This window comes from Aulonocara sp. 'chitande type north' Nkhata Bay, linkage group LG23 (assembly GCF_057382095.1).
Source record: "Aulonocara sp. 'chitande type north' Nkhata Bay isolate Kocher_YH1m ecotype deep benthic linkage group LG23, A_spYH_male_GT1.1, whole genome shotgun sequence".
NCBI lineage: Eukaryota > Metazoa > Chordata > Actinopteri > Cichliformes > Cichlidae > Aulonocara > Aulonocara sp. 'chitande type north' Nkhata Bay.
Window position 1 is genome coordinate 30,274,712 of NC_141365.1, and position 275,776 is coordinate 30,550,487.

The 275,776-nt window shown below is 43.2% G+C and overlaps 10 protein-coding genes, 1 long non-coding RNA gene and 102 other non-coding genes across 125 annotated transcripts; 38 read left to right on the top strand and 75 right to left on the bottom strand.

The window, feature by feature from the left end:
• Window positions 1–16,349: 16,349 nt before the first annotated feature.
• On the bottom strand, window positions 16,350–16,422 carry trnam-cau (transfer RNA methionine (anticodon CAU)). The gene has a single exon. It is a non-coding gene; the product is annotated as a tRNA-Met (tRNA).
• A 590-nt stretch (window positions 16,423–17,012) lies between these two features.
• Window positions 17,013–17,083, bottom strand: trnag-gcc (transfer RNA glycine (anticodon GCC)). The gene has a single exon. It is a non-coding gene; the product is annotated as a tRNA-Gly (tRNA).
• A 122-nt stretch (window positions 17,084–17,205) lies between these two features.
• On the top strand, window positions 17,206–17,277 carry trnae-cuc (transfer RNA glutamic acid (anticodon CUC)). The gene has a single exon. It is a non-coding gene; the product is annotated as a tRNA-Glu (tRNA).
• Window positions 17,278–18,462: 1,185 nt separating this feature from the next.
• On the bottom strand, window positions 18,463–18,535 carry trnam-cau (transfer RNA methionine (anticodon CAU)). The gene has a single exon. It is a non-coding gene; the product is annotated as a tRNA-Met (tRNA).
• Window positions 18,536–19,125: 590 nt separating this feature from the next.
• On the bottom strand, window positions 19,126–19,196 carry trnag-gcc (transfer RNA glycine (anticodon GCC)). Its single transcript has one exon. It is a non-coding gene; the product is annotated as a tRNA-Gly (tRNA).
• Window positions 19,197–19,318: 122 nt separating this feature from the next.
• Window positions 19,319–19,390, top strand: trnae-cuc (transfer RNA glutamic acid (anticodon CUC)). Its single transcript has one exon. It is a non-coding gene; the product is annotated as a tRNA-Glu (tRNA).
• A 1,185-nt stretch (window positions 19,391–20,575) lies between these two features.
• Window positions 20,576–20,648, bottom strand: trnam-cau (transfer RNA methionine (anticodon CAU)). Its single transcript has one exon. It is a non-coding gene; the product is annotated as a tRNA-Met (tRNA).
• Window positions 20,649–21,238: 590 nt separating this feature from the next.
• On the bottom strand, window positions 21,239–21,309 carry trnag-gcc (transfer RNA glycine (anticodon GCC)). The gene has a single exon. It is a non-coding gene; the product is annotated as a tRNA-Gly (tRNA).
• Window positions 21,310–21,431: 122 nt separating this feature from the next.
• trnae-cuc (transfer RNA glutamic acid (anticodon CUC)) lies at window positions 21,432–21,503 on the top strand. The gene has a single exon. It is a non-coding gene; the product is annotated as a tRNA-Glu (tRNA).
• A 1,185-nt stretch (window positions 21,504–22,688) lies between these two features.
• Window positions 22,689–22,761, bottom strand: trnam-cau (transfer RNA methionine (anticodon CAU)). The gene has a single exon. It is a non-coding gene; the product is annotated as a tRNA-Met (tRNA).
• A 601-nt stretch (window positions 22,762–23,362) lies between these two features.
• On the bottom strand, window positions 23,363–23,433 carry trnag-gcc (transfer RNA glycine (anticodon GCC)). Its single transcript has one exon. It is a non-coding gene; the product is annotated as a tRNA-Gly (tRNA).
• A 122-nt stretch (window positions 23,434–23,555) lies between these two features.
• trnae-cuc (transfer RNA glutamic acid (anticodon CUC)) lies at window positions 23,556–23,628 on the top strand. Its single transcript has one exon. It is a non-coding gene; the product is annotated as a tRNA-Glu (tRNA).
• A 1,185-nt stretch (window positions 23,629–24,813) lies between these two features.
• trnam-cau (transfer RNA methionine (anticodon CAU)) lies at window positions 24,814–24,886 on the bottom strand. Its single transcript has one exon. It is a non-coding gene; the product is annotated as a tRNA-Met (tRNA).
• A 601-nt stretch (window positions 24,887–25,487) lies between these two features.
• On the bottom strand, window positions 25,488–25,558 carry trnag-gcc (transfer RNA glycine (anticodon GCC)). The gene has a single exon. It is a non-coding gene; the product is annotated as a tRNA-Gly (tRNA).
• Window positions 25,559–25,680: 122 nt separating this feature from the next.
• trnae-cuc (transfer RNA glutamic acid (anticodon CUC)) lies at window positions 25,681–25,752 on the top strand. The gene has a single exon. It is a non-coding gene; the product is annotated as a tRNA-Glu (tRNA).
• Window positions 25,753–26,937: 1,185 nt separating this feature from the next.
• trnam-cau (transfer RNA methionine (anticodon CAU)) lies at window positions 26,938–27,010 on the bottom strand. Its single transcript has one exon. It is a non-coding gene; the product is annotated as a tRNA-Met (tRNA).
• A 601-nt stretch (window positions 27,011–27,611) lies between these two features.
• trnag-gcc (transfer RNA glycine (anticodon GCC)) lies at window positions 27,612–27,682 on the bottom strand. The gene has a single exon. It is a non-coding gene; the product is annotated as a tRNA-Gly (tRNA).
• A 122-nt stretch (window positions 27,683–27,804) lies between these two features.
• On the top strand, window positions 27,805–27,876 carry trnae-cuc (transfer RNA glutamic acid (anticodon CUC)). The gene has a single exon. It is a non-coding gene; the product is annotated as a tRNA-Glu (tRNA).
• Window positions 27,877–29,061: 1,185 nt separating this feature from the next.
• On the bottom strand, window positions 29,062–29,134 carry trnam-cau (transfer RNA methionine (anticodon CAU)). Its single transcript has one exon. It is a non-coding gene; the product is annotated as a tRNA-Met (tRNA).
• A 601-nt stretch (window positions 29,135–29,735) lies between these two features.
• trnag-gcc (transfer RNA glycine (anticodon GCC)) lies at window positions 29,736–29,806 on the bottom strand. Its single transcript has one exon. It is a non-coding gene; the product is annotated as a tRNA-Gly (tRNA).
• A 122-nt stretch (window positions 29,807–29,928) lies between these two features.
• trnae-cuc (transfer RNA glutamic acid (anticodon CUC)) lies at window positions 29,929–30,000 on the top strand. The gene has a single exon. It is a non-coding gene; the product is annotated as a tRNA-Glu (tRNA).
• Window positions 30,001–31,185: 1,185 nt separating this feature from the next.
• On the bottom strand, window positions 31,186–31,258 carry trnam-cau (transfer RNA methionine (anticodon CAU)). The gene has a single exon. It is a non-coding gene; the product is annotated as a tRNA-Met (tRNA).
• Window positions 31,259–32,582: 1,324 nt separating this feature from the next.
• trnam-cau (transfer RNA methionine (anticodon CAU)) lies at window positions 32,583–32,655 on the bottom strand. Its single transcript has one exon. It is a non-coding gene; the product is annotated as a tRNA-Met (tRNA).
• A 601-nt stretch (window positions 32,656–33,256) lies between these two features.
• On the bottom strand, window positions 33,257–33,327 carry trnag-gcc (transfer RNA glycine (anticodon GCC)). Its single transcript has one exon. It is a non-coding gene; the product is annotated as a tRNA-Gly (tRNA).
• A 122-nt stretch (window positions 33,328–33,449) lies between these two features.
• On the top strand, window positions 33,450–33,521 carry trnae-cuc (transfer RNA glutamic acid (anticodon CUC)). Its single transcript has one exon. It is a non-coding gene; the product is annotated as a tRNA-Glu (tRNA).
• A 1,185-nt stretch (window positions 33,522–34,706) lies between these two features.
• On the bottom strand, window positions 34,707–34,779 carry trnam-cau (transfer RNA methionine (anticodon CAU)). Its single transcript has one exon. It is a non-coding gene; the product is annotated as a tRNA-Met (tRNA).
• Window positions 34,780–35,380: 601 nt separating this feature from the next.
• On the bottom strand, window positions 35,381–35,451 carry trnag-gcc (transfer RNA glycine (anticodon GCC)). Its single transcript has one exon. It is a non-coding gene; the product is annotated as a tRNA-Gly (tRNA).
• Window positions 35,452–35,573: 122 nt separating this feature from the next.
• On the top strand, window positions 35,574–35,645 carry trnae-cuc (transfer RNA glutamic acid (anticodon CUC)). Its single transcript has one exon. It is a non-coding gene; the product is annotated as a tRNA-Glu (tRNA).
• Window positions 35,646–36,830: 1,185 nt separating this feature from the next.
• On the bottom strand, window positions 36,831–36,903 carry trnam-cau (transfer RNA methionine (anticodon CAU)). The gene has a single exon. It is a non-coding gene; the product is annotated as a tRNA-Met (tRNA).
• A 601-nt stretch (window positions 36,904–37,504) lies between these two features.
• Window positions 37,505–37,575, bottom strand: trnag-gcc (transfer RNA glycine (anticodon GCC)). Its single transcript has one exon. It is a non-coding gene; the product is annotated as a tRNA-Gly (tRNA).
• A 122-nt stretch (window positions 37,576–37,697) lies between these two features.
• trnae-cuc (transfer RNA glutamic acid (anticodon CUC)) lies at window positions 37,698–37,769 on the top strand. The gene has a single exon. It is a non-coding gene; the product is annotated as a tRNA-Glu (tRNA).
• Window positions 37,770–38,954: 1,185 nt separating this feature from the next.
• trnam-cau (transfer RNA methionine (anticodon CAU)) lies at window positions 38,955–39,027 on the bottom strand. Its single transcript has one exon. It is a non-coding gene; the product is annotated as a tRNA-Met (tRNA).
• Window positions 39,028–39,628: 601 nt separating this feature from the next.
• trnag-gcc (transfer RNA glycine (anticodon GCC)) lies at window positions 39,629–39,699 on the bottom strand. The gene has a single exon. It is a non-coding gene; the product is annotated as a tRNA-Gly (tRNA).
• A 122-nt stretch (window positions 39,700–39,821) lies between these two features.
• On the top strand, window positions 39,822–39,893 carry trnae-cuc (transfer RNA glutamic acid (anticodon CUC)). The gene has a single exon. It is a non-coding gene; the product is annotated as a tRNA-Glu (tRNA).
• A 1,185-nt stretch (window positions 39,894–41,078) lies between these two features.
• trnam-cau (transfer RNA methionine (anticodon CAU)) lies at window positions 41,079–41,151 on the bottom strand. The gene has a single exon. It is a non-coding gene; the product is annotated as a tRNA-Met (tRNA).
• A 601-nt stretch (window positions 41,152–41,752) lies between these two features.
• On the bottom strand, window positions 41,753–41,823 carry trnag-gcc (transfer RNA glycine (anticodon GCC)). The gene has a single exon. It is a non-coding gene; the product is annotated as a tRNA-Gly (tRNA).
• Window positions 41,824–41,945: 122 nt separating this feature from the next.
• On the top strand, window positions 41,946–42,017 carry trnae-cuc (transfer RNA glutamic acid (anticodon CUC)). The gene has a single exon. It is a non-coding gene; the product is annotated as a tRNA-Glu (tRNA).
• Window positions 42,018–43,202: 1,185 nt separating this feature from the next.
• Window positions 43,203–43,275, bottom strand: trnam-cau (transfer RNA methionine (anticodon CAU)). Its single transcript has one exon. It is a non-coding gene; the product is annotated as a tRNA-Met (tRNA).
• Window positions 43,276–43,865: 590 nt separating this feature from the next.
• trnag-gcc (transfer RNA glycine (anticodon GCC)) lies at window positions 43,866–43,936 on the bottom strand. The gene has a single exon. It is a non-coding gene; the product is annotated as a tRNA-Gly (tRNA).
• A 122-nt stretch (window positions 43,937–44,058) lies between these two features.
• On the top strand, window positions 44,059–44,130 carry trnae-cuc (transfer RNA glutamic acid (anticodon CUC)). Its single transcript has one exon. It is a non-coding gene; the product is annotated as a tRNA-Glu (tRNA).
• Window positions 44,131–45,315: 1,185 nt separating this feature from the next.
• trnam-cau (transfer RNA methionine (anticodon CAU)) lies at window positions 45,316–45,388 on the bottom strand. Its single transcript has one exon. It is a non-coding gene; the product is annotated as a tRNA-Met (tRNA).
• A 590-nt stretch (window positions 45,389–45,978) lies between these two features.
• On the bottom strand, window positions 45,979–46,049 carry trnag-gcc (transfer RNA glycine (anticodon GCC)). The gene has a single exon. It is a non-coding gene; the product is annotated as a tRNA-Gly (tRNA).
• Window positions 46,050–46,171: 122 nt separating this feature from the next.
• Window positions 46,172–46,243, top strand: trnae-cuc (transfer RNA glutamic acid (anticodon CUC)). The gene has a single exon. It is a non-coding gene; the product is annotated as a tRNA-Glu (tRNA).
• Window positions 46,244–47,428: 1,185 nt separating this feature from the next.
• On the bottom strand, window positions 47,429–47,501 carry trnam-cau (transfer RNA methionine (anticodon CAU)). The gene has a single exon. It is a non-coding gene; the product is annotated as a tRNA-Met (tRNA).
• Window positions 47,502–48,102: 601 nt separating this feature from the next.
• trnag-gcc (transfer RNA glycine (anticodon GCC)) lies at window positions 48,103–48,173 on the bottom strand. Its single transcript has one exon. It is a non-coding gene; the product is annotated as a tRNA-Gly (tRNA).
• A 122-nt stretch (window positions 48,174–48,295) lies between these two features.
• Window positions 48,296–48,367, top strand: trnae-cuc (transfer RNA glutamic acid (anticodon CUC)). The gene has a single exon. It is a non-coding gene; the product is annotated as a tRNA-Glu (tRNA).
• A 1,185-nt stretch (window positions 48,368–49,552) lies between these two features.
• Window positions 49,553–49,625, bottom strand: trnam-cau (transfer RNA methionine (anticodon CAU)). The gene has a single exon. It is a non-coding gene; the product is annotated as a tRNA-Met (tRNA).
• Window positions 49,626–50,183: 558 nt separating this feature from the next.
• trnag-gcc (transfer RNA glycine (anticodon GCC)) lies at window positions 50,184–50,254 on the bottom strand. Its single transcript has one exon. It is a non-coding gene; the product is annotated as a tRNA-Gly (tRNA).
• A 122-nt stretch (window positions 50,255–50,376) lies between these two features.
• trnae-cuc (transfer RNA glutamic acid (anticodon CUC)) lies at window positions 50,377–50,448 on the top strand. The gene has a single exon. It is a non-coding gene; the product is annotated as a tRNA-Glu (tRNA).
• Window positions 50,449–51,633: 1,185 nt separating this feature from the next.
• Window positions 51,634–51,706, bottom strand: trnam-cau (transfer RNA methionine (anticodon CAU)). The gene has a single exon. It is a non-coding gene; the product is annotated as a tRNA-Met (tRNA).
• A 558-nt stretch (window positions 51,707–52,264) lies between these two features.
• On the bottom strand, window positions 52,265–52,335 carry trnag-gcc (transfer RNA glycine (anticodon GCC)). The gene has a single exon. It is a non-coding gene; the product is annotated as a tRNA-Gly (tRNA).
• A 122-nt stretch (window positions 52,336–52,457) lies between these two features.
• Window positions 52,458–52,529, top strand: trnae-cuc (transfer RNA glutamic acid (anticodon CUC)). The gene has a single exon. It is a non-coding gene; the product is annotated as a tRNA-Glu (tRNA).
• Window positions 52,530–53,714: 1,185 nt separating this feature from the next.
• Window positions 53,715–53,787, bottom strand: trnam-cau (transfer RNA methionine (anticodon CAU)). Its single transcript has one exon. It is a non-coding gene; the product is annotated as a tRNA-Met (tRNA).
• Window positions 53,788–54,345: 558 nt separating this feature from the next.
• trnag-gcc (transfer RNA glycine (anticodon GCC)) lies at window positions 54,346–54,416 on the bottom strand. The gene has a single exon. It is a non-coding gene; the product is annotated as a tRNA-Gly (tRNA).
• Window positions 54,417–54,538: 122 nt separating this feature from the next.
• On the top strand, window positions 54,539–54,610 carry trnae-cuc (transfer RNA glutamic acid (anticodon CUC)). The gene has a single exon. It is a non-coding gene; the product is annotated as a tRNA-Glu (tRNA).
• Window positions 54,611–55,795: 1,185 nt separating this feature from the next.
• On the bottom strand, window positions 55,796–55,868 carry trnam-cau (transfer RNA methionine (anticodon CAU)). Its single transcript has one exon. It is a non-coding gene; the product is annotated as a tRNA-Met (tRNA).
• A 601-nt stretch (window positions 55,869–56,469) lies between these two features.
• On the bottom strand, window positions 56,470–56,540 carry trnag-gcc (transfer RNA glycine (anticodon GCC)). Its single transcript has one exon. It is a non-coding gene; the product is annotated as a tRNA-Gly (tRNA).
• A 122-nt stretch (window positions 56,541–56,662) lies between these two features.
• On the top strand, window positions 56,663–56,734 carry trnae-cuc (transfer RNA glutamic acid (anticodon CUC)). Its single transcript has one exon. It is a non-coding gene; the product is annotated as a tRNA-Glu (tRNA).
• Window positions 56,735–57,919: 1,185 nt separating this feature from the next.
• Window positions 57,920–57,992, bottom strand: trnam-cau (transfer RNA methionine (anticodon CAU)). The gene has a single exon. It is a non-coding gene; the product is annotated as a tRNA-Met (tRNA).
• A 601-nt stretch (window positions 57,993–58,593) lies between these two features.
• On the bottom strand, window positions 58,594–58,664 carry trnag-gcc (transfer RNA glycine (anticodon GCC)). The gene has a single exon. It is a non-coding gene; the product is annotated as a tRNA-Gly (tRNA).
• A 122-nt stretch (window positions 58,665–58,786) lies between these two features.
• trnae-cuc (transfer RNA glutamic acid (anticodon CUC)) lies at window positions 58,787–58,858 on the top strand. The gene has a single exon. It is a non-coding gene; the product is annotated as a tRNA-Glu (tRNA).
• A 1,185-nt stretch (window positions 58,859–60,043) lies between these two features.
• Window positions 60,044–60,116, bottom strand: trnam-cau (transfer RNA methionine (anticodon CAU)). The gene has a single exon. It is a non-coding gene; the product is annotated as a tRNA-Met (tRNA).
• A 601-nt stretch (window positions 60,117–60,717) lies between these two features.
• Window positions 60,718–60,788, bottom strand: trnag-gcc (transfer RNA glycine (anticodon GCC)). Its single transcript has one exon. It is a non-coding gene; the product is annotated as a tRNA-Gly (tRNA).
• A 122-nt stretch (window positions 60,789–60,910) lies between these two features.
• trnae-cuc (transfer RNA glutamic acid (anticodon CUC)) lies at window positions 60,911–60,982 on the top strand. Its single transcript has one exon. It is a non-coding gene; the product is annotated as a tRNA-Glu (tRNA).
• Window positions 60,983–62,167: 1,185 nt separating this feature from the next.
• trnam-cau (transfer RNA methionine (anticodon CAU)) lies at window positions 62,168–62,240 on the bottom strand. The gene has a single exon. It is a non-coding gene; the product is annotated as a tRNA-Met (tRNA).
• A 601-nt stretch (window positions 62,241–62,841) lies between these two features.
• Window positions 62,842–62,912, bottom strand: trnag-gcc (transfer RNA glycine (anticodon GCC)). Its single transcript has one exon. It is a non-coding gene; the product is annotated as a tRNA-Gly (tRNA).
• Window positions 62,913–63,034: 122 nt separating this feature from the next.
• On the top strand, window positions 63,035–63,106 carry trnae-cuc (transfer RNA glutamic acid (anticodon CUC)). The gene has a single exon. It is a non-coding gene; the product is annotated as a tRNA-Glu (tRNA).
• Window positions 63,107–64,291: 1,185 nt separating this feature from the next.
• trnam-cau (transfer RNA methionine (anticodon CAU)) lies at window positions 64,292–64,364 on the bottom strand. Its single transcript has one exon. It is a non-coding gene; the product is annotated as a tRNA-Met (tRNA).
• A 558-nt stretch (window positions 64,365–64,922) lies between these two features.
• Window positions 64,923–64,993, bottom strand: trnag-gcc (transfer RNA glycine (anticodon GCC)). Its single transcript has one exon. It is a non-coding gene; the product is annotated as a tRNA-Gly (tRNA).
• Window positions 64,994–65,115: 122 nt separating this feature from the next.
• trnae-cuc (transfer RNA glutamic acid (anticodon CUC)) lies at window positions 65,116–65,187 on the top strand. Its single transcript has one exon. It is a non-coding gene; the product is annotated as a tRNA-Glu (tRNA).
• A 1,185-nt stretch (window positions 65,188–66,372) lies between these two features.
• Window positions 66,373–66,445, bottom strand: trnam-cau (transfer RNA methionine (anticodon CAU)). Its single transcript has one exon. It is a non-coding gene; the product is annotated as a tRNA-Met (tRNA).
• A 601-nt stretch (window positions 66,446–67,046) lies between these two features.
• trnag-gcc (transfer RNA glycine (anticodon GCC)) lies at window positions 67,047–67,117 on the bottom strand. Its single transcript has one exon. It is a non-coding gene; the product is annotated as a tRNA-Gly (tRNA).
• Window positions 67,118–67,239: 122 nt separating this feature from the next.
• On the top strand, window positions 67,240–67,311 carry trnae-cuc (transfer RNA glutamic acid (anticodon CUC)). The gene has a single exon. It is a non-coding gene; the product is annotated as a tRNA-Glu (tRNA).
• Window positions 67,312–68,496: 1,185 nt separating this feature from the next.
• On the bottom strand, window positions 68,497–68,569 carry trnam-cau (transfer RNA methionine (anticodon CAU)). The gene has a single exon. It is a non-coding gene; the product is annotated as a tRNA-Met (tRNA).
• A 601-nt stretch (window positions 68,570–69,170) lies between these two features.
• On the bottom strand, window positions 69,171–69,241 carry trnag-gcc (transfer RNA glycine (anticodon GCC)). The gene has a single exon. It is a non-coding gene; the product is annotated as a tRNA-Gly (tRNA).
• A 122-nt stretch (window positions 69,242–69,363) lies between these two features.
• trnae-cuc (transfer RNA glutamic acid (anticodon CUC)) lies at window positions 69,364–69,435 on the top strand. Its single transcript has one exon. It is a non-coding gene; the product is annotated as a tRNA-Glu (tRNA).
• A 1,185-nt stretch (window positions 69,436–70,620) lies between these two features.
• On the bottom strand, window positions 70,621–70,693 carry trnam-cau (transfer RNA methionine (anticodon CAU)). The gene has a single exon. It is a non-coding gene; the product is annotated as a tRNA-Met (tRNA).
• A 601-nt stretch (window positions 70,694–71,294) lies between these two features.
• trnag-gcc (transfer RNA glycine (anticodon GCC)) lies at window positions 71,295–71,365 on the bottom strand. The gene has a single exon. It is a non-coding gene; the product is annotated as a tRNA-Gly (tRNA).
• A 122-nt stretch (window positions 71,366–71,487) lies between these two features.
• Window positions 71,488–71,559, top strand: trnae-cuc (transfer RNA glutamic acid (anticodon CUC)). The gene has a single exon. It is a non-coding gene; the product is annotated as a tRNA-Glu (tRNA).
• A 1,185-nt stretch (window positions 71,560–72,744) lies between these two features.
• On the bottom strand, window positions 72,745–72,817 carry trnam-cau (transfer RNA methionine (anticodon CAU)). Its single transcript has one exon. It is a non-coding gene; the product is annotated as a tRNA-Met (tRNA).
• Window positions 72,818–73,418: 601 nt separating this feature from the next.
• trnag-gcc (transfer RNA glycine (anticodon GCC)) lies at window positions 73,419–73,489 on the bottom strand. Its single transcript has one exon. It is a non-coding gene; the product is annotated as a tRNA-Gly (tRNA).
• A 122-nt stretch (window positions 73,490–73,611) lies between these two features.
• Window positions 73,612–73,683, top strand: trnae-cuc (transfer RNA glutamic acid (anticodon CUC)). Its single transcript has one exon. It is a non-coding gene; the product is annotated as a tRNA-Glu (tRNA).
• A 1,185-nt stretch (window positions 73,684–74,868) lies between these two features.
• On the bottom strand, window positions 74,869–74,941 carry trnam-cau (transfer RNA methionine (anticodon CAU)). The gene has a single exon. It is a non-coding gene; the product is annotated as a tRNA-Met (tRNA).
• Window positions 74,942–75,542: 601 nt separating this feature from the next.
• On the bottom strand, window positions 75,543–75,613 carry trnag-gcc (transfer RNA glycine (anticodon GCC)). The gene has a single exon. It is a non-coding gene; the product is annotated as a tRNA-Gly (tRNA).
• Window positions 75,614–75,735: 122 nt separating this feature from the next.
• Window positions 75,736–75,807, top strand: trnae-cuc (transfer RNA glutamic acid (anticodon CUC)). Its single transcript has one exon. It is a non-coding gene; the product is annotated as a tRNA-Glu (tRNA).
• A 2,423-nt stretch (window positions 75,808–78,230) lies between these two features.
• trnam-cau (transfer RNA methionine (anticodon CAU)) lies at window positions 78,231–78,303 on the bottom strand. The gene has a single exon. It is a non-coding gene; the product is annotated as a tRNA-Met (tRNA).
• Window positions 78,304–78,904: 601 nt separating this feature from the next.
• On the bottom strand, window positions 78,905–78,975 carry trnag-gcc (transfer RNA glycine (anticodon GCC)). The gene has a single exon. It is a non-coding gene; the product is annotated as a tRNA-Gly (tRNA).
• A 122-nt stretch (window positions 78,976–79,097) lies between these two features.
• trnae-cuc (transfer RNA glutamic acid (anticodon CUC)) lies at window positions 79,098–79,169 on the top strand. The gene has a single exon. It is a non-coding gene; the product is annotated as a tRNA-Glu (tRNA).
• A 1,185-nt stretch (window positions 79,170–80,354) lies between these two features.
• On the bottom strand, window positions 80,355–80,427 carry trnam-cau (transfer RNA methionine (anticodon CAU)). The gene has a single exon. It is a non-coding gene; the product is annotated as a tRNA-Met (tRNA).
• A 601-nt stretch (window positions 80,428–81,028) lies between these two features.
• Window positions 81,029–81,099, bottom strand: trnag-gcc (transfer RNA glycine (anticodon GCC)). Its single transcript has one exon. It is a non-coding gene; the product is annotated as a tRNA-Gly (tRNA).
• A 122-nt stretch (window positions 81,100–81,221) lies between these two features.
• Window positions 81,222–81,293, top strand: trnae-cuc (transfer RNA glutamic acid (anticodon CUC)). Its single transcript has one exon. It is a non-coding gene; the product is annotated as a tRNA-Glu (tRNA).
• Window positions 81,294–83,657: 2,364 nt separating this feature from the next.
• Window positions 83,658–85,312, top strand: LOC147302175 (uncharacterized). Its single transcript, XM_086283966.1, has 2 exons — window positions 83,658–84,150; window positions 85,040–85,312. Exons 1-2 carry the CDS (start codon window positions 83,891–83,893, stop codon window positions 85,308–85,310), a joined length of 531 nt encoding a protein of 176 aa, XP_086140092.1. The 5' UTR covers window positions 83,658–83,890; the 3' UTR covers window positions 85,311–85,312.
• A 333-nt stretch (window positions 85,313–85,645) lies between these two features.
• On the bottom strand, window positions 85,646–87,246 carry LOC147302176 (uncharacterized). The gene is made up of 2 exons (XR_015127272.1): window positions 86,749–87,246; window positions 85,646–85,914 (listed from the first exon to the last, which is right to left on the bottom strand). It is a non-coding gene; the product is annotated as an uncharacterized LOC147302176 (long non-coding RNA).
• Window positions 87,247–87,322: 76 nt separating this feature from the next.
• On the bottom strand, window positions 87,323–87,395 carry trnam-cau (transfer RNA methionine (anticodon CAU)). The gene has a single exon. It is a non-coding gene; the product is annotated as a tRNA-Met (tRNA).
• Window positions 87,396–87,985: 590 nt separating this feature from the next.
• On the bottom strand, window positions 87,986–88,056 carry trnag-gcc (transfer RNA glycine (anticodon GCC)). The gene has a single exon. It is a non-coding gene; the product is annotated as a tRNA-Gly (tRNA).
• A 122-nt stretch (window positions 88,057–88,178) lies between these two features.
• trnae-cuc (transfer RNA glutamic acid (anticodon CUC)) lies at window positions 88,179–88,250 on the top strand. Its single transcript has one exon. It is a non-coding gene; the product is annotated as a tRNA-Glu (tRNA).
• A 2,934-nt stretch (window positions 88,251–91,184) lies between these two features.
• Window positions 91,185–91,255, bottom strand: trnag-gcc (transfer RNA glycine (anticodon GCC)). The gene has a single exon. It is a non-coding gene; the product is annotated as a tRNA-Gly (tRNA).
• Window positions 91,256–91,377: 122 nt separating this feature from the next.
• trnae-cuc (transfer RNA glutamic acid (anticodon CUC)) lies at window positions 91,378–91,449 on the top strand. The gene has a single exon. It is a non-coding gene; the product is annotated as a tRNA-Glu (tRNA).
• A 2,695-nt stretch (window positions 91,450–94,144) lies between these two features.
• trnad-guc (transfer RNA aspartic acid (anticodon GUC)) lies at window positions 94,145–94,216 on the top strand. The gene has a single exon. It is a non-coding gene; the product is annotated as a tRNA-Asp (tRNA).
• Window positions 94,217–94,541: 325 nt separating this feature from the next.
• On the bottom strand, window positions 94,542–94,614 carry trnam-cau (transfer RNA methionine (anticodon CAU)). The gene has a single exon. It is a non-coding gene; the product is annotated as a tRNA-Met (tRNA).
• Window positions 94,615–94,914: 300 nt separating this feature from the next.
• On the bottom strand, window positions 94,915–94,985 carry trnag-gcc (transfer RNA glycine (anticodon GCC)). Its single transcript has one exon. It is a non-coding gene; the product is annotated as a tRNA-Gly (tRNA).
• Window positions 94,986–95,161: 176 nt separating this feature from the next.
• On the bottom strand, window positions 95,162–95,234 carry trnak-cuu (transfer RNA lysine (anticodon CUU)). The gene has a single exon. It is a non-coding gene; the product is annotated as a tRNA-Lys (tRNA).
• Window positions 95,235–95,467: 233 nt separating this feature from the next.
• On the bottom strand, window positions 95,468–95,540 carry trnam-cau (transfer RNA methionine (anticodon CAU)). Its single transcript has one exon. It is a non-coding gene; the product is annotated as a tRNA-Met (tRNA).
• A 2,139-nt stretch (window positions 95,541–97,679) lies between these two features.
• Window positions 97,680–126,997, bottom strand: LOC147302187 (N-chimaerin). Of its 3 annotated transcripts, none has more exons than XM_086282564.1 (15): window positions 126,873–126,997; window positions 126,444–126,535; window positions 120,630–120,668; window positions 120,452–120,507; window positions 113,480–113,511; window positions 113,210–113,323; window positions 109,522–109,648; window positions 107,972–108,133; window positions 103,573–103,650; window positions 102,821–102,905; window positions 102,225–102,398; window positions 101,518–101,595; window positions 101,297–101,434; window positions 100,223–100,328; window positions 97,680–100,103 (listed from the first exon to the last, which is right to left on the bottom strand). In XM_086282564.1, the coding sequence occupies exons 2-15, from the start codon at window positions 126,460–126,462 to the stop codon at window positions 99,932–99,934; spliced, it is 1,380 nt and encodes a 459-aa protein (XP_086138690.1). In that variant the 5' UTR covers window positions 126,463–126,535; window positions 126,873–126,997; the 3' UTR covers window positions 97,680–99,931. The 3 variants fall into 3 exon arrangements, with proteins under 3 accessions (XP_086138690.1, XP_086138691.1, XP_086138692.1); XM_086282565.1 differs by lacking the exon at window positions 126,873–126,997 and adding an exon at window positions 126,685–126,848; XM_086282566.1 differs by lacking the exon at window positions 126,873–126,997 and adding an exon at window positions 126,671–126,848.
• A 236-nt stretch (window positions 126,998–127,233) lies between these two features.
• Window positions 127,234–127,307, top strand: trnai-aau (transfer RNA isoleucine (anticodon AAU)). The gene has a single exon. It is a non-coding gene; the product is annotated as a tRNA-Ile (tRNA).
• Window positions 127,308–127,793: 486 nt separating this feature from the next.
• Window positions 127,794–197,260, top strand: LOC147302189 (FERM, ARHGEF and pleckstrin domain-containing protein 1-like). Of its 3 annotated transcripts, none has more exons than XM_086284370.1 (28): window positions 127,794–128,040; window positions 137,512–137,739; window positions 162,965–163,069; window positions 165,197–165,239; window positions 165,445–165,523; window positions 167,983–168,080; window positions 169,984–170,098; window positions 172,512–172,659; window positions 173,306–173,401; window positions 173,491–173,657; window positions 173,759–173,827; window positions 173,959–174,034; window positions 175,554–175,764; window positions 182,227–182,435; window positions 183,974–184,063; window positions 185,757–185,890; window positions 187,755–187,836; window positions 187,951–188,012; window positions 188,101–188,276; window positions 188,358–188,488; window positions 188,607–188,675; window positions 188,763–188,852; window positions 191,110–191,192; window positions 191,607–191,719; window positions 192,656–192,816; window positions 193,482–193,589; window positions 195,541–195,692; window positions 196,719–197,260. In XM_086284370.1, the coding sequence occupies exons 2-28, from the start codon at window positions 137,566–137,568 to the stop codon at window positions 196,792–196,794; spliced, it is 3,117 nt and encodes a 1,038-aa protein (XP_086140496.1). In that variant the 5' UTR covers window positions 127,794–128,040; window positions 137,512–137,565; the 3' UTR covers window positions 196,795–197,260. The 3 variants fall into 3 exon arrangements, with proteins under 3 accessions (XP_086140496.1, XP_086140499.1, XP_086140498.1); XM_086284373.1 differs by having other exon boundaries at window positions 183,977–184,063; XM_086284372.1 differs by having other exon boundaries at window positions 173,494–173,657.
• Window positions 197,261–197,637: 377 nt separating this feature from the next.
• Window positions 197,638–200,223, bottom strand: LOC147302190 (gamma-glutamylaminecyclotransferase B-like). Of its 3 annotated transcripts, XM_086284375.1 has the most exons (3): window positions 200,162–200,216; window positions 199,203–199,308; window positions 197,638–198,994 (listed from the first exon to the last, which is right to left on the bottom strand). In XM_086284375.1, the coding sequence occupies exons 2-3, from the start codon at window positions 199,206–199,208 to the stop codon at window positions 198,500–198,502; spliced, it is 501 nt and encodes a 166-aa protein (XP_086140501.1). In that variant the 5' UTR covers window positions 199,209–199,308; window positions 200,162–200,216; the 3' UTR covers window positions 197,638–198,499. The 3 variants fall into 3 exon arrangements, with proteins under 3 accessions (XP_086140501.1, XP_086140502.1, XP_086140500.1); XM_086284376.1 differs by lacking the exon at window positions 199,203–199,308 and having other exon boundaries at window positions 200,162–200,223; XM_086284374.1 differs by lacking the exon at window positions 200,162–200,216 and having other exon boundaries at window positions 199,203–200,155.
• A 1,935-nt stretch (window positions 200,224–202,158) lies between these two features.
• Window positions 202,159–205,170, top strand: LOC147302191 (FERM, ARHGEF and pleckstrin domain-containing protein 1-like). The gene is made up of 4 exons (XM_086283527.1): window positions 202,159–202,191; window positions 202,955–203,062; window positions 203,905–204,056; window positions 205,083–205,170. The coding sequence occupies exons 1-4, from the start codon at window positions 202,159–202,161 to the stop codon at window positions 205,156–205,158; spliced, it is 369 nt and encodes a 122-aa protein (XP_086139653.1). The 3' UTR covers window positions 205,159–205,170.
• Window positions 205,171–211,944: 6,774 nt separating this feature from the next.
• On the bottom strand, window positions 211,945–216,690 carry LOC147302192 (gamma-glutamylaminecyclotransferase B-like). Its single transcript, XM_086283965.1, has 2 exons — window positions 216,534–216,690; window positions 211,945–213,923 (listed from the first exon to the last, which is right to left on the bottom strand). The coding sequence occupies exon 2, from the start codon at window positions 213,897–213,899 to the stop codon at window positions 213,432–213,434; it is 468 nt and encodes a 155-aa protein (XP_086140091.1). The 5' UTR covers window positions 213,900–213,923; window positions 216,534–216,690; the 3' UTR covers window positions 211,945–213,431.
• Window positions 216,691–216,826: 136 nt separating this feature from the next.
• LOC147302193 (gamma-glutamylaminecyclotransferase B-like) lies at window positions 216,827–233,694 on the bottom strand. Of its 2 annotated transcripts, none has more exons than XM_086283458.1 (2): window positions 233,580–233,694; window positions 216,827–217,451 (listed from the first exon to the last, which is right to left on the bottom strand). In XM_086283458.1, exon 2 carries the CDS (start codon window positions 217,425–217,427, stop codon window positions 216,960–216,962), a length of 468 nt encoding a protein of 155 aa, XP_086139584.1. In that variant the 5' UTR covers window positions 217,428–217,451; window positions 233,580–233,694; the 3' UTR covers window positions 216,827–216,959. The 2 variants fall into 2 exon arrangements, with proteins under 2 accessions (XP_086139584.1, XP_086139583.1); XM_086283457.1 differs by lacking the exon at window positions 233,580–233,694 and adding an exon at window positions 218,070–218,181 and having other exon boundaries at window positions 216,833–217,451.
• LOC147302194 (uncharacterized) lies at window positions 222,178–223,375 on the bottom strand. Its single transcript, XM_086283418.1, has one exon. It carries the CDS (start codon window positions 223,181–223,183, stop codon window positions 222,320–222,322), a length of 864 nt encoding a protein of 287 aa, XP_086139544.1. The 5' UTR covers window positions 223,184–223,375; the 3' UTR covers window positions 222,178–222,319.
• Window positions 228,966–233,657, bottom strand: LOC147302195 (gamma-glutamylaminecyclotransferase B-like). The gene is made up of 2 exons (XM_086283459.1): window positions 233,580–233,657; window positions 228,966–230,298 (listed from the first exon to the last, which is right to left on the bottom strand). Exon 2 carries the CDS (start codon window positions 230,272–230,274, stop codon window positions 229,804–229,806), a length of 471 nt encoding a protein of 156 aa, XP_086139585.1. The 5' UTR covers window positions 230,275–230,298; window positions 233,580–233,657; the 3' UTR covers window positions 228,966–229,803.
• A 2,990-nt stretch (window positions 233,695–236,684) lies between the features above and the next one.
• On the top strand, window positions 236,685–255,000 carry arl13b (ADP-ribosylation factor-like 13b). 6 transcript variants are annotated; one of them, XM_086282685.1, is made up of 10 exons: window positions 236,685–237,243; window positions 248,462–248,532; window positions 248,610–248,859; window positions 249,935–250,040; window positions 250,219–250,421; window positions 250,803–250,917; window positions 251,028–251,175; window positions 251,738–251,860; window positions 252,869–252,937; window positions 253,525–255,000. In XM_086282685.1, the coding sequence occupies exons 1-10, from the start codon at window positions 237,185–237,187 to the stop codon at window positions 253,599–253,601; spliced, it is 1,221 nt and encodes a 406-aa protein (XP_086138811.1). In that variant the 5' UTR covers window positions 236,685–237,184; the 3' UTR covers window positions 253,602–255,000. The 6 variants fall into 6 exon arrangements, with proteins under 6 accessions (XP_086138811.1, XP_086138810.1, XP_086138813.1 ...); XM_086282687.1 differs by having other exon boundaries at window positions 236,686–237,243; window positions 253,666–255,000; XM_086282686.1 differs by lacking the exon at window positions 236,685–237,243 and adding exons at window positions 247,566–247,598; window positions 247,753–247,766 and having other exon boundaries at window positions 252,869–255,000.
• Window positions 255,001–275,776: the final 20,776 nt, after the last annotated feature.

A 275,776-nucleotide genomic window follows, 5' to 3' on the forward strand; every position in this document is an offset into this window, starting at 1 on the left:
GTTCATTGACAAGTAAGGGACCTCTCATCCAAGACCTCCTATCTGACCGTAAGTTTGACTTTTTCTGCTTGACTGAAACCTGGCAACAACCTGATGACTTTTCTCAGCTAAACGAATCTGATCCTCTGGGGTTTGTTTACTTTTCTAAACCCCGCTGCTCAGGTCGTGGGGGTGGTCTCGCGATCCTTTTTCGCCAGCACTTGAAAGTCCTGCCAGTTAACGTTGATACCTTTAGTTCTCTAGAGGTCCTTGCATGTGAGCTGACTGGACCCATTCCCACCATCATAGCTACTGTATACCGTCCCCCCAAACCTAACCCTGTCTTCCTCAGTGACTTTGCTAATCTACTAACCCATCTTTCATCTCTCTCCCCAAATGTGATCTTGGTGGGAGATTTCAACATTCACATGGACAATAATGACCTTCTGCTCACCAGAGACTTTTCCTCCTGTCTCGAAGGCTCTGAATTTAAACAATTTATCGACTTTCCCACTCACTCTAAAGGACACACCCTGGACTTTGTCTGCTGTTCTGGTCGTACTCCCTCGAATCTTTCTGCTACTGAAATCCCCATAACTGACCACTTCCTCCTTTCATTTAACCTCACTCTCTGCTGCTCTTCTACCAAGCCAACCCGTCTCATCTCGTTCCGCAACATCAAGAACATCGATATGGACATTCTCACTACCAGTTTGGACAATGTTCAGATTTCGGACTTCTATTCTACTCCTGATTTGTTGTTATATTATAATAATTGTCTACGCACTGTCCTTGATTCTCTGGCTCCTGTAAAAACCCACTCTGTTTCCTTTGCTCGCTCTGCTCCCTGGTTTACCTCTGACCTCCGAGCTCTGAAGGCCAAAGCTCGGCAGCTAGAGCGTAAATATAAGAAATCTGGTTTAACTGTTGATTCAGAAATCTATAAATACCACGTACTTCAGTATAAAGACTCCATCAACAAGGCCAAACAAAGCTTCTACTCTGGTATTATCAGTTCTTATGAGGGTAATGCAAGGACTCTGTTTTCAGTTCTCAACAAACTAATTCAACCCCCCGACGCTTTACCACCGCACTTCTATTCCTCTGAAACCTGCAACTCCTTGATCCTGTTCTGGACTACGAAAATCAATAACATCCACCAGCAACTCAGATCAAATGTTGTGTCTACGCCCTCTCCAGAACCTTTTCTCCTTTTTGAGCCGTTTTCCACTTTTCATCTTCCTGATTTATCTGATATTTTCGAGTTAATATGTAAATCAAAGCCTGCCACATGTCATCTTGACCCCATGCCCACGGGACTTGTGAAATCCTGCCTCTCTTCTTTACTCCCACTCATTTCTGCTATCATTCACTCTTCTCTCACCACCGGTATTGTTCCCTCCTTATTGAAGACTGCTCTAGTCACTCCTATACTGAAAAAACCTTTTTTAGATCCTAACAACTTTAACAACCTCCGTCCGATTTCCAATCTACCCTTCATTTCTAAGATACTCGAAGAAGTGGTTGCAGCTCAACTTCATTTACACCTGGTTAATAATAACATCTATGAGAGATTTCAATCTGGTTTTCGCTCATGTCACAGTACCGAAACTGCTCTACTTAAAGTCACTAACGATCTTCTAATCGGAGCTGACTCTGGTCTTCTCACCATTCTCGTCCTTTTAGATCTGAGCTCAGCCTTTGACACCATTTCTCACTCTGTCCTTCTAAGCAGACTTTCCTCTCTCGGCATCTCTGACACACCCCTCGCCTGGTTTCAATCATATCTCCTCGACCGTTCCCAGTTTATTCAACTAAGATCATTCCACTCTCGTCTATTCCCCGTCACCTCTGGTGTTCCCCCAGGCTCAGTTTTAGGCCCTCTTCTCTTTATAATATACATCCTCCCTCTAGGTACCATCTTCCGCAAATTTGATCTTCAGTTTCACTGTTTTGCTGATGACACCTAGTTATATCTCTCTTGCAAACCTGATTCCTCCCTCCCACCTTCTTCCCTTACAGAATGTCTATCCGAGTTAAAATCCTGGTTTACCTCTAATTTTCTAAAGCTCAATGAGGATAAAACTGAGATCCTCCTTATTGGCACCAAATCCAACCTTTTGAAGGCAAACCATTTCTCACTCACCATCGATAACTCCACAGTTTTCCCCTCTCCTCAGGTTAAGAGCCTTGGTGTCATCCTAGACAGTTCACTTTCCTATAAATCTCACATCAATAATCTCACCCGTTCTGCCTACTTCCATCTACGTAACATTAACAGATTGCTTCCTTCTCTTTCCACCCAGTCTACGTCCATTCTTGTACATAGTCTTGTTACCTTCCGTATTGACTACTGCAATTCTCTTTTGCATGGTCTCCCCCAAAAATCCCTCCATAAGCTTCAACTGGTTCAGAACTCTGCTGCTCGCATTATCACCAGAATCCCCTCTTACCAGCACATCACCCCTGTTCTTCAGGAACTTCACTGGCTCCCTGTGAAATTCCGGATAATTTTCAAACTTCTTCTGCTCACCTTCAAGGCCATTCATAACCTCGCTCCTTCTTACCTTTCTGACCTGTTAACCACCACTTGTTCTGCCCATTCACTTCGTTCTTCTTCTTCTATCCAGCTTACTGTACCTTCCTTTCGCCTCACCACCATGGGAAGCAGAGCTTTCAGCTGCTCTGCTCCCAGGCTGTGGAACTCTCTGCCCCCAGAAATAAGAAATATTGGTTCTCTCCCCCAGTTTAAATCCCAACTCAAAACTCATCTGTTCAAATCTGCATATTCACTGTGAATCCACTGTTTGTTCATTTTATCTTGTGCTTTTATTTTATTGTTCTTATTCTGCCATTGTTTTACTAAGTGTTTTATCTTATTGTAAAGTGGCCTTGGGTGACTTGAAAGGCGCTCATAAATAAAATTTATTATTATTATTATTATTATTATTTTATTGAGAGAAAAAGGTTAGCGTTCACTCTCCAGCTTCACTGTGTTTATGTTATGCTAACCATAGCTGTGTAGCTAGCCACCACACAGAACATCATTAAATATACCAGCTAGCCCAACTTCAGACAGTAACCCTACAAAAGCTACTGCTGAGCTTTAGTTTTCTGTCTTCATTTATATCAGAAGTGATAGCAGAGCTGTACATTTTAATCTTTGCTGTGGTGGTTAAGCTGCCGGATTTTTGGCTTCACTACCCTCCTTTATAGCTCATGTATGTCGAAGCTCGGTTTGCTCTTCGTGGCGTTTCAGCACACGAGCCGAAATGTGGTGGCCTTGCTGGATCTGCTGTCCACCCGCCATGTGATGACCCGCCTCCAGGATCCCCCCAGCCAAGGGAAATACACCGCTCTCAAAACACCGCTGCTGCAGCGGTACTCCCTCTCTCACATAAAGTGGGTCATGAAACTCCTCTCTCTCTCAGGCATGGGTGATGGTACCGCTCTCGAGCCCATGGAGAGCATGCTGTCCTTCCTAGGAATGGATGACAGTCGATTCCTCTTCACTCATGTCTTCCTCCAACAGTTGCCAGTGCGAGGTCGCCTCACCAACTCAATGCTGCTGGCCGCAAAGGATTACCGCCCTCTTGCAGAACAGCTGCTTGTTTCACTTAAACAAGCAGCTGTTTTTTATGTGCATTAAAGTTATATAAAAATTCAACAGTGCAAATGCAAGGACATATCCTCAGCATAACCATGTATAATATCCACAAAACGTAAAAAGAGGTTATACACACACAATATGGTAATATTATGTTGAAGCACAGTACATATCACTCCGCAAGGCTCCTGCCTACGATAGCCGTAATGCTCCGACAAATTATATTCACATAGAGTTCAATTTCTTTCTTAAAAAGTGAGGTTTCTTGCTCGAGAACTTACATTTATGGATATGATATTTGGCAAGGAGTAAAATCAGATTAATGAGGTAAAGAGCATTTGAGTCTTTCCAACTAAAGTCAGTATAACCAAATAACACATTTTGGTAAAAAAGCACAAAATTTGATAATATGTTCTTAGAGATAAAACTAGCGATGTCTTTCCACAAAATCTGTGTAAAGGCACAAGACCAGAATAGGTGCGAGCAGGTCTCCGAGATGATCTTACAGAAGGACCAAAAAGTATCTATATCCCTCTTACATTTTTGAAGTAATCATTTAACAGGGTAGAATCTATGAATTAGTTTAAATGAAATTTCCTTCACTTTGTTAGTAAGGAGGAATTTTTGTGGCAAAGACCAAACGTTTTTCCAGTCAGTGTCCTTGACAAAATTAGACCAGAAAGAAATGGAAGGAGGAATAGAGATATGTGACTCTTGGAAAAGAGACTTAATCTTTGCATTCACACCTTTACAAGAGGAGAAACAAATCTGACCTAAAGGAGTGTCTCTCAAGATAGGGCGGGACATGAACAGGTGTGGGGAGGCAGTGGTATTTCTAAACGACATGGACAGACCAGGTGGTATGGCATCAAAAACAATACAAAACTCCTTTGGGGATACTGGGATGTTATATCTGGATAGGAACTCTGAGTAATTGTATAATAAGCCTGCGTTATTGAATAGTTGACCTACCAGAAGTATACCATTATTAAACCAGTTTTCAAAGAACAGCGACTTGTTCTTGTAAAGAATGTTACAGTTGTTCCAAATATAATATCTTTGTGGAGAAAAGTTATGTTTATAGATCAAGGACCATGCCAAAAAAGCTTGTTGATGAAAGTTTGAGAGTTTAATTGGGATTTTCTGAATATTGTAGTTGCAGAGAAGAATAAAGTCCAAGCCACCCAAATGTGAAAAGATATGATGAGAGAGTTAAGGGTTTTTGAGATATTTTTTAATCCAATTTATTTTGAAAGTATAATTTAGGGAGCTGAAATCTATAAAATTTAAGCCACCATTGTTGTAATTGTTCATAACTACGGATTTGCAAATGTAGTGAATTTTGTTTTTCCATAGAAAATTACATAACAATTTATCAACAGATTTGCATGTAGAGTTATCGACATGTAAAGATTGAGCAGCATAGGTCAGGCGAGACAAACCCTCAGCCTTGGTGAGCAGCGTTCTACCCTTTAGGGACAAATCTTTTTGCAACCAATTGTTGAGGACATTTGAGTTTTATTGATGATAGGGTTAAAGTTTAGAGCGTTCCTAGAATTCTTATCCTTGGTAATAAGGATTCCCGAATATGTTACACAACTTTTCACTGGAATACCGTAAACACAGGACACAGTACACTTGTTCACTGGTAGCAGTTCACACTTATTGAGGTTAAGGGAGAGGCCAGATGCTCTGGAGAAAGTCTGTGAGTCTGTGTGAGGTTTTTAAGATAAAATTTGATATTAATTTTGTAAATTTGTATTTGGACCTGGTTGCTGGCTCGGTCTGGGGAGGGGACACAAAGCTCTTACAAGCGCTATTAGCGGCCAGCAAAAAATCAATAACCAGAAAGTGGCTAAATCCAACTCCGCCAACACTTGAGGATTGGTTTAATGTGGTTTTTGAAATATTTAAAATGGAAAAATTTACATTCTCCTGAAAAATTTGAAAAGACAAATTCTACAAAATATGGAATAAATGGATTAGCTTTGTGTGTCGTCGTCCCCCCCTGAATTTGGGTAAGAGCAGCCCTGACTTGGTGTATCTCCAATGTATTGTACAATGTCAGGTCGACCCTCTACTTATAATATGTATTGAATGTACTTTATGTAAATAAGTTGAACATGCTGCATTATGTATACACTGTCAAGCCACCGAGTTCACTTTTGTTATTTGAATGTAAAACGAAAGGACTAAGAAAAAGTCTTTTTTTTTTTGACTAAATAATATCTATGCACTTTATTGTAACAAGTCCTTTTTCAATAAAAATATAATATATAAAAACAAAACAAAACATCAGGACCTGGGGATTTATTACATTTTAGCTGACTTGCTGCATCTGAAACTTCTTTCAAAGAGACTGGTCTGTTACAGAAATCACTGTCCTCTTTGGACAGCTGGTTCACATTAGGGATGGAGTCAAAGAACTGAGAAGCCGACTTCTGACAAATGTGTAGAGATTACTGTAAAACTTTGAGCAGAAGTTGGCTATTTTCTTTGGCTCATCGGTGATTGAGCCATCAAATTTTAAATACTGAAGTGAACTGTTTTGACTGCTGCCTTCTTCAAGCCATCGCTTAGAGGCTTAGAGGCCTTGGTACCCTGTGAACCATGGGAGGGGGGACTGCAAACCTAACTTCACTTAACTTTAGGAACTTTAACATGGGATGGAACAAAGTACAGTTCTGAGAACAGATGGGCACAGAACAGTGCATTAAAATGAAAATAATTCTCTCTAAATTTTACCAGTAAGAGATAAAAAGGGTCAAAAAGAGAGTCAGAGTAAAATAGTTCTGAAGGTGATACGCATATTAAGGTGCATCTGGAGTGCATAAGAGGAACATAACTAGTGTCTACAGCCACAGTATCTTTCTTCTCTCTCTCAGCATAAATTCATTCATGAGGGGGAAATTACAGTGAGAACATGTGGAGGCTGTTAGAGGGATAACATAGTGAGTTCAGTGCATTGATGTGACATTGTCCTGAAGGATTTAGTTATTCTTTATGGTTAAAGAAATTGCAATAATTTATTCATATTTATTATAAATAATCCTAATTATACATCTTGCTTCCATGTTTGTATCCTGTGTCACTAAAAATACATTTTATTTTAGTTTTATACATTGATTAATGACCTGCAGAATCTCCTTATCATATTAAGTGATTCATAATTGTCACTTTATGCTTTCTCCATCTCTAAAGTGATGACATCCTTGCATTACATACTTTAGGTTCATTTTCTGCAGGCAGGTTTCTGAGAGATAACAGGCAGATGTAGAATATAATATGCAGCATTCTATAGATGGATGCATAAAAAATGAAAAATTATATGTATGTGCTAACTTTCTAAACACTTTGTTACATTTATGATAAAGTAGATAAAACACATTTATGTCTGCCTTGGCTCATAGTTCTTGTCTTTAAATGAACTTTGTGTGTGTTTCAGGTCCTGCACTCTTAAAGACTGACTGAACCAGCATTGCAGTCATGGGTCACTGCGCATCACAGGGAAGGTTGAAGCCGCCCACTGCACCTGTAAGGCTGGAGTCGTGGAGACCTGTCCCTGCTCTTCTGTTTAAAGTAGAAGCAGCAGTGCGGATCCGTGGCACAAGGACTGTTACAGATAAACCTGCATACTGGGTTTTGCTGGGTAATATGACCAAGATACAGCCAGAGGTTGGCCATAAGATAGACTTCTCCTCTTCAGCTGCCCAAAAAAAGGCTCTCAATCAAAACATAAACAGACCATCTGTATTGAAAGGTCAAAGTAGCCGTCCTCAAAAAAGAAAAATCCCACCTGCTACTGTGGAGGAGTTGTCACTGCTATTGGATACTTTGCTGGCACACAGTAAAGCTGTGGGTTGTGGGAATGACCCATAATGTTTTATCTAGGGGTCTAGATTTATGCCTGAAGTGCACTGCCATGTAAATAATTTGCATTTACTGAATATGTACTGAGTGAGTCCCACTCTGTTCAAAAATTGAATAAAGAAACAAACTAATTTTTGCCTCTTTTTTTAAAAAATTAAAACCACTTTATAGAACATCACATCAGTTACAATGTAGGATCCATGTCATTTATAGTTTACAAATGACAAAATGTTTACACAAAATCATGACAGTGTTTACATGATATCACCGACTACTAACATTACTTTATTTACTGTATCTTTTGAAAAAAATACCGCTATTTATACAGCACAAGACTAAAGAATATTTAACAGGAGCAAGTTTCATTTTCCCCTGGTTTTACTACCACACTGTTCACCAAACCTTCGCCATCTTATCCAGAAGGGTCACCTCTTCACCCTCACATGGAAGAAGTAATCTGATTGGCATGGTGGTATGTTTGAAGCAGGTCCCTTGTGTAGCGCTGGAACCCAGTCACGATGTGTTTCATCCATTTCATAGGCTGGTTTGCTGCAATAATGCCAAATAATTAGCAAGTCTATAAATAGAAGGTAGTTCTGCAAAATCACTCAGTAGGATGTTTGTTCTAATTTGCTATGACCTCAGAGCGCATCGAAAATAAAACTAACAGGCTATAAAGAGTGATATAAACATATTTAGCAGTTACCGGAATGAAAATGTCTGGAGCACCAACAGATATTTGGAGATGGAAGGGAACTGGATATCAGCTCGTCTCACAGCTGTTATCCAGGCTAGACACCTTCGTATGGTAACATCCGATACACGAGCTCCCTCATGTTGCTTCTAGGTGGGGAAAGAATGAAAAGATAAACCATTTTCAAGCTTATTTTCTTGCCGGTCGTGCAATCAAACATTGCAGCTGACCACACAGCAAATACGAACCATGGCTGTTGTGTGTGCCTTCGCTCCCTTTTCGCTTGCACTTTGTTTTGACCCCGAAAATGGCGGATCAGGCCAAAATCCTTTCTATGCCCACCCCCGTGATATCACGCTCCAAAGCCCTATAACATCTCTAATTTGATATATTTTGTCATATTTTCACAGAATGTTATTCCACGGTTTTCTAATGGGTATTTATGAAGACAGTTTTGTGTGACTGGTAAACTTACCTTTGTATGGACAACGGTCTTATGTTCTACTCTGAACATCTCAAGGTCCTGTACCCATGCGTCAGTAAACTGGACCTGGGCTTGTCGCAGGGATCTGAAGTTACTAAACCCTTCATGAGTGTATGTACTCAAACTTAGGACCATATAATTATAAATATGAGCATGATTTAAGTTGGGCAGCGCGCTAACGTCTTTAGTCCACTCTGTATGCTCGTATGGGTCTAACCCTTTCACTCCTTTGATTTTTTTTCCTCATACCTTTTCTTTTTGCCTTTTCGTCAAGTCTGTCTTTATACGGACCTGCCGTGTTCTCCCTCATTTTGTACATAACTGTTTTTGGGGCAAATAAAATGCAAGTAGGTATTAAAACCTCAGAATGACTGGTTACCGGTGCTGGAAATGACCGCGGTAAAGTGAGCCGTCATTTGTGAGCCGCGGTCAAGCCAGCCGCCTCTTATCCGCCGAATAAATTTCCTTGCGCTTTTACACCAGTCTTTACCGTAGCGCCTTTTCGCTTTATATCCTGATTGAAAGCCTATACTCGCGCACATGTGCGCGCGCGCGAACAGTCAAACGCACACGCGCGCACACAAATTACAATGGAACAGCCCAATACAGTCAATACAATTATGTCTATTTCAAAAATTCATTAAAAATCATCCTGAGTAGTTGAGGTACAACTTTCAACACATCCCTCTTCTAGGACACCTACTCTACCTGTGTGCCAAGTTTCATCCAGATTTACTGTAAAATTCCTCAAACATTAAAGGACATTTATATGCAATTCAATACAGCCAATACACTACAATTATGGAAATTTCAGAAATTCATTAAAAATCATCCTGAGTAGTTGAGGTCCAACTTTCAACACATCCCTCCTCCGGGACACCTACTCTACCTGTGTGCCAAGTTTCATCCAGATTTACTGTAAAATTCCTCAGAAATTAAAGGACATTTTTATTCCACGCAATACAGCCAATACAATAGAATTATGTCAATTTTCAAAAATTCATTAAAAATCATCCTGAGTAGTTGAGGTCCAACTTTCAACACATCCCTCCTCTGGGACACCTACTCTACCTGTGTGCCAAGTTTCAGCCAGATTCACTGTACAATTCCTCAGAAATTAATGGAAACTCCTATTCAATCCAATACAGTCAATACACGACAATTATGTCAATTTTCAAAAATTCATTAAAAATCAACCATAGTAGTTGAGGTCCAACTTTCAGCACATTCCTTCTCTGGGACACCTACTGTACCTGTGTGCCAAGTTTCATCCAGATTCACTGTAAAATTCCTCAGAAATTGATGGAAACTTCTATTCAATCCAATACAGTCAATACACTACAATTATGTCAATTTTCAAAAATTCATTAAAAATCAACCATAGTAGTTGAGGTCCAACTTTCAGCACATTCCTTCTCTGGGACACCTACTGTACCTGTGTGCCAAGTTTCATCCAGATTTACTGTAAAATTCCTCAGAAATTGATGGAAACTTCTATTCAATCCAATACAGTCAATACACTACAATTATGTCAATTTTCAAAAATTCATTAAAAATCATCCTAAGTAGTTGAGGTACAACTTTCAACACATTCCTCCTCAGGGACACCTACTGTACCTGTGTGCCAAGTTTCAGCCAGATTTACTGTAAAATTCCTCAGAAATTAAAGGACATTTTTATTCCACGCAATACAGCCAATACAATAGAATTATGTCAATTTTCAAAAATTCATTAAAAATCATCCTGAGTAGTTGAGGTACAACTTTCAACACATTCCTCCTCAGGGACACCTACTGTACCTGTGTGCCAAGTTTCAGCCAGATTTACTGTAAAATTCCTCAGAAATTAAAGGACATTTTTATTCCACGCAATACAGCCAATACAATAGAATTATGTCAATTTTCAGAAATTCATTAAAAATCATCCTGAGTAGTTGAGGCCCAACTTTCAACACATTCCTCCTCTGGGACACCTACTCTACCTGTGTGCCAAGTTTCATCCAGATTTACTGGAAAATTCCAAAAAAAATTAAAGGACATTTAAATGAAATTCAATACAGCCAATACACTACAATTATGGAAATTACAAAAATTCATTAAAAATCATCCATAATAGTTGATGTCCAACTTTCAACACTTTCTTACTCTGGGCGTCCTACCGTACCTCTGGGCCAAGTTACATCTCAATTCACTGTAATCTTTATCAAAAATTGAAAGAACAATTATATGTCAATGCTGGATGTGTGTCCTTTCAAAGTGACACTAAATAACAGAACTCAGGCACATCAGGGAATAATCCAAAAGGCGGATTTATTAAACAAAAACAACATACAAAATATCTCTAACCCATACTACATAACCTAAAAAGAAACAAAGGGACACTTAGAAGCACAAGCAAACAATACTGAAAGGGCAAGAGACACAGTCCAAACATAATCCACAACTAAAACGCCAAAAGAACAAGTCATCCCACATAGCAGACGGGTCTTGCCTGGATCTGGTGTCAAGCCGGCACTGCTGGCTGACTTCTGGCATGGTAAGATGGCACTGTTTATGTGATGGCATGCCACATTTGGCCTGATTGGGTGAATGTGACATGTTGTATAGAGCACTTTGAGTAATATGGGTAAGTAAAAAAGCGCTGTATAAGAATCAGTCCATTCACTGTCTGAACAGTTTCGTCATGTTACTTTTGCACTATTATGTTCAAGCACATGTTGTTATTACATGGCTTACATGGCTAAGGTACACATTAGGCTGACATCTGGGGCCAGAGCTGAAACTGTTCTGGGCCAGCACAGGGCCAGCAGTGTGTCTGCAACTGGCCTTGTGCTGGCTCATGTGTGGGCCACCTCTGGTAAACCAGATCTGGGCCACCATAGGGCCGTCATTCTTTGCGGTACGCAGGCCATGTGTAAGCACATTGTGTGGGACAGATCCAGGCCATACCAATTTTGCTATGTGGGAGGAATTATGTAAAAATAGAAACATCATAAAAATGAAAATGAACATAAAGTAAAATGTACTGAAAAGAACATCAGTATGGCCATCATTATTTGCTTGGAAAGTCTAAAGTTCCATGGCTTTGAACAACCAGAGAACGCAATGCCCAGCTTAGAGTGACTAAAAGTAACTTCTTTTAACATTCTGTCATTCTGCTTCTATATCAAAAATCCACTAAAAATAGTCATTTGAAAAAAAATATTCGCCACTTTTCATCAGTTTGGGTTCCTCTGTTTATAGCAATTTTTAGAAAAGAACCCAATACCTTTGTCACTATACAGTTGTACAGTGAGATACAGAGCATCTCCTACTCATTGCAAACATGCTGGGAGGGTGGCTCTATCCGCCTTAGTGCAGCTGCTGTACCATACTGTGATGCAGTAAGTTAGTAGGCTCTCAATGGGCGAGTGGTGGAAGGGTGAGCTGTAGTCCACAAAGAGCATTCTGGCGTTGCTCTGCCGCTGTTCTAGGTGACTCAGCACCGAGTGGAGGGTGATGGCATCTTCTGTGAATCTGTTTGCACGGTATGCAAACTGGTGGGGGTCGAATTCTGGGGGGAGGTAATCCTTGGTGTGCTGAAGGACTAGTCTCTCAAAGCATTTCATGATTACCGGTGTGAGGGCCACAGGGCAATAATAGTTCAGGCTGGTGATGGGAGACTTCTTTGGCACTGGGATGATTGTGGCTGATTTTAGACAGGATGGGATGGCTGCTTCATCCAGTGAGAGGTTGAAGATTCTGGTGGAGATGAGGGTGAGCTGGTGGGCACATGGTCTTAGCACTTTACCACGTATTCCGTCTGGACCGGCCGCCTTCCTGGGGTTCACTGCTAGGAAAACACATCTGACATCGTGCTCCGTTACAGTGAATGGAGCGGTGCAGGAACCAGGTGAGGATGAGGATGGGAGCAGGGCTGAGGCAGATGAAGGGCGAAGAAGCTGTTTATTTCCTCTGCTAGCTCCACACTCAGGTTTTCTGTTTTCACAGTTCTGCCTCTGTGGTTTATGATGTCTATTATTCCATGCCACACCTCTCGTGTGTTGTTGCTGGACAGGTGGGACCCCTTTTCAGGTCAGCTCGAGCAGACCTGTACAGAGCTCTGTCAACAGACCTACAGGGAGTGCAGAATTATTAGGCAAGTTGTATTTTTGAGGAATAATTTTATTATTGAACAACAACCATGTTCTCAATGAACCCAAACAACTCATTAATATCAAAGCTGAATGTTTTTGGAAGTAGTTTTTAGTTTTAGCTATTTTAGGGGGATATCTGTGTGTGCAGGTGACTATTACTGTGCATAATTATTAGGCAACTTAACAAAAAACAAATATATACCCATTTCAATTATTTATTTTTACCAGTGAAACCAATATAACATCTCCACATTCACAAATATACATTTCTGACATTCAAAAACAAAAACAAATCAGCGACCAATATAGCCACCTTTCTTTGCAAGGACACTCAAAAGCCTGCCATCCATGGATTCTGTCAGTGTTTTGATCTGTTCACCATCAACATTGCGTGCAGCAGCAACCACAGCCTCCCAGACACTGTTCAGAGAGGTGTACTGTTTTCCCTCCTTGTAAATCTCACATTTGATGATGGACCACAGGTTCTCAATGGGGTTCAGATCAGGTGAACAAGGAGGCCATGTCATTAGTTTTTCTTCTTTTATACCCTTTCTTGCCAGCCACGCTGTGGAGTACTTGGACGCGTGTGATGGAGCATTGTCCTGCATGAAAATCATGTTTTTCTTGAAGGATGCAGACTTCTTCCTGTACCACTGCTTGAAGAAGGTGTCTTCCAGGAACTGGCAGTAGGACTGGGAGTTGAGCTTGACTCCATCCTCAACCCGAAAAGGCCCCACAAGCTCATCTTTGATGATACCAGCCCAAACCAGTACTCCACCTCCACCTTGCTGGCGTCTGAGTCGGACTGGAGCTCTCTGCCCTTTACCAATCCAGCCACGGGCCAATCCATCTGGCCCATCAAGACTCACTCTCATTTCATCAGTCCATAAAACCTTAGAAAAACCAGTCTTGAGATATTTCTTGGCCCAGTTTTGACGTTTCAGCTTGTGTGTCTTGTTCAGTGGTGGTCGTCTTTCAGCCTTTCTTACCTTGGCCATGTCTCTGAGTATTGCACACCTTGTGCTCTTGGGCACTCCAGTGATGTTGCAGCTCTGAAATATGGCCAAACTGGTGGCAAGTGGCATCTTGGCAGCTGCACGCTTGACTTTTCTCAGTTCATGGGCAGTTATTTTGCGCCTTGGTTTTTCCACACGCTTCTTGCGACCCTGTTGACTATTTTGAATGAAACGCTTGATTGTTCGATGATCATGCTTCAGAAGCTTTGCAATTTTGAGAAAGCTGCATCCCTCTGCAAGATATCTCACTATTTTTGACTTTTCTGAGCCTGTCAAGTCCTTCTTTTGACCCATTTTGCCAAAGGAAAGGAAGTTGCCTAATAATTATGCACACCTGATATAGGGTGTTGATGTCATTAGACCACACCCCTTCTCATTACAGAGATGCACATCACCTAATATGCTTAATTGGTAGTAGGCTTTCGAGCCTTTACAGCTTGGAGTAAGACAACATGCATGAAGAGGATGATGTGGACAAAATACTCATTTGCCTAATAATTCTGCACTCCCTGTAAAGTCAGCATTGTGGGGTTTGAGGAGTGTGCAGATGTCGCTGGTCATCCAGGGTTTTTGGTTTGGGAAAACCCGAATGCTTTTGTCCACAGTCACATTTGCAATACAGAACTTGATATAGTCCAGTACTGATCCTGTGAAAGTTTCTAATGCAATATATTATACTTTACCAATGTAACGCTGCATGCCAAATCAATTTTGAAAATATCTGTGAATTTTGTATTGAAAAATGCAGGTATCTTTCAGATTTATTTTTATGTTATCAAAAATGTATTAAAAGTATAAGCATGAAAAATTACAAGAGTGCAATAAAAAATATAACCAAACAAGCTTAATTTACAGTTTGAAATACAGAAGATAATGAAAATATATAAATAACTACCTATTAATCCCCATATCCAAGTATCAAGATGTGTAAAAACAAATTACATTCTTTCCTCAGTTTCTATTAATAAGACTTAAATTTACATGAAATTATTCAAAATTATATAGATTATTCATATATACAACACTAGTAGGTTTTAGATGAAGTGTCTTGCCCAAGGACACAACGACCGAGACTGTGGGAGCCGGGGCTCAAACCGGCAACCTTCCAATTACAAGACGAACTGCCAACTCTCACTATGCAATGTACTGTTTAAAAGAAAAAACCTTTTTTTGCCTTGACAACATACATTCATCTTCATTTCAAAAAAGTAGTTATTTTTCACACAGAGAGCAATACCATTCTCCAGCCTCTGCTGTCCAAAACTACTCTGTATTCATCTGGAGGCACTGTGTGTGAAACCACTTTAAATAGCTCTCATGCAGGAACAAAGCAATTGTATAAAATGAAGTCAGGGATTGGAGCTATAAATAGATTAATATAGATATATGAAAATAAACTTATATATAGACATAGGAGCACAAGTTTTAACATTAATGTTTCTGGGATATAATAAACAATATAAGCATACAGGTGTCTAAGCAAACATTGTGGCATACAAAGTGAGAGTGCAGTGAGTCATGTTTATTCCTGTTCAATATGTGTCTGACACAAGTGGATGAATTAAAAAGTCTGACAGCAGCAGCAACAACAGGCAATGCCTTCCTAATGACTTTCTATCTGTTTACATCTTTTTCTTTAATGCCTGTATCCCAGCTTGAAGAGTCTTGGACCCTTTTTCTAGTCAGTGGGTGTGTGGACAAAGAACTCTGGCTTGTCACCCAGTTGGATTTCCTGGTATTTGTAAGATGGCACTATCTACAAATCAGGACACATTAACTATGATATTAAAAAATGACATGATGACATAGTTCTTGGTCAGTTTACCAAGCATTTCTCAGTTTTGTTCTTTATAGTTATGTTCATCATATCATTGCTTGTGAGTCCTGGATTATTTGATGATATGTTTACATTATGTATTCTTTTGTTTTCAGTTCCATATTTATTTTAAGTGTAGTTCTTCTTCAGCGTTCGACAAGTGGATGGAACACTTGTGAAAACACTCTAGTGTTAAAGCCAGTCTTGTCTTCATGTCTGTTTATGCTTTTGTCTGTGTCAAGCTCGTGTGTCTTAGTCTGTGTTTTAGTTTGGTGGCCTCTTGTCTCTTTCTTGTGTTGAGTCTTACTTCCACTGTCTTCTTATTCCCTAACCCTAACCCATCCATAGGGGAGGATCGCCTGCCACGTGTGAGTCCAATGCAAAGACATTCCTAACCCTACCTGGACAAAGTGTCCTAGAAGAAATAACAGGTAGGAGTCATTTGGGAGCCAACGTGTGGTGCCCCGCAATTCTGACCTGAGAAAAGAAAGAGGAATTGTGGTGAAAGTTGGATGAAGTGGCACACATCCATAGGGGAGGATCGCCTGCCACGTGTGAGTCTTGAAATCAAACAGATGGGAAGGCTTTCCACGGTCAATGGCAGAATGATTTGGATTGATCCCTGTTCTAGATCTCGCATCGGAGGAGGCTGAAAATCCACTACAAAGGAGTGGTTCTAAGGCTCCAGCGTCCTCGAAATGGGTAGAAGAGGTACAAAATGGATGGACCAACTCTGTACCAAAACACCTGCCTCGTGTGAGGCTCGAACTCACGACCTTCAGATTATGAGACTGACGCACTGCCTACTGCGCCAACGAGGCTGACAGGGGACCAGAAAATGGACGATTTCTCGAAGCTGCACAGAAATGAAATTCAGCTTGGACAAACAAAGGTGAGTCCCCAGGTATTTAAGCCCTGAACGGGTTTTGGAGGTGAAGAGTGCCACAGGAGATCCTAAAAACGGTGTTTTGACCCAGCTCCGGCTTACCTGAAAGGGACAAGCGGTAGACAATGGATGGGTTGCCTTTGCCACGTACTGTGTATCAAGCGAGGCTCAAGACACCATCTTCCCCCAAAACGGACCATTCTTCTTTTGTCTCGTAGTACCGTCTTAAGTTAAATTCCTTAATTACAGCCACATTAGCTCCACTAATAAGACACACGGGTTTACCAGCAATGTCTGTAAACATATATTCAGTCACCCACTGGCGCTGGCAGGCGACAATTCTAAGTCTGCCAATTGTCGCGCCACTGTCCAAAGTCTCCTCTCAACAACATCTTGACTTAATGCAGATACGATGTCCAACCCAAGTTTGGTTTGCACAGGCTTCTTGTTCCAAATCTTGATGCCGTCTGGCCGTGACCGAGAACAAACTTAATGCCCCCCAAGACCCCACGCATAAAGGAACCGTGCATTGGCCGGGAATCGAACCCAGGTCTCCCGCGTGGCAGGCGAGAATTCTACCACTGAACCACCAATGCTCACACACGTGGCAGTTTTCTCAACGAATTCGCGCCATTGCCCAAGCGCTCCTCTCGAGGCGCAGCGGAAAATGTAGCCCGATACACCCACGCGTCACTCATCAAGACATCTCTGCGGCAGCTCCCTGATGGTCTAGTGGTCAGGATTCGGCGCTCTCACCGCCGCGGCCCGGGTTCGAGTCCCGGTCAGGGAAACTGTGTTTTGCCCCACCTCCGCCTTACCCGAAAGGGACAAGCGGTAGACAATGGATGGGTTGCCTTTGCCACGTACTGTGTATCAAGAGAGCCTCAAGGCACCATCTCCCCCCAAAACGGACCATTCCTTGAAGCCGTCAACAAATGAAGCAGAGTTGCCAGTTCTTCAAGCCCAGGATGAGCTGCCGTCTTGGAGGTGAAGGGTGTGACAGGACATCCAAAAAATGTGTGGCCGAACTGCGCATCAAAACATGCCTCCCGTGAGGATAGAGCTCAACACCGCCAGTTTTCGAGACTTGCGCATGGCAGGCGACAATTCTACCGCTGAGCTAACAACCCTTGCATGTCCGCCAATTGTCCCGCTGAATTCGCGCTACTGTCCAAACTCTCCTCTCCAGACGCTTAAAATGGATGCACAAACTCTGCCACGTACTGCGCATCAAAGCACATCGCTTGCGTGAGGCTACAAGTCACTACCTTCTGATTTCGTGATTCACATGTGGCAGGCGACAGTTCTAACGCTCAGCCACCAGCCCTTACAAGTCTGCCAATTGTCTCGTCGAATTCGCGCCACTCTCCAAAGTCTACTCTCAACAACATCTTGACTTAATGCAGATACAATGTCCAACCCAAGTTTGGTTTGCATAGACTTCTTGTTCCAACTTAACAGTCAGGCAAGAATGACTTCAAATTATCCCTCTCCATGGACCCTGTTGGCAAAGGAACTCCAGGCAACCTCCAGAGACTCAGCTCGGGAGCTGCTGATAACCAATTATCAGCCCTTGTTCATCCGCTTCCAATGCAAAGACATTCCTAACCCTACCTGGACAAAGTGTCCTAGAAGAAATAACAGGTAGGAGTCATTTGGGAGCCAACGTGTGGTGCCCCGCAATTCTGACCTGAGAAAAGAAAGAGGAATTGTGGTGAAAGTTGGATGAAGTGGTTTCAGAGGGCCGGCACACATCCATAGGGGAGGATCGCCTGCCACGTGTGAGTCTTGAAATCAAACAGATGGGAAGGCTTTCCACGGTCAATGGCAGAATGATTTGGATTGATCCCTGTTCTAGATCTCGCATCGGAGGAGGCTGAAAATCCACTACAAAGGAGTGGTTCTAAGGCTCCAGCGTCCTCGAAATGGGTAGAAGAGGTACAAAATGGATGGACCAACTCTGTACCAAAACACCTGCCTCGTGTGAGGCTCGAACTCACGACCTTCAGATTATGAGACTGACGCACTGCCTACTGCGCCAACGAGGCTGACAGGGGACCAGAAAATGGACGATTTCTCGAAGCTGCACAGAAATGAAATTCAGCTTGGACAAACAAAGGTGAGTCCCCAGGTATTTAAGCCCTGAACGGGTTTTGGAGATGAAGAGTGCCACAGGAGATCCTAAAAACGGTGTTTTGACCCAGCTCCGGCTTACCTGAAAGGGACAAGCGGTAGACAATGGATGGGTTGCCTTTGCCACGTACTGTGTATCAAGCGAGGCTCAAGACACCATCTTCCCCCAAAACGGACCATTCTTCTTTTGTCTCGTAGTGCCGTCTTAAGTTAAATTCCTTAATTACAGCCACATTAGCTCCACTAATAAGACACACGGGTTTACCAGCAATGTCTGTAAACATATATTCAGTCACCCACTGGCGCTGGCAGGCGACAATTCTAAGTCTGCCAATTGTCGCGCCACTGTCCAAAGTCTCCTCTCAACAACATCTTGACTTAATGCAGATACGATGTCCAACCCAAGTTTGGTTTGCACAGGCTTCTTGTTCCAAATCTTGATGCCGTCTGGCCGTGACCGAGAACAAACTTAATGCCCCCCAAGACCCCACGCATAAAGGAACCGTGCATTGGCCGGGAATCGAACCCAGGTCTCCCGCGTGGCAGGTGAGAATTCTACCACTGAACCACCAATGCTCACACACGTGGCAGTTTTCTCAACGAATTCGCGCCATTGCCCAAGCGCTCCTCTCGAGGCGCAGCGGAAAATGTAGCCCGATACACCCACGCGTCACTCATCAAGACACCTCTGTGGCAGCTCCCTGATGGTCTAGTGGTCAGGATTCGGCGCTCTCACCGCCGCGGCCCGGGTTCGATTCCCGGTCAGGGAAACTGTGTTTTGACCCCCCTCCGCCTTACCCGAAAGGGACAAGCGGTAGACAATGGATGGGTTGCCTTTGCCACGTACTGTGTATCAAGAGAGCCTCAAGGCACCATCTCCCCCCAAAACGGACCATTCCTTGAAGCCGTCAACAAATGAAGCAGAGTTGCCAGTTCTTCAAGCCCAGGATGAGCTGCCGTCTTGGAGGTGAAGGGTGTGACAGGACATCCAAAAAATGTGTGGCCGAACTGCGCATCAAAACATGCCTCCCGTGAGGATAGAGCTCAACACCGCCAGTTTTCGAGACTTGCGCATGGCAGGCGACAATTCTACCGCTGAGCTAACAACCCTTGCATGTCCGCCAATTGTCCCGCTGAATTCGCGCTACTGTCCAAACTCTCCTCTCCAGACGCTTAAAATGGATGCACAAACTCTGCCACGTACTGCGCATCAAAGCACATCGCTTGCGTGAGGCTACAAGTCACTACCTTCTGATTTCGTGATTCACATGTGGCAGGCGACAGTTCTAACGCTCAGCCACCAGCCCTTACAAGTCTGCCAATTGTCTCGTCGAATTCGCGCCACTCTCCAAAGTCTACTCTCAACAACATCTTGACTTAATGCAGATACGATGTCCAACCCAAGTTTGGTTTGCATAGACTTCTTGTTCCAACTTAACAGTCAGGCAAGAATGACTTCAAATTATCCCTCTCCATGGACCCTGTTGGCAAAGGAACTCCAGGCAACCTCCAGAGACTCAGCTCGGGAGCTGCTGATAACCAATTATCAGCCCTTGTTCATCCGCTTCCAATGCAAAGACATTCCTAACCCTACCTGGACAAAGTGTCCTAGAAGAAATAACAGGTAGGAGTCATTTGGGAGCCAACGTGTGGTGCCCCGCAATTCTGACCTGAGAAAAGAAAGAGGAATTGTGGTGAAAGTTGGATGAAGTGGTTTCAGAGGGCCAGCACACATCCATAGGGGAGGATCGCCTGCCACGTGTGAGTCTTGAAATCAAACAGATGGGAAGGCTTTCCACGGTCAATGGCAGAATGATTTGGATTGATCCCTGTTCTAGATCTCGCATCGGAGGAGGCTGAAAATCCACTACAAAGGAGTGGTTCTAAGGCTCCAGCGTCCTCGAAATGGGTAGAAGAGGTACAAAATGGATGGACCAACTCTGTACCAAAACACCTGCCTCGTGTGAGGCTCGAACTCACGACCTTCAGATTATGAGACTGACGCACTGCCTACTGCGCCAACGAGGCTGACAGGGGACCAGAAAATGGACGATTTCTCGAAGCTGCACAGAAATGAAATTCAGCTTGGACAAACAAAGGTGAGTCCCCAGGTATTTAAGCCCTGAACGGGTTTTGGAGATGAAGAGTGCCACAGGAGATCCTAAAAACGGTGTTTTGACCCAGCTCCGGCTTACCTGAAAGGGACAAGCGGTAGACAATGGATGGGTTGCCTTTGCCACGTACTGTGTATCAAGCGAGGCTCAAGACACCATCTTCCCCCAAAACGGACCATTCTTCTTTTGTCTCGTAGTGCCGTCTTAAGTTAAATTCCTTAATTACAGCCACATTAGCTCCACTAATAAGACACACGGGTTTACCAGCAATGTCTGTAAACATATATTCAGTCACCCACTGGCGCTGGCAGGCGACAATTCTAAGTCTGCCAATTGTCGCGCCACTGTCCAAAGTCTCCTCTCAACAACATCTTGACTTAATGCAGATACGATGTCCAACCCAAGTTTGGTTTGCACAGGCTTCTTGTTCCAAATCTTGATGCCGTCTGGCCGTGACCGAGAACAAACTTAATGCCCCCCAAGACCCCACGCATAAAGGAACCGTGCATTGGCCGGGAATCGAACCCAGGTCTCCCGCGTGGCAGGTGAGAATTCTACCACTGAACCACCAATGCTCACACACGTGGCAGTTTTCTCAACGAATTCGCGCCATTGCCCAAGCGCTCCTCTCGAGGCGCAGCGGAAAATGTAGCCCGATACACCCACGCGTCACTCATCAAGACACCTCTGTGGCAGCTCCCTGATGGTCTAGTGGTCAGGATTCGGCGCTCTCACCGCCGCGGCCCGGGTTCGATTCCCGGTCAGGGAAACTGTGTTTTGACCCCCCTCCGCCTTACCCGAAAGGGACAAGCGGTAGACAATGGATGGGTTGCCTTTGCCACGTACTGTGTATCAAGAGAGCCTCAAGGCACCATCTCCCCCCAAAACGGACCATTCCTTGAAGCCGTCAACAAATGAAGCAGAGTTGCCAGTTCTTCAAGCCCAGGATGAGCTGCCGTCTTGGAGGTGAAGGGTGTGACAGGACATCCAAAAAATGTGTGGCCGAACTGCGCATCAAAACATGCCTCCCGTGAGGATAGAGCTCAACACCGCCAGTTTTCGAGACTTGCGCATGGCAGGCGACAATTCTACCGCTGAGCTAACAACCCTTGCATGTCCGCCAATTGTCCCGCTGAATTCGCGCTACTGTCCAAACTCTCCTCTCCAGACGCTTAAAATGGATGCACAAACTCTGCCACGTACTGCGCATCAAAGCACATCGCTTGCGTGAGGCTACAAGTCACTACCTTCTGATTTCGTGATTCACATGTGGCAGGCGACAGTTCTAACGCTCAGCCACCAGCCCTTACAAGTCTGCCAATTGTCTCGTCGAATTCGCGCCACTCTCCAAAGTCTACTCTCAACAACATCTTGACTTAATGCAGATACGATGTCCAACCCAAGTTTGGTTTGCATAGACTTCTTGTTCCAACTTAACAGTCAGGCAAGAATGACTTCAAATTATCCCTCTCCATGGACCCTGTTGGCAAAGGAACTCCAGGCAACCTCCAGAGACTCAGCTCGGGAGCTGCTGATAACCAATTATCAGCCCTTGTTCATCCGCTTCCAATGCAAAGACATTCCTAACCCTACCTGGACAAAGTGTCCTAGAAGAAATAACAGGTAGGAGTCATTTGGGAGCCAACGTGTGGTGCCCCGCAATTCTGACCTGAGAAAAGAAAGAGGAATTGTGGTGAAAGTTGGATGAAGTGGTTTCAGAGGGCCAGCACACATCCATAGGGGAGGATCGCCTGCCACGTGTGAGTCTTGAAATCAAACAGATGGGAAGGCTTTCCACGGTCAATGGCAGAATGATTTGGATTGATCCCTGTTCTAGATCTCGCATCGGAGGAGGCTGAAAATCCACTACAAAGGAGTGGTTCTAAGGCTCCAGCGTCCTCGAAATGGGTAGAAGAGGTACAAAATGGATGGACCAACTCTGTACCAAAACACATGCCTCGTGTGAGGCTCGAACTCACGACCTTCAGATTATGAGACTGACGCGCTGCCTACTGCGCCAACGAGGCTGACAGGGAACCAGAAAATGGACGATTTCTCGAAGCTGCACAGAAATGAAATTCAGCTTGGACAAACAAAGGTGAGTCCCCAGGTATTTAAGCCCTGAACGGGTTTTGGAGGTGAAGAGTGCCACAGGAGATCCTAAAAACGGTGTTTTGACCCAGCTCCGGCTTACCTGAAAGGGACAAGCGGTAGACAATGGATGGGTTGCCTTTGCCACGTACTGTGTATCAAGCGAGGCTCAAGACACCATCTTCCCCCAAAACGGACCATTCTTCTTTTGTCTCGTAGTGCCGTCTTAAGTTAAATTCCTTAATTACAGCCACATTAGCTCCACTAATAAGACACACGGGTTTACCAGCAATGTCTGTAAACATATATTCAGTCACCCACTGGCGCTGGCAGGCGACAATTCTAAGTCTGCCAATTGTCCCGCCGAATTCGCGCCACTGTCCAAAGTCTCCTCTCAACAACATCTTGACTTAATGCAGATACGATGTCCAACCCAAGTTTGGTTTGCACAGGCTTCTTGTTCCAAATCTTGATGCCGTCTGGCCGTGACCGAGAACAAACTTAATGCCCCCCAAGACCCCACGCATAAAGGAACCGTGCATTGGCCGGGAATCGAACCCGGGTCTCCCGCGTGGCAGGCAAGAATTCTACCACTGAATCACCAATGCTCACACACGTGGCAGTTTTCTCAACGAATTCGCGCCATTGCCCAAGCGCTCCTCTCGAGGCGCAGCGGAAAATGTAGCCCGATACACCCACGCGTCACTCATCAAGACACCTCTGTGGCAGCTCCCTGATGGTCTAGTGGTCAGGATTCGGCGCTCTCACCGCCGCGACCCCGGTTCGATTCCCTGGTCAGGGAAACTGTGTTTTGCCCCACCTCCGCCTTACCCGAAAGGGACAAGCGGTAGACAATGGATGGGTTGCCTTTGCCACGTACTGTGTATCAAGAGAGCCTCAAGGCACCATCTCCCCCCAAAACGGACCATTCCTTGAAGCCGTCAACAAATGAAGCAGAGTTGCCAGTTCTTCAAGCCCAGGATGAGCTGCCGTCTTGGAGGTGAAGGGTGTGACAGGACATCCAAAAAATGTGTGGCCGAACTGCGCATCAAAACATGCCTCCCGTGAGGATAGAGCTCAACACCGCCAGTTTTCGAGACTTGCGCATGGCAGGCGACAATTCTACCGCTGAGCTAACAACCCTTGCATGTCCGCCAATTGTCCCGCTGAATTCGCGCTACTGTCCAAACTCTCCTCTCCAGACGCTTAAAATGGATGCACAAACTCTGCCACGTACTGCGCATCAAAGCACATCGCTTGCGTGAGGCTACAAGTCACTACCTTCTGATTTCGTGATTCACATGTGGCAGGCGACAGTTCTAACGCTCAGCCACCAGCCCTTACAAGTCTGCCAATTGTCTCGTCGAATTCGCGCCACTCTCCAAAGTCTACTCTCAACAACATCTTGACTTAATGCAGATACGATGTCCAACCCAAGTTTGGTTTGCATAGACTTCTTGTTCCAACTTAACAGTCAGGCAAGAATGACTTCAAATTATCCCTCTCCATGGACCCTGTTGGCAAAGGAACTCCAGGCAACCTCCAGAGACTCAGCTCGGGAGCTGCTGATAACCAATTATCAGCCCTTGTTCATCCGCTTCCAATGCAAAGACATTCCTAACCCTACCTGGACAAAGTGTCCTAGAAGAAATAACAGGTAGGAGTCATTTGGGAGCCAACGTGTGGTGCCCCGCAATTCTGACCTGAGAAAAGAAAGAGGAATTGTGGTGAAAGTTGGATGAAGTGGTTTCAGAGGGCCGGCACACATCCATAGGGGAGGATCGCCTGCCACGTGTGAGTCTTGAAATCAAACAGATGGGAAGGCTTTCCACGGTCAATGGCAGAATGATTTGGATTGATCCCTGTTCTAGATCTCGCATCGGAGGAGGCTGAAAATCCACTACAAAGGAGTGGTTCTAAGGCTCCAGCGTCCTCGAAATGGGTAGAAGAGGTACAAAATGGATGGACCAACTCTGTACCAAAACACCTGCCTCGTGTGAGGCTCGAACTCACGACCTTCAGATTATGAGACTGACGCGCTGCCTACTGCGCCAACGAGGCTGACAGGGAACCTGAAAATGGACGATTTCTCGAAGCTGCACAGAAATGAAATTCAGCTTGGACAAACAAAGGTGAGTCCCCAGGTATTTAAGCCCTGAACGGGTTTTGGAGGTGAAGAGTGCCACAGGAGATCCTAAAAACGGTGTTTTGACCCAGCTCCGGCTTACCTGAAAGGGACAAGCGGTAGACAATGGATGGGTTGCCTTTGCCACGTACTGTGTATCAAGCGAGGCTCAAGACACCATCTTCCCCCAAAACGGACCATTCTTCTTTTGTCTCGTAGTGCCGTCTTAAGTTAAATTCCTTAATTACAGCCACATTAGCTCCACTAATAAGACACACGGGTTTACCAGCAATGTCTGTAAACATATATTCAGTCACCCACTGGCGCTGGCAGGCGACAATTCTAAGTCTGCCAATTGTCCCGCCGAATTCACGCCACTGTCCAAAGTCTCCTCTCAACAACATCTTGACTTAATGCAGATACGATGTCCAACCCAAGTTTGGTTTGCACAGGCTTCTTGTTCCAAATCTTGATGCCGTCTGGCCGTGACCAAGAACAAACTTAATGCCCCCCAAGACCCCACGCATAAAGGAACCGTGCATTGGCCGGGAATCGAACCCGGGTCTCCCGCGTGGCAGGCGAGAATTCTACCACTGAACCACCAATGCTCACACACGTGGCAGTTTTCTCAACGAATTCGCGCCATTGCCCAAGCGCTCCTCTCGAGGCGCAGCGGAAAATGTAGCCCGATACACCCACGCGTCACTCATCAAGACACCTCTGTGGCAGCTCCCTGATGGTCTAGTGGTCAGGATTCGGCGCTCTCACCGCCGCGGCCCGGGTTCGATTCCCGGTCAGGGAAACTGTGTTTTGCCCCACCTCCGCCTTACCCGAAAGGGACAAGCGGTAGACAATGGATGGGTTGCCTTTGCCACGTACTGTGTATCAAGAGAGCCTCAAGGCACCATCTCCCCCCAAAACGGACCATTCCTTGAAGCCGTCAACAAATGAAGCAGAGTTGCCAGTTCTTCAAGCCCAGGATGAGCTGCCGTCTTGGAGGTGAAGGGTGTGACAGGACATCCAAAAAATGTGTGGCCGAACTGCGCATCAAAACATGCCTCCCGTGAGGATAGAGCTCAACACCGCCAGTTTTCGAGACTTGCGCATGGCAGGCGACAATTCTACCGCTGAGCTAACAACCCTTGCATGTCCGCCAATTGTCCCGCTGAATTCGCGCTACTGTCCAAACTCTCCTCTCCAGACGCTTAAAATGGATGCACAAACTCTGCCACGTACTGCGCATCAAAGCACATCGCTTGCGTGAGGCTACAAGTCACTACCTTCTGATTTCGTGATTCACATGTGGCAGGCGACAGTTCTAACGCTCAGCCACCAGCCCTTACAAGTCTGCCAATTGTCTCGTCGAATTCGCGCCACTCTCCAAAGTCTACTCTCAACAACATCTTGACTTAATGCAGATACGATGTCCAACCCAAGTTTGGTTTGCATAGACTTCTTGTTCCAACTTAACAGTCAGGCAAGAATGACTTCAAATTATCCCTCTCCATGGACCCTGTTGGCAAAGGAACTCCAGGCAACCTCCAGAGACTCAGCTCGGGAGCTGCTGATAACCAATTATCAGCCCTTGTTCATCCGCTTCCAATGCAAAGACATTCCTAACCCTACCTGGACAAAGTGTCCTAGAAGAAATAACAGGTAGGAGTCATTTGGGAGCCAACGTGTGGTGCCCCGCAATTCTGACCTGAGAAAAGAAAGAGGAATTGTGGTGAAAGTTGGATGAAGTGGTTTCAGAGGGCCGGCACACATCCATAGGGGAGGATCGCCTGCCACGTGTGAGTCTTGAAATCAAACAGATGGGAAGGCTTTCCACGGTCAATGGCAGAATGATTTGGATTGATCCCTGTTCTAGATCTCGCATCGGAGGAGGCTGAAAATCCACTACAAAGGAGTGGTTCTAAGGCTCCAGCGTCCTCGAAATGGGTAGAAGAGGTACAAAATGGATGGACCAACTCTGTACCAAAACACCTGCCTCGTGTGAGGCTCGAACTCACGACCTTCAGATTATGAGACTGACGCGCTGCCTACTGTGCCAACGAGGCTGACAGGGAACCTGAAAATGGACGATTTCTCGAAGCTGCACAGAAATGAAATTCAGCTTGGACAAACAAAGGTGAGTCCCCAGGTATTTAAGCCCTGAACGGGTTTTGGAGGTGAAGAGTGCCACAGGAGATCCTAAAAACGGTGTTTTGACCCAGCTCCGGCTTACCTGAAAGGGACAAGCGGTAGACAATGGATGGGCTGCCTTTGCCACGTACTGTGTATCAAGCGAGGCTCAAGACACCATCTTCCCCCAAAACGGACCATTCTTCTTTTGTCTCGTAGTGCCGTCTTAAGTTAAATTCCTTAATTACAGCCACATTAGCTCCACTAATAAGACACACGGGTTTACCAGCAATGTCTGTAAACATATATTCAGTCACCCACTGGCGCTGGCAGGCGACAATTCTAAGTCTGCCAATTGTCCCGCCGAATTCGCGCCACTGTCCAAAGTCTCCTCTCAACAACATCTTGACTTAATGCAGATACGATGTCCAACCCAAGTTTGGTTTGCACAGGCTTCTTGTTCCAAATCTTGATGCCGTCTGGCCGTGACCGAGAACAAACTTAATGCCCCCCAAGACCCCACGCATAAAGGAACCGTGCATTGGCCGGGAATCGAACCCGTGTCTCCCGCGTGGCAGGCGAGAATTCTACCACTGAACCACCAATGCTCACACACGTGGCAGTTTTCTCAACGAATTCGCGCCATTGCCCAAGCGCTCCTCTCGAGGCGCAGCGGAAAATGTAGCCCGATACACCCACGCGTCACTCATCAAGACACCTCTGTGGCAGCTCCCTGATGGTCTAGTGGTCAGGATTCGGCGCTCTCACCGCCGCGGCCCGGGTTCGATTCCCGGTCAGGGAAACTGTGTTTTGCCCCACCTCCGCCTTACCCGAAAGGGACAAGCGGTAGACAATGGATGGGTTGCCTTTGCCACGTACTGTGTATCAAGAGAGCCTCAAGGCACCATCTCCCCCCAAAACGGACCATTCCTTGAAGCCGTCAACAAATGAAGCAGAGTTGCCAGTTCTTCAAGCCCAGGATGAGCTGCCGTCTTGGAGGTGAAGGGTGTGACAGGACATCCAAAAAATGTGTGGCCGAACTGCGCATCAAAACATGCCTCCCGTGAGGATAGAGCTCAACACCGCCAGTTTTCGAGACTTGCGCATGGCAGGCGACAATTCTACCGCTGAGCTAACAACCCTTGCATGTCCGCCAATTGTCCCGCTGAATTCGCGCTACTGTCCAAACTCTCCTCTCCAGACGCTTAAAATGGATGCACAAACTCTGCCACGTACTGCGCATCAAAGCACATCGCTTGCGTGAGGCTACAAGTCACTACCTTCTGATTTCGTGATTCACATGTGGCAGGCGACAGTTCTAACGCTCAGCCACCAGCCCTTACAAGTCTGCCAATTGTCTCGTCGAATTCGCGCCACTCTCCAAAGTCTACTCTCAACAACATCTTGACTTAATGCAGATACGATGTCCAACCCAAGTTTGGTTTGCATAGACTTCTTGTTCCAACTTAACAGTCAGGCAAGAATGACTTCAAATTATCCCTCTCCATGGACCCTGTTGGCAAAGGAACTCCAGGCAACCTCCAGAGACTCAGCTCGGGAGCTGCTGATAACCAATTATCAGCCCTTGTTCATCCGCTTCCAATGCAAAGACATTCCTAACCCTACCTGGACAAAGTGTCCTAGAAGAAATAACAGGTAGGAGTCATTTGGGAGCCAACGTGTGGTGCCCCGCAATTCTGACCTGAGAAAAGAAAGAGGAATTGTGGTGAAAGTTGGATGAAGTGGTTTCAGAGGGCCGGCACACATCCATAGGGGAGGATCGCCTGCCACGTGTGAGTCTTGAAATCAAACAGATGGGAAGGCTTTCCACGGTCAATGGCAGAATGATTTGGATTGATCCCTGTTCTAGATCTCGCATCGGAGGAGGCTGAAAATCCACTACAAAGGAGTGGTTCTAAGGCTCCAGCGTCCTCGAAATGGGTAGAAGAGGTACAAAATGGATGGACCAACTCTGTACCAAAACACCTGCCTCGTGTGAGGCTCGAACTCACGACCTTCAGATTATGAGACTGACGCGCTGCCTACTGCGCCAACGAGGCTGACAGGGAACCGGAAAATGGACGATTTCTCGAAGCTGCACAGAAATGAAATTCAGCTTGGACAAACAAAGGTGAGTCCCCAGGTATTTAAGCCCTGAACGGGTTTTGGAGGTGAAGAGTGCCACAGGAGATCCTAAAAACGGTGTTTTGACCCAGCTCCGGCTTACCTGAAAGGGACAAGCGGTAGACAATGGATGGGTTGCCTTTGCCACGTACTGTGTATCAAGCGAGGCTCAAGACACCATCTTCCCCCAAAACGGACCATTCTTCTTTTGTCTCGTAGTGCCGTCTTAAGTTAAATTCCTTAATTACAGCCACATTAGCTCCACTAATAAGACACACGGGTTTACCAGCAATGTCTGTAAACATATATTCAGTCACCCACTGGCGCTGGCAGGCGACAATTCTAAGTCTGCCAATTGTCCCGCCGAATTCGCGCCACTGTCCAAAGTCTCCTCTCAACAACATCTTGACTTAATGCAGATACGATGTCCAACCCAAGTTTGGTTTGCACAGGCTTCTTGTTCCAAATCTTGATGCCGTCTGGCCGTGACCGAGAACAAACTTAATGCCCCCCAAGACCCCACGCATAAAGGAACCGTGCATTGGCCGGGAATCGAACCCGGGTCTCCCGCGTGGCAGGCGAGAATTCTACCACTGAACCACCAATGCTCACACACGTGGCAGTTTTCTCAACGAATTCGCGCCATTGCCCAAGCGCTCCTCTCGAGGCGCAGCGGAAAATGTAGCCCGATACACCCACGCGTCACTCATCAAGACACCTCTGTGGCAGCTCCCTGATGGTCTAGTGGTCAGGATTCGGCGCTCTCACCGCCGCGGCCCGGGTTCGATTCCCGGTCAGGGAAACTGTGTTTTGCCCCACCTCCGCCTTACCCGAAAGGGACAAGCGGTAGACAATGGATGGGTTGCCTTTGCCACGTACTGTGTATCAAGAGAGCCTCAAGGCACCATCTCCCCCCAAAACGGACCATTCCTTGAAGCCGTCAACAAATGAAGCAGAGTTGCCAGTTCTTCAAGCCCAGGATGAGCTGCCGTCTTGGAGGTGAAGGGTGTGACAGGACATCCAAAAAATGTGTGGCCGAACTGCGCATCAAAACATGCCTCCCGTGAGGATAGAGCTCAACACCGCCAGTTTTCGAGACTTGCGCATGGCAGGCGACAATTCTACCGCTGAGCTAACAACCCTTGCATGTCCGCCAATTGTCCCGCTGAATTCGCGCTACTGTCCAAACTCTCCTCTCCAGACGCTTAAAATGGATGCACAAACTCTGCCACGTACTGCGCATCAAAGCACATCGCTTGCGTGAGGCTACAAGCCACTACCTTCTGATTTCGTGATTCACATGTGGCAGGCGACAGTTCTAACGCTCAGCCACCAGCCCTTACAAGTCTGCCAATTGTCTCGTCGAATTCGCGCCACTCTCCAAAGTCTACTCTCAACAACATCTTGACTTAATGCAGATACGATGTCCAACCCAAGTTTGGTTTGCATAGACTTCTTGTTCCAACTTAACAGTCAGGCAAGAATGACTTCAAATTATCCCTCTCCATGGACCCTGTTGGCAAAGGAACTCCAGGCAACCTCCAGAGACTCAGCTCGGGAGCTGCTGATAACCAATTATCAGCCCTTGTTCATCCGCTTCCAATGCAAAGACATTCCTAACCCTACCTGGACAAAGTGTCCTAGAAGAAATAACAGGTAGGAGTCATTTGGGAGCCAACGTGTGGTGCCCCGCAATTCTGACCTGAGAAAAGAAAGAGGAATTGTGGTGAAAGTTGGATGAAGTGGTTTCAGAGGGCCGGCACACATCCATAGGGGAGGATCGCCTGCCACGTGTGAGTCTTGAAATCAAACAGATGGGAAGGCTTTCCACGGTCAATGGCAGAATGATTTGGATTGATCCCTGTTCTAGATCTCGCATCGGAGGAGGCTGAAAATCCACTACAAAGGAGTGGTTCTAAGGCTCCAGCGTCCTCGAAATGGGTAGAAGAGGTACAAAATGGATGGACCAACTCTGTACCAAAACACCTGCCTCGTGTGAGGCTCGAACTCACGACCTTCAGATTATGAGACTGACGCGCTGCCTACTGCGCCAACGAGGCTGACAGGGAACCGGAAAATGGACGATTTCTCGAAGCTGCACAGAAATGAAATTCAGCTTGGACAAACAAAGGTGAGTCCCCAGGTATTTAAGCCCTGAACGGGTTTTGGAGGTGAAGAGTGCCACAGGAGATCCTAAAAACGGTGTTTTGACCCAGCTCCGCCTTACCCGAAAGGGACAAGCGGTAGACAATGGATGGGTTGCCTTTGCCACGTACTGTGTATCAAGAGAGCCTCAAGGCACCATCTCCCCCCAAAACGGACCATTCCTTGAAGCCGTCAACAAATGAAGCAGAGTTGCCAGTTCTTCAAGCCCAGGATGAGCTGCCGTCTTGGAGGTGAAGGGTGTGACAGGACATCCAAAAAATGTGTGGCCGAACTGCGCATCAAAACATGCCTCCCGTGAGGATAGAGCTCAACACCGCCAGTTTTCGAGACTTGCGCATGGCAGGCGACAATTCTACCGCTGAGCTAACAACCCTTGCATGTCCGCCAATTGTCCCGCTGAATTCGCGCTACTGTCCAAACTCTCCTCTCCAGACGCTTAAAATGGATGCACAAACTCTGCCACGTACTGCGCATCAAAGCACATCGCTTGCGTGAGGCTACAAGCCACTACCTTCTGATTTCGTGATTCACATGTGGCAGGCGACAGTTCTAACGCTCAGCCACCAGCCCTTACAAGTCTGCCAATTGTCTCGTCGAATTCGCGCCACTCTCCAAAGTCTACTCTCAACAACATCTTGACTTAATGCAGATACGATGTCCAACCCAAGTTTGGTTTGCATAGACTTCTTGTTCCAACTTAACAGTCAGGCAAGAATGACTTCAAATTATCCCTCTCCATGGACCCTGTTGGCAAAGGAACTCCAGGCAACCTCCAGAGACTCAGCTCGGGAGCTGCTGATAACCAATTATCAGCCCTTGTTCATCCGCTTCCAATGCAAAGACATTCCTAACCCTACCTGGACAAAGTGTCCTAGAAGAAATAACAGGTAGGAGTCATTTGGGAGCCAACGTGTGGTGCCCCGCAATTCTGACCTGAGAAAAGAAAGAGGAATTGTGGTGAAAGTTGGATGAAGTGGTTTCAGAGGGCCGGCACACATCCATAGGGGAGGATCGCCTGCCACGTGTGAGTCTTGAAATCAAACAGATGGGAAGGCTTTCCACGGTCAATGGCAGAATGATTTGGATTGATCCCTGTTCTAGATCTCGCATCGGAGGAGGCTGAAAATCCACTACAAAGGAGTGGTTCTAAGGCTCCAGCGTCCTCGAAATGGGTAGAAGAGGTACAAAATGGATGGACCAACTCTGTACCAAAACACCTGCCTCGTGTGAGGCTCGAACTCACGACCTTCAGATTATGAGACTGACGCGCTGCCTACTGCGCCAACGAGGCTGACAGGGAAACTGAAAATGGACGATTTCTCGAAGCTGCACAGAAATGAAATTCAGCTTGGACAAACAAAGGTGAGTCCCCAGGTATTTAAGCCCTGAACGGGTTTTGGAGGTGAAGAGTGCCACAGGAGATCCTAAAAACGGTGTTTTGACCCAGCTCCGGCTTACCTGAAAGGGACAAGCGGTAGACAATGGATGGGTTGCCTTTGCCACGTACTGTGTATCAAGCGAGGCTCAAGACACCATCTTCCCCCAAAACGGACCATTCTTCTTTTGTCTCGTAGTGCCGTCTTAAGTTAAATTCCTTAATTACAGCCACATTAGCTCCACTAATAAGACACACGGGTTTACCAGCAATGTCTGTAAACATATATTCAGTCACCCACTGGCGCTGGCAGGCGACAATTCTAAGTCTGCCAATTGTCCCGCCGAATTCGCGCCACTGTCCAAAGTCTCCTCTCAACAACATCTTGACTTAATGCAGATACGATGTCCAACCCAAGTTTGGTTTGCACAGGCTTCTTGTTCCAAATCTTGATGCCGTCTGGCCGTGACCGAGAACAAACTTAATGCCCCCCAAGACCCCACGCATAAAGGAACCGTGCATTGGCCGGGAATCAAACCCGGGTCTCCCGCGTGGCAGGCGAGAATTCTACCACTGAACCACCAATGCTCACACACGTGGCAGTTTTCTCAACGAATTCGCGCCATTGCCCAAGCGCTCCTCTCGAGGCGCAGCGGAAAATGTAGCCCGATACACCCACGCGTCACTCATCAAGACACCTCTGTGGCAGCTCCCTGATGGTCTAGTGGTCAGGATTCGGCGCTCTCACCGCCGCGGCCCGGGTTCGATTCCCGGTCAGGGAAACTGTGTTTTGCCCCACCTCCGCCTTACCCGAAAGGGACAAGCGGTAGACAATGGATGGGTTGCCTTTGCCACGTACTGTGTATCAAGAGAGCCTCAAGGCACCATCTCCCCCCAAAACGGACCATTCCTTGAAGCCGTCAACAAATGAAGCAGAGTTGCCAGTTCTTCAAGCCCAGGATGAGCTGCCGTCTTGGAGGTGAAGGGTGTGACAGGACATCCAAAAAATGTGTGGCCGAACTGCGCATCAAAACATGCCTCCCGTGAGGATAGAGCTCAACACCGCCAGTTTTCGAAACTTGCGCATGGCAGGCGACAATTCTACCGCTGAGCTAACAACCCTTGCATGTCCGCCAATTGTCCCGCTGAATTCGCGCTACTGTCCAAACTCTCCTCTCCAGACGCTTAAAATGGATGCACAAACTCTGCCACGTACTGCGCATCAAAGCACATCGCTTGCGTGAGGCTACAAGCCACTACCTTCTGATTTCGTGATTCACATGTGGCAGGCGACAGTTCTAACGCTCAGCCACCAGCCCTTACAAGTCTGCCAATTGTCTCGTCGAATTCGCGCCACTCTCCAAAGTCTACTCTCAACAACATCTTGACTTAATGCAGATACGATGTCCAACCCAAGTTTGGTTTGCATAGACTTCTTGTTCCAACTTAACAGTCAGGCAAGAATGACTTCAAATTATCCCTCTCCATGGACCCTGTTGGCAAAGGAACTCCAGGCAACCTCCAGAGACTCAGCTCGGGAGCTGCTGATAACCAATTATCAGCCCTTGTTCATCCGCTTCCAATGCAAAGACATTCCTAACCCTACCTGGACAAAGTGTCCTAGAAGAAATAACAGGTAGGAGTCATTTGGGAGCCAACGTGTGGTGCCCCGCAATTCTGACCTGAGAAAAGAAAGAGGAATTGTGGTGAAAGTTGGATGAAGTGGTTTCAGAGGGCCGGCACACATCCATAGGGGAGGATCGCCTGCCACGTGTGAGTCTTGAAATCAAACAGATGGGAAGGCTTTCCACGGTCAATGGCAGAATGATTTGGATTGATCCCTGTTCTAGATCTCGCATCGGAGGAGGCTGAAAATCCACTACAAAGGAGTGGTTCTAAGGCTCCAGCGTCCTCGAAATGGGTAGAAGAGGTACAAAATGGATGGACCAACTCTGTACCAAAACACCTGCCTCGTGTGAGGCTCGAACTCACGACCTTCAGGTTATGAGACTGACGCGCTGCCTACTGCGCCAACGAGGCTGACAGGGAACCGGAAAATGGACGATTTCTCGAAGCTGCACAGAAATGAAATTCAGCTTGGACAAACAAAGGTGAGTCCCCAGGTATTTAAGCCCTGAACGGGTTTTGGAGGTGAAGAGTGCCACAGGAGATCCTAAAAACGGTGTTTTGACCCAGCTCCGGCTTACCTGAAAGGGACAAGCGGTAGACAATGGATGGGTTGCCTTTGCCACGTACTGTGTATCAAGCGAGGCTCAAGACACCATCTTCCCCCAAAACGGACCATTCTTCTTTTGTCTCGTAGTGCCGTCTTAAGTTAAATTCCTTAATTACAGCCACATTAGCTCCACTAATAAGACACACGGGTTTACCAGCAATGTCTGTAAACATATATTCAGTCACCCACTGGCGCTGGCAGGCGACAATTCTAAGTCTGCCAATTGTCCCGCCGAATTCGCGCCACTGTCCAAAGTCTCCTCTCAACAACATCTTGACTTAATGCAGATACGATGTCCAACCCAAGTTTGGTTTGCACAGGCTTCTTGTTCCAAATCTTGATGCCGTCTGGCCGTGACCGAGAACAAACTTAATGCCCCCCAAGACCCCACGCATAAAGGAACCGTGCATTGGCCGGGAATCGAACCCGGGTCTCCCGCGTGGCAGGCGAGAATTCTACCACTGAACCACCAACGCTCACACACGTGGCAGTTTTCTCAACGAATTCGCGCCATTGCCCAAGCGCTCCTCTCGAGGCGCAGCGGAAAATGTAGCCCGATACACCCACGCGTCACTCATCAAGGCACCTCTGTGGCAGCTCCCTGATGGTCTAGTGGTCAGGATTCGGCGCTCTCACCGCCGCGGCCGGGGTTCGATTCCCGGTCAGGGAAACTGTGTTTTGCCCCACCTCCGCCTTACCCGAAAGGGACAAGCGGTAGACAATGGATGGGTTGCCTTTGCCACGTACTGTGTATCAAGAGAGCCTCAAGGCACCATCTCCCCCCAAAACGGACCATTCCTTGAAGCCGTCAACAAATGAAGCAGAGTTGCCAGTTCTTCAAGCCCAGGATGAGCTGCCGTCTTGGAGGTGAAGGGTGTGACAGGACATCCAAAAAATGTGTGGCCGAACTGCGCATCAAAACATGCCTCCCGTGAGGATAGAGCTCAACACCGCCAGTTTTCGAGACTTGCGCATGGCAGGCGACAATTCTACCGCTGAGCTAACAACCCTTGCATGTCCGCCAATTGTCCCGCTGAATTCGCGCTACTGTCCAAACTCTCCTCTCCAGACGCTTAAAATGGATGCACAAACTCTGCCACGTACTGCGCATCAAAGCACATCGCTTGCGTGAGGCTACAAGCCACTACCTTCTGATTTCGTGATTCACATGTGGCAGGCGACAGTTCTAACGCTCAGCCACCAGCCCTTACAAGTCTGCCAATTGTCTCGTCGAATTCGCGCCACTCTCCAAAGTCTACTCTCAACAACATCTTGACTTAATGCAGATACGATGTCCAACCCAAGTTTGGTTTGCATAGACTTCTTGTTCCAACTTAACAGTCAGGCAAGAATGACTTCAAATTATCCCTCTCCATGGACCCTGTTGGCAAAGGAACTCCAGGCAACCTCCAGAGACTCAGCTCGGGAGCTGCTGATAACCAATTATCAGCCCTTGTTCATCCGCTTCCAATGCAAAGACATTCCTAACCCTACCTGGACAAAGTGTCCTAGAAGAAATAACAGGTAGGAGTCATTTGGGAGCCAACGTGTGGTGCCCCGCAATTCTGACCTGAGAAAAGAAAGAGGAATTGTGGTGAAAGTTGGATGAAGTGGTTTCAGAGGGCCGGCACACATCCATAGGGGAGGATCGCCTGCCACGTGTGAGTCTTGAAATCAAACAGATGGGAAGGCTTTCCACGGTCAATGGCAGAATGATTTGGATTGATCCCTGTTCTAGATCTCGCATCGGAGGAGGCTGAAAATCCACTACAAAGGAGTGGTTCTAAGGCTCCAGCGTCCTCGAAATGGGTAGAAGAGGTACAAAATGGATGGACCAACTCTGTACCAAAACACCTGCCTCGTGTGAGGCTCGAACTCACGACCTTCAGATTATGAGACTGACGCGCTGCCTACTGCGCCAACGAGGCTGACAGGGAAACTGAAAATGGACGATTTCTCGAAGCTGCACAGAAATGAAATTCAGCTTGGACAAACAAAGGTGAGTCCCCAGGTATTTAAGCCCTGAACGGGTTTTGGAGGTGAAGAGTGCCACAGGAGATCCTAAAAACGGTGTTTTGACCCAGCTCCGGCTTACCTGAAAGGGACAAGCGGTAGACAATGGATGGGTTGCCTTTGCCACGTACTGTGTATCAAGCGAGGCTCAAGACACCATCTTCCCCCAAAACGGACCATTCTTCTTTTGTCTCGTAGTGCCGTCTTAAGTTAAATTCCTTAATTACAGCCACATTAGCTCCACTAATAAGACACACGGGTTTACCAGCAATGTCTGTAAACATATATTCAGTCACCCACTGGCGCTGGCAGGCGACAATTCTAAGTCTGCCAATTGTCCCGCCGAATTCGCGCCACTGTCCAAAGTCTCCTCTCAACAACATCTTGACTTAATGCAGATACGATGTCCAACCCAAGTTTGGTTTGCACAGGCTTCTTGTTCCAAATCTTGATGCCGTCTGGCCGTGACCGAGAACAAACTTAATGCCCCCCAAGACCCCACGCATAAAGGAACCGTGCATTGGCCGGGAATCGAACCCGGGTCTCCCGCGTGGCAGGCGAGAATTCTACCACTGAACCACCAATGCTCACACACGTGGCAGTTTTCTCAACGAATTCGCGCCATTGCCCAAGCGCTCCTCTCGAGGCGCAGCGGAAAATGTAGCCCGATACACCCACGCGTCACTCATCAAGACACCTCTGTGGCAGCTCCCTGATGGTCTAGTGGTCAGGATTCGGCGCTCTCACCGCCGCGGCCCGGGTTCGATTCCCGGTCAGGGAAACTGTGTTTTGCCCCACCTCCGCCTTACCCGAAAGGGACAAGCGGTAGACAATGGATGGGTTGCCTTTGCCACGTACTGTGTATCAAGAGAGCCTCAAGGCACCATCTCCCCCCAAAACGGACCATTCCTTGAAGCCGTCAACAAATGAAGCAGAGTTGCCAGTTCTTCAAGCCCAGGATGAGCTGCCGTCTTGGAGGTGAAGGGTGTGACAGGACATCCAAAAAATGTGTGGCCGAACTGCGCATCAAAACATGCCTCCCGTGAGGATAGAGCTCAACACCGCCAGTTTTCGAGACTTGCGCATGGCAGGCGACAATTCTACCGCTGAGCTAACAACCCTTGCATGTCCGCCAATTGTCCCGCTGAATTCGCGCTACTGTCCAAACTCTCCTCTCCAGACGCTTAAAATGGATGCACAAACTCTGCCACGTACTGCGCATCAAAGCACATCGCTTGCGTGAGGCTACAAGTCACTACCTTCTGATTTCGTGATTCACATGTGGCAGGCGACAGTTCTAACGCTCAGCCACCAGCCCTTACAAGTCTGCCAATTGTCTCGTCGAATTCGCGCCACTCTCCAAAGTCTACTCTCAACAACATCTTGACTTAATGCAGATACGATGTCCAACCCAAGTTTGGTTTGCATAGACTTCTTGTTCCAACTTAACAGTCAGGCAAGAATGACTTCAAATTATCCCTCTCCATGGACCCTGTTGGCAAAGGAACTCCAGGCAACCTCCAGAGACTCAGCTCGGGAGCTACTGATAACCAATTATCAGCCCTTGTTCATCCGCTTCCAATGCAAAGACATTCCTAACCCTACCTGGACAAAGTGTCCTAGAAGAAATAACAGGTAGGAGTCATTTGGGAGCCAACGTGTGGTGCCCCGCAATTCTGACCTGAGAAAAGAAAGAGGAATTGTGGTGAAAGTTGGATGAAGTGGTTTCAGAGGGCCGGCACACATCCATAGGGGAGGATCGCCTGCCACGTGTGAGTCTTGAAATCAAACAGATGGGAAGGCTTTCCACGGTCAATGGCAGAATGATTTGGATTGATCCCTGTTCTAGATCTCGCATCGGAGGAGGCTGAAAATCCACTACAAAGGAGTGGTTCTAAGGCTCCAGCGTCCTCGAAATGGGTAGAAGAGGTACAAAATGGATGGACCAACTCTGTACCAAAACACCTGCCTCGTGTGAGGCTCGAACTCACGACCTTCAGATTATGAGACTAACGCGCTGCCTACTGCGCCAACGAGGCTGACAGGGAAACTGAAAATGGACGATTTCTCGAAGCTGCACAGAAATGAAATTCAGCTTGGACAAACAAAGGTGAGTCCCCAGGTATTTAAGCCCTGAACGGGTTTTGGAGGTGAAGAGTGCCACAGGAGATCCTAAAAACGGTGTTTTGACCCAGCTCCGGCTTACCTGAAAGGGACAAGCGGTAGACAATGGATGGGTTGCCTTTGCCACGTACTGTGTATCAAGCGAGGCTCAAGACACCATCTTCCCCCAAAACGGACCATTCTTCTTTTGTCTCGTAGTGCCGTCTTAAGTTAAATTCCTTAATTACAGCCACATTAGCTCCACTAATAAGACACACGGGTTTACCAGCAATGTCTGTAAACATATATTCAGTCACCCACTGGCGCTGGCAGGCGACAATTCTAAGTCTGCCAATTGTCCCGCCGAATTCGCGCCACTGTCCAAAGTCTCCTCTCAACAACATCTTGACTTAATGCAGATACGATGTCCAACCCAAGTTTGGTTTGCACAGGCTTCTTGTTCCAAATCTTGATGCCGTCTGGCCGTGACCGAGAACAAACTTAATGCCCCCCAAGACCCCACGCATAAAGGAACCGTGCATTGGCCGGGAATCGAACCCGGGTCTCCCGCGTGGCAGGCGAGAATTCTACCACTGAACCACCAATGCTCACACACGTGGCAGTTTTCTCAACGAATTCGCGCCATTGCCCAAGCGCTCCTCTCGAGGCGCAGCGGAAAATGTAGCCCGATACACCCACGCGTCACTCATCAAGACACCTCTGTGGCAGCTCCCTGATGGTCTAGTGGTCAGGATTCGGCGCTCTCACCGCCGCGGCCCGGGTTCGATTCCCGGTCAGGGAAACTGTGTTTTGCCCCACCTCCGCCTTACCCGAAAGGGACAAGCGGTAGACAATGGATGGGTTGCCTTTGCCACGTACTGTGTATCAAGAGAGCCTCAAGGCACCATCTCCCCCCAAAACGGACCATTCCTTGAAGCCGTCAACAAATGAAGCAGAGTTGCCAGTTCTTCAAGCCCAGGATGAGCTGCCGTCTTGGAGGTGAAGGGTGTGACAGGACATCCAAAAAATGTGTGGCCGAACTGCGCATCAAAACATGCCTCCCGTGAGGATAGAGCTCAACACCGCCAGTTTTCGAGACTTGCGCATGGCAGGCGACAATTCTACCGCTGAGCTAACAACCCTTGCATGTCCGCCAATTGTCCCGCTGAATTCGCGCTACTGTCCAAACTCTCCTCTCCAGACGCTTAAAATGGATGCACAAACTCTGCCACGTACTGCGCATCAAAGCACATCGCTTGCGTGAGGCTACAAGTCACTACCTTCTGATTTCGTGATTCACATGTGGCAGGCGACAGTTCTAACGCTCAGCCACCAGCCCTTACAAGTCTGCCAATTGTCCCGCCGAATTCGCGCCACTCTCCAAAGTCTACTCTCAACAACATCTTGACTTAATGCAGATACGATGTCCAACCCAAGTTTGGTTTGCATAGACTTCTTGTTCCAACTTAACAGTCAGGCAAGAATGACTTCAAATTATCCCTCTCCATGGACCCTGTTGGCAAAGGAACTCCAGGCAACCTCCAGAGACTCAGCTCGGGAGCTGCTGATAACCAATTATCAGCCCTTGTTCATCCGCTTCCAATGCAAAGACATTCCTAACCCTACCTGGACAAAGTGTCCTAGAAGAAATAACAGGTAGGAGTCATTTGGGAGCCAATGTGTGGTGCCCCGCAATTCTGACCTGAGAAAAGAAAGAGGAATTGTGGTGAAAGTTGGATGAAGTGGTTTCAGAGGGCCGGCACACATCCATAGGGGAGGATCGCCTGCCACGTGTGAGTCTTGAAATCAAACAGATGGGAAGGCTTTCCACGGTCAATGGCAGAATGATTTGGATTGATCCCTGTTCTAGATCTCGCATCGGAGGAGGCTGAAAATCCACTACAAAGGAGTGGTTCTAAGGCTCCAGCGTCCTCGAAATGGGTAGAAGAGGTACAAAATGGATGGACCAACTCTGTACCAAAACACCTGCCTCGTGTGAGGCTCGAACTCACGACCTTCAGATTATGAGACTGACGCTCTGCCTACTGCGCCAACGAGGCTGACAGGGAAACTGAAAATGGACGATTTCTCGAAGCTGCACAGAAATGAAATTCAGCTTGGACAAACAAAGGTGAGTCCCCAGGTATTTAAGCCCTGAACGGGTTTTGGAGGTGAAGAGTGCCACAGGAGATCCTAAAAACGGTGTTTTGACCCAGCTCCGGCTTACCTGAAAGGGACAAGCGGTAGACAATGGATGGGTTGCCTTTGCCACGTACTGTGTATCAAGCGAGGCTCAAGACACCATCTTCCCCCAAAACGGACCATTCTTCTTTTGTCTCGTAGTGCCGTCTTAAGTTAAATTCCTTAATTACAGCCACATTAGCTCCACTAATAAGACACACGGGTTTACCAGCAATGTCTGTAAACATATATTCAGTCACCCACTGGCGCTGGCAGGCGACAATTCTAAGTCTGCCAATTGTCCCGCCGAATTCGCGCCACTGTCCAAAGTCTCCTCTCAACAACATCTTGACTTAATGCAGATACGATGTCCAACCCAAGTTTGGTTTGCACAGGCTTCTTGTTCCAAATCTTGATGCCGTCTGGCCGTGACCGAGAACAAACTTAATGCCCCCCAAGACCCCACGCATAAAGGAACCGTGCATTGGCCGGGAATCGAACCCGGGTCTCCCGCGTGGCAGGCGAGAATTCTACCACTGAACCACCAATGCGCACACACGTGGCAGCTTTCTCAACGAATTCGCGCCATTGCCCAAGCGCTCCTCTCGAGGCGCAGCGGAAAATGTAGCCCGATACACCCACGCGTCACTCATCAAGACACCTCTGTGGCAGCTCCCTGATGGTCTAGTGGTCAGGATTCGGCGCTCTCACCGCCGCGGCCCGGGTTCGATTCCCGGTCAGGGAAGCTGTGTTTTGCCCCACCTCCGCCTTACCCGAAAGGGACAAGCGGTAGACAATGGATGGGTTGCCTTTGCCACGTACTGTGTATCAAGAGAGCCTCAAGGCACCATCTCCCCCCAAAACGGACCATTCCTTGAAGCCGTCAACAAATGAAGCAGAGTTGCCAGTTCTTCAAGCCCAGGATGAGCTGCCGTCTTGGAGGTGAAGGGTGTGACAGGACATCCAAAAAATGTGTGGCCGAACTGCGCATCAAAACATGCCTCCCGTGAGGATAGAGCTCAACACCGCCAGTTTTCGAGACTTGCGCATGGCAGGCGACAATTCTACCGCTGAGCTAACAACCCTTGCATGTCCGCCAATTGTCCCGCTGAATTCGCGCTACTGTCCAAACTCTCCTCTCCAGACGCTTAAAATGGATGCACAAACTCTGCCACGTACTGCGCATCAAAGCACATCGCTTGCGTGAGGCTACAAGTCACTACCTTCTGATTTCGTGATTCACATGTGGCAGGCGACAGTTCTAACGCTCAGCCACCAGCCCTTACAAGTCTGCCAATTGTCCCGCCGAATTCGCGCCACTCTCCAAAGTCTACTCTCAACAACATCTTGACTTAATGCAGATACGATGTCCAACCCAAGTTTGGTTTGCATAGACTTCTTGTTCCAACTTAACAGTCAGGCAAGAATGACTTCAAATTATCCCTCTCCATGGACCCTGTTGGCAAAGGAACTCCAGGCAACCTCCAGAGACTCAGCTCGGGAGCTGCTGATAACCAATTATCAGCCCTTGTTCATCCGCTTCCAATGCAAAGACATTCCTAACCCTACCTGGACAAAGTGTCCTAGAAGAAATAACAGGTAGGAGTCATTTGGGAGCCAACGTGTGGTGCCCCGCAATTCTGACGTGAGAAAAGAAAGAGGAATTGTGGTGAAAGTTGGATGAAGTGGTTTCAGAGGGCCGGCACACATCCATAGGGGAGGATCGCCTGCCACGTGTGAGTCTTGAAATCAAACAGATGGGAAGGCTTTCCACGGTCAATGGCAGAATGATTTGGATTGATCCCTGTTCTAGATCTCGCATCGGAGGAGGCTGAAAATCCACTACAAAGGAGTGGTTCTAAGGCTCCAGCGTCCTCGAAATGGGTAGAAGAGGTACAAAATGGATGGACCAACTCTGTACCAAAACACCTGCCTCGTGTGAGGCTCGAACTCACGACCTTCAGATTATGAGACTGACGCGCTGCCTACTGCGCCAACGAGGCTGACAGGGAACCTGAAAATGGACGATTTCTCGAAGCTGCACAGAAATGAAATTCAGCTTGGACAAACAAAGGTGAGTCCCCAGGTATTTAAGCCCTGAACGGGTTTTGGAGGTGAAGAGTGCCACAGGAGATCCTAAAAACGGTGTTTTGACCCAGCTCCGGCTTACCTGAAAGGGACAAGCGGTAGACAATGGATGGGTTGCCTTTGCCACGTACTGTGTATCAAGCGAGGCTCAAGACACCATCTTCCCCCAAAACGGACCATTCTTCTTTTGTCTCGTAGTGCCGTCTTAAGTTAAATTCCTTAATTACAGCCACATTAGCTCCACTAATAAGACACACGGGTTTACCAGCAATGTCTGTAAACATATATTCAGTCACCCACTGGCGCTGGCAGGCGACAATTCTAAGTCTGCCAATTGTCCCGCCACTGTCCAAAGTCTCCTCTCAACAACATCTTGACTTAATGCAGATACGATGTCCAACCCAAGTTTGGTTTGCACAGGCTTCTTGTTCCAAATCTTGATGCCGTCTGGCCGTGACCGAGAACAAACTTAATGCCCCCCAAGACCCCACGCATAAAGGAACCGTGCATTGGCCGGGAATCGAACCCGGGTCTCCCGCGTGGCAGGCGAGAATTCTACCACTGAACCACCAATGCTCACACACGTGGCAGTTTTCTCAACGAATTCGCGCCATTGCCCAAGCGCTCCTCTCGAGGCGCAGCGGAAAATGTAGCCCGATACACCCACGCGTCACTCATCAAGACACCTCTGTGGCAGCTCCCTGATGGTCTAGTGGTCAGGATTCGGCGCTCTCACCGCCGCGGCCCGGGTTCGATTCCCGGTCAGGGAAACTGTGTTTTGCCCCACCTCCGCCTTACCCGAAAGGGACAAGCGGTAGACAATGGATGGGTTGCCTTTGCCACGTACTGTGTATCAAGAGAGCCTCAAGGCACCATCTCCCCCCAAAACGGACCATTCCTTGAAGCCGTCAACAAATGAAGCAGAGTTGCCAGTTCTTCAAGCCCAGGATGAGCTGCCGTCTTGGAGGTGAAGGGTGTGACAGGACATCCAAAAAATGTGTGGCCGAACTGCGCATCAAAACATGCCTCCCGTGAGGATAGAGCTCAACACCGCCAGTTTTCGAGACTTGCGCATGGCAGGCGACAATTCTACCGCTGAGCTAACAACCCTTGCATGTCCGCCAATTGTCCCGCTGAATTCGCGCTACTGTCCAAACTCTCCTCTTCAGACGCTTAAAATGGATGCACAAACTCTGCCACGTACTGCGCATCAAAGCACATCGCTTGCGTGAGGCTACAAGTCACTACCTTCTGATTTCGTGATTCACATGTGGCAGGCGACAGTTCTAACGCTCAGCCACCAGCCCTTACAAGTCTGCCAATTGTCTCGTCGAATTCGCGCCACTTTCCAAAGTCTACTCTCAACAACATCTTGACTTAATGCAGATACGATGTCCAACCCAAGTTTGGTTTGCATAGACTTCTTGTTCCAACTTAACAGTCAGGCAAGAATGACTTCAAATTATCCCTCTCCATGGACCCTGTTGGCAAAGGAACTCCAGGCAACCTCCAGAGACTCAGCTCGGGAGCTGCTGATAACCAATTATCAGCCCTTGTTCATCCGCTTCCAATGCAAAGACATTCCTAACCCTACCTGGACAAAGTGTCCTAGAAGAAATAACAGGTAGGAGTCATTTGGGAGCCAACGTGTGGTGCCCCGCAATTCTGACCTGAGAAAAGAAAGAGGAATTGTGGTGAAAGTTGGATGAAGTGGTTTCAGAGGGCCGGCACACATCCATAGGGGAGGATCGCCTGCCACGTGTGAGTCTTGAAATCAAACAGATGGGAAGGCTTTCCACGGTCAATGGCAGAATGATTTGGATTGATCCCTGTTCTAGATCTCGCATCGGAGGAGGCTGAAAATCCACTACAAAGGAGTGGTTCTAAGGCTCCAGCGTCCTCGAAATGGGTAGAAGAGGTACAAAATGGATGGACCAACTCTGTACCAAAATACCTGCCTCGTGTGAGGCTCGAACTCACGACCTTCAGATTATGAGACTGACGCGCTGCCTACTGCGCCAACGAGGCTGACAGGGAAACTGAAAATGGACGATTTCTCGAAGCTGCACAGAAATGAAATTCAGCTTGGACAAACAAAGGTGAGTCCCCAGGTATTTAAGCCCTGAACGGGTTTTGGAGGTGAAGAGTGCCACAGGAGATCCTAAAAACGGTGTTTTGACCCAGCTCCGGCTTACCTGAAAGGGACAAGCGGTAGACAATGGATGGGTTGCCTTTGCCACGTACTGTGTATCAAGCGAGGCTCAAGACACCATCTTCCCCCAAAACGGACCATTCTTCTTTTGTCTCGTAGTGCCGTCTTAAGTTAAATTCCTTAATTACAGCCACATTAGCTCCACTAATAAGACACACGGGTTTACCAGCAATGTCTGTAAACATATATTCAGTCACCCACTGGCGCTGGCAGGCGACAATTCTAAGTCTGCCAATTGTCCCGCCACTGTCCAAAGTCTCCTCTCAACAACATCTTGACTTAATGCAGATACGATGTCCAACCCAAGTTTGGTTTGCACAGGCTTCTTGTTCCAAATCTTGATGCCGTCTGGCCGTGACCGAGAACAAACTTAATGCCCCCCAAGACCCCACGCATAAAGGAACCGTGCATTGGCCGGGAATCGAACCCGGGTCTCCCGCGTGGCAGGCGAGAATTCTACCACTGAACCACCAATGCTCACACACGTGGCAGTTTTCTCAACGAATTCGCGCCATTGCCCAAGCGCTCCTCTCGAGGCGCAGCGGAAAATGTAGCCCGATACACCCACGCGTCACTCATCAAGACACCTCTGTGGCAGCTCCCTGATGGTCTAGTGGTCAGGATTCGGCGCTCTCACCGCCGCGGCCCGGGTTCGATTCCCGGTCAGGGAAACTGTGTTTTGCCCCACCTCCGCCTTACCCGAAAGGGACAAGCGGTAGACAATGGATGGGTTGCCTTTGCCACGTACTGTGTATCAAGAGAGCCTCAAGGCACCATCTCCCCCCAAAACGGACCATTCCTTGAAGCCGTCAACAAATGAAGCAGAGTTGCCAGTTCTTCAAGCCCAGGATGAGCTGCCGTCTTGGAGGTGAAGGGTGTGACAGGACATCCAAAAAATGTGTGGCCGAACTGCGCATCAAAACATGCCTCCCGTGAGGATAGAGCTCAACACCGCCAGTTTTCGAGACTTGCGCATGGCAGGCGACAATTCTACCGCTGAGCTAACAACCCTTGCATGTCCGCCAATTGTCCCGCTGAATTCGCGCTACTGTCCAAACTCTCCTCTCCAGACGCTTAAAATGGATGCACAAACTCTGCCACGTACTGCGCATCAAAGCACATCGCTTGCGTGAGGCTACAAGTCACTACCTTCTGATTTCGTGATTCACATGTGGCAGGCGACAGTTCTAACGCTCAGCCACCAGCCCTTACAAGTCTGCCAATTGTCTCGTCGAATTCGCGCCACTTTCCAAAGTCTACTCTCAACAACATCTTGACTTAATGCAGATACGATGTCCAACCCAAGTTTGGTTTGCATAGACTTCTTGTTCCAACTTAACAGTCAGGCAAGAATGACTTCAAATTATCCCTCTCCATGGACCCTGTTGGCAAAGGAACTCCAGGCAACCTCCAGAGACTCAGCTCGGGAGCTGCTGATAACCAATTATCAGCCCTTGTTCATCCGCTTCCAATGCAAAGACATTCCTAACCCTACCTGGACAAAGTGTCCTAGAAGAAATAACAGGTAGGAGTCATTTGGGAGCCAACGTGTGGTGCCCCGCAATTCTGACCTGAGAAAAGAAAGAGGAATTGTGGTGAAAGTTGGATGAAGTGGTTTCAGAGGGCCGGCACACATCCATAGGGGAGGATCGCCTGCCACGTGTGAGTCTTGAAATCAAACAGATGGGAAGGCTTTCCACGGTCAATGGCAGAATGATTTGGATTGATCCCTGTTCTAGATCTCGCATCGGAGGAGGCTGAAAATCCACTACAAAGGAGTGGTTCTAAGGCTCCAGCGTCCTCGAAATGGGTAGAAGAGGTACAAAATGGATGGACCAACTCTGTACCAAAACACCTGCCTCGTGTGAGGCTCGAACTCACGACCTTCAGATTATGAGACTGACGCGCTGCCTACTGCGCCAACGAGGCTGACAGGGAAACTGAAAATGGACGATTTCTCGAAGCTGCACAGAAATGAAATTCAGCTTGGACAAACAAAGGTGAGTCCCCAGGTATTTAAGCCCTGAACGGGTTTTGGAGGTGAAGAGTGCCACAGGAGATCCTAAAAACGGTGTTTTGACCCAGCTCCGGCTTACCTGAAAGGGACAAGCGGTAGACAATGGATGGGTTGCCTTTGCCACGTACTGTGTATCAAGCGAGGCTCAAGACACCATCTTCCCCCAAAACGGACCATTCTTCTTTTGTCTCGTAGTGCCGTCTTAAGTTAAATTCCTTAATTACAGCCACATTAGCTCCACTAATAAGACACACGGGTTTACCAGCAATGTCTGTAAACATATATTCAGTCACCCACTGGCGCTGGCAGGCGACAATTCTAAGTCTGCTAATTGTCCCGCCGAATTCGCGCCACTGTCCAAAGTCTCCTCTCAACAACATCTTGACTTAATGCAGATACGATGTCCAACCCAAGTTTGGTTTGCACAGGCTTCTTGTTCCAAATCTTGATGCCGTCTGGCCGTGACCGAGAACAAACTTAATGCCCCCCAAGACCCCACGCATAAAGGAACCGTGCATTGGCCGGGAATCGAACCCGGGTCTCCCGCGTGGCAGGCGAGAATTCTACCACTGAACCACCAATGCTCACACACGTGGCAGTTTTCTCAACGAATTCGCGCCATTGCCCAAGCGCTCCTCTCGAGGCGCAGCGGAAAATGTAGCCCGATACACCCACGCGTCACTCATCAAGACACCTCTGTGGCAGCTCCCTGATGGTCTAGTGGTCAGGATTCGGCGCTCTCACCGCCGCGGCCCGGGTTCGATTCCCGGTCAGGGAAACTGTGTTTTGCCCCACCTCCGCCTTACCCGAAAGGGACAAGCGGTAGACAATGGATGGGTTGCCTTTGCCACGTACTGTGTATCAAGAGAGCCTCAAGGCACCATCTCCCCCCAAAACGGACCATTCCTTGAAGCCGTCAACAAATGAAGCAGAGTTGCCAGTTCTTCAAGCCCAGGATGAGCTGCCGTCTTGGAGGTGAAGGGTGTGACAGGACATCCAAAAAATGTGTGGCCGAACTGCGCATCAAAACATGCCTCCCGTGAGGATAGAGCTCAACACCGCCAGTTTTCGAGACTTGCGCATGGCAGGCGACAATTCTACCGCTGAGCTAACAACCCTTGCATGTCCGCCAATTGTCCCGCTGAATTCGCGCTACTGTCCAAACTCTCCTCTCCAGACGCTTAAAATGGATGCACAAACTCTGCCACGTACTGCGCATCAAAGCACATCGCTTGCGTGAGGCTACAAGTCACTACCTTCTGATTTCGTGATTCACATGTGGCAGGCGACAGTTCTAACGCTCAGCCACCAGCCCTTACAAGTCTGCCAATTGTCCCGCCGAATTCGCGCCACTCTCCAAAGTCTACTCTCAACAACATCTTGACTTAATGCAGATACGATGTCCAACCCAAGTTTGGTTTGCATAGACTTCTTGTTCCAACTTAACAGTCAGGCAAGAATGACTTCAAATTATCCCTCTCCATGGACCCTGTTGGCAAAGGAACTCCAGGCAACCTCCAGAGACTCAGCTCGGGAGCTGCTGATAACCAATTATCAGCCCTTGTTCATCCGCTTCCAATGCAAAGACATTCCTAACCCTACCTGGACAAAGTGTCCTAGAAGAAATAACAGGTAGGAGTCATTTGGGAGCCAACGTGTGGTGTCCCGCAATTCTGACCTGAGAAAAGAAAGAGGAATTGTGGTGAAAGTTGGATGAAGTGGTTTCAGAGGGCCGGCACACATCCATAGGGGAGGATCGCCTGCCACGTGTGAGTCTTGAAATCAAACAGATGGGAAGGCTTTCCACGGTCAATGGCAGAATGATTTGGATTGATCCCTGTTCTAGATCTCGCATCGGAGGAGGCTGAAAATCCACTACAAAGGAGTGGTTCTAAGGCTCCAGCGTCCTCGAAATGGGTAGAAGAGGTACAAAATGGATGGACCAACTCTGTACCAAAACACCTGCCTCGTGTGAGGCTCGAACTCACGACCTTCAGATTATGAGACTGACGCGCTGCCTACTGCGCCAACGAGGCTGACAGGGAAACTGAAAATGGACGATTTCTCGAAGCTGCACAGAAATGAAATTCAGCTTGGACAAACAAAGGTGAGTCCCCAGGTATTTAAGCCCTGAACGGGTTTTGGAGGTGAAGAGTGCCACAGGAGATCCTAAAAACGGTGTTTTGACCCAGCTCCGGCTTACCTGAAAGGGACAAGCGGTAGACAATGGATGGGTTGCCTTTGCCACGTACTGTGTATCAAGCGAGGCTCAAGACACCATCTTCCCCCAAAACGGACCATTCTTCTTTTGTCTCGTAGTGCCGTCTTAAGTTAAATTCCTTAATTACAGCCACATTAGCTCCACTAATAAGACACACGGGCGCTGGCAGGCGACAATTCTAAGTCTGCCAATTGTCCCGCCGAATTCGCGCCACTGTCCAAAGTCTCCTCTCAACAACATCTTGACTTAATGCAGATACGATGTCCAACCCAAGTTTGGTTTGCACAGGCTTCTTGTTCCAAATCTTGATGCCGTCTGGCCGTGACCGAGAACAAACTTAATGCCCCCCAAGACCCCACGCATAAAGGAACCGTGCATTGGCCGGGAATCGAACCCGGGTCTCCCGCGTGGCAGGCGAGAATTCTACCACTGAACCACCAATGCTCACACACGTGGCAGTTTTCTCAACGAATTCGCGCCATTGCCCAAGCGCTCCTCTCGAGGCGCAGCGGAAAATGTAGCCCGATACACCCACGCGTCACTCATCAAGACACCTCTGTGGCAGCTCCCTGATGGTCTAGTGGTCAGGATTCGGCGCTCTCACCGCCGCGGCCCGGGTTCGATTCCCGGTCAGGGAAACTGTGTTTTGCCCCACCTCCGCCTTACCCGAAAGGGACAAGCGGTAGACAATGGATGGGTTGCCTTTGCCACGTACTGTGTATCAAGAGAGCCTCAAGGCACCATCTCCCCCCAAAACGGACCATTCCTTGAAGCCGTCAACAAATGAAGCAGAGTTGCCAGTTCTTCTAGCCCAGGATCAGCTGCCGTCTTGGAGGTGAAGGGTGTGACAGGACATCCAAAAAATGTGTGGCCGAACTGCCCATCAAAACATGCCTCCCGTGAGGATAGAGCTCAACACCGCCAGTTTTCGAGACTTGCGCATGGCAGGCGACAATTCTACCGCTGAGCTAACAACCCTTGCATGTCCGCCAATTGTCCCGCTGAATTCGCGCTACTGTCCAAACTCTCCTCTCCAGACGCTTAAAATGGATGCACAAACTCTGCCACGTACTGCGCATCAAAGCACATCGCTTGCGTGAGGCTACAAGTCACTACCTTCTGATTTCGTGATTCACATGTGGCAGGCGACAGTTCTAACGCTCAGCCACCAGCCCTTACAAGTCTGCCAATTGTCCCGCCGAATTCGCGCCACTCTCCAAAGTCTACTCTCAACAACATCTTGACTTAATGCAGATACGATGTCCAACCCAAGTTTGGTTTGCATAGACTTCTTGTTCCAACTTAACAGTCAGGCAAGAATGACTTCAAATTATCCCTCTCCATGGACCCTGTTGGCAAAGGAACTCCAGGCAACCTCCAGAGACTCAGCTCGGGAGCTGCTGATAACCAATTATCAGCCTTTGTTCATCCGCTTCCAATGCAAAGACATTCCTAACCCTACCTGGACAAAGTGTCCTAGAAGAAATAACAGGTAGGAGTCATTTGGGAGCCAACGTGTGGTGCCCCGCAATTCTGACCTGAGAAAAGAAAGAGGAATTGTGGTGAAAGTTGGATGAAGTGGTTTCAGAGGGCCGGCACACATCCATAGGGGAGGATCGCCTGCCACGTGTGAGTCTTGAAATCAAACAGATGGGAAGGCTTTCCACGGTCAATGGCAGAATGATTTGGATTGATCCCTGTTCTAGATCTCGCATCGGAGGAGGCTGAAAATCCACTACAAAGGAGTGGTTCTAAGGCTCCAGCGTCCTCGAAATGGGTAGAAGAGGTACAAAATGGATGGACCAACTCTGTACCAAAACACCTGCCTCGTGTGAGGCTCGAACTCACGACCTTCAGATTATGAGACTGACGCGCTGCCTACTGCGCCAACGAGGCTGACAGGGAACCTGAAAATGGACGATTTCTCGAAGCTGCACAGAAATGAAATTCAGCTTGGACAAACAAAGGTGAGTCCCCAGGTATTTAAGCCCTGAACGGGTTTTGGAGGTGAAGAGTGCCACAGGAGATCCTAAAAACGGTGTTTTGACCCAGCTCCGGCTTACCTGAAAGGGACAAGCGGTAGACAATGGATGGGTTGCCTTTGCCACGTACTGTGTATCAAGCGAGGCTCAAGACACCATCTTCCCCCAAAACGGACCATTCTTCTTTTGTCTCGTAGTGCCGTCTTAAGTTAAATTCCTTAATTACAGCCACATTAGCTCCACTAATAAGACACACGGGCGCTGGCAGGCGACAATTCTAAGTCTGCCAATTGTCCCGCCGAATTCGCGCCACTGTCCAAAGTCTCCTCTCAACAACATCTTGACTTAATGCAGATACGATGTCCAACCCAAGTTTGGTTTGCACAGGCTTCTTGTTCCAAATCTTGATGCCGTCTGGCCGTGACCGAGAACAAACTTAATGCCCCCCAAGACCCCACGCATAAAGGAACCGTGCATTGGCCGGGAATCAAACCCGGGTCTCCCGCGTGGCAGGCGAGAATTCTACCACTGAACCACCAATGCTCACACACGTGGCAGTTTTCTCAACGAATTCGCGCCATTGCCCAAGCGCTCCTCTCGAGGCGCAGCGGAAAATGTAGCCCGATACACCCACGCGTCACTCATCAAGACACCTCTGTGGCAGCTCCCTGATGGTCTAGTGGTCAGGATTCGGCGCTCTCACCGCCGCGGCCCGGGTTCGATTCCCGGTCAGGGAAACTGTGTTTTGCCCCACCTCCGCCTTACCCGAAAGGGACAAGCGGTAGACAATGGATGGGTTGCCTTTGCCACGTACTGTGTATCAAGAGAGCCTCAAGGCACCATCTCCCCCCAAAACGGACCATTCCTTGAAGCCGTCAACAAATGAAGCAGAGTTGCCAGTTCTTCAAGCCCAGGATGAGCTGCCGTCTTGGAGGTGAAGGGTGTGACAGGACATCCAAAAAATGTGTGGCCGAACTGCGCATCAAAACATGCCTCCCGTGAGGATAGAGCTCAACACCGCCAGTTTTCGAGACTTGCGCATGGCAGGCGACAATTCTACCGCTGAGCTAACAACCCTTGCATGTCCGCCAATTGTCCCGCTGAATTCGCGCTACTGTCCAAACTCTCCTCTCCAGACGCTTAAAATGGATGCACAAACTCTGCCACGTACTGCGCATCAAAGCACATCGCTTGCGTGAGGCTACAAGTCACTACCTTCTGATTTCGTGATTCACATGTGGCAGGCGACAGTTCTAACGCTCAGCCACCAGCCCTTACAAGTCTGCCAATTGTCCCGCCGAATTCGCGCCACTCTCCAAAGTCTACTCTCAACAACATCTTGACTTAATGCAGATACGATGTCCAACCCAAGTTTGGTTTGCATAGACTTCTTGTTCCAACTTAACAGTCAGGCAAGAATGACTTCAAATTATCCCTCTCCATGGACCCTGTTGGCAAAGGAACTCCAGGCAACCTCCAGAGACTCAGCTCGGGAGCTGCTGATAACCAATTATCAGCCTTTGTTCATCCGCTTCCAATGCAAAGACATTCCTAACCCTACCTGGACAAAGTGTCCTAGAAGAAATAACAGGTAGGAGTCATTTGGGAGCCAACGTGTGGTGCCCCGCAATTCTGACCTGAGAAAAGAAAGAGGAATTGTGGTGAAAGTTGGATGAAGTGGTTTCAGAGGGCCGGCACACATCCATAGGGGAGGATCGCCTGCCACGTGTGAGTCTTGAAATCAAACAGATGGGAAGGCTTTCCACGGTCAATGGCAGAATGATTTGGATTGATCCCTGTTCTAGATCTCGCATCGGAGGAGGCTGAAAATCCACTACAAAGGAGTGGTTCTAAGGCTCCAGCGTCCTCGAAATGGGTAGAAGAGGTACAAAATGGATGGACCAACTCTGTACCAAAACACCTGCCTCGTGTGAGGCTCGAACTCACGACCTTCAGATTATGAGACTGACGCGCTGCCTACTGCGCCAACGAGGCTGACAGGGAACCTGAAAATGGACGATTTCTCGAAGCTGCACAGAAATGAAATTCAGCTTGGACAAACAAAGGTGAGTCCCCAGGTATTTAAGCCCTGAACGGGTTTTGGAGGTGAAGAGTGCCACAGGAGATCCTAAAAACGGTGTTTTGACCCAGCTCCGGCTTACCTGAAAGGGACAAGCGGTAGACAATGGATGGGTTGCCTTTGCCACGTACTGTGTATCAAGCGAGGCTCAAGACACCATCTTCCCCCAAAACGGACCATTCTTCTTTTGTCTCGTAGTGCCGTCTTAAGTTAAATTCCTTAATTACAGCCACATTAGCTCCACTAATAAGACACACGGGCGCTGGCAGGCGACAATTCTAAGTCTGCCAATTGTCCCGCCGAATTCGCGCCACTGTCCAAAGTCTCCTCTCAACAACATCTTGACTTAATGCAGATACGATGTCCAACCCAAGTTTGGTTTGCACAGGCTTCTTGTTCCAAATCTTGATGCCGTCTGGCCGTGACCGAGAACAAACTTAATGCCCCCCAAGACCCCACGCATAAAGGAACCGTGCATTGGCCGGGAATCGAACCCGGGTCTCCCGCGTGGCAGGCGAGAATTCTACCACTGAACCACCAATGCTCACACACGTGGCAGTTTTCTCAACGAATTCGCGCCATTGCCCAAGCGCTCCTCTCGAGGCGCAGCGGAAAATGTAGCCCGATACACCCACGCGTCACTCATCAAGACACCTCTGTGGCAGCTCCCTGATGGTCTAGTGGTCAGGATTCGGCGCTCTCACCGCCGCGGCCCGGGTTCGATTCCCGGTCAGGGAAACTGTGTTTTGCCCCACCTCCGCCTTACCCGAAAGGGACAAGCGGTAGACAATGGATGGGTTGCCTTTGCCACGTACTGTGTATCAAGAGAGCCTCAAGGCACCATCTCCCCCCAAAACGGACCATTCCTTGAAGCCGTCAACAAATGAAGCAGAGTTGCCAGTTCTTCAAGCCCAGGATGAGCTGCCGTCTTGGAGGTGAAGGGTGTGACAGGACATCCAAAAAATGTGTGGCCGAACTGCGCATCAAAACATGCCTCCCGTGAGGATAGAGCTCAACACCGCCAGTTTTCGAGACTTGCGCATGGCAGGCGACAATTCTACCGCTGAGCTAACAACCCTTGCATGTCCGCCAATTGTCCCGCTGAATTCGCGCTACTGTCCAAACTCTCCTCTCCAGACGCTTAAAATGGATGCACAAACTCTGCCACGTACTGCGCATCAAAGCACATCGCTTGCGTGAGGCTACAAGTCACTACCTTCTGATTTCGTGATTCACATGTGGCAGGCGACAGTTCTAACGCTCAGCCACCAGCCCTTACAAGTCTGCCAATTGTCTCGTCGAATTCGCGCCACTCTCCAAAGTCTACTCTCAACAACATCTTGACTTAATGCAGATACGATGTCCAACCCAAGTTTGGTTTGCATAGACTTCTTGTTCCAACTTAACAGTCAGGCAAGAATGACTTCAAATTATCCCTCTCCATGGACCCTGTTGGCAAAGGAACTCCAGGCAACCTCCAGAGACTCAGCTCGGGAGCTGCTGATAACCAATTATCAGCCCTTGTTCATCCGCTTCCAATGCAAAGACATTCCTAACCCTACCTGGACAAAGTGTCCTAGAAGAAATAACAGGTAGGAGTCATTTGGGAGCCAACGTGTGGTGCCCCGCAATTCTGACCTGAGAAAAGAAAGAGGAATTGTGGTGAAAGTTGGATGAAGTGGTTTCAGAGGGCCGGCACACATCCATAGGGGAGGATCGTCTGCCATGTGTGAGTCTTGAAATCAAACAGATGGGAAGGCTTTCCACGGTCAATGGCAGAATGATTTGGATTGATCCCTGTTCTAGATCTCGCATCGGAGGAGGCTGAAAATCCACTACAAAGGAGTGGTTCTAAGGCTCCAGCGTCCTCGAAATGGGTAGAAGAGGTACAAAATGGATGGACCAACTCTGTACCAAAACACCTGCCTCGTGTGAGGCTCGAACTCACGACCTTCAGATTATGAGACTGACGCGCTGCCTACTGCGCCAACGAGGCTGACAGGGAACCTGAAAATGGACGATTTCTCGAAGCTGCACAGAAATGAAATTCAGCTTGGACAAACAAAGGTGAGTCCCCAGGTATTTAAGCCCTGAACGGGTTTTGGAGGTGAAGAGTGCCACAGGAGATCCTAAAAACGGTGTTTTGACCCAGCTCCGGCTTACCTGAAAGGGACAAGCGGTAGACAATGGATGGGTTGCCTTTGCCACGTACTGTGTATCAAGCGAGGCTCAAGACACCATCTTCCCCCAAAACGGACCATTCTTCTTTTGTCTCGTAGTGCCGTCTTAAGTTAAATTCCTTAATTACAGCCACATTAGCTCCACTAATAAGACACACGGGTTTACCAGCAATGTCTGTAAACATATATTCAGTCACCCACTGGCGCTGGCAGGCGACAATTCTAAGTCTGCCAATTGTCCCGCCGAATTCGCGCCACTGTCCAAAGTCTCCTCTCAACAACATCTTGACTTAATGCAGATACGATGTCCAACCCAAGTTTGGTTTGCACAGGCTTCTTGTTCCAAATCTTGATGCCGTCTGGCCGTGACCGAGAACAAACTTAATGCCCCCCAAGACCCCACGCATAAAGGAACCGTGCATTGGCCGGGAATCGAACCCGGGTCTCCCGCGTGGCAGGCGAGAATTCTACCACTGAACCACCAATGCTCACACACGTGGCAGTTTTCTCAACGAATTCGCGCCATTGCCCAAGCGCTCCTCTCGAGGCGCAGCGGAAAATGTAGCCCGATACACCCACGCGTCACTCATCAAGACACCTCTGTGGCAGCTCCCTGATGGTCTAGTGGTCAGGATTCGGCGCTCTCACCGCCGCGGCCCGGGTTCGATTCCCGGTCAGGGAAACTGTGTTTTGCCCCACCTCCGCCTTACCCGAAAGGGACAAGCGGTAGACAATGGATGGGTTGCCTTTGCCACGTACTGTGTATCAAGAGAGCCTCAAGGCACCATCTCCCCCCAAAACGGACCATTCCTTGAAGCCGTCAACAAATGAAGCAGAGTTGCCAGTTCTTCAAGCCCAGGATGAGCTGCCGTCTTGGAGGTGAAGGGTGTGACAGGACATCCAAAAAATGTGTGGCCGAACTGCGCATCAAAACATGCCTCCCGTGAGGATAGAGCTCAACACCGCCAGTTTTCGAGACTTGCGCATGGCAGGCGACAATTCTACCGCTGAGCTAACAACCCTTGCATGTCCGCCAATTGTCCCGCTGAATTCGCGCTACTGTCCAAACTCTCCTCTCCAGACGCTTAAAATGGATGCACAAACTCTGCCACGTACTGCGCATCAAAGCACATCGCTTGCGTGAGGCTACAAGTCACTACCTTCTGATTTCGTGATTCACATGTGGCAGGCGACAGTTCTAACGCTCAGCCACCAGCCCTTACAAGTCTGCCAATTGTCTCGTCGAATTCGCGCCACTCTCCAAAGTCTACTCTCAACAACATCTTGACTTAATGCAGATACGATGTCCAACCCAAGTTTGGTTTGCATAGACTTCTTGTTCCAACTTAACAGTCAGGCAAGAATGACTTCAAATTATCCCTCTCCATGGACCCTGTTGGCAAAGGAACTCCAGGCAACCTCCAGAGACTCAGCTCGGGAGCTGCTGATAACCAATTATCAGCCCTTGTTCATCCGCTTCCAATGCAAAGACATTCCTAACCCTACCTGGACAAAGTGTCCTAGAAGAAATAACAGGTAGGAGTCATTTGGGAGCCAACGTGTGGTGCCCCGCAATTCTGACCTGAGAAAAGAAAGAGGAATTGTGGTGAAAGTTGGATGAAGTGGTTTCAGAGGGCCGGCACACATCCATAGGGGAGGATCGCCTGCCACGTGTGAGTCTTGAAATCAAACAGATGGGAAGGCTTTCCACGGTCAATGGCAGAATGATTTGGATTGATCCCTGTTCTAGATCTCGCATCGGAGGAGGCTGAAAATCCACTACAAAGGAGTGGTTCTAAGGCTCCAGCGTCCTCGAAATGGGTAGAAGAGGTACAAAATGGATGGACCAACTCTGTACCAAAACACCTGCCTCGTGTGAGGCTCGAACTCACGACCTTCAGATTATGAGACTGACGCGCTGCCTACTGCGCCAACGAGGCTGACAGGGAACCTGAAAATGGACGATTTCTCGAAGCTGCACAGAAATGAAATTCAGCTTGGACAAACAAAGGTGAGTCCCCAGGTATTTAAGCCCTGAACGGGTTTTGGAGGTGAAGAGTGCCACAGGAGATCCTAAAAACGGTGTTTTGACCCAGCTCCGGCTTACCTGAAAGGGACAAGCGGTAGACAATGGATGGGTTGCCTTTGCCACGTACTGTGTATCAAGCGAGGCTCAAGACACCATCTTCCCCCAAAACGGACCATTCTTCTTTTGTCTCGTAGTGCCGTCTTAAGTTAAATTCCTTAATTACAGCCACATTAGCTCCACTAATAAGACACACGGGTTTACCAGCAATGTCTGTAAACATATATTCAGTCACCCACTGGCGCTGGCAGGCGACAATTCTAAGTCTGCCAATTGTCCCGCCGAATTCGCGCCACTGTCCAAAGTCTCCTCTCAACAACATCTTGACTTAATGCAGATACGATGTCCAACCCAAGTTTGGTTTGCACAGGCTTCTTGTTCCAAATCTTGATGCCGTCTGGCCGTGACCGAGAACAAACTTAATGCCCCCCAAGACCCCACGCATAAAGGAACCGTGCATTGGCCGGGAATCGAACCCGGGTCTCCCGCGTGGCAGGCGAGAATTCTACCACTGAACCACCAATGCTCACACACGTGGCAGTTTTCTCAACGAATTCGCGCCATTGCCCAAGCGCTCCTCTCGAGGCGCAGCGGAAAATGTAGCCCGATACACCCACGCGTCACTCATCAAGACACCTCTGTGGCAGTTCCCTGATGGTCTAGTGGTCAGGATTCGGAGCTCTCACCGCCGCGGCCCGGGTTCGATTCCCGGTCAGGGAAACTGTGTTTTGCCCCACCTCCGCCTTACCCGAAAGGGACAAGCGGTAGACAATGGATGGGTTGCCTTTGCCACGTACTGTGTATCAAGAGAGCCTCAAGGCACCATCTCCCCCCAAAACGGACCATTCCTTGAAGCCGTCAACAAATGAAGCAGAGTTGCCAGTTCTTCAAGCCCAGGATGAGCTGCCGTCTTGGAGGTGAAGGGTGTGACAGGACATCCAAAAAATGTGTGGCCGAACTGCGCATCAAAACATGCCTCCCGTGAGGATAGAGCTCAACACCGCCAGTTTTCGAGACTTGCGCATGGCAGGCGACAATTCTACCGCTGAGCTAACAACCCTTGCATGTCCGCCAATTGTCCCGCTGAATTCGCGCTACTGTCCAAACTCTCCTCTCCAGACGCTTAAAATGGATGCACAAACTCTGCCACGTACTGCGCATCAAAGCACATCGCTTGCGTGAGGCTACAAGTCACTACCTTCTGATTTCGTGATTCACATGTGGCAGGCGACAGTTCTAACGCTCAGCCACCAGCCCTTACAAGTCTGCCAATTGTCTCGTCGAATTCGCGCCACTCTCCAAAGTCTACTCTCAACAACATCTTGACTTAATGCAGATACGATGTCCAACCCAAGTTTGGTTTGCATAGACTTCTTGTTCCAACTTAACAGTCAGGCAAGAATGACTTCAAATTATCCCTCTCCATGGACCCTGTTGGCAAAGGAACTCCAGGCAACCTCCAGAGACTCAGCTCGGGAGCTGCTGATAACCAATTATCAGCCCTTGTTCATCCGCTTCCAATGCAAAGACATTCCTAACCCTACCTGGACAAAGTGTCCTAGAAGAAATAACAGGTAGGAGTCATTTGGGAGCCAACGTGTGGTGCCCCGCAATTCTGACCTGAGAAAAGAAAGAGGAATTGTGGTGAAAGTTGGATGAAGTGGTTTCAGAGGGCCGGCACACATCCATAGGGGAGGATCGTCTGCCATGTGTGAGTCTTGAAATCAAACAGATGGGAAGGCTTTCCACGGTCAATGGCAGAATGATTTGGATTGATCCCTGTTCTAGATCTCGCATCGGAGGAGGCTGAAAATCCACTACAAAGGAGTGGTTCTAAGGCTCCAGCGTCCTCGAAATGGGTAGAAGAGGTACAAAATGGATGGACCAACTCTGTACCAAAACACCTGCCTCGTGTGAGGCTCGAACTCACGACCTTCAGATTATGAGACTGACGCGCTGCCTACTGCGCCAACGAGGCTGACAGGGAACCTGAAAATGGACGATTTCTCGAAGCTGCACAGAAATGAAATTCAGCTTGGACAAACAAAGGTGAGTCCCCAGGTATTTAAGCCCTGAACGGGTTTTGGAGGTGAAGAGTGCCACAGGAGATCCTAAAAACGGTGTTTTGACCCAGCTCCGGCTTACCTGAAAGGGACAAGCGGTAGACAATGGATGGGTTGCCTTTGCCACGTACTGTGTATCAAGCGAGGCTCAAGACACCATCTTCCCCCAAAACGGACCATTCTTCTTTTGTCTCGTAGTGCCGTCTTAAGTTAAATTCCTTAATTACAGCCACATTAGCTCCACTAATAAGACACACGGGTTTACCAGCAATGTCTGTAAACATATATTCAGTCACCCACTGGCGCTGGCAGGCGACAATTCTAAGTCTGCCAATTGTCCCGCCGAATTCGCGCCACTGTCCAAAGTCTCCTCTCAACAACATCTTGACTTAATGCAGATACGATGTCCAACCCAAGTTTGGTTTGCACAGGCTTCTTGTTCCAAATCTTGATGCCGTCTGGCCGTGACCGAGAACAAACTTAATGCCCCCCAAGACCCCACGCATAAAGGAACCGTGCATTGGCCGGGAATCGAACCCGGGTCTCCCGCGTGGCAGGCGAGAATTCTACCACTGAACCACCAATGCTCACACACGTGGCAGTTTTCTCAACGAATTCGCGCCATTGCCCAAGCGCTCCTCTCGAGGCGCAGCGGAAAATGTAGCCCGATACACCCACGCGTCACTCATCAAGACACCTCTGTGGCAGCTCCCTGATGGTCTAGTGGTCAGGATTCGGCGCTCTCACCGCCGCGGCCCGGGTTCGATTCCCGGTCAGGGAAACTGTGTTTTGCCCCACCTCCGCCTTACCCGAAAGGGACAAGCGGTAGACAATGGATGGGTTGCCTTTGCCACGTACTGTGTATCAAGAGAGCCTCAAGGCACCATCTCCCCCCAAAACGGACCATTCCTTGAAGCCGTCAACAAATGAAGCAGAGTTGCCAGTTCTTCAAGCCCAGGATGAGCTGCCGTCTTGGAGGTGAAGGGTGTGACAGGACATCCAAAAAATGTGTGGCCGAACTGCGCATCAAAACATGCCTCCCGTGAGGATAGAGCTCAACACCGCCAGTTTTCGAGACTTGCGCATGGCAGGCGACAATTCTACCGCTGAGCTAACAACCCTTGCATGTCCGCCAATTGTCCCGCTGAATTCGCGCTACTGTCCAAACTCTCCTCTCCAGACGCTTAAAATGGATGCACAAACTCTGCCACGTACTGCGCATCAAAGCACATCGCTTGCGTGAGGCTACAAGTCACTACCTTCTGATTTCGTGATTCACATGTGGCAGGCGACAGTTCTAACGCTCAGCCACCAGCCCTTACAAGTCTGCCAATTGTCTCGTCGAATTCGCGCCACTCTCCAAAGTCTACTCTCAACAACATCTTGACTTAATGCAGATACGATGTCCAACCCAAGTTTGGTTTGCATAGACTTCTTGTTCCAACTTAACAGTCAGGCAAGAATGACTTCAAATTATCCCTCTCCATGGACCCTGTTGGCAAAGGAACTCCAGGCAACCTCCAGAGACTCAGCTCGGGAGCTGCTGATAACCAATTATCAGCCCTTGTTCATCCGCTTCCAATGCAAAGACATTCCTAACCCTACCTGGACAAAGTGTCCTAGAAGAAATAACAGGTAGAAGTCATTTGGGAGCCAACGTGTGGTGCCCCGCAATTCTGACCTGAGAAAAGAAAGAGGAATTGTGGTGAAAGTTGGATGAAGTGGTTTCAGAGGGCCGGCACACATCCATAGGGGAGGATCGCCTGCCACGTGTGAGTCTTGAAATCAAACAGATGGGAAGGCTTTCCACGGTCAATGGCAGAATGATTTGGATTGATCCCTGTTCTAGATCTCGCATCGGAGGAGGCTGAAAATCCACTACAAAGGAGTGGTTCTAAGGCTCCAGCGTCCTCGAAATGGGTAGAAGAGGTACAAAATGGATGGACCAACTCTGTACCAAAACACCTGCCTCGTGTGAGGCTCGAACTCACGACCTTCAGATTATGAGACTGACGCGCTGCCTACTGCGCCAACGAGGCTGACAGGGAACCTGAAAATGGACGATTTCTCGAAGCTGCACAGAAATGAAATTCAGCTTGGACAAACAAAGGTGAGTCCCCAGGTATTTAAGCCCTGAACGGGTTTTGGAGGTGAAGAGTGCCACAGGAGATCCTAAAAACGGTGTTTTGACCCAGCTCCGGCTTACCTGAAAGGGACAAGCGGTAGACAATGGATGGGTTGCCTTTGCCACGTACTGTGTATCAAGCGAGGCTCAAGACACCATCTTCCCCCAAAACGGACCATTCTTCTTTTGTCTCGTAGTGCCGTCTTAAGTTAAATTCCTTAATTACAGCCACATTAGCTCCACTAATAAGACACACGGGTTTACCAGCAATGTCTGTAAACATATATTCAGTCACCCACTGGCGCTGGCAGGCGACAATTCTAAGTCTGCCAATTGTCCCGCCGAATTCGCGCCACTGTCCAAAGTCTCCTCTCAACAACATCTTGACTTAATGCAGATACGATGTCCAACCCAAGTTTGGTTTGCACAGGCTTCTTGTTCCAAATCTTGATGCCGTCTGGCCGTGACCGAGAACAAACTTAATGCCCCCCAAGACCCCACGCATAAAGGAACCGTGCATTGGCCGGGAATCGAACCCGGGTCTCCCGCGTGGCAGGCGAGAATTCTACCACTGAACCACCAATGCTCACACACGTGGCAGTTTTCTCAACGAATTCGCGCCATTGCCCAAGCGCTCCTCTCGAGGCGCAGCGGAAAATGTAGCCCGATACACCCACGCGTCACTCATCAAGACACCTCTGTGGCAGCTCCCTGATGGTCTAGTGGTCAGGATTCGGCGCTCTCACCGCCGCGGCCCGGGTTCGATTCCCGGTCAGGGAAACTGTGTTTTGCCCCACCTCCGCCTTACCCGAAAGGGACAAGCGGTAGACAATGGATGGGTTGCCTTTGCCACGTACTGTGTATCAAGAGAGCCTCAAGGCACCATCTCCCCCCAAAACGGACCATTCCTTGAAGCCGTCAACAAATGAAGCAGAGTTGCCAGTTCTTCAAGCCCAGGATGAGCTGCCGTCTTGGAGGTGAAGGGTGTGACAGGACATCCAAAAAATGTGTGGCCGAACTGCGCATCAAAACATGCCTCCCGTGAGGATAGAGCTCAACACCGCCAGTTTTCGAGACTTGCGCATGGCAGGCGACAATTCTACCGCTGAGCTAACAACCCTTGCATGTCCGCCAATTGTCCCGCTGAATTCGCGCTACTGTCCAAACTCTCCTCTCCAGACGCTTAAAATGGATGCACAAACTCTGCCACGTACTGCGCATCAAAGCACATCGCTTGCGTGAGGCTACAAGTCACTACCTTCTGATTTCGTGATTCACATGTGGCAGGCGACAGTTCTAACGCTCAGCCACCAGCCCTTACAAGTCTGCCAATTGTCCCGCCGAATTCGCGCCACTCTCCAAAGTCTACTCTCAACAACATCTTGACTTAATGCAGATACGATGTCCAACCCAAGTTTGGTTTGCATAGACTTCTTGTTCCAACTTAACAGTCAGGCAAGAATGACTTCAAATTATCCCTCTCCATGGACCCTGTTGGCAAAGGAACTCCAGGCAACCTCCAGAGACTCAGCTCGGGAGCTGCTGATAACCAATTATCAGCCTTTGTTCATCCGCTTCCAATGCAAAGACATTCCTAACCCTACCTGGACAAAGTGTCCTAGAAGAAATAACAGGTAGGAGTCATTTGGGAGCCAACGTGTGGTGCCCCGCAATTCTGACCTGAGAAAAGAAAGAGGAATTGTGGTGAAAGTTGGATGAAGTGGTTTCAGAGGGCCGGCACACATCCATAGGGGAGGATCGCCTGCCACGTGTGAGTCTTGAAATCAAACAGATGGGAAGGCTTTCCACGGTCAATGGCAGAATGATTTGGATTGATCCCTGTTCTAGATCTCGCATCGGAGGAGGCTGAAAATCCACTACAAAGGAGTGGTTCTAAGGCTCCAGCGTCCTCGAAATGGGTAGAAGAGGTACAAAATGGATGGACCAACTCTGTACCAAAACACCTGCCTCGTGTGAGGCTCGAACTCACGACCTTCAGATTATGAGACTGACGCGCTGCCTACTGCGCCAACGAGGCTGACAGGGAACCTGAAAATGGACGATTTCTCGAAGCTGCACAGAAATGAAATTCAGCTTGGACAAACAAAGGTGAGTCCCCAGGTATTTAAGCCCTGAACGGGTTTTGGAGGTGAAGAGTGCCACAGGAGATCCTAAAAACGGTGTTTTGACCCAGCTCCGGCTTACCTGAAAGGGACAAGCGGTAGACAATGGATGGGTTGCCTTTGCCACGTACTGTGTATCAAGCGAGGCTCAAGACACCATCTTCCCCCAAAACGGACCATTCTTCTTTTGTCTCGTAGTGCCGTCTTAAGTTAAATTCCTTAATTACAGCCACATTAGCTCCACTAATAAGACACACGGGCGCTGGCAGGCGACAATTCTAAGTCTGCCAATTGTCCCGCCGAATTCGCGCCACTGTCCAAAGTCTCCTCTCAACAACATCTTGACTTAATGCAGATACGATGTCCAACCCAAGTTTGGTTTGCACAGGCTTCTTGTTCCAAATCTTGATGCCGTCTGGCCGTGACCGAGAACAAACTTAATGCCCCCCAAGACCCCACGCATAAAGGAACCGTGCATTGGCCGGGAATCGAACCCGGGTCTCCCGCGTGGCAGGCGAGAATTCTACCACTGAACCACCAATGCTCACACACGTGGCAGTTTTCTCAACGAATTCGCGCCATTGCCCAAGCGCTCCTCTCGAGGCGCAGCGGAAAATGTAGCCCGATACACCCACGCGTCACTCATCAAGACACCTCTGTGGCAGCTCCCTGATGGTCTAGTGGTCAGGATTCGGCGCTCTCACCGCCGCGGCCCGGGTTCGATTCCCGGTCAGGGAAACTGTGTTTTGCCCCACCTCCGCCTTACCCGAAAGGGACAAGCGGTAGACAATGGATGGGTTGCCTTTGCCACGTACTGTGTATCAAGAGAGCCTCAAGGCACCATCTCCCCCCAAAACGGACCATTCCTTGAAGCCGTCAACAAATGAAGCAGAGTTGCCAGTTCTTCAAGCCCAGGATGAGCTGCCGTCTTGGAGGTGAAGGGTGTGACAGGACATCCAAAAAATGTGTGGCCGAACTGCGCATCAAAACATGCCTCCCGTGAGGATAGAGCTCAACACCGCCAGTTTTCGAGACTTGCGCATGGCAGGCGACAATTCTACCGCTGAGCTAACAACCCTTGCATGTCCGCCAATTGTCCCGCTGAATTCGCGCTACTGTCCAAACTCTCCTCTCCAGACGCTTAAAATGGATGCACAAACTCTGCCACGTACTGCGCATCAAAGCACATCGCTTGCGTGAGGCTACAAGTCACTACCTTCTGATTTCGTGATTCACATGTGGCAGGCGACAGTTCTAACGCTCAGCCACCAGCCCTTACAAGTCTGCCAATTGTCTCGTCGAATTCGCGCCACTCTCCAAAGTCTACTCTCAACAACATCTTGACTTAATGCAGATACGATGTCCAACCCAAGTTTGGTTTGCATAGACTTCTTGTTCCAACTTAACAGTCAGGCAAGAATGACTTCAAATTATCCCTCTCCATGGACCCTGTTGGCAAAGGAACTCCAGGCAACCTCCAGAGACTCAGCTCGGGAGCTGCTGATAACCAATTATCAGCCCTTGTTCATCCGCTTCCAATGCAAAGACATTCCTAACCCTACCTGGACAAAGTGTCCTAGAAGAAATAACAGGTAGGAGTCATTTGGGAGCCAACGTGTGGTGCCCCGCAATTCTGACCTGAGAAAAGAAAGAGGAATTGTGGTGAAAGTTGGATGAAGTGGTTTCAGAGGGCCGGCACACATCCATAGGGGAGGATCGTCTGCCATGTGTGAGTCTTGAAATCAAACAGATGGGAAGGCTTTCCACGGTCAATGGCAGAATGATTTGGATTGATCCCTGTTCTAGATCTCGCATCGGAGGAGGCTGAAAATCCACTACAAAGGAGTGGTTCTAAGGCTCCAGCGTCCTCGAAATGGGTAGAAGAGGTACAAAATGGATGGACCAACTCTGTACCAAAACACCTGCCTCGTGTGAGGCTCGAACTCACGACCTTCAGATTATGAGACTGACGCGCTGCCTACTGCGCCAACGAGGCTGACAGGGAACCTGAAAATGGACGATTTCTCGAAGCTGCACAGAAATGAAATTCAGCTTGGACAAACAAAGGTGAGTCCCCAGGTATTTAAGCCCTGAACGGGTTTTGGAGGTGAAGAGTGCCACAGGAGATCCTAAAAACGGTGTTTTGACCCAGCTCCGGCTTACCTGAAAGGGACAAGCGGTAGACAATGGATGGGTTGCCTTTGCCACGTACTGTGTATCAAGCGAGGCTCAAGACACCATCTTCCCCCAAAACGGACCATTCTTCTTTTGTCTCGTAGTGCCGTCTTAAGTTAAATTCCTTAATTACAGCCACATTAGCTCCACTAATAAGACACACGGGTTTACCAGCAATGTCTGTAAACATATATTCAGTCACCCACTGGCGCTGGCAGGCGACAATTCTAAGTCTGCCAATTGTCCCGCCGAATTCGCGCCACTGTCCAAAGTCTCCTCTCAACAACATCTTGACTTAATGCAGATACGATGTCCAACCCAAGTTTGGTTTGCACAGGCTTCTTGTTCCAAATCTTGATGCCGTCTGGCCGTGACCGAGAACAAACTTAATGCCCCCCAAGACCCCACGCATAAAGGAACCGTGCATTGGCCGGGAATCGAACCCGGGTCTCCCGCGTGGCAGGCGAGAATTCTACCACTGAACCACCAATGCTCACACACGTGGCAGTTTTCTCAACGAATTCGCGCCATTGCCCAAGCGCTCCTCTCGAGGCGCAGCGGAAAATGTAGCCCGATACACCCACGCGTCACTCATCAAGACACCTCTGTGGCAGCTCCCTGATGGTCTAGTGGTCAGGATTCGGCGCTCTCACCGCCGCGGCCCGGGTTCGATTCCCGGTCAGGGAAACTGTGTTTTGCCCCACCTCCGCCTTACCCGAAAGGGACAAGCGGTAGACAATGGATGGGTTGCCTTTGCCACGTACTGTGTATCAAGAGAGCCTCAAGGCACCATCTCCCCCCAAAACGGACCATTCCTTGAAGCCGTCAACAAATGAAGCAGAGTTGCCAGTTCTTCAAGCCCAGGATGAGCTGCCGTCTTGGAGGTGAAGGGTGTGACAGGACATCCAAAAAATGTGTGGCCGAACTGCGCATCAAAACATGCCTCCCGTGAGGATAGAGCTCAACACCGCCAGTTTTCGAGACTTGCGCATGGCAGGCGACAATTCTACCGCTGAGCTAACAACCCTTGCATGTCCGCCAATTGTCCCGCTGAATTCGCGCTACTGTCCAAACTCTCCTCTCCAGACGCTTAAAATGGATGCACAAACTCTGCCACGTACTGCGCATCAAAGCACATCGCTTGCGTGAGGCTACAAGTCACTACCTTCTGATTTCGTGATTCACATGTGGCAGGCGACAGTTCTAACGCTCAGCCACCAGCCCTTACAAGTCTGCCAATTGTCTCGTCGAATTCGCGCCACTCTCCAAAGTCTACTCTCAACAACATCTTGACTTAATGCAGATACGATGTCCAACCCAAGTTTGGTTTGCATAGACTTCTTGTTCCAACTTAACAGTCAGGCAAGAATGACTTCAAATTATCCCTCTCCATGGACCCTGTTGGCAAAGGAACTCCAGGCAACCTCCAGAGACTCAGCTCGGGAGCTGCTGATAACCAATTATCAGCCCTTGTTCATCCGCTTCCAATGCAAAGACATTCCTAACCCTACCTGGACAAAGTGTCCTAGAAGAAATAACAGGTAGGAGTCATTTGGGAGCCAACGTGTGGTGCCCCGCAATTCTGACCTGAGAAAAGAAAGAGGAATTGTGGTGAAAGTTGGATGAAGTGGTTTCAGAGGGCCGGCACACATCCATAGGGGAGGATCGCCTGCCACGTGTGAGTCTTGAAATCAAACAGATGGGAAGGCTTTCCACGGTCAATGGCAGAATGATTTGGATTGATCCCTGTTCTAGATCTCGCATCGGAGGAGGCTGAAAATCCACTACAAAGGAGTGGTTCTAAGGCTCCAGCGTCCTCGAAATGGGTAGAAGAGGTACAAAATGGATGGACCAACTCTGTACCAAAACACCTGCCTCGTGTGAGGCTCGAACTCACGACCTTCAGATTATGAGACTGACGCGCTGCCTACTGCGCCAACGAGGCTGACAGGGAACCTGAAAATGGACGATTTCTCGAAGCTGCACAGAAATGAAATTCAGCTTGGACAAACAAAGGTGAGTCCCCAGGTATTTAAGCCCTGAACGGGTTTTGGAGGTGAAGAGTGCCACAGGAGATCCTAAAAACGGTGTTTTGACCCAGCTCCGGCTTACCTGAAAGGGACAAGCGGTAGACAATGGATGGGTTGCCTTTGCCACGTACTGTGTATCAAGCGAGGCTCAAGACACCATCTTCCCCCAAAACGGACCATTCTTCTTTTGTCTCGTAGTGCCGTCTTAAGTTAAATTCCTTAATTACAGCCACATTAGCTCCACTAATAAGACACACGGGTTTACCAGCAATGTCTGTAAACATATATTCAGTCACCCACTGGCGCTGGCAGGCGACAATTCTAAGTCTGCCAATTGTCCCGCCGAATTCGCGCCACTGTCCAAAGTCTCCTCTCAACAACATCTTGACTTAATGCAGATACGATGTCCAACCCAAGTTTGGTTTGCACAGGCTTCTTGTTCCAAATCTTGATGCCGTCTGGCCGTGACCGAGAACAAACTTAATGCCCCCCAAGACCCCACGCATAAAGGAACCGTGCATTGGCCGGGAATCGAACCCGGGTCTCCCGCGTGGCAGGCGAGAATTCTACCACTGAACCACCAATGCTCACACACGTGGCAGTTTTCTCAACGAATTCGCGCCATTGCCCAAGCGCTCCTCTCGAGGCGCAGCGGAAAATGTAGCCCGATACACCCACGCGTCACTCATCAAGACACCTCTGTGGCAGTTCCCTGATGGTCTAGTGGTCAGGATTCGGAGCTCTCACCGCCGCGGCCCGGGTTCGATTCCCGGTCAGGGAAACTGTGTTTTGCCCCACCTCCGCCTTACCCGAAAGGGACAAGCGGTAGACAATGGATGGGTTGCCTTTGCCACGTACTGTGTATCAAGAGAGCCTCAAGGCACCATCTCCCCCCAAAACGGACCATTCCTTGAAGCCGTCAACAAATGAAGCAGAGTTGCCAGTTCTTCAAGCCCAGGATGAGCTGCCGTCTTGGAGGTGAAGGGTGTGACAGGACATCCAAAAAATGTGTGGCCGAACTGCGCATCAAAACATGCCTCCCGTGAGGATAGAGCTCAACACCGCCAGTTTTCGAGACTTGCGCATGGCAGGCGACAATTCTACCGCTGAGCTAACAACCCTTGCATGTCCGCCAATTGTCCCGCTGAATTCGCGCTACTGTCCAAACTCTCCTCTCCAGACGCTTAAAATGGATGCACAAACTCTGCCACGTACTGCGCATCAAAGCACATCGCTTGCGTGAGGCTACAAGTCACTACCTTCTGATTTCGTGATTCACATGTGGCAGGCGACAGTTCTAACGCTCAGCCACCAGCCCTTACAAGTCTGCCAATTGTCTCGTCGAATTCGCGCCACTCTCCAAAGTCTACTCTCAACAACATCTTGACTTAATGCAGATACGATGTCCAACCCAAGTTTGGTTTGCATAGACTTCTTGTTCCAACTTAACAGTCAGGCAAGAATGACTTCAAATTATCCCTCTCCATGGACCCTGTTGGCAAAGGAACTCCAGGCAACCTCCAGAGACTCAGCTCGGGAGCTGCTGATAACCAATTATCAGCCCTTGTTCATCCGCTTCCAATGCAAAGACATTCCTAACCCTACCTGGACAAAGTGTCCTAGAAGAAATAACAGGTAGGAGTCATTTGGGAGCCAACGTGTGGTGCCCCGCAATTCTGACCTGAGAAAAGAAAGAGGAATTGTGGTGAAAGTTGGATGAAGTGGTTTCAGAGGGCCGGCACACATCCATAGGGGAGGATCGCCTGCCACGTGTGAGTCTTGAAATCAAACAGATGGGAAGGCTTTCCACGGTCAATGGCAGAATGATTTGGATTGATCCCTGTTCTAGATCTCGCATCGGAGGAGGCTGAAAATCCACTACAAAGGAGTGGTTCTAAGGCTCCAGCGTCCTCGAAATGGGTAGAAGAGGTACAAAATGGATGGACCAACTCTGTACCAAAACACCTGCCTCGTGTGAGGCTCGAACTCACGACCTTCAGATTATGAGACTGACGCGCTGCCTACTGCGCCAACGAGGCTGACAGGGAACCTGAAAATGGACGATTTCTCGAAGCTGCACAGAAATGAAATTCAGCTTGGACAAACAAAGGTGAGTCCCCAGGTATTTAAGCCCTGAACGGGTTTTGGAGGTGAAGAGTGCCACAGGAGATCCTAAAAACGGTGTTTTGACCCAGCTCCGGCTTACCTGAAAGGGACAAGCGGTAGACAATGGATGGGTTGCCTTTGCCACGTACTGTGTATCAAGCGAGGCTCAAGACACCATCTTCCCCCAAAACGGACCATTCTTCTTTTGTCTCGTAGTGCCGTCTTAAGTTAAATTCCTTAATTACAGCCACATTAGCTCCACTAATAAGACACACGGGTTTACCAGCAATGTCTGTAAACATATATTCAGTCACCCACTGGCGCTGGCAGGCGACAATTCTAAGTCTGCCAATTGTCCCGCCGAATTCGCGCCACTGTCCAAAGTCTCCTCTCAACAACATCTTGACTTAATGCAGATACGATGTCCAACCCAAGTTTGGTTTGCACAGGCTTCTTGTTCCAAATCTTGATGCCGTCTGGCCGTGACCGAGAACAAACTTAATGCCCCCCAAGACCCCACGCATAAAGGAACCGTGCATTGGCCGGGAATCGAACCCGGGTCTCCCGCGTGGCAGGCGAGAATTCTACCACTGAACCACCAATGCTCACACACGTGGCAGTTTTCTCAACGAATTCGCGCCATTGCCCAAGCGCTCCTCTCGAGGCGCAGCGGAAAATGTAGCCCGATACACCCACGCGTCACTCATCAAGACACCTCTGTGGCAGCTCCCTGATGGTCTAGTGGTCAGGATTCGGCGCTCTCACCGCCGCGGCCCGGGTTCGATTCCCGGTCAGGGAAACTGTGTTTTGCCCCACCTCCGCCTTACCCGAAAGGGACAAGCGGTAGACAATGGATGGGTTGCCTTTGCCACGTACTGTGTATCAAGAGAGCCTCAAGGCACCATCTCCCCCCAAAACGGACCATTCCTTGAAGCCGTCAACAAATGAAGCAGAGTTGCCAGTTCTTCAAGCCCAGGATGAGCTGCCGTCTTGGAGGTGAAGGGTGTGACAGGACATCCAAAAAATGTGTGGCCGAACTGCGCATCAAAACATGCCTCCCGTGAGGATAGAGCTCAACACCGCCAGTTTTCGAGACTTGCGCATGGCAGGCGACAATTCTACCGCTGAGCTAACAACCCTTGCATGTCCGCCAATTGTCCCGCTGAATTCGCGCTACTGTCCAAACTCTCCTCTCCAGACGCTTAAAATGGATGCACAAACTCTGCCACGTACTGCGCATCAAAGCACATCGCTTGCGTGAGGCTACAAGTCACTACCTTCTGATTTCGTGATTCACATGTGGCAGGCGACAGTTCTAACGCTCAGCCACCAGCCCTTACAAGTCTGCCAATTGTCTCGTCGAATTCGCGCCACTCTCCAAAGTCTACTCTCAACAACATCTTGACTTAATGCAGATACGATGTCCAACCCAAGTTTGGTTTGCATAGACTTCTTGTTCCAACTTAACAGTCAGGCAAGAATGACTTCAAATTATCCCTCTCCATGGACCCTGTTGGCAAAGGAACTCCAGGCAACCTCCAGAGACTCAGCTCGGGAGCTGCTGATAACCAATTATCAGCCCTTGTTCATCCGCTTCCAATGCAAAGACATTCCTAACCCTACCTGGACAAAGTGTCCTAGAAGAAATAACAGGTAGGAGTCATTTGGGAGCCAACGTGTGGTGCCCCGCAATTCTGACCTGAGAAAAGAAAGAGGAATTGTGGTGAAAGTTGGATGAAGTGGTTTCAGAGGGCCGGCACACATCCATAGGGGAGGATCGCCTGCCACGTGTGAGTCTTGAAATCAAACAGATGGGAAGGCTTTCCACGGTCAATGGCAGAATGATTTGGATTGATCCCTGTTCTAGATCTCGCATCGGAGGAGGCTGAAAATCCACTACAAAGGAGTGGTTCTAAGGCTCCAGCGTCCTCGAAATGGGTAGAAGAGGTACAAAATGGATGGACCAACTCTGTACCAAAACACCTGCCTCGTGTGAGGCTCGAACTCACGACCTTCAGATTATGAGACTGACGCGCTGCCTACTGCGCCAACGAGGCTGACAGGGAACCTGAAAATGGACGATTTCTCGAAGCTGCACAGAAATGAAATTCAGCTTGGACAAACAAAGGTGAGTCCCCAGGTATTTAAGCCCTGAACGGGTTTTGGAGGTGAAGAGTGCCACAGGAGATCCTAAAAACGGTGTTTTGACCCAGCTCCGGCTTACCTGAAAGGGACAAGCGGTAGACAATGGATGGGTTGCCTTTGCCACGTACTGTGTATCAAGCGAGGCTCAAGACACCATCTTCCCCCAAAACGGACCATTCTTCTTTTGTCTCGTAGTGCCGTCTTAAGTTAAATTCCTTAATTACAGCCACATTAGCTCCACTAATAAGACACACGGGTTTACCAGCAATGTCTGTAAACATATATTCAGTCACCCACTGGCGCTGGCAGGCGACAATTCTAAGTCTGCCAATTGTCCCGCCGAATTCGCGCCACTGTCCAAAGTCTCCTCTCAACAACATCTTGACTTAATGCAGATACGATGTCCAACCCAAGTTTGGTTTGCACAGGCTTCTTGTTCCAAATCTTGATGCCGTCTGGCCGTGACCGAGAACAAACTTAATGCCCCCCAAGACCCCACGCATAAAGGAACCGTGCATTGGCCGGGAATCGAACCCGGGTCTCCCGCGTGGCAGGCGAGAATTCTACCACTGAACCACCAATGCTCACACACGTGGCAGTTTTCTCAACGAATTCGCGCCATTGCCCAAGCGCTCCTCTCGAGGCGCAGCGGAAAATGTAGCCCGATACACCCACGCGTCACTCATCAAGACACCTCTGTGGCAGCTCCCTGATGGTCTAGTGGTCAGGATTCGGCGCTCTCACCGCCGCGGCCCGGGTTCGATTCCCGGTCAGGGAAACTGTGTTTTGCCCCACCTCCGCCTTACCCGAAAGGGACAAGCGGTAGACAATGGATGGGTTGCCTTTGCCACGTACTGTGTATCAAGAGAGCCTCAAGGCACCATCTCCCCCCAAAACGGACCATTCCTTGAAGCCGTCAACAAATGAAGCAGAGTTGCCAGTTCTTCAAGCCCAGGATGAGCTGCCGTCTTGGAGGTGAAGGGTGTGACAGGACATCCAAAAAATGTGTGGCCGAACTGCGCATCAAAACATGCCTCCCGTGAGGATAGAGCTCAACACCGCCAGTTTTCGAGACTTGCGCATGGCAGGCGACAATTCTACCGCTGAGCTAACAACCCTTGCATGTCCGCCAATTGTCCCGCTGAATTCGCGCTACTGTCCAAACTCTCCTCTCCAGACGCTTAAAATGGATGCACAAACTCTGCCACGTACTGCGCATCAAAGCACATCGCTTGCGTGAGGCTACAAGTCACTACCTTCTGATTTCGTGATTCACATGTGGCAGGCGACAGTTCTAACGCTCAGCCACCAGCCCTTACAAGTCTGCCAATTGTCTCGTCGAATTCGCGCCACTCTCCAAAGTCTACTCTCAACAACATCTTGACTTAATGCAGATACGATGTCCAACCCAAGTTTGGTTTGCATAGACTTCTTGTTCCAACTTAACAGTCAGGCAAGAATGACTTCAAATTATCCCTCTCCATGGACCCTGTTGGCAAAGGAACTCCAGGCAACCTCCAGAGACTCAGCTCGGGAGCTGCTGATAACCAATTATCAGCCCTTGTTCATCCGCTTCCAATGCAAAGACATTCCTAACCCTACCTGGACAAAGTGTCCTAGAAGAAATAACAGGTAGGAGTCATTTGGGAGCCAACGTGTGGTGCCCCGCAATTCTGACCTGAGAAAAGAAAGAGGAATTGTGGTGAAAGTTGGATGAAGTGGTTTCAGAGGGCCGGCACACATCCATAGGGGAGGATCGCCTGCCACGTGTGAGTCTTGAAATCAAACAGATGGGAAGGCTTTCCACGGTCAATGGCAGAATGATTTGGATTGATCCCTGTTCTAGATCTCGCATCGGAGGAGGCTGAAAATCCACTACAAAGGAGTGGTTCTAAGGCTCCAGCGTCCTCGAAATGGGTAGAAGAGGTACAAAATGGATGGACCAACTCTGTACCAAAACACCTGCCTCGTGTGAGGCTCGAACTCACGACCTTCAGATTATGAGACTGACGCGCTGCCTACTGCGCCAACGAGGCTGACAGGGAACCTGAAAATGGACGATTTCTCGAAGCTGCACAGAAATGAAATTCAGCTTGGACAAACAAAGGTGAGTCCCCAGGTATTTAAGCCCTGAACGGGTTTTGGAGGTGAAGAGTGCCACAGGAGATCCTAAAAACGGTGTTTTGACCCAGCTCCGGCTTACCTGAAAGGGACAAGCGGTAGACAATGGATGGGTTGCCTTTGCCACGTACTGTGTATCAAGCGAGGCTCAAGACACCATCTTCCCCCAAAACGGACCATTCTTCTTTTGTCTCGTAGTGCCGTCTTAAGTTAAATTCCTTAATTACAGCCACATTAGCTCCACTAATAAGACACACGGGTTTACCAGCAATGTCTGTAAACATATATTCAGTCACCCACTGGCGCTGGCAGGCGACAATTCTAAGTCTGCCAATTGTCCCGCCGAATTCGCGCCACTGTCCAAAGTCTCCTCTCAACAACATCTTGACTTAATGCAGATACGATGTCCAACCCAAGTTTGGTTTGCACAGGCTTCTTGTTCCAAATCTTGATGCCGTCTGGCCGTGACCGAGAACAAACTTAATGCCCCCCAAGACCCCACGCATAAAGGAACCGTGCATTGGCCGGGAATCGAACCCGGGTCTCCCGCGTGGCAGGCGAGAATTCTACCACTGAACCACCAATGCCCACACACGTGGCAGTTTTCTCAACGAATTCGCGCCATTGCCCAAGCGCTCCTCTCGAGGCGCAGCGGAAAATGTAGCCCGATACACCCACGTGTCACTCATCAAGACACCTCTGTGGCAGCTCCCTGATGGTCTAGTGGTCAGGATTCGGCGCTCTCACCGCCGCGGCCCGGGTTCGATTCCCGGTCAGGGAAACTGTGTTTTGCCCCACCTCCGCCTTACCCGAAAGGGACAAGCGGTAGACAATGGATGGGTTGCCTTTGCCACGTACTGTGTATCAAGAGAGCCTCAAGGCACCATCTCCCCCCAAAACGGACCATTCCTTGAAGCCGTCAACAAATGAAGCAGAGTTGCCAGTTCTTCAAGCCCAGGGCCCTGTTTCAGGAAGCCGGTTTAGTGGAAAAACTGAGTAAGTATACCCTGAGTTAACGAAAACTCTGGGTTTTCGGTTTCACAAAGCGAGTTCAGCTGCAGCCTGAGTGAGTCACTATGACGACACACTCCGTGAAGCTAACCTGCCCCCTAGCAGGTTTACTACAACTAACCCTGACTGTCTCCGCCCCTTTGTCGGAAACCTGACAGTAGGAAGTGTCGGACATGGCGTGCCACTTCCTTGAAGAGCCAGTAGATCGTGAAGCCCAAATTCTCCGCAGAGCTCTCCGCCGGGAGAGAGTGATCAGAGCGCGTTTGGACATTTTATCATTTCCTGATGATTTTCTGTGCGAACGTTACCGTTTCTCAGCACAATCTATAATTTATTTGGATAACATCCTCAGGCCATATATTACGCATGTGACACATCGCGGACATGCTCTCAGTTCATTACATATTATTTGTATTGCACTTCGGTTTCTTGCAAACGGGAGCTTTCTGTATAATATTGGTGACGCTGAGCACGTTTCCAAGGCTACCGTCTGTCGGGCAGTCAGGAATGTTACAGTTGCACTGAAACGTCTCCTGTACTCGTCTGTGGTGTTCCCCGGTCACAGACCCACAAGATTTATCAAAGAGGGATGCCACAAAATTGCAGGTATCAGGATGACCAAAACTTAATGTATGATGTGGTGATACTTGGACTACTACTTAAATTGCACATTTATTTTCAGGGTTCCCAGGCGTGATTGGCTGTATAGATGGCACTCACATTCCAATCATTGCTCCTTCAGTAAATGAAGGAGACTATGTGAACAGGAAGTCTTTCCACAGCATTAATGTACAGGTACATAGTTCCCTGTAGCATTTCAAACTAACAAATTATTTCATTATAGTAATGGATGCTAATTTGTGTTCTCTGCACTGTGAAGATCATATGTGATGCTGCCAACATTATCACAGATGTGGAAGCCAAGTGGCCAGGCTCTGTCCATGACTCACAAATATTCCGTGAATGTACACTGAGCACAAAATTTGGACATGGTGAGTTGAGAATACTTTAAAATATATAAAGACCAATTGCTTCAGGGACATTTGAACTGAAGTGTACCCTTCTGTCTTAGGAGAGTTCACTGGCTACTTGCTTGGTGATAGGGGGTATCCATGTTTACCCAAAACGGACCATTCCTTGAAGCCGTCAACAAATGAAGCAGAGTTGCCAGTTCTTCAAGCCCAGGATGAGCTGCCGTCTTGGAGGTGAAGGGTGTGACAGGACATCCAAAAAATGTGTGGCCGAACTGCGCATCAAAACATGCCTCCCGTGAGGATAGAGCTCAACACCGCCAGTTTTCGAGACTTGCGCATGGCAGGCGACAATTCTACCGCTGAGCTAACAACCCTTGCATGTCCGCCAATTGTCCCGCTGAATTCGCGCTACTGTCCAAACTCTCCTCTCCAGACGCTTAAAATGGATGCACAAACTCTGCCACGTACTGCGCATCAAAGCACATCGCTTGCGTGAGGCTACAAGCCACTACCTTCTGATTTCGTGATTCACATGTGGCAGGCGACAGTTCTAACGCTCAGCCACCAGCCCTTACAAGTCTGCCAATTGTCTCGTCGAATTCGCGCCACTCTCCAAAGTCTACTCTCAACAACATCTTGACTTAATGCAGATACGATGTCCAACCCAAGTTTGGTTTGCATAGACTTCTTGTTCCAACTTAACAGTCAGGCAAGAATGACTTCAAATTATCCCTCTCCATGGACCCTGTTGGCAAAGGAACTCCAGGCAACCTCCAGAGACTCAGCTCGGGAGCTGCTGATAACCAATTATCAGCCCTTGTTCATCCGCTTCCAATGCAAAGACATTCCTAACCCTACCTGGACAAAGTGTCCTAGAAGAAATAACAGGTAGGAGTCATTTGGGAGCCAACGTGTGGTGCCCCGCAATTCTGACCTGAGAAAAGAAAGAGGAATTGTGGTGAAAGTTGGATGAAGTGGTTTCAGAGGGCCAGCACACATCCATAGGGGAGGATCGCCTGCCACGTGTGAGTCTTGAAATCAAACAGATGGGAAGGCTTTCCACGGTCAATGGCAGAATGATTTGGATTGATCCCTGTTCTAGATCTCGCATCGGAGGAGGCTGAAAATCCACTACAAAGGAGTGGTTCTAAGGCTCCAGCGTCCTCGAAATGGGTAGAAGAGGTACAAAATGGATGGACCAACTCTGTACCAAAACACCTGCCTCGTGTGAGGCTCGAACTCACGACCTTCAGATTATGAGACTGACGCGCTGCCTACTGCGCCAACGAGGCTGACAGGGAACCTGAAAATGGACGATTTCTCGAAGCTGCACAGAAATGAAATTCAGCTTGGACAAACAAAGGTGAGTCCCCAGGTATTTAAGCCCTGAACGGGTTTTGGAGGTGAAGAGTGCCACAGGAGATCCTAAAAACGGTGTTTTGACCCAGCTCCGGCTTACCTGAAAGGGACAAGCGGTAGACAATGGATGGGTTGCCTTTGCCACGTACTGTGTATCAAGCGAGGCTCAAGACACCATCTTCCCCCAAAACGGACCATTCTTCTTTTGTCTCGTAGTGCCGTCTTAAGTTAAATTCCTTAATTACAGCCACATTAGCTCCACTAATAAGACACACGGGTTTACCAGCAATGTCTGTAAACATATATTCAGTCACCCACTGGCGCTGGCAGGCGACAATTCTAAGTCTGCCAATTGTCCCGCCGAATTCGCGCCACTGTCCAAAGTCTCCTCTCAACAACATCTTGACTTAATGCAGATACGATGTCCAACCCAAGTTTGGTTTGCACAGGCTTCTTGTTCCAAATCTTGATGCCGTCTGGCCGTGACCGAGAACAAACTTAATGCCCCCCAAGACCCCACGCATAAAGGAACCGTGCATTGGCCGGGAATCGAACCCGGGTCTCCCGCGTGGCAGGCGAGAATTCTACCACTGAACCACCAATGCTCACACACGTGGCAGTTTTCTCAACGAATTCGCGCCATTGCCCAAGCGCTCCTCTCGAGGCGCAGCGGAAAATGTAGCCCGATACACCCACGCGTCACTCATCAAGACACCTCTGTGGCAGCTCCCTGATGGTCTAGTGGTCAGGATTCGGCGCTCTCACCGCCGCGGCCCGGGTTCGATTCCCGGTCAGGGAAACTGTGTTTTGCCCCACCTCCGCCTTACCCGAAAGGGACAAGCGGTAGACAATGGATGGGTTGCCTTTGCCACGTACTGTGTATCAAGAGAGCCTCAAGGCACCATCTCCCCCCAAAACGGACCATTCCTTGAAGCCGTCAACAAATGAAGCAGAGTTGCCAGTTCTTCTAGCCCAGGATGAGCTGCCGTCTTGGAGGTGAAGGGTGTGACAGGACATCCAAAAAATGTGTGGCCGAACTGCCCATCAAAACATGCCTCCCGTGAGGATAGAGCTCAACACCGCCAGTTTTCGAGACTTGCGCATGGCAGGCGACAATTCTACCGCTGAGCTAACAACCCTTGCATGTCCGCCAATTGTCCCGCTGAATTCGCGCTACTGTCCAAACTCTCCTCTCCAGACGCTTAAAATGGATGCACAAACTCTGCCACGTACTGCGCATCAAAGCACATCGCTTGCGTGAGGCTACAAGTCACTACCTTCTGATTTCGTGATTCACATGTGGCAGGCGACAGTTCTAACGCTCAGCCACCAGCCCTTACAAGTCTGCCAATTGTCCCGCCGAATTCGCGCCACTCTCCAAAGTCTACTCTCAACAACATCTTGACTTAATGCAGATACGATGTCCAACCCAAGTTTGGTTTGCATAGACTTCTTGTTCCAACTTAACAGTCAGGCAAGAATGACTTCAAATTATCCCTCTCCATGGACCCTGTTGGCAAAGGAACTCCAGGCAACCTCCAGAGACTCAGCTCGGGAGCTGCTGATAACCAATTATCAGCCCTTGTTCATCCGCTTCCAATGCAAAGACATTCCTAACCCTACCTGGACAAAGTGTCCTAGAAGAAATAACAGGTAGGAGTCATTTGGGAGCCAACGTGTGGTGCCCCGCAATTCTGACCTGAGAAAAGAAAGAGGAATTGTGGTGAAAGTTGGATGAAGTGGTTTCAGAGGGCCGGCACACATCCATAGGGGAGGATCGCCTGCCACGTGTGAGTCTTGAAATCAAACAGATGGGAAGGCTTTCCACGGTCAATGGCAGAATGATTTGGATTGATCCCTGTTCTAGATCTCGCATCGGAGGAGGCTGAAAATCCACTACAAAGGAGTGGTTCTAAGGCTCCAGCGTCCTCGAAATGGGTAGAAGAGGTACAAAATGGATGGACCAACTCTGTACCAAAACACCTGCCTCGTGTGAGGCTCGAACTCACGACCTTCAGATTATGAGACTGACGCGCTGCCTACTGCGCCAACGAGGGTGACAGGGAACCTGAAAATGGACGATTTCTCGAAGCTGCACAGAAATGAAATTCAGCTTGGACAAACAAAGGTGAGTCCCCAGGTATTTAAGCCCTGAACGGGTTTTGGAGGTGAAGAGTGCCACAGGAGATCCTAAAAACGGTGTTTTGACCCAGCTCCGGCTTACCTGAAAGGGACAAGCGGTAGACAATGGATGGGTTGCCTTTGCCACGTTCTGTGTATCAAGCGAGGCTCAAGACACCATCTTCCCCCAAAACGGACCATTCTTCTTTTGTCTCGTAGTGCCGTCTTAAGTTAAATTCCTTAATTACAGCCACATTAGCTCCACTAATAAGACACACGGGTTTACCAGCAATGTCTGTAAACATATATTCAGTCACCCACTGGCGCTGGCAGGCGACAATTCTAAGTCTGCCAATTGTCCCGCCGAATTCGCGCCACTGTCCAAAGTCTCCTCTCAACAACATCTTGACTTAATGCAGATACGATGTCCAACCCAAGTTTGGTTTGCACAGGCTTCTTGTTCCAAATCTTGATGCCGTCTGGCCGTGACCGAGAACAAACTTAATGCCCCCCAAGACCCCACGCATAAAGGAACCGTGCATTGGCCGGGAATCGAACCCGGGTCTCCCGCGTGGCAGGCGAGAATTCTACCACTGAACCACCAATGCTCACACACGTGGCAGTTTTCTCAACGAATTCGCGCCATTGCCCAAGCGCTCCTCTCGAGGCGCAGCGGAAAATGTAGCCCGATACACCCACGCGTCACTCATCAAGACACCTCTGTGGCAGCTCCCTGATGGTCTAGTGGTCAGGATTCGGCGCTCTCACCGCCGCGGCCCGGGTTCGATTCCCGGTCAGGGAAACTGTGTTTTGCCCCACCTCCGCCTTACCCGAAAGGGACAAGCGGTAGACAATGGATGGGTTGCCTTTGCCACGTACTGTGTATCAAGAGAGCCTCAAGGCACCATCTCCCCCCAAAACGGACCATTCCTTGAAGCCGTCAACAAATGAAGCAGAGTTGCCAGTTCTTCAAGCCCAGGGCCCTGTTTCAGGAAGCCGGTTTAGTGGAAAAACTGAGTAAGTATACCCTGAGTTAACGAAAACTCTGGGTTTTCGGTTTCACAAAGCGAGTTCAGCTGCAGCCTGAGTGAGTCACTATGACGACACACTCCGTGAAGCTAACCTGCCCCCTAGCAGGTTTACTACAACTAACCCTGACTGTCTCCGCCCCTTTGTCGGAAACCTGACAGTAGGAAGTGTCGGACATGGCGTGCCACTTCCTTGAAGAGCCAGTAGATCGTGAAGCCCAAATTCTCCGCAGAGCTCTCCGCCGGGAGAGAGTGATCAGAGCGCGTTTGGACATTTTATCATTTCCTGATGATTTTCTGTGCGAACGTTACCGTTTCTCAGCACAATCTATAATTTATTTGGATAACATCCTCAGGCCATATATTACGCATGTGACACATCGCGGACATGCTCTCAGTTCATTACATATTATTTGTATTGCACTTCGGTTTCTTGCAAACGGGAGCTTTCTGTATAATATTGGTGACGCTGAGCACGTTTCCAAGGCTACCGTCTGTCGGGCAGTCAGGAATGTTACAGTTGCACTGAAACGTCTCCTGTACTCGTCTGTGGTGTTCCCCGGTCACAGACCCACAAGATTTATCAAAGAGGGATGCCACAAAATTGCAGGTATCAGGATGACCAAAACTTAATGTATGATGTGGTGATACTTGGACTACTACTTAAATTGCACATTTATTTTCAGGGTTCCCAGGCGTGATTGGCTGTATAGATGGCACTCACATTCCAATCATTGCTCCTTCAGTAAATGAAGGAGACTATGTGAACAGGAAGTCTTTCCACAGCATTAATGTACAGGTACATAGTTCCCTGTAGCATTTCAAACTAACAAATTATTTCATTATAGTAATGGATGCTAATTTGTGTTCTCTGCACTGTGAAGATCATATGTGATGCTGCCAACATTATCACAAATGTGGAAGCCAAGTGGCCAGGCTCTGTCCATGACTCACAAATATTCCGTGAATGTACACTGAGCACAAAATTTGGACATGGTGAGTTGAGAATACTTTAAAATATATAAAGACCAATTGCTTCAGGGACATTTGAACTGAAGTGTACCCTTCTGTCTTAGGAGAGTTCACTGGCTACTTGCTTGGTGATAGGGGGTATCCATGTTTACCCAAAACGGACCATTCCTTGAAGCCGTCAACAAATGAAGCAGAGTTGCCAGTTCTTCAAGCCCAGGATGAGCTGCCGTCTTGGAGGTGAAGGGTGTGACAGGACATCCAAAAAATGTGTGGCCGAACTGCGCATCAAAACATGCCTCCCGTGAGGATAGAGCTCAACACCGCCAGTTTTCGAGACTTGCGCATGGCAGGCGACAATTCTACCGCTGAGCTAACAACCCTTGCATGTCCGCCAATTGTCCCGCTGAATTCGCGCTACTGTCCAAACTCTCCTCTCCAGACGCTTAAAATGGATGCACAAACTCTGCCACGTACTGCGCATCAAAGCACATCGCTTGCGTGAGGCTACAAGCCACTACCTTCTGATTTCGTGATTCACATGTGGCAGGCGACAGTTCTAACGCTCAGCCACCAGCCCTTACAAGTCTGCCAATTGTCTCGTCGAATTCGCGCCACTCTCCAAAGTCTACTCTCAACAACATCTTGACTTAATGCAGATACGATGTCCAACCCAAGTTTGGTTTGCATAGACTTCTTGTTCCAACTTAACAGTCAGGCAAGAATGACTTCAAATTATCCCTCTCCATGGACCCTGTTGGCAAAGGAACTCCAGGCAACCTCCAGAGACTCAGCTCGGGAGCTGCTGATAACCAATTATCAGCCCTTGTTCATCCGCTTCCAATGCAAAGACATTCCTAACCCTACCTGGACAAAGTGTCCTAGAAGAAATAACAGGTAGGAGTCATTTGGGAGCCAACGTGTGGTGCCCCGCAATTCTGACCTGAGAAAAGAAAGAGGAATTGTGGTGAAAGTTGGATGAAGTGGTTTCAGAGGGCCGGCACACATCCATAGGGGAGGATCGCCTGCCACGTGTGAGTCTTGAAATCAAACAGATGGGAAGGCTTTCCACGGTCAATGGCAGAATGATTTGGATTGATCCCTGTTCTAGATCTCGCATCGGAGGAGGCTGAAAATCCACTACAAAGGAGTGGTTCTAACGGTGTGTTCACACCGAACGCGATGGACGCGAATAAAACGCCCCAAACGCCCCTAATTTGACGCGTGTACATTCGCGTCTCAACGCGTGTCCAAGAAAAATCCATCGCGCGTCAAAATATGATATTTTGACGCGCGTGAACCGGAAATGTGGGAGGAATGTGGGAGGGAGTTGTGCCAGACCGGTATCTTTGCAAGATGGCAGCTATCGAGCTAGCGCTTGAAGAGAGAGTCTCCCTTCTCTATGTACTGTGGAGAGCAGAGCAGCAGCGTAAAAGACGTCCTCGCCGTACCTGGGTCCATCAGGTCCTCCAGAGGCATGAGCAGTTTGGTGAGTTTCACCACTTGCTCCAGGAGCTGCGCCTGGATGACGGCCGATTCCAGCGCTATCACCGTCGGCCAGTTTGAGGACCTGCTTTCCCTCGTCGGTCCCAGCATCGCCCGCCTAGACACCAACTACAGACGCTCAATCCCACCTGCAGAGCGCCTGTCCGTCTGCCTGAGGTTAGTAAAACTATTTAATACGGTAGTCCTTTATTGATATCTGTGCTAATATGCTAATCCATCCAGTTATACACTGCTAACATGGATGTGCTATGCTAACAGTGAATGCTGTCGGTGTTTACTGAAAGCAAACTGTGGTACAAAGACGACTCTTTATAATATTTCTAGTGATACTCAGAAGCTCTCATCAAGTCCCGATTTAATTCGATTTATGCTGTTATCAGTGTTTGAATGATAGCATGGCTGTGGTGTCACATCAATGTATGCGCTCGGTGTTTGCTGATATCAAACTAGAGCATTAGGACCACTGAGTTAACCTTGTAGTGATACTCACTCCTTTTTATTTAGACCTGGTTTAATTCTGGGATAGTTGAATATTTGTATATAATCCCTGCAGCTGTCAGACTCTATAGCAGGGGTCACAGCCTTTATTAAAACAGAGTTAGATAAAACTGTGAACAGTTTGGTTCATCTCTAGTTACATGGTTCTATCTTGATAAGCTATGTCTTATCACAGATTAATTTTTCAAAAATATTAATGATTTAAGCAAGGAAAGGGCTACATGTCAACATACAACTCTTTATTTCTATTAATGTCTCACTTCATTCCTACCTGATTGACATGTTTAGGAATTATGAGTGATTGGCTCACTGTAGTTGTGAAAGTTGCTACCAATCAAATTATGATATGTTAAAGTTAAAACAAAACACAACTGTTTTAGATATTATCTAATATACATTTTGTAATTATCCTTATAATTACAAAAGGTTTTATGTAAGATTCATGTTTTGTGATTTAAATCTGACATCACAAAAGTATTTTGGAATTTGAATAATGTATTTTGTAACTGCAGTACACATAATACTGATTTTGAACAATTTTGTCCAGGTTCCTTGTCACCGGGGACTCCTTCAGGACCATCGCGTTCAGTTTCAGAGTCGGTGTGTCCACGGTGAGCCAGATCACCCCCAAGGCAGCGACGTCCATCTGGGACTGTCTAGTGGACGACTTCATGGCTGTGCCTTCACCTGGAGACTGGCGCTCCATCACAGAGGGATTCCAGGAGCGCTGGAACTTTCCTCTGTGCTGTGCAGCTCTGGATGGGAAGCACATCCAGACAAAGGCACCCCATATATCATATAGGAGACACACACATTGATATACACTAAATATTGATTTCATTTCTTTTTTGTGGTGCCCAAATTGATGCACCTGCTTGATTTTGTTTAAACAATTATTGCACACTTTCTGTAAATCCAGTAAACTTCTTTTCACTTCTCAAATATCACTGTGTGTGTCTCCTGTATGATATTTAACTGACATTTTTTATTGTAACAACCAACAATTTATACAGGAAAATAATGTCTATTAACAAGGTTGCCCAAACTTCTGCATCCCACTGTATCAGTATATTTTGTCATTAGTATAATATGAAATAAATTCTACATGTGTCAAGTCGTGTGCCAACATTTGCTGTGTAGTAGAACTGAGACATTAGTCATTATAAACATTTATTTGAAATAATATTAAAAGTCTCAAACAGAAAAACATTAAACATAAATATATAAAATATAAGAATTTACAGAGAGACAGGAATAAAAAGGACCAGCTGCTCTCCAGAGCAGGAACAAGGCTGAGGAGGAAATGCTCCATTGGAGACTGGTGTGGCCTCTTCAGGGACTCCAGGATGGCCAGCTCCACCGCCGATGGACCGTCCTGGGACCCGTCCCTCATCTGCCTCGGAGCCGTCCTCCTCTGTGGGCCTGTAAAACAGCACAAAACACAAAGAAATGAGAAGGCTGCTACTAGATTTTAATTTCAACATTGAAAAAAAAAAAAAACAATAACAGGATATAATCAGATTGGTTGTAGATATTTAGTAAAGGTGATCACAAGGGAATCCCACCGACTAAAAAGGTATCAGTGTTTGCTGTACATATCTGTGGGTGCAGCAGCAGGAGCTCAGGGACTGGGGATGCTCTGCTGCAGAATCAGTTGGTTCTATCAATACAGTATTAAATGTTAACAGGTTGGATATAATAATCGTAGAGTAGACAGTGGTCCCTCATTTATTGCAGGGGTTCTCAGAATAACTAGCCCCTGGTCACAGTTCTCACAATTGATTCTCAAAGTGCAAACCTTTGTAGATTGCAAAACGTAAAAGTATTATTATGCCGCGGTTTGTCTTCATCTGCCCGCCACTTTCGTGCGCCTTTTTCCCTCACGGTGCAGGTGTCTATTTCCGAATGAGGCTCACAGTTATGGGTGTTTTTGTGCTGTTTTTTCTATTGGACGCGATGGTTATCAAAACCAAACGTGATAAATTTGGCAAGCGCAGGAGATTTGTCAATCAGGCTGCAGAATGCAATGCTGTACTGTGCAATAAAAAATCAGCGAAAAAGCAAAGCAGTGAGGGATGAACAGCGGGACCACTGTGTGCTGTTTATTAATAAACAATAAAATATATTCCTAAATGATAACATGCATAAAAGCAGAACGGTATTTGTACGTCAGTGGGAAAATAGCGGTGGCTTGCTAGCTTTTGTGCGGCTTCCCGGGTCAGTGAAAACTTTCAAAAGAGAAATGAATGAACTTACCAGGTTGCCCGATCTCTTCACATATCTTCCTCCAAGCTCGGTCCTTTTTATTCCTGTCTCGGTACTGAAAGCAGCTGGTGTCGTACAGCTCCGAGTTGTTTGCTACCGCATTGATTAGCCTTCCCCTCCATTGAAGTATGAAAGGCTTTGGCTGGATCTGCCCCTTTGACCTAGGTAACAGCCACGTCACCAGGCTCCTGATTGGTTGTCGCGGCGCGATTTGACGCTGGAGTTCAGATTTTTCCAACTCGAGCGGTAGACGCGAAACGCGCGTATGCACAAAATGCAACACAAAAACTCACGCGCGTGGTTTTATTCGCGAGTCAAACGCGCCAGACGCGCTACACTGACGCGCGTTTCACGCGTTTTGGCGTTTTCGCGACGCAAATCTGCTTCCGAATTTTCGCGGGACCCGCAATCGCGCGTCATCGCGCCTTTCCATTGACTTTACATGTAAACCTGACGCTCTATTCGCGTCCATCGCGTTCGGTGTGAACACACCGTAAGGCTCCAGCGTCCTCGAAATGGGTAGAAGAGGTACAAAATGGATGGACCAACTCTGTACCAAAACACATGCCTCGTGTGAGGCTCGAACTCACGACCTTCAGATTATGAGACTGACGCGCTGCCTACTGCGCCAACGAGGCTGACAGGGAACCTGAAAATGGACGATTTCTCGAAGCTGCACAGAAATGAAATTCAGCTTGGACAAACAAAGGTGAGTCCCCAGGTATTTAAGCCCTGAACGGGTTTTGGAGGTGAAGAGTGCCACAGGAGATCCTAAAAACGGTGTTTTGACCCAGCTCCGGCTTACCTGAAAGGGACAAGCGGTAGACAATGGATGGGTTGCCTTTGCCACGTACTGTGTATCAAGCGAGGCTCAAGACACCATCTTCCCCCAAAACGGACCATTCTTCTTTTGTCTCGTAGTGCCGTCTTAAGTTAAATTCCTTAATTACAGCCACATTAGCTCCACTAATAAGACACACGGGTTTACCAGCAATGTCTGTAAACATATATTCAGTCACCCACTGGCGCTGGCAGGCGACAATTCTAAGTCTGCCAATTGTCCCGCCACTGTCCAAAGTCTCCTCTCAACAACATCTTGACTTAATGCAGATACGATGTCCAACCCAAGTTTGGTTTGCACAGGCTTCTTGTTCCAAATCTTGATGCCGTCTGGCCGTGACCGAGAACAAACTTAATGCCCCCCAAGACCCCACGCATAAAGGAACCGTGCATTGGCCGGGAATCGAATCCGGGTCTCCCGCGTGGCAGGCGAGAATTCTACCACTGAACCACCAATGCTCACACACGTGGCAGTTTTCTCAACGAATTCGCGCCATTGCCCAAGCGCTCCTCTCGAGGCGCAGCGGAAAATGTAGCCCGATACACCCACGCGTCACTCATCAAGACACCTCTGTGGCAGCTCCCTGATGGTCTAGTGGTCAGGATTCGGCGCTCTCACCGCCGCGGCCCGGGTTCGATTCCCGGTCAGGGAAACTGTGTTTTGCCCCACCTCCGCCTTACCCGAAAGGGACAAGCGGTAGACAATGGATGGGTTGCCTTTGCCACGTACTGTGTATCAAGAGAGCCTCAAGGCACCATCTCCCCCCAAAACGGACCATTCCTTGAAGCCGTCAACAAATGAAGCAGAGTTGCCAGTTCTTCAAGCCCAGGGCCCTGTTTCAGGAAGCCGGTTTAGTGGAAAAACTGAGTAAGTATACCCTGAGTTAACGAAAACTCTGGGTTTTCGGTTTCACAAAGCGAGTTCAGCTGCAGCCTGAGTGAGTCACTATGACGACACACTCCGTGAAGCTAACCTGCCCCCTAGCAGGTTTACTACAACTAACCCTGACTGTCTCCGCCCCTTTGTCGGAAACCTGACAGTAGGAAGTGTCGGACATGGCGTGCCACTTCCTTGAAGAGCCAGTAGATCGTGAAGCCCAAATTCTCCGCAGAGCTCTCCGCCGGGAGAGAGTGATCAGAGCGCGTTTGGACATTTTATCATTTCCTGATGATTTTCTGTGCGAACGTTACCGTTTCTCAGCACAATCTATAATTTATTTGGATAACATCCTCAGGCCATATATTACGCATGTGACACATCGCGGACATGCTCTCAGTTCATTACATATTATTTGTATTGCACTTCGGTTTCTTGCAAACGGGAGCTTTCTGTATAATATTGGTGACGCTGAGCACGTTTCCAAGGCTACCGTCTGTCGGGCAGTCAGGAATGTTACAGTTGCACTGAAACGTCTCCTGTACTCGTCTGTGGTGTTCCCCGGTCACAGACCCACAAGATTTATCAAAGAGGGATGCCACAAAATTGCAGGTATCAGGATGACCAAAACTTAATGTATGATGTGGTGATACTTGGACTACTACTTAAATTGCACATTTATTTTCAGGGTTCCCAGGCGTGATTGGCTGTATAGATGGCACTCACATTCCAATCATTGCTCCTTCAGTAAATGAAGGAGACTATGTGAACAGGAAGTCTTTCCACAGCATTAATGTACAGGTACATAGTTCCCTGTAGCATTTCAAACTAACAAATTATTTCATTATAGTAATGGATGCTAATTTGTGTTCTCTGCACTGTGAAGATCATATGTGATGCTGCCAACATTATCACAAATGTGGAAGCCAAGTGGCCAGGCTCTGTCCATGACTCACAAATATTCCGTGAATGTACACTGAGCACAAAATTTGGACATGGTGAGTTGAGAATACTTTAAAATATATAAAGACCAATTGCTTCAGGGACATTTGAACTGAAGTGTACCCTTCTGTCTTAGGAGAGTTCACTGGCTACTTGCTTGGTGATAGGGGGTATCCATGTTTACCCTATTTGCTTACCCCTTACCCTGACCCTGAACCGGGCCCACAGCAGCGATATAATCTGGCTAATTGCAGGACAAGAGCCAGAATTGAAATGACTATCGGAATGCTTAAGGCCCGGTTCCAGTGCCTGCAAAGACTCAGGGTCACCCCAGAAAGGGCATGTGACATTATTGTGGCATGTGTGATTCTTCACAACATTGCCACAATTAGAGGAGAACACTGTCCTTCTGAACCAAACATCAGCAGTGATCCAAACCATGAACATCCTGACCCTCCCACGGACATACAAGATGGAAGCGCAGTCAGAGACACCATATGTCACAATCATTTCCTTTGACCCATCACCTCAACATGTTGAAAGAAGAATAAACAGATTTTTTGTTCAACTGGCTTTATTGGTCGCCTGTGTTTCCTGTACACAAAGTATTAAAAGATGTAAACCTCATAAAGTGTCTCTGTTGCTTCCTCCTCTGTAACAGCTGTCAATGTTTCTTCATTATTTTCCTGTAGTAAAGAAATTAACAACATTGCTGTTCTACTGTAAACTCATATAATCTGTGGAGTATTACTCACAACTGCATGTTGGTCTGGCTCAACAGGAGGCTGCACCAGATGCAGTACACCATCACCATCAACTGATAGAATATGAGGTTTATACAGGTCACTTATAACTTACAAGGGACCAAATGGCAATTAACAAACATACCAATCACCTTACACTTCATTGTCATTATGCTCTCAAAGACAACCAAGACTGAGGCAAGGCAAAATCAGTAGGAAAATAACTTCACTACAAAATAATCCATTATGGTAAAGAGTTTATCAAATGAATGAGTAGCACTGCAAAGGTGACTGTGAAGAAAGGATGTATGCACATCATGTATTATTTTGAATTTACCCCTTATGTAGGCACTTGTGTCTTGCGGGGTTATTGACTCAGAGGATGTCCCCGCAGAGATGCCTTCGGCCACAGGGCGCCCACTGTTTTGGCTGAGGGCCAACTGCTCAGCCTCTGTGAGTGGTGGTGGTGGAGGACCCCCACCTGTTTTTCGGGCCTCCGCTTTTTTTCTGTTGGCTATAACGGGCCACATTTGAGCATACAGAGTAAGCAAATATGTACTTGTAATGTGCTCAGATAATTTCAATAAGTGCTTACAGAAAGAAAATTAATGTAGCCTCTAACTGCAATTGATTTACATGGGACAAACAGACCAAGCACTATGGCTCATAATACAATTACACCTTACCTGTTTGGTAGTGTCTCGTAGTGCCGTCTTAAGTTAAATTCCTTAATTACAGCCACATTAGCTCCACTAATAAGACACACGGGTTTACCAGCAATGTCTGTAAACATATATTCAGTCACCCACTGGCGCTGGCAGGCGACAATTCTAAGTCTGCCAATTGTCCCGCCGAATTCGCGCCACTGTCCAAAGTCTCCTCTCAACAACATCTTGACTTAATGCAGATACGATGTCCAACCCAAGTTTGGTTTGCACAGGCTTCTTGTTCCAAATCTTGATGCCGTCTGGCCGTGACCGAGAACAAACTTAATGCCCCCCAAGACCCCACGCATAAAGGAACCGTGCATTGGCCGGGAATCGAACCCGGGTCTCCCGCGTGGCAGGCGAGAATTCTACCACTGAACCACCAATGCTCACACACGTGGCAGTTTTCTCAACGAATTCGCGCCATTGCCCAAGCGCTCCTCTCGAGGCGCAGCGGAAAATGTAGCCCGATACACCCACGCGTCACTCATCAAGACACCTCTGTGGCAGCTCCCTGATGGTCTAGTGGTCAGGATTCGGCGCTCTCACCGCCGCGGCCCGGGTTCGATTCCCGGTCAGGGAAACTGTGTTTTGCCCCACCTCCGCCTTACCCGAAAGGGACAAGCGGTAGACAATGGATGGGTTGCCTTTGCCACGTACTGTGTATCAAGAGAGCCTCAAGGCACCATCTCCCCCCAAAACGGACCATTCCTTGAAGCCGTCAACAAATGAAGCAGAGTTGCCAGTTCTTCAAGCCCAGGATGAGCTGCCGTCTTGGAGGTGAAGGGTGTGACAGGACATCCAAAAAATGTGTGGCCGAACTGCGCATCAAAACATTCCTCCCGTGAGGATAGAGCTCAACACCGCCAGTTTTCGAGACTTGCGCATGGCAGGCGACAATTCTACCGCTGAGCTAACAACCCTTGCATGTCCGCCAATTGTCCCGCTGAATTCGCGCTACTGTCCAAACTCTCCTCTCCAGACGCTTAAAATGGATGCACAAACTCTGCCACGTACTGCGCATCAAAGCACATCGCTTGCGTGAGGCTACAAGTCACTACCTTCTGATTTCGTGATTCACATGTGGCAGGCGACAGTTCTAACGCTCAGCCACCAGCCCTTACAAGTCTGCCAATTGTCTCGTCGAATTCGCGCCACTCTCCAAAGTCTACTCTCAACAACATCTTGACTTAATGCAGATACGATGTCCAACCCAAGTTTGGTTTGCATAGACTTCTTGTTCCAACTTAACAGTCAGGCAAGAATGACTTCAAATTATCCCTCTCCATGGACCCTGTTGGCAAAGGAACTCCAGGCAACCTCCAGAGACTCAGCTCGGGAGCTGCTGATAACCAATTATCAGCCCTTGTTCATCCGCTTCCAATGCAAAGACATTCCTAACCCTACCTGGACAAAGTGTCCTAGAAGAAATAACAGGTAGGAGTCATTTGGGAGCCAACGTGTGGTGCCCCGCAATTCTACGGTGGCTGGGAAGTGCAAATCGCAACAAATTAAAAAACCACAACAAATTAAAACCCTGCAACAAATTAAAAAAACCCACAACAAATTACAAAAACCCGCAACAAATTACAAAACCCCACAATAAATTAAAAAACCCCACAACAAATTACAAAAACCCCCACAACAAATTACAAAAACTCACAACAAATTAAAAAACCCCACAACAAATTACAAAAACCCACAACAAATTTAAAAACCCCACAACAAATTACAAAAACACACAACAAATTAAAAAAAAACCCCACAACAAATTACAAAAGCACACAACAAATTACAAAACCCCACAACAAATTAAAAATCCTTGACGGGAAGGGATTTTTAATTTGTTTTCTGAAACATCAGATATGTATCGGATTCAGTACCACATACGAAAGTGACCCAGATCGGATTTGAAAATATCGGAATTGTGCTGTTTTTACACTGTCATACCATGATTGGATATGGGTCGCATAGGGTAAAAATAAAAGTCGGATTTGATGCGCTTTCGCGTGCAGTGTGAACTTCGCCAGAGCCTCCACATGTTCTCACTGTAATTTGCCCCTCATGAATGAATTTATGATTGCACTAATTTGAATGTTCAAGAGAAAATCAAATGCATTTTACTCACAGTACCCTACAAACGTCACTGCTGTTTAGTTTTCTGTCTTCATTTATGTTGGAAGCGATAGCAGAGCTGTACGTTTGAATTTGTTTCCAAAATCCCTCATTTAGATGGAAGCTAGCGAGCTAACTTCCTGCTAATTTCTAACTCTGTTAAATGTCATAAATTCCGTTTCGTTTTCATGGTTGCCTGGATGATAAACTCAATTGTTACACATGGTAGAGCAGAACGCTGATCATTTTATTACAGATGAAAGACTTTAGATAGTTTTTCAACTCTCAGTGATTTATGGACCTGCAGCAGCGTTTGAGCCCAGACATGGCTAGTGACGTCAGACTTAAAGACCGGATAAAGAGTGATATGAACATATCTATAACTTACCGGAATGAAAATGTCTGGAGCACACCAACAGATATTTGGAGATGGAAGAGAACTGCATATCAGCTCGTCTCACAGCTGCTATCCAGACTAGACGCCTTCTTTTGGTAACATACGATACAAGAGCTGCCTCATGTTGCTTCCAGGTGGGGAAAGAATGAAAAGATAAACCATTTTCAACCTTATTGCCTTGCCGGTCGTGTGATCTAAGTTTACAACCAACCGCACAGCAAGTACGAACCATAGCTAGTGTTATCCGTGTACTTTCGCTCCTCTTTCGCTAGCGCTTTGTTTGGGCCAGAAACATGGCGCCTCAACCAAAAATCATGGCCACGCCCCCTCTCGTGACATCACACTCCAAAAGCCCCATTAGGCTAATCGTTGCGTCACTTCCGGTATTTCAGACAATCCCTTCCCGTCAAGGATTTTTAATTTGTTGTGGGGGTTTTTGTAATTTGTTGTGGGGTTTTTTTTAATTTGTTGCGGGTTTTTAATTTGTTGTGGTTTTTTAATTTGTTGCGATTTGCACTTCCCAGCCACCATACAATTCTGACCTGAGAAAAGAAAGAGGAATTGTGGTGAAAGTTGGATGAAGTGGTTCCAGAGGGCCGGCACGCATCCATAGGGGAGGATCGCCTGTCACGTGTGAGTCTTGAAATCAAACAGATGGGAAGGCTTTCCATGGGCAATGGCAGAAACAAATGACATATCCCTCACTTTTAGTGCTGTTATTCCGATTGCTGGTATTTAAACAGTAAAGACAGTTGACAAAGATATCTCCTCGTTAGTATAGTGGTTAGTATCCCCGCCTGTCACGCGGGAGACCGGGGTTCGATTCCCCGACGGGGAGTATTCTAGTTTTTGTTTTTTTTGGGTTTTTTTTTCTTAATAAGATAAACCTTTATAACATACTATATGAAGGGTTCATAAACCTTTTTCACGGTCATATCCAAGCTTTTCAAGCACATTGCATTAGAGTGGACACTCTAATGACCATATGAAAATTAAAACAACTCATCCTAGGTTGACTTAAACGCAAAAGCTCAGAAATGAGCAGAGCTGTCTTAGCAGCCTGCCACGCATGGGGGGTGCTGGAAGTAATAGTTGATTATACAACAAAATAAGCATATGCATAACCATTTGCAAAAACAAGAAATGTGTGTGTCAAAAGATCCTGCCCCGTGTGAGGCTCGAACTCACGACCTTCAGATTATGAGACTGACGCGCTGCCTACTGCGCCAACGAGGCCTAGGATGCAACACACCAATGGACCCACAAAAGTCATATTACCAAGAAATTGTCGATATCTAAAACCGGGAAGCAAATTGGAAAGGTTAAGGATTTGAAAATGTAAGGCTGATAAGTATTTTTGTCTCTTTTATTTTATTGATGCCTTCAAACAAACAAGTACAATTAGGGTCAGTAATATTAACAGTTAAGCCAAAATAAAAGCAACATAAAAAATTAAAGAAAATGCTTCTGTGTACCCAAAGAACATAGGGAACATAGAAATTAATTTATCGACTAAAAAAAAATTAAAAAGATTGTTGCATTGGCCGGGAATCGAACCCGGGCCTCCCGCGTGGCAGGCGAGAATTCTACCACTGAACCACCAATGCTCACAGATGCCCCTTATCGAATTGCTGAATTAACATGCATACATCAACAATGTCTCTCATGTCTTTCAGTGGTTTCCCACTGAAAATGACATGTAAACTTTCTAGCGTCCAAACACTGGACATCAAAATTACAAAAGAAGACAAACAGGAAGAGGGGCAAATGAGGAAAAGATTAACGCCCAACGTGGGGCTCGAACCCACGACCCTGAGATTAAGAGTCTCATGCTCTACCGACTGAGCTAGCCGGGCTTACAGCTTTAACCTCAACCCCTAGTGTTTCAAAATTCACACTTACGCTTTAGCATAGTTTTAGATGATAGGAAGACTAATACTAAAACTGATATCCAATCCAAGCAAACTAAAATTTTTAAACTACAAGACACAGTAGCTGTGAAATTCATTTATCTATAAAACATATCTCTAAAATGTACTCAAAGTGCCATAAAGTCGATTCTGTTCATATGGATGTAAACAAAATATTCTGCCCCGTGTGAGGCTCGAACTCACGACCTTCAGATTATGAGACTGACGCGCTGCCTACTGCGCCAACGAGGCTTGCCACTACAGTTAACAAGAAGGTTTTTTACACACAGCGGAGCTAAAGCTACTATGGCACTGTCATAAAGAGGTAAAATTGGATACTGGAATTTCGTGAAGATCAATTGGCAACAAGTGTTGCCAATTATAAAATGTTGCCTTATAAAAATAAATAAACAAACAAAAATCCTTTATAAAACATTAACATTTTCAAAATTAGAATAGAGCACACCTGGCATTACTGTGAAGCACTTTCTGGTTTTTAAATGTGCTATATAAATAAAGTTGTACTGTATTGCATTATATTGTATTGCATTGGCACATGTAGTTCTTTTTATTTTCCAAAGGGGTGAAGTAGAACCTTCTTACTTCATAAAAGCATTATGCATAAACTGCATACCAACATTTTAGTGCATTTTTATTATAAAAATATGAACATGCAGTGCATATTTACCCAGCTGACTGTGCACTGTGCTTCTGGCACGCCACAGTGAGGTTAAGAAGTTGGCAACTACCTTCAAACTTAAAAAATGTTAAACCTGCTGACAGCTAGCACACCAAACAAAACCCTTTCACATATGTTTATTAAAACAGTCATATCCAGCAGCTTAAAAAGAAGCAAATTTGCACTGGTGTTAATAACCAAGTAACTGTAATTTAGGCGTCATGCTGATGCTAATGAGCAGGTAGTAGGTAGGCTAGTATTAGTGGCTAGTTGTTCGCTAGTCACCACCTCAAGCTAACAATATCTGCACAAAAACACGTTATTTTAAACTTAACAGAGGAAATTCACAAAAAACAATACAAGCGTCCTCATTCTAGCCCTACAGTGCCTCACCTTGTGTCATGTAGTTAACATCGTCTGCGCTTTTTTTCCTCGACGCACATGTCCGAAGTCCGTGCAGTCACCCGCTAGTAAACTCCTCTCCAGACTCTATTTCCACTGAGGTTTGCTTTAACAATATAAATAGAAATAACTAGTTTTTATGCTTCTCTAGGCAACCTAAATTCATGTGGTTATATAGTGGTAGTCTTGCTATGGTGTGTCCGAGTAAAAACCCGCATCACGACCAGTTCGAGCAGCAAATGGAGGACGCTCGAGCCAAGTCATGAGCACGTGGTGTGAAAAAGTACAAGGCGTGCCCGAACATGAAGTTTTGCTGCATAGCGCTTAAAAACAGAAGTAACTACCGTATCAAAGTCCATTATTTTATCTTACAAACTTAGTTATTTCACTTTTTTACTATTTATTTTTTATTGATTCATTTATCTTTTTTTAAAACACTGATGTCTAAAACTACCATGTATTATTTAATTTAGAAAATTATGGAGCAAAATTTAAAAAGAAAATGCTTTAAAATAGTTTAGGCATTTTGGAAGTCTTAAAAATGTTGTTTAGCCACAGTATACAATATTGTCTCAGTGTTAAAAAATGTTAATAAACATTTATTGGTTTTTGAAAATTAAAATTATACTAAAAGAAATATTGAACTTAAGAGGGAGGTTTTGTTTCCAGGTCTTGTCACTGCTCATAACACAGATACAGCAAACTGGTTACGTTCCAGGGAAATTCAAAAAGTCATCAGAAATACTGTATAAAGGGATCTGTTACATTAATTCAACAGCATTGTTACAGAATGTGGTATAACAATTATTACATTATTACAAACAACCGTTGTTGTCAAAGGTTTGTCAAAAGTAAGTCAGAGCTGCACTTGATTTAATTAATTATACTACAATTAGTAGTTTATTAGCCCAACTATGGATAAGGATTGAAAATGAAAAAAAAACAACAACTTTAAAATCTCTGTGCAGCAGTTTCATACTCTGTATCATTACCATGTTAAACTGCAATGCCCCCATTAAATCAAATGAATACTTGACTATTTTCTTTCTATCAGCTCAAAACAGTCTAGCTATTCCCCTATGACCGCTACCATCTGTCATCACCCAGAGAACTGCTAATCCCTGGATATTTTCTCTTTTTCAAACCACCGGTTGTGTGGGAAGATCACAGTAGATGAGCAGTTTGTGAAACACTCGGACCAATTTGGCCTTAAATCACCTTTCTTCCCCATTATGGTGCTCAGTTTGAACTTCAGCAGGTCTTCTTGGACACATCCATACTCAAATGAATTAAAACCCAAAATTCAGACGACCAACTTAAAGTCATATTTAATAATTTAACTTCACCATGCATAAACCATATAGAAAATACTTTACAGCAATGACAATAAAAAAAAAACCCAAAACAAAACCAAAAAAACCCAACACATTTTAATCATGATGCTAAAAAAGCAGCTGTCACAGATCACTGAAGGGTCACAAGTTTTCATCAGGTTAGTCTGATAAGAGTTAGTCTATGGTTAGACAATGTAAATAAAGAAAACAGATAACATGAAAACATAATCCATTAGAAAAATGCTGATGCTATTTTTATGTTACATCAATTTGATTTACACCCAGCAACTGTCCTTGCTTTACAAAAAAAGAAACCAAACCAAAAAAAAGCCAAAAAGGTCTTCAAGTCGGGTGGGTCTTCACTACTCAGTGAACCCCCCGACAAAAATGGGGGGAGGAATGAGTAAAGGTGAGTAGTAGCAGGTGGGGGTACATGCAGAAAGCCTTCATTTTACACCTCCACCCTTTCAAATGGCACTAGTTTAACAACAAATAAAAAAGCATGGACAGATGATTTCTATCATGGACACTGCTTTTACGGCATCAAAACATTACAGCAAACTCAAAAACCTCTGTAATCTGTCACCTGCTCTAGTCAGGGACAAATCTCATCTTCACTGCAGAAGGCAGACGTTAAGATATGAAATACAGACTGGCCTTTGGGCTTGAAATTATCATCACTTCCTCCAGTTTCACAGTTAGATTAAGTGGCATCAACACAAGTGACAGATACATGACTTCCAAACATGTTTACAGAAGGAGAGGCAAAGCACCGATGCAAAGCAATTGGGATTCGACTTGATATTAAAACTTGCCCAATTATCCCACTCAGGCCAATAACAGAGATGGGCCTTGAAATTATCAGTGTGCTTCATTTTGTTGAATTGCAGTCGGGCGAGTGATGATGAATTTCAATTAGTATTTTCATTGCAAAAATCTCCTTCATAACAAAACACTGCTTAATTACAGCACCGCTTTATACAAATGACAAACCAAAACAAAAAACAGTACTGGCCTCACGTATTTGCGTTTCAAGTCAAACGAGGGTGTCCCTCCCCTCGGCATCTGCCACTACAGCAAAGTATGACGGCTAAAGCTGCCTGACAATTACTGGTAAATACTGTGTGTTCATGTCTGACAGATGGTCTGGCACAATACTTCATGCTCTATGTTTGTAAGTTGTGTCAGAAGCAAAATTTTCACTTGGAAAGATGCTGTTTCAGGAACTGGAAAAACGCTTCCTTTAAATAGACTCTCACTGAATTTTAAGTGTCATTTCCTATCAGGTTTTCAACACGTGGCAAGTGGAGAAGTGAGAGAATTGAAGGATTGTTAATTTGCAGCTCCGCCCGCTTCATCGCCGGGCGCAATTACACATCATCACACCACAAAAAAAGAAAAAAAAAGAAGAAGAAGAAGAAGGCGGTTTGAGGTTGCTGTGTGGTTATAATTCAGCGACGGGGCAAAAGGGAGAGCTATGAAGCAAAAGCAGAGCAAAAGAAGAGGAAGGAAAAAAGAAAGGCCATAGGTCCAAATCACTTTAGTTCCATTTGGAGGAATGAGTATGCGCCAAACGTGAGCAATACACTTTTTCCAGTCATTCATTCATTCATCCGGCTGTCTACTGTTAGGAAGCCAGTGCTGCTGCTTCTTCTCTTCAAGAGGATCAAACGGGACACACTGACACTAAGAAAACAACGAAAACTTACCAGGACTTTCAATGATAAACACTAACCAAGCTAACATTTTCAATACAGTTATGTTTTTCCACAATCCAAAATGTCAAGGCATCCTTGTAGGAAGAAATGACAAGAACTTAAAGATAGATGGTGCAGTGTTTCTACCACACATTGTTAATTCTCTCGCTGATACAGGGTGTTTTTAATACCAACTCATAGAGACAAAGTAGAGCTCGTTGACTTGATGTTTTGCTCCTATTTTCATTAAACTTTAGGGAAATGCTGGGTCCTTCCATCCACTTCTTCACTCAAAGTTGCTGTGTCTCAAGATAGATTTTGTTAAATTGCTTTCATGAAGACAGACACTTCCTTCATTTCTCGATTTATCCAACCATCACAAAAGCAGGTAGTATATTTTTTGAATCCTCTCTAGCGAGACACAAGTATCTTGCATGTTTCTCCTTCATTTTCTCATTTAGAAGCCACCTTTTTATCTTTAAAAGCATTCAAGTGTCATCCCCAGTCTCTCTTTTTATCTCCTCTTGCACTTCAGAACAACACATCTTCATTGGTAATGAGACTTTCCACCACAAGTCTCTGATATCGGATATCGTTGAGTGCCGTCATGGCGTCCAGCTCGGGCGCCCTCATAAGTGTTGGGCCGAAGACGATGCCTAAATTCTCGCTAGTCATGAGATTCTCCTTCTCGTATTGTGTCACTCTGAATGAAGAAAGAGACCAATTTATATAATATGTAAAAACAACAGTCAAATAATAATGGAGATACCAAAGAAATAAGTATGTAACAAAGTAAAACAACTGCTCGTGTGTGTGTCTGACCTCTTGAGGTGACCCATGAGGTATCGCAGCGTCTCGCAGTGAGCTGGTGGCAGCAGCTTCAAGGCCTCATGGAGGGCCTCCAGTCGTTTCTCTGGGTCTGTTATTTCTACAACACACACACACGAAAATATTGAGATAGTGCATCTATACAAATGATAGGTTTAGCCTCCAGATCAATATTTTGAATAGATGTCTTTCAGAAATAAAAAACAAAAAACAAAAGACCTCAAGTCTCATTTGATTTAACAATATTTTCCTAATGAGTTTATGACCTTTGTCACAAGTTTTAAGTATTATTTTAATGAAATTCTATGGTAATTTACCACATTTGATCTAAAATAAAAAAATAAAGCAAGCTATGGCTTTAAGTATGTGTAATTTACAATTTTGTTTTAATTTTGGGGCCCACTATGTAGAGATTTTGGCCTTTAAAATAAAAATATTAAATAATAAATATCAGGTCTGTGATGAGAATATTTTTAGCCAGCATCATACAAGTGTGGTTTAATTTAGGTACCTTTAAAATAATTTCTGTTCAAGAAACAGCCCGAACAGACATAGACTTCTGTTAAGGAGGGTAATAGATACTCTTTGGGTAAAGTATAAGCAAACCAACCATACCACATTATCACCTCCCCAAAAACCAAGATGACATAGTTCCATAAACTTTAACAACCAATGGTGGCTACGTCCATCTTCTATTTAACAGTCTGTTTTCAGGAGTTCTAACTAAGGTTTTATTGAATCTGTTTAAATTTTTACAGTTATTTCAGAAACCTAAATTTCTCCAATAGGAAGCTTAGAAGTCTCATGAGAGTGAATACTGGCGTGTCTAAACCGCCTTCATTTGGCTAACATCGTTTAAAAATGTAACCATACAATTTTAACTGATGTTAACCAGGGGTATTCAATTAAAATTTAAAGAGGATCCAGACTGAGAGTTGCCTCTTGGTGACCTACAAAAGAGAGGGTTGTCTAGGACTCCTTTTGTTGCTTATTTCCCTATAACCCTGAACAAGTCATCTTTGAGTTTTAAGGTAAATTGTGGTTAAAAGCCTGAACGTTAAGACCTACTTGCAGCTTCTATGAAGCGTGGGTAGGCATCATACGTGATGAGGGGTATGGGCAGCTCTCTGAAGTACAGTTTGAGGGCTCCGGTGATGATGTTGATGTCCTCGTAAGCATTTGAGGATATGTCTGCTTTCTCTCCGTCTGTGGAGGAACAATCGTGCGCATGACATTTAATTGATTTGGCAAAAGAACCTGCTTATGGAACATTGGGGGGCGACACTTACCTCTATCAAAGGCCAGTTTAACGTCTTCAATCAGCTCGCTGAAGCCTGATATTCTGTATAAACCTTCTGACTGAAGACCTGGAAGGTTTAAATCATACCAATATTAATTTGATGACTACGATAAGCTTAAATTCTGCATAACCAACTAAAAAAAATTCAGTGTACAGCCTCTCAGATGAGAATGTTTTCTATTTATGTCTTAAAGAAATGATAAAATGTATGTTTCTTTCCTGCTATTAGCAAATACAACTGAAATGGATGCAAAAATGATTATTAAACACACACAAACACAACATATGTGAAGGCAGAAGAAAGAAATAAAGCGTGGGGTGAAGACTTCAACTGTCTCTCTCGCTCCAGTCAAGTTCAATCTTTTCAAGTCTTTATTGATTTCACGTATTAGTTTCACTCAAGTCATCAATAAAATGCTGTCTGCGGCAGCTGTCTTGAAGGGAAAACTGTCACTCTCCACACACGCACACACACACACCTACATTCACAGATGAAGCTGCCTGCGTACATCTTTTTAGCATTGAGTGGGTGGGCTGACACACACAAAGGCAATCGCATCTTGCGTATGAACGCCAGCCTCGTGGGTGTTCTCCTTTCCTCCCCCTACTTCTCTTAACCTTGCTGCAAACAATACTTAAAAGCCTTTTTCTGTTATATAATCTCTGAGTCACACATACACGCTCTCTTTCTCTCACCTCTGGCCTCAATTTCCTGTATACACATGTCAACCACCATGGGCCTCTTGGTGTTGTGGGCCTTGACCAGCGTTGTCAGGTCACAGCTGTACACCTTCTTGACGTGCCGAAGGTCTGGCTGGCAGTCGTTGGGTACGACTTTGGAGCACTGCTTATGGACGTTCAACCCACAATCTGACAAAGAAACCCAGAATTTTGTTTTATGTCACTTTATGTCCATTTTTAGACATCTCTGTTTTTTTATTTTTTATTTTACTTGTGATGATCCTTAAGAGTCATTGTTAGACTGCATGATGAAAGTTGCTTTTAAATGTAGGCGTTGCAGAAGCCCAGTTCAATCACCCACACATGCAGTAGTGATCACACTGACAGCTTGTTCTTTGGCACCCAAGCCAGTCTTTTAGCATTTTAAAATCCATGAAACGGCGCAGATGAGTCAACAACAGTGAAAGTGATTAACTTTAGCCTGCTCTCCTACTTTCGAGTCATGCTTTAAGACAGAAAGTACGAGTGAAAGAATTGGAAACTGAATCATGATTGGAAGAGAAAAATTACTTTATGGCGAGAAGGAATGTGCTTGTTTGTTTGTGACTTACCTGCACATTTCACTCCCTGAGCAATGAGACCCCACATGAAGTTGGCACAGTACTCACACCAGTGGGGACCCCTGAATGTATGAACCTGGTTAAATAGGCATAAAAAAAGACAAACTCGATGTGTTTAAACGTTATATTTGCCACAATAATTATTAAACAGCAGCAGATTGGGTCAGAGAAAAAATAAAAAGAGTGAAACACATCAGTCAAAATAGCCAATAATTGTATATTTGAGAGAAAAGGGTGGGAAAATTATTCATATGATCCAGATTGGGTCAAGTAATACCTGAATACCAGCAGTAACCTTTATTAGAGACGGACAAAAGACTGATGGAGACACAACAGGAGTGCTGAAAGGGTGCTCAGAGACAATTTATAGTGAGAGCAGAGTTTTAATCTGCTCATTTATTGCACAAATTGGCTCTGTATAATGAAATGCTAATAACCTCCATCACATCGCAGTACTCTTTGTGTGTCTGTGTGTGTGTCTGTCCACATTTCTCTTGAGCTCGGGACACTGTGGCTCTGTTGTGCCTCTCACTAATAATACACAAAATCATTATACGGGAATCTAAAAGTAAACAAAGGCTGAAAACATGAAGATTGTGTGTGTCTGTGTGCGTTTGTGTGTGTTTCTTAACACTCTAAGCCTTCTATGGTGAATTTGAATAAGTCCCCACGAGCTGAATCAGCGATTCTGGCAGCACACTCACACACATAAATAGGATTTGGGGAGCAAAGGAGTGTCTCACCTTGAAGTTGTGGACCTTCTCGTACTTGGGCGCCAAGTCGCTCTCCCTCAGGGTGGCCCGCCGCACCAGTGATGTGAGCTGTGAAAGGGCAAAAGATCGGATTGGATGCCAGAAAGTGGAAGCAGGGGAGGTGGGTTTGGAGGGGGCTGTTGCCCGGTTGGCTGCAGCACTGGGGTCCGAGGAGCCCGCGGAGAGTGGCAAGGAGGGAATTGAACCAGCACTGGCATTCAAGGCGAGCGCGGCAGTAAACAAAGAGCCCTTCTGACTTATTTCCTTCTCGCCTCGCCTGCGTGACTTCTTTTTACCCCTCCTAACAACATACGACTCTTGGCTCGGCATTGTGGGATCAACAGAGAAAAAGAAAAAATAATATAAAAGAAAACAAAGTTCAAATCCCACTGATTAAAACAATAAACCAAACAGCCTGCTGAAAAATTTAATTATTCTTAAAGGCTGCTTTAAAATAAAATAAATAAATAACATAAGAAAAAAAAAATCCCAGAATAATTAATAAAGTAAAAAAAAAAATAGCAAAACAACTATACTAAATCATCTCACAGCTCCATCTGACAACAACAACCCAAACCGAGGAGCCAGCATGGGACCAATCCTGCTGTCTTAGAACCACAAAGATCAACCAATCAGATTAGCGCAGCATACTGATGGGGTTAAATGGTGCAATTCCAGTTCATTAAAAAAACAAAAAACAAACAGAAAACAAACAAACAGAAAAAGCCAGGCAGGCAACAAGAAATCTGTCCTGAAAACTTCAGTGAATAAAACTCAATAAATCTCCACTCCTTGGAAGGTGTTTGTGAAATCCTGATGCGACAGAATTCCTGTGTCTCGCTCTCGTGTAGGTGAACGCGTCAACCCACATGGCTCTGTATATATGTGTGTGTGTGTGTGTGTGTGTGTGTGTTAATCCGCTTTCCCCATCCTCTACACCAGGCAGAAACAGCGCTTGGGAGGGAGGGAGGCGGAGAGAGCCAGAAGAGGAGGAGGAAGGTGGGGGGAGTAAGCTGAGCTACGGTGCAGCAATGGATGAATTTAACAGGTCACAATGAGAGGGGAAGGAGCCAATCAGGATGCTGCATTTTCTTGTTGTTCGTCACCAATTCTGCCACCTCAATGGTCCCAGGAGAGACGGCGAAAAGGAGGGAGAACGAGCTGAGAAACAATATGTTGTTTCATTCATTCCTTCACATTTTTTTCTTCCTCTTTGTTTCCCCCCGTTTTCCTTTGTCATTCCACCTGCAGCAGCTGGATGCTTTTCCACTAAAAGCTTCCAGTATTTATGACAACTAGGAACTGCTGTATCTGCCTTATACACCCGGCGGTAACAGATAAACACAAACCTTGTGTCCTCGTGTTGCTCTTGGGTTGCATCCATTGTCTCATGCCACATAAGGAACATTATATAAGAGCAGTTTAGTCTGGACTTAAGTGCACTTTAGAAGACGTCCCTTGTCAAGTACTGCCTCTGGGAAGGGGGATGTTTTCTCTTTTTCGACTTGTTTTTGGGCAAAGAATATGTAAGATTTACAAGCTGTGTGTTTTCTATGGTCCCACAGATAGATATAACCAAAGAAACGTGTGGATTTTTTCATCACAAATCCAATTAAAACAAGCTGCCGCACATCCAACTTCATTAATTCTCAGCTTATACACACAACACAGTGAATATGTATGACTGATCATGGATATTTAATGACTGTTGTCACTGTGCTGAATGCAGCGGGGTGCAGGTTGGCGCACAAAAGAGCACTTTGATCACAGTCAGATGCAAAAAGGGCAAAAAAAAAAAAAAAGACAGAAAAGGAAGAACCATAACAGCTGTAGATAAAAATCTGCAGAGCTAAAAGTCACCGGATATTACTGAGTTTTTCTATCATTTTCTCAGGTAGACCAAAAAGTGCAATCTTATTTTTCCGCCACATTTCACCTCACCGTCCAGTGATTTCAATCTGATAACAAGGCTTTAACAATTAATGTTTAAAAACGCACGTCTGAATCGCCCTCAAAGGCACAGTAAAACAGAGTTTAACCCCCGTAACTAAAGGTGATTAGCTGCATGAAAAAAAATACGAATTTCCTTCTCGTGTTTGTTGTTCCCACAGTGAGCTGCCTCTGGTCTCAATGTCACTGGCGTACTGCTTTGTCTGCAAATCCACCCAATTATGAAGGCACACACGTACACAGGACTACCCCCATCACACACACACACACACACACACACAGTGATGTATGAGGTGCAGTGCAGGTGGTCATGCACTGCAGGTCACATAAGGCCTCATGATGCTGAGCAGTGGTTTAGCAGATAAACATACTGCACTGTGGGTGTTTGTGTGTGTGTGTGTGTGGAAACTGGATTATATTATTGTGTGTATGTGTTTGTGTGTGTATGCAGGGGTCTTGGGGGTTTTGTAGTATAAGCCTGAATGCAGCTGCATGCACTCATCAGCACAAACTCACAGTTGCAGAACTGAAATTTGCATTAGAAGTTGCTCAGTCATTAGCAAGATGACCAAGAAACCTCGCATCTTCCTATTTAAAAAAAAAAAAGAAAGAAAAAAAAAGAAAGAGAAAAAAACCTCGACCGACAGGAAAAAAGTTTCCCCTCAGTTCCTGCTTTAACACTAATTAATTCACATCTGAACGAAAATTAATGAGCCGACAACAAACTTGATTCCTGTATACTTCGTAGCTTTTGGGACATAGCAGGTTTCTGCAGGCAAACCGCTGTTATGTAATTTTACTGCAGAGCCCTTGGCTGGAGGCCATCTCTCCTCTGCATCCATCCTCCGCCTCCTTCTTCTTTTTCTTCACCTTCTTTCTCCATGTTCCTCAACTCTCATCCTTCTATCCTGCTGCTGCATTTACACCAACTTTCCTCTGCTCATTTGAATTCTCTACGTGGTCTCTTAACATTTAAAGACCTAATCTTTTTAGATATATGTGTTTATCATTTATACGTTTTGGTGGTATATACGCTCACATTAGGCATTATGAATGTTATAACCTCTAGTAACACAGGTAAGGTTCAGAGACTTTAAGAAATTACATAATACCTCATACTGCTCACAGTATAAATCCAGTATGAACTAAACTATCACTTGTTAAACTGAAACAGAAATGTAGAACTTTTTATTACCATGTTGTATACACTGTTACCAAAAATGGTTAAATAGCTAGGAAAAACACGCCCTATCAATGGTCTGCTGCACTTTTTCAAAGTCTTGAACAAAATTCTGTTGCAGATACAAATTTTGGCGACCATTATCTTGCGTTCAGGTGACGTACGCTGAACATGCAACTTGAAACGGACACAAATGGAGAACCTAACACTGCACATTGGCCGAACCTGATAAAGAGGTGATGGGATTCATACAGACATCTGAAAAGGTCTTTATCAACAGGAAAAACCTGTACAACTTATTAAAATACATTTACACACCCAAAATTTATGCTTTCCTTCACATTTTCCAAAGCTGTCAGGCAGGTCAGATTGAATTCTTTTGCAGGGCCGAATTTGCCCACTGTGCCCTATGTTTGACATCCATGTACTAGAGGATTGTTGCATTGCTTGGACCAGCCTAAAGTAACAGATTTACATTAATGCAGCGCTTTAGTGTAATTAACAGTAATTAATTAAGTCGTGTTATCTGAAACCAAAGTCTGTGATACTTTTCAAAAGTCTTAATTCAGTATTTAGAGGTGAGTGAAACGAAATTCTGTCACAAATACAAATTTTGGTGAATAAATGATAATCACTGCATGTATGACCATGCTTGTGAAAAGTTTAGTTCAGATTGGACGACCCGTTAACGAGGAGATAGGGTACATACAGTAATGTATACATTATGCTACTAAGCCAGCAAATAACCAAAATATATACATTTCTTTTTTTTCCATTTTTAATTATCCCACATGTCTGGACTTCACAGTGTAGACTCCAATGTCCTCATCCTTTGCCACTCCTCTGATTAAAATGAAAAAAAACTAGGACTCATCTCAGTGACTGTAAACTTCAGCCAACATTTCTTATTCAATCCCCTGCCAAGGCCTTCAGGTCAGTTGCCAGGAACATGTTTTTAAGAAGCATCTTCCAGAGTGTCTACACAAGATCCTTCTTAAAAACCCACATTTCGACATTTCTTGTAGGAAGTGATAAGCCCAGAAAATATTGACTTGTATTCATTGTGATTACAGATTAAGGTTTATCATTCTTATTATTCACCCTCTAAAGCTCTAAAGTATAGATCCTCTGAATGATCTATTCAAAGGTTTTGGACAAGTCTGAACAATAATTACGAAGTCAAACTTGGTGCATCTTACAGCAGATAAATGACATCACGCTCATAGGATATACGATATCTAGATCACTGATTGTCCTCACCCTTTCCTCTGTGTTGTGGTCATCTTTGGCTGGAGTTGGTCCGTCAGGTTCCTCCTGGCTGTGAGGGAGGTGTTTTTTCAGGGTGGGCTCCTGGTTCAGAGTGGTGTATCCCACATGCTCGTAGATAGGGTTTATGGTCATCTTAGCGATGTACTCTGCTGCCTGAGAAGAGAATTAAATCCCTGTAAATTCAATCTGGGAAACTGTTGCCTTGTCTTTGTATCTCTGAAGGCAGCAGAGAATTTTTTTGGCTTCCAGGGAATAAAATCTTGCCTCTTACCTATAGATTTGGCCCCGTTTTTAGATTTATAGACTTCTTCCAACTTATGTTTAGGTAGTCTATGGGAAGTTCAGTGTTTCTGTGTCCCCTAAAACCTTACATTTTTACTGTTAATTTTTCTTTAGCTGGCCCACAACTATAACTAATAATGTTCTTCATTATCCATGTTTTGTGTCCTGAGACACTTTTTTTATAGTTGAAATAAGCAAATAATAAATAATGGGACTTCTGTCTTCTGAAAGAGATTTGAATTCTGCTCATCTGGACGTAGAATTTTCTCTCTAAGTGATTCCTTCATGCTGACTGCAGGTTTCCTCAACCCTATAAAAAGTACATTTGCGCAATGACTGAAACTAGCGCTACTAACTAACAATGGCTCATCAGATCAGTTTCATGATCGTTGATATGCAAATTCTCATGATCACTGATCAATGACCATGAGTTCCATTCACAGAGAGTTGGGGAATGGCTGCAATCACAGCATTTTAAAATGATGAAAGATATACTTATAGGCCCCCTCCTTGATTCAGAGTAGGTGTTTCCCTTTTCACGGAAACGGCCTCCTTGACTCCCCACTCAAACTAACGTTTCTCCCTGTCCAGGATGTGTACAACTTCATCACTGAAAGACTGGCCACTGGTCTCTAGTTGGAAACAGACTGGAGACTCGTGGCCGAATGAGACAGCTCTTCTGGACTGTGCCATCTGCTTAGCTAGAGGTTGTTTGATTTAACTGTCAATGTGATCGTCATTACAATCTGCATATCAATGTATCAATGATCATAAAACTGATCTGACGGCCCATTGTTAGTCAGTGTTTACTAGTTGCTAATTTGGGTCATTATGCAAATATACCATTTATAAGGTTGGGTTGGTCAAGGTTGTTCAGTTGAGACTGAATAAGACAGTTGAATGAATAATGACGCGTTTTTCCCACTCACAATACATCCAGATGAACAGAGTCAGCTTTCTGGGATTTCTTTACCAGGATGACTGAGCATGCATCAAGGCATTTCAATTTTCCTTCTGTCTTTGTGACTTTTTAAGGAATTTAAGTGTTCACATGATCATGAAAGTGATTAAATATGTCTCAAACTGATGGATTTACACCTGTCAAAGACAGTAAAACTTTTTTGAGAAATGTTGCCATTCTGACAAATACCCATCCATAATTCATACTGAGGCATCACAGGCTTTTATGTCTCTCTGCTGAACAGGACTGCTATAAATAAGGAAAGCAGGAGGAAGGACAGATCAATGCAAAAACGCACCTTTGTCTCGATATAGAGTGTGATGAGGCCATCTGTGACGAGGTCATGGATGGACTCAAACCTTTTTTCCCCAACAAAGTGTTTCCCGTCATGGTAGAGACGGAAGTTTCTTGTCTGGTTCCCAAACCTGCAGATAAAAGAAATGAGCAAATTTTGTTATTCGGTATTTTGAAAGTCAAAATTTATGTTAAATCTTTTCCTTGAATTTTTTTTCAATTAATGCATCCTCAGGGTCTGACTCAAACCTTGACAAATTTTGATAAGAGAGGGCCTATAAAATAGCAATAACCTTGTATCTGCCAGTCTTTGTAAGTCGAGGGTCAAAAACTGAGGTTATCTGCAAAACATGTCGTTACTCTCTCCAATTTAAAATCCTGTAGCTTTGCTTTCCGCTAACACGGAGCCAGAAAAGAGTGGCACAAACTCTAATCGACACACAGACTTTGAACTGGGCCACCACACGTGCGCTGTTATTTCTTCCTCAGCGGATCACAATGAGATTAAAGCAGCACTGTTAAATCATTAACCCAAAATCCAACCTTTCTTTTTTCTACCACTCAGACTGGGACTCAAGTTTATGAAAGGGTATTTATGGAAGGTAATTATAACCACAGGGGTAAGGAGGGACAGTAAATGACTGAGAACAGTTGCGCAGGTGAAAAAAAAAAAAATGCCACAGCTATGAATAGACCGAACTGACCCAAAACTAAATTCAAATTAAGCCATGCACCCATTTAAAAGTGTGACACCTACTCTGAGAAAATGATAGCTCACAGTCAAGTAAAACTAACAGCGAAGTGTGGGCAGCCGGGTAAACTGACAGAAAACAAGAAACAAGCCTTACTGTTAACAGGCTTACTCTCACTCTTTCACAAGCCTTGCTGTGAGGAAACATGTGCACGTAAAGTTGAGCTCCTCTGAGCTGTTTAAAGGTTGACTGCAGAGATAAATCCTCACACCTTACAGCACCTGAACACAATTAGACAAGCTTTAAAAAGCAGCATGCACTGTCACACAAATGTGTGCTTGTACAGACAGAAAGGTGTAGCCTTGGTAGTTAATATCATATTCTGTGTCTGTATTTCTTCTCACTCTGGCACTGGATACTGTATCAATATAGTTTACACTATGCTTTGAGATGGGAATAGGGCCGATAAGGGGGAAAGGCCTTGAAAACACTGTCACAACATATATCAAAATGTAAATATTTGATCATAATACTCTAGTTCTATCATGGATATCTGATAGCTATAAATATTGTAGAACTGCAGATGGCTAATAGCTAGTAGCTAAACTTTATATAAACACAGAGCTAAGGCAGTCAAATGATGGAAGTTTTGAGGTTACAGCTTTTCCTTTCAGTAAATTTGATCATGTAGAGATTCTGGTTGGTACTAGAGCTATGATTTATGTATCGCACTGCAATTGTGTCCCTTTGCATATCTGCGTACAGAGAGGGGGTTTTTTTTCAACCAACAGAACTGTGCTCACATGCAGTCCATAAAATTAAACCATAAACCATAAAATATCTCCTTTATGGTTCAATTTATACTCCATCCATCCATTCTCTTCTATTATCCAATCCTCTCAACAGGAAATTTGAGTATTAAAAAAAATAACAAGACGGAACAGTCGACCGACATAAAGTATTCTGCACATTGTGCAAGAAGGAATTTTCTTTTCACCGAAGCACTTCCAGCTTAAAATATCACATTGACACGAAGCATACGTTAGTCGGGGATGCTGCTAGGACCTTGGCTAACGCGTCACCCAGCTTGCGACAAACCACTCACGGAGCATCGGGGACTGAGTAAGTCTACCTCAGAAATACTGACTGACACAATTGCCAAGTGGATTGCAACAAACTGCAGACCTATTAATATCGTTGAGAACAAGCGCTTTACATAGCTTTGGTTCCTCGTTTCAAGGACTTGAAGTGCCTCTCCAAGAGTGACAGAGAGAGTGGATAAATGTTTACAGAGTTTTTTGTTAACATGAATGTTTAAGATGTTCAATAAACATGTTAAGTGCATATATTTTCCCATTTTTCTGGGGTCTGTTTTTATCATGCAAAATGAAATGTGATTAATATTGAATAAAAATGAATGATATTTAATCATGATTAATCAAAATGAATCCACAGTAACCCTGTGGCGAATTAGATTAAACATTTTACTTGTTTGACAGCACTAATATATATTATATATTAGTGCAGTAGTTCCCAAACTCTTTTTGCTAGCCACCCCCCCCCCCCCCCCCCTTTGCTTTACAAGAAAAATGTTTTTCACGTCGCGCTGTGCGCCACGTTATTGTTTACATGAGATGAATTGCAGAATGGCAGATAGAAACAAAATACTGTTAATCTGATTATCTTCAGGTTTTACATGCTTACATATACACACACAGTTACTGTCCCTCCATTTAGAAAGGCAGAGGCGTCACGGTGTGATTATTTTACCTGTAGTTTTTTTTTTTTTTTTTTTTTTTCACTGTGTAATAATATTCAACATTGCTATCAGTACATTTTTCAAAAAATGCCTCTCTGTGCAAAATGGGTTTAAACACATAAACAGCTGTGGGATCCTGTTTGTCTGTGATTTGAACCGGGGGAACAAATCATGGCAGGATCAGCCTGATATTATTTGTATCCCACTGTAACTTTACTGTATAAAGAGCTAACATCTCCAAAATGTCAGGAGTAGTTAGTCATTACAACAAGTGTTTGTGAACTAAAAATCAAGAATGTGGGATACTGTTTGTCCTTGATTTGAAGGTTTTCCCTTCATGTTCCCATTCCATCCAGTATTTAAGTCTGATGTCATTAGCTATGTCTGGGCCCAAACTACGCTGCAGGTCCCAAAGTCAAGCGCTCACTGCACCATCACTGAGAGTTGAAAACTGTCTAAATTCTTTCATCTGTAATAAAATGATCAGTGTGACTTAACGGAGTTAGAAGTTACCAGGGAGTTAGCTTGCTAGTTTCCATCTAAATATAATATAGCATGTTCTGACTGAGAGAAAAGGTAAAACTTACAGCTCTGCTATCACTTCCAACATAAATGGAGACAGAAAACTAAACAGCAGTGACTTTTGCAGGGTTACTGAAATTGGGATAGCTGGTATGTGTTAGCTAATGATGTGCTACGTAATCGCTACCGACACACCTATGTTAGCATAATATAAACAGTGAAGCTGGAGGACAAACGCTAACTTTTTTCCACTCAATAGAAGTTAATGTGAGGGTTCCCGATGGTTAGGGACAAATGCAATTGCATGGCAGGATGTTGTAAAAGGACCAAACTTCAGTCAGGAGAACAAGTGAGAAAATCCATCCATAATACAAGGTTAGTCATTAATATACTGCTGCATTGCCTGGGCTGTAGTTACATCATAAGGTTTTAAAAACTGAGCTTTAAAATTAGCGGTAATAAAAACCGAAAGAGGCTGACAGTGATCACTGACTGTTTTAGGTGCTTGTAGATTAAATAAAACAAGATGCAAAGCATTAAAACATGTTAAAAACACAACAGCCTTATTAAACGCATAGTAGTTTGGGCCCAGTAGCAGGATCCATCCCGTCATCACTTAAAGACAATGCTCTTACTCCAGAATGCTCTTCTCGGTTTTTTTGAAAAATCTAGTGTTGCCAATAAGCTCATGTTTGTTCTGTCTCCCCAAACTAGCATACCTTAGAGCCAGTGTGTAAGTGCCTGGCTGCCTCTGACTCTCTCTGATGAGGTAGCTGCCCTCTGCCTGACTCAGTAACTGGTCAGCCTCTTCTCTTGAGATCATCCCATGGAACCTGGATGCAAAAATAGCTAAATGTAAGCTTATTTGATAAACTGAAGAATCTAATGAAGAAAAATCCACATACCAATTGAAAATAATCCTCATTGTTTATAATGTAATGACACAAAGTGCTTAACACAATCTACTACTACAGAGAAAGCCAACTTACTCTCTGCCATAGTATTTAGGTCGGTTTTCCACCTGTAGGGGAGAGAAATGGTGATTGTTAAATAAACAAAAAATTAAAATAATCTCACAATACAGTGTGTAAAATGCTTTAACACTACACAAGTTGTGTGCTCTTGCTCAAAGAGCATGTAACATTTTCAGCATTTGAATGTAAGCCTCACTTAACACTCAGCTGTGTGTGTGTATGAGTGAGAGTTTGTGAGTGTGTGGGCATCAAGAAAATTGCATGAGTCAGATAAAAAGCAGAGCATCGTGTTATTCTCAGCAAAACTGCTGTTGAGCCAATAAATCAGCAAGGGCCTAACAAACAATGGTAAATAATAAGTTAAATGCCCTATGTCTGTGTGTGTGTGTGTGTGTGTGTGTGTGTGTGTGTGTGTGTGTGTGTGTGTGTGTGTGTGTGGGGGGTGGTCTCAAACACCATAAGATGTAGATAAGGAGCAATCAGGGAATGGAAATCGAGCACTTGTACATGGAGTCACGATGGAAACAAGTTTTTATTTTTAGAAGAAATTGGAGCACAAACTAAATGCCTACTGACTCTAATGCAAAAGTGGTCAAGTTGGTAAAATCCCGAGGGGGGGCAGAATTAGTCTAGCTGTTGAGGAGAGAGGAGACATGCGATCTCTGCTGTCTGCCATGCACGTGCACCTCTGGACAGCGTCCAGATCTGCTCTGAGGCCTGTCAGTAAACCATGCATGCAATGGACATACTGTTGAGTGCAAGCTTGGGGGGGAAAGAAGCAAAAAGAAGCTTATCTTCAGTCTTTTCAAAGTTTTTGAATGAAATGATGAAATAAAAGGGCACAGAGGGAAATGGAAAGATTTTTTTCACAATGTGTCAGACAGGGCGTGGAAGCAAACACATGAAATTAAAAAAATAGTGGATCTGAATATATGTCGGTACCAGCATTTACAGAGGCCAATGAAAAAAGCTAAATAAAGATACTGCATGCTTGCTCACCAGAGGGCACTCTACAACTTACCGACATGTTTGGAACACCACAAACACAAAAACTAGCTGATCTGAACAGAGTCAGGCAAAAATAAATAAAAAATAAATAACAAATGTTAGGGAAATATGTTGTGTGTGCCTGAAAGGAAACTTAAAAAAAAAATTCAGCCAAAATATCAGACTTTTCACTAAATATTGGTGTCGGTGTCAGTATCAGTCTTTATTGGTCGGCTCTACTTTGAGCTAGGCTAAGACTCACCTCTGTTAAAACTCTTCATGCAAATCTAACCAGAACATTTTGAGTATTTCTGCTAATAGGCAAACTGAACCAAGGTAGTAATGATGTCACTAAATGCAGCTAAAGGTATGTATTTGCAAGTTGTATGTAGTCCACTCTGTGAGCCAAAGGTTCAGACTTTGCTATACACTTTTCTACTCTTGGATATCTGTGTGGTATCACTAAAAAGGGGATGGGACTAATATGGTCAGCACAGGCACACATATTTGCCTGTGAGCACAGAAGTAACACCCACCAACCTTCTGTTTAAAAGGTGCAACCAATCAGAACAAAGCTGGCCAAAAGGGAGAAGGAAGGGTCTTAACCCTTTAAGACCTACCATAGAACCAAGCCCGCCAGAGCTTATATTATATTTTTACATGCTGTAGGGCCAATTTTGGAAGCATTTCAAGTTGATATACATCAATACAACCATTATATCCCAAATTTTAATAATATGTCTGCATTAAGTGCATAGTAATTATATAAATTGCAAAAAAGTGCAATAAAGTACAAAAAAATGTAAAATCGTTTTTGTTTTTTTAACATATATTTCTATTTAGAGAAATTTAAGAGGCTTATCCCTCAAAACTGTAAATACAAAAAATTTTCACAAAATAGTTTCCCACCACAGGAAATTTATTTTGAGTGTCTTCATAGTTTTATTTTTGAAATACACCAATTTTTATATACTGCAGGAAAAACGAAAATAAATATTATAATGCAAATTTGCAAAAAAAGCAGCATATGCATCAAAATAAACTATTTCCAGCAGTGCAATATGAGTCCTAAGCATCCCAGAAAAGACACAGAAAGTCATAAAGTCAAACATAACTTTTAAAAACACCAGTATAGGCTCATAAGGCCCTGATAGTAAAAAACTACATTTCCGCAAAATGACCTCACTTCCGGTTTTGGGCAGGAAATGGAGGACATGCGATAGTTCGCGCTGATGGACGTAGGAAGTGTTACAAACAGCTGATCGGATCGGCAAAGCGTGTTTCTGGAATATTATGTTTTTGTTGCTGCAAGTGCTTTTTATGGAGTTTTTGCAAAGATATATGTGGAAGGAAACCGTGACCGAGGACAAGCTGATAGCATAAGATGTAAGTACAACTCCTCTGGTTTCATATGCAAAAAAAATTATTGCGCTAGCTTACGTGGTTCCGGTTCTACAGGTATTTAAAAATAGTTACGCAAAACGGAGCGTGCTGCTCTGACCGGCTTTAAAGGGTTAAAACGGCTCATTTCTGAAAAATGTGAATTGAAGGTCACCAAGGCCCAATTTAAGATTCCAACAATAAAAATATGGAGATGGGAATTACCACAATAGATAACCTTTAAGGAAGAAAAGATAAAATATTACAGTAAAATTATACTTTATGGTCCCAATATGACATTTCTCTTCACAATTTATGTGGTCAAATCACCTTATAATATTTTTAATTTATGGCAAAAATAATTACCTTCCTCACACTCAGAATGTGAGGAAGGTAACTGGCAATACAATAATACAAGAGCAAAAAGAACAAGAGTAACTATGCTTCATGGAAAAGAAGTGATAAAAGACCAACAAGACCAAACATCATCGTCATCTGAAACAACTGCTAAATTAACCCTTCAGTTAATATCAACAGGAAAGCAGCTTTAACATGAAATCAATACTGAATGTTTAAAATATCAGTTATTGCACAGATGAGTACATTTTAAACTATTATGTGAACCAACTTGTCTAGAAAGTCTGAATCCGCTAAACCATGCCAGAAAATTTTAAACCATGATCACAGATTTACTGAAAATCTTTGAACTGTTCAGCCTATCCACATATTAAATTTCTGATACTATATTTCAGAAACATGTGGCTAGTAAATGTTTGTGATTATTATATGACCTTTTTCCTTCAGAGAGGTGTTGTTATGTTTTATCCACTCAAAAAACCTGGTCAAGAACAGAGTTTTTCATGGCACTACTCTTGCCTCTGTGCCCTTTAAAGCAAAGTCAAATCAATAAACCTACAAATGTTTTCAACACCAAGTCACTTAAATGCACTGCAGGCTGTGTTTGCTTCTTTAATGTTGTGTAATTGATTGTTTGATTGCACTGCTTTAAAAAATGTTATTGCCATAGCAGTAACACAGCGTAACCTCCGGTCCTCCAGCTAAAGGACACACACACTCTCTTTGTCTCCTTTGCACCACTGTTATGCACCACAAATTGTACCAAAAGTACCAGCAGCAGATAAGTGCTTATTGGTGCATCATTAAATCACATACGGCTGCACACCCAGGAGACAAAGTGGGGCTGCTGGTGGGGGGGGGTTCTGCTTGCTTCAAATAGGTCAGCGGTGACTACCAAACCAAGGCCAGGGCATCAGACACAACAGCTGCTCATTTTGCATACGCACGCACGCATGCACGCACGCACGCGCACACACACACACACACACACACACACACACACACACACACACACACACACACACACACAGAGCCTACTATCCTCCCATCATACCCTAAGATGACTGTCTTTACACGCAAAAACCAGATGTACAACCCCCCCATCCATCTTTATTAATCCCCCTTGGATTTCTCCAACCCATGCTGAGCAGATGTGCTGCTGCGTGGCATTTAGTGGACATCAGCATCATGCCAAACCACCTGCGTGCCCTGGGCTAGGACAAAACCTCTTCTCAATAAACTACTCCACCACTAACTAAGACATAAACACACTTCAGTTTGCTGTAATAATTAAATAAAGCTGTTACAAGTGAATTCGTTTGTGGGAATAACTGGATATTTCCTTAGTACTTTAACAAGTGAAGCACCAAGCCTGCATTTTCAGAGGATGAGGATCAGCTGGAACACGACGCTAAGAGGTTTTTTCATGTCCTTTGTGTAGCTCTGGATTAGTGTAGCGTGTGACCTTTAGCACAACATAATTTCTGATCTCTCCCATCTATCCTGTTATGCCTGTTCCTCTGCTAACGAAGCAGAACAGCTTTGAGTACGGCAGGGACAGAGTGTGAAAAATCCTGTTAGATTGCCTTAATAATACCAAAGCTAAACATAATAAGAGCATGATATAGTGCCGGCTGACAACTTTAGATTAAAGACAGCTTGACAAATGTCGCCCCTGAAAAAAACTGAGAGGTGAAGTGCAGCAGAAAAAACAATCAGCCTTGGTACAAGCTGAGTCAGCAGTCTCTTTGAGGAGACAAACATGCTTACTCCAGACTTGATCTACACCAATAAGGTTTCTGTTGTTGGTTATTATCACACTCAACTGTCATTAAAACCAAGAACAGAAACTATGCTGATGCTAGAGATTCAGGGTAAAGGGGTCTCAAACTTACAGCTGAAGTCCTTTGCACGATTTCAGTAGATTTCACTTGAAAAATCCATAATGACACATGCCCATACGCTCTAAAACTTTTAACAGAACAGCGGGTTCTTACCAAAGCATGGAAAGAAGCAGTTTTCTGAAGTAAGAGCAAGTACAACAAGTACACATGTAGACTTCATCACCTGCTTCACATGCTATATACATGCAGAACCACAAGATGTCACGCTGGAGCTCAGCTGCTTCCAGTGGACTGCAGCCCAGCTCATTGCTAAATTCCCCCCAGGTGTCCTAAGAGCCAAAGCCTGGCCCCATAATTAAGCCCATGTAGTATGTCATTTATCGGAAGCCTGTTTCAGTTAAGTGCTATCGCATCAGCTGCACGAAGAACACCAATACAACTAGAGCAAGCTATATCCAACACTCACACTGTAGCATACACTGAACTTGACTAGATTTGTTGTGATAGCAGGTCAGAGGGCAAGCATGAAATGAAGTATGAGGCATGGACTGTAACTTTACCTGTCTACTGTCGTGGCACTGTTCAGCTTGCAGCAGGTCACTATTGCAAAACAATGATTACAGCAACCAGCTGCAGACCAGCATATTGGGGTCTGAGACAGTACGACTATGTGACAAAAGACTCAGGAGGCACAGATAAACAATCATCAAGGAGCTCCACAAAAGCGAATCGGTCAAAGCGCTAGCAGAAAAATACAAGACAGGAAGGGATATGGATAGCACAAAGTACTGGGCTTTAATATACATGGATGGCCTGCCCAAGTAAAGTCTATGTGTAGGAAACACTGTCCCAACATCACAATATGGGTCTGTCCGCGCTCTGTTTCACCATGTTTGTGTATCTACTAGAGATGGCACGATACCACTTTTTTATGTCCAATACCGATACCGATATCATAAATTTGGATATCTGCCGATACCGATATGAATCCGATATAGTGTATTTTTTAATCAATAAAACAGTTTTTTTAATATCTTGCTGCTTTTTGTATAAGTTCATACTCAAGTTAAAAAAAAAAACAACAAAAAAAAAAAACACTAAAACTATTCTGTTATACCTGTATGCAAAAAATACACTGCACCAAAAATATTTCATAGTTCAGCAATACTGATCAATCTAATAAACTTAAACCTACTCCATCCTCCCTATTCTGGTATTTTAAAGAGTACTTAGCAGAAATATTAAGCAACCTAACTAACAACAGCTTATCAAGCTTAAACGTGCTGCTGTTGTTCAGCCGCTGGTTTCCTCTTTCTGGCGCGAAGTGAGCAATAAACAAACAAGAGAGACGGACTTGTAACAGAAAAGCCGATCAGCTGATCATTGATCAGTTTCATGATTGAAGTAGCAGCAGCAGAGGGAGAGATAGAGAAGCAGTCGCTCCATATATCGGTTGTTAAGCTTAACTCTGGAATGCTTTACAAACATTCAGAGATGAACTTACACACTTGCTTTACTTCTCTCTGGGATAACTTCCTCGGAGATGAAATGCCGGATTGCTAGTGAGGCTAGAAATACACACAGCCGCTCTATCACGTGAACCGTACTGCTGCTACGTGCTACGGTTATGAGCCGAGTTACGCCATGTCGCAAGTTTTGTGAGGTGCTTTTTTGATATTTAATGGATCAGATTACATTTTTTTTTTCATTTCTCTCCGATATCCGATCCAGTAATTTACGTCAGTATCGGACCGATACCGATACGTAATATCAGATTGGTCCATCTCTAGTATCTACTCTGTGGCACTTAGAATATATGCACAGATATGCAGAAACAGACACACAAACGCAGAAAAGAATAAAGTTTTTTTTTTTTCTTTTGGTGAACTGGCTGAACGTTTAGTTTAGAATTTAGTTAGTGCTCCTACCTGACTCACTTTTGTGTTCTTTATAAACTTTGGGGGCGACCAACATGCTAACATGGACACAATGCTGGACCACTTACCAAAACAAGCATAGGGAATGGATTTAAATAGTTATCAAATAGTTTTCTGCTGCTAACATTCAAAATCTCACTTGCAGAAACCTTAACTTTTAAAGAAGCAAAGGTTTATCCAGATAAAGGGATTGAGAAACATCACCACAAAATACTGCAAGTGAAAAATGCAATAAAATTGACAACTATGGTCCAAGTGTGACTGTCTTGTTGAGCTGACCGTAGAAAACATGTTAGAGAAGAAAAACTACTTTTGCATTTGAAGACGAGTTCAATGAGGATAAGAATTTGAGCAAAGCCTCGTGTGTATCTAGCAGATCTATTTATGTTTTTTCACTGCAACATCACACAGATAAAAAGCGGATTTCAAAATATGAGACGTGCTAGAATGTGCTGGTTGATAATAAGGACATGTGCTCTCACCTCAGAGGTGCAGGTGACTCTGCGTGGGTGAGGTGCCTCCTGCTGGAGCTGATACACTGTGACGGGAAAGAGGCCATGTTATAAAATCATCAAACAATCATTGAAAACAAAGAAGACAAAATATTTAGGTATGTTTGAAAAAAACAAACAAACAAACAAAAGGTATATTGATACTTACAGTAGGATTTCCACACTGGTGGCCTGTATTCATCATGATCTGAGGACACAGAAAGCTCTCATTTAATTCCTTTGATGCAGCACCCCCATGTGGAGAAAACATGACAGTGACGCAACAGCTCTGTGTCTAAATTTTAATTTTAATTCATTAAACATATAACTGCATCAGAATGCGGATGTATTGATCAAGTCATTATCTCTTTGACATTAGACCAGCGTAAAGAAAGGGGAAGCTTAATGTACAGACAAAAATCAAATGTTTTACAATCACATCAGGGAAGAGCATTACGATTTTAGGGCACTCACATGAATTTCACAGCTAAGCCTTGAAATTGCTGAAGCAAACAAGCCAAACAAACACAGAAATCTACGCTCCAACACTGACAGCATGACTGCTTTATTTTCTAGTCTGTATGCAATTACCTTGGGACATCAGAGTGATGGATTAAGTTTTTTCCACAGCAGAAACCACACAGAGCATAATTGGCGACTAAGTGGCTTAATGAATAAATCTACTCCGTGAAGCATAAAATGCTGTGAAAGATTCATTTATACCGTGGTTGCTTTTAAATGAGCTGTGCAGTGTTTATCTTTGTTACCCTCACACTAGCTTTTACTGTCAGCTCCCCTCCCTTCCTCAGGCCGTGTGAAATTAATTGTAGATGGATATCAACATCATGGCAGTGTTCCCCTGTAGTTTTATTCGGTTGTAACACACCATAAACAACACTGACAGTAGTATTAGCGAATGTGATTAAAACTAGAGATGGACCGATCCGATATTACGTATCGGTCGGATATCGGAGGGAAATATAAAATGTAATCTGATCCATTAAATATCAAAAAAGCACCTCACAAAACTTGCGACATGGCGTAACTCGGCTCATAACCGTAGCACGTAGCAGCAGTACGGGTCACGTGATAGAGCGGCTGTGTGTATTTGTAGCCTCGCTACCAAACCAGCATTTCATCTCCGAGGAAGTTATCCCAGAAAGAAGTAAAGCAAGTGTGTAAGTTCATCTCTGAATGTTTGTAAAGCATTCCAGAGTTAAGCTTAACAACCGATATATGGAGCGACTGCTTCTCTATCTCTCCCTCTGCTGCTGCTACTTCAATCATGAAACTGATCAATGATCAGCTGATCGGCTTTTCTGTCGCGAGTCCGTCTCTCTTGTTTGTTTATTGCTCACTTCGCGCCAGAAAGAGGAAACCAGCGGCTGAACAACAGCAGCACGTTTAAGCTTGATCAGCTGTTGTTAGAATTTATTTAATATTACTTTCTACACCAGGATCCTTTTCTACGTAGCTGACGGCTGGTAACTGTGCAGGGGCGGATCTAGCAAAGTTTAGCCAGGGGGGCCGATAGGGCACGAACAGGGAAAAGGGGGCACAAAGACATATTTTTCTTTCTTATTCTCATTTAAAATGTCTGGCTTTTAATAAATAATTATCTGAATCTTACATCCAAAGTTTTAATCTGATGTAAAATGTATAGAAGTCCATTACTGTATATAGTAACTATTAAGTCTAATATACCCTAGTAAGCTATAGTACTTCATCATCTGTGCAGTCTGCAATTTTGTTGAAGAAAGATGTTGAATCTATTTAATTATTCTTGAAAAATAACTGATTTCTGTGCATTTTTTTTTCACACTGCATCAAATTATAGTTTTTTACGTCAATTAAGCATCATGAGGTGGAGGGTGGGTGGTTCCCTATTTTTTTTTTTTTTTTTTTTTGCTGGGAGTTTTAGAATCCTATTAGTTAGGTTGCTTACTCTTTAAAATACCAGAATAGGGAGGATGGAGCAAGTTTAAGTTTATTAGATTGATCAGTTTTGCTGAACTATGAAATATTTTGGGTGCAGTGCATTTTTTGCATACAGGTATAACAGAATAGCTTTAGTGTTTTGTTTTGTTTTTAACTTGAGTATGAACTTATACAAAAAGCAAGATATTAAAAAAAACAGTTTTATTGATTAAAAAACACACTATATCGGATTCATATCGGTATCGGCCGATATCCAAATTTATGATATCGGTATCGGACATAAAAAAGTGGTATCGTGCCATCTCTAATTAAAACCGAAACACTTTTGGCCCCAGGCGCTGGTGTGGAGTCTGGGTGAACTCTTGCGGAGCTGCTGAGCACTTCTACTCAAAGACACCCATTGTGGCGCCTGTAAAATCCCAAGGTACACATTTAAATTATGCACTTTACATCTATTGCATGTGTTGTTACTGCAATGACCTCAATTCCCAACAGAAATGAGATTTAACACTTCCACTTGTACTGGAACAAAGTGAGTCTTGTTACATAAGCATGACAAAGGCATCATCGGTCACTACGACATGCTGTTTACTTTATCCTTTATGTGCCGTAAAGCATAAAACAGGTTGTTAAAGAGGAATCAGTCACGTAGTTGCAATGAATGATGTCTTGCTTCTTTGTACTTCATTATACTGCAGTTTCTATTCGCTTTGTTTATATCTTATTCTGCTCTGAGTTTGGCATTTTGTGTATATTCACAGCACTGAGCAAAGGTTTTGAGTTACTCCTCATCTTTTCATCTGGTGTCCAGGATTTCTGAAGCTTTTTCAAAGTTTTCCTTTGGACACTGGCTGCTTCTTCACTCTTTTTTAGTCCTGTCCTTGTGTCTCACTTGAGTTAGCATATAAAAACATCCTCGCATACACCAAGGCGAAAAGATGCAGGAAGAAGAAAATCTTACGAACCTACACTTTCTACAAATAAATATTTTATAAGGTTATTTACAGTAGCAGAATGCCTATATGCATACATGTAAATGTACCTATACATTTACACATAACCACAAAAACATACAGACAACTCCAAAGCAAAACAAAAAAAAATAAGCATAGCAATTTTGAACTGAGTTACTGGCCATTGTATACAAACCATTAAAGATATAGCTTATCTGACTCATGCTGTGAAAAGTGAGATGTGATTTATAAAGTGTCATGTTCACAGTGCTATGTAAAGCTTGTTTTTGATGATTCCATAGTTAGTAATGCTTAAATTAGCTAGCTTTGTTTCAAAGCACTCTGAGAAAAGTAGTTTTCTCGTTTGCTCAGCAAAACTGTCTTATATCACATAACTTCTGCAGTATAGCAGGTAATATTTCACATATTGCTTTGAACAGTCAATTAGATTGTATGTACAAAAAGAGTGGAAATAAACATATCAAAAATATCGTTTGTGAAAATAATTAAGAAATCCTACACTGAACATCTAACAAAAACTAAATTAAAATACTTAAAGTGGACCCCTATTTTGTGTCACATATATAGGGTTACAGCTTCTACAGAGTTTCAAATTATGAGGTCAGTATGTGTACAGTAATCCCTGTGAGCCAAAGGCTCAGGGTTTGGACTGCTCTGAACACAGTGTTTGAGCTTTTCGGCTGATGTGTGATGTCAGTGAGAGGAGATACCTGCTGTTTTTGAACAACAGCCAATAGCAGAAAGTTAGCTTAAAGTGGAGAGTTTTAGATAGCTGTTCAGGTCCTGTGTGAAGGCAAATCATAAGATGAATTAAGCTTATTTTAAACATTAGGCCATGCAAAGCTACTTTAGCAGAATCCAAGACCAAAAATTTGAAACTGGAAATCAGTACAAAAGGTCCTCTTTAACCCAGGCCTCGAAAATATATTTTTGTCAGCATCTGGCCAATTCAGAAATGTATTCCGTCTTCCATCTTCTTTGCATGGGTAAAACTAACAGTCCGCTTCCTGTCCTTGTGTACAGAGGCCACTCTACAAGCCTTATCTATTCAACACTTGTCGTCTCGGTATCCTGTCTTCAAAATAACTCCAAATCCTCCCCGGGCAATCGTCTCACCCTCCTTTTCTTGAGGTAACACAGGCTCAAAGATACACAAACTAACAAGAACCCAGACAAAACACACGGACTGTTCACACTCCCGGCATCTGCAACAACAAATGGGCACTTTTCCTCCTTCATAACACATGTAAGAAACACTTGGCCCTTTGCTACATTCAGAAAATAAGGGTTACAGTAAATTGCCTCGTATATTTACATTAAAAAAGCAAACTTTAAAATACAACGGGTTGCTAAAGATTAAACGCTTATGACCTCTTAACAAAGTCACATTTCAAATACGAGCTGTTAGCGGATTGTCTGATGTCCTGAAAGGAATGAAAAATAAAATAAAATAAAGTGAAACCACTGATGGCTATGATATTATATATCATATCATTAAAATACTATCAATATGTAGAGCTAGTTGCAACACTGAGAGCTTGGCTGTTTATTACAGCTGCCAGGGGCACATCAGCAATATAATATAATATAATATAATATAATATAACCAGCTCGCACTGGAACGGTTCGCAGCCGAGTGTGAAGCAGCGGGAATGAGGATCAGCACCTCCAAATCCGAGGCCATGGTTCTCAGCCGGAAAAGGGTGGAGTGCCCACTCCGGGTCGGGGATGAGTTCCTGCCCCAAGTGGAGGAGTTCAAGTATCTCGGGGTCTTGTTCGCGAGTGATGGGAGAAGGGAGCCGGAGATCGACAGACGGATTGGGGCTGCGGCTGCAGTAATGCGGACGTTGCACCGGTCCGTCATGGTGAAGAGGGAGCTGAGTGTAAAAGCGAAGCTCTCAATTTACCGGTCGATCTACGTCCCTACCCTCACCTATGGCCACGAGCTGTGGGTAGTGACCGAAAGAACGAGATCGCGGATACAAGCGGCAGAAATGAGCTTCCTCGGAAGGGTGGCTGGCCTCTCCCTTAGAGATAGGGTGAGAAGTTCGGCCATCCGGGAGGGGCTCAGAGTAGAGCAGCTGCTGCTCCACATCGAAAGGAGCCAGCTGAGGTGGTTCGGGCATCTGACAAGGATGCCCCCTGGGCGCCTCCTGGGTGAGGTGTTCCAGGCATGTCCCACCGGGAGGAGGCCCCGGGGCAGACCCAGGACACGCTGGAGAGATTATATCTCTCGGCTGGCCTGGGAACGCCTTGGTATTCCCCCGGACAAGCTGGAGGAGGTGGCTGGGGAGAGGGAGGTCTGGGCCTCTTTGCTTAGGCTGCTGCCCCCGCGACCCGACCCCGGACAAAGCGGATGACGATGGATGGATGGATGGATGGATGGATAATATAATATAATATATATGTATATAAAAACCACTGAACGATGACTTTTACTTTTGAAGGAAATTTTACTTATAATGGGAATACTTATCTACACCGATTCAATTCAATTTTATTTATATAGCGCCAAATCACAACAACAGTCGCCTCAGATTTGACATATTTATATTGCACATATTATGTGAGTCATAATAAAAATGAATAAAGAAAAAGAAAAAAAGAAGATGAGAAAGACGAACATGAGGAGCCTGTAGAGAATTTACAGAGCTTGTCTTGGAAAAGCAAAATATATTTGGCACAACAGTGCATTCAGATCATACTTTTGATTGCAAAAGATGGTAGACAGTACATCTTGTTAAAAAAACAACAACCCAAAAACCAAACCATAATTAAAAACAAAGTGTCCTGGAGTCCATAAGAGATGCTATAAAGAATTATAACTGCAAACTGAACCACTTATGGCTATAATGCAATACTAGTTTTCCTTATTTAAAGGATCTGGATTTTTCTTCATTAAATCAAGTCTACTATTTGAAACTTCTGTGAATACGACCACTGACCACTTTTCATTTTTAAACAACATGTTTAAACAACAGATTGGAAGTTAATCATAAACAAATTAACACACCATTCTTAAATCCATAAGACATTCCAGGGACAATCGTGTACTGTGAGATGCTGCTTACCAAAGACATTTAGGGCCATCTTGATTCTAAGATAATAATGATGATGAACAATTAGGCAACAGATCCAAATTTCCACCCTCTCAGTTTAAATCCTGAAAGAGAAGAGGACACAAGCGGAACAAGGTGAGAGTGCAGCCGCAGCTGGAGGTGAGCTACCCGGGTCAGAGTAAAACCAGCTGAGTAATCAGCCACAATAACAGATAACCACGGTATATAAGAAAGCTAACGTTAGCGGATTCACTTTAGTTGGTAGGCTGTCCTGGAGGATAAGGCGGCGCTGGTGGACCCTTTTCTTTTAAAGTTACACTGTGAAGACAAAGCATTTGCTTCGTAGCAAAATAAAAGTGCAACAAACACGGCTCCCAACAATGTGAGAACACACGCTGGTTTTAGTAGCCCAAAGGTTAGCCAATAAGACGTGGTACTCACATCCCCATTCTACATTATAGTCGCCATCTTGCTGGGTCACGTGATCAGTCTCACCCTCTCTCCCTCTCGCTTTCTCTCTCTCTGTCGCTCTCTCGCTCTCTCGTAACTATGGCAACAGACCTGGCTGATGCTGCTTCGTGGCAAAGAAAGACGTCGTCGATGTGGGGCTGAGGTTTTCTTTTCGCCTCGTAGAATTAGTATTTGCTTTTATTGGTTGTCGTGGAATGCGACAAGTGCAATGAAAAAGTGAAAGAGAGAACCAACCACAAGAATATGAGCTTGTTCAACCAATTTATACCGTTTTCGTGAGCAGTACATATGGCACACATATAAAAACAGTTGTTCTGCCGGAAAGCCTCGTGGCCGGTTAGCTCAGTTGGTTAGAGCGTGGTGCTAATAACGCCAAGGTCGCGGGTTCGATCCCCGTACGGGCCATTTCCAGCTTTTGTTTTTTTTTTTTCCCCCAAAAAACCCCCTTTGATTTTAATTATAACAAATCATTTTTTCAACCTAATAAAAAAAAGAATGTAAACCATCGCTGTTAGGTGAAATGATAGAAAAAACTCAAAAATTAAAGTGAAAAATTTGTATGAAGTCTCCATTGTGTTGTAGTCCTTACTAGTAGTTGTGTAATTCTGTAATTTCCCATTACCCATTGTGTAATTTTGGATTATCTTCAATATTGATATAAAATTCAAATGTTTTAATCTAAGCAATGTTTACTTTACTCCTATTATATTCTGATATAGTCTGTTTTCTGGGGCCTGAATAATTTGAATCTCTATTAAGTTAAATAGGCTGTAAAGTGCTCATTGTGAGAAACAAACCAATGGCCAACACCTTACTCAGGCCGTGCGATGGCGCTGCTGAGCCGCCCAAGTTGCATTTTCTCTCCCTGACACCACCACCACCAGTGCCGGGGCGCACGGAGCGCTGGAGGCGGTGTGTGTTGCTCTTTATTGTTCCAGTAGAAAGCTCAGTGCGCGGCTTCCCACATTTGTCTGAATGGCTGCCGCGGACAAACCACGTCCCACCTGAGAGGGAGCGGTTCAGCTGCAAGCAAGAGGAGCACCGCGTTCAAAACTTACAGCGTGGATTTTACCATCTGCGGTGGACATAAAAAGCTCTCACGGACGCACATTCAGTGGATCCTGGAGGAAGAGGGGGGGTAAGGAAACCGTGCCATCCGGATTGTGAAGCGAGCTTAAACGCAGTGTTTCTGGTATTCCTCGCACAGTAGGTGCAGATTCAGACACCTTTACTGCATTATGTAGACCAGTTTCTAGGAATAGGACTCGTTGCTTTTTTAAAATGCAACAGTGGGTTAAGCGCGATGAGTCCGATATCTTAAGTCTAAGCTCGCTTCGATTGCAGCCACCAGTCTGTTCGTTTTCCTAATCGGCTGAGCTTTAGGAGGTCCAGCAGAGCTTCTGTTACTGTAAGCTTAAAGATAGACGAGGATATGCTCCTCCGATTACTGCTACATAAAACTTCAAGATTATTATAGTTTTAACACTTTAATCTTGAATATTTTCCACTTTATTAGTAATTCCAGTATTTTGTATTAATAATGCCACACACACATGCACACACCAGCTCAGTCCCTGGACTGTGAGCAGGTTGCCTTGGCCTACTGACATCTTTGCCCTGGGCTAAAGGATTACTCTGCTAACCCACATTGTAGGGTTCTCTCTGCCAACTGTACTCTGTACTGTATGAGTACGTCTCTAAATGTGGCTCGTCGAAGTGTGCGTGCGCGTGCGTGCGCGTGCACCTAACAAAGCTGCTAGTTGATCTTTGGTGTTCTCAGAGACAATCCCCCTTTCACAGTGTGCACCTTTTAGGTGTCACAATCAGCTGGTAAACAAATCCCCTCCCTTTATTGATTTCTGAGAGACACATACTCTTCTTGGACCCCCTCCATCTTTCAGCATGAGGTCACAGGGTCAGCATCCATGATCAACAATGGTTGGGTGCTCAGGTGGAAATGCTGCCTGTTTGGTTTTGCAATCAGTATGACATGGTATTGATTGCCACGTGGTGTTGATGTTGCACTCCATTTCTTGCCCACACATACACACACAATACAATCTCTCCTGAGGGCAGTAGAGCAGCTTAATGGCTCAGCAGGTGGATGGTGTCACCTTGGTGGAGTCAAGCCCAGCCACTGATCTGTCAAGGAGCGCAGGTGTAGCGGGCTCGCTGTGTCATAGCCTTGATCTCACCCTCGCCAATGCTTGTCGGCTTGGGTGTCATTTTTCACTCGACTCATGTAGAATACACAGAGTGAAAATGTACACAACAAACAACACTGTCAGGTAATGGATCCCCTTTAGTGTTCATTGGCTTAGTGCATGTATTAGTTTTATTGTGTGAGTTTCGGGGGTGGGGTTAGGGGTGGGTGTAAATATATGGGACATAATCTGGAAGCAAGATCCACTTGCTTAGCTGTTTCCACACCTTCCCACCATATGTCGCTACTCAGGATGCCCTCACCAGAACACACAGGGATTTTTTTTTTCTGCACAAAACAATGCTCAGTATGCACCTTCCGACTGACCTACTGACTGATAGTTGCGTGCATGTGTAGTCACCAAAAGATGGACATAGCAACATAACATCAGCCACTGTTTTTTAAGCCTTAAAAATGTTCCCAGTGCTAGTTATTTGGAGCTTTTTTTGGAACTGAATTAACAGCTAGCTCTAAATAGCTCTGTTATCAAGATGCATCTGTAGAGTTTAAGGGCATGTCATACAGACACAATATCTGTTAAGCATCAGCTCTAACCAACACTGATGCGCAGACTTCATGAACTAGGGGTAACACACAAAAAGCCATGTCATTTGTCAAATATTTGTCATTCATTAAAAAAAGAGCTTCTGACATGATGGAGAAGTATCAGTGATCAGTGACTCCAGTTCAGTTTCTTGGGCTTATTTTTTAACAATATATTCCTTACAGTTTTTGTGAAAGATTTATGTTGCTTGTAATTCTGTAAATTCAACAATTTTAACATTGAAGTTGGAGGTTCTGATCCAAGAAAATCCTGATACAGTGGTATGCGAACAGCTAAGTAGGGAATAATTCAAACATATTTACCACTAGAGCCTATGTCTCAAGTACTTGGAAAGAAGGCAAATAGAGTTCTTTTGGTATGTGAACATGTTTTCATGTTCACATACCAAAGTAAAGAAGCCTCTTGGAAGAAAGAGGCTTCTTTAGTTCTATAACAACCTATGGAGAGTCCCTGGTATATAACCCTTAGTTTTCACATCCAATGGTTCTTTTACTCTGATTCAAATCAGTTGATGAGTTTGTAAACTTGTAGCTTTTCCCTGTAATTTGACTTCTTTTTACACAGAGTAGAATCCAAGTGAACTAAAATGCATCACAGTCAAAGGAGCTTGCAAAGAAAAGCGTCTGGACTTCTTTAAGTTACTTGAAGACGTTTCACCTCTCATCCGAGAAGCTTCTTCAGTTCTAAGGTCAAATGGTGGAGAGTCCCAGATATAAACCTAGTGGGAGTAACCCCCCACAGAGGGACAAAAGGACCCCCTGATGATCCTCTAATCGCCTTAGCCAAGGTGTGAAACTGGGTGTGGGTCCCAATCAGCCAGAGTTTCGGGTGAGTTCATTGTGAAACCTGGCCCCACCTTATCATGCGAATTCCTGAGATGACCTGGATGACTGAGAACCTTCACAGACATAAAATGCATCACTACAAACCAGATGAGAATGTTATTGGCCATATGTGTCCGGAGAGGGGAGCAACAAAAGTAAATGCAGGGAAAGGGTCCTGTGTTGATCTCCTATTAGAGAACATGTAGAATTTACATTTTCATTTGACTGCGAGTTGCTAGCCTATACATACCTTTCCACTTCTATAGTACCTTGCTGCATCCCAGAATGCAAAGCATACGTGGCTATGGGAAATTTTTCTGTAGCTCAAACTTACAACGTATTAGAGATGGACCGATCCGATATTACGTATCGGTATCGGTCCGATACTGACCTAAATTACTGGATCGGATATCGGAGAAAAATAAAAAATGTAATCCGATCCATTAAATATCACGAAAGCACCTCACAAAACTTGCAACACGCTGTAACTCACCTCAGAACATTAGCACGTCGGAGCAGTATGCATCACGTGATAGAGCGGCTGTGGCATGCGGGACCTGTCGGTGGTCTGGATAGCATGTGGAGCTTCGCTAGCAACCCGGCATTTCATCTCCGACAAAGTTATCCCCGAGAGAAGTAAAGCAAGTGTGTAAGTCCATCTCTGAATGTTTGTAAAGCATTCCTGCGTTAAACTTAACGAGCGACTGCCTCTTCTTGCTGCTACTTCAATCGTGAAACTGCTTAAATGATCAGCTGATCGGCTTTTCTGTCGCGAGTCCGTGTCTCTTGTTTGCTTTTGGCCCACTTTGCACCAGACAGAGGAAACTAGCGGCTGAACAACAGCAGCACGTTTAAGCTTGATCAGCTGTTGTTAGAATTTATTTATTATTACTTTCTACTCCAGGATCTTTTTCTACGTCCGCTGGTAACTGTGCAGGGGCGGATCTAGCAAAGTTTAGCCAGGGGGGCCGATAGGGCATTAACAGGGAAAAGGGGGCACAAAGACATACTTTTCTTTCTTATTCTCATTTAAAATGTCTAGCTTTTAATTATTTAATATTTATCTGAATCTTACACCCAAAGTTTTAATCTGATGTAAAATGTATAGAAGTCCATTATTGTATATAGTAACTGTTAAGTCTAATATACCCTAGTAAGCTATAGTACTTTTTCCTTTGGGAAGGTACCATCTGTGCAGTCTGCAATTTTGTTGAAGAAAGATGTTGAATCTATTTAATATTTCTTGAAAAATAATTGATTTCTGTGTATTTTTTTTCACACTGCATCAAATTAAGGTTGATTACGTCGATTAAGCATCATGAGGTGGAGCGTGAAGGGTGGTTCCCTATTTTTTATTTATTTATTTTTGTTGTTGCTGGGAGTTGGAACCCTATTAGTTAGGTTGCTTAATATTTATGCTAAGTACTCTTTAAAATACCAGAATAGGGAGGATGGTGTAGGTTTAAGTTTATTAGATTGATCAGTATTGCTGAACTATGAAATATTTTTTTTTGCATACAGGTATAACAGAATAGCTTTAGTGTAGTTGTTGTTTTAAACTTGAGTATGAACTTATACAAAATGCAGCAAGATATTTAAAAAACAGTTTTGTTGATTAAAAAACACTATATCGGATTCATATCGGTATCGGCAGATATCCAAATTTATGATATCGGTATCGGTATCGGACATAAAAAAGTGGTATCGTGCCATCTCTACAACGTATACCTGGTATTTGATTCTGATTGAGGTGTGATCACATTCACACCATAAATGAACCGCTTTGGAATGGGTTACAGTCTGAATTTGAATTTTGGAGACTTTAGCTATGTTCCAATAACCTTGGAAGTCAGAACTCTAGAATGACTTCACTTCCTAGCTAGTGTGTTCCAACAGTAAAGTCAGAAAAGCAAGAAAATCAGGATTTGTTTTGGTTTTTAGCATTGTAGAGCCATTCATGTATGACTAGCTATACAGCATATTTGTTTGTCGGAACTTAAAAACACGCCTGTGGCACACGCATGGATAGAGCCTAGTCAGTGCTCTGCATATGGCTTGTTTAGCGAGTCATGAATATACAACGGCGGCAGTCCAGATTAAAAATTTTACAGTTTTACTGCTTGTACATTAACTGCTGCCATCTTGTATTATTCATTCTTGATTGTTGGGGTTGCTTTGACTTTCTGAGTAGGAAATTCAAGTTAAGGGGGCATTCCAGATTAAACTGGGAACTCAGAAATTTTGATTTCTGACTTGATCTGGAACTCAGCATTAGTCCCACCCTACCATCATGTCTGCTATTCTGGTCATATGATTCAAGGTTTGAGTGGGGCTAAATCACCTGTGAAAGGGATCCCAGGACTGCACTGTAGCACGCTGATTGCTGGTGAGCTACCACAGAGGTGGTCAAAGTCAAAGTCCTTCTATGAGCAAGTCTGGTATCATGGGCATCTTAGTAACGCCTCTGGGCCATTATTTTGGCGGTTACTTTGAAGCACTATCTAAATGAGCTTTCATTTAAGTTACCACAGGAAATCAAAACTACTTGTGTAGTTTTGATTGCTGACGTTATCCACCAAATAAGGTTTTATAAATCCTTTCTCATGGATCTTTGAGGGCCATATCGCTCTCTTGCTATCTCTGGTATTGGACATATGTGTTATGCCACTAGCAGGATATCTGTAATATCCTGATATAACTGTGATAGGAAAAAGTAACTGAGGCCAGAGATTATGTGCTAGTTAGTCTTTTAAATTTGTGTGGGCAGTACTTCCATGAATATTTTCAGGTTTGGGACTGTTTGTCAAACAAAGACGTTTAAAGATTTCCACAGACATTTCAAGGAATGTGTAACACTTTTTTTCCCCGGCATGCATATTCTAATTTTTTTATAAATTACATTATGATCAAATGATTGTGTTATGACTATGCTGATCCAACCTTATGAGGTGAGGCAAGTGGGTCCTTACTATTTGTAAATGTTTGTATTATTCAGAGTTTTTCTGAGAATATTACCCCAGCTCTACCGTGTTACTTTCTCTCTACAGTGGCCCTGACACAGTGCTGTTTAAATATGACTGCAAAGCTCCCTTCATTAGCCTAGCAGTGCACCTGTGTTAGTTTCATCTTGTGATCAGTGATCCTTTTTCACAGCACAGTTTCTGCTGCTCCTTTTGTCAATAATTTAGCTTTTTTTTTAACCAGCACACTCATCAGTCTGTGTACAGACTTCCAGCTTCTTGCATCTCATTTGGCCTTGACATTTTAACCAAACTGCTGATTGCTAGACCTGTTTCACAGCCGACTGACTCTCCCCATTGTGCAAGCTTACACAGATTATGTAATGTCAGACTTCTCACTTCAAAAATGACAAAGCGTTATCTAATTTTTTAACAGATTGGGGTCAGAGTTGGTAATCCTTTGTATGAAAACGATCTGAATCAAATTGGTAACTTTTCTCCCTGTATGACATAAGGCTGTCTCTCATGCACTTGCAATCACATCCGATTCTCTTAGCTTGGCTTCCCTCTGGCAAACTCTTGGGAAACTTTCAGCTAGTTCAAAGCCTGGTTGAGAGGCCTAGGTCCCCCTGAGTTAAAGCCCCACTGCTGGAAGCTCCCACAGTAGCTTCCTTTGTGCCTGCATGAGCAGCTTGCTCTGTATTCCTCTCTTGCACAACAAAACTCCATGTATAATTCTCCCAGGCTCTAAAGAGGAGATGATGAAATCCCAGCTTCCAAATTCCCTCTTTCTAGATTTAATTGGTGGTGAATTTGATTGTCAGTTTAACATGTAGTGTGTTATTATCAAGGTTCCGATTTCTTTTATGATGGTGAAGTCATTGAAATCATTCATGGAAGAATCTGTATTATTTTTATTTTAGTTCCCAGTAGATTCCTTATGTGAGCTTTTCTTTAAAAGACTGAAGACATGCAGACAACAAATCAGCTCTGCTGCCTGCAGAATATCAGCTGGGCAATTGATACGTCATTGTCAGTGAATTATTAGAGCTATAAAACTGGTTTTTGACTTGGGTAATACAGGGAGCTTTAAGTTTGTAGTTTTAAAATATGTAACATTGTTTTGTCAAGCAGGACAGTGGCATGTAAGTTTTACTATAGCTTAAAGGAAGGTGTTGGTCACTGTCTCAGTGCTTCCAGCCGTTACAGCTACCAGTGAACAACTGCATGGCACTTTCATTTCATTGCAGAAGTGGTTGACAGAAACAAAGGAGTGTTCCCACTGGTGTAATGAGTAACTTGAATGTCAGATCCCTTTTTATTGTCAGGTCACTTCCTTGGTACGTCTCCAGTTTCAGGTTTTGTGACTGAGGTGTAGAGAAGCAGTAACCTGTGTGTTCATGTGAAGGGATTACTAAGGATGGTGCTGTTTTTTTGTTTTTCTTTTCTATTGCAGTGTGGTGTTATTAGCCTGGTTATTTCTGTGGGGAAAAAAAATCACCTCAACTGTTCTGGGGTCAATTTTGAAATAAAGGTTTGATAAGGTTTGAATGATCATGAAAGAATTAAGACAGATGTCGAAGTTTGTTTATTTTGACCAACAGTTCAAAATGTTAAGATGTGGCAGCCAAAGTAGGAAGTGCCACTAACTGTAGTTCCTCTAGTGCCCATTTGAGGCCGTTTCCAAAAGTGGGTCAATCCCCATAGGGTCCCATGTTAAAATACCGGCTTTACAGAATACAGCAACTAATACAGCCCTCTACAACCAACTTATCCCTTTGTTACATCTGTGCGAAGTCTAAGTTTTCTTATAACTCAGCTGTTGAAGCTTAAAGTTTGGGGCCTTTCTGCTTTGACTGACAGGAACCATAATAGCCCTATTCAGAGGACTAGTACTTATTCGAACTGAGTGTACTTGGTTTCAGTCGTTTTCCATTATGATTGAGTACACCCTAATGTGCATGGATGGGGTCATTATCGAACATGGCTGAAAGTCCATTTCAGTCAGTGTATGTGGCACAAACACAACACAACAATGTAGGACATCAATGTTATACCTGCTGCTCAGTGTATGGCTTTTTGTTGACTTGTTGACATCATATTTTTAGAGCATTTCAGATCGCTTGGAACCCCGGCCAAGTAGGTGCCAAAAACGGACCTGGTCCCAGGTACTACCACCTAATAGAAAACCCTAAAAGGCTAATCGAGTCCAGCCAAGTACTTAATAGTGGAAAAGGGTTATAATACTATTACAGACAGCTGCAACAGGTGTTGTTAGACTAACTCGATTCACTTACCTGGATTTCTCAACCACATCTGTGATGCTGGTGCCTTTTTGTAACATTTTTATTGTGGTTTATTGCAAAAACTATGACTGTGCTTTTGTGAATAACATTCAAGGATTTTGTCTGCATACCTTGCTTGCCTAAATATTTTGACATCTGGCTCAAAAAATTCACTCAACCTGTACTTTATCCCCAAACTAGATACTCGTCACAGTGGCTTCACCACAGTGTCCTGTCCTCGTAAAACCACAAATTATACATCAGTTTGATTCTCCAGATTTGGGCAAAGGAAAGCTGTATTTTTCAGGCACATTTATAGGAGTCTTTGGAACAGGACAGCTCCCATCAAGCCTATGACACACTGTATTTGCTCTTGAATTATGGGCCCGGCATTGGAAGTGGTGAATGAAGCTCACATAGTTGGGGTGGATGTTTGCCATGGTGGAGTCTCCCTGCTAACTGCACCACTCAAATATTTACAACAAACTGAGTTGTTGGTGAAAAGGAAACAACAGATTTGATTTGATTTTTTCCACTGCAGCTTAGTGGATGACTCATAGTTTACAGTCACACTACATCTGTTGTGTGATAATAATGATCAATTATGTTGACCTTGAACAAGAAGCTGTGTTTTCTAAATGATGTTTACTACTGGGTTAGAAGTGGACATTGATGTCATGATTTATTGACAAGAAATGCCTCTGTACATGATCTCTCTCTCTTTTTTTTAATATTTAATTTTTCTCCAGACACAAACCTCAAAGTCTGCTGAGCATTGCTGGAAATGCTGGATAATTGATCCTGTGTGTTAGTGTGTCAGGGCAGCGCAGCACTGTGTTACCCTCGTCCTTTGCCCCCCACCCTGACTGTCTTCTAAAACATTCCTCAGCTGTGATATCACCAGCAGTCCTGAGGGGTTATTTACTGTCTGAGGTTGAGGTTTATCAAGTGTGGGATGGAGGTGGGGGTGTTGTGTAATTGAATGAAAGCAAAGGGGGTGAGGGGCACAGATTGAGTGTCTTTGTGCGTTCTCAGACCGTATCTCATCTGCCCTACTTGTGATGCTTTATTCAAGTCTGAACTGGCCTTAAACAGAGCTCTGTGAATAGCTCATAGGAAATCCCAACTTCATGCTCTGCAGCTGGGATACATGAGTGTCTAGCTAGGTGTGAGCAAGTCTGTCTGATTCTGTCTGAAGTTTATGCTATGTATGCACTCATTTCATCACTATAGTCAATAAATAAATAAAGCTCATCACTAAAGAACTCAGATTAAATGTCTTTTGGTTTGTACATTGGGTAAGACCAATTTAAAGCAAAGATTGGATAAATATGGGAAGACATTTCACACATTTCTTGAAGTAATTAAACTTTGGAGTTTCTCTCCAAGCAAAGTGCCACAAAAGAACCTCTTACTCCCTTTCTTTTCTTTTCTTTTCTTTTCTTTTTAAATAAGGTGCACAGGTCCTTTATTTTCATGTTTCAAGAATAACCTCCAGTTATTCAAGAGATCTCTCAGGTTTGCATTAATGCAGTTTGGCCTGTGTTTCTTTAAATGCTAATGACGTTTTTAGTCCTTCAGACACCCACAAAAGGGATTTAGAATTCCTATAAAAGCAGTATCAGGATGCCTTTTAAGGAAATTGTGCATGCAGATTTACTAACACACAGGATGTGATGCAACTGTACTGTTTATAGTGAGGGCCCAAAGCATACAAAGAGACAAACTCCAATCCCACATTTTCAGAAAATTCTCTTTTCTTTCTCCACTAGACGTGAACAGAGGTCCCTGCAGCTCGATAGCCTCTTACTGTAAGGTCTGTCATCATGGTCGAACCAGCCGACAGGTCGTCCACAGCCGGGCAGAGGCTGGGTGCTCCTGAAAGCTTTGGAGTGTCCACCCTAGAGCCAGGTCTGCGCCCTCCTGCCCAGCCTCCAGGACGCCAAGTCTCCATGAGGGTGCAGATGCTTGATGACACACAGGAAGTCTTCCAAATATCGGTGAGTAACATAATGTTGGATTATTGCAGGCATACTTTAGTGATCCAGAGGGATTTAAAATAAACATGTGGGAAGTGAAGAGTGGATGTGTGAGGTTTGCACACATCTTACTGTCCATGAAAATATCCACAGCAGTGGTTGTGATGGGAGTAAAACAGGTGTTCAGCTTGGTAGAACCTTCTTGTGTGTTGTTATTGCAAATAAGCAGTGCATGAGTTTAGTTTCTTTCCATTAACCCATCAAATTTCCATATTTGTTTTTTGTTTGTTTGTTTGTTTGTTTGTTTTTGTTGTTTTGCTTTTTAAAATATTTACATGCTTTCATTTCATTTGGTAAATGGACTGGGACTTACACTTTTCACTACAAGCAACATTCACTCATGGATGGATGACTTGAGAGCAAGTCTGGGTTCAATATCAAGATGAGGGATACTTCAGTTGTATTGGCCCTGTTGGTTGGCGATCCACTATTGCATTTCACGATAACTGTGTAACTGTCTGTGCTGCTCTGTACTTGGTGGAGGATGTGCTTCCAAAGCGCCCCTTTAGTTTATTTATTACCTAAGAGCCTGTTATAAAACCATCGCTGCTCTTGGGTAGCACAAAAGCCTCAAAGAATAAACCTGTGCTTCTGTTCAGAATGTGCAAAATGACTTTCATAGTCTTTTTTAGATTTTTGGCATCACGAAAAGGAAGCATTTGCAGAGTGACATTATTGCCTTCAATGTTCAGATAAGATATTGGTTTGTTTCCTTAAGCCTCTCTCCATTTTCTCTTCATCTAAGCATGTGTTTGTCATTTATTTATTACCCTCTTGCTAAACTGTCACTTTATTAACTGATACAAGCAGAAAAGGAGGGTAAAATATTAAACTATTTTTCCACAGTCCCCATGGAATTCATCACCAGTTTTTGCTCCATAGAGATGGTTCATTTTGTTCCATCCACCTTGAGTCTTATCTTCAATCTCCACTTCCTTGTGATACACGGGAAGTGGGACAGAAGCCAGCTTCCTGTCCGAGCACACCACACCTACAGACTCCTGTTTTGGCTTTGCAGACAGAGGCAGACTTTATTCTGTTTTTTTTGACTACTTCCCAGCAGCTTGTGTTTTTCTAAACACTAAGCCTGCTCCCCTTTTTATAAAAAGATTGCTGTTATGGCATGTGTATATGTAGTAAGCAGTCCTGCATTTGTCCTGTGTTCCTAAGTTTTCATTTTCTTCTTCTTTGCTTTTATTTAGCCTTAAGCCTCCCTCTTCTGTCATTTACTCCATCATAAACATACATAACTGTATATTACTGTAGCCAGTATTCACCCTGCTTCATAAATATTTGCATGTGTTTTGAATCTCCTTGTTAGCTTGAGTATGTCATGCGCGTCTACTTGTGCTCCCTGACTTCCTAATGTTTTGTTTTTTTTTCTTTTAAAGGCGTCCTTTGAGAGGCGGCACAGACAGCAGTTTTAATCACATTGCTGCTGCTGTGGTACTGTGGTATGTCATCTCAGGGTGGGCGTATCCTCGAATTTCAGAATTAATGTCTGCTGCAGGCTGACACAGAGTTTGGTTTCAAGCCTTCCTTGGTGATTTGCATGTCTTTAAAAAAAAACAGCTGCTGTATTTTCAGCTTCAGATTTAGGGAGTCTTTGTGATGATAATCAAGAGAGAATCCAGAAAGAATCACTGTCTCAGCTGGCTTCTCGAACATTCAGAGCTGCTGGTCTGTGGGGCTGTAATTGGTCCTCATGAAATGGCCAAGAATGCATGCGGTTGTTGGAGTGAAAGTGCCTCAGGATGTGTTTGAGTGGATGATTGGACAGTTTGACAGTGGCCTGGGATCTGGTGTCTGTGAGGGGATGTCATCTGTGTGTGAATACTACTAAATTGATGTCTCCACAAACTGATGTTCTCCACAAAGCAGCAGCCCTCTTCATATCAGGGAGCTCTTTTCTCTATCTATTTCTGTCCTCAACTCCTTTCACAGCCTCTCACACACGTATGAGTTGGTCTGTCTCTCTGGACCCTGTTTCAGCTTCACTCTTTACACCACAGGAGAGCAGAAGTATCAGGTGAAAACAGCAGCATGAAACTAAAATAGTAATATTTTTTATGTATTTATTTATTTATTTTTATTTTTCGTTGCTGTTTTAAAAGCCAAATGTAATAAAAGATGAACTAGAAGGAGAGAAGCGAGAACAGAGCAGAGAAACATGGAACATGGGAAGTGAACCAACCAAATTAATGACAGTTGTTTTCAGTGCTTCTTACAAATTTGGTGAAATAATGGGGACATTGTCTATTGAGCCTGACTCACCTAATCTGTTTTTTCCTGTTACAATAGCCTCCAGTGTATTTGTGCAGTAGGTGCAGTCGAATGTGTGAATCAGGAGATAAGCCTGCAGCTTTCACTAGCATTGGCACTTGACTGGGCATTTTTTCACTGCAGTGGAGGTAAAGTAGAAGGGTAGCTCATTAACCACCTTGTTATCAGCAAACCTCAGGCTGCTGCAGGAGAGGGGCAATAAATATTAAAAATACATTTAATTTTAGTTTTTGTTTTTTTTTTTAGCACATGAAGAACAATGCAGACATACCATAGTGTTGTTGTAATGTTGACTAAAGCTTTTTGGGGTTGATTTCTTGAATTTGTTCTTTGTTTTAAACCACTTTTGAGACCAATTACAAGGAAATGAAGATATTTCTCCAAAATCAAGGGATAGTTAGGAGTGCACATTAATTCAGCCTGTTTAAACAAGTCTTCTGCAGGCTGAAATGCCAAACCTGCACTCAAAGCAAATCTGATTTTTGCATACTAAATGAAAATAGATCCTGTGCAGTGTTTTCATATAGATAAGTTTCAGCTAGGTTGTGTTTAGAGGACATAGTGCTTCTGTCTGTTTTCTGGGCTTCAAACGGCAGTTGCTCCAGTACTATGTTTACAATATAAAAATCACTATCTGCAGCACATGTAGCAGAGTAGCATCACAGCTGTGCTGATTGCAGTCACGCTCTATAATCAGTCTTCCTGAAGAAATATGGATTTGGTTAATGTGCAGTCTCAAGATTATCATAAAATGTGCATTTACAAGAACCACAATAATGATTATATTTTTAGCAGGTCTTGGCTAGCTATTAATTGGAAGGCTAACTGTATGGGCCTATCACTTTCTTCAGTTTGAAGCTGCACATATTGAGAAGCTTTGCACATGTTTTGATCAATATTAGCAGTAGCTTTTTGCATCAGTTAAAACAGTAGAGCACAAATTATTCATTTAACAGGGATCTGTCACATGAAGGTGACTCGAGGCATTTGGCTGTGTCGACCCTTTGTTCCCTTCACTTCCACTAAGATAAATGCCTGATTCATCCAGTTACATCAAAGCGGTTTAGTCGTTAACTATCTTGCTATCTGCACAAATTGTGTGGCACAGAGAATTATGAGGAAAAACATGACCAGTTGCAGGAATGTTTCACTTTATTGCAATAGTAGACGTTGTAAGCAGTGTAGGAAACTTTCTGTTTGTATGAAATCTCAACAAAGCGCAAATATGTATCAGAGTTTTGATGCTGTTGCTTGTTATTGCGGCCAAGGCAAGCAAGAAAGAATGGCTGATGATGACCTCACTGCTCTATATTTCCTGCAGCATCCAAGGACAACTTCCCCTCTGAGTGGTTTTGCCATAGCAGTGTTGGCAAACCACAAATTCTGAGTTTTCCTTCTTTGTTGATTCTTACCTTAACATCAGTCTTAGGCTTGAGTTAGCCTTTTTGTAAGATGTATAATTCGTTTAGCTTTAATCAGTCTAACCCACATTAGAGTAATATAAGAACAAAATTCAGACTGGTTTAATCCCACAGGCCACATCTTTTTGTGAAGCCGACCCCAGAATTTTGTTCTACAGACCAGGACAAATAAATTGGTTTGTCATGGAAAATAAATTTAGGACTTCAGACATGGGGAAGATTTAGAGTGTATGTACAGCAGGGGTCAACAAAAAACCCCCACTGAAAATGGACTACTGTGACATCTTTATTTTATAAACACACATTTCTAAGATCAGAGCCACGTTCTTAATATGAGCCTCTGTCTTTCATGCTCAACTGTCTGTGATTCCTATGATATTTCTGGTGTTCATGAAGCTGTATCCTCAGGCTTTCAGTCTGGAGTCTGTTCAGGACCATGAACAGACTCTGTCTCTCAGATTTCCCGTGAGAGCTAATGTCGAATCCATTAGATCCAAAGAAGACCTTGCAGAGTTTTTAACTGCACTCTGCTGTTCAGAGGGAAAGAGATGAAATTTCATTAAAAACTTCTCCTGAAATCACGACAGACTGGGCAGATCATCTTGTGCGTTCAGCACTTTGTTTACTGATAGTTAACATTTTATTATTTATATCTATCAGCCTTTTTCTTTGAGCTGATCTTTGGAAATGTATATTATTTGAGTGTACACCACATTAATAAAACATCATGACATGACATGACGTAGGCACACACTGCATTAGTGACCACTGAGGCTACACACACGCACATACACAGAGGCACAGACACACTCAGTCTTCATTATTAATGTGTAAAAGAGGCAGAGATGGAGGTAGTGGTAGAGGTCACGCCCAGCTGGTTAATAATTAAAGGTAGACAGGATGTGTGTCTGTGTTTTTGTTTGCATACATGCTGAATGGAGCATAAACTAACAGTATAGCTTTCAACACAGACAATTTCAAGCATGCACAAAGGTTTAAACTTTTGACCTACTCCTCTGATTGTTTTCTTGCATGGCATTAACAGACTTTGCTGTGTGACTCACAAGTAAAACCGTTTCACATTCTCAACAGGCCACAGCATCCGTTATTAAGGGGAAGCAAAATAACCTACATACCAAAATCTGCAATAGCAACGATAATCAATAAGACCAGTGTATTACTCGTTATTTTGTGTTTTTCCTTTTTTCTTTTTTCTTTTAGTAAGGTCAGCTTTGACCTTGGGTGCTAACAACGAAGGTCAAGGTATTTAGCCAACCTAAGTACTCATGTCCCCCGAAGGTTAGTAAGTTGTTTTAAAGTCTGAAGACGATACAAAAAAAATTGTGGGTAATTGAAAGTTTTCACAGATTTTTCACATTTGGTGTGACCTGATTTTTCACCTAATTAAAACAGCTCGAGCTACCATCACACAAAATTTAAAAATGATATGTGGATGCTAGACTGCTAACAAACACATAAACAAACATAGTGGATTACATACTCCCTTCCTTCGGAGGGAGAAAATTTTATGAATTTTAAAGTATACTACCACCTTAAAGGATGCTATAGAAGCATTGCATTTATCTTACTAATGAGCTTTTCTTTTGAACAAAAATTCAGCCCGTCCATTCCTGTGCACCACAGGACTCTATTGTTGTCTGAAAAACACATTATTTTCATTTCTTTTTTTCACATTTCAGTCTCACCTACAACAGCCTGCTGATGGAAATGACCACCGGAACACCGTTATTAATCCATAGCTCAAAATAATCCCCAACAAATGCTCTGTTTGTTCTTCCTCACGTACCAGTTTCCTCCCAGTTTCCAAACCCCACAAAGGCCAGTTTAGCCGCATAGATTGAATTTATATCTCTGTTCATTATAAACAGCCAGGTTCGGGGAAACTCAGGTGTGCACTGTAATGGAAGATTAAGAGGGTGAGGTATGGTGATGATGGAACGGGTACAGCAGGCTTAACCTGAACAGGTTATTTTCAGAGTTAAAGATTAACACCAACTGTTAAAAGGTGCTTTTTTTTTTTTTTTCTTCCTGAAAATTTCTCCTGAGTTACAGATTATTGGTATTAATCAATAAAATTGTTTAGTAATGCTAAAAGGATTTCCACATATTCTTTTAGTAGGGGACAGTTTGAGTCCAGTTTTCTTAAAATCACATTTAAGGGCTCTAATGTCAGCTGTCACGTTAGACATAAACCATATTCAGAGTGGTAAGTAGGCACATTTACTTATAGATTTAAAAGACTAAATGGCCTGTAATTGTATAGCACTTTATTAGTCCCTAAGGACCCCAAAGCGCTTTGCACAACCAGTCATCCACCCATCCACACACACATTCAGTGTTTGTAGCCCTAACACTTTATGACCAGGTCTTCTAACATAGATGGTCCTTTCTCGGCTTGCCTTAGAGTCTGTGACTTTTATGTGACCGCACTTAGACGTATGAAGAAAACCTGGGTTAAAGAAAACTGCTGACCACTGATTGGTATGTTAGGCCGGTCCATACTATATACACACAGTTGTGTGTATATAGTATGCTTTTCTTTCTTTTTTTTCAGCCTATTGTTTTGTACATTTAGCTACAGTTACCTTACTCCCTTGGGGTCCTCGATGATGGCACCTGCAGCTGGTCCCTTTATTTGCCAGACATCTGCAGTGCTTTCACACTTGAGCTCTCTGCATTATGTTGAAAAATATGAGGTCTATCTCTGTTATGCCTGTCCCCTGTGGACCCACCCTCACTAAGAAATATCATTGGCTCATATGATGCCTTTAATGCCTCAGGTGGTTTAGGCCTACACATATGGAGCCACATGTGGCCTCCTGGAGCTTTCACTCCTACATCCCATTTGAGTCCATCTCAGACGATTTAATAGGGAGTTTGCAAAAAATCCCTTTTACCTGTTGATTAGTGGTTTCTGTTTGCTTGTATTGTCTTGTCTAGCATGATGCTTGCTTGAACGTAATCCCTGTAAGTATTTCCAGTATAGCCACATTAAACCAGACTTTAGGTTTCTTTATTAACGATGGCATGAATGAGAGGATGGTGGAGTATTTTGAACGTGCTCTGTCGCAATATGCAGTCTATAAAGGTTTTTGTTGCATGATTGGATTGTGGCTTTATGATCTGTGTCAGCTCCTGACCTTATGTGAGTGTTTGTTTTTTGTCTAAAAAGAGAGCTGGGGAAAGATACAGGACTCTGGGGGGGATGGTTATGAGGATTAGGATGATGGAAGAATAGACCACATAATTTGATAGACTAGCAGTCCCCCAAGGCCTGTGATAAATGAGCTACAAGTCCCCCGCCAAATTATGCAGGAACGCACACAGACTCACTCCTTAGCTCCAGAGTTAAGCTGTTGACATTTCAAATGGATGGCCTTTGTTTTGTCGGTGTCCACTGTCTTGGAATTGAAAGAGTCATGTTAAAGGAACCAGTATAAAAGGACAGATCTTAAAAGGCAGAACGAACAAGAAAATTACTTAAAATGACAGTAACACTGTGGCAAGTTGAATTTTCCCTGTTACTGGTTTGGATGCATGTATCATAATCATTTTAAAGGGGGCCTATTATGCTGATTTCCAGCTCCATTATTTTATTATTGGACTCTAGTGGAGTCATTTTGCATCATTCACAGTTTAAATGATCCTTACTCATCTTGTGCTGGACCTTGGTGCAGCTCCTCAGTTCATCCACTGTCTGAAAGAAAGTTTCTTCTGATTGGCTGCCAGTCAGTAACAGAATTACTGACCAGCATGTGGGTGGGGCTTCTGTGCTTTAGTTGACCATATTAAGGATATCCTCTTTTTTTTGACATCATACATGTACAAGAGTAGAAAAAACTGCCTGTTACCAAGTGTTTAGAGCAGTCTGAGGCCTGAGCTTTAGACCCACAGGAATTATTGTTGCATTTCCTGATCTTAAAATGACATTCCACTACTGTAACAGGTCCACTTTAAGGACACTGCTTTGGTATCATGTGGCCAAAAACCTTAAAAATCCTGACCTTGCTACTCAGCTAAGAACATCTTTGTGGATTGATTGTGGTTCTTCCCTCCTCAATAACAGGAATGACTGCCTCATTGTTGCACTTCCAGCACGCAGACCTTGGCTATTTGGCCCTAAGAAGAGGAAATTAGTTTTAATGTAGCCTTCCTTTAGTGCATTACTATTCAGAGAACCAGACAGTTAAAATATTGTGCAGTGCCAGATATTTTTAAACTCTGGGTTGCCCAGCGGCATGGTTTTTTTTTATTTTCTTTTTATTTCATTTTTAATTTAATTTTCTTTTATTTGTGTGGGTCTGTATGTCTTCTTCTGCACTGTTTTACCCCAAAGCACATTTTAACCCTGCTAAAATTCATTTAGAGGGAGAGAGTGATAAGAGATGAGAAAATGGGTTTTAGAATTTGGAGCCAAACTCTACTCATGTGTCTTTATGTCTTTTAAAGTTGGCAGATCTTCTGGCAGTAGTTTAAATGTGTAGGTGAAACCAAAGTAAGGTAATGGTTAAAGACGGTTCTTCTCTTCTCTTCTCAATAATCTCTTTCTTTCTGGCTTTTTTGGAGCACTTACAGAAATAACTGTACCTTTGGCAGGTCTCATTCGTCATTATAGACAGAAACGTGTGCGTGGGTGTGTGCGCGCATGTGTGTGTGTGTCGCTAGTCCTTGCCTAATCTACCATTGTAACATATTAAATCTATAATGATACTGGTTTCCTGGGCCACCCTAAACCATGTTTTATGGACTTACTATTTGACTTCACGGGCATATGCGCACGTGTGCATGCTACCACCCACCCTGTGGTTCAGTCGCCTAAGATTGACAGTAAAATAATAAAAGTAAATATTTGATTAGATTTGGGGTTGTGATATCCTCCTTTTAATGACTATGGCACAGATGGGAGCAAGAAATGAATTTGATTAAATAATATCATGACCACAGTGGTACATGGATTAGCATTATGTGTGATGTGTAGCCCTGAAATTGACCATCGACTGCACTCTTTCTCTGCATCGTCTAGTTTCCAAAAACTGAAATAAATGCAATCAGATTTTGACGGGGCAATATGAAAGATGTTGTGGTAGTGCCTGTGAAAGCTACTGAAGCAACTTGCATCATGATGTACACATATCTATGTCAATACTGTCTCAAATGGTACTTGCCTGCAATATCATTAGCTATCTAACATGCCTGATAAGGTGTGCCAGCATGGCCTCCATCATCAAAATGTGAAGGTGTGGCAAGAGAGGGAGTCTAAAAAAGAAACCTGTAGCCTGCAGGCTTGTTTCATCTTGTTTGATAAGAAGAAATCAAGCAGAATCAAAGAGTGCACACAAGTAAAATATCCCTGGGCAGTACTTCTTCTCATATTGAGCTGACACTGCCATGACTCACAATCCCATCTCGAGGTACCAAGTGTTGTTTTAAGAGGATAAAGGCAGATGCCAGCTTGACAGCATGGTAACTTCTGAGACTGTGTAAGCCCCGGATAGCATGTTAAATTTCATTACAGCACAGTTAGAAATCAAGTGAAAAAGTATGTCTTGTTTGGAAGTGTTACCAAGAGAAAGCCTTTTCTCTCCACAAAGAACATGACAGGATGTGCGGTGGTGAAGGGGTGATGATTTGGGCTTGTTTGGCAATGACAGACACTGGGCACCTTGCAGCCATTAAGTTGACCATGAACTCCTCTGTATACTAAAGTATTCTAGAAGCAAATGTGAGGCCATTAGTCCAACACCTAAAAATTGGCCCAAACTGGGTCATGTACCAGCACAGTGATTCTAAATTAATCAACCAAATACATAGACATCTACAACAAGAGTTCCTTCACATTCTTTTTGTAATTTAGGTTAATTTGTAATATATTTTTAATTAAATTTTTTTACCAGGTGCTCATTTTTAAGGAGGTAAACTATTGCTGTCTTGAAATATTAGCATACCATGACTTTTTTTCTACATCCAGTGCTCTGATGGTCTATGGCTAATTGTAGCAGAAAATGGCTCATATGATCTTCACTCAAGTTATTTAGAAAATGGTTTACACTTAATCATAATAAGCACCTGCGGACCACTTATGTGCACCTAAAAAGCTAACCAAAGCAGGGCTTAGCAGAAGGTTAGGATACATATAAAGTGTGAATCTAATACAAATGCATGAGTCTTTTCTGCAATCCACATGAAGTGACCCAAGCTGGGGGAAAATATGGATGCAGCATGCTAGCATGAGTCTCCAACCGAGGAACTGTGCTGTATTATGTAATGGCTGGCATTCACTGTCTCATTCCTGTGGTCAGAGATCTCAAAAAGGGACTTCTGACTGTGGACTGACTTTCCTTTCAGCTTCTTCTTTCTTTCTTTAGCTGTCCCCAGTGTTTAACCAGCTAGGAGAGCAAATGCAGAGAGAGGATCGGTGATGATTCATCTTTTTACAGATGTAAGAAGGTGATAAGATTGTATGTCGACAGTTCTCCCTCTGCTTTCCAGACATTCAGCTTCCGACTTGAGCAAGTAGCTTTGGTAGAACCATGCATTGTGTTATGTTGCTATTAAGGTGGGCTTGTGCACGTGGAGCCACGTGGAAGCATTTAAAACTGCTGAGTTCAAAGAGAGGCCCACAGACGAAGCTGCCCTTGAGCAATGAAGGAGGAAACGAGTGTGTGAGTATACTATTCTACAGTATAGACTCTTTCTGGTGCAGAGATGATCACTGAGAGCTTGTTTCTGAAAGGCAGCGAGATGGGGGTAGAAGGGAATTAAAAAGGGCCCCACTGGGGGACGGAAAGGAGACGTGGTGCTGCACTCACTGTGAGAGACTGCAGCACTGGGAGAGAGAAAGATGAATACAGGCCCACATCCGTCTCCCACAGAAGCCTTTCGCGTTACGCCGACAGCCTCTGAATGAGCAAACACTTTCCTGCACTGCTTGGCTGCAAACGATATCCCCTTTTTTTTTTGGTAATTGGAGTAAATGAAGTCCCCCCGTGATGCACTACTAAAGCCAGTGATGGAAGAGCTGGGCCCCATTTAGGGTAATCACTGCACCCCCCTGCTTCACTGCTGTACAAAACCACCAATTTAGTAGTTTTCCTGGATTGTTTGGAGCAGTGGCCACTGAGGTGGGCTTGTGGTGAAGTTTTCACTGCTGTTTTTACAAGTTCGTCTGGTCATTTTATGTTGCAAAATGGGAGATGAATTATATCCTGTATTTGACGGGGGTTGTGGCATTTTTGATGCTGTAAAAAGTAGCTCCAGTTTGGCATGGTAACACCAGCTGCTAGAAGAAGAAAACACTGGTAGGATTATTGCCAGCAGCTGGCTGACTGGAGGGATGCCAAAACCGATTTGTGGACCTTTTGTTTTATTTCGAAAAATGACTCTGGATGAGATTCTAGAAGGTGTTAAGGGTGACACGTGTTGTTGTTGGACACAGGAGTTTGCTTCAGGGTGAGGGGAGAACGGGTGTGCGGTGCACGGTGTGACGGTGACTGATGATCAACAAGTTTGTTTTTCAGCTCTTATTCAATTCAATTCAATTTTATTTATATAGCGCCAAATCACAACATAAGTCGCCTCAAGGCGCTTCATAGATACAGAGAAAAACCCAACAATCATATGACCCCCTATGAGCAAGCACTTTGGTGACAGTGGGAAGGAAAAACTCCCTTTTAACAGGAAGAAACCTCCGGCAGAACCAGGCTCAGGGAGGGGCGGGGCCATCTGCTGCGACCGGTTGGGGTGAGAGAAGGAAGACAGGATAAAAGACATGCTGTGGAAGAGAGACAGAGGTTAATAACAGATATGATTCAATGCAGAGAGGTCTGTTAATACATAGTGAGTGAGAAAGGTGACTGGAAAGGAAAAACTCAATGCATCATGGGAATCCCTGGCAGCCTACGTCTATTGCAGCATAACTAAGGGAGGATTCAGGGTCACCTGGTCCAGCCCTAACTATATGCTTTAGCAAAAAGGATCAGCCACCAGTCCTGTTTTTCCGAACACAGGAAAAATACAACCTCACATGATGAAGCACAAGTAAAAAAAGTCAGATGTAACTGAACTGAACAAGCTAGACAGGTTTATATGTGTAGACTTATTAGACTATGGGGCTTCTTGTTCTGGCTGTCTATGCTGCTGTAAATCATCACTCAATGATTGAGGGGAATAGTTAACTTGAGTTGAGGTGTCCCCTTGGTGTAGGTCATTAAAAAGTCACCAGTAAAGTAGATTGTGTTGGGGAAGGAGGTTCTGTATTTCAGAGAATAAAACAAGACCCCAGAAAGCAGATCTTGTGGCCAGTTGTCCATAATAAGGGAGCTAAAACCGACTCACAGTGTTTTTTACAGATAACTTCTCTGTTTGCAGAGTGAAATGTGTGCTGGAGCTAAGTGATTCCTCAGTATTACATTCTGGCATGCCGAGAGTTTAGCCTGGAGCTAAAACTCTTCAGTGTCAGCTTCAATATCCTAAATGAGACTTCTCCCCCCTTGCTAAGTGTTAACCATGGCTCCCTCATTATACCTTTCTAAGGCCACAAACCTGCCTCTCTCAATCTCTGTCACAGACCTGGACCAAACCCTGTAACTTCCAGTCCTGAGTCCTTGGACGTTATTGTGTGTGTGTGTGTGTGTGTGTGTGTGTGTGTGTGTGTGTGGGGACTGGGATGTCTTAAAGTGTTGTGAAGGGTTGCTTAATCTCTTTCCTTGCACCCTCCTCGTCTCTGTTGGGACGTTTTCCAGAAGCCTCTGAGGAATTCAATTGCGTCTCCCCTGCTGGGTCCCTGAGCTTCGAGACGTTTGTTTTCTCTGAGAAACTCTGAGAGGAATGCGGCTTGAAATGTGGGGATCGGAGAGTAAAATACGTAGTTGTGGTTTTTACCTCATGCCATCCTTGCTCGCCTTTTCTGTCACTGCTCTCAACCAAGCCATTTTGTCATGTCGAAGTCTCATCATTTGTGCTACGTTTTGTGCAACGTCTGTTATATTTAAACACAAAATTATGAAAGCACTGCTTTTTTCTCTTTTTTTTTTTTTTTTTTTTTTTTTTTTTTTTACGCCTGTAGCCAGAAATATCAAACTTTGTATCCCTGGGCGATTCATCTCATTGGCTTTGACTGTGATGGATTTTTTGATTGAAGTGCTTTTTTTCCCTTTGTTTTCAAATGGATTTAGTGAGCTTTTTGGGGATTTTTATTATATTCATTGACTTTTTGTAATATTGCTTTGCTTTAATAGTGTTTGCAGTGTGGATGCTCATACCACTGCACAAATGTATTTACCACAGGCCTCCGTTAATTATTCTGGTGGGTTTCCACACCCTTTTATTCATTGTATATCAAATTTTTTAGCTATATATGCATGCAAGCGTATACACACACACACACACATAGGCACACACACACACTGGATGAAGATTGCAGAGAGCTCAACAACCCCAGTTGTAATGATGCTTTTGCCTTGAGAAAAAAATAATAGCATTGATTTATTTTTGCCATCTTTGCTTTTTGACTTTGTCTTCTGGGGTAATCAAACTTTGAGTTTTGAAGCTACTATTGATGTTAACAAGAAGAAAATGTACCCTTTTGTTTTCAAGCTTTAATTTATGTGCACACTGAAAGATGGCCACCATTACAAGTGTGCAAAAATGTGTATTTTAGTTAGTTCTTTTAGCAGTAGATCCATAGATTGAAAGGTTGGGCAGATTCCTCAGCAATAAGTGTTTTTATCCTGTGAGGTCTACCCCAGATTATGGTCTGGTTTTTTGTTTTTTTTTTTGGTTTTGTTTTCTGTTTCACAACATGGACATATTCACCATCATCTATTGTTGTGAAGTCTTGTGTCTTGATTATTTCCACGTGGGGTTTTCGGAGCTAGAAAGTGACCATATTTAGGACTGGTATGTGGAATGTAAATTTCTCTGGTAATATAAGCTAGCTTGGTTAGCAATGTACACCCACAGACGTCACAGATAAATGGCATGATGACTGGATATGTAAAGCGCTTTGGGGTCCTTAGGGACTAGTAGAGCGCTATATAAATACAGGCCATTTACCATTTACCATAAAATTCCATCCATGCAACTTTTTTTTTTTTTTTGCCACCTATCTGGGTCCAGATCATAAGAAAAACAACCTAAGAAGAGACGTTCAGACCTGCCTCTACCCATCCACCTCATCCACCACTTCTGGGATGACTGAAGTGTTCCCAAGCCAGGCAAAAGATTTGATCTCTCCAGCTATTCTTCAGTCTACCCCAGGGCCTCCTCCCAGTCTGAAACGCCTCACGTAGGAGGTCAAAAGTGGGGTTTTTTGGGTTGTTTTTTTTTTTTTTTTCTCCACAAAGTTTTCAAACAGTTGCAACATCTCCCCTTTGTATATCTGTATATCTCTGAGTTTCTTTGCTAAAATATCATAAAGCCTCCATTAGCTCCTTTCAGTGTAGCGGACCAGCAGCTTTACTCTGAGCCCCTCCCAAATGACTGAGCTGGTAGCCACAGCAGATGGTAGCAAAGTAGACCAACTAGTAAATCAACATGTTTACTTTTACACTCAACTCAATGTTCTGGTATGTTGTGGGGAAAAATGTCCGCATTACTACAGGTGTTTCACCCTCCCCTCACATGTGAACTAGACAGCAACATACTTAAACTCCTCCACTGGGGGCAGCAAGTCGTTCTCAACCCAGTAGTGGACTCTGCCCATTTCACTCTGAGAACAATACCCTCAGACACAGAAGTGCTAATTTCCATTGACTGATTTACATTTACCAAAAAAATAAGTTTGTGCTTCTTGGGTTGTCTGTTAGAACACTTTGCATAACAACACAAACATGGTCGAGAAGTCTATTCACTTCGCCACAACCACTCATATAACAAGCTAGTTATATCAAATTTCTTGTATGAGGGACACAGGCTGTAAACCTGCTTACTTCCGCTCTACAATTGGAGTGTATGAGGACTGACTAATACACATTTGCAAATAGCATCATTTTCCAGGCCAATATCTGTATCATAACTGCTCTTCCCAGTTAAATTGTGTTATGACTGTGGGACTCTTTGAATAAAAACACAGTAATGTTAGTTAGCTTGTTTCTATGTTATCATTGAGTTTCTTTGTGGTGCTCCGGAGGATTTTAAGAAGCAGCCCCATTGCAAGATTTAAAGACCTCATTATTGCACAAGGCGTAACACAAATGAACCAACTGCCATACTACGCAAGAAACTAATTGCTTTTTCTTAATGGTACAGCATTGTGCATGTTATTTCCCTCTGCTGTTCAATTTAATTGTCTGCCTCAAGTGCCCCACACACACACACACACACACACACACACACACACACACACACACACACACACACACACACATATTAATAGTGCATAAAGAGACAAAGCCATGTCTTCCTAGTAGCCCTGTAGGCATTTTCATCAACCCCTCAGCAGGGTTGTTGCCAGTTTGATTTCCTGCAGTGCATTATTGTTACTAGTGACAATGCAGGCAGGTATTCAGCAACATGCTGTTTAATCAGCAGGCCTGCGTGTGTGTGTGTGTGTGTGTGTGTGTGTGTGTGTGTGTGTGGGTGCGTGCGTGGAACCCTTCTGGCCATGATGAAGAACTGGCTGTGACATCTTTCCAGTAGGTTAAGCTACTGATCGTGTGCTGTGGGCAGAGACTGTGCACAACTGGATGTGAAATATGATATATGGAAACTAAATGCTGATACCTGCCATGCAACTGAAAAATTAAACTGAGTACCTTCCAGGTGTAGCTAAAAGGGAGATTTACTTTAGGCATAGCAGTGTAGCAAGAGCTTTAGTGCATCATGTTAAAAATTGACTACCAAGCCTGTGCACTATATTACACATATGTGTCATTGAAGATAAAATAAGAAATCATGGTTCCAGGAACATTCTGAGGGAAAAAATCAGAGTTTCTAAGCTTAAAAATAAATTGAATGTGCTAAAATTATAAGAGAAAACTCTAAGTAGGAAAAAAAAAACTGTGGTTTTTGTCAAGGAACTACATCATTTCACTTTGCAAGGTTGGATCAACCTTGTCATACCACCTTATCAATTTGTGCTTCAATTTGCAATTTGCAAGAAGGACATGCTCAGGAAGACTAGAAAAACACAGCATATAACACTTTCTTTTACACCTCCACCCTTGCATCTTCAATTGTTATTCCTGCTTAATGGTGAGCACCAAGCCTCAGAGCATCAGGTTCTTGATTCAAGTCTCCCGATGATCCCAGAACTTCCTATGTGACCAACCTCTCATCATTAAACAAAAATATGTACTGGTATGAGAGTGCTTCCTGGAAGTTGCTGACTGTCGCAGGCAAATGCTGGTTGCTCCCAAAACCTCCCTGCCATTGCCTTATTCACTATCAGACTGCATCAATGACAGTAACTTGTCATAAACGCACACCTTTTACTATCTGAGCTGTAGTAAAGAATACCCAATATGTTGGCATATTGTGCGAAGTAAATAGACACAAAAAGGGCGGTGGGCAGTATGACAACTCGTGTAACTATGTAATTATTGGAACCCTATTCTTTGTCCCTTCCCAAAATGTGCACAGGCCACTAAACATTACATTATCTGGAGCCTTGGGGAACAAACCCAGTCTCATTTGTAATGGTCCCAATAGCTGGTCAGGGGATGGGTTGGACAAAATGCTGGCATGCATACTGGTAGAGAAAGACAGTGTGCAAATAAACACTTTTGGATTCAAACTTCCCTTGAGCATTGGAGTAATTTCTGTGCATGTGCTGTGCTGCATGTTGCTGTAACTCGATCTCTGTTCTCTGTTGTTTCTTTCTTTCTTATTGGTCCACTGATGTGCAGTGAGCAGCATGCTCTGGTACGAAGCCTTTGGAGTTTCATGATAACACCATGAAGAAAAATAAAAAACATACACAGATCATTGCTCAAATATCTGCATGGTATTTGTACTCGGAGCCAGAAAGGAATGTTAGTTGAGGTTCAGGTAATTCTCTCGCACTCTCTATGGGATTTCTCCTTTTTTCCCCCCCTCCCTCTGTCATTTTTTTCTTTTCCCTAAAAAAGCTGCTTTTAGAGTAAATTTCACACGAGTACGAGCACAGTTTTTCTCGTTTACCTTTAAAAGCACATAGCTAGATAGATCCCTGCTGGTAATTCATAGCAGGGGCCTGAAGGAAGAAACTGAATAGCTTTGAGGTGTGTTTTGTTTTGTTTTTTCTTTTTTTCTTCCTGGTCTTTCCCCCTGCAAAGCTCTTATCATCACTCACCCATCTGGTTTTCATCCCTGTTAACATTAGTCAGACTGCTTCAGACCAGACTAAGACTACATAGAAGAGGAACTTTCAAACATTCCCGTAATTTATGACAGTTTGCCCTGAGTCTTTTTCATTAGTTTCGTGCATATGTGCAATTATGACCTGGATAATGGGAAATCTTCATTTTTAATTTCCGGAAAGCCTGATGAGTTATAAAATGCTATAAATTCCCTTGGCAAGTGTAAATTTAAACCTTCTAAGTAAAGCAGTTGTTCTGCAGCCATTACAATTTATCACAGCCAAACAAAACCTGTGTCCATACATTGTTTCTTTCTTTTTTTCCCCCCCTAGGTTTCATAGGTCATTTGCATCAATGGCGCTGTGGGATTCTCTGTAAACCCTCAGCACGCCATGGCAGATGGTGAGAATATTTGCCTTGGCCATGTGTTGCAGGGTATTTTGGGGAAAAAAAAGCTGAAAGAGAGAGTGAAGGGAAAACTGGAGGATAAATAATAAAATCAGCTGGTTTAATGTCTCATAGACTTTCTTTATTGTAAATGAAAGGCTAACTTTAGATTTTAGAGGATCGGGCAGAGAGATATGCATTGGACAGTTAGCTAAAGTCATATTTTAAGCCCTTGGTTATTGGTAACTGGCTGGAGTTGTTAAATTGAGTTGTTTGGGGTTTGGTTGTTTGTTTGCTTGGCTAATTTAGTGATCTGCATCCTTTCTTTGTTCTTTGACTTGCTCCAGGGAACAATAATTTATGCTTTCTTATTAACTTTTAACCTCTAACACAAAGAGAGCTTCAGCCAAGGAGAGACAGTAAAAATAAAAGGAGAGTAAAATTGCACAGAAAAAAAATCTGGTGAAATGTATAGAGGTTTTCTCAGCTATTGGCCTCAAGAGGCTAAAGGACGACTGGATAGGAGAAAAGCGAGCAATTACTTTGATATACCACAGCCCAGTTTAGCCAGACTCTGACCTTGTGGCATGAGAGGAGTCTTGGTTTAAATGCAGCGAGGGAGTAGGAGAGGAAGTGCATTTTAGCTGGCTGATGACTTTGCTGGGTTACAGTGAGGGTGTCTTTTTGGCTGGAAGGCGCACAGACAGGCCTGCTTATTGGCAAGTGTTCCTGATAGGCAGAGAGCCTAACTGAAGTCTGGACACTAGAGAAGCGCTGGAGCGACTCCAGAGGAAATCCAAAAGACACAGAAATAAGTTCCAAGTCCAAGCAACTTTTTTAAAGTTCAAACTACCAAGTTGTAAGTGCCTGCCTTTGGGTTTCAGGTACTTCTTGCTGACTCTAGCCTTGTTTATACTCCTTCACTGAATGGGATTCACCACAATCATCCTGCAAGCAGACCATAATGGATATTTTTATGCTCGGGTGTGACACGCAACCCCCTAACACACATCTTTTATTTTTTATATTTTCTAAGGGGCGGCTCTATAATTTGTGTGTAGTTTGCTGCACAAAAAAGAGCCTGAGTCATCTAAAGAAAGGTAAACAGAAAGAGGAAGCAGTCGGCACACAGCTGCAGACAGGCCTCTGTGTTTCATTGACCTTTTCTCGTGACACGCACTTGATGGAAAATCTTTTTCTTTCTTTTTTTTTTTTTTTACTTTCTTTTTTTTTTTGCTTCGCATAATTAAATTTTTTTCCCTCATTAGCTACATTTTAACACAGCAAGAAGGTGCATAGCAAACATTAGAGAGCTATTGTAATGACTTCTTGAGATTTTTTTTTAAGCATTTTTTTTTCTTTTCGCTTGGATGGTTGAATGATACCCGTCAGACTTGAAGCTAGAATCCAGCACCAGTGTACTGGTGGATGGGCACTTAGGTTGGTGGAGCATGCTGCTGGACCTCTAATTATCTTAAATGAGAAAAGCCATGTTGATGTATGGCCCTACAAGAGAGCTGAGTTTAAAAAAAAAAAACAAAAACAAAAAAAACCTTAAGCAACATGACACTGGCCTCCACAGGTTGATTTTTGGTGTCTGGAGTTGGAGGATATTTATATTCATTAATGCATCACATATTTCTGGGTTTACATCATTGTGTATCTGATTGTCTCATGGATCAGAGCAAAATTATAGCCCAGCATAAAGTATGATAAAAATGTGCTTCTTTGTGTGTTTCTGGCAGCCAGAGAACGCCCCATTGATGGGAGAAGCTGAATGAACTGATTGTGATTTGAAGTGAAAGGATCTCAGTCTGAGCTCTGCAGTGGCCAGTCTGCTCTCTTCAGTTGGATGATTTCAACATACTTATTTTTAGACCCCGACCAAAAGAGAAAAAAAAATTATAAAAGAAAAAAGAAACAAACTACGAACTTGATTTGCCTTGAGGTCCTCTGTCGTTATCATCCTCACTATCTCGGTACATTGCTTTGTATGACACAAAGCCTATTTCTCTTCTCTTGCTGTATGTTTGACCTCAGCTGGATGACCATTTCCTCTGCTGAGACTGTTGCCAAGATCAGAGGAGGTCATGAGAACTGGCTGTACTATTCAATTTTTAAGTACCACTTTCTAGAGTTGAAGCCTCTTTAGAGAACTTGGATTATTTTAGTAATTCCAAGAACTAAGAGTAAAATTTTAATACTAAAATGGGATGTAATGCTAGACTTTATCATTTAACACTAGCTGAAGCTTTTATGGTGTTTTGACTGTTTAATCTAGAGTTTCTCCTTTTCCTGTATTTATGGATATTATTTTTAAACAGAAGATTTGCCTTGAAAAAAGCAGCACACTTTAGACCTCTTGGAAAAGTCAAGCCTCACGGACTACAATTTTTAGTCTCAGCTTTAGAGCAGAAATAAACATGTTTACAGCCTGGTGCAAAAGAAATTGGGACTCTCAGGGATTCTGGTTTTTGTGTTTTGTTTTTAACTTGGATGTTAAAGTTGTATGCAGTAAAACAGTAACCACACTGACTAACATAATTTTTTGTCACGTTCAGTGTTTAGTTGTACTAAAGCCCAATCCAAGTTCGGTTTCTCTGTGGATGCGTTTATATTGTTTTAAGTCTGTTTCGGTTTGCTAGCCAAAATTAACATCCAATTTAATATTGAGGTTTTGTAGACATGTGACCATTAACCACATGTCTATAACCTATACACCATTTTGGACATGTAACAATCATGGGGACAGGGGAGGATTACTTGAATAAGGCTCCAGTAACTGGCAACCACCTAAATGAGGGAAAAATTAATGTTCCAACCTGCTGTGAGTGGTTCCACGAGGCCGATGGCAACTGTAAGGAAAATGATTGCCAAAGCCTCCGTCACACAGGCCTACAGACCTGCTGGGAACCCCCCATCACTTGAGAAAATTCACCAGCCAGTTGGCAAAAACCTCCTTGTGGTCGCTTTGGTTGTTAGAGTATTGCTGTGGTCATAATTTGAATCCTAGTGACGGACTTGTCTCCAAACAACTTTCTGAGCTGGGGTTGCCTTCAAAGTTATACCTCTGCTCTGTAGCCAATTTTTTTTCAAAAGACATGAAACATGATAAACTGTAGGCAACTGTGACAATCCTCTAGCAACCATAGTGATAATTAAAAGAATTTTGGTGCAGCACCTTCTTTGAAATCTGTTTGACCCAGCGATGGCCAGAAACCACCTCCAAGAGTCACTACCGACAAGTCAGGGAATACACTTTTTATACAATTTTTCCATAGCAACCGGTGGTGGTGCTACGTTCAATGTGGCGAAAAACTCTTGAGTCACATGAGAAACATAAACACAGTGAAGTACAGATGCACCTTGTTATCAAAGTTGGCTAGTTTTGCAAACTTTGAAACTCCCCTTGTGTACAAATATGGTGGTCACATCCAGTTTCAGAAAGGCCAAGATGGCTGCAATCATCAAATCAGTGGCTATATTCGTCTTTTAAAAACCATTTGATCTCATGAAAATGCAGCAGTGCCTTTGTCAGGCTTCACACTGACAGTTGATTCCCTCAGAGTTTTGTTTTGCTTTATCCCACTTTCCACTTTTGCTTCCTACATCTGAAACAAGTGAATGAAAGTGAAACACCATGAAAATCTACAGTAAACAAGACAAGAAATTCTTGATAACCTTGGAACTGGATTTAACAGAGCTCTCAACGTTCCCCCCTTCTGCATACAACTTTGAAGTCTGAAACCGGCTTCTTTCAGTACTCTGTGGACCAGGTTTAGTGAAGTTTGCCTGCTACTGCATGTTGTTTTTAGAGGTTTGCTTCAGTGCCCAAAAAGAGCTGAGTCTGACCGCGCCTATCGGGTTTGGCATCCTGTTTTCCTCGATTCCCAGCGCTTTAGCGATCACCTTTTAATTCCAGCTCCTCTTTTTTTTTTACCGTTTAAGTTACATTGGGGATTTCTTTTGAGTGCCGGCTAACTGCTGGCTAACTGTTTTGACAGAAAACAGAATACAAACTGGTTAATGAAACTCGCTGCTTTGTTGAAACTGAAGATATGTAAGAAGAGACATGTGAGCCCTGTTATTATAACTGGTATTGATATATACGCATTTCACCTCTGCTCGATCACTGACATTCCCATCTGCATTCCAGTGTGTTGTATTACAGTGCATGTACACTGGCTTACAGTAGTTATTGGAGAGGAGTTTGCTGATATTGGAGGAAATTGCTTCTTTCCAAAACATACTTGGAATTTAGTCTTGATTTCACTTGGATAGTTTTGCCCTAAGAGGAGAGGCTGCACCCTGTTTCAAAAGGTTCAAAACCCTTGGTTAAGTCTAAATCTCCAACTCCATACTTACCAGTATGTGGTTCACTGTGCTGAGTGTTTCTTGGATCACATAATAAAACTCCTGCGTCTCCTCCAAACCCAACATTGCTCTGCACTGCAGAAAACTGGACCCCATATTTTTAAAATTTTGTGCAGGAGATTCCATGGATGTTTTTAGTTAATGGAGCGCATTAGAGAAAATAACACAAGAGAAAAAAGAGAAAATGGTCAAATTAAAAGCAAATAGCTGTTTCACAAATGCTGCTGCAGACAAACCAAACAGGCAGCGCTGAGTGGTTAAGATCAATCATAGGAGTGAAGAACAGAAACATATATCTGGCTACATGTTGAGAAGAAAGAAAGAGGAGGGTGGATTTTTCTCTCCAGACTTGTCCACCTCCTACCCCCCCTTTAAAACCAAGATTACCATTGAACATGCCTGAATCCTGTCCAAACTCCAGAAATCCACGAGCTGTGACATCTGTCACTCTCTCTGTGAAAACATACATACATTCACTACGAGTCCTCAATATCTAGCAGCAGACTGTGTCCATGTCTGGAACCGACATGTTCGGTGTAACTACAGTATGTGGGTGTGTCCCCACAGACTGGTCGGACACATGCGGTAGCCAGATGTTGACAGACTTGGCTCTCATATTGACCTTCAGAGCTCTGACTCCTCCTCTATATTTTCCTTTCCACCTACAGCATAATATATGTGTTTATATGTACTTTTAAAGTACAAAGCCTCTGCTGTGTCAGGAAGATTATTACTTCTAATACTCTGTCCTCCTTGTAAGCGCACATTATCTGTACAGAGGTCCAAAGAGTACAACACTAAGAAAAAAAATGCTTGACATAAATAAAAGCATTTAAATGGTTAAAAACACCACCACAACAAACTGATTGTGCCAGAAATGTTAATCCTGATTATTTTGTTTATTATTGAGGTCATGCTCATTTTTAGATGATTAATCATTAGTCAACTTTAGAAACATTCTGTTATTGAAGTGCCTTATACCACCACTAAATTTTAATTTTAGACCAAACTCCAACCAATCAAAAACCAAATATGTAGATGGGTGGTGGAGTGTTTTTGACCTTGAAGCTTACCTTGCAAGTGCACCTGCAGGGCACAGATGGAGGCCCAGGTGGCAGCAGGCTCACTTTCCTCACATGACCTCCACAGGAGCCACAGGGAGCACGACTAGGGTTTCCACTGGTTCACCTACAATGATTAGAGCTTTAGGGCCCTTAAATAAATCTGCTCATCAAAGGCTTTGTTTTTTCCCCAGAATGTCTTGGCTCAGTCTGAACTAAACGGTGAAGAAGTTTCAGCTTTCAAAGAGGGACAAAAGTGCACTGCTGAAACAAAACATTGCATAACCACTGAATGAATGCAGCAGAGTCATCCTTTTAGCTGTATTATCTTGTTTCCGTTATTGCTGGAAGCAAAAATCATAACAAACTAAATTGTATTAATTACTCAGCCCCCACTCGCCCGCAATTCAGTATTTAGAAGGAAGTCATGTGTAAATGCTTAAATGTCCTGGTAGAAGATGAGTTTACAAGTGTTTTGAGTGTCCTACAGAGAGCAGCACATGTGTAATACGAGGTCAAAGCCAAATTGGAATCAGAGTTTAAATTTTATAGGCGTGACTCTTTTGGATACAAGTCTGCAAATTGTAAAATGTGTCTAACGAGTTTCTTATAAGTGACAGTACATCTACCATATTTAGATCAGTCTGATGCATTATGCTATGGTAACACTAGAGAACAGTAGTTGGAGGCCAAAATTACTGTGATTGTGTTCAAGATGTGGATCAGGTCTGCGATCGCTCAGGCAGTTGCCTTCCTCAAAGCTACTTTGGTTCATCGAGTTGGTAGAAAAACAGCAAAAAGATGGAGTCAGTTTGAAATCAGTTTGCACTTGAATTGGGTTCAGTTGGAAATATCTTTCAATCTGTTTGCAATAATACAGCAAATAACTGTTTATTTAGTGGTCAAACTGTTGCAACAAATTAACTCACATTAACAAGACAGAATCTCAAAGATTTGAAACAGAAAAATAGAAATTCCTCCACAAACTGTGATGTTGTTGCTGCAGGATGATGTTTTAACTGCAAAATGATGTAGGCGCTCAGCACTTAATAATGGTCGTGGCAGATGGCCCCGCCTCTCCCGGAGCCTGGTTCTGCTGGAGGTTTCTTCCTGTGAAAAGAGAGTTTTTCCTTCCCATTGTGTCCAAGTGCTTATTGACGGTCATTTGATTGTCTGGGTTTTCTTTGTATTATTGAAGGGTCTGTACCTTACATTATAAAGCTCCTTGAGGCGACTGGGGTTTTTTGTAATTTTTTGCTCTATAAATAAGGCTGAATTGAATTGAATTAATGGAAGGAAATTAAGTAAACTTTGAAAGTGTGTTGGGTGTAAATTTTGAGCCCATTTTTCAATTTTGCTCTTTTACTTTGGATTTTTCTTCTCGTCCTTCCCTTTTTTTTTTCTTATCTTTTAATTTGCTTGGGAATATTTGTTGCTGGTGTAGGAAAATGATCAAACCATCATTGCAGAGAGAAATGGACATCACACACACACACACACACACACACACACACACACACACACACACACACACACGCATACCCACTACCTTCTCTCGATTTTAAGAGCATCCACGCTCTATGTTTTGTCTCCTAGTGAAGCATTAAGTGTTGACTTAAAGTGCAGTTCTCATGATTTAGATGAATATGTGTCATTGGTTGTGTGTGTGCCTGTCAAAGTAAGGAATGTGTGCCTTTCTAACTGCATATTAACCTAACTAGAGCAACTTAAGAATGCATAATAGTATAATAGTACGCTGTAACTTTTCAACAGCTATGCAGAATGGCAGGGTAGTGAACTGCATAGAGAAAATGATTCTGGGCTAATTTTGGGTTTCCGTGCCTGACTATTTTAGCCTCACGTTTGGCTCTCATGTTTTTTGGTGGAATCCAGTGAATCTCAGATTCATGAGGCTTGTACTACTGATGAAGTAAACTAATTGAACAGTGCTTTCCCTCCTCTGCCAGTTCATCATTAAACAGAGCAAAGCTGATGGTGTTGTGTTGCTACTCACTTGCACACTTCTCCTGAGGCATTTTTCTTATTTCTCAATGCTTCCAGCTAATCTCCGACCTCAAACTGTTCATTAGACATCAGCCTGAGGCTTCACATCAGGTTAAAGGTCGGCTGTTTGTTGGTGAGATGAGAAGTTTTAGAAAACTGGAACCACTCACAATCTTTCGAGATATTCTATTGAAAGATAAAAGATAAATGTGGAGACTTCTGATATTAAGGCACTTTAAAGTTGAAAAATCAATTCCATTATCAGCACTCGCCTGATGTATGCACCTGACTTTCCTCCTCTGGCCAGCTGTGTTCTTCAGTTTCCTTTATTTGAATCTTTTTTTTTTCTCTCTTCTAGCAACGTTCACCAGGCAAAGTGCTGTTTGACCTGGTTTGTGCCCATCTCAACCTGGTTGAGGGAGACTATTTTGGACTGGAGTACCAGGACCAGCGGAAGATGACAGTAAGATGCACACATATTGCACCATGGAGTACCTTTAAGTACGTTTAGCTCATTTCTGTTGTTTAAAACCATTTTTTATCTATGCTAACTAGGAAAATGTCTCAAATTAAAACTTCCTTCTCACTTGCCACAAGCTAACTTTAGCTTTAATCACATGGGTACACAGCGTGTGTGGTTGAGGTTGTGCTCAGTCATATAATAGAGGTGTTTGAGGTGCCTTAGGGAAACTCTGCAACAAACTTCGCATTCTGTGTTTCCCCCTTGGCGCTCTTTGGTTTGTCAAAGACAAATGTGGAAGAAAGTCATGCTCTTCATTTTTATGTTAACAAACACTTGGGAAAGCTTTATCACACTGGCGTGTGTGTGTGTGTGTGTGTGTGTGTGTGTGTGTGTGTGTGTGTGTGTGTGTGTGTGTGTGTGTGTGTGTGTGGAGGTAGGCTGAGGACAGGGGAGAGAAACTTCACAAATAAATAAAATATTTTTCTTTTTCTGTAACCACTCTTGTGTGAGAAGTGTTTCAGATATAAATGAGCCTGGATTTAGGTTTTCTATGCTCCAAAAAGCAGCAGCTCGCTGTATAGTGTTTTGTAGACTTGCTGTATGTTACTGGGGCTGTCTATAGTTTTAATCCTTTTGTTTACTTCACTTTCTATTAATGCAATTAATAAATTTAAAAAACTTGTAAAGAAGAATTTTGCTGCAAGACAACAGTAAGTCTGTAACTCAGAGATGGACTGATCCATTCTGTCGAAACACATGAACACAAGCTCTTTAATGTATCTAAACACAGGCAGTCGCTGTGCTTACCAGTGCCTCGGGCATGAGAGCTGTTGTTTTGAAGTGGATCAGTGGAACAAATGATGTAATGCTGAAGAAATGATTACAACTTTGTCAAGACAAATACTCAGAAAGCAGACCCACATGCACATAACAAATGAGGCTGTCCGTCAAGCAGATCGCCCGCATTGAAACATCGCTATATATCAAAGACATTCACACTGAATCTGCTTACAACGTAGCCATCATAACACTGCCATCATATTCAACGGTATCGTTTGTGCTAATACAGTTCTGAGCTTCAGCTACTGCTAAACCCCAAATAAGGACTTTTTTGGGTATTTTCACTTTCCTTTCTCTTGGCATTTGTTATAGAAATATAAAAGACTGGTTTCACCCAGTATCTGTGAGCTCCTCCTACACCATCGGGAGTTGAGCAGCCAAAACTGGCACACAGGTACATCTTAGACCCCTGAAAGTTCTTATCTATATCATTACATAATAACGTAATCTTGTTGCCTGGTAACCACCTATGATCAGGTCAAGATGACCCGTTTGTAGCACCGTAACACCTTGGATAAGCATCACATTATTTTAATTTCACAACAGTGATATGTAAGTTATATCCCCCAAAAATGCTTTGGTGACAATGTTTTGCTAAGTTTGTGCATTTGTAGCATTTCTGCAGGAGTATGTGCCTTGCAAAAGCATCATATCATTTCAGCAACATCTCAATTATTTCCACAAACCTTGAATTATGTATGATATATGATGACATGTCATGTTGCCTGGCAGCCACCTAACAGTGGACTAAAGTCAGAGACCAAACATTACTGTAGCATGAGCATGGACCAGTCATTTAGTAAATGCACATTAAAAAATGTCCAAAGCAAATGTGCAGTGCTTTTTTTAAACAGGAGAAGAATGAATATATGTTATTTTAATTGATATAATAGTTTTAACGTATTTTCTTTGAAAGAAATTCTGCTTTTCCTTCTATTAACAAATTATAGCTGAAAATAGCTCTCTTTTTAGTAAGTGTCCAGCAGATTTGGGAATTATTATGAACTGTGGACCCATGAACTGAACCATTTGAAGGAAAATAAATGAGATAAAATAAATAGATACAGGAGTTTTAAAGGTTAGTAATTATCAGGTGGTGTCTGCTACACATAGGACCTCAGGTTTCACTAAAGTCTTTAATATTTCCAGTGAAATGATCTCTTTTCTCACAGCTGGAACAAACATGCACATTAGTTGAAAATGAATCATTTTTGTAGCTAGAGATGAAAATCAGGTATCCGTCTTTAAGGCACTAATGAAAGTAAAGCTGTTCCCTGATGCCCGCAGGTGTGGCTGGATCTTTTGAAGCCGACACTGAAGCAGATCAGACGTAAGTCACTCTCAGATCCCATCCCGTCTTTCATCCTTCAAACGCCTCTGTGCTTCAAACTAAAACACAAATCCAAACTCTTCTTAACTCAGACATTAGACACTCCCACTAATAGTAGTAAACGGATATTTCCTCTGCAGCCTTTCTGCATCTCTCCACTCTGTCTCGTTCTTCCTAACCACATCCCGTTATTTCCCTCCTCCAGGGCCTAAAAACACCATCCTTCGTTTTGTGGTGAAGTTCTTCCCTCCTGACCACACGCAGCTCTTGGAGGAGCTGACTCGGTAGGTCTTCCACGCACAGAAACCACACCTATCTGAAGAAGAAGCTCCCAAATTAAAAGACATGCTGTTCAGCATTTGGTTTCCTGTCTGGTCAGCGTGATTTCAGTCCTTCACCAGGAATTTTTAAGGACAATTTATGATTTACAGCTGCATCCAAACATGAGGCAGAAGTCTCGTATATTTCTTGTTGTCTGCCTGTTGTTGTTTTTGGTCAGACCCTTAGCATTTATAACACATTTATATGCCTGACATCAAATAAGCCGTTTTGTCTTTTCTGGACCCAAACATATTTTTGTCATCTGGGAACAAGGCTCAATAAACCTTCTGGTATTCCAAGCCAGCTGAAAGGAAGTCAAAGAAGATGAATGGTCTGACCACTTCTGGCCTTTTAATCATAGTTTAACCCTGGAAGATCCATTTTATCTGGAAAACCAATCTCTTTTTTTTGGTCCTGATTCCCACCTATTCCCTCTGTCCTTTGCTTAAAAAGTGTAGCGTTATCTGCAGACCATCAAGTCCACCTTCTTGTTTAGTTTAGTGTGACGGAGCCTAGCGGGACCCTTCTGGACTGTTTCTGTTTGTCGGAGCTGATTTAGGACACACGCAGAAATTCTCGGTCACTTGGCTAAAACATAAATAGGACAATTATCTGACCTTCCACATTTTTCCCATGGTGCTGACACTCCTACAGCCACCCAGCTGGGCTCAACCCTCTCGAGGCAGGCGTTGCCGATTTGCAACAGTTAAAAACTAACAACCTGATTACCCCACATACATATTTTATGAGGTTTTTTTACTCAGAAGTACCACTGCAGGACTTGGTTGTGCATTAGCAACAAAAAGTTTAATTTGAGCCTGAGCGGGTTAATTTGAGATGATGGCAAATCAGGAAGCACTAAAGTTACCTGTAGAAATAAAGTTATAGTTATACCCACTGTAGTGAAATCCTACATCTTACTATTGATTCCTGTCACCAGCTCACTGTAGATAAAAGTAGGAGAGATTATTCCACTGACCTCATATCATCTCTGATTGTGTCAGTGGACGAACATGAAGTAGACACATAGTTGTTTCTTTTCCCCTTTTGTTTGGCTCCCACAGTGTTGCCGCTGTCAGTGTTTCCTTTGATGAGTAATGTAAGCACAGATGGAAGAAAGGCTTCCTTGTGTGTATATCAAGCTGTTAACCTCCTATTAGCTGCTGATTACTGAATCTTCACCCCCAACCGGTTGTGTGACATTTATGTTTTTGGTGCTGTATAAACCAGAGCACTCGAGAGAGCATATCAACAACAACAAAAGCTTTGACCTTGGGTGCTAACAAAAAGGTCAAGGTCTAATGCTTAGTCAACCTTGGTCATCATGACCCCTGAAGCCTTGTGTATTCTTGTGAAGTTTGAAGACAATCCATGGAAAGATTGTGGGTAGTATAAAGTTTTTACTTATCCAGTAGTTACTAGTACCTACCATCACAAGTGATCTGCTCGTGATGGTAGGTACTAGTAAAACGTATGACGCCTTTTGTATGGCCTGTTTTAACAACGTGCTAACCTTATTTACAATCAATATTGTATGGATGTAATAATGGTGCTAAAGATACAGAGGGCTGTACCTTATGTACCTTCTCTTTTCAGGGGGTGAGAATAAAATTGAATTGAAATCAGAAATGGGATCTGCTCCCAATAACAGTGCTACTCCAGTATGGTCAAGGCCGCTGGATTGACCTGATGTTTTTCAGTCTAAATAAGTGCAGCTTTCTTGTGTAATAACATTCTGCACTGAAAGCCTCATTAACTTTGCTAGCGAGGTAATCACGCAGCAAAACAGTTGAATTGGATTTTACATTAAAAGGTGCCTCAGATCATTGATCACACTCTCACATGGATTCACTCTGAATGCAGTCAACTGTTTGCCCACATACAGTGAATAGAAAGGCAGCGAATCAGGTTTAAAGGTTGTGGGAGATGAACATGCGGACCTTGAATACTTTTTCCGGTGATGCCGTTTACATTGAATTCTGGCGTGCTCCTACAGGGTGATGTTGCCTACAGGCTTTTTTCCTTTTATTAAGCCTCCCACTGTCGTTGTTGGGCTTTCTTAATTAAAATGTGACATCACAGCCCGGCAGCATGTGCATACACGGGTGCACATGCTTGTGTCTGTGACTCTCATTAAGCCCTCATCATGGCGTAAGTAGCCGCCTGTATAATGATTAACAAAACCCGCAATTAGGGTCAGTTTAAAGGCAGTAGATGCAAAGCAGCGGGCATACACAGGGTTTCTCTCTAAATGCCATCACTTTAATGGTTATGAGATTGGCTCTAACATTGTAAGTTGCTGCGTTTATGGAGTGTGCATTAACCCCTGTAACCTTTCCCCAAACTTCTGTTTTTCATCTTCCTTTTCCTCCATCCCCACAATCTTTCTATTTTTTTGTTTGTTTGTTTATTTTTCCTCCAGGTATCTGTTTGCTCTACAGATTAAACGCGACCTGGCCTGTGGTCGTCTGATCTGCAACGACACGAGCGCCGCTCTCATGGTCTCCCACATTATTCAGTGTGAGTTTTAACACGAAAAGTATTCAAGAATCTGATGTTTGGAAGGCGCTGAAGCACACAAACGAGTCCCTTTTTAGATGATTTTGACATGCTGTGAATGTCATCAAATCATAACAGCAGTCGATGACTGGAAAACAATTAATTAAAATATGCAGAGGTTGTTGAGGTTCCTTTTTGCCTTCACAGTTCAGGGTAATCATTAATAATCACAGCAACTGTATTGATTCGTATAACTTTAATTTTTAATTTGCATCAGTGTAGAGGGGGGGGAAAAGAAGAAATTAAAATCCATGCTTTGCAAAAAGCATGTATGCAAATTAAACGGGAATAAATTAAACTTGAGCCTGAACGTAATTTGATGTCTGAGAGCTGTCGGACCGAATAAAAAGGCAGAAATCTGCACACTGGTTACTTGGCGGCACGGTGGCACGGTGGTTAGCACTGTTGCTGCACAGCAAGAAGGTCCTGAGTTCAATTCCACCATCAGGCCGGGGTCTTTCTGTGTGGAGTTTGCATGTTCTCCCTGTGTTTGCGTGGGTTCCCTCCGGTTACTCCGGCTTCCTCCCACTGTCCAAAGACATGCAGCTTGTGGGGATAGGTTAATTGGATAATCCAAATTGTCACTAGGTATGAATGTGAGTGCGAATGGTTGTCTGTCCCTGTGTGTTGGCCCTGCGACAGACTGGCGACCTGTCCAGGGTGTACCCTGCCTCTCGCCCTATGACAGCTGGGATAGGCTCCAGTGCCCCCCGCGACCCTGAAAAGGATAAGTGGAAGCGAATCGATGGATGGTTACTTGGGTTATTCATTAACGCTTTAGCAGCAAAGTGGGTGGAAGTGATGAAGCCTTTCAAGGCAGGAAAGAGCACTCTTGTTACTCACAGCTTCCTTTCGTTCATCACATGACAGATGCCAGGCTAAAGGCCATTGTGCCACCCAGTAAATGCCTTTCATGTTGAGAGGTGTTGGATTCTTCACCGTCTCTGAAGTCATCAGCTATCCTTTGGTGCCTCCAGGACAACTGCTGATATTTTGGGGCTTTCGCTGTCATCTGTCAATGAGTACACATTGACAGTCTGCTCATCATCAGACAGTAGCTGACTGCATTTCACCAGATATGGCCCCCCTTGCTTGCTTAAATCTGAGGGGTCAGTTGCCTGCAGATACTGCATATTCATATGCAGATAGCTTTTAATAGTTACTAAAATTTCCTTGTCTGAAAAGATCTTTGGCCTCTGTGAAGGTTCTATTATAATGTAAATGCTTTGCTTATGTAGATGACTGACTGTAAATCAACAGATTCATTACAGAGATTCCCTGTGGGGGTAATTTCAGCACCACTTACTGTGTTTTATACCAAGTAAATGACAACGAACATAAATACAAAACAGCCTCCTTCAACACTTACAGTAATACCAACGGGAACCACCATAGCATTACAATCTCAATCACCTCTCATTTATAATTGTAAGCGTTATAGTTGAATGAAGTGTGAGCATGTGGTCGTCTACAGGATGCAGACTTTATGGTCGCGATTCGTCACAACGACCATTGTACCTCAGCTCTGTAAATGGAGGATATAGGATCTTGACTCCGTCTTTCAGATGCTGCTAAGGTACAGCGCTGTATACTGAAGGATATTGCTCAGTTGTCATAGCAACTGTCAGTGCTCAGCCCGTATGTGCACCTGCAGGCAGTACAGTATATGGGGGTGCTGCTGGTATAAAACAGATGGGGACGCATGCATCAGCACACTTCATCTACAACAGAGTTGCCAAGGTTGGTTTGTGGATGAGGAAAAGGCCTTTTAACTCTTTTTTTTTCCTCAACACTATTTTAATCAGCTCCTAACCTTCCTCGTCCTCACTTTAAATAAATATCCATTTTCTTTTCCCTCCACCAGCTGAGATCGGAGACTTCGATGAGACCCAGAGCTGGCAGCACCTCCTTCACAATAAGTATCTGCCCGACCAAGACGCCATTAGAGACGAGATCATAGACTGCCACCGCGAGCATGTGTGAGTTATCTCGTGTGTATGTCCACACATGGATTGCTTATTAGATGTGGGTTCCAGTGAATTCAGGGTTTTCTCTATGCTTTGTGGGAATCAGCATGGGTTTAATCTGCACAGTGTCAAAAAAATGGCAACCAATGTAGGTTTTCAGCCCCTCCCAGTAACTTGAATGGGATTCAAACCCCACTCTCCCATGTGGAAGTCGTGTACACACCCGGCTACTCTACCATGTCTTACTAACTTCATAGCCTTCATGCTCTCTTACTCTATACTTTGCCAGCCTGAGATGTGGGGCAGTAACAATAAAAGTGCCCAAGTTAAATAAGGAGACTAAGAAGAAAAAACAAAACAAAACAGTTATTATCAATAAAATGAAAGCAGGCAGAACACCTGCTGTTACCATCAAAAACAAGGAAATATGGGTTAAAACAACTAAAGAGTAACCTGATTGCTGATTGGAGTAGACTATTAGGAGTAGTATCTAAGTCAGGAGAGAGAGCATGAGGCTCAGACGGGGCCCTGCAAGTTCAGCATCCCCAGGGTATCTTCCTGTAATACATCTTCACTTATCAGCAATCAGGTTAAGCAGTCACACAGAAGTGGTTATCAGATGGATAAGCAGATAACACAGGGGTTCGTCATTTAAGCCGGTCACATTAAAGTGCATTGGCAGCATTTGACAAATTGCAAGCATGCGTCTGAGAGCAACCTAAGTTAAATACAATTTTAAAAAGCAAATTCAACCATATGTGTATAGACTGCACGCTAATTTGATATAGTGTCTATTACTACAAATACATGGCCTGTTTCAGGATCGGATATTAACACACTATTAGTATTAGACCCTAAAATTATTGTAAGTTGAAATTAAATAAAGTTGCATCAGGAAAACACAAACACATGGAAAAACCTTAGACCCTCCTACTGTCCTTTCACAGCTCTGAGAGATTTTCCAGGAAGTGATGCTGTTTTCCAGAGAATTGATTAGTCAGTAGGCAGTGATGTCATGCCTGATGAGCTCTTATCTGGAACATAACCTGTTTCTGAGCCGGTTAATTTTCAGGTTTGCCTTTAGGTCATCTAAAAAACAATCAAGTCTCCTTATGAATCAATTATTTTACTAGAAGATCAAACTACTTGAGTTACAAAATTCTGGCAAATAATGGTTATCATGATCCTTAATGTTTCTTCCTCTCTTCACGTTTCCCTTTCCCACCGGATCATGATTGACTTCCAACATAGCTGCATTATCTGAAATTAATATAAAGGATTTAAAATCTGATCAGCTTTGGTGGATTAAGTGAACACAGTTCTGTGTATACATGATTCATGGGGGGAGGAAGCCTTTAGTAATCACAAACATAAACTCCACCAGTTTCACAGTATGTTAGCATGAATGTCAAGAGGGTATTAACAATCAGGTCATTCTAACAGTACCAAAGCAGCACTGTTTACCTGCAAACAGCAAGATTATCCTTGCTTAGAAAACAATACTGAGCTGAGGTACAGATCAGTTTCTAGGTGGCAAGCTCAGAGGTGTCAGGAGAGATATGTTTGTCATATATAAACACACACCAAGCTCGCATAATTCCAGTCTGCAATGCAAAGATATTTATCTGTTTATTCAAATATACACCCCCCAAACACACACCCATAAGTCTCCCTCCTGCAGAGAGGTTTATCTTCTAACCACAACAGCCAGCACACACTCACATTCACACACTTCTAAATCTCTCCCCTGCAGAGCTGGCTATCTGCAAACATACCACTTGGCACTCCTACTGTGCCCCTGGGACCACACACACAGACACACACACATCATGTATTTCATTTCCATGCTGCTGGCAGCAAATAAATAAATGAGATTCTTTTCTGGACATGCAAAACCCTCCCTTAACCACCAATAATGTATGAAGCGCCTTGAGGCGACTTTTGTTGTGATTTGGCGCTATATAAATAAAATTGAATTGAATTGAATAAGAGCTGAAAAACAAACTTGTTGATCATCAGTCACCGCACACCCGTTCTCCCCTCACCCTCCTCTCCGCCTTGCCTCCCTTCAATCCTTCACCCTCCCCTTAGCCGACACAGGAAGGAAATGGCCAATTCAGCCGCTTATACAGGAAACAGGAAGCTATTTTCAGATTTTGTGAGGAAACAAACTTTGTGTGGATTTTGTGGCTGATTTCTTCCTCCCCGCTGTGGGTGCCGCAGTGTATTTTAAGGCTGACCCATGTTTTTAAATTCTCAGTATACCCCTGAGATGCACAGTTTAAGCTGTGACTCATTACCTCTTGGTTAGAGGAATTGATTTTCTTACACACTGAGAGCAAGTCTTGAACACTAACTAAGACGAATGGCTTAAATGAGCTGCTGATTGATCGCTGATAGTTTGATGCATCTCTCTTCTCCACAGCGGGCAGACGCCGGCAGAGTCGGACTATCAGCTGCTTGAAATCGCACGGCGGTTAGAGATGTATGGTGTTCGCTTACACCCGGCGAAGGACCGCGAGGGTACTAAACTCAGCCTGGCTGTAGCAAACAGTGGGGTACTGGTTTTCCAGGTAAAATCTTCAATAAGTAGGGGCCATAAAAGGTTTTTGGGGCTTGGGTGGGGCAGTTGGCTAAAAATTGATATTTTCTAGGTGAACACCAACGGTTTTTCGACACACATTAACAAGGCTGACAAATATGTTTTGTATGAGTTGTAAATGCTTTAGATATTTTATAGAAGAAAGAAGGAAGGGAGTCTTAGTCTTAGTATCATAGTATCCTCAACTCAAGGTGGAAGGTTTTCTCCACTGACAACACCGAGATATTTGGCACAGCAATTAACAGATGGTGGTTGCTGCTGCTCGGCTGCAGTTCAGGCAGTTTTTTTAATGGTGCTCTGACCTGACACTCTCAAACATAACACACAAAACATGCCATAGAACAGTGGATGCACTCTCTTTTGACCAGGCTGACCCCAATTAAGTCCAGTCTGCGCTGTTTCACTGCCCTGATTTTTTTTTTTTTTGCCACATCTTCAAAGAGTGCTGAGATCTTTTAAAATTTGGCTGATATGACAAATCGATTAATTGGTTCCTGACGTTTTGTGGTAAGCCTCCACCCAACTCATCTGGTAAGGAATGTACCGCCTGGTAGTTTTGGGTTTGTTTTCAATTTTGCTTGTGCTGTCTTAACTGATTCTGATTTTTCTGTATTCAGGGGAACACAAAAATTAACTCTTTCAACTGGTCCAAGATCCGTAAACTCAGCTTCAAACGTAAAAGGTTCCTAATCAAGCTTAGAGCCGACCCCACTGTAAGTTCATGCGACGTTTCCTTTCTTTTCTTGCCTCGCCTTTTCTCTTTCTGCTTTCTGTGCTTATATTTGTTGCTGTATCCTCCCAGCAGAATGCCCACCATGACACGCTGGAGTTTGCCATGGCCAGCAGGGACTGCTGTAAGGTTTTCTGGAAGATCTGTGTCGAGTACCATGCCTTCTTCAGACTCTTTGAGGAGCCCAAACCAAAACCCAAGCCCGTCCTCTTCACCCGAGGATCCTCATTCCGGTTCAGGTAAGAAGAGGAAAGAAAAAAGAGACTGAAAGTGAACTCCTCTTTTTAAAATATTTTGGTTTCGTATCAACTGGTCTTCTTTCCGTGTCCTCTACCTGCAGTGGTCGAACCCAGAAGCAAATCATTGATTACGTTAAAGACTCCGAGCCCAAGAAAGTTCCATTTGAAAGGTGTAGTGTTCCTCCTTCGTTTTACCAAGACTGAGCCAAGCTACTGAAGTTAAATGTAATCAAATTTCTCGGTCGCTGATTAGTCGTATATGGTATAATCTCATCTGTTTCCCTGCTTTTTTTTTTTTCAGGAAGCACAGTAAGATCCTGTCCAACAGCAGCATATCCCCTCAGTCTGCCTCCACAAGATCACATGTGCCAAAAGAGGTAATGCGAGCTTAAAACTTTTCTAGAAACCCATTATTAATGACACCCACAACCATTAGCAGGTTAGTGTTTATGCAAAAAAGCATGAGCCAAAACTGCGCATACAAAACTACACTGCACTGTTATATTGTGCTATTGCATGCACAATATCTCCAGGATGTTTCGTCTGAGATCGGAGGTCAAAATTAGGCACGTATAGTTGAGGCAGTTAGTCTTTGTTGCATTACTTGAAAAACATGTTTGCGTTTTTAATATCCATTTCTGGCCTTTGACAAAGTAGTGTATTCTATGCTTGAATTAGGTTGTTTTTTGTTTGTTTTTTAATTTGGCAGTCCTGGTATTTTTACTTTAGTGTAAGATCAGAAACTCTTTGGGAAACCAAGCTGAACAATACCCACATGCTTCCTGTTGGCTAACATTGCTTTACCTGGTAACAAAGCTATTTCCCAAAGCTTAGCTAGCGGGCTAACTTTAGCTTGCTTGGTGTTGGAGTTCTGTTTGTGTTAGGAGCTGGTCGTTACTGATGAGAAAGTAGCAGTATGTTATAAAAAGTATAAAATAACTGCTTACCGTTTTAGTTTAACAATAACTAAAGTAACTAAACCTTGTAACTCTTCAGGAACTGCACAATACTGTCACATAATTAAACTGACAAATATTTTATTTTCTGCCTGGGATGTTGTATCTTTGGCCAAGCTTTTTAATCAGCTGCTTAAAGCCCTGCTTTTCCAACACATAACCCCCACCGTAAAATCCATGGGTGCTTGGAGTTATTGGTTGGCATTACGTTCACACTTCATGCTGCTAGCATATCCTGCTATCTTTGCCTCAATGAGCAATATGAGTTTCTTTTACACTTTCAGCAGGAATAGTTTTCTTGCATATCAAAGTACTGTGTTTTGTGAGAGGTTGTTGAAGTAGCTCCGTATTTAGGTACTAAATCAACATTGGGGGCTGACATTGGCTCTCACTCTTAGACATGCTCAGGCTTGTCTTGTCTGAATTATCCTTCAGTCTATGCCATAACCTGATGGGCACCTCCTGAGAAATCTAACTACATGTCAGGTTAACTCAACCCACAAGTGTTTTGAATTAATCAGTGAGAAAGAATAATAGTCATAGCGTAAATGTATGGACTCAGAAATGTCAACTACCAAAATAGTGTGAGGGAAAGTACAGTAGAAAACCAGAGGGAGAAATATGTTTACCTTTACTTGGAACTGCATTAGAAAACGCCGAAACACAACCACACGATAATTAACAAGCTTTTTTTTTTCTTCTTCTTTTTTTAAAAATCACTCCTCAGCATCTTTGTTTACATCTGGAGCTGTGATTACAAAGCTTGTGTACCCATGCCGTTCCAGGGAGTGAAAATGTGTAACTGAGTGCTTGCTCTAAGGCTGTCCCTGTAATAGAGCCCAAATAAATAACAGTTTTATCCTTTATTATTCCCCCCTTTTAACCTTTCATTCCTTCTTCACTCCATGTTCTGTCTTTTCTCCCCTCTTGTTATTTGCAGAGTGCCACGTCGATCCCGTTAGCAGACCAGCCTGACTCAGACAGATTGAGCCATCTGGCTGTACCTAATGGTTCGGAGGAGCCACAGGCGGTCACGCCCCCCACCAACGGTCTTCATGGCCTAACGGCAGCGCCTTGCTCAGACCCGACTCAGCCCCGACAGAACCACCACGTTGCGGGATCAGTACTGGACCAGCAGCTCCTCAACCCAGGTCCATCCTGCAGGGCAAACAAAGGCAGCAGCTCTTCTATTCCTTACATAGACTGCAGCGACATAGACAGTGAATGTGATGTGACAAAGAACAACAGGGCTACCCGGGGTCACAGCAATGCAAATGACAGCAATGAGGATGAGCCTTGTGCTTATAGTAGGCACTTGGGTAGTCCTGGTCGAAATGGGGGGCAAGCTGGGAGGCTGTTTGGGGCTGTTAATGGGTTCTATCACACCAATCACCAAGGGCTGATGCAGCAGGGTATGGTGGGGAAGCAGCAGCAAAGCATGCAGGGTAACAGGAACACTGTAAATCAGTCTCCTGTGTGTAACAAGTTTAATGTGAGTCACGAGCTAACAGATGAGGACGTTTTGACAAATGGGCGTCTCCCGCTCCACAGCACGCTGTTAGATGAGATCTTTCAGGGGCGAGACAAGCGAGGTGCAGTGTTGGGTCGTCCATTAGGAACCGGGACACGCAGTCAGTGCTCCAGCCCGGTGATCAGCAGCTTCCATCACCGCACAAACTCACTCAGTCACTCAGAGATGACAAACGGTCACAGTCAGCCACGTTCAGCTTCGCGGTGGGATGACGGCGGGCATTATTTCAGTAAACGTCCTGGAGCGCTCCCTGTGGAGACTCCCACGGTCCCGCCATCATCCCATCCACAAAACCACTATGGCAGCTACTCCCCGATCGCCTCAAACCGCACTTCGCCAAATCTGGCTAAACCGTACTACAACAACAATAACATGAGGAACCGCTCTGACACTGACCCATTCATTCTCAGCCAGCTGACATCGACACCCATCAACCACCGCAATCGCTCTGGGCTGCACGCCAAAACTCCTGGCTCTGCCCCACTGGAGCGTAGAATGATGATGACCAACGGCAATGACAGGAACCTCCTGGTTCCTGGTCAGCCACGGTCCAATACGGTGCAGCGGATGTTCGGGCGTCAGGGAAAGCCCGGCAGCAGCCCGTCTAATAACAAATACAACACTCTAAACCAGCCGGTCCAAATGATCGACGGGTCTACTAGCAGCGGCACAGACACCAGCGACACAGAGTCAGACACGGGCAGCAGTGCGTACAGCCAGCCCTTAATGTACGGCAACCCGGCCGCCGTCAGCTCCATGATTTCGGTTAACTCAAACGGCACATCCCCGCTCTCTCACACCAAGTTCTCTTTCGGGAGTTTGCAGTTGGAGGAGGGTGGCGACGGTGTGGAGGAAGAGGAAGGGTGTTACCGCTTTAATGAGGAAGACATAGGCGGTCGGGTTTTTAGCTGTTGAGCGAGCATGAGTGGGCAAAAGGAAAAAAAACAACGTGTTAATTTAGTGTGTTACAGATAAACAGATGTTTAAAGTCGTCTTTTTCTTCTTAGAGACAGCTTTGTCTTCCTGCTACACTGACGAGCACCGAAATAGAAGGAAAACACTATGGTTGATTGCGGTGCTTTTACACATTTTATAGTCAAGCACGCTTTACGCACAGGGTCTAACGTATTTTCTGGAGCGTAAACATAGGGCAAGATGTGTGTTTTCTAATGGCGAATTGAATCTTTAATAACATCTGTTTTTTCTAAACTCCTTTTTTAAAATTACATATGCAGATTTCTTAGTAAGCTGCTAGCTGACACTTTTGTGAGCCAGCCAGCTCTTTGTATAAAAAGAAAGGTAAAATAATGAGCATACATTTGGTAAAAGCTTCCTCACAACGTGCCATAACTCAGAAACGTTTATATTCACTGTAGTTGAATGTGCAGAAGGAAATGTTTCATAGAAAGTTCGAGGAAAACCTTGACGTTTTCAAAAAATTCTTGTTCACTTCACACTTGTTAGCATTTGCCACATTGTTGAGAATTAAGACATTTTTTTCTTATTTGTGGGACATTAAGGTGTAGAAGTGTGTGAAGAGTTTTTTTCTTTTTGGTAGTAAATGTGATACTTGATTGGACTTTCTAAAAGCTGTCAAGCTCAGCAGATTTTCTGCCTTTCTGTGGCATTATACACCCATTTTGTAGTTATAGTGTAGCTTTTTTCTCTAAATCAGACTGTCTGGTGCAATAGATGGACTTTGAGGTAATAGCTGAAGTTCATAAATGGATTTGATAGGATGCTAGGAGGGGAGACTTCTGTACAGTTGGTCTGATCCCCTTTAACTGTACAGTGTATTTGATTTAGTTAGTAGATTGAATTGTACTTGGAGTGTTACACTTTGGGAAAAGTGTGTTTTCTATGTGAGTTACTGGGATCTGCCAGAGGAGGAAAATAGCCGACTGCTGTTGTTCCTGTCTTCTGAGCAATTTTTCATGCATTCAGTTCATTTGTCTGTCTGTCGTGGGTGATCTGCATGGTATTCTGGATATTTGCGGTCATGACTTTTTGTATTTAGACCAATTGAAGTAGTTTTGCATCAATTTTAGGGAAACCCTAATCTTTTATATCTGTGTTTTCTAGCTGAAGCTCCATTTGTCTCTACATTTCAACACTTATGCTACTTCAGCTGGCTGGTGATGGGTTTAGGGGGATTTCTTCAGCCTTTATTTCTTTCTATGGTTATGCTTTCTCTTTCTGTCACGGTTTATATGCACATAATCAGCGGTAATCAAACACACCGACCGCCATCCTCGTCCTGCTTTGCTCGGCTTGGCTCCAGGCATGCGCTGCAACCACAAACAGAGGTAACCCTGTTATCTTTCACCTCTCTGGATGCTGTTTTCTGCTGGTGAAGGCTTCCCATCTCCATCTCTGTCATTGGCTGCTCCACTACAGCACGCTGAATTGGATCAAACTGAAGTGAATTAAAGTGTGGGCTTCTCTTGAGACATGCAGGAAATGTTTGAATGTCCCATAAACTAAATCAGTACAAAAATAAGCCAACCTGTTGAGTATCAGTTGAAATTACTTTAAAGATCAACACAAGGAGCTTTTGTTTAGATGTCATGTTTCAGCACTGTCATCCAGATGGACTGAGTAAGCAAAAATTGCATTAAATGGTATTAAGTCAGTGTCTTAGCTTGCTCATTCTCATTCTGGTTTGGTTCTTCTTGCATATTACAGTCTTTTTGCACCTAAATTGTAGCACAACAAACGCAAACACAAACAGTACTGTTGGTAGATTCAGTTTCAGGAAGCTGAACTGTTTTGCTGATATCGGGGGTTCAAGTTACAAGGTGGCTTAATTTGGACTGAATGTCGTCAAGATTCTATCAGCTTCCAAGGTTGAATGACCTTTTGTTTCCTGCTGCCTCTACCTGAATCAAATGTTCATGATTCACTCTTTGTAAATGTTTGTTTTTAAGCATGTTCTCGCTTCTTTTTTTTTTGTTGTTATTTCAAGGGGTTGAAAAAAAGTCTTTCAGCACTGTTTTCTCACCATTTCACTTTCTGTACTGTAAATGCATGTTAACCAGGTGAAGGATGTTGCTGCTCTCTGTCACTCAACTCTGTTTTTGCTCCCTGTGTCACGCTGTGTTTCTGTCGTGGGGCTTAAACTGGATCCAGATGTGTGAGGGTGCAGTTTAACACAATCCTAACAACAACCCTATAGCTTTGCAGGCTTCTAGACTCAGATACTTCTTACTGCAGTTTATAGCCCTTTTTTGTTGTTGTTATTGTTGTTGTTGTTGTTGCTCCTTGCTCATGATTTCTCAACTGCACTGTTTTGTTTTTAAATATTTAGAAACCATTCGTACCCATTGCGGTTTCCTCACCAAGCATGAGGACAAAACAAGGCTGACTCAACTCCAGTGCTCTTTTAACGGAGACTGAGAGGGCGAAGGTAGACAGACACAAGTAACGTTCAGCTTAAAGCATAATGCAAGTGCAAGTGCAAAAATAAAGATATCTTTGAGAGATATTGGCATTTTATTTTTTAAGGTATGAAAGTCAGAGTATTGTGAGAAGTTATTCACATGCATACACTGGAATACTGGGGTTGAGTCCAGCTTGTCTTTAGTCTCGCTGCCTGTCAACAAGTAGCACTTGAAGCCAGTCACTTCCACTGAAGCTTGTTTTTGTAGTTTTAATATAAAGTAGATGCAGTAAAAGACTGATTGATTGATATTTTGTTTATTTATGGAATTAATTGCAGCCAAATTTGGTTAATTTGACTGATTAATTTAAAATGAAAGGTAAACTACCTTGTAGCTTTTTTTGGCGATTATATATACATATATATACACACTGTGATGATATCAGGTTGCATCACGAAATAGTTTGAAACTTTTGGAAATATTTGATGTCTTTCTGAAAGCTAAAGATTTATATATGTTGAAAATATGAAGCTACAGCCAGTGGCAAGTTAGCTTAGCTTAGCAAAAAACATACCCCATATCTCTGTCTAAAAGTGACAAAGTCCACTTGTTAGCAACTGTAAAGTTTAGAAAATAACTTGACAGGTTGCGGTTTTGTAGGGATTTTCTCACTTGTTGCTAACTAAGCTAAGCTAACTTAAGCTGAGTTCATAGTCAGTCTTCTTATTTAAGTCTGAGCAAGAAAGCAACCATATTTTCAAAGTGTTTCTTAAATTTAGATTATTAAAATGGTATACAAGGGTACTGCTGCGTCACTTGATCCTTTAATCTTTTTCTTTTTACATGATTTTGTTTAAAAGGTGTAAACCACTTGTTTGCTGTTCTTTTAAAGTTAAAGTGGAGACCTTGGTGGCAGTTGGGGTTTGCATGTTTTCTATTTATTTGTTCATTTTAATGACTGTAGCATGCTTTGAAATTATAAATACTGAACATGCATCCATTCTAGTCAAAGATCTGCATAAGCATCTTTACAAATTAACATGCTGATTTTGAATGGACTAAAGCTGCATTGACTCACTGTTTTTTCTGTCTCTGCTGTAACACTTTGTATTCCTCCGCACCTGTCCTTTTTTTTTTTTTTTTAATTTTCATCACTAAGCACCTTCTGAATCTTTTTTTGGTGACTTCTCTGAGGCCCCCTTCCCCCATTTTCCCTTTAATCTCTCTTTTTAACACTGTAACTGATTATGTGAACTAGTGTCAATAAACAAAAAAATGATGACGTTTGTCAGAAGAAAAGGGACTTGGGAATTTCTTTAGAACAAACAGGTGCTGAACTGCCGTGCCCCTCACACACCCACCTATATACCCTCCGCCTGCTCGTCACATGGATCCCACCAGTGTTTTGTGTTGTGGTAGTTAGTCTGTAGCGTAGCCTGTTTGTCTTTTTCAGTGTTGTACTTGATTCCACTCCGTTTATTGTTTTGTAGCTTCAGTTTGTTTTTTTGTGGTAGTTTCTTAGTGGTCTTCTGTATGGTTGTCAGTGTTGTTATAGCATCCCCCCCACACACAGACTTGCACTCATTGGTTGCCATGGTTTTATCCATGATTCAGTTTGGTGTATAGAAGTGGACTCTGTGGAAACTTTGCACCTGGGCAAGTATACAGTCACGACTTAGTACCATGTAGTTACCATGTAGTTAACATCTGTAGTGTTTCTCACATTAGTGAGAAGTAGACTTATCTTTTTACCCTTTCCATCATTTTCATAAAGGGCTGCCAGAAGCAGATTTAAACTACTCAGAGCATATGCCTGTTATACGACAGCTCCATTTAAGGCATCATCAAAACTTTTTAGTAAAAAGTTAAAGTGGCTAACTTTTACTGCTTCCAGCATCTCAAAGTTTAGGTGATCTTTTTTTAAATCATAAATGGTTGTAAATTTAATGGCACTGATCAGTCTTGTACTGTCCTTCTGGTGTTTATGTAGGCAAATTGAAGCAAAAGATAGCTTGCTGATGAACTATGAAATATGCAGAAATGTTCAAAGCCCTCCACTATGCACACCATCATTCTTCCCCTTAATTTGCCTATGTAATGCCTTGATATAACCTTTATTAATGGTTGGCTCCTTACTAACAGTCTGTTTTTCTTCTCTCCATCCCTTCTAGCTATGCTTTAATCATATTCACATTCATATAAGTGAATGCAAATAGAATAGAGTCAGTGGACAGTAGCATTTGGTCAAGTGGCATTTGGTCCTAAAGTATGATCTAAATGAGAGGTGCTCATTTAGACCATACTTTAGAACTGATTGTGTAGAATTATCCAGTGTTGAAATTCATTGCCAATCATCTTGTTTTATGTTTAATTGAGTTATTTGGAGACAATATTATTGAACAATTCTTCTTCTTCTTGTTAAATATGTTTTTAGGTGCACAGTGCAGTGAGCCTGGAAACCTTTTGCTTCACTGCTGTGTCTGGCAGAATAAATAATTCTGTCATGATTAAAAGTTCTATTAAATGATAAGAAATACAAATACAAGTTGGCAGTGCATTTCATTGTAGAAGCTGAATTTCTCTTTGTATCAAATTTAACACTGTCCCTTATCTTCTCTTGTCATCTTCTCTTACTCTTTGTTCTATTCCTAACCTCCGCTTCTCCCCCCTTTCTATATTCTTCTTTTCTTCTCGCCCCTCAGGAAGTCCGGGTTCAGAGAAGTCTTCGTTGGGAGGTCCTCATGTAGCAGTTAATGGGAACGGCTCTGTGAATGGGCAGAGAATGGGAAGGACTGGGGTCCTGGGTGCTGAACAGAGTGCTGAAATCCAGCCGTTATCCCCACTTACCAGCCCGCTGCTTACCGAAGCGGGATATGTTCGCAACGATGAGGAAGACGAGGCGAGGAGGAAGGTGGGTATACAGAGAGTAAGAAGGTGGATGGGGAAATTTCTTGTAGTCACTGAATTGGCCCCCAGAAGGACTTCAAAGGAATTTAGTCTGGACTAAGAAGTTGTGAACACCCAAGTCTTTCAGTACTTGGAAAAAACAATGCTGTGACTCAGACAAATGTGCAAAGCCTTTAGCCACTCCTCTTTTCTTTATATTTTGATTCAAGCAGCCAGAGATTCTTGTAATTTTTGTAAGTGTGCTTGAGCAATAGTTTTCCAGGCTTTCTTAAGTCCTTTCAAAAGTCTTGGTGACTTTTTCACTCATTTCAATCCAGTTCTTTCGCCTGACCATTTTCATAGGAATGATTTGTTTGTTAACACTGACCTATGAATCACTGAAGCATTAATATGTTTACACAAAACAGACAGGAAAAAAAACACGAAGTAACAAAGAACTTGTTTTGTTGGTACAGCCTGTCACATATACACATGGAGATATGAAGAAACTGGACAAGTAGTGGACAAAATAAGAAGTGGCATACCTGAAAAAAACAAAACAAGACCTTGTTGCAGATGAACTATATCTGAAAGTCTTGTCTTTAAGAAGCAGGAAAACTAAAGCAAAGACCTGACTCAGGACCTGAGAGATGCATCTGGACCCAAAGGTCGATTCATCGACTGTTCACTGAAACCTCATCAGAAATGGTCTCAGTGAAAGACTGGCTGTCAAGAAGCCAATCTTAAGGAAAGAAAGGGGTGGGGGTAGGAGTGCTGAGGTATTCCACATTACAGAAGAACTGGAATGAAAAACAGTGACATCAGGTCTGAAGGAGTGACAAATCCAAATGTGAAAGTTTTCATTCAAATCATTGTCGGTATGTATGGAGGAGGTCATTAGTGTGCTGTGAGTGTCCACAGCAGGGGTCTCAAACTTAAATGAGCTGTGGGCCACTGCTGGCACTGTCATCTCATTGGAGGGCCGCTTCAGTGTTCAAGTAATACAAATATTGTATAACAATACAAAACTGCAAATTTGTTTTCTCACTCTTAACTAACAGAAGTCTTTCATTGAACTACCAAATAAACAAATTGGTTCTCTCTTTCTGACCAGACATGTGGCAGCACTTCCGCTATAATTTTGTTTATATTAAAAAAAAATGCAGACGTAAGTGTGCACATTAGTTTTTGACTGCTAGTGAAAAATGTTTCACTAGCAGCATTTTTTTTGGCTTTTTAAAGAACTTATTTTAACATTGGACTCAACAACAAACAAATCCTCCCTAACAAAAAAGTAACTTCAAGGGCCAAATAAATGAATCAATGCAGCTATTTCCAATTTTTCTAGCAAAATGCAAAGAAATAAGGTTGGCTGAAGACTTTTGCACGTTACTGTAATTTGGTGAGACAAAGAAATTATTAATTGGGGGAATTCATCCAAATTAATAACAAGAACTGAACTGCTGGTCTTTCGCAACATAAAATGTGCAGACTTCTTTCTGTAGAAGATGAGATAAAAATATATATAAACAGATTGATTTGCTTCTTTTTGTTTCTGTCTAGAAGTTTCCCACAGACAAGGCTTACTTTATAGCCAAGGAACTATTGACCACAGAGCGGACCTACCTCAATGACCTGCAGGTTATCACAGAGGTAAAGATAGTGGTGCCTCTTTGTCTCCATGTATTGTCCAGTCTCTTGTGTCCAATCTGTTATCTCTTCCCTTCACACTGTGAGGCCAATACCATCTGGATTAGACTGAAAGTGGCAGGACCAAGAGCCAGTGGGGTCCAAAAGCATACCGTGAGCCAAGGCTGGTTTCTTTAGAATAATACCGGAATAATGAGTCAAAACTGTTGGTTTAGAAGTCTAATTTTGGGACAGTGTACCAAAATTAATCTTTTTAAAAGCTCATGTGCTGGAAGAGTGAGTCAGGGTTGGTTTGCACCGCACAACGTGCTGAATTCGAGATGCAAGCGTTGGTGTTTTTTACAGCTATATATTAGAAAAAGAGGCCCCAAAGGGAAAGTAAAGGCTCAAGTCTGAACCAAACTCACAAATCTCACAGTGTTTGTTCTCAGTAATGCAACATTAATATTACATTAGTTCCAGCACACAGTTCCAGTCTTACTTCTCTTTTTTTATTCACATCCCAGAAAAAGGCTTTTATGTGCCTTTAGTTTGGCCCCCGACTGAAGGCTGAAGTTTATGAGCACTTTTCTCATGCAGGACAGAGATGAAAATGCATTCAGTGCAGTGCATATGCTACAACTCTCTTCCTTGTAAGTGAGCAGACTTGTATCTTTTTGCTGTTACATAGCTTGGACAGACTAATTAGCTTCAGGCTCTTTTAGTTTACAAGTAAAACCGCTGAAGTCAAGACAGAAAAAAACCCCACTCTGCATTTATAAAAACAGCGTCTGGGATGAAAGTGCAGCTTAATGTGGGTCAGACTCAGTCTTTGCTTTTATATGACTCACTTTTACTGTCTGTCGCAACTGCTTTCGAGAAAAGAAAAAAAAGGAAATGTGATAGGCGGGGTTATGATGAGTAAAGACCACCAATGCAGAAACACAGGTTCAGCACCTGCTTGCTAAAGACCTGTCTCCTTAATACTGAGACACTGACGGTGACCTCTGACCTCGCTGTGGATTGGAAAACGCCTCTGTTCCTACTTTTTCCTTTCTCAGCTGTTTTTCTTCACAGTAGTAGTTTCCAGCCTCTTTGATGTGGAAAGAAGGCATGCGCGGGTGCTTTTTTAAAACCTCTTAAACATTTTCCTTTGCTGGTACAGCTCATGCCTGGGATCCCACACCCACCCATCTTTTTCTCTTCTTTTTTCTTTTTTAAATCTCGTGTCACTCGTGTTCTTTCCGGGCGAGTCTGTCTGTGAAACTGCTGGACTGCCGCCTGTCTGCTCGAGCTCTCAGATCCTGTGTGATTTACTACAGCGGGGAATATAACACCTCTGTGTCAGGGGTCGTGGTGCGCTCACACGGGGCCCTGAGCACATTTATGTGTGTCTGATGGATTTCTGTTATCATGTCCAATCCCTCATCCTGGATCCTACCAGTAATGTGTGGGACCTCATACTGGATGTGTCCCTTCCAATCTCTGCCAGTAATCTGGGGGAGTTGTGGATGAGTAGGAGTTACATTCTCATTATTTTTATTCCTTCTGAATGTTTTGTTCACTTACTTGTGAGGAGCAGAAAAGGCACTCATTATGTGCCGAAGTATCCGATATGGAAATACAATTTAAAAAATATATGTATATAGTAAAAGATAAAATGTGATCTGCATTTTCTTCTTTTTCCACATGTCCACATTGTTTGTCAATTTTCTAGTCCTTCCACAGCGCTGTGGGGAAAGACGAGGCTTTCCCAGACTCTGTTAAGAGCCTGATCTCTGCCAACTATGATCCGGTGTACAAGTTTCATCAGGGATTCCTCAAAGAGACAGAGCAGCGGCTGGCGCAGTGGTCAGTGTCCATCTGTTTCCATTCAGAAAAGTTTTTTTTGTTTTTCAGAAATTTACAGATGAGGTTTAAAATTATTTATTTTTACTGTATGTTTATTATGTTTAAAAAAGGGCTTGAATTAAAGTTGTATTTGTTTTTTTCATTTTCAGCTCTATAATTTTATTCAGCCTACTCTGGAAAAGTAGCTTTGCATGATCCACGGTTCAAAATAATCTGTATTTATCTTAACCTGGGATGGCTCTGACTGAAAGAAGGTGTTTTAACTCCTCTCCCCCTACTTTCATATGATTGGCTGCCCCTCTTAGACTGAACAGAGGAGGTGGGTGGGGCTTCTGTGCTCACAGACAGCGCATCCACACTGGAACTGATTCGCAGTGATGTGGTGACCACAGAAAGTGAATGAGTTTCTATTATTTCAGATGACTACATGTTTAATAACCGCTGGTGACGGGAAGCAGGCGAGACCTGAAACTAACTTTGTCAACTTCTACATGACTGACTGAAGCCACTACCAATCAGAGTGAAGAAGACTATTAAAAATGACATATGAATCTTATCGTAAAGGCAATCAGAGCCTGCAATGTCATCAAGCAACTGGCCTTCAGCTTCAAAATGATGCAAAACAAGCGAACCATCTCCGGTGCGAACACAGCTTCAGTCTTGGCTCTGTATGATATCATCTACATCCAAGAGTGGAAAAGGCTGTCTCAAACAGAGCATTGGGCTCATAGGGTTTAGTAATCCTTATTTAAACAACAGTATGTATACAACATTATATAAGGTAAAGAATAATAGGCCCCATTTTTAACAGAGGAAAAAGAATAAAAATAGAAAAATGTTACAAACTAAAAATGGTCACAAATTAATTCCTTCCTATTTTTATGTTTAACCCTTGTGTGGTGTTCGTATTTTTGTTACTCAGCCAGTGTTCATGGGTCTGGTGGACCCACTAGAGTTTTGGCTTTCCAAATTAACACTATCAAACAATTTTATGTTAAATTACTCAACAGATGTTTACTTCATCCCAATTACAAGACATATGAACAGCAAACATGGTTAATTTTTTCCCTTTACCTTTGTTAGATCACATTTATGAATTAATGTGCTTCTCGTTTTTCTTTTATATAAAATGTTATAAATAAATCAGTTATAATCAAGTGGAGTGAGTGGAAAGACACAACACATTTACACGTGAAAAAAAAATTAATTGTTTAATTTTTCTTTTGAAAAAAACTGAACACGGGTCTCACAGACCCGAACACCATACAAGGGTTAATTCAAATGTGTAGAACATTTTCCACAGTGCAATTAAGCAGGATTAGTTCATGTAATCAAAACAAGTCCAAAAAAATGGGAAGCATTTTAACACCAGATTAATCTTGGTGCTGATGTAGGATCAGGAAAAATGAATCCCTTCTGCTGTAGTTCGTCTCTGTGTGCTGCTTTGTTTCCAAGCAGTTCTAGTCATGTTTCATAGTCATATTCAGCCTAGATTTTCTTTTAGTAACCCAAGGAATTATTTGAACTGATTACATTTTCATTTTCCTGAATCTGAGATGGCTAAATGGCTTTGTTGGAAATTTTTTCCTTCACTTGACATAATGTGGTATGAAAAAGTCTGTGTTCGTGCAAATACCTGAAATTCCTCACTTTCCCTGCTGTCAGAATCTGTTTTGTGTTATCTCTGTAATGACAGGCAGGAGCACACATACACACTCACACACACTTACACACACTGGTGAGATGAATGGGGCTGTGGGAGTTGAATGAAGACTTTTCCACACTTGTGTAAGATGTTTTGAGCTGACACCTACTGGTGAATCTGTGCTCCTGCACATTAACGCACGTCTTAATCTCTCTTCAGGGAGGGCCGATCTAACGCCCACATTAAAGGAGACTATCAGCGAATTGGTGACGTTTTACTCAAGAACATTCAGGGTCTCAGGGTAAATCTCCATACTTGACTCTGGATCATTAATTTCATAAAATAAGGTGCATTTTAATTTTTAACTTTTAATTTCTGTCTCTTATCTTGGTTTCATCTCTTTCCGCATCTGCAGCAGTTGACGATTCATCTCCAGAAACATTCAGAGTGCCTGGTAGAACTGGAGCGGGCCTGTCGGTGGGTGGCAAAACAGTGAGCATGCAGACAAGTTGTTCAAATCAAAACAGGATGTCCTAAAGAGAAACTTCATCCCTGTGACTATCAGGTCCAGTCGGAAGGTGGAGACTTTATGTCGAGACTTCGAGCAGCAACGGGTTTGCTACCTGCCCCTCAACATCTTCCTCCTCAGGCCTCTTCACCGCCTGCTGCACTACAAACTTATCCTGGAGAGGCTCTGCAAGCACTACCCGCCCACACATGATGACTTCAGGGACTGTAGAGGTACACAGTCCCCCACACCTACCCTTTCCGCTCATGTGTGTATTTTCTTTCTATATATGAAAATAAATCTGTCTCCTCCAGCTGCCCTGGCGGACATCTCGGAGATGGTGTTGCAGCTTCAGGGAATCATGATGAAGATGGAGAACTTCCAGAAGCTTATAGAACTGAAGAAGGATCTGACCGGCGTCGAAGACCTCATCAGCCCTGGAAGGGTGCGGCTCTTTAATAATTCAGCTAGTCTAGATTCATCCTGGACATTTGTAGAGTTTTCACTTCCTTGCTCTGCCGTCCTGTTGTCACATTGTCGGTGTGATTCTGTTTCACTTACAGGAGTTCATCAGGCTCGGTTGCCTCAGCAAACTCTCTGGAAAGGGCCTTCAGCAGAGGATGTTCTTCCTGGTGAGACTTTATGCTGGTTTCTACTAAAAAAACAAAGCATCTATAATACCTCTAAACAAAGCTCTTCACTCTTTTTTTTCTTTCCAGTTTAGTGATTGTTTGGTGTACACCAGTCGAGGCATGACTCCATCCAACCAGTTTAAGGTTCACGGCCAGCTGCCTCTCTATGGCATGACGGTACATAATCAAAACACACACACACACACACACAAAACACACTTATCTTATCAAAGCAGTTTCTTTTCCTTATGAAAGGTTTTTCAGATTTTTAAATTGTTTTGTTTTCCATCTGGCTCGTTCTATGGAAATGTTACATTTTAGGGTTACAAGTTGTTTATCCCACTGACACGTCTTCCGAGGAGGAAGCAGAGTCTGGGGATGAGGGGAATGACCCGCCAATTTCCGGGGGCGAGGTCACTGAGGCAGTTAAACAACTCCTTGGTGGCAGAGCCCCTGGTGTTGATGAGGTCCGCCCCGAGTTCCTGAAGGCTCTGGACGTTGTAGGGCTGTCCTGGCTGACACGCCTCTACAATGTTGCGTGGAAATCAGGGGCAGTACCCCTGGACTGGCAGACCAGGGTGGTGGTCCCCAACTTTAAGAAGGGGGACCGGAGGGTGTGTTCCAACTACAGGGGGATCACACTCCTCAGCCTCCCTGGGAAAGTCTATGCCAGGGTGCTGGAAAGGAGAGTTCGTCCGCTAGTCGAACCTCGGATACACGAGGAACAATGAGGTTTTCGTCCTGGTCACGGAACACTGGACCAGCTCTTTATCCTCTCCAGGATACTTGAGGGTGCATGGGAGTTTGCCCAACCAGTCTACATGTGTTTTGTGGACTTGGAGAAGGCATTCGACCGTGTCCCTCGGGGTGTCCTGTGGGAGGTGTTGCGGGAGTGTGGGGTGTCTGGCCCATTGCTACGGGCCATTCGATCCCTATACAACCGTTGCAAGAGCTTGGTTCGCATTGCCGGCAATAAGTCGGACTCGTTCCTGGTGGGTGATGGGCTCCGCCAGGGCTGCCCTTTGTCTCCGGTTCTGTTCATAATTTTTATGGGCAGGATTTCTAGGCGCAGCCAAGTGGCGGAGGGCTTTCGCTTTGGTGGCCTCAGAATCTCATCTCTGATTTTTGCGGATGATGTGGTTCTGTTGGCTTCATCGGGTGAGGGCCTCCAGCTCACACTGGAACGGTTCGCAGCTGAGTGTGAAGCAGCGGGAATGAGGATCAGCACCTCCAAATCTGAGGCCATGGTTCTCAGGTGGAAAAGGGTGGAGTGCCCACTCCGGGTCGGGGATGAGTTCCTGCCCCAAGTGGAGGAGTTCAAGTATCTCGGGGTCTTGTTCGCGAGTGATGGGAGAAGGGAGCCGGAGATCGACAGACGGATTGGGGCTGCAGCTGCAGTAATGCGGACGCTGCACCGGTCCGTCGTGGTGAAGAGGGAGCTGAGTGTAAAAGCGAAGCTCTCAATTTACCGGTCGATCTACGTCCCTACCCTCACCTATGGCCACGAGCTGTGGGTAGTGACCGAAAGAACGAGATCGCGGATACAAGCGGCAGAAATGAGCTTCCTCCGAAGGGTGGCTGGCCTCTCCCTTAGAGATAGGGTGAGAAGTTCGGCCATCCGGGAGGGGCTCAGAGTAGAGCAGCTGCTGCTCCACATCGAAAGGAGCCAGCTGAGGTGGTTCGGGCATCTGACAAGGATGCCCCCTGGGCGCCTCCTGGGTGAGGTGTTCCAGGCATGTCCCACCGGGAGGAGGCCCCGGGGCAGACCCAGGACACGCTGGAGAGATTATATCTCTCGGCTGGCCTTGGAACGCCTTGGTATTCCCCCGGACAAGCTGGAGGAGGTGGCTGGGGAGAGGGAGGTCTGGGCCTCTTTGCTTAGGCTGCTGCCCCGCGACCCGGCCTCAGATAAAGCGGATGAAGATGGATGGATGGAAGTTATTTATATCTTTAAAAAATATGTTATTTCAAAAGCACCTTCTTGAGCCTTCTGTTTAGGAATTAAATATTGTCAGTGAATTATATAATTTTATAAATGAGTAACTACAGACGTGCTCCCTACAGTCAAGTATAATTAGTATAGTGTGTGTTGTTTATGAGGTCAAAAGGATAAATGAACATCATATTATAAATACAATCTGTTCTTTCTATATAAACATATTTTTGTGTTTTTTAATTTATTTATTTTTACTCTGTCACATTAAATGTGCTTAAACATAATTTTGCATCTGCTAAATTTTTCTACAGAGAATAAATAATAATAATAATAATTATTATAATTATTATTATTATTATTGTTGTTATTGTTATTACTGACTGAGGAACTAATATTTCATAGAAACCTTTGAAATGGCCAAAGTACTAAAGCAGTAGTTAGGTAAACAGAAATTATGTTATTATGACATTAAATGATGACATTATGTTATTCCCGCAGATCAGAGAAAGCGAGGAGGAGTGGGGAGTCCCTCATTCGTTCACCTTGTTCGGGCAGCGGCAGTCTGTGGTGGTGGCAGCCAGGTATTCATTAACACACATGCAAAGATGCTTGTAGATATCTGAAAATGAAAGCAAAGAAATCGCAGACAGGAATAAAAGGGGAATAAAAATACAAACCGTGCATTGTGAATGGAAGAGGAAAAACAGCTGGTCTGTATTAAATTAATAGAGGGCAGCCTCGTTAAAGTTTGCTTATCCTCAAATTAAACTGGACTGCGTGACCTAGTTTCCAGTCACTTACTCAGTCACTGATTAAAAAGTTTTATCTGGCTGTAAAGTGGCAGTTTCATGTGAAGCAGACTTAATAATATGCATTTCCCTTCATGAAGGCTTCTCATTTTCTGCGTTTTTTCCAAACCGATATGCTCAGCTGTTGAAGTTAGAGATGCCCTATCACTTGTTTATTTTAACATGTCTACTTCCTGCTGTGTCCAGCTGTACATCAGAGATGGAGCGCTGGGTGGAGGACATCAGGATGGCCATCGACCTGGCAGAGCAGAGTAGCAGCTTAAACAATGACCTGCTCTCTACCAGCCTCTCTGACAACAGTAAGTCATCTACTGTTGGTTTAACGCTAAACGTTAAATTGATTCTTCTCCCTGCCCAAACACCACATCATCATCACATCTGTCAGGACTGTGGGAACCAGAAAATCAATAAGATCAGTCATTAACCACATGTCTACACTTCTTTATGAGGCTTTTTTCTATAGGCCTTTTTAAAATAGATCAACCCTTACCTGTTAGACACTACTGCACAGTCCTCCTCCGCAGCTTTCAGCACCCCATGAATATACTCAGGTCCAGGTGGTCGCTTCATCGTATTTTTAATGTTACCTGATATATGTAGGTGCAGACCCGAGGTATCCCTGACTTTACTCATCCTGTTGTATCCGTCAAGCTATTCAATAAGGCCTCCTCCCGTTGACCTGTTTGGTTTGACACCCTGCATTGTTTGTCATTGGAGTCCACATGCCATGTTCATTTTTAACTCAAGCGGTTAAAGAGTATTGCCTTACAAGTGACAACAAAAGAGGGCTTCTTTCTCTTTCTCTTTTCCTTTTTTTAAAAAAATGAAACTTTATTGAAATTGTTTTGATGCTGAAAGATTCCCACGATAAAAGGGCTTTGTTCTCATGTTTTTTGAGCCCACTACCAAAGCCCATGGACATGGATGTTAGGTTAAAAGGTTATTCTAATCTATCCATAGATAGGAACGGGAGTGTGAATGACTGTCTGGCTCTGTGTCTTAGCTGGGATACGCTTCAACCCCTCTGTGACCCTGATTTGTACACAAATGAGTATATTTGTGGTAAAGTCCAATCTGAGCGTGGTTGCTCTAACAGGTGTTTTCACTTTGTAAAAATAATTTGATGGTTTATAATTGCATGGAGCATGAATGAATGAAGAACTCATAATGCATCTGTTCAGAGTGAAGTTCTCTCCTGCTAACCACCCTCGTTTTCATCTGCCTGTTTTTTGCAGAGCTCTCAGAGGACGGAGGAGGCGAGCAGGAGTCTGAGGACGAGCTTGGCGGCTCGCGCTCGTCCCTGGAGCGCCAGGGTCATCGCGGTAACACCACCGTGCATGTCTGCTGGCATCGCAACACCAGCGTTTCCATGGTGGACTTTAGCATAGCTGTGGAGGTACCACTAATGCCCGTCTTCTCCTGCCACATTCCCTGTTTTTCCTTCCCACCTCTGTCTTTGGAGTCCAGCTGCCTGTTTGTGTCCCACTTGTTTACCGCTGTTCTGTCTTCTTCTTCTTGCTCAAAGAACCATTGCCCCGATGTCCTTTGTGTCTTTTCTTTCTGCTCATATCTGTGTTTTTGTCTTTCTCCATCGGTGTCCATCTGTATCTCTATTTCTGCATCTGTGTGCACTAACATTGGTAGAGGCCATCAGTAGTACGGCCAGTGAGTTGATGAGGCCCCTCAGCAGACTTCATCTCTTGCTTTGCTGGTTTGCTGGTACAGAAAACACAGCCTGTCTTTTAGCGACACCTGCTGGATTAGAGAGGTACTGCAACAGCTGCAAACGTGTTTAGCTATACAAATCAGAAATAAATTAATAAATGACTCTTATAATAAATATTTTTTCCTAAAATTCGCAAATATTTATGCATTTTTTTTGCACTACTGATGCTCACGCTAAATTTCAACATGAGTATATTACATTGACAGGACCTGATGGCTTTCTCTTTCCCATAATCTCCTCCGTTTTAACATCCAGTTAGACTAACACTGTGTTGCATCATTGATTGTTTTATCCATTTGCTTTTTGCTCTCTCCTTTCTTCTGTCGCCCTCGCAGAACCAGCTCTCAGGTAACCTGCTAAGGAAGTTTAAGAACAGCAATGGCTGGCAGAAACTCTGGGTGGTTTTCACCAACTTCAGTCTGTTTTTCTACAAGTCACACCAGGTAAGACGAGAAGGAAAACACTGGCAGTTACAGTGCAAATACGCAGGAATGGTTTGACTTGATAATTCAAAGTGGGAAGCTGATAGTGTCTTTAAAATTTATTGAATTCAGTGTCGGGAAGGTTACTTTTAAAACCTCCAAAAGTTGATTCTGTTCATCTGGACGTAGCGTTTTGTGGGAGAAACATTTCATCACTCATCCAAGTGTCTCAGCTGACTGCAGGTTTCCCCAAATCTTATAAACAGTACATTTGCATAATGACTGAAAACCTGTCATTATGCAGCCCATCGTCCCCTCATATCCACTGAGGGAACGATGGGCTGGGAGGTCAGTTCCTTAATCATAATTATGCAAATTCTCATGACCATTGATCAACAACCACTGACCAAACCCACTGATCAAAGACCACTGATCAATGGCCATGAGTACCATTCACAGAGAGTTGGGGAATGGCTGCAATCACAGCATTGTAAGATGGCGAAAGATGTACCCTTAGGCCCCCTCCTCGATTCAGGAGGGGTCAGTGGTTGTTGATCAATGGTCATGAGAATTTGCATAATTATGATTGACTGACTGATTGACCTCCCAGCCCATTGTTCCTTCAGTGGGCTGGTTTCAGTCATTATGCAAATGTACTGTTTATAAGATTTGGGGAAACCTGCAGTCAGCTGAGACACTTGGATGAGTGATGAAACGTTTCTCCCACAAAACGCTACGTCCAGATGAACAGAATCAACTTTTGGAGATTTACTTTCCTGGATATTTGAGAATGCATCAAGACGTTACTTTTAAAATGTATTCCACTACAGATTACAGAATACATGCCCCAAAAATGTATTTTGTAACGTATTCCGTTACGTTACTCAATAATAATAAGGTATTCTGAATACTTGTGGTTACTTAATATATTATCATGTTTTTCACAACTACATGAATGTACTATTTCTGTGTGATTTATTACTTTTACTGAAGGTTATTCGCCATACTAAAACAAACTAGATGTTTAAATCTTAATATAAATGAGTAACAGTAGGTGGACATTAGGTAAGGCTGCACTCTTTGCAGCGATCTTGTATATAAAACAGGTCCGCGGCTCCAAACCGTAGTAAAGGGACCTCTGGCTTATATGTCGGGCTTGTAGCTGAAAACTAGCTTTACTTTGTTGTCTGGGTCCACTTTGCTAGCGAGAGCCAGAGAGAGGCGTTGAAAGGCTGCTCCAAAAGGAAACTTATTGTTTCGGAAACACGAATACAGTGTACAGTCGAGTCTTAATAACTTACTTACAACTGGGCTTGTCAGGCACTCTTTTTGGCTGCAGTGGTTATTATTATGTTTGCATGCTTCCAGTTCCCGTTTCTGCTCGGTGACAACTCGTACTTTTCAACTTTTTTTCTCCCTCCCTCGCGCTCACAGACACATAACAGGTATGGCAGCTCATTCTCCCTGCAGCACGGACTACACTGCCCATGAGGCTACATTCTTTAGGGCTGTGCCTGTAACACTCTCCCTATTGCCTTCATATTAAATCATTTTTGTGAATAATTTTTTAAAATATTTCTTCACGTCATTATGCGGGCCGCATGTAGAGGTGACATGGGCGGCAAGATTGAGACCCAGGCATTAGAAGCCTCATAATGTGTGTTTTGGTGGAAACCAAAAATAGAGAGGTGACAGAAACAGGAAAATACCACCGTGTAATCCATTCATTTCAACAAAGTAACTGTATTCTGAATACTACCTTTTTAAACAGTAACTGTAATGGAATACAGTTACTCATATTTTGTATTTTACATACGTAATGGTGGTACATGTATTCCGTTACTCCCCAACACTGATTGAATTAGATTGAATTTGTGCAGTCGCAGCCACAGAATGTAGTTTCGGTTACTCTGATCAGTTTAATAGTAGAGGTTGTATTAACAGATGTTTCCCTCTTCTGACTCATGTGCAGGATGACTACCCTCTGGCGAGCCTCCCTCTGCTGGGCTACTCTGTCACCGTCCCATCGGAGTCAGAAAACATCCACAAGGACTACGTCTTCAAACTCCACTTCAAGTCTCACGTCTACTACTTCAGATCAGAGAGCGAGTACACCTTTGAGAGGTGGGTGTACAGTAATAGAGGCAAATACAGAAATGCAATTAGTTACAACGTGCTTTAACTTAAACCATCCTTTTATTTTTTTAATCCGACTCTCTGAAGCTACATCCATCTTTTACAACGTTTGATAAATTCCTTAAATCTTTTTAATGTCCAGAACAACTCCACAGCTTGATGCTGACTTTTTAAATTGTCACCATTTTTACAGTAAAATAGAAAATAAAGCAAAATATGCCTTAGGATGTGGCTAAGCTGTGAGTGGCAACTCATATGGGTATGCAGTGGTCTCAGGCGTCATCTAAAGCCTTGAAAATTAAAATGAAAATTTTTTTTTTTTTTTAGGAATATTTGGAAATGCATTTACTATATGTGTTCATACACTGAATATCATGTTCTAAATATAAAGCTCATCTTCTCTTCTTTCTGAAACATTTAGATTTTCTCTCTAGCACAGATGGTAAGAGAGTGACACTCATTTAAAGAGCACTTGTAAATAAAGGCTTAAAATTTAATCTGACACTTGAACAGCTGAAAGGCATTTCTACATGCTATGTGTGGGTCCAATAAACAGGTTTAGAAAAAACAATTACAAACTACAGGAAAGAGACTGCTTATAGCCTGGGCCCTCTTCTGAAATTCAGATAAATTGTTTCATTTTAAATGTAAAAGTCAATTTCTGTCTAGTTCAATTTACCAAGTTGTATTGCATTATATATTTAAATTATTTTAATAGAACGTTTTGTGAGCAAACCCAAGTAAGGAAAGCATTAAGTATTTTAAAAAGTGAATATTAACAGTAACACTATTCAAACAGTCTCCTTAGCCCTGTAACCGACTAGCAACCTTCCCAGGGTGCACCCCACCTCTCGCCCTATGATAGCTGGGATATGCTTCAGCCCCTCCCATGGCCATAAATTAGATAAGGTGGAGTAAACGGATGGACGGAGTATTCCAACAGAACTTCTGCGATGTTTGATATATTTCAATCAATGTTTGAAGCTACTGATATAAATCCTTTTTTCCCACCAGGTGGATGGAGGTGATCCGGAGCGCAACCTGCTCTACTAGCCGATCACTGCCGAGCACCAGGAAAGACCTTTACTGATGATTCCTCCACCTCCACCTCATACTCTCTTGAGTGAAGATCTCGACTGCACAAACACCAGGAAAGACTCTTCCAGCTGCACAAGCTGACACTAATTATTACCTCTGACTCCTTACACAGACTCCACTCAGAGGTCTTCCCTCTTCACCTTATTATTACACTTTCCACACCATTAGTGTTTGATTAGCAAAAACGGTCTGCAGTCATCCACAATGTAATTCTATGTGTAATTTTTCCATTTGTCCTTGTCAGCCTGGAGCGCCACATTGTGTTATTTTTTTCTTCCACCAAAGCGAGAGAAAAGGCGTACCCGAGCGCGGGCGAAGGATCTGAATCCCTTTGGCCTCACTTTCTCCGAGCGCTCCTCTGTTTCACTGATATTTGGCCGGTGCTTTATAATATTTTATATTTCTGAAATGGATGAAAAGTGTCTTAAGATTGGAAATAAACGTTATGTAGAAAGCTGTGTGCATGTGGACACAATAATTATGTTTTTAATTGTATGACAATCGGTCTGTATGTAATTTGATGACTTAAATGTAATGTAAGTTTGGACAATAAGAAATCCTGCAATGTTTTTTTTTATCATTATTATTATTATTATTAAGTCATCTTTTTTGTACAGTACTTTTGACACTGTGAAATATTCTTAATTCTTTTTTTTCTTTGTCTTGTTTCAAAACACCTGAAACCTTCTTCCAAAGCCAACAGAGATTTTGCTGGTTTATTGCCAATTACCTTCTCTTCAGTATTCCTCAAGTTTTATGGGTTTTACTATTTTAAAATAAAGATGAATAGATTGTGTTCATATGGAACAAAATGAAACTTATACAAAAATTTCTTTTTTCCTCTTTTTATTGAGTTTATCCCTTAGAGGGGATGAACACAGCACATGGAAGATCATACAAAAAAAATCAGGGTGAATTTTTATTTTTGAGGTAAACAAAGATGTGCAGAATGTAAATATTAAACACATTGTCTGCAGATTAGTGTAAAATCAGAGTTCATATCTGTGTAATATAAATGCTCTAAGCCTAGAGTGTCAAACTCAGTGAAAATCTCCTTTCTGTCAGTATAAACACATTTAACTACACATTTATAGTGCAAATCATTTTTTCTACCATAGTAAATGAAAAGAAATGTTAAAAATCTGAGATCTTTATCAGTGTGTAAAAATGCTATAAAAATTTCCAAAGCCCACCCAGTGGGTCAAATTGGCAGCCTTTGCTGGGCTGAATCTAGCACCCGGAGCTTATGTTTGACAGCACTGCTAAGAGCAGGTGTATCAAATGACACAATGTGTTTTGTTTAATGGCATTGACACCACACATTGATCAGCAGCTGGGTCATTTCCTCCCAGACTTCTATGCAATCACTTTTTATGAAGCACAGGCTGGCCATACATTACTCATAATGCTTCCCAGATGATTATAAATCATAAAAAGAAAACCAAATTTGTAAACAACATCACTAATGTGCAACTTTCAGTGGCACAGTGTGCCCTTTTCCTTCTCTACACTATCCTTACTTTGATTGTAAGCCTGCCTATCTGCTATTAAAATTAATTTCTCTTGTGATTTATTTCAATTCGACACACGACAGGAAACAGCACCCATGTCCAGGTGTTGTTTTCCTGAGAGCTCCTTCACCCGTTCTGCTAACACCACATAGAGGTCCATTTGTCAGTTGCATCAGCATGATGAGATCAGTCCCGCTCTTCTCTAGGCCTATATTTGAGCCCATGATCTCCCTCTGAGTCGTAGTTCTCGTAGCACGGCAGCGAGCGCCAGTCTGGCTCGTACGTAGTGGCGGTGTACACAAACACGTCCGTGATGCTCCCCGGTGACACCTTCTCCTCTCCTTCCGTCTTCCCCACCCACTCCTTCACCTCCAGCTGGACCACCGTCCGCTGGTACAACGTTGGGACGCTTTCAAAGTCATCCAGGAATTTCAGCATCTGGTCATCCACTTTGTAGATCTCCCCGTGCACTCGGTGACCCTGGCCAGGGATATTGAGCAGGAAAGGGATGTTGTCCTTGGTGGTGATCACTAGCGGGTATTTCTGGATGGTGAACGCCGAACCCAGGTACTCGGCCTTTCCATTATTGCTTTCGAACATGCGGTAGTTGTTGGGCTGCCCCTTCTTCAGAGTGCCGTAAACGAAGACCCAAGTCATGAGGACAGAGGACCAAAGATGCACCTGTCGTGTAAAGAAAGGAGAAACATCTCTGTGAGCAAATTCCCAGCAGGTATTACTGGCAAAAATATATTTATACAATTTTATTATTACTCTGTATGTCAGTCACTTGTGCAGAAGTGCAAATTTGATCTCATTTAAAATGATCAGACCTTCAAAATAAAATCAAACTCAAATCTAGGAACACTGTTTGGAAATTTGAACTCCTTACACGCATTAATTAGGAAAGCTGTCACGGCCAGCGGAGGCAGACCTTGTGGAGAGTGTGTGGTGGACCCAGGCGCGAACACAGGCGAGGAGACGGGAGTGAACTTAAACTGATACACATACGACACGACAACGAACAAAGGAAGACTGAGGACTTAAATACACACATGAGGCAGAGACAGATGAGAACACAGCTGACTAGCTGATTATGAAACATAATGACAATACAGGGGAGAGTAACACTAACTACAATGAACAAAGAACGCCAGACTCTTCCAAAATAAAACAGGAAACACGGAGACATAGACTTAACATAACCACATAGACATGAAACATGACAGGTAGACAACTAAGAAATAAAGGACTAAACAGAAACCTAGAAATTAACTAGATCAAAAATGAATACAAAAATACATAAAACTCAAACACTGGGTCACACGACCCAGTACCGTGACAGAAAACAATCAGCAGATTAGCATTACATGCACAGATTAAACATGACTATAATAAAACACTACCTACAACAGCAACTGTCAGACTGGATCTGCACACATTCCTGTCATGCTGTGACTTGTGAACTTGGACCTGTCGTGACTGGATCTCTTTGGATTGGTTATTAATATAAAGTACAGTACGTGCTCAATGATTAACAGGCTGAGAGATAATCGGACAGATACTTTAGTGTTAGAGCTGGGAGAGGTCATTCAATGACAGTATATGAGTGAAAAACACTGTTTACACCATGTTATGCTTATGGGTAAGTTAACAGTCAGTTACAATTACCAGGCAAGCACATCATCACTGTGTAATGCAAAAGCATAAGCTAGGCTACCTCAGAGCGCCTCAAACCTGCTCGAGCTGTAAGAACAATACCGATACCGGAAGTGCAGCTTTAATACACACGCTGTGAAGTGACACACGTTTTTTCCGTCATAAATCTACCATAAAGAAGCGCAGACCCACCTTGAATAAGCAGTAGCTTTACTGGAAAGAGCCGTCACTACTGTCTCTGGATGGCGCATGCGTGGAAGCAATCCAAATAAAGGCGGAAACAACAGAGGGCGCTAAAGTGACAAACAAAACAAGAGGGAAAGGACCTAGAAAAAGGGTTTTTATACTATACTGAAGTCAAAATTAAGCAAAAAACAAACAAAGAAATAAACAATTAAACATTAAATACATCATTAAATATCAATATTTTTCACTAACTATGTTGGAAATAAGATTATTATTGAAAAATTAATTGTATGTATTAATTAATTGACTTTGTCATTAATTGCCCTCCTGTAGACTGGCGATCTGTAACCTTAACCTGCCTCTTGCCCTAGCCGGGCAGCTGATATAGGTTTCAGCCCGTGCACGTCTGCTGGCATTACAACACCACCGTGTCCATGGTGGACTTCAGCATAGCTGTGGAGATACCACTACTGTGTTTGTGCGCGTCTTTCTTCTCTTGCCACATTCCCCATTTTTCCTTACTACCTCTGACATTGGAGTCCAACTACTTGTATCCCACTTGTTTACCACTGTGTTTTCTTCTTCTTTGCTCAAAGAACGATTGCCCCAAATCAGAAATGACAAAGCAGAATAAAAGTTTATCCCCTGGAGGGGACAGACTCAGCACAGATCATACAAAAGAAATCAGGAATTAATTTTTATTTCAGAGGTAATCAAAGACAAGTGGACTGTAACAGTTAAACACATCAGAGTTCATATCTGTGTGGTATAAATGCTCTAAGACAGGGGTGTCAAACTCATTTTACATCATGAGCAACATACAATCAGCTTTGATCTTAAGTGGGACCAGGAAAACTCGCCTTTCTGTCAGTGTAAACTTGTTTAACTGCACATTTACAGTGCAAGTCCATTTTATATTGTAGTAAATGAAAAGAATTAAAAGGAATCTGAGATCTTTCTCAGTGTGAAAAGCTTTAAAAGTTTCCAAAGCCCACCTGCCAGGCAGAATCTGGCCCCTGGGTCTCTTCTAAGCCTTTCTTAACCTAGTTGCCATTAAATAAGACTTTCTTTGAGACCACACACTCATCGGAAAACTCTTTGGTGAGGTCATAAATCAAGTAAGCAGCTGGGTCATTTCCTCACAGACTTCTATGCAATCACATTTTTATGAAGCACAGGCTGGCCATTCAAAAGAATGCAGGTTGAAGGCACTTACACATTAGCTTCACCTGGAAGTTAATGGTAGTAAACTTTAAAAGGTCAGTGTTATGAAGCTGATCTGACAGTACATCTTCATTTTTCTGAGAAAGGTTTGCAGAGCATTCTTCTAGGTGCACAGCATCAGGCTGGAGTGATTTTCTCAGGCCCGAAGAGGGTGCATCTGGTGGCTGGGCCTTAGTCCATGGGGCACAGCTGGGCACAGCCCGAAAAGGGGACATGGGCCCATCCTCGAACTTGCTCGAGCTGTAAGAAAAATACAGATACTGGAAGTGTAGTTTTAAAGCATATGCTGTAAAGTGACACACGTTTTTTCCGCTTGGCGCTCAGTGATAAAACTACCACAAAGAAGCGCAGACCCACCTTGAATAAGCAGTAAGTAGCTCTTCTACTGTAAAAATGAACCACCGTAACAGTTTGAGGACGTGCCAAGGACGACGCATGCGTGGAAGTGCTTCAAATAAAGGCGGAAACAACAGAGGACGCTAAAGTGCGCTAAAGAAAAAAATTGCATTGTGGGAAAGGACCCAGAAAAAAGGGTTTTATACTATACTGAAATCTAAAATTAAGCAAACAAACAAATAAACCATTAAATATTGAATACATCATTAAACATTTAATGAAATGTGTCATTAATTACCTTAGAAATAAGTCATTTAGTATTGGCAACTTCGACATTAATTAGCTCTGCTGTAGCCTGTCAACCTGCAGCCTGCGTCTTCCCTCAGCTGGGCAGCTGATATAGGTTTCAGTCCATGCACACCTGATGGCATGGCAACACCAGCATGTCCATGGTGGACTTTAGCATAGCTGTGGAGGTACCATTGCCGTGTTTGTGTTCGTCTTTCTTCTCCTGCCACATTCCCTGTTTTTCCTTCCCACCTCTGACTTTGGAGTCCAACTGCTTGTTTGTATCCCACTTGTTTACCGCTGTTCTGTCTTCTTCTTCTTGCTCAAAGAACCATTGCCCCGGTGTCCTTTGTGTCTTTTCTTTCTGCTCATATCTGTGTTTTTGTCTTTCTCCATCGGCGTTCATGTGTATCTCTATTTCTGCATCTGTGTGCACTAACATTGGTAGAGGCCATCAGTAGTGCGGCCAGTGAGTTGATGAGGCCCCTCAGCAGACTTCAGGGGCCCGCATCTCTTGCTTTGCTGGTTTGCTGGTACAGAAAACACAGCCTGTCTTTTAGCAACACCAGCTGGATTAGAGAGGTACTGCAACAGCTGCAAACGTGTTTAGCTATACAAATCAGAAATAAATTAATAAATGACTCTTATAATAAATAAGATAAATACATATATCTAAATCAATGTAAGTAGTTTGCAGGATGTTTAGTCTGCTTATGACAAATGAGTAAAACAATTTTTTCCTAAAATTCGCAAATATTTATGCATTTTTTTGCACTACTGATGCTCACGCTAAATTTCAACATGAGTATATTACATTGACAGGACCTGATGGCTTTCTCTTTCCCATAATCTCCTCCGTTTTAACATCCAGTTAGACTAACACTGTGTTGCATCATTGATTGTTTTATCCATTTGCTTTTTGCTCTCTCCTTTCTTCTGTCGCCCTCGCAGAACCAGCTCTCAGGTAACCTGCTAAGGAAGTTTAAGAACAGCAATGGCTGGCAGAAACTCTGGGTGGTTTTCACCAACTTCAGTCTGTTTTTCTACAAGTCACACCAGGTAAGACGAGAAGGAAAACACTGGCAGTTACAGTGCAAATACGCAGGAATGGTTTGACTTGATAATTCAAAGTGGGAAGCTGATAGTGTCTTTAAAATTTATTGAATTCAGTGTTGGGAAGGTTACTTTTAAAATGTATTCCACTACAGATTACAGAATACAGGCCCAAAGTGTATTTTGTAACGTATTCCGTTACGTTACTCAATGAGAGTAACGTATTCTGAATACTTAATATATTATCATACTTTATACAACTACATGAATGTACTATTGCTGTGTGATTTATTACTTTTACTGAAGGTTACTCGCCATACTAAAACAAACTAGATGTTTAAATCTTAATATAAAATGAGTAACAGTAGGGTGGACAATAGGTAAGGCTGCACTTTTTGCAGCGATCTCATATAGAAAACTATTCCGCACGTATATATAATTCTTTAAAATATTTCTTCACGTCATTATGCGGGCCGCATGTAGAGGTGACATGGGCGGCAAGATTGAGACCCAGGCATTAGAAGCCTCATAATGTGTGTTTTGGTGGAAACCAAAAATAGAGAGGTGACAGAAACAGGAAAATACCACCGTGTAATCCATTCATTTCAACAAAGTAACTGTATTCTGAATACTACCTTTTTAAACAGTAACTGTAATGGAATACAGTTACTCATATTTTGTATTTTACATACGTAATGGTGGTACATGTATTCCGTTACTCCCCAACACTGATTGAATTAGATTGAATTTGTGCAGTCGCAGCCACAGAATGTAGTTTCGGTTACTCTGATCAGTTTAATAGTAGAGGTTGTATTAACAGATGTTTCCCTCTTCTGACTCATGTGCAGGATGACTACCCTCTGGCGAGCCTCCCTCTGCTGGGCTACTCTGTCACCGTCCCATCGGAGTCAGAAAACATCCACAAGGACTACGTCTTCAAACTCCACTTCAAGTCTCACGTCTACTACTTCAGATCAGAGAGCGAGTACACCTTTGAGAGGTGGGTGTACAGTAATAGAGGCAAATACAGAAATGCAATTAGTTACAACGTGCTTTAACTTAAACCATCCTTTTATTTTTTTAATCCGACTCTCTGAAGCTACATCCATCTTTTACAACGTTTGATAAATTCCTTAAATCTTTTTAATGTCCAGAACAACTCCACAGCTTGATGCTGACTTTTTAAATTGTCACCATTTTTACAGTAAAATAGAAAATAAAGCAAAATATGCCTTAGGATGTGGCTAAGCTGTGAGTGGCAACTCATATGGGTATGCAGTGGTCTCAGGCGTCATCTAAAGCCTTGAAAATTAAAATGAAAATTTTTTTTTTTTTTTAGGAATATTTGGAAATGCATTTACTATATGTGTTCATACACTGAATATCATGTTCTAAATATAAAGCTCATCTTCTCTTCTTTCTGAAACATTTAGATTTTCTCTCTAGCACAGATGGTAAGAGAGTGACACTCATTTAAAGAGCACTTGTAAATAAAGGCTTAAAATTTAATCTGACACTTGAACAGCTGAAAGGCATTTCTACATGCTATGTGTGGGTCCAATAAACAGGTTTAGAAAAAACAATTACAAACTACAGGAAAGAGACTGCTTATAGTCTGGGCCCTCTTCTGAAATTCAGATAAATTGTTTCATTTTAAATGTAAAAGTCAATTTCTGTCTAGTTCAATTTACCAAGTTGTATTGCATTATATATTTAAATTATTTTAATAGAACGTTTTGTGAGCAAACCCAAGTAAGGAAAGCATTAAGTATTTTAAAAAGTGAATATTAACAGTAACACTATTCAAACAGTCTCCTTAGCCCTGTAACCGACTAGCAACCTTCCCAGGGTGCACCCCACCTCTCGCCCTATGATAGCTGGGATATGCTTCAGCCCCTCCCATGGCCATAAATTAGATAAGGTGGAGTAAACGGATGGACGGAGTATTCCAACAGAACTTCTGCGATGTTTGATATATTTCAATCAATGTTTGAAGCTACTGATATAAATCCTTTTTTCCCACCAGGTGGATGGAGGTGATCCGGAGCGCAACCTGCTCTACTAGCCGATCACTGCCGAGCACCAGGAAAGACCTTTACTGATGATTCCTCCACTTGGTGTAGTGATGGTAAATTTGATTCTTTTTACTGAATCGAGTTTTAATGAGTCACTCACCAAAGTGAATCGAGTTTTTTGAGTCATTTGATTCACTGAGTCAGTTGACCAGAGAGTGCAAAAAATTTACATTTTCACTCAAACTTAATTTGTTTCTCTTTTCATGTAAATCCCACTGCTAAGATGAATGATTAAAAAACAAACAAACAAACAAACAAACAACTATTTTATAGAGCAAAGAAGAGCAAAAACATTTCTAAAATTAAGCAATTTCCTATCAAAATTGCTTAATAAACATTTATTTTGTTTATTTGTATTTTATTAGTATTTTCCTTAAGTGTGTCAAATATATATTTTCTCATCTAAATGTCCACTGAGCTGTGAGCCAGGGGGCGGTAATGCGCCTTAACATTGGTTGCCAACCAATAAGAAGAAGAAGCTTCTTGGTTGACTGAGTGGTGTTCAGTTAACAACCTCCAACTGAACACCACGAAAACTAAAGAACTTATCTTGGACTTCAGGAAGTGCAGAGCAGACCCGGCCCCACTTTACATTCACGGGAACTGTGTGGAGAGGGTACACTCCATGGGGTTTCTGGGCGTGCAGATCTCTGATGACCTCTCCTGGACTGCAAATACCACGGCGGTGGTTAAAAAGGCCCAGCAGCGTCTCCACTTTCTGAGAGTGCTCAGGAGGAACAACCTGGAGGAGAGGCTGCTGGTGACATTTTACAGAGCCACCATAGAGAGCCTCCTAACGTACGGCATAACATCATGGTATGCAGGGTGCTCAGCTGCGGACAGGAAAGTACTGCAGAGGGTCATCAACACAGCCCAGAAGATCACTGGCTGCTCTCTGCCCAGCCTGGAGGTCACTGCAAACTCTCGGTACCTCAGCAGAGCTGGCAATATCATCAAGGACCACTCTCACCCCAGCAACCAACTGTTTGAACTATTACCGTCAGGCCGACGGTACAGGTCACATAAAACCAGGACAAACAGATTCAGGGATAGCTTCTTTCCCGGAGCTATCACCGTAGTAAATAAGCACAAAAACAATTGAACCTATTCCATACCGTCACTGTCATTATATTATGCTGCTATTCATACTGTCATTATGTTAATGCTGCTATCCTGTATATATTGTACATACTATTGTTTGAGTACTTACGATTGTTTTTTTGTACTTTTTATATTTTACATTTATATTTATTATTGACACTTGCACCAAGGGAGTGGCACTCCAATTTCGTTGCACTCTGTACAATGACAATAAAGGCTATTCTATTCTAAGCTGTGAGCCAGGAGGGAGGGGGTGAGTGAGTGAGTGAGTGAGTGATTCGTTCGCTCGCTCTATGATTCAGCACAGGAGGGAGGGGGTGAGTGAGTCCTGAGTGATTCGTTCGCTCTATGATTCAGCACAGGAGGGAGGGGGTTAGTGAGTCCTGAGTGGTTCGCTCGCTCTATGATTCAGCACAGGAGGGAGGGGGTTAGTGAGTCCTGAGTGATTCGTTCGCTCTATGATTCAGCACAGGAGGGAGGGGGTTAGTGAGTCCTGAGTGGTTCGCTCGCTCTATGATTCAGCACAGGAGGGAGGGGGTGAGTGAGTCCTGAGTGGTTCGTTCGCTCTATGATTCAGCACAGGAGGGAGGGGGTTAGTGAGTCCTGAGTGATTCGCTTATGCTTACGATTGAGCACAGGAAGGGAGGGGGTGAGTAGCTCAAATGTGTTGTTAGCATGTTAGCAGAGCAATGCTACTCTGAACCTCGGAGCTATTTTCTTGATGTGATCTACTCAGGATTTTTTCTTCCAGTTCAGGGCAGAAATGCTTTTGTTACAAAACTGGCTGTTGTCCCCCCCCCCCACAATTTTAATTATAAGCTAGATATATTTCTACTAATGAAATTAGTTTGCTAACAGCAACAGGGATGAGTCAGTGAGTCAGTTGGGCTTGTGAATCATGATTCACGAGTCAGTAAAGTGATTCTCGAGTATTGAACGATTCGTTCACGAATCGAACATCACTCACAAATGATCTTCTTATGGCCTCTGACAGTGGACTCATCTCTGTGCTTGTCCTGCTAGACCTTAGTGCAGCGTTCAATACTGTCGACCATAATATCCTATCAGAGTGATTAGAACATGCTGTAGGTATTACAGGTACTGCACTGCAGTGGTTTGTATCATATCTATCTAATAGACTCCAATTTGTACATGTAAATGGAGAGTCCTCTTCACACACAAGGTCAATTATGGAGTTCCACAGGGTTCAGTGCTAGGACCAATTCTATTTACATTATACATGCTTCCCCTAGGCAGCATCATTAGAAGGCACAGCATAAATTTTCACTGCTATGCAGATGACCCGCAACTCTATCTATCCATGAAGCCAGGTAACACATACCAATTAGTTAAACTGCAGGAATGTCTTAAAGAAATAAAGACCTGGATGGCTGCTAACTTTCTGCTTCTTAATTCAGATAAAACTGAGGTTATTGTACTCGGCCGTGAAAATCTTAGAAATATGGTATCTAACCAGATTCTTACTCTGGATGGCATTACCTTGGCCTCCAGTAACACTGTGAGGAACCTTGGAGTCATTTTTGACCAGGACATGTCCTTCAACGCGCATATTAAACAAATATGTAAGACTGCTTTCTTCCATTTGCACAACATCTCTAAAGTTAGAAATATCCTGTCTCTTAGTGACGCTGAAAAACTAGTTCATGCATTTATTACTTCCAGGCTGGACTACTGTAATTCATTATTATCAGGATGTCCAAAAAACTCACTGAAAAGCCTTCAGCTAATCCAAAATGCTGCAGCAAGAGTACTGACAGGGACTAGAAAGAGAGAGCATATTTCTCCTGTTTTGGCTTCCCTTCATTGGCTCCCTGTTAAATCCAGAATTGAATTCAAAATCCTGCTCCTCACATACAAGGTCTTAAATAATCAGGCCCCATCTTATCTTAATGACCTTGTAGTATCATATCACCCTATTAGAGCACTTCGCTCTCGCTCTGCAGGCCTACTAGTTGTATTTAAAAGTAGAATGGGAGGGAGAGCCTTCAGTTTTCAGGCCCCTCTTCTGTGGAACCAGCTTCCAGTTTGGATTCAGGAGACAGACACTATCTCTACTTTTAAGATTAGGCTTAAAACTTTCCTTTTTGCTAAAGCATATAGTTAGGGCTGGACCAGGTGACCCTGAATCCTCCCTTAGTTATGCTGCAATGGGCTGCCGGGGATTCCCATGATGCATTGAGTTTTTCCTTTCCAGTCACCTTTCTCACTCAGTATGTGTTAATAGACCTCTCTGCATTGAATCATATCGGTTATTAATCTCTCTCTCTCTCTTCCACAGCATGTCTTTCATCCTGTTTTCCTTCTTTCACCCCAACCGGTCGTAGCAGATGGCCCCGCCCCTCCCTGAGCCTGGTTCTACTGGAGGTTTCTTCCTGTTAAAAGGGAGTTTTTCCTTCCCACTGTCGCCAAAGTGCTTGCTCATAGGGGGTCATATTTGTTGGGTTTTTCTCTGTACCTATGAAGCGCCTTGAGGTGACTTTTGTTGTGATTTGGCGCTATATAAATAAAATGGAATTGGATTGAATTGATTCCTCCACCTCATACTCTCTTGAGTGAAGATCTCGACTGCACAAACACCAGGAAAGACTCTTCCAGCTGCACAAGCGGACACTAATTATTACCTCTGACTCCTTACACAGACTCCACTCAGAGGTCTTCTCTCTTCACCTTATTATTACACTTTCCACACCATTAGTGTTTGATTAGCAAAAACGGTCTGCAGTCATCCACAATGTAATTCTATGTGTAATTTTTCCATTTGTCCTTGTCAGCCTGGAGCGCCACATTGTGTTATTTTTTTCTTCCACCAAAGCGAGAGAAAAGGCGTACCCGAGCGCGGGCGAAGGATCTGAATCCCTTTGGCCTCACTTTCTCCGAGCACTCCTCTGTTTCACTGATATTTGGCCAGTGCTTTATAATATTTTATATTTCTGAAATGGATGAAAAGTGTCTTAAGATTGGAAATAAACTTTATGTAGAAAGCTGTGTGCATGTGGACTAGAGATGGCACGATACCACCTTTTCATGTCCTATACTGATATCATAAATTTGGATATCTGCTGAAAAACTATATGAATCCGATATAGTGTGTTTTTTAATCAATAAAACTTTTTTAAATATCTTGCTGCTTTTTGTATAAGTTCATACTCAAGTTAAAAAAAAAACACTAAAGCTATTCTGTTATACCTGTATGCAAAAAATGCACTGCACCCAAAATATTTCATAGTTCAGCAAAACTGATCAATCTAATAAACTTAAACTTGCTCCATCCTCCCTATTCTGGTATTTTAAAGAGTAAGCAACCTAACTAATAGGATTCTAAAACTCCCAGCAAAAAAAAAAAAAAAAAAAATAGGGAACCACCCACCCTCCACCTCATGATGCTTAATTGACGTAATCAACTTTAATTTGATGCAGTGTGAAAAAAAATGCACAGAAATAAATTATTTTTCAAGAATAATTAAATAGATTCAACATCTTTCTTCAACAGAACTGCAGACTGCACAGATGGTATCTTCCCAAAGAAAAAAGTACTATAGCTTACTAGGGTATATTAGACTTAATAGTTACTATATACAGTAATGGACTTCTACACATTTTACATCAGATTAAAACTTTGGGTGTAAGATTCGGATATTTTTTTATTAAAAGCTAGACATTTTAAATGAGAATAAGAAAGAAAAGTATGTCTTTGTGCCCCCTTTTCACTGTTAATGCCCTATCGGCCCCCCTGGCTAAACTTTGCTAGATCCGCCCCTGTACAGTTACCAGCCGTCAGCTACGTAGAAAAGAATCCTGGTGTAGAAAGTAATAATAAATACATTCTAACAAGTGGGCGATAGACAAGTAAGAGAGATGGACTTGCGACAGAAAAGCCGATCAGCTGATCATTGATCAGTTTCATGATTGAAGTAGCAACAGGAGAGGGAGGGAGAGAGAAGAGGCAGTCGCTCCATATATCGGTTGTAAAGGTTAATGCAGGAATGCTTTACAAACAGTGGCGGTCCTAGCCTGTTTGGCGCCCTGGGCGAACACTCCCTCTGTTACTGTTACTATTTTTACCATTTCTTCTTGGAGCAACTGTAACCCACATAGGGATTAATAAAGTATTCTGATTCTGATTGTTTCAGGATGACCTGCCATTATCCAATGACACATCTGCTTACCTGTATCTTTTTCTCGTTTCGCCTCCTCTTCTTTTCTCTTTTTTCTAAACTGAGGACCTGATGGCTTTGAACTTTTCTTATCCATCTTCCACTGGTTTTAATTTTGCACTCCAGTATAAACACCCATCCCACAACCCAAGGATCATCACAACATAACCTAACACACCTCCACCTTAGTTCACAGATTCGCTTTGTCTAGGGTGCATTTCTGAGATTTCGCACAACCCAGGATTCAAATCATGAATACATAATGGGCTTGGATTTACAACATTATAAATGAAATGTGCTCTATTTGGAAGCAGCCCCCCCCCCCCCCCCTCCCCTTTCGACAGGTTGTGTGTGAGACTTTAAATCATCAAACTGTAAATTTTAAATTGTTATTGATCCCTTTACCCCTGGTCCTAAAGTGTATGTTTATTTTCTTACTCTTCTTATATATATTGTTTGTTTACTTGCACTGCTGTAACTGGAGCCTTGTCGTCTCGTCTCTCTATATACTGGACTGTATGTAGCGGAGATGACAATAAAGTTTACTTTGACTTCGGCAGCAAGCAGGCGCACTGAGGGCTCTCGCGCTCACTTTTCTTGTATAGAATTTCGAAAAAACATCGGTGCAAATTATAAGTCTGTATTATAATGTCTGGTGTTTTCGTGTTTGTTGGTTTGTTTTTATTTTGTTTTATTGCGAGTTGGTTATTAGATGCTGCTCCCCGGAGCCCCGCCCTCTCCTCTCTGCGCTGCAAGCAGCTCGCAAACGAAGGACGCCCTTACTCCCAGCAAATGGGCGATAGAAAACCGATCGGTGCTTATGCCATTCCCAATATGCGCTGGCTGACGTCGGGGCAGCATGAGTACGAGCATTTTTTTTTTTTTGCCGATGCCCGTGATGCCGCCCCGGGCAACCGCCCGTATCTAAAACCGCTACTGTTTACAAACACTCAGAGATGAACTTACACACTTGCTTTACTGGGATAACTTCCTCGGAGATGAAATGCTGGATTGGTAGCGAGGCTACAAATACACACAGCCACTCTATCACGTGAGGCATACTGCTGTCACGTGCTACGGTTATGATCCGAGTTACGCCATGTCGCAAGTTTTGTGAGGTGCTTTTTTGATATTTAATGGATCGGATTACATTTTTTTTTATTTCTCTCCGATTTCCGATCCAGTAATTTACGTCAGTATTGGACCGATACCAATACATAATATTGGATCGGTCCATCTCTAATGTGGACACAATAATTGTGTTTTTAATTGTATGACAATCTATCTGTATGTAATTTGATGACTTAAATGTAATGTAAGTTTGGACACAATAAGAAATCCTGCAATGTTTTTTTTTTTTTTAAATTATGTCATTCTTAATTCTTTTTTTTCTTGTTTCGAAAAACACCTGAAACCTTCTTCCAAAGCCAACAGAGATTTTGCTGGTTTATTGCCAATTACCTTCAGTATTCCTCAGGTTTTATGGATTTTACTATTTTAAAATAAAGATGAATAGATTGTGTTCATATGGAACAAAATGAAACTTATACAAAATTTTCTTTTTTTCCTCTTTTTATTGAGTTTATCCCTTAGAGGGGATGAACACAGCACATGGAAGATCATACAAAAAAAATCAGGGTGAATTTTTATTTTTGAGGTAAACAAAGATGTGCAGAATGTAAATATTAAACACATTGTCTGCAGATTAGTATAAAATCAGAGTTCATATCTGTGTAATATAAATGCTCTAAGCCTAGAGTGTCAAACTCAGTGAAAATCTCCTTTCTGTCAGTATAAACACATTTAACTACACATTTAAAGTGCAAATCATTTTTTCTACTGTAGTAAATGAAAAGAATTTTTAAAAAGGAATAGGAAAGGAATCTGAGCTCTTTCTCATTGTGGAAAGCTTTAAAACTTTCCAAAGCCCACATGCCGGGTTGAATCTGGCCCCTGGGCCTCATGTTTGACAACCCTCTTCTAAGCCTTTCTTAACCTAGATGCCATTAAATAAGACTTTCTTTGAGACCACACACTCATCAAAAAACTCTTTGGTGAGGTCATAAATCAAGTAAGCAGCTGAGTCATTTCCTCACAGACTTCTATGCAATCACATTTTTAAGAAGCACAGGCTGGCCATACAAAAGAATGCAGGTTGAAGGCACTTACATATTAGCTTCACCTGGAAGTTAACGGTAGTAAACTGTAAAAAGTCAGTGTTAATAAGCTTATCTGACAGTACATCTTCATTTTTCTGAGAAAGGTTTGGAGTATATTCTTCTAGGTGCACAGCATCAGGCTGGAGTGATTTTCTCAGGGACATGGAGGCTTGTCAGTTTCTAAAACTATGCTTTTATCCTGTAAGAGGAAGCTAGCTGCTGACAAATGGGTGCACGTGGTTCAGAGAACGTTGCCCATACAGTTTATATTTAGTATACATGTGCAATTACTGAACTGCAGATCAGCTTTTCTATTAATATTTTCACATTAGTGAGAAACTAGATGGCCAGTATCTGTGTTTACAGTGCAGCCATTCACAACATGTGAAAGGATGTGCATATACGGCTACTGTATGTTCTGTATCTTTGCATTATTAAAAGTGCATGTGTTTAGCATTTAAACCGGTAGTGTCATAGCAGACATCCAACCAAAATATTTAGCGTTAGAGATACAATTCATGTTACAGCAATACGCCAAAATAAAAGCCTTCCAGTTTGATCATAATGCTTCCCAGATGATTATAAATCATAAAAAGAAAACCAAATTTGTAAACAACATTACTAATATGCAACTTTCAGTGGCACAGTGTGCCCTTTTCCTTCTCTACACTATCCTTACTTTGATTGTAAGCCTGCCTATCTGCTATTAAAATTAATTTCTCTTGAGATTTCTTTCAATTTGACACACGACAGGAAACAGCACCCATGTCCAGGTGTTGTTTTCCTGAGAGCTCCTTCACCCATTCTGCTAACACCACATAGAGGTCCATTTGTCAGTTGTGTCAGCATGGTGAGATCAGTCCCTTTATAGCTTTTCTTCCGTATTATATTTGAGCCCATGATCTCCCTCTGAGTCGTAGTTCTCGTAGCACGGCAGCGAGTGCCAGTCTGGCTCGTACGTTGTGGCGGTGTACACAAACACGTCCATGATGCTCCCCGGTGACACCTTCTCCTCTCCTTCCATCTTCCCCACCCACTCCTTCACCTCCAGCTGGACCACCGTCTGCTGGTACAACGTTGGGACGCTTTCAAAGTCATCCAGGAATTTCAGCATCTGGTCATCCACTTTGTAGATCTCCCCGTGCACTCGGTGACCCTGGCCAGGGATGTTGAGCAGGAAAGGGATGTTGTCCTTGGTGGTGATCACTAACGGGTATTTCTGGGAGGTGAACGCCGAACCCAGGTACTCGGCCTTTCCATTGTTGCTGTCGAACATGCGGTAGTTGTTGGGCTGCCCCTTCTTCAGAGTGCCGTAAACGAAGATCCGAGTCATGAGGACAGAGGACCAAAGACGCACCTGCGGTGTAAAGAAGGAAGAAACATCTGTGTGAGCAAATTCCCAGCAGGTATTACTGGCAAAAATATTTATACAGTTTTAACTATTATTCTGTATTATATCAGTCACTTGTGCAGAGGTGTATATTTGATCTAATTTCAAATGATCAGACCTTCAAAATAAAAGAAAATCAAACTCAAATCTAGGTAACACTGTTTGGGAGTTTGTACTCCTTACACACATTAATTAGGAACACAATCAGCAGATTAACATTACATGCACAGATTACACATGACTATATCAATACACTTCCTACAACAGCAACTGTCAGACTAGATCTGCACACATTCCTGTCATGCTGTGACTGTGAGCTGGGAGAGGTCATTCAGTGAAAAACACTGTTTACATGTTATGCTTATGGGCAGGGGCGGAGCGTGGGGGTGGCTTACTGGGCTTAAGCCCGGGTCTTTTTGTCAGAAGCCCGGGGTCTTTTGGAGTGTAATTTTTTCATAGTTAGATGCCTGGCTGACAACTGTATAAAACAAAAAGTACACACAATATTCAAAGCACATAGTGCACACTGTGGGAATTTACGACTGTGTGTGAATACCCCCTGATATTGGTATGATCCGCTCAGGCACTAAGCGACTGAGCGAGGGGGCGAGGCAGCTGCTGCCTGTGAGTGCGCTGTTGGAGAAATGGAGCCAGCCATACTAAGGAGAGCTTAAGTTTGACCAGGTACCAAAGCAAATCATTCGTACCGTACAAATAATGTAAATATGACGGTGTATCACGAAAGATTGATATCAAACTGATCACTTGACCAATATTACGTTACTTGCTCTTCAAGTGAATCAACAAATGGCGAAATGAAAAGCAGAACAAATGCTATTTTTTTAGAGAGTCTTAGCTTACGTGTTTATTTCATATTTTCAGTTCTTACCCTCCCCGACTAAATCGGTTTCAGTTATGTACTGAAATATAAGAATGGACATTAGAGGGTTCTTTCAAAGAAAAAACTCAGGTAAATGTTATTTTATATATTATGCTTTGTATGTTGTTCAGTATATTTCTATGCAAAACAAGAGGGATTTCAGTACACAGCAGGATATTCACATTTGTAACCAGATATTTACATACACTTTAGGGAGAAAACATAAAACATTTTTACTGTACAACATCAATTTAGAGTAAACTTTTGTTTTAGATAAATATTGAAATATATTTTGAATTAGTTAAATGTCAGAATAAAGAGAGACAGAGCTGTCTATTTATTAGCACTTTCATCAAATTTAGGAGTACATGTACACTAAGTTTATTGTTAATTAATAAGAAAACTCCAGACGATTCCATTCTGAGCTGAAGAAGCTTCTGATAGGTTAGTAGAGTCCATGTGAGTAAACTGGTGGCACAGCTGTGGATGCATATAAGGCAAAACACAGAGCCTGTTTCTGTGACATGGGAAAATCAAGAGATATCAACCAAAACACCAGGAAAAGAATTGTGGAGCTCCATAAGTGTGGCTCAGTTTTGAATACAATTTGGATGTCATTTGCAATTAAGAAATACAGATAGTTTCTCTCTTTACTCTTAAAGTTAACACATATAAATTAAACATTTAGTCTAATTTGAGGTTTTACCTTAAATAAGTGTTTGTGTTTTTATCTGTAGAGCATGTAAATATCTGGTTTCAACTGTATATTTGATGATTGTCAGCACAAAGAGGGAGAGAGAGGAGCAGAGAGGGAGATGGAGAATGAGGACAGAACAGAGGTGGAACAAGAGCAGGTGAGACATACATGTTAGTCAAATGGTTGTTTACCAAAAGTATCACCGTATCATAGGTACTCATGTATCTTGTACCTAGTGTTTCTTTTTAGGCTTACAATTTTTCAAATTCTACATTTATTAAGTTATGCAGGCTTGTTTGCACAACAAGGCTCAATAATTATATAAACTTTTCTCAATCTAAATATTGTACTTTGGTAGAATTAAAAAAATAAGTGTACTGCAGGTCTATGATGATTTTTAGTGCTACTATCATCTAGTTCTGATTCTGGTTCGGTCTTGGTTAAGTCCTCAGTAGTCCTGATTTTGAACTGTTGTAGTCCTGTTTTAATTCTGGATCAGTTCTGAGTCTGGTTGAATTGGGGTTTAGTCCTCATGTCTTGATAAAGCCCCGACTTTGTTCTGCCTTGCTGCTTAATTAAAAAACTAGTTTAAGGTGTCCTGCATATGTGATATATATTTTTCCCTACATGAAGTCATTCTTTTTTGAACAAAACTCAAAACAGAGCCAATTAATCTTTCAGTCATTTCTACCCCCCCCCAAAAAAAGAAAAAAAAATCCCACATGCCCCTTTAGGGCTAAGCCCCGGGTATTTCAAATGTCTGGCTCCGCCTCTGCTTATGGGTAAGTTAAACATCGGTTACAATTACCAAGCAACCACGTCATCACTGTGTAATGATAAAGCATAAGTTAGGCTACCTTAGAGTTCCTCACACCCCCCTCGAGCTGTCAAAAAAAATACCGATACCGGAAATGCAGTTTTAAAACACACGCTGTGAAGTGACACACGTTTTTCCTGCTTATCTCTGTCATAAAACCACCATGAAGAAACACAAGCCCACCTTGAATAAGCAGCAAGTAGCTCTTCTACTATAAAAATCTCCGTGCCACCGTGACAGTTTGAGGAAGAACTCTGGATTAGGTGCGCTCCTTCTCCTTCTCCTTCTTGTTTAATGGCGGTTGGCAAACAACTTAAAGGAGCGTTACCGCCTCTTACTGTTCCGGAGTATGTGTCAGACAGCGAGCTTACATTGCGCACGCGTGGAAACAATCCAAATAAAAGCGGAACAACAACAGAGGGCGCTAAAGTGCCAAAGGAAAAAATATTTTATTTATTTTTTAATTGTTAATTAAACAAATGTAACAAGTACAACAAATACAGCCTCTAGGCTGTATTTAAAGACAAATAATGAAAATAAAATAGACATAAGTAATTAAAGAAATCAACATTTATGAATGCCTTTTTCTTAGATCTGAGATCAGTCCCTTTATAGCTTTTCTTCCGTATTATATTTGAGCCCGTGATCTCCCTCTGAGTCGTAGTTCTCGTAGCACGGCAGCGAGTGCCAGTCTGGCTCGTACGTTGTGGCGGTGTACACAAACACGTCCATGATGCTCCCCGGTGACACCTTCTCCTCTCCTTCCATCTTCCCCACCCACTCCTTCACCTCCAGCTGGACCACCGTCCGCTGGTACCACGTTGGGACGCTTTTAAAAGTGTCCAGGAATTTCAGCATCTGGTCATCCACTTTGTAGATCTCCCCGTGCACTCGGTGACCCTGGCCAGGGATGTTGAGCAGGAAAGGGATGTTGTCCTTGGTGGTGATCACTAACGGGTATTTCTGGGAGGTGAACGCCGAACCCAGGTACTCGGCCTTTCCATTGTTGCTGTCGAACATGCGGTAGTTGTTGGGCTGCCCCTTCTTCAGAGTGCCGTAAACGAAGACCCGAGTCATGAGGACAGAGGACCAAAGACGCACCTGCGGTGTAAAGAAGGAAGAAACATCTCTGTGAGCAAATTCCCAGCAGGTATTACTGGCAAAAATATTTATACAGTTTTAACTATTATTCTGTATTATATCAGTCACTTGTGCAGAGGTGTATATTTGATCTAATTTAAAATGATCAGACCTTCAAAATAAAAGAAAATCAAACTCAAATCTAGGTAACACTGTTTGGGAGTTTGTACTCCTTACACACATTAATTAGGAACACAATCAGCAGATTAACATTACATGCACAGATTACACATGACTATATCAATACACTTCCTACAACAGCAACTGTCAGACTAGATCTGCACACATTCCTGTCATGCTGTGACTGTGAGCTGGGAGAGGTCATTCAGTGAAAAACGCTGTTTACATGTTATGCTTATGGGTAAGTTAAACATCAGTTACAATTACCAAGCAACCACGTCATCACTGTGTAATGATAAAGCATAAGTTAGGCTACCTTAGAGTTCCTCACACCCCCCTCGAGCTGTCAAAAAAAATACCGATACCGGAAATGCAGTTTTAAAACACACGCTGTGAAGTGACACACGTTTTTCCTGCTTATCTCTGTCATAAAACCACCATGAAGAAGCACAAGTTCACCTTGAATAAGCAGCAAGTAGCTCTTCTACTATAAAAATCTCCGTGCCACCGTGACAGTTTGAGGTAGAACTCTGGATTAGGCGCGCTCCTTCTTCTTCTTCTTCTGCTTCTTCTTCTTCTTCCTCTTTTTTCTGTTTAACGGCGGTTGGCAACCGCCTCTTACTTTTTTTTTAATTTTTTTTTTATTTTTTTTATTGAAACAAATTTCCATATACAAAACAAGTCAAGGAAACAGACCAGAATTGTAACAATTTACATTATAAAGATGGTGAAGCAAGTCATCATAACTTTACAGGGAGAAAATAAAAGTTTCTAGAGTAAAGAAATAAGGAACATAGACCTTTTGACACAGGCAAGAAAATTAGAAGAGCAAGTATTTTTTGATTTTACAGTATAGTACAGCAGTTTTTTTGTTCACATTTGAAATAAGCTTAAGTGACTTAAAGTATTGACAAAAGTAATTCAAGAAGACGGTAAACATAGGAGAGGCATTCTTCCACTTACATAAATGAATGAAAAACTTACATAGCACTATTACAAAATTGACAACATCTGAGATTTCAGAATCCAGATTGTCCATAAAGTAAAGAATATCCTTAGATGTGAAGGCAGGTACATTGGAAATTCTGAGTGAAACCCAACAGTGTATTTCAAACCAGAAAGCATTAACATACTGACAAGTGAAAAATAGATGCTCTAGTGTTTCTGGATCGGAAGAACAGAAAGCACAAGAGTCGGCCTCAAAATTAAACCTTTTATGCAGGAATTCTCCAACTGGATAAATGCCTGATATGATTCTGAAGTGTGTTTCTTTCATTTTAGGCGCAAGTGGGTATTTTAAGTAAAAAGAAAATGACTTGTCTTTCAATATGCTATCAAGGTCATGTCTGACATTGACATTGTAGTTGCAGAATACTATTTGCTTAAAGGTATTAGAGATGAACTTATTATTAAATTGTTTGTCCTTTATTGAGGTATTACCTATCGTCAGTGAAGGTAAGCATGTTCTTATTAATGAATACTTTAAAGTATTTACGATAAGATTTAACAACGGTGTGGGTATCGCTTTACAAACCTTATTATAATTATTAAATGAAATCTCTATTTTATACTTATCAATAAATTCTTCATAAGATAGCAAGTTTCCATTTCTATCAAGCAGATCAACAACAAAACATACACCGTTATCATACCAGTCTGATTTAAATAAGGACTTCTTATTGATGACTATAACCCTATTATTCCACAACACAGAATTGTGAGGTGAAAAATTGTGGGTGAAAATTAGTTTCCCAAAATTCAAAGCTTGCTTATAGAAACTAGACAACTTAAGAGGAAGCTTAGATATTTCATAATCACATCTGAGCAAAAAATCTAACCCCCCGACCTTATTAAAGAGTTTGTTTGGAATATGGTACCACATAGATTGAGGACAGGAAATGCAGTCTTTTATCCATCTGAGCCTGAATGCAGCAATAATAGATTCAAAGTCTAAAGCTTTCAAGCCCCCATTTTCATAGTCTTTAACTAATTGTGATTTGCGTATATAATGTGTTTTATTCTTCCAGATAAAGCTGAATATAATAGAATTGGACAGTTTAATCATTTTAGGAGATGTAAAAATTGAATAACAGGGGTATATGAGTCTTGAAAGTCCTTCTGCTTTAGACAGTAAGATACGACCTAATATGGATAAATCACGTGTTAACCAATGATTAAATATTTTTTTAACTACATTTAATCTAGGAGTTATGTTATTATTCTCTCAATCATTAGTATTTTTACTGATTATTAAACCAAGGTATTTTACCTCCTCTTTTACTGGTATATTGTTAATAGTATTTTGATTACAGTTGTGTACAGCTAAGATTTCACATTTTTTAAGGTTTAGTGTTAAGCCGGATGCTTTTGAGAATGAAAGGATTTTATTAATTGCAGTAGAGACCATATTTACATTCCTTAGAAATAAGGCAGTGTCATCAGCAAATTGACTAATTTTAAATTCTTTATCAAGAATGTTTATGCCTTCCAGATCTGAAGAGAGTTTGATATAAATGGCAAGCATTTCTGCTGCAACAATAAACAATAACGGGCTAATAGGGCATCCCTGCCGAATGCCACGATGAATTTTAAAACTATTAGAAAACTCCTGATTGAGTGCAATACTACTTGTTATATCTCTGTACAACATTTTCATTACACTAACAAATCTGGGACCAAAACCCACAGCCTCCAGAGCTTTAAATAAAAAATTATGCTCCAAAGAATCAAAAGCTTTAAAGAAATCAAGAAATAAAATAAGGCTATCATGAGGAATTAAATGATTGTAATCCAACATATCTAATACTAAACGGGTATGATTATGGATATGACGCCCTTTTATAAAGGCTGACTGTGTCTCATCTATTATTTGAGTTATTCCTGTTTTTAATCTGTTGGCATAGACATGAGCTAATAATTTGTAGTCACAGCAAAGAAGTGTGATAGGTCTCCAGTTATCTAAAAGGATAGGGTCCTTGTTTGGTTTAGGAAGTAAAGAAATTATTCCTCGTTTCATAGTTGGAGATAGCATCTGATCATTTATACATTCATTAAATACCTCTAGTAATAGATCTTTAATGTCATTCCAGAAATATCTGTAAAATTCAATCGTGATTCCGTCGGGACCTGGTGATTTACCATTCGCCATTTGGGAAACAGCAGCATCCAATTCAGCTAAAGTGATTTCAGACTCATTGAGATTTTTAAAGTGTGAGTCAATTTGAGGAATTTTTCCATGGATAGAGCTAAAAAAAGAATTAGTCTCCGAACTGGAATAATTTGTAGTGTAGAGGGCTGAATAGAACTCTGTGATATAGTTGTTTATAGTCTGTTGGTCTTCAGTCAGGGTATTATTAATTTGTAACTTCATTATAGTTTTTTTTGTTTGTCTAGTTTTCTCCAGGTTAAAGAAATAAGAAGAATTCTTTTCCCCCTCCTCAATCCATTTAGCCCTTGAGCGAATGAAGGCACCTTTTGCTTTGTCTATATAAAGTTCATCTAGTTTGTACTGCAACTGCTTTAGTTCTATAGAGTTTTCCTCTGTCAGATGTGATAAATTGCACAATGAACTTATTTGTGCAGTAATTTCAGCCTGTTTCTGTCTCCTTTTATTAGCCATTAATTTTCCTTCTTCACTAGCAATTTTTCTGACATTAAACTTCAACCATTCCCATTTACTAGTAGAAGAAAAATCCTCCATTGCTTTTACCTCTCCTATCAATGATTTAATTTTTATACAAAAAGACGAGCTTCGTAAGAGGTTACTATTAAACTTCCAGTGAGAATTCTTTGGTTCTGATAATCTATTATCCGGGGAGATTGAAAGTGTTATGGCACAATGGTCAGTAACAGGGGAGTGAAGAATCTTACAGTTGGATGATAGGGGGAAGAGACTACCAGTTATTAAGCAATAATCCAGTCTTGAGCATTGAGAGCGCTCAGAATTATTCCAGGTGTATTGCAGTTTTTCTGGGTTTAAGTTACGCCAGATATCGATTAGGTTGAGGGTGCAGGAGAAATCCATTAATATTTGGTTAAAATGAGAAGAGTTATATTTAGTTGGAAATCTATCCAGTTTTTCATCTGGTACCATATTAAAGTCACCTGCAACAACGACTTTTTCAGTTGAATAGATGATCTTCCATTCTTCTATCATTTTTTTCAAATCAGAAATCAATTTCCTGTTTTTAGCTCTATTGTTGAACCCATAAACATTTACTAAAATGTACTTAGTATCATCCAACTCCATGTTAACCATTAACCAATGACCTTCCTCATCACCTTTATGATCAAGAACTCTTCCATTAAAACGATGTAGAAAAATAGCCACTCCTGCTGAATGAGAGGTACCATGAGATAAATAAATATCACCGCTTCCCCACTGCTTTCTCCAAAATATATGATCATCTTTACTACTGTGTGTCTCTTGAAATAAAAAACAATTCGTGTTAGGCTGTTCCTTACAAAAAAGATTTTTTGTAAGCTTTACGCTTTATGTTACTTCTTAAACCTCGAACATTTAAAGAAAAATATTGAAAGAACCATTGAATATAGCTTGAAAGTGCTGTAATAACTAGAGTAAGGCAATGGAACATTTTACCTCCTATTAACTAATAGACCCAGTCAAAGTCAGGGACCATTGAGCAAGTTACCGGCTTAAATTTAGTTGAACAGTTATACCTTCTTATCTAGGTCGTTATAAAGTTCTTTCATTCTTTGATTTGACGACCATCGATGACAGCATATCCGTCCTTCAGGAAAGCTTTGAGCCCTCTGCTCCTTGCCTCCTCCACCCTCGGCCACAGACGTTTGCGGGCTTCTCTGTCTTCCTTACAAAAGTCCTCTCTAAACCGAATCTTCATCTCCTTGCAGAGCTTCGCCTCCTTGGACATCTTCCACACTAGGTCTCGAACAGTTCTCATGGCAAACTGTATGACAATCAGCCTGGGTTTGTCACCAACTCGTCCCTTCTGACCCAGCCGGTGCACTGTATCCACTGTGTTGTACAGCTGCTCGGCGTTCGCAGGAATTATCTTGGTCAGAATTCTGATTATTTCTTCTCTCGTGTTCTCCCCCTCCTTCTCAGGAACGCCAGTTAGCAGCAAAGACCATCTCCATTTGTATCTAGCATGCTCCAGACACATTTCACGAAGAGCCTCGTTCTCTTTTTTCAGCGTCGCCATCTGCGTTTTAATACGTTTCACATCTTCCACCACAGATTTAACAGCTTCCGTATTAACATCCACGGACTCCTTTACTTTTCTTACAGCGTCGGTGTTTTCTTGCAACTGGAATTCATAATTCTTTAAATGTTCACTTTGGGTGTCAAATTTACATACCAGTTTTTGGATAGCATTGAGGAGAACTGTGTTTGAAACTTCGTTTTGCGTCTGCGATTCGTTAGCCTTCATTTTTTTAGGATTTGGACTTTTAACTGGTGTGTGGTGACGATCAGCTTGCGGTCTGTCTTGTGATAAGTCGTGCTGCTGTTCCATCCATTCAATATCTTCTTCGTCGCACGCCTGTCGAAGAGCCGCTAGGTGGTAGCCATGATCTTTGTTAATGTTAGCCATTTCGCCGCTTCGGAGAAGGTGGCCGAGAATGACGGAGAGAAACACAGGGAGGAAGTTTTTGAGTTTTAGAGATGAAGTATAACTAGTCTGCTTCTAATTCCGGTTAACTTGATTGCGGTCAAGACATAAAGGAGGTTCTTTTCAGGAAAAGCCTCGGAGCCCACTCAAGTTGAACCGCTCACTCCGCCATCTTCCCAGTCCCCCGTCTCAACCGCCTCTTACTGTTCTGGAGTATGTGTCAGACAGCGAGCTTACATTGCGCACGCGTGGAAACAATCCAAATAAAAGCGGAACAAAAACAGAGGGCGCTAAAGTGCCAAAGGAAAAAATATTTTATTTATTTTTTAATTGTTAATTAAACAAATGTAACAAGTACAACAAATACAGCCTGTAGGCTGTATTTAAAGACAAATAATGAAAATAAAATAGACATAAGTAATTAAAGAAATCAACATTTATGAATGCCTTTTTCTTACCATTTTTTGCACAAAGATTGATTTGTTTCTAACTTCTATGTAACGATAGTTCCACAAGGGAGTATTACGTGGGCTATAATTATGTTTGTATATTAATTTCCAGTATAATAAAACTTGTAAATAAAAGATTAATTTCGCCTAGATCTGAAAATATTTTGTTTGGAAAAAATAAAACCATAGGCTATTTTGATTTGACATTTGAAAAATGACCTGAGCCAGTTTATTTTTAGGGTGCCATTTAAACTGTCAAATTCAATAGCTTGCAATCCTCCATCTTCAAATTGTTTGACTCAATTACCTTGCCTAATATAGAGGGTTTTTTTTTTTTTTTGCTTCCATATAAAATCAAAGTTTAGCTGGTTAATAGATTTGATTGCTGATTTAGGTACACCTAATGTATATGCAGAGTATATTAGCCTGGAAATATTCTACCCAGAATCAATAAGTCTGTCTGTGCCCAGTTACTTCAATGAGTTCTACAATTTTGCATTTTCTTTCAAATATTAAGGTTTTCTAACTCAGTTCTGTTTTAAGTTATATACATACCAAATATTTGACATTGGATTTTTTTACAGGGATATTGAAAGTGTTAGATATAGTACAGTCTTTTAAAGGTATAAGATCTCACATTTGTCTGAGTTCAGTTTTAGGCCTGAAGCTTTTGAGAAATTTTCAATGATTTGTAGAATTTTGGGGATTTGATTCAAGTTATTTAAGAAAATGGCGGTGTCATCGGCTAACTGGCTGATAGAGAGCTCTTTACCTAGAACAGATTACTTACCAAATATAGTATTTTTAATCAGTATGGAAAGCATTTCTGTTGCTGTGATAAACAGCAATGGTGAGATTGGACATCCTTGTTTTATTCCTTTGCAGATCCTAAATCTCTGTGAGGTGCCATGTGGAAGACACACTGAACTGTTTGTGTCTCTATACAGTAATTATTAAAGCCACTTCCAAATCTAGGGCTTGAAACATAAACTCGTGCTCTATCATATCGAAGGATTTGTAAAAGTCTAAAACTAGGAAAAACCTTTGTTATTAATTAGGTAGTTATAGTCAATCAAGTCCAGAACAAGGCAGATATTATTATGGATTGAGTGGCCTTTTATAAATTTGGACTGAGTGTAAGAAATTATTTGAGTTATGCCTGATTTTAATCTGTTAGCAAAAATATGTTTTAGAAGATTATAATCATTATTTAAGAGTCTTATTGGTCTTAAATTATCAAGAAGTGTCGGATCTTTCCCAGGTTTGGGTATGAGTGTAACTACCCCTTGTTTCATAGTGTGTGTGAGAGAACCATTTTCTAAAATTTCTGTGAGCATCTCAAACACAAGGATTCTAGTATGATCCCAAAAATATATGTAAAAGTTACTCGTCAGGCCATCACATCCTGGGGCTTTATCGTTGGATAAAGCACCTAATGCTTTATCTAACTCTTCAAGGGTAATACCTGCATCACAGTACTGCTTAAAATTTTCATCAGTTTTAGGAATCAGGTGTTTAATAGGTTGATTCTATGCCATTGGCCTCAGCCAAATTGCTGTAAAAGGTAAAGATTTCTTTGGATATTAATTGAGGGTCAGTGCATAGCCATCCTCTATCCACTTGGCTTGGGATCTCAGATATGCACCTTTGGCCTTTTTAGTATAACTATTGTCTTTTTTTCATTTTTCATTTTCTTTGTTGTAAAGCACTTTGTGATTTTTATCTGCAAAAAGCGTTATATAAATACATTTTCCTTACTTACTAGGTTTTTATCATTTGAAATAAGTTCTAGTTGTTCAAGTATTTTGTTACTAAAATTTTCATTGGTAAGCAGGGTTGAGTTAAATTTCCAGTAACCTTTATTATGAGATTTTTGGGCGACCGTGGCTCAGGGGGTTGAGAAGCGTATCTATAATCGGAAGGTCGCCGGTTCGATACCCGGGCTCTCTGTCCTGGTCGTTGTGTCCTTGGGCAAGACACTTTACCCTACTGGTGTTGGCCAGAGGGGCCGATGGCGCGATATGGCAGCCTTGCTTCAGTGGCTAAAACCGTAGCTTGCCTCCACCAGTGTGTGAATGTGAGAGTGAATGAATAGTGGCATTGTAAAGCGCTCTGGGTGCCTTGAAAAGCGCTATATAAATCCAATCCATTATTATTTTTTAAGTTGAGGTGCGACATTAAGCTGTATCAAACAGTGATCGGTTAAAGGCGCAGCTGAGACACCCGCATCTACATTGTTCTGCATTATACTGTCTGAAATTAGCCAGAAATCAAAATGAGATTTAGCTGAGCGATCGAGCTTGAACCATAAAAAGGGCTGATGAAGTTGGTTCACTAATCTCCAAGGATCTATTAGGTTAAAATCTAAACAGAAGATGTGTAAAAATGAATTTATATGATGAGACTGGATTTTAGAGAGTGATCTATCAAGCCACTCGTCACAGACAATATTGAAATCTCCTCCCACTATAAAATTGTTTGTGGAGTACTTGTGAGATAGTTCTTTTAGGTGATTGGTTATGTCAGTTAATAAGAGTTCGTTCTGAGCAACACTGTTGTAGCCATAAACATTACATAGAAACAGAAATGTATTTTCCACTTTGAGTACACAGATTAGCCAATGGCCCAAATTGTCTTTCCTATGAGTTTCTATGTTATTACGGACGTTTTTAAATATATCAAATTTGATAAATAGAGGTTTTCTGAGTTTCCTACCCTCACCTGTGGTCACGAGCTGTGGGTAATGACCAAAAGAACGAGATTGTGGATACAAGTGGTGGAAATGGGCATCTCCCTTAGAGATAGGGTAAGAAGTTCAGCCATCCGGGAGGGACTCAGAGTAGAGCCGCTGCTCCTTCACATCGAAAGGAGCCAGTTGAGGTGGTTCGGCCATGTTACAAGGATGCCTCCTGGGCGCCTCATGGGCGAGGTGTTCTGGGCATTTCTACCGGGAGGAGGCCCCGGGGCAGACCCAGGATACGCTGGAGAGATTATATCTCTCAGGTGGCCTGGGAACGCCTTGGTGTTTTCACGGACAAGCTGGAGGAGGTGGCTGGAGAGAAGGAGGTCTGGGCTTCTCTGCTTGGGCTGCTGCCCCACGACCTGGCCCCGGATAAGCGGAAGAAGATTGATGGATGGATAGATGGATGGAGGTTTTCTGAGTTTTTGAGACTTCTACATCATCATCATTAGTGTGAATCCTCCAAAAAAACCTAAATTAATTGTACAATATTTTTTTAAGCAATAAATAGCAAAAATATTGGTAGATGTATCAATTATGATACAAATTCAAACTCATTTATGCAAATTAATATTCATTCATTCATGTTCATATAATTTAAATAGTTAAAGTTAGTTGGTTTGAAACAACACAGGAAGTAAATATCATGGAGACACAAAGCACACGTGGATAAAGCAGTAGCAGTAAAAGTAAAGGAAGCACAGGAGTCACAAATGTGGACATCAAGAAACGTGAGAGAGTGAAACAACAGGAACCAAAACTCAACAAATATACAGCAGATTTGTTAGTATCATGACAAAGAATTATTTTTTCTCCCTACAGATTACACCAATTTTTTCATCTGCCTCAACAGAGTGTGTTTCTTGTAGCAATATACAGTTAGCATTTACATTTTTACAAAACAAAAATACTTTATTTTAAGAATATCTCTCAAGCCCCTACTATTTAAAGACACACAGTTAAAATTAGAAGTGAAAAATGACATAAAAAGGAAAATAAACAAGAGACTGGAACACTAAATCCTTTAAATTGAATTCACAAAATGCAAAAGAGCTCTAAAAAATATAATATATATAGTCGTTATGTATAGTCATTATAATACCGTACCAAATAGGTAATATGAACCTGCCTACTTAAACTTAACGGGCGTGCTCTCTGTAGTAAATGTTCTTCCCTTCAGCTCCGGCTTGCTCTATTTTGGCCAAACTGCAGCTCCTGCCTCCTGGTCTAGTTTGCAGAAATCTTGCTTGATGTAGATGCCTAGCTCCTTGCACACCTGGGAATCCTTGGTCAGCTGCCAGAAAGCATCTCGATGGTGTCTCACGGTGAACTGAACTATTATTTGTAAAGGTCAACCCGCTTCTTTTTTCCCTAGGCGATGGACGGTGTCCACAGCGTTGTCCAGTGAAGAAGCCCAATGTGGTGCGATCTTGGCTAAGATGTCGATGACCTCCTTGCAAGAATCCTTGTCGTTTGTTTCTTTCCATCCCTGAATTTTCAAGTTCCAGTGGCACATGTACCATTCTAGTTCCCACACTCTCTCCTTCAGCTCCATGTTTTCTTTGTTGAGAGGAGGCATGCCTTTTTTCCAAAACAAACAGTTTAGCTTTACACTCTTTTATAACGGCTGCGTTCATTTCAGCTAGCTTGGCAATATTAGCCACCATTATCATGTTGTTACTTAGCTGCACACTGAGGTGATCAATCTTGTTTGTTAGCTTGTTAATGGCTTCTACTATGGAGTTGTTGGTCTCCACACTTTGGGACACAATTCCCTTACAACGGTGCTTTGGTGGATGTAGATGGGGTTTTTCTTTTGGCTGACGACATTGAAATCACCATGGAGTATTCATGGTCAGTGGCTGCGGAGCTTTTGGAGGCTACCACTTATTTGGCTGAAGCTTCTGCTTTTTCCCGCGTCAACTTCTTGTCTTTTAAACGGCAGATTGGGTTTGCTCAAAAAGGCTTTAGGTGATGTACTTTGTCTTCAAAAACTATAGGCAAAAACAGCAACCTATTTGGTGGTCAAAAGAAGAGGTCTAATTGGATTAGATTTTTTTCCTTCCCACCTCTGACTTTGAAGTCCAGCTGCCTGCTTGTGTCCCACTTACTTACCACTGTTTTGTCTTCTTCTTTGTGCTCAAAGAACCATTGCCCTTGTGTCTTTTCTTTCTGCTCATCTCTGTGTTTTTGTCTTTCTTCATCGGCCTCAGTCCTTATCTCTATTTCTGCATCTGTGTGCACTAACATTGGTAGAGACTATCAGTAGTGCAACCAGTGAGTTGATGAGGCCCCTCAGCAGACTTCAGGGGCCACATCTCTTGCTTTGCTGGTTTGCTGGTACAAAAACACAGCCTGTCTTTTAGCGACACCTGCTGTATTAGAGAGGTTGTATCATGAATATGTGACTCTTGTAATAAAGAAGATAAATACATATGTCTAAATCCCTGTAAGTAGTTTGCAGGATATTTATTCTGCTTATGACAACGCAGAGTAAAAGCTTATCCCCTGGATGGAACAAACACAGCACAGATCAAACAAAAGAAATCAGGAATTAATTTTTATTTCAGAGGTAATCAAAGACAAGTGGAATGTAATGATTAAACACACCAGAGTTCATATCCGTGTGATATAAATGCTCTAAGACAGGGGTGTCAAACTCATTTTACATCATGGGCCACATACAATCAGCTTTGATTTAAATGATCCAGTAAAACTCGCCTTTCTGTCAGTGTAAACTTGTTTAATTGCATATTTACAGTACAAGTCCATTTTTTTATTGTAGTAAACAAAAAGAATTAAAAGGAATCTGAGATCTTTCTCAGTGTGAAAAGCTGTAAAAGTTTCCAAAGCCACCCAGTCGGCTAAATTTGAAGCCTTTGCTGGGCTGAATCTGGTTCCTGGGCTTCATGGTTGACACGCCTGCTCTAAGCCTGTCTTAACCTATGCCATTAAATAATAGTCTTATTTATGGCATTGAGACCACACAAGGAAACTCTTTGGTGAGGTCATAAATCAAGTAAGCAGCTGGGTCATTTCCTCACAGACTTCTATGCAATCACATTTTTGGAAGGACAGGCTAGCCATACAATGCAGGTTCAAAGCACTTGTGCATTAGCTTGACCTGGAAGCTACATGCAGGTTTTTTTTGTTTGTTTGTTTGTTTTTGTTTTTTACATACAATATATATGTAAAATTCTATTAGCTCACGATATTTGCCAGCAAGTAGTCAGCACTACACAATTACACATTGTTAACAGGTTGTTTTTTTTTTTAAAAGGGTTAGGGTTAGGGTCTGACATTACAGCTTCATTTTTTTGACAAAGGTTTACAGGGCATTGTTTTAGGTGCACAGCAATAAGATAAATTACAAAAATAAAAGCAACTTTGTCAGTTGCATCAGCATGATGAGATCAATCCCGCTCTTCTCTACACCTATATTTGAGCCCGTGATCTCCCTCTGAGTTGTAGCTCTCATAGCACGGCAGCGAGGGCCATTCTGGCTCGTACATCGTGGTGGTGTACACAAACGCATCTGTGATGCTCCCCGGTGACACCTTCTCCTCTCCTTCCGTCTTCCCCACCCACTCCTTCACTTCCAGCTGGACCACCGTCCGCTGGTACCACGTTGGGACGCTTTTAAAAGTGTCCAGGAATTTCAGCATCTGGTCATCCACTTTGTAGATCTCCCCGTGCACTCGGTGACCCTGGCCAGGGATGTTGAGCAGGAAAGGGATGTTGTCCTTGGTGGTGATCACTAACGGGTATTTCTGGATAGTGAATGCCAAGCCAAGGTACTCGGCCTTTCCATTGTTGTTGTCGAACATGCGGTAGTTGTTGGGCTGCCCCTTCTTCAGGATGCCATACACAAAGACCCGAGTCATGAGGACAGAGGACCAAAGACACACCTGTGGTGTAAAGAGGGAGAAACACCTCTGGGAGCAGCAAGTATTACTGGCAAATATATTTATCCAATTTTAACTGTTACTATGTATTATATCAGTCACTTGTCCAGAGGTGGAAATTTGATCTAATTTAAAATGATCAGACCTTCAAAATAAAAGAAAATGAAAGTAGAGATGGACCGATCCGATATTACGTATCGGTATCGGTCCGATACTGACCTAAATTACTGGATCGGATATCGGAGAAAAATAAAAAATGTAATCCGATCCATTAAATATCACGAAAGCACCTCACAAAACTTGCAACACGCCGTAACTCGCCTCAGAACGACGTTAGCACGTCGGAGCAGTATGCATCATGTGATAGAGCAGCTGTGGCATGCGGGACCTGTCGGTGGTCTGGATAGCATGTGGAGCTTCGCTAGCAACCTGGCATTTCATCTCCGACAAAGTTATCCCCGAGAGAAGTAAAGCAAGTGTGTAAGTCCATCTCTGAATGTTTGTAAAGCATTCCCACGTTAAGCTTAACGAGCGACTGCCTCTCGCTCTCCGGCTGCTACTTCAATCGTGAAACTGCTAATGATCAGCTGATCGGCTTTTCTGTGGCGAGTCCGTCTCTCTTGTTTGTTTTTGGTCCACTTTGCACCAGAAAGAGGAAACCAGCGGCTGAACAACAGCAGCACGTTTAAGCTTGATAAGCTGTTGTTAGAATTTATTTAATATTACTTTCTACTCCAGGATCTTTTTCTACGTAGCTGACGGCTGGTAACTGTGCAGGGGCGGATCTAGCAAAGTTTAGCCAGGGGGGCCGATAGGGCATTAACAGGGAAAAGAGGGCACAAAGACATACTTTTCTTTCTTATTCTCATTTAAAATGTCGAGCTTTTAATAAATAATTATCTGACACCCAAAGTTTTAATTTGATGTAAAATTAATAGAAGTCAATTACTGTATATAGTGACTATTAAGTCTAATATATATACCCTAGTAAGCTATAGTACTTTTTCCTTTGGGAAGGTACCATCTGTGCAGTCTGCAATTTTGTTGAAGAAAGATGTTGAATCTATTTAATATTTCTTGAAAAATAATTGATTTCTGTGCATTTTTTTTCACACTGCATCAAATTAAGGTTGATTACGTCGATTAAGCATCATGAGGTGGAGCGTGAGGGGTGGTTCCCTATTTTTTATTTATTTATTTTTGTTGTTGCTGGGAGTTGGAACCCTATTAGTTAGGTTGCTTAATATTTACGCTAAGTACTCTTTAAAATACCAGAATAGGGAGGATGGTGTAGGTCTAAGTTTATTAGATTGATCAGTATTGCTGAACTATGAAATTTTTTTTTTGTATACAGGTATAACAGAATAGCTTTAGTGTAGTTGTTGTTTTAAACTTGAGTATGAACTTATACAAAATGCAGCAAGATATTTTAAAAAACAGTTTTGTTGATTAAAAAACACTATATCGGATTCATATCGGTATCGGCAGATATCCAAATTTATGATATCGGTATCGGTATCGGACATAAAAAAGTGGTATCGTGCCATCTCTAAATGAAAGTCAAATCTATGTAACACTTTATTTTAGTAATCTGCTCTCCTTACACGCATTAATTAGGAAAACAATCAGCAGATTACCATTACATGCACAGATTAAACATTACTATAAAAAATATGTCCTACAACACCTGCACACCTCTCCAGAAGAAAGGTGTGGAGGCTCTCAAACATCAGCACCCCCAACTGCGTCACTGATCTATGCTCTTGTGACACCTCCACACTCCCCTCTACCACCCACCAGCCCCTGCACTCCACACCACACTCGAGCTGTTACAAAATACCGTTACCGGAAGTGCAGTTTTAAAACACATGCTGTGAAGTGACATGTTTTTCTGCTTGGCTCTCAACTAAACTATCGTAAAGAAGCGCAAACCAACCTTGAATGAGCAGTAAGTAGATATTCCTTTCTAAAAAATCCGCCACCGTGACAGTTTAAGGAAGTGCGAAGGATGCCGCATACAGGGAAGCAATTTAAAGAATGGCGGAAACAATAGAGGGCGTTAAAGTGCCAAAGAAAAAAGGGCCTCGTGGGAAACGAGGCAGAGAAAAGGCTTTTATACTATACTGAAATCCAAATGAAACAAATAAACCATTATACATTTAACAAGATGTATCATTAATTATCTTGGATTAAGTATCATTTATTATCTTAAGTGGAAGATAATTGATGGGTGGATTTTATTTAAATACATATTTTATTATTTCACATTTAGTTTATTATTTTCATTGTTCTTGTGCTGCAGTGCATCATAAATTAATTTTGTTTGTCAAACTCACCCATCAAAGTTGGGAAAGGCATAAAAAGATATAAAATGATTTTGAAAGGGGATAAACACTGAACTGATTTGGAAAAAGGTGTTAAACAACTGTACATCATTATTTCAAATTAAATATTACAGATGAATCAACTGCTTAGTTCATCCTGAGCTGTCTTAAAAACATTATACAAGTAACTCCCATTGCTACCTGAAGAAAAAACACACAGCTCTTTCTTCTTCTTTTTTTTAAACTCCAGACTTCCAAAACTTATAGCAGACATCTGGTGTTTTGAATACAGTTGAATAAATATTAAGAAACAAACAATTGAATAATTTCTGGAGCAGGCTTGACATCACTCGTCAGGATATCCATGACCAGCATGAACAACATGCTGGTCCAGATGGTTCTGCTCCCAGTGAAAATGCTCTCACTTTCCTCCCTATGTATTACATTTTTTTTATGTTAGTTTTAATTGAAAACAAGCTGTTCTCAACAAAAAGTATGACCTGTGCACATCAGGAAATAAAGACGTGCAAATGATTCAATTCAATATATTCTGAGAGCATTCCTATATGGTTCACTAAAAATACACAGTTATGAAATTAAACAATAATCTCAGCTTAACTGATTTGCTTGGGAACGAATACAAAACTAAAACTAAACCAAACATAACCTGTTAGATATCACCTATCACCCGTGTTTAACCTTCACTGAGAGGCGAGGATCAGGAAGGGGTACCATGGGCTCTGATCACCCGGTCAGCTGACAGAGGGTGAGGGAAGCTGTCTGTTATGCTAACAGGACCTGACAGCTATGAAAAAATTTAATTATTTTTGCAAACAGGCTCTCAATAAACCAGCCAGATATTCATTTTCGTTCAGACTATGCCATTACATTTTTACCTTAGAAAAACAACTAAAAAATGCATTTGGTGACAGAAAAATCATGTTCCAAAACTGTACTTACAGTTTGAGGGCACTTTCGCAGTGGTGGAGGAAACAGCTGATGTGATTTTATTCCAAATGCATTCTGGGAAACCTGCCAACCCCATGTCCACTGGATCAATCCATTTTCCAAAATCAGTCTGCCAGAGTAACCAGATGTTAGCAACTGTTGACAAGCTGCAATGATTGTTTATTTTATTTCATGGGGTGCACTGAAGCACAAGAACCAGGAAATAATAAATTAAATAGTGAAATAAATAGTTTTGTGTAAAGACTAATACGTTTTAAGTTTTTAAAACAATATTTTGAGGCAATTATTTAATTATATATTTTCATTTTAATTAATCAAAAACACATTTACATAATTAATAGATTTATTTATACATTTATATATAATTAATGATTAATTGCCAATTTTAATTATTTAAAACATGTCAGATTAATTATTTACTGACATTTTATATTATTTTGTTTTAGCATTCTTAAGACTCAGTTCTAGAAAACTGAGTGAAAGTTTAAAAAGTTTTATAAATGATAGTCAGTCAGTGGAGGTTTAGGTCAACTCAAATGCAATGAGCCGAAGGTACTCTTTCCATCTCTGTCCATATAAAACATGAAAAATATTTTCAGGTTCATTTTAAAACATAACACCTCTGTGGGGCATAATGTGCTGAGAGGAAGAAACTTTGATCATTCATAAATGAAATACATTTGCAACCCACCAAACTACTATAAGCATAGATGGAAGGTAAAGTTTTTTTATGGTGCTGGTGTTGTCTGTATACAATTCATGTTTTCTGCTTCAGTATCTGTTGCAACAACTGTTGTACTCCTGTATTTGGATTTCAGGAAACATGCATGGATGGATCATCTCTTCAAGTAAGACTTTTCTTAGGCAGCGTTCACTATTGTAAACCACAGCCAATCAAATTGCAGGACATTGCCTCCGTGTGTGGGAAGAGGGAAGGGTGGATAAAAATGCTTTGCAGTCCCAGACATCTGGTCACCCTACAGCAATGAACAGCATATTGTTTAAAACCCGATTCATCTGAGCCCAATCTTGCATTCATAAAAAATCAAAACAGATCTTATATATTAAACATTTTTTACATTTAAAACCAGGCAGGGAAAGGAACTTATATTAAAAGAATGCCAGATTTTTATGCCTTCCTTTTTAAATTTTTTTTTATTGCAAATATATTACTTTGAATAAAAAACTGGGTTCATTCAAAGTGCAGAAGAGGTGGGGGGCCTCCAATCTGGCCCACTACATGCTTTGGAATATATGAAGGACATAGATTTTGAACTGTTAAGTGTATTTTCACAAGTTTTACAGCTTTTCCTATGAATGTAGAATTACCCCATTACCACTGTCCTTCATATTACACCACAGTAATTAAGTAATAGATAAACAGCTAAATCATTTTAAATGACATTTTTTTTCCACTATTGACTAAAGAAATGGGTTTTTTACACCGGGTCAATGGTAAAAATGAATGAATTAATAAAACATTTCTGTGAATTAATGATTTTTTTTTTTAACTGAAATTTTCACCAGTCGCTGCCTGGTTTTTCCATTTCAAAGCTCTTTGTCTGGAGCTGCACTGGATCCCAGTAAACAAATAAAAATGATTACTGTGGCTTTATGAGAGCAGCAGACACATCTCATAAAAATTAAGCTGAAGTTGTCTCGGAGGAGAGGGAGGGAGGGATGGATGGAGGGAGGGAGGGAGATGATGTTTCTTCAGACAGGCTCTCTAAAAGACGTGCTTTCCTCATTGTGTCTCACTCCTCCGACTGCAGAGTCACCAGCGAGTACTTGCCGAGATGAACTGGGGCAAATAACTCAGCCTCGGAATAAATAAAGTGCAATCCATCTTTCCTTAAAAGACACTTGACATTCAGTCTAACAGCAAAACAGCCCGCTAACTCAGCCCGGGCGAGCTGGAAAAATCTAATAAACTTTGTGCTTTGGCAGAATGAAGGGAATTGGTAACTGATGGAGCAATAGGAAATAATTTGTCTTTAAAAATACATCTCACCGTGTCTTGGTTTGTCTTTGTCTCCTTTTCTCACTCAGCTCAAGAGAGTCCATTCTGGTGATATGAAACAAAATTTTGGGGGGGAAAGCTCAGGTACAGTGGATGATATCAAAAAACTAATAAAGGGAGCCAGTAGAGGGAGGCAAGATGATATTAGAAGAAGTATTAGGAAGACATCTGATATTTCATGACAAATACAAACTGCTTAATTAATTTTGTGCTGTTTCACACCTTTTAGCTTGTGTGTTTATGGTGAAATGTGGTTTTTAATACATATTTGCTGATGTAGAAATGTTTAATCTGGTTGATTGGAGGGACTTTGATGAATGAGGTCAAGACATTTGTTCTATTCGTTACCTATTGGTTCACCTCATCCTCATACGCATCACCTGTCTTCTTAACCTAGCTTCAGCAGCTCTTCTCATATCTTCATGGTTTGGCTCCTCAGCTTTATCCCTCTGTATGTGGTACAGCTCTGCATATCAAAATCAGTACCAGTATACCTCTTCTCCAGTCCTCAGGCATTCTCTCACTTTCCAAGACTGTGTTAAACAATCTGGTCAAAAAGTCCACTGCCCACCTCCTACACGTCTCCATACCTCCACAGGTATGCCACCAGGACCAACTGCTTTTCCAGTCTTCGAACTTTTCATAGCTGCCCTCAGCTCCTCCTTATAACCCCCTGAGCTTTTTGATTCACCAATGTTCCTCCATCCATCCCCTTCTCTTTCTCATTTTCTTCAGAGAGCATAACACAGAGCAATTATATTATTGTTAATAATAATAATAATAATAATAATAATAAGTAGTATTATTGCAGAGCAATGTAACTCATGGGCCTAATTTAAATGTACTAGCTGTGGTCAAAGGAGCTTGCAAAGAAAAGCGTCTGGACTTCTTTAATTAAGTTGCTTGAACTGTGGACACACTTTTCCAGCTAATTAAATACTAAAAAAATAACAACAAATTATTATTATTCCTCGGCATTATAGCTGTAGTAGGTTATTTGATTGGTCACAATTGTAACGAGTGCGCAGGCTCGGAATCTGCGCTGGCGCTGATTTGTTGATGACGGAAGATGACGAAGGCACGTCCGCAGCCTAGCAGCAGAAAAGACGGCGTAAACAAAGCAGACTGCTAGGAATCGGCTAACGCTAAGTAGCGAATATTTCAGTAGTAAAATACTCAGTATTTATGCGCTTGGTTACAAACGAGCACATTTTATTGGTGAGTAGGGCTCAGATGTAAGTGGTAAACGACTCACGTATTTGCGGACACTACAAACTAAACGATACTACAAATACCGTTATTGCTAACTACATTAGCTTTGGCTAGCCTCGTTTAACGGGATGTTCAGCTTCTGGAAAATAATGTCTTCCAGCCTAATATTTATCGAAAACACACGGTAACGACTAAATTATTCACCGACGTAAGTTGGGTGAGGCATTTAAAAGCTAAACGTTTACACTTTGATGGGTTAGTTCGCCATGTAGCTAGTTTAGGTTAAGAGTCGATGAGCAGGGCTGGATAGTGGAGTGTCGCTGCCCACCTGGACCACCACTCAGTCATTCGGACCCGGACTGCGATGTTTAGCCTGATGGCGAATTGTTGCAACTGGCTAAAACGCTGGCAGGAGCCTGCAAGGTAAGTTAGGTCACGATATGATGCCCCAAAATCAGTGCTTCACACTCCGAAATCACGGACAGCTTCAACCTGTTGAGGTGCTTCGAAAAGTGGAGCTGCTCGTTGTTATACATTCAGTTCGTTTTTCAGTGAAACAGTAAATGAGATACTATCACCGACACATCACACGCCATAAACCTTTTAATAAAGCTGAGACAGTTCTGTATTTGCAGTTTTGTTAGTTTATGACATAATCCATTAAAGTTAGCTTAAAAAAAAATCCCCTCTAGCTTTTTATTTCTTGCAGAAGAAATGGCCTTTTTTATTTTTTAAAGGCCATTAGATCTTTTATCTTGTGATACTGAAGATGCAGTTTTTCTTCTAATAAATAAGTAACATAAAACAACTTTTAAAGTTAAAATAAACCAAAGAATTCATACAGTGTGGATTTCAGGCTTTGTTTTATAGTGTTATAGCATTTCTACCTAAGTATTACATATTTATTTTTTCTATCAACGTGTTACTCTATATCAGAAGATCACACCACATCATTTATTTTATTACCATGTAACATTTTTGTTTTATTATTGTAGTTCCTCATTTAACCTCCTATATCTATATATATATATGTATGTATGTATGTATGTATGTATGTATGTATTAGGGGTGCAACGATACACAAAATTCACGGTTCGGTTCGATACTTTGGTGTCACGGTTCGATATTTTTTCGATACAAAATAAAATGTTCATGCATTTTTAATTTGTCATTTATTAAAATTATAAATATATATTTTAACTCAAAAGTACAGTTTTTAAATTTAACCCTAACCCTTGTGCGTGTTTTTTATTTTGACAGTGAATGCGCACCTGCGGACCACTTATGTGCACCCCTGGTTATTTAGCTGATCATATCGCAGCCACAAATTATTTTGTCCATGAAACCATAAAGCTGCACTTTCTTTTTGCCTTCTAGTCTGATTTGTCATAACTTTTCCGTTTTGCGGTAAGCTTTTCTTTGGCTGTCATTTCTTCACCCTGACCTGTCTTATGTGGCTCAGCAGAACTGAAATATAAATCCTGCTGCTTTTACACACACACACATAACGGTCAGCGATTCTCTGCGCAATCAACCTATCACATGTTTAAGCTTGCTGCGGGAGATTTCACTTGTCATGTTTGCGTAGTAAGCTAACGATTAATAAGACAATGTCGGAGGAATTGGTGCACAAATTATCATCACTCACCAATCAGTACTGTCGCTCTCTATACACAGTTCACGCGATTGCAAAGTGAATGCAAAAAAAACAAGCGCAAATTCAAACGCGATTTCAATATGTCACATATTGACAGTGGCTCACCGATGCCAATGACATAATTACCCAGCTACATTTCTGAAAGAATGCAAAAGCATTGACATATATTTTTCCTTCCTACAATAGCCGGACGGGCAGGGCAGAGATAGATTTTGGTAGCCCGACTGAAAAAAATCGCTGGCCCCGGGACGTCGGGCTAGCGATATTGCGAGCCCTGTATCTGATTGAGGAATCACTCATCTTTGGAAAAGAGAGTTTATTACAGAGAAATGGCTCTTTCCAAAATAAAAGCTATACTATCCGCTTCTTCTGGGCTATATTCTCAGCAGCATATTAAACATATCAGGTCCCCATAAGGAGGATCATGTGCTAACGGCTGTCTAAATGACTTGGCTAAAGTTTGTAGCATGCATGCTTGTTGTTTTTGTCTTTGCACTAGGATGATGTCGGCGTAAATGTGCAGTCATATTCGTTGTGTTCCCACTAGTGCTTTCAGGTTAACCTCGTTAAAATGACCTTAACGCCACAACACGGTAGGGCTGCTCGATTATGGCAAAAATGATAATCACGATTATTTTCACTGAAATTGAGATCACGATTATTTGACGATATTTATTTAACCCTTTAAGACCTACTATAGAACCAAGTCCACCAGAGCTTATATTATTTTTTTTACATGCTGTAGTGCCATTTGTGGGAGCATTTCAAGTTGCTATACATCAATACAACTGTTATAGCCCATATTTTAATAATATGTATGCATTAAGTCCATAGTAATTACATAAATTGCAAAAAAGTGCAATAAACTACAAAAAAAATTTAAAATCGCTTTTGTTTTGTTTACATATATTTCTACTTGGAGAAATTTAAGAGGTTTATCCCTCAAAACTTTAAATACAATAAAGTTGCAAAAAATAGTTTCCCACCACAGGAAATTTATTTTGAGTGTCTTCATAGTTTTATTTTGGAGATACAGCAATTTTTATATACTGCAGGAAAAACAAAAAACAATCCTATGATGCAAATTTGCAAAGAAAACAGCATGTGCATCATTTCACTGTGGGAAGTGTTACGAACAGCTGATAGGAACGGCAAAGCGTGTTTCTGGAATATTATGTTTTTGTTCCTGCAAGCGCTTTTTATGCAATTTTTGCAAAGCTATATGTGGAACGAAACCGTGACCGAGGACAAGCTGATGGCATAAGATGTAAGTACAACTCCTCCGGTTTCATATGCAAAACAAATTATTGCGCTAGCTTACACGGTTCAGGTTCTACAGGGATTTAAAAATAGTTACGCAAAATGGAGCGTGCTGCTCTGACCGGCTTTAAAGGGTTAACAATGACTTTTAAAAAATAATATAAAATGGTGTGCAACACCACTGAAGTTTTTTTTTTTTTTTTTTAAACTCTTTTCAACCAGCGGCAGTCACTCTCCTCTCCAAATAACTTCTGCTTAGCTTTCCGAGCTTCCCTCGGGTCCTCTTAATCAGCGGTCTCCAACCTTTTTTGCGCCACGGACCGGTTTATGCCCGACAATATTTTCACGGACCGGCCTTTAAGGTGTCGCGGATAAATGAGGGAGGGGCTAATAATCGGCTCAGTCATTTTTAATGATCGTTGAAAGCCCAGATCGTAATCGTGATTAAAATTCGATTAATTGAGCAGCCCTACAACACGGCAAATCTCCGTTAACGAGCTACCCCTGATAGCCCCGTGCATGGGGCTAGACGGCCAACATGTTAACGAGCTAACTGCGCTAACACACTAGCTCCCACCCATGTAATTGAGCATTGCGTGGCACATCCAACATACTGTTTTACTTTAGTCCATGACGCGCTTACCTTCAGGGTCATATGTCACATGAAAACCAAAATAATTCCAAACGCCAGATCTGAATGAGGGTGGGGGAGGTTCAATTTGCCATGTTGCAAGGAGAGCTTAACTTCTGTCTGGCTAGCTTGCCCTGCGCTCTTCCTTCTGACGATGCTGTCTGTGTGGAGCGCTCAGTGGATCTGCGCTCGACAGTGCAGCCTAGGCGGAGTAGTCGAACGCAGATTCACTGAGTGCTCCACACAGACAGCATCGTCAGAAGGAAAGTTGATAAAATAAATTGCAAATGTTGTATTGTTCGATACATATGCGTACCGAACCGAAAGCACTGTATCGAACGGTTCAATATCGATACGAATATCGTTGCACCCCTAATATGTATGTATATATGTGTGTGTGTGTGTATATATATATGTGTGTGTGTGTGTGTGTGTGTGTGTATATATATATGTGTGTGTGTGTGTGTGTGTGTGTGTGTTAGGGCTGGGCGATATATCGAGTTTTTTAAAAATATCGATATATTTTCATACGAGATATAAGATGTGACAATATCGTTTATATCGATATAGTCTATGTTACGTTATAATTATACTTGTGGAGCCGCAGGTTTGCCTCTCTTTCGTCCACTTTTGTCTCTACGCAGTGTTACTCTGCCTCGCCTCTCCTTCACTGAACACAACTCCGCCTCCCCCATAGCTTCACCTGCAGGCAATGACAAGATGAAAGCGGAAAATCTCCGTTAGCGAGTTACCGCGGATGGCCCCGTGCGTGGGGCTGGACGGCGTCAACGTGTTAGCGAGCTAACCGCGCTAACGAGCTAACCGCGCTAACGACATGCAGCCCGGAGGAGCTGCACGGCCTAAAATCCTTTCATTTTCTCAAAACTCGACAGTGCGCCTTATGTATGAATTCTGGTTGTGCTTACTGACCACGAACCGATTTTATGTGGTACACAGCGCTCAGCAATCTGTCAAAAAATGTTTTAATATGACTTTGCTAAGCTACGGAGCTGCACGGCTTGATGTCGGAGGATTACGGCTACCGGGGAGGAGCCTCGCGGAGTGATACGTACTGTGTGTGTATAAGGACCACAAACGGCACCTGTTCAGAGACGTGGTGCAGCTGTGAAATCTGTCTCTTTGTTATTATGCTCAGCGTCTATTAGTTTACATTTTGACTGCACAATTGTGAGCTTTTTGTTATGCACAAAAACAACATTTTCTTTTATTTATGGACCATGATTATTTAATAAATGCTGATAATTTATTTTTGAGTAATTTCTTCATGTACATCTATGCTGTATGTAAATAAAAGTGCCCGTGTGACATCTGGGACACAGTGTGACTAAGAACTCTCTTTTTGTTCTTAACTTATGGCTTTAAAAAAAAAATCGAGATATATATCTTATATCGCCATCCAGCTAAAAAATATCGAGATATGAATTTTGGGTCATATCGCCCAGCCCTAGTGTGTGTGTGTGTATATATATATGTGTGTGTGTGTGTGTGTGTGTATATGTGTATATATATATATATATATATATATATATATATATATATATATATATATATATATATATATATATATATATATGAGACAGATAAATATGAAGGCATCGGGACAGATAAATATGAAGGCATGCCGGCTCGGACGTCGCCCGGATCAACAAGGTCCGCGTCAGGTGTTGAGGAACCAGGGCACCCTGACGAAAAGTGGGCTACTGGAACAAGAAGGCATCGGTGGGCAAGAGACGAAAACAGGGCGTTGTTGGAATGCTACTATGCAAGTAACCCCGGCGGAAGGGGCTACATGAATAGGATGACGGACCTATGGATTCTTCGATACCCAACATCCACAATGACGGCGAAACAACTAGTAGCTCAGTGTTCCAACATTCGAAAGAAGGGACTGCTCTCACAGCTAGAGATTGACGTGGTACAACACAAATGCTACGGCAAGGAGGACCCGACCCCCACCCGAGATTGGGTACATAGCCCCAAGTGCGCTAACAAGCTGATCTACAATACGGCAGCAGTGATCAGTGAGATGCTTGGCTACAAGTTGAACAGCCACAAGGGGCAGTACCCTCCATGGAGAAGGAGGCTAGAGGGCAAGATCAAAGTAGCACGGAGGGCGGTTAGCCAACTAACGGAGTTGCAGAAAGGTGCGACAAAGAAGGTGCATAAGAAATACAGCAAGCTGTCCATACCTGAGGCCTTGGAAACTGCCAAGCAAAGACTCACAGCCTTGGCCAGCCGCTTGAGGAGGTACACCAGAGAAAAAGGTGTACTCTCAGTGGCAAGGGAACAATAATAAGAGAACAGCACCACCAAGGCTGGAGATGGAGCAATACTGGAAGAGCATATGGGAGAAGGACGCAACCCATAACGGCAATGCTCAGTGGCTAGTGGATCTGAGGGCAGACCACAGCGACCTCCCTGAACAGGGTCCAGTAACCATCACAGTGGCAGATATCCAAGAAAGGGTCTCCAGTATGAAGAGTTGGACAGCACCAGGGCCCGACATGGTTCACGCCTACTGGCTAAAGAAGCTGACTGCACTCCACGAGCGTCTGGCAGCACAAATGAACCAGCTGCTAGTTAACGAGAGACACCCGGAATGGCTAACCGAAGGTCGGACGGTCCTGATCCCCAAGGACCCCAAGAAGGGACCGGTCCCCTCCAACTACCGACCAATAACCTACCTCAGTACTACATGGAAGCTCCTGTCAGGCATCATATCGGCTAAGATGAACAGGCACATGGGTCAATACATGAGTGGGACACAGAAAGGAATTGGCAAGAATACCAGAGGCGCAAAACACCAGCTACTGGTAGACAGAACAGTCAGCCGAGACTGCAAGACCAGACTGACCAACCTGTGCACTGCCTGGATTGATTACAAGAAGGCCTATGACTCAATGCCTCCAGATGGGGATGTGGCGTACAACACTAGAGGCCAACTCCAAGCCCATAGCACAAGTCACCATCAAGTGCGGGATCTACCAAGGAGATGCTCTGTCCCCACTGCTGTTCTGCATAGGCCTGAACCCCCTCAGTGAGATCATTAACAAGGCTGGCTACGGATACCGACTACGGAACGGAGCAGTTGTCAGCCACCTCCTGTACATGGATGACATCAAGCTGTATGCCAAGAGTGAACGAGACATCGATTCACTGATCCACACTACCTGGCTATACAGCAATGACATTGGAATGTCGTTCGGACTGGAGAAGTGTAGTCGGATGGTAACAAAGAGAGGGAAGGTAGTTAGAACTGAGGGGATTGAACTACCAGAAGGCAACATTGCAGACATAGAGGACAGTTACAAGTACCTGGGGATCCCGCAGGCAAATGGGAACCATGAAGAGGCCGCTAGAAAGGCTGCAACCACCAAGTACCTGCAGAGGGTCAGGCAAGTCCTGAGGAGTCAGCTGAATGGTAAGAACAAGATCCGGGCCATCAACACGTACGCCCTGCCCGTGATCAGGTACCCTGCTGGGGTAATAGGCTGGCCAAAGGAGGAGATAGAAGTCACTGACATAAAGACAAGAAAGCTCCTTACCATGCATGGAGGGTTTCACCCCAAGTCCAGCACCCTGAGGCTGTACGCTAAGCGGAAGGAAGGGGGCCGGGGACTGGTGAGTGTCAGCACCACAGTCCAGGATGAGACAAGGAACATCCAAGAATACATTGGGAAGATGGCCCCAACTGACCGAGTGCTCAGTGAATACCTCAGGCAGCAGAAACCCAAGAAAGAGGAGGGAGACGAGGAACCATCATGGAAGGACAGGCCCCTGCACGGTATGTACCACCGGCAGATAGAGGAGGTGGCTGATATCCAGAAATCCTACCAGTGGCTGGACAAAGCTGGACTGAAAGACAGCACAGGGGCACTAATCATGGCAGCACAAGAACAAGCTCTGAGCACAAGATCCATAGAGGCTGGGGTCTATCACACCAGGCAAGACCCCAGGTGCAGGCTGTGTAAAGATGCCCCTGAGACAATCCAGCACATAACAGCAGGGTGCAAGATGCTAGCAGGCAAGGCATACATGGAACGCCATAACCAAGTGGCCGGCATAGTGTACAGGAACATCTGTGCCGAGTATAACCTGGAAGTCCCGAGGTCAAAATGGGAGATGCCCCCAAGGGTGGTGGAGAATGACCGAGCTAAGATCCTGTGGGACTTCCAGATACAGACGGACAAAATGGTGGTGGCTAACCAACCGGACATAGTGGTGGTAGACAAAGAGAAGAAGACGGCCGTAGTGATCGATGTAGCGGTTCCGAATGACAGCGATATCAGGAAGAAGGAACACGAGAAGCTGGAGAAATACCAAGGGCTCAGAGAAGAGCTCGAGAGGATGTGGAGGGTGAAGGTAACGGTGGTCCCCGTGGTAATCGGAGCACTAGGTGTGGTGACTCCCAAGCTAGGTGAGTGGCTCTAGCAGATCCCGGGAATAACATCGGAGATCTCTGTCCAGAAGAGCGCAGTCCTGGGAACAGCTAAGATACTGCGCAGGACCCTCAAGCTCCCAGGCCTCTGGTAGAGGACCCGAGCTTGAAGGATAAACCGCCCGCAGGGGCGTGCTGGGTGTTTTTTATATATATATATATATATATATATATATATATATATATATATATATATATTAGGGGTGCAACGATATTCGTATCGATATTGAACCGTTCGATACAGTGCTTTCGGTTCGGTACGCATATGTATCGAACAATACAACATTTGTAATTTATTTTATCAATTTTCCTTCTGACGATGCTGTCTGTGTTGAGCGCTCAGTGAATCTGTGTTCGACTACTCCGCCTAGGCTGCACTGTCGAGCGCAGATCCACTGAGCGCTCAACACAGACAGCATAGTCAGAAGGAAGAGCGCAGGGCAAGCTAGCGAGACAGAAGTTAAGCTCTACTTGCAACAGGCAAATTGAACCTCATTCAGATCTGGCGTTTGGAATTATTTTGGTTTTCATGTGACGTATGACCCTGAAGGTAAGCGAGTCATGGACTAAAGTAAAACAGTATGTTGGATGTGCCATGCAATGCTCAATTACATTGGTGTGAACTAGTGTGTTAGCGCAGTTAGCTCGTTAACGTGTTGGCCGTCTAGCCCCATGCACGGAGCGATCGGCGGTAGCTCGTTAACGGAGATTTGCCGTGTTGTGGCGTTAAGGTCATTTCAACGAGATTAACCTGAAAGCACTAGTGGGAACACAACGAATATGACTGCACATTTACGCCGACATCATCCTAGTGCAAAGACAAGTGGAAGCAGACAAAAAAAAGCAAGCATGCTACTAACTTTAGCCGAGTCATTTAGACAGCTGTTAGCACATGATTCTCCTTATGCTGCTGAGAATATAGCCCAGAAGAAGCGGATAGTATAGCTTTTATTTTGGAAAGAGCCATTTCTCTGTAATAAACTCTCTTTTCCAAAGATGAGTGATTCCTCAATCAGATACAGGGCTTGCAATATCGCTAGCCCGACGTCCTGGAGCTAGCGATTTTTTTCAGTCGGGCTACCAAAATCTTTCTCTTCCCTGCCCGTCGGGCTATTGTAGGAAAAATATATGTCAATGCTTTTGCATTCTTTCAGAAATGTAGCTGGGTAATTATGTCATTGGCATCAGTGAGCCACTGTCAATATGTGACATATTGAAGTCGCGTTTGAATTTGCGCTTGTTTTTTTGCTTTCACTTTGCAATCGTGCGAACTGTGTATAGAGAGCGACAGCACTGATCTGTGAGTGATGATAATTTGTGCACCAATTCCTCTGACATCGTCTTATTAATCGTTAGCTTACTATGCAAACATGACAAGTGAAATCTCCCGCAGCTTAAACATGTGAGAGGTTGATCGCGCAGAGAATCGCTGAGCTTATGTGAGTGAGCGTGTAAAAGCATTTCAGTTCTGCTGAGCCAAATAAGACAGGTCAGGGTGAAGAAGTGACAGCCAAAGAAAAGCTTACCACAAAACGGAGAAGTTATGACAAATCAGACTATAAGGCAAAAAGAAAGTGCAGCTTTATGGTTTCATGGACAAAATAATTTCTGTGGCTGCGATATGATGAGCTAAATAACCAGGGCTGCACATAAGTGGTCCGCAGGTGCGCATTCGCTGTCAAAATAAAAAAACACGCACAAGGGTTAGGGTTAAATTTAAAAACTGTACTTTTGAGTTAAAATATATATTTATAATTTTAATAAATGACAAATTAAAAATGCATGAACATTTTTTTGTATCGAAAAAATATCGAACCGTGACACCAAAGTATCGAACCGAACCGTGAATTTTGTGTATCGTTGCACCCCTAATATATATATATATATATATATATATATATATATATATATATATATATATATATATATTATTATTATTATTATTATTATTATTATTATTATTATTATTATTATTATATATTTTTTTTTTTTTTTTTTTTTTTTTTCTTGGTTTTTAGCGGTATTAGTAATATTTTGTTGTATTTATCCGCGACACCTTAAAGACCGGTCCGTGGCCCAAAAAAGGTTGGGGACCGCTGCTGTAGAGCCATGTAAATAAACACTGTACAATGCGGCTCTCTCTGTTAGTTATGAAGCAGCATCATACGTTTTTCCATACAAGATGATAAGAGGGGAAAAAATCAAGAGGTTTCAACATGATTGTAAAAGCAAGTATATAAACAATGTCACCTTAATAAAGAGAAGACAGAAATGTGTTTTGTACAGTGATCTGATGGCTAGTGAAAGAGATTTGTTCTGTGCTGTTTGTGTTAGCTGTTCGTTTTTTTTAAGCCATGAGGCTTTTTGTGGACCCTTTAGACTACTTCAGACCCACAGTACAAAGCAGCAAGACCAGCAAAATGTAATTGACAGTGCTTAACTCACGTGGTACGTGTGAAGGATCTCATCCTTTGGACTTAATCAGAAATCCTCACCTAATCCCGCAGCCAGGTGGTTCAGCAGGGCTCTTCAGTTTGACCTGTCACCATGAGGTATTCACAGCAGCCAGGACTGATGGCTGTGGGTTAGGGGACAGCAGGGAGACAGTGCCTCACCCTTTGTTTCTGCTTTTGGGAGGTTTATGCCGAGAGCCTACCCTGATGAAGGCCGGTTGGCTCCAGAAGACGGTTAGATGGATAGTGCGGTTGATGTATTTTCGGCGAAAGTGTCAAAGTTAAGTATGCAGCTAGGAAATGAAGAACAGGTCCTGTGTAAGTCTACAATTGAGCTTTATTATCATGTCAGCTTGCTCCGTTTCAGTGTGTGTTTCCTCAGTTTAATATTTTCGCCTGTTTCTTCCCACTTATTTATTTATGTATGCTGGGAGCTTTGATGTAAACCTCAAGATTTGGGTTATGATTACAGCATAAGCGTCCAGTGTAAGTGAAGTGCCGCGTCTCTCATTGTTTTCCTTCCTTCAGTTGAAGCTAAGTGTCGTCACAGTGTGATTATGACCCTTTTTAAGCAAGTGTAGCTAATTTTGGTGCAAATCTTGCATTGCTTTCAGAAAAGTTTTTTTATGCTTGCATATGAAAATTTTCCACCAAGACTGTCAGAGCTCCAGATTAGCCTCCCAGCTGGCCACCCAGGTGTGCGCACAGCTGCACAGATGACTGATTGTGCATCTGTTTCTTTGTTTGCCAGTGTTCATTTAAGGCATGTTTTTTAATTATTCACAATGGCCACTGCTGCTGACTGCAGCTCTCTAATGGAAATAAAAAGAGGATTAAAAAACAAGACTGTGATCATTTTATTCTGCTGTTAATTTGAAGTATGCAAATTTACAAGTTCTACAGTCGACCAGGTGTTAATAAAACAATTACAGGTATTAATTGGAGTCAATCCGCAGCAATGTTGTCATGCGTTATTTGTGTCAGTTCACAATGTGACTGTTGTTGACTCACTGTCTGATTGCGTTCAGATTATAAAGTGGCTTATCTGTGGCCCCAATTGAGTCATGAGAGCTAATGCCATGCAGCCTCTTTTGCTCACAGACTCCATCCAGGCTCTGTGCAATGTGGTAGACCCGTTTGTGTGCACCTATATTTATGTTTTCCCGTTTCCTATCTTATAGGAAGGTGACTCTGGTGATGGTGGGATTGGATAATGCAGGGAAGACTGCCACGGTGCGGGGAATTCAGGGAGGTGAGAATCCAGTTTGCAGAATCATGTTTTATTGACCTCGTTGCGGATGCGTGACCTCTACCTGCTCGTGTTTTCAGACAATCCGCGGGACGTCGCTCCCACAGTGGGCTTTTCCAAAGTCGACCTGAAGCAGGGCAAGTTCGAAGTGACCATCTTTGACCTGGGGGGCGGGAAAAGAATCCGGGGAATCTGGAAAAATTACTACTCGGAATCGCACGGTGTGGTGTTTGTGGTCGATTCCAGCGATGTCCAGCGGATCCAGGAGACGCGAGAGACCATGGCTGAGGTCCTTCAGCACCCACGCATCGCTGGCAAGCCTGTGCTAGTGTGAGTTCTCTGAATAAATAACATCATTAGCTTTTGAGTAGAATTTACTTTGAGATTGCCTATGCACATGAGGGAAAACAGAACGACCAGCAAAGTGCAGAGGGTAAGCTGAAATAGATGGAGATAATAGAGAAATTGCCCAGATTTGAAGCCTCAGCCCTCGCTTCAATTTTGTTGAATGCGGGGTGCACTGCAGGTTGATTCCTGCAGGCATCTGTTTAATCAGTAATCAGGACACAACATGCTGGCTGCAGAGATGAGAGTTAAGTGTGTTTCCAGGTATGCAGAGTGCTTTAAAGAGCAAGTCACAATCAGAACAGATTTCCATAAGATTTCCAGACATTGTAATTATGCACCTTGCAAAAAATTGAGTCTGATAAGTGTCCTTGGAACTACCTTACCTTTCTCTTTAATGACTGGGTGAGTTGGATTGCTTCAGGAAATGTAGTGAAAATATTAAGCTGTTTATATACCAGCCAATGGCCCATTCAAAGGGAGGTTAACTGAGGTTTGTTCGCAGCCACAATTTATGGGTATTCCTTAAATGCATCACACTGTGTGAATTAGCAAGTTGCTAATTGGCAAGTTACTGAATTACCTGTGTATAAACGAGGATACACTCTGTGTGTGTGTGTCTAGAGTTTTGGAGGACTGTTCATCCAAACAACATGATTTAGGCCTTTTGCTGGAAATCAAAGACAAAATTATATAATGTGGATTAAAAAAAACACAGACTATAGCGAGTCATCCATCTACCTTTATGAGAGTTTCAGACCATCAGATTTTGAAAAAAATGGGAACTTTTTGCTGAGCTCTCTATTATTTTGTTTTTCTCTGTCCTCTTGTTGGTTAAACTTTTCTTGCACACAGAGTGGAGCAGGTAGCACTATGCCTTGGTACTTGCAGGCCAAATATGAGAAGACCTCAAACTTGGCACTGCACTTATTTGGGTCCCCAGCTATACTGATGAACTGTTATGGAGCTAGGTGGAAACAAAACTAATGGACGGTGGAATGAACAGAGATCTGTTGATGGCCATAACCAACACGTCTTGTTTTTTCCTTTCTGTTTTCAGACTTGCAAACAAACAAGACCAGGAGGGAGCACTGGCTGAAGCTGACATCATTGAGAACCTGTCCTTAGAGAAGCTTGTTAATGAGAACAAGTGTCTCTGTCAGATTGTAAGTGTTTGTGAACTGAATTTATAGACAGAAAGTATGGCTTTGAGTTTTTTTTTGAAAACAGTGAAGATGACCTGTTAATCTAGTGGGTGCAAAGCTACATTTGCATCGGTTAAAAGTTTGTGCTGTTTTGGAGGTGATGTTAATGTTTTAACCTCAATGTACATTTCTTCTACAGGAACCATGCTCAGCCGTTTTAGGCTATGGGAAAAAGGTTGACAAGTCCATCAAGAAGGGCCTGAACTGGCTGCTCAGCAACATTGCCAAAGACTATGAAGCCATCACCGAGCGAGTGCAGAAGGACACGGCTGAGCAGCACGCTCTGGAGGAGCAAGACAAGAAAGAGAGGGCAGAGAGAGTACGGCGGATACGAGAGGAGAGGTGAGGACGCAGCAGAAGTCAGTGTGGCAAACAAAATGTGGAAGAGGTTAAACTATAAAGTGGAAAAGTCTAAGACAGAAATTTTTTGAAGCATAACAGGAGGGAGGAGATGGTCAGAAATGTTGAGTAAAGCTCTGGGAGCAGTAGAAATGTTAAAAGGCCAAAGGTTACAAAAGTGTCTGCAAAGAGATATTTATCCCTAAATAAATTATTGCCTCTATTAGAAAAGGCCAACCTTCCTGCCAGTGCCTGAACTACGAGCTAGAACAAATGCACATTTTAATCAAATGTGATCTTAGATCAATTTTTTATAAATGTGACACCGCTACCAAGGAGGAGCGTATCATTAAGCAGAAAGGTTAACATCTTATCTGTCCGCAGAGAGCGACAGGAGCGGGAGGAGGCAGAGCGAGAGGGAAGGCCCATCCAAGAAGATGAGCCCGATGATGAGTACATTCAGAGCCCCTTTCAGCCAATAGAGAGCATGATTTCTGAAGTGAGTCGTGTGTACACTCTGGGGCTGATAGTTTATTACTCTGGTTTATGTTGTTGAGACTCTAAAGTTAGAGTGCTTCAGAGAGCCCTTTACTTTCATGTTTTCTTCAGAACGAGGATAAAGAAAAGGAAAGGAAGAGGCAAAAAGAGCTGCAGGAGGGAAGGGGTAACAGCCCCAGGGCAGCCACTGATCAAGAGGAAGAGGAGGAGGAGAAGGAGCAGGGCGACATGAGACAAACACTAGAGAACAACACTCCAGGTGAGTTTCAGGACGCCCGGATCTCCCAAGCTCGGAAATTGAGTTGTTAGAACAAATTCAGTCGAAAGTTTCAGTTGAGGAAAAGTTGATTGGATGAAACGACTTTAGTTAAGTCTTCTGGCAAAGCATTCGAAAGTCTTCTAAAAGTAAGCAGAGTGCGAAACAGTTTTTATGAATACAAAAATGATCTGCCTTGATGTGCAGGGCAGAGGGGGTGTTTGAAGAGCTTTCGCTGGCAGCGTTGTTGTTCAGCTTTGCAACGAGTGAGCTTCTTTTCACTTTGAAAGTGAACTATTGAACAAGATGTTTTAAAATTTAAGAGAGAGATGCAGTCAAATTAAGCCATCTTTTTGATAATCATCTTCTTATTATGATCTAAGCTCAGAGTGCTCATAGATAAAAGGTGATTTAACTTTAAGTAGATGCATTAGAGGATGAAATGATGGCTTTGGGCATTAATTTTAACTTGCTTAGGCCCACTGTTGAAAGCTGAAAGCTGTTATAGTTAAGCTCGTGTTGAACATCTGGATTCTCCACTTGCAACACATCTCTGTTCATTCAGCCACGACAGGTGAGCAGAGCAAGAAGAAGACGAGCAAGCTGCACCTGAAGAGGAAGCACAGGGTGGACCCGCTGAGGATAGAGGACGGACCAACGGAGAGCCTCACCCCTCCTCCGCCTCCAGGTCAGTCTGTACTTCATCACATTGAGCTGCTGTTACATGCAGCTTCTCCACTGCTACCCCTCACCCTGTTGTGCAGAACTGGCTGATTGTACTAATTGGCTCAGTGAGGAAAAACGTCTGTTATGTTTCACTTCCTATTCAAGACTTTTATTGCGAAGGAACTACAGGAAATACGATATGTTTGATGGATTTGGCAGAACTTATTTTACCCATTAGCCGTACAAGGCTGGTGGGGTATTGTATTCACACTGCCATGTGGGCAGGCAGTGTGGACACCCAGGTTAACTCGAGAACAATCTGACATAGGATTTTCAAATTTATACCATAAATTTTTCCACAGTCAATAAAAATTATTTTGCACAATAAACTATGGACACTGTCACACCGACACTAACCCAAAAACAAACAAACAAAATGTCCAACAACATAATTTATTTTACTCGACAATGTGATGGAAAAAGACTTCCAACGCACAATTACAGGCACGTAATAGATGTGAACTGAGCTCAGCATGAGTCCTGGACAAACCCCCAAATATGTTCCTATATATATGAGATGTCAGAATTTTACTGCAATTCAAGAAATGGTTAATAATACAAAAATAATTACAGACAAAGACACAGGACAAGACCTAAACAAGGGCAATGGGAGCCCCGTTAATAACAAACAAAAGCGGAAGAAGGCCTTGAATGACCAAGACTGACAACAGGACCTGCTGGTTACTCTCAAATGAAATCATTATTAACAAACAAAACTGCAGAAATCAGCAGCATGCATATAAAGCCTGTTGCTTTATATTTAAGAGGTATTATAGGAAGATATTTAATACATTTTGATAGGCTGCTTTATAGCTCTAGATCACACAAATACATTGTGGTCCTGTGAGTTTTTGTTGTTTGTGTGCAACATTCGATCTTAAGGAGTGAGATAATCCGCTAGTTATGGCTTTCTTTTTCAGGATCCTTCACTGTTCTCCTCATCCCTCTCTTCTTTATTTTGTTTCTTTAGTGGGATGGGCCACGCCCAAAGTCTCTAGGCTGCCGAAGCTAGAGCCACTCGGGGACACGGGACATTCTGGTAAAGCTGTTTGTGCCGTCAGTGTTAACCGCTGTTTACGTGCATGCATTAACCACCCACCATCTGCAGTTTGTCACTAACTTGGTCTTACTCATTCACTAACTGCAGCACCTGATCAGTGTTTTCTCTACACAGTAGTGATTAAAGCTACATGGAAATAGTAGTTTTGCATGTGTTTTCCTTTTTCTTTTTTTTTCTTTTTAAGGAGGAAGCCTGGTGTTTGTCTCACAGTGTTGGCGGTAGATTTCTAAGTTGCAGTGGAAACCCTGAACTCTGCCTTGAGACGTGCGCTGACTGTTAATTAGCATCTCAACCCCACGTTGTTGTCTTTATTTTTCTCTCCCTCCTGCATCTCTCCAGGCATGTGTTTGCATGTGTTTGTGTGGATCTTTCACGGGTGCAGACATCTAAAATCAACTCAAAGACTTGTCTGTGTATTCATCTGTATTCATTTTCCTCCAGTCTGTGCAGCATCTTTCACGGTTGCTTCCATTGAGTGCTTACTTTTTTAAAAAGAAATTTGTATTTCAGGTCTCCGTGGGCGTTGCGTACTAACACAACCAAACCTTTTCTCCTTCCCTCCACAGAGTTTTACAAGAAACCTCTCCCGCCGGTCGCCAACAGGCCGAGGCCTAACGGCGATGCTCACGACATCATTTCTTAAACCCCCTTTTAGCGATTGAGGTTGACCAATCACGACTGTATTCTCCTTTCCTTTTTGTCTCAAGAGAGCGGCGTGTAGACAACCAAGCAAATAAAAGCTTGACTGCTGTGGATGCCGGAGCCGGGGACCTCTGAAAGGGCGATGGACACTAAACAGAGTTGCGACAGGAAGTCCTGCTCAGAAGCTGTAATTTGACCTCACAAATTCATTGTGAAACCCACCTGAACTGTGCATAAGACTCTGTCTTCACAAGCAAAAGCACAACTTTGAACTCTCTCCAGCTCGTAGACTTTATATCCTTCTAATAATATCAGTGTTAGTTCGGACTTCTGTGTCAAACTCTGATGCTTTTAATCGACAGCAAATGTAAATATACCCTTTAAATATGTCTGAATAATTTATTTGTATACATGCCGCCATTAAAATAACCACACCATTTATTTTTGCACTTCTGGGTTTTTAGTGTAAAACACCATGTGGCTCAGGCACCTGAGTAATGATTTAAAAAAGAAAAAAAAAAGAAAAAGAAAAAAGGTATCGGTCTTAAGTGGCTTCTTACAGGTGAGTGCTTTAAATTGGACCTTTTGTGAAGTCGGAAACATTTCCAGCTTTTTTTTTTTTTTTTACAGCACTGATGTGTAAAGAGGGCGAGTCACAGCTGGCAAGTGGATTTTGTGGAAGTCACTTTTTTTTTTTTTTTTTTTTAAGGACTATGTTGACTTTTGATGTAAAACACAAAGAAAAGGAAAACACTAATTTAAAAACTCTTTAACTGGATACATTTATAAAGGAACTTTTTATCTACTGTTTTAAAACATGAACATTTACATGTCTACAGAGCTTTTAACACATTCTGCTGTTTACACTGTGTGTCAGTTTTTTTTTTTTTGTTTGTTTTTTTTTAAAAGTGATATTTCTCTCAAGACAGACTCGCTGCCTTTTCAGGTGGCCCTCGAGGTGTGAGCTGGTGCTGTTGGTGTCCCATCTGTTGCGGCGCGGCTGTCTGCTGCGCCCATTTTTGCTTTGAAAAAACCCCCCACTAAAATTGCATCTCGACGAGCATAATCACAAATCTGAAGCTTTGAACACTCCACTGCCCCAGTTAAGTTTGTTTTGTGTGCTGGAGGAGTTTGCAGTAGGGATGATAAGGGAAGAAGAACATACTTCTACAGCAGCACCTGGAACAGCCAGTATTGGGTCAGAACACATGAGAATATGTGCACCAGAAGTAATAAAAGAAGTATCACTTTAAAAAAAAAAATCCCTGCAATGTTGTATTTCAGATCTGTAGTACCATGCTCACTCTCTTTTAATGTGCTAGATGTTTTAAAAAAATAAAGATATTTTTTCTATCCAGATTGAATTTTATAATGGCAAAATAAAAGATGTTTTAAATATATTACTGAGTGACTGCAGTATTTCTCCATGAGTATTTGCACTTGTCAGGGAAATGAGTTGCCTGTTGCTGTGGAGTGTTTGTTGTTTTATTTTTAGCTTAACATTAAGAGCAGTGCATTTGACATCCAGCTCCTGCTTAGCATAAACTTCTGTCTCTCAGGCAATGCCGATAATGGCTATTATTGCCATTTTGCAGTCAGGTTTTCCCTCGTGAGGCTTGTATTTGAAGCTTCACTGTATAATACTCTGGTCTATCTGCTGTGTAGCCCTCAAACTGCCGCAATAAATAAAGAACCACAAATAAGCAAAAGATCTAGTTAGAAATAAAACTTAGATCGTCCTGTCTGATGGTACTTAATGGTACTTGATATTTAATCAAAGTTCATCATCTGATCACACTTTGACACGTCTCTAAGAACACCCTGAGGATATAAATATGGAAACATAATTATAGTATTATATATATATATATATATATATATATATATATATATATATATATATATATATATATATATGTATATATATATATGTATATATATATATATGTATATGTGTATATATATATATGTATATGTGTATATATATGTATATATATATATATGTATATATGTGTGTATATATATATATATATATATATACTCACACACACACACACACATATATTTATGTTACATGAATAATGAACTCATTGGCCACTTAGGTATTATTAGGCATTAGGCACAGAACAAAGGGATGGACATGGTTAACAACAATACTTCTGTGGGCTGTGGTGTTTAAATGTTACTTGCTTTGTACCAGGGGGCACAGATTGCAAAGAAAATGTTCCTCACATCATTACACCACCAGCATGTTCTTTACGCACCATCTGAATATGGCAGCAACTCAACCAACTCTTCAGAATTCTTGAGACTCTCATTGTCTTCCATTGTTCAACTTTTGTAAACCCCTCAAAACTTTAGCCTCAGTTTCTTTCTTTCTTTTTTTTTTTTTTGTTACAATAGTGACACTAAGTGTGGACTTCTGCATTCAGAGATGCTCTTCTGTATACCGTGGATGAGGTGGATCTTGTTTTTTTTGTTTTTGTTTTTTTTAGTAACTATAGCCTTCCTGTCAGCTTGACCTCTTTCATAGATATTTTCTGTATATTTTCTCTTTTTCGCACCATTCTCTCTCGAGTATGGAAGCTTGTTTCCACCACTGAAAATGATTTTTTGCCATCCATCCAGTCAAAATTTCACCAACTCAAACTTACCCCCCAAAAAGTGAAATTTCAAGTTAGTGAGCTGAATTTTTTTTCTCTTTATTAGCCAGATAGTGAAGAGCATGCAGGAAAGCAGGGAGAGAGAGTGGGGAAAGGCATGCCTCAAAGGAACCCGGGCTGCTGTATTTAAGCTTGCCGCTTATGATTTCCCTGTGAGCTAGATTGCTGCCAAGTAAGTTGAAATTTTGACTTATGGATGGATAAAAAAGTTTTTTTCTGCAGCGGAAACAAGTAAACCCTACAGATGGTTGTTGTGTAATCAGATAATCGATGTCCGCATGCCTAAATGGACTGAGCTGTTGCCATGTGATTGTCTCATTAGATACTGTGATAGTGGGCAGTTAAACAGGTATACTTATAGGAGTTGTTGTTCTACTTGTGGTTTCTACTTTTCTATTAAAGCAACAAGTGAAAAACAGTGTTTTAAAAGAGATATCACAGGAACAACTGGGCGTGACTGATACAATCAGCAGCAAACTGCTGTGGTTTTAGTATACCTACATGGTCTAAAACATGAACAACGTTCGTACTGAAGAGTTGCTGTTCTGTGGCTTTTATACTGATATCTCCATCATGGAGCAGTGACAGATAAACAGAAGTGAAACAATGTTTTGAATGAGCAGGTCCATTAAACAGCTCTTCGCAGAGAACAAAAGACAAAAATAATTTAAAGGGTGAGATGAAAACAAGTAAGCACAATGTTGAGACATTTGATAAATTGGCTCCTTTGTTTGACAAAACACTGTAAGATTCATGTGTTTGGGCTTCGAGAGCAAACTGAACTGAATGAACCCACCGCAGCTCTAAAACACACAGAGCCTGGATGCAGCGTCTCTTCTCGTTCCCATCTCGTGGTGCAGTAGTGATCTGTCACTAATACAAATTAAACTCCCCACAGGCGAAATGTATTCCAATGTGGAATTAGCCTGTATAGTAAAAGAGCTAAAATGGAACGTGGGGTGTGGGGGGAGGCCCCTCACACCTGCGATGAAATGATGGATAACACTTAACCTTAAACTAAATCTTTAAAGCATGGTAGGCAATTTAAGCCCCTTGCTGACAAAGTAATTACACATTTGCTAAAGTACTGATGAGAGTGGGCTGACCTCATCTTCTGTATTACTTCTTTTTCCAGAAACAGGAGGTAGAGACGTATTTGCCAGGATTTTTAAAGACTAAAACGGGAGAATGAAAACTTTAGAGAGACTCGATAATGTTTCTTGAACACATCCAGCATGTGACAATTCAGAAATGAGCTTCAGTCTCTCTAAAAATAGTTGTTTTTCGGCTGCTCTGTATCCTCATTCAGGTCTTGTCAAACATCTGCTCACAGCATCTACAGCCTGTGTCTCCTGCAAGCTGAACATTGAAATGATGTGCTGTCTCATTACTGCTCTGCCTGTTGTCGATGTGCAGGCAGGCTTCATTTAAGTGAAGGATTTCGCAGTGCCGGAGCTGAAATCGGTGTGATGATGCTGTGTCCTGCAGAAGGAGGACAGCAGATGCACTGGTGCCCTTAAGCAGGCGCTTTTAACCATCAATCCCCTCCCTCATTATGCTCGCATCCTTTAATATCATCAATCTTTGACGTCCATCTCATTCCAGGAGCGGTTTTCTGATGAAGTGTTGTAATTTACTTCCCTTACCCCACTCAAAAATCTGCTTCTGTGCATCTGTTTTAGTTAGTGATTTTCTGATGACCGCAAATGCCTTTAAGCACATCCCAGACAGTGAGGAGAGGGTTAGCACTCCCTTTATTTAGCCTTTACAATGGTTCAGATCACAAAAAAGAGGGTTCCTTGTTTTGAATTATGATATGAGGTTGTGTTGCATTTTGGTCTATTTTGTCAGTGAAGAAACTGGTCTCTGTTCCTCTTCAACAATAGATGTCTCTGTGTATTGTTGTGCAAATGCAGTTTGGTATCACAAAACACTCAGCTATCAAGCTCTGTTGTGTCTGTTCTGGAAATGCTTCAGTGTGATATCAAGTTAAGGTAAGTAATCAGAAAACGCTGCAGTGCTGTGGCTCTCTCTTTTGAAGCAGCGTGCTCATCACTGCCATCATTACACATATGGGGAACAAATTAAGGTTTAAATTGGGATAAATGGGTTTTAACCCAGAAAAATCAAAATGGATTCACAATCTTCACAATAACAACTGAAGAATTTTCAGACAACTTGCAGAAATGGTAAGTAAAAGACTTTGGAAGCACAAGCAGGAGGTGGTTAGTGGATAATTTACATTTTATTCACTTTAGAACTCAACCTGATGTTAATTTGCTTCAGTAAAACTCTTTAAAGAGTGTGTTAAATAATCTCTAAAGCTAAGGGATCATCTGTGAAATAGAGTTTAGCTGAACGTCAGATTTGGTGTCATGTTGCTGACATTGTTAAATGAGCTTTTTCTCTGCTTGTGGTAATCTATGGTAGTCTAAGTGTATCATAGACTAAAGATCAGATGTATCCAGTCATAAATACGCAGCCTTCTTTAGAAAACACAGTTTTGCTCACTGTTGCTCACTGTTGCTATGACGATTTGAGAATCCTCAAAGACTCCCTTTAACAATCTTCAATCTGTGCCCAATGTATCCTGGGTGATCAACACAATTAATGTATATATATGTGTGTGTATATATATATATATATATATATATATATATACAGAAAGTGGGCTACTGGAACAAGAAGGCATCGGTGGGCAAGGGACGAAAACAGGGCGTTGTTGGAATGCTACTACGCAAGTAACCCCGGCGGAAGGGGCTACATGAATAGGATGAGGGACCTATGGATTCTTCGATACCCAACATCCACAATGACGGCGAAACAACTAGTAGCTCAGTGTTCCAACATTCGAAAGAAGGGACTGCTCTCACAGCTAGAGATTGACGAGGTACAACACAAATGCTACGGCAAGGAGGAGTCAGGACGCCAGGTCAGGGGGGAGATATCATCACCCCCACCCGAGATTGGGTACATAGCCCCAAGTGCGATAGGAGAAGGATCGTTGAGTGCGAGAGGAACTGACCTGAAAAATAGGATCATGGCCAAGCTTGAAACCTGGATCCCCCGTAGCCGGTTACCAAGATTACGTGAAGTACCCTCAGAAGGTCTGCTAGATGATGTTAATGCAGCACTACGGGCAATACCTACAACCACGATTACCGACACTAACAAGCTGATCTACAATACGGCAGCAGTGATCAGTGAGATGCTTGGCTACAAGTTGAACAGCCACAAGGGGCAGTACCCTCCATGGAGAAGGAGGCTAGAGGGCAAGATCAAAGTAGCACGGAGGGAGGTTAGCCAACTAACGGAGTTGCAGAAAGGTGCGACGAATAAGGTGCCTAAGAAATACAGCAAGCTGTCCATACCTGAGGCCTTGGAAACTGCCAAGCAAAGACTCACAGCCTTGGCCAGCCGCTTGAGGAGGTACACCAGAGAGATAGAAGGCAGGAGAATAAACCAGCTGTTCTCCACAGAACCAGCAAAGGTGTACTCTCAGTGGCAAGGGAACAATAAGAGAACAGCACCACCAAGGCTGGAGACGGAGCAATACTGGAAGAGCATATGGGAGAAGGATGCAACCCATAACGGCAATGCTCAGTGGCTAGTGGATCTGAGGGCAGACCACAGCGACCTCCCTGAACAGGGTCCAGTAACCATCACAGTGGCAGATATCCAAGAAAGGGTCTCCAGTATGAAGAGTTGGACAGCACCAGGGCCCGACATGGTTCACGCCTACTGGCTGAAGAAGCTGACTGCACTCCACGAGCGTCTGGCAGCACAAATGAACCAGCTGCTAGTTAACGAGAGACACCCGGAATGGCTAACTGAAGGCCGGACGGTCCTGATCCCCAAGGACCCCAAGAAGGGACCGGTCCCCTCCAACTACCGACCAATAACCTGCCTCAGTACTACATGGAAGCTCCTGTCAGGCATCATATCGGCTAAGATGAACAGGCACATGGGTCAATACATGAGCGGGACACAGAAAGGAATTGGCAAGAATACCAGAGGTGCAAAACACCAGCTACTGGTAGACAGAACAATCAGCCGAGACTGCAAGACCAGACTGACCAACCTGTGCACTGCCTGGATTGATTACAAGAAGGCCTATGACTCTATGCCCCACAGCTGGATACTGGAATGCCTAGAATTGTACAAGATCAATGGGACCCTAAGAGCCTTCATCAGGAACTCAATGGGGATGTGGCGTACAACACTAGAGGCCAACTCCAAGCCCATAGCACAAGTTACCATCAAGTGCGGGATCTACCAAGGAGATGCTCTGTCCCCACTGCTGTTCTGCATAGGCCTGAACCCCCTCAGTGAGATCATTAACAAGACTGGCTACGGATACCGACTACGGAACGGAGCAGTTGTCAGCCACCTCCTGTACATGGATGACATCAAGCTGTATGCCAAGAGTGAACGAGACATCGATTCACTGATCCACACTACCAGGCTATACAGCAATGACATTGGAATGTCGTTCGGACTGGAGAAGTGTAGTCGGATGGTAACAAAGAGAGGGAAGGTAGTCAGAACTGAGGGGATTGAACTACCAGAAGGCAACATTGCAGACATAGAGGACAGTTACAAGTACCTGGGGATCCCGCAGGCAAATGGGAACCATGAAGAGGCCGCTAGAAAGGCTGCAACCACCAAGTACCTGCAGAGGGTCAGGCAAGTCCTGAGGAGTCAGCTGAATGGTAAGAACAAGATCCGGGCCATCAACACGTACGCCCTGCCCGTGATCAGGTACCCTGCTGGGGTAATAGGCTGGCCAAAGGAGGAGATAGAAGCCACTGACATAAAGACAAGAAAGCTCCTTACCATGCATGGAGGGTTTCACCCCAAGTCCAGCACCCTGAGGCTGTACGCTAAGCGGAAGGAAGGGGGCCGGGGACTGGTGAGTGTCAGCACCACAGTCCAGGATGAGACAAGGAACATCCAAGAATACATTGGGAAGATGGCCCCAACTGACCGAGTGCTCAGTGAATACCTCAGGCAGCAGAAACCCAAGAAAGAGGAGGGAGACGAGGAACCATCATGGAAGGACAGGCCCCTGCACGGTATGTACCACCGGCAGATAGAGGAGGTGGCTGATATCCAGAAATCCTACCAGTGGCTGGACAAAGCTGGACTGAAAGACAGCACAGAGGCACTAATCATGGCAGCACAAGAACAAGCTCTGAGTACAAGATCCATAGAGGCTGGGGTCTATCACACCAGGCAAGACCCCAGGTGCAGGCTGTGTAAAGATGCCCCAGAGACAATCCAGCACATAACAGCAGGGTGCAAGATGCTAGCAGGCAAGGCATACATGGAACGCCATAACCAAGTGGCCGGCATAGTGTACAGGAACATCTGTGCCGAGTATAACCTAGAAGTCCCGAGGTCAAAATGGGAGATGCCCCCAAGGGTGGTGGAGAATGACCGAGCTAAGATCCTGTGGGACTTCCAGATACAGACGGACAAAATGGTGGTGGCTAACCAACCGGACATAGTGGTGGTAGACAAACAGAAGAAGACGGCCGTAGTGATCGATGTAGCGGTTCCGAATGACAGCAATATCAGGAAGAAGGAACACGAGAAGCTGGAGAAATACCAAGGGCTCAGAGAAGAGCTCGAGAGGATGTGGAGGGTGAAGGTAACGGTGGTCCCCGTGGTAATCGGAGCACTAGGTGCGGTGACTCCCAAGCTAGGCGAGTGGCTCCAGCAGATCCCGGGAATAACATCGGAGATCTCTGTCCAGAAGAGCGCAGTCCTGGGAACAGCTAAGATACTGCGCAGGACCCTCAAGCTCCCAGGCCTCTGGTAGAGGACCCGAGCTTGAAGGATAAACCGCCCGCAGGGGCGCGCTGGGTGTGTGTATATATATGAGGGACCTATGGATTCTTCGATACCCAACATCCACAATGACGGCGAAACAACTAGTAGCTCAGTGTTCCAACATTCGAAAGAAGGGACTGCTCTCACAGCTAGAGATTGACGAGGTACAACACAAATGCTACGGCAAGGAGGAGTCAGGACGCCAGGTCAGGGGGGAGATATCATCACCCCCACCCGAGATTGGGTACATAGCCCCAAGTGCGATAGGAGAAGAATCGTTGAGTGCGAGAGGAACTGACCTGAAAAATAGGATCATGGCCAAGCTTGAAACCTGGATCCCCCGTAGCCGGTTACCAAGATTACGTGAAGTACCCTCAGAAGGTCTGCTAGATGATGTTAATGCAGCACTACGGGCAATACCTACAACCACGATTACCGACACTAACAAGCTGATCTACAATACGGCAACAGTGATCAGTGAGATGCTTGGCTACAAGTTGAACAGCCACAAGGGGCAGTACCCTCCATGGAGAAGGAGGCTAGAGGGCAAGATCAAAGTAGCACGGAGGGAGGTTAGCCAACTAACGGAGTTGCAGAAAGGTGCGACAAATAAGGTGCCTAAGAAATACAGCAAGCTGTCCATACCTGAGGCCTTGGAAACTGCCAAGCAAAGACTCACAGCCTTGGCCAGCCGCTTGAGGAGGTACACCAGAGAGATAGAAGGCAGGAGAATAAACCAGCTGTTCTCCACAGAACCAGCAAAGGTGTACTCTCAGTGGCAAGGGAACAATAAGAGAACAGCACCACCAAGGCTGGAGACGGAGCAATACTGGAAGAGCATATGGGAGAAGGATGCAACCCATAACGGCAATGCTCAGTGGCTAGAGGGTCTAAGAAAGGGTCCAAGAAAGGGTCTCCAGTATGAAGAGTTGGACAGCACCAGGGCCCGACATGGTTCACGCCTACTGGCTGAAGAAGCTGACTGCACTCCACGAGCGTCTGGCAGCACAAATGAACCAGCTGCTAGTTAACGAGAGACACCCGGAATGGCTAACCGAAGGTCGGACGGTCCTGATCCCCAAGGACCCCAAGAAGGGACCGGTCCCCTCCAACTACCGACCAATAACCTGCCTCAGTACTACATGGAAGCTCCTGTCAGGCATCATATCGGCTAAGATGAACAGGCACATGGGTCAATACATGAGCGGGACACAGAAAGGGATTGGCAAGAATACCAGAGGCGCAAAACACCAGCTGCTGGTAGACAGAACAATCAGCCGAGACTGCAAGACCAGACTGACCAACCTGTGCACTGCCTGGATTGATTACAAGAAGGCCTATGACTCAATGCCCCACAGCTGGATACTGGAATGCCTAGAATTGTACAAGATCAATGGGACCCTAAGAGCCTTCATCAGGAACTCAATGGGGATGTGGCGTACAACACTAGAGGCCAACTCCAAGCCCATAGCACAAGTCACCATCAAGTGCGGGATCTACCAAGGAGATGCTCTGTCCCCACTGCTGTTCTGCATAGGCCTGAACCCCCTCAGTGAGATCATTAACAAGACTGGCTACGGATACCGACTACGGAACGGAGCAGTTGTCAGCCACCTCCTGTACATGGATGACATCAAGCTGTATGCCAAGAGTGAACGAGACATCGATTCACTGATCCACACTACCAGGCTATACAGCAATGACATTGGAATGTCGTTCGGACTGGAGAAGTGTAGTCGGATGGTAACAAAGAGAGGGAAGGTAGTCAGAACTGAGGGGATTGAACTACCAGAAGGCAACATTGCAGACATAGAGGACAGTTACAAGTACTTGGGGATCCCACAGGCGAATGGGAACCAGGAAGAGGCCGCTAGAAAGGCTGCAACCACCAAGTACCTGCAGAGGGTCAGGCAAGTCCTGAGGAGTCAGCTGAATGGTAAGAACAAGATCCGGGCCATCAACACGTACGCCCTGCCCGTGATCAGGTACCCTGCTGGGGTAATAGGCTGGCCAAAAGAGGAGATAGAAGCCACTGACATAAAGACAAGAAAGCTCCTTACCATGCATGGAGGGTTTCACCCCAAGTCCAGCACCCTGAGGCTGTACGCTAAGCGGAAGGAAGGGGGCCGGGGACTGGTGAGTGTCAGCACCACAGTCCAGGATGAGACAAGGAACATCCAAGAATACATTGGGAAGATGGCCCCAACTGACCGAGTGCTCAGTGAATACCTCAGGCAGCAGAAACCCAAGAAAGAGGAGGGAGACGAGGAACCATCATGGAAGGACAGGCCCCTGCACGGTATGTACCACCGGCAGATAGAGGAGGTGGCTGATATCCAGAAATCCTACCAGTGGCTGGACAAAGCTGGACTGAAAGACAGCACAGAGGCACTAATCATGGCAGCACAAGAACAAGCTCTGAGTACAAGATCCATAGAGGCTGGGGTCTATCACACCAGGCAAGACCCCAGGTGCAGGCTGTGTAAAGATGCCCCAGAGACAATCCAGCACATAACAGCAGGGTGCAAGATGCTAGCAGGCAAGGCATACATGGAACGCCATAACCAAGTGGCCGGCATAGTGTACAGGAACATCTGTGCCGAGTATAATCTGGAAGTCCCGAGGTCAAAATGGGAGATGCCCCCAAGGGTGGTGGAGAATGACCGAGCTAAGATCCTGTGGGACTTCCAGATACAGACGGACAAAATGGTGGTGGCTAACCAACCGGACATAGTGGTGGTAGACAAAGAGAAGAAGACGGCCGTAGTGATCGATGTAGCGGTTCCGAATGACAGCAATATCAGGAAGAAGGAACACGAGAAGCTGGAGAAATACCAAGGGCTCAGAGAAGAGCTCGAGAGGATGTGGAGGGTGAAGGTAACGGTGGTCCCCGTGGTAATCGGAGCACTAGGTGCGGTGACTCCCAAGCTAAGCGAGTGGCTCCAGCAGATCCCGGGAATAACATCGGAGATCTCTGTCCAGAAGAGCGCAGTCCTGGGAACAGCTAAGATACTGCGCAGGACCCTCAAGCTCCCAGGCCTCTGGTAGAGGACCCGAGCTTGAAGGATAAACCGCCCGCAGGGGCGTGCTGGGTGATTTTATATATATATATATATATATATATATATATATCCCGACTCAAATATGACCTATAGATCACCTTTACCAGATGGCTTTCATAGCCATCAACAAACTCCTGGGATAATGCTAACTACATATTTGACTGTTCATCTTGGTAGAGTTCATTTAAATCAATTAGTTTTCTGCAATAGACCCAGCTTTAAAGAACAGCTCACAAATTTTCAGTAGGGCTGATGCCAAGAATTTGGGAAGACCATTCCTGAAGCCTAATGTTAGCCTGATTTACCCATTATAAAAACCAGTCTTGATGTGTGTTTGAGATCACTGACCTGTTGGAACAACAAACTGTGTCCAAGTTTCAACCAATTTGGAGAATTTGGAGCTAGTCCTCCTTCATCATTAGTGTAATGTTGTAGTACCACTGGCAGCAAAACAGCCCCGGAGGATGATGCTACCACAAACATACAGTACAGTTCTCTTAGGCTTGAAAGCCTTACCTTTATGTCTCCAAACATACCATAAAAAACATGTTTTACCACAAAACGTTTCTCCAGAACTCATTTGATGTGCCCTGGGAAAAGAACAGTTCAAAGAAGTCCTTAAAAGCATAATATTATCATGACATTCATTCCCACGATGAGTGGATGTAAGCTTCTGACCACAGCTGTATAATTTTTTTTTGCCTGATATTCCATATTTTCATTGCCAAAAATCAAATTATTGGTCTACATGTCCCAAAAAGAGTATGTACAGATTTAAATTTCCTCTTTAAGAAGTTAAAAATCTTTTATTTTAAGGTAACAAATAATGATTTTAGAGGGGTCTCTAAGGGTCTGTGAAACACCTCCACAACAGTGGGAGGTTTTGTTAATCAACAATAAAGCCCCAAAAATGCTTCACTTTTTCCATCATGTAGATGTTGTAGTGCAGTCCCTGAACCGTGATTGGCCCAGTTGCATAAGTGCAAGTCAACCCAAATTCCTGCCTCCACTCAACCCTGATTACAGAGGCACCCAGTCCAGCTCACATCTTGGTGCTGATACCTTTTTTTTTTTTTTTTTAAATAGCATGGAAGTTCTTCAGGTTGGGCAGTAATTTAACAGCAGCTGTCCGCCTTCCAGTATGACATTTCATTTTAAGAAATGCCTGGTTTTAAATTTTACTCTTAAATAGTTACTGATGTTTTGTACTTCTTGCTGCTTCACTAGAAGCAAAGGGCCATGCAAATAATATGAAATACAGTGGGATTCGACAGCAAAGAATCACTTCACATAAAATTTTTAATTTAAAAAAATAAACTGTAGTGAGTTAAAAGAAGACACCAGGAAAGTAAACCAGTTCCTCAGGCTGGTCCTTCCTCAAACAAGGAGCCCTAACAGTAAACACTCCACCACCTTTTGTGTTAAATGTGAGAAGGGAACAATTAGCAGGTTCTTACCTGAGGACCTCAGGCTGCACAGCTGATGATACAAAGAGAGCAGTCCAGTAGCCTGTGTCTTCTGAAGCCAGCCAAAGAAGGGCTTTCAATGTGGTAAGTAAAATCTTGAAATCTGTGGAGTCATTAATACAGGTGTAACAGATTCCGGTTTTTAGTCCTTGAAAGAAGTCTTGATTCTGTGTTTGAAGTCTGTTAATGGATATCAGAGTGAAACCTTTTAAAAACCCACTACAATAATCCAACCGACCAAGGTTATTATCGTTAACGAAAACTAACGAAATAACGAAAACTAGAAGTGAAAAAACATTTTCGTTAACGGGAATAAATATAAAGACAAAAAAAGGAAAACTAACTAAAACTGTAATGAGTTTTCACAAAACTAACTAAAATTAACTGAATTTATAGCAAAAATGTGTTTAGCTTTCATTGATGTGTGCGTGTCATACAATAGTCAAGGGTGAAAATGAAGTTTAGTTTCCAGATTTTTTCTTGCTGTCTCATTATGCCAGCAGGTGGCAGTACGTTAGTCGAGTCGTCTGTATTGCTGCTCTGTCCACGCGCAGAATCATGTCAGGAACAGTTGAGAGAAAGCGCCAGAGTCCAATTTGGGATTACTTTGAATATGACTGTGTTTTGGATAAAGCAAGTGTCTTGTAGTGGAAAGAGACAAATTATGAGGGACATTTCTAAAGGGGAAAAAATCCCACAAACCTTAAAGTGCACTTGAAAAGCTCACACAAGAAGGCTAACCTAGCTTACCTTGAGAAGGTAAGGGAGCACACTCAACCCTCATCCCCAGAAAACAGAAGCTAACCCCAGGCAAGGCAGCGTGATGCATCCCGAGACAACAGGACTGGGGTATCTACATAACTGTGTGAGTCAATTGCCTTCAAAAAGTTTATCAATTCACTTGGACCAAAATTACGAACACCCGGTGCTGCGAGAGTTAATAGTCTCATTGGGGCCAAGATATACATTTTATAGTTGCCTGGTATCAATGGTTGTTCATCTGCCTTTATTTATTTATTTATTTATTTATTTATTTATTTATTTATTTATTTATTTATTTATGTATTTATTTATTTAAAGAACCCATAGGTGGGAATGTGAGTTGTTTGTCTCTGCGTGTTAGCCCTGCGACAGACAGGCGACCTGTCCAGGGTGCAGGGTATGGTAGCTGGAATAGCAACATACCCAAGGATAAGCAGAAGAGAATGACTGATATGATGAAACTGGGATTTTGTTAGACTTAATTATTGCAAACACAACTAAAACTATAACTGAAACTAATCAAAACTAAACTGAAACTAAGGATTTTCAAAAAAATAAAAACTAAACTAAACTAGCAAACAATTGGTAAAAACTAATTAAAACTGATATAAAATTGAAAATCTGAAGTCAAAACTAAATAAAAATAAAAACTAATGAAAATTGCAAAACTATTAAAACCCTGCAACCGACAGGAAATACAAGCATGAATTACAGTCTGAGTGTCACTAAAGCTCAAGGCAAGGCAAGGCAAGTTTATTTGTATAGCACAATTCAACAACAAGGTGATTCAAAGTGCTTTACAGAGACATTAGAAACAAAAACAAATAAAAAAAGCATGATTTAAAATTGATTAAAACAAGCAAACAAACAAGCAAACAAACAAACAAGCAAGCAAGCAAGCAAGCAAGCAAGCAAGCAAACAAACAAACAAACAAACAGACAAAACAGTGTATAAAATCAAAACAGATAAAATCAGAACAGTAGATAAAATCAATAGTTAAAATGTAAGTTTTGAAATTTAAGCTTAAGTGCGGATTTGGTGCTTTATTTAAATGCAGCTGAGAACAGGTGAGTCTTCAAACTGGATTTAAATAAACTGAGTGTTTCAGCTGATCTGAGGCTTTCTGGGAGTTTGTTCCAGATATAAGGAGCATAAAAGCTGAATGCAGCTTCTCCGTGTCTGGTTCTGACTCTGGGAACTGATAAAAAACCGGATCCAGATGACCTGAGTGATCTGGAAGGTTCATACTGGGTCAGGAGGTCACTGATGTATTTTGGTCCTAAACCATTCAGAGCTTTATAGACCAGCATCAGAACTTTAAAGTCTATCCTCTGACGCACAGGCAGCCAGTGTAAAGACCTCAGAGCTGGACTGATGTGGTCCACTTTTTTGGTCTTAGTGAGGACTCGAGCAGCAGAGTTCTGAATGAGCTGTAGTTGTCTGACTGATTTTTTTAGGTAGACCTGTAAAGATGCTGTTACAGTAATCAAGCCTACTAAAGATGAATGCATGGACTAGTTTTTCCAGGTCCTGTTGAGACATCAGATCTTTTATCCTTGAAATATTCTTGAGGTGATAGTAAGCTGATTTTGTTATTGTCTTAATGTGTTTTTCTAAGTTTAGGTCTGCATCCATCACTACACCCAAATTTCTCGCCTGGTTTGTGGTTTTTAGGTGTATAGATTGAAGTTCTCTGGTGACCTGTAATCGTTTTTCTTTGGCGCCGAAGACTATTACCTCAGTTTTGTTTTTGTTTAGCTGGAGAAAATTGTGGCACAACCAGTCATTAATTTCCTCAATGCATTTACCAAGAGCCTGTACAGGGCCTCGGTCTCCTGGTGACATTGTGATATATATGTGATATATATTTGTGTGTCATCTGCATAGCTATGATAGTTTATTTTGTTGTTCTTTATAATCTGTGCCAGTGGGAGCATGTAAATGTTAAACAGAAGGGGTCCCAAGATGGAACCTTGGGGAACTCCACATGTGATACTTGTCTGCTCAGATGTGAAGTTACCTATTGATACAAAGTATTTCCTGTTTTCTAAGTATGTTTTGAACCAGTTTAGTACAGTTCCTGAAAGACCTGCCCAGTTCTCCAGTCATTTCAGTAATATGTTGTGGTCAACTGTATCAAATGCTGCACTGAGATCCAGTAAAACTAAGACTGACATTGTTCCACTGTCTGTGTTCAGACATATGTCATTAAACACTTTGGTCAGAGCAGAAATAATTGAGCTGTTGAGAAACTACTTTTTCAATGATCTTACTTAGAAATGGGAGATTTGAGATCGGCCTGTAGTTGTTCATTTGTGTCTTGTCAAGATTGTCCTTTTACAGTATAGGTTTTATTACAGCAGTTTTTAGTGATTCTGGAAACACACCTGATATTAAAGAAAAGTTGACGATCTGTAACAGGTCTGACTCTAAAGTCTTTGAGGCCTTTTTGAAAAAACTTGTTGGCAGGACATCTAAACAGCAGGAGGAGTTCAGTTGACCTAAGATGTCCTCCAGGTCTTTGCTGTTAATAGGGTGAAACTGTTTCATGGTGTTTAAACAGTTTTTCGGTGGGCACAGTACATATTCTGGATCTGCTGTTGAAGTACCAATTGCTTGTCTAATCTTTTGGATTTTTTCTGTGAAGAATTTGGCAAAGTCATTGCAGGCCATGGTTGAATGAAGTTCAGCTGCCACTGACACAGGAGGGTTTGTTAGCCTGTCAACTGTAGAAAATAAGACCCGAGCGTTAACTCAGTATTGATTGGGTCCTTGCAATATTCCTCAGGTGGTGCCGGAGCAGGACTGGGTGATAGTGCCATTATATGTTTCTCAACACTGAGTTTAGAATGAAAAAAAAGCAAGTTTTCTGATTGTACATTAACTTTTCAAGGAGCAGGAAAGGACTAAATGACAGATTACAGTTTGTCTGGATCAATGATAAGTATTTTTGAGAATGATTTCAGAATGATTGCTTCACATTCATGGGGGCAAAAAAAATCCAGTGTGACACCCAAGATGGCTGATAACTTTGCCCAAAACCTCTGCGCACTGGCTCAGGAAACCAAACAACTTGCATGGAGGCTTCATAATACCCCCCTTTACCCTCTACTTTTGCTTTTCTTGGATGTAGCATATGATTGGGGCTACTCCGGGATGCTGTACACGGCTTATGGAAGAGGTTGTTTCACATTGTTGTTTATTAAATCTCAGAGAAGTCAGCCACTCTGTGAGAGTTTTGGTGGTCTGTGTTTATAATAAGATGTCAGGTGTGCTGGAAATTTAAAAGTGCTTACCCTTGTGGATGAGGTCAAGGGACAACAAGTCATTTTTACTGCTGTTTTTCAAAGGGTTGTTTCACAAGGGCCATATATTTTCGTTTAGTGTTGCATTTAAACCATTCAGACATCCTTCATACTAAGCAATCCATGCTGTGTACAGATCTGCCCTTAATCAAAAGTGTCCAGCTCCATTTCTTTATGCTTGTTGTTTATTCCAAATAAAACTGCTGCTGCTGCCACTGGAAACATAAAACCCATCACTTCCTGTTCATCATTCCTGAGAGTGACCTACAGCAGCTGAGCGCTTAAAACAGCAAACATAAAAGCTTTCATGGGCAGGGAATAGGTTGAATCACTGTTGTGTTAAATCACTTGGCAGCAGCAAAAGGGCCATGAGCAGAGATGAAATCTTTTGGGCAGTTGTACTGTTGCCAGCAGGGCTAAAAAGTTGACTGAAAATGTTGCACTCAGTGTCTTGAACTTGATCACATGTAAGCCTCTGAGGCTGCCTCCTCACTAACACAAACTATTGTTCATAACTCAAGTAACATTGCTGCTGGCAGTCGGGGAATTGTTTAGTTCATTCCACTGTGACTCTTAACTGCCTGAACATGTTGGAAAAGGCCGCATATACAGACATTTGGTAAAAAGAAACCAACCTATATGAATGTACAAAATGCGTGCAATTAACTTGTGGTTTTGTCCATGACTTAATCCTGCACAACAAAATTTCTACCATATTATTAGTCAAGTATTTTCCAAAAGTGGAACAGCATGGGTGCAGACTTTCTTGTTTTAATAACCGTCCAGTGACAGTAAATATTTATTTCATTCTGTGTAGATAAGACAAAATTGGTTATTATTCCTTATTCCAGCAAATCCAATTAAAAGAGCAAACCCAACAGTGAATATTTCACATAAAGTACTGCTTGGAGTTAAAGATTGTCTTTCTGTTTCTTGTTATTGGTAAAAATCGTTCTTTTATTTATATATGGGAAATCCCAGACTCACTGTGCTGCTGCTGAAATGCTTAATGTATCAAGCTACAGCTAAAAATTGTCTTCAAATAATGCAGAATTTCTTCCTCTTTAAATGAGGTTTGTAAGAAAACAAAGTAAAACAAAACCTAAATTTATGAAGTTTGAAAAATATTTACCAGCAGAGTGATGAATTATCATTTTAGTGTTATGTTATATGGAACAAAATGTCAGAAATAAATTTTAAATTAGGGCAAAATGATGTATATAGAATAAAAACTGTTGAACTGTTGGATGTGTAAAGATGTAGAGATTTTGTTACTCAGGTGTTGTACTTCTTCAGGGCACAGCAAGGCTGAGTTTTTATGTTTTTATGCATTGATTCATTAGACACAGTAGAAGCAAAAGGGATACTAGTCATCTTCTATTGATAGTTAGTAATATATATATGAAACATAAAATATCTAATAATATTAATAAATCCCTAATCATAATTTTTTATTTGTATAGTATGTAACCCAAAACCAGTGTTACCAGTGTTATTGAAGTCCATATGAGATGAAATTTCAAGATAATGGCCCAGATTCTTTCATCCATTTTATTCCACAACTTAGATATCCACATTACTCACACTCTCATAACAAATACATATAGCGCCTTGGGCGTGGGCATGCTACACAGCATCCAGAGGACCGTCTGTGTATACAATGTCACCTCTGGCGTCGTTGCCCACCTCTCAATTTTAAATACATGTACACATTGAGGGCTATCAGGAGGGGCTATGCGCTTACCTGCTGCTCTTTGGCAGGTAGCTGCATGCCCTCCTGTGTTTTAAATGCACCTTAGAACACACATGCATCAACACTACATATGAGCGGGCGGAGGGAGGTTTGGAGTCTTTGCACACACCCATTCTCTGTTGCCCGTTGGGGCGGGGGGGCGGCGGCTGGGAGGATAAGTTGGCAGTCCGATTGGGGTCTGGAATGTGGGGCCTCCCTGCTGCTGCGGAGTTGGGGGCGGTCTGCTTGTCTCCACTCCAGGGAAAAGGGTAATACCTCCTGGGCCTGGGTGCAGTTTCCCCCTCTAGGGGGAATGGTAACTAGACCTGGGGTATAGAGTACGTTTGGGGAGTGTGATTGTGTGTACAGTGTCTATTTATGTCTGTCTCCATGTTGAGTGAGTGCTGAGTATTTGCATGTGTACATGGGAGTGGGAATGGATGTTCGTATCTGTGTGTGCCTGTTTGTCTGTGTCTCTCTCTAGAGATGTCCCTAGAGAGATGTTCTCTCTAGGGACATCTCAAGCCCTCCAAGGTATGGAGGCCTAGCTCCCCTCACCACTCCCCCTCCCGGTGGCTGACGCCCTCAGGCATCGGTGCGTTGGTGGTTCTTGGTGTCCGGGGCTCGGCGCTCAGGTATGCACCGACTCACTCCCGGTGGCTGCCTGGCGCCTGTGGCTCGGTCGGGCCCTTCGGGGGGTGGGATGCCTTCGGCCTCTGGGCCTGGTGGGCCTGGGGCTTGGTCCACTCTGTCACAGCTGGATGCAGGTGGAGCTCACGGGCATGTCACTGTAACCCCCTCACGTTTCTGCTCCACGGCTTCTGGGTGACCCCTCATCTGGGACTCTCCTCAGCCCTTTCCGGGAGAGTGGCACGGTTGCCCCTCCGTTGTTCTTCCTTGTACTCTTGCGCTCTGGGGGTCTCTGGATGTCTAGAGCCTGGATCTCCTCCATACCTGCTTCATGCCCTGGGGGACGGGGCTATGGCTCTCCATACCCTCTAGCAGATCGTTACATGAAGGAACCTTTTAAATACAAGCGCGCTCATGCTGACAGGTGTACACACGGGTGCTCACAGATACAAACTACACCCTTTTTGGCTGCAACCTCAAAGCACACTGTGCGCTGTCGATCTTACGTGCTGCACAATAATATTCAATATTCAGTATTTACTGTTATATACACATAGATTATCGCGATGATGATGTTTATTATATTGCTCTCTTCTTTGCTTGTTTTCTCTCTTTTTTTCTCAACAGGTGATCCAGGAGATTGACATATATATGTATATGCCAGGAAAAAGACACCGAAATCAACCAAACTTCAGTCAAGAGAACGTTTGAGATGATCCATCCCGCAATCGAGGTTTGTCATTAATATGTGGCTGTTGTTTGGATGACTTCCTAATCCTTAACCAAAAGAACCCACTAAAATCTTAGTTAGCCAGAAAGTAATTATTTTTTGAAGCATTTAAACATTTGGTGCCTGCTAAACTGTAAGCCCATGGGCTGCAGTTGTAGTAGCTGTAGTAATTGTTAAAAACATTTAACTTTTAAAAACTTCTTGAAGCTTAAAGATGAGCTGCATGTTAACATGCATGAATAGTGCAAATAAAAAGCCAGAGAAGCAGATAATTTTAGGGGTTTTGTGTATATTAAATAGAATAAGGTACAAAGCATTACAAGGTATTAAAAAAACAACAGCCTGACTGAAAAAAGTAGGAGCTTGGACCCAGAAGCACGCTTGATACATCATCACTTAATTAATGAATTAGACTACTTTAATGGTGCCTAACTTTACATCAGAAATAAGCACGTTTAAAGCATGTAAAAATGTTTTGGTCTCCTTAGCCAACTTTTACCTTTTAAAACGATTCTACTTGGATGACTTTTAAAAAAAAATCTAACTCTAGGGTTAAAATTATATAAATAATTGTAACTTTGAATTGGAAAATTAAGGGTGTGGATACTTTGAAAGATAGGTGCCTGCTAACACCGGTATAATTTCTAAAGAAACTTTCCTATTCTTTTGTTAACTAAAGGGTTATTAAACCATTTACAAGCAAGTACTAGTAAGCAAGTATATATCATTTCAATACACTGATACAGTCTATGGATTGTATAGCTCTATAGATAGATATGGTAGGTCGGCCTTGCTAACCAAAGTAGCTAAACAGCATTAACATTAGCTAACAGCTTAGCACTGCATGGTCTCTTGACTTGTGGAGGTACCATCCTTAAGTTAAAAAATCTGTCACTTCTTTTACTAGCAAAGGCACAAGCCAGAGACTAGAAGTAGAAATAAAAATTAAACTTTGTCTCATTTTAGTATTTCCTAGATGACATCATCATCTTGTGTGCCCTGGTTTTCACCTTACAGCTGGAGGAGAGCAGGACCTCCAACTGGAAAAAACATGTCAGTGCAAGTTGTAGCTGGCTGGATGTTGCTGTTGTTTTTCATCATAAATTACTTATGCCACTACTATTTTCATTGCAGTATTGGTGCTACTGTGCAAAAGGCAACATTTCATAAAAAAAAAAAAAAATTCAAACGCATAGGCCATGAAGAGGACAATAATGCTGCAACTAACTGCATGGTCTTCACAGCAGGAAGTCTTCAAACTTTGATTAAAAAACCTTCAAAGAGGTGTCACATATTATAAAGTAAGCTTTTAACTACCACTGCAGCTGCTTTCACGTCACAAATAATTAAATATTATCATGAAGTGATTCACTCAGAGTCACAGAGGTTGTTAAGTATAGGAGAACATGGTGCACACCTCTCACTTCCTCTGCAATGAGATACATTTTTGACCAACACAATGCTTTCTAACTACAACTTTTGCCCTTACTCTTCAGTGAAAAGTCTTCTAGGTAAACTGGCAGCAGATCAAACTCATGCTGATGCGCTTAGGTGCCATCACGCCTACATGAGACCTCTGTGGCATGTCAGCTGCTACTGTTATAAACACTTTTCTTGTTTATTCTTGTTTTTTCTTGTAGTTTTGAATGTCCACTTCAACTAAGTCTGTACCTTCAGGTGCTGCATTAGATCACTTTTACACTCATGCATGACATAGCCAGCAGTTGTGGAAAAAAATTACTCAAGTGCTGTTTTGTGGCACTTTTTCTGCTTTTATCTTCCACTTTACTACATTCTGAGGGATATTTTATATCTTTTACTACAAATATTTGAAAGTTGTTAACTCTTCAAATTAAAAGTGCATTAAAGTTCACCTATCATGCTTTTCACATATATACTGTTTTAATTATTGATGCTTATATTATACATGCCACATATTTCAGTTAGTGTATGGACAATATCATCAGAACAATCTGAATTTTTATAAGGA

Excerpts from the sequence above, each read along its gene's own strand:
- LOC147302193 (XM_086283458.1), bottom strand. The coding sequence starts at position 217,427 with ATGACTCGGGTCTTCGTTTACGGCACTCTGAAGAAGGGGCAGCCCAAC.
- LOC147302175 (XM_086283966.1), top strand. The coding sequence starts at position 83,891 with ATGTACTGTGGAGAGCAGAGCAGCAGCGTAAAAGACGTCCTCGCCGTA. Across the intron at positions 84,151-85,039 it reads CGCCTGTCCGTCTGCCTGAG|GTTCCTTGTCACCGGGGACT; the intron begins GTTAGTAAAACT and ends AATTTTGTCCAG.
- LOC147302187 (XM_086282564.1), bottom strand. Across the intron at positions 108,134-109,521 it reads CACTCTATATCGAGACAAAG|GCAGCAGAGTACATCGCTAA; the intron begins GTGCGTTTTTGC and ends TTCTCTTCTCAG. Across the intron at positions 101,596-102,224 it reads ACAGGAAATTGAGGCCAGAG|GTCTTCAGTCAGAAGGTTTA; the intron begins GTGAGAGAAAGA and ends TAAACCTTCCAG.
- LOC147302194 (XM_086283418.1), bottom strand. The coding sequence starts at position 223,183 with ATGGCTAACATTAACAAAGATCATGGCTACCACCTAGCGGCTCTTCGA.
- LOC147302189 (XM_086284370.1), top strand. The coding sequence starts at position 137,566 with ATGGTCGAACCAGCCGACAGGTCGTCCACAGCCGGGCAGAGGCTGGGT. Across the intron at positions 165,240-165,444 it reads GACACTGAAGCAGATCAGAC|GGCCTAAAAACACCATCCTT; the intron begins GTAAGTCACTCT and ends TCCCTCCTCCAG. Across the intron at positions 182,436-183,973 it reads AAGACGAGGCGAGGAGGAAG|AAGTTTCCCACAGACAAGGC; the intron begins GTGGGTATACAG and ends GTTTCTGTCTAG.
- LOC147302191 (XM_086283527.1), top strand. The coding sequence starts at position 202,159 with ATGTCCATGGTGGACTTTAGCATAGCTGTGGAG. Across the intron at positions 203,063-203,904 it reads TTTTCTACAAGTCACACCAG|GATGACTACCCTCTGGCGAG; the intron begins GTAAGACGAGAA and ends ACTCATGTGCAG. Across the intron at positions 204,057-205,082 it reads AGCGAGTACACCTTTGAGAG|GTGGATGGAGGTGATCCGGA; the intron begins GTGGGTGTACAG and ends TTTTCCCACCAG.
- arl13b (XM_086282684.1), top strand. The coding sequence starts at position 237,185 with ATGTTTAGCCTGATGGCGAATTGTTGCAACTGGCTAAAACGCTGGCAG. Across the intron at positions 248,533-248,609 it reads GGTGCGGGGAATTCAGGGAG|ACAATCCGCGGGACGTCGCT; the intron begins GTGAGAATCCAG and ends TCGTGTTTTCAG. Across the intron at positions 250,422-250,802 it reads CGGCGGATACGAGAGGAGAG|AGAGCGACAGGAGCGGGAGG; the intron begins GTGAGGACGCAG and ends ATCTGTCCGCAG.
- LOC147302192 (XM_086283965.1), bottom strand. The coding sequence starts at position 213,899 with ATGACTCGGATCTTCGTTTACGGCACTCTGAAGAAGGGGCAGCCCAAC.
- LOC147302195 (XM_086283459.1), bottom strand. The coding sequence starts at position 230,274 with ATGACTCGGGTCTTTGTGTATGGCATCCTGAAGAAGGGGCAGCCCAAC.